Source organism: Colletotrichum siamense (genome assembly GCF_013390195.1).
Source record: "Colletotrichum siamense strain Cg363 chromosome Unknown KSG_Cg363_contig04, whole genome shotgun sequence".
In the NCBI taxonomy this organism is placed as follows: domain Eukaryota; kingdom Fungi; phylum Ascomycota; class Sordariomycetes; order Glomerellales; family Glomerellaceae; genus Colletotrichum; species Colletotrichum siamense.
In genome coordinates, this window is record NW_023501017.1 from 4280565 (window position 1) to 4552461 (window position 271897).

The 271897-nt window shown below is 52.3% G+C and overlaps 80 protein-coding genes across 80 annotated transcripts; 45 read left to right on the forward strand and 35 right to left on the reverse strand.

Annotated features, from left to right (window-relative positions):
- Positions 1–1385: 1385 nt before the first annotated feature.
- CGCS363_v007037 (uncharacterized protein) lies at positions 1386–1760 on the forward strand (the record flags this gene model as incomplete). Its single annotated transcript, XM_036638886.1, has 2 exons — positions 1386–1483; positions 1562–1760. The coding sequence occupies 2 exons, from the start codon at positions 1386–1388 to the stop codon at positions 1758–1760; spliced, it is 297 nt and encodes a 98-aa protein (XP_036496929.1).
- A 7846-nt stretch (positions 1761–9606) lies between these two features.
- On the forward strand, positions 9607–12404 carry CGCS363_v007038 (Grainyhead-like protein 2-like protein; the record flags this gene model as incomplete). The annotated part of the gene is made up of 3 exons (XM_036638887.1): positions 9607–9620; positions 9772–9936; positions 10190–12404. 3 exons carry the CDS (start codon positions 9607–9609, stop codon positions 12402–12404), a joined length of 2394 nt encoding a protein of 797 aa, XP_036496932.1.
- A 2536-nt stretch (positions 12405–14940) lies between these two features.
- On the forward strand, positions 14941–15255 carry CGCS363_v007039 (uncharacterized protein; the record flags this gene model as incomplete). The annotated part of the gene is made up of 2 exons (XM_036638888.1): positions 14941–14975; positions 15048–15255. 2 exons carry the CDS (start codon positions 14941–14943, stop codon positions 15253–15255), a joined length of 243 nt encoding a protein of 80 aa, XP_036496933.1.
- A 7358-nt stretch (positions 15256–22613) lies between these two features.
- Positions 22614–23312, reverse strand: CGCS363_v007040 (uncharacterized protein; the record flags this gene model as incomplete). The annotated part of the gene is made up of 1 exon (XM_036638889.1): positions 22614–23312. The coding sequence occupies one exon, from the start codon at positions 23310–23312 to the stop codon at positions 22614–22616; it is 699 nt and encodes a 232-aa protein (XP_036495811.1).
- A 1166-nt stretch (positions 23313–24478) lies between these two features.
- CGCS363_v007041 (uncharacterized protein) lies at positions 24479–25336 on the reverse strand (the record flags this gene model as incomplete). Its single annotated transcript, XM_036638890.1, has 1 exon — positions 24479–25336. One exon carries the CDS (start codon positions 25334–25336, stop codon positions 24479–24481), a length of 858 nt encoding a protein of 285 aa, XP_036495810.1.
- Positions 25337–25750: 414 nt separating this feature from the next.
- Positions 25751–26873, forward strand: CGCS363_v007042 (uncharacterized protein; the record flags this gene model as incomplete). The annotated part of the gene is made up of 3 exons (XM_036638891.1): positions 25751–25818; positions 25946–26774; positions 26862–26873. 3 exons carry the CDS (start codon positions 25751–25753, stop codon positions 26871–26873), a joined length of 909 nt encoding a protein of 302 aa, XP_036495809.1.
- Positions 26874–30605: 3732 nt separating this feature from the next.
- CGCS363_v007043 (uncharacterized protein) lies at positions 30606–31430 on the forward strand (the record flags this gene model as incomplete). Its single annotated transcript, XM_036638892.1, has 1 exon — positions 30606–31430. One exon carries the CDS (start codon positions 30606–30608, stop codon positions 31428–31430), a length of 825 nt encoding a protein of 274 aa, XP_036495808.1.
- Positions 31431–31800: 370 nt separating this feature from the next.
- CGCS363_v007044 (uncharacterized protein) lies at positions 31801–32646 on the reverse strand (the record flags this gene model as incomplete). Its single annotated transcript, XM_036638893.1, has 1 exon — positions 31801–32646. The coding sequence occupies one exon, from the start codon at positions 32644–32646 to the stop codon at positions 31801–31803; it is 846 nt and encodes a 281-aa protein (XP_036495807.1).
- A 587-nt stretch (positions 32647–33233) lies between these two features.
- Positions 33234–34079, forward strand: CGCS363_v007045 (uncharacterized protein; the record flags this gene model as incomplete). The annotated part of the gene is made up of 1 exon (XM_036638894.1): positions 33234–34079. The coding sequence occupies one exon, from the start codon at positions 33234–33236 to the stop codon at positions 34077–34079; it is 846 nt and encodes a 281-aa protein (XP_036495806.1).
- Positions 34080–37105: 3026 nt separating this feature from the next.
- Positions 37106–37424, forward strand: CGCS363_v007046 (uncharacterized protein; the record flags this gene model as incomplete). Its single annotated transcript, XM_036638895.1, has 2 exons — positions 37106–37285; positions 37359–37424. The coding sequence occupies 2 exons, from the start codon at positions 37106–37108 to the stop codon at positions 37422–37424; spliced, it is 246 nt and encodes an 81-aa protein (XP_036495805.1).
- Positions 37425–37901: 477 nt separating this feature from the next.
- CGCS363_v007047 (uncharacterized protein) lies at positions 37902–38804 on the reverse strand (the record flags this gene model as incomplete). The annotated part of the gene is made up of 1 exon (XM_036638896.1): positions 37902–38804. One exon carries the CDS (start codon positions 38802–38804, stop codon positions 37902–37904), a length of 903 nt encoding a protein of 300 aa, XP_036495804.1.
- Positions 38805–40359: 1555 nt separating this feature from the next.
- CGCS363_v007048 (uncharacterized protein) lies at positions 40360–40581 on the reverse strand (the record flags this gene model as incomplete). Its single annotated transcript, XM_036638897.1, has 2 exons — positions 40360–40463; positions 40512–40581. 2 exons carry the CDS (start codon positions 40579–40581, stop codon positions 40360–40362), a joined length of 174 nt encoding a protein of 57 aa, XP_036495813.1.
- Positions 40582–40873: 292 nt separating this feature from the next.
- CGCS363_v007049 (uncharacterized protein) lies at positions 40874–41851 on the reverse strand (the record flags this gene model as incomplete). Its single annotated transcript, XM_036638898.1, has 1 exon — positions 40874–41851. One exon carries the CDS (start codon positions 41849–41851, stop codon positions 40874–40876), a length of 978 nt encoding a protein of 325 aa, XP_036495812.1.
- A 4833-nt stretch (positions 41852–46684) lies between these two features.
- On the reverse strand, positions 46685–48343 carry TNA1 (High-affinity nicotinic acid transporter; the record flags this gene model as incomplete). Its single annotated transcript, XM_036638899.1, has 5 exons — positions 46685–47013; positions 47065–47547; positions 47631–47719; positions 47787–48167; positions 48219–48343. The coding sequence occupies 5 exons, from the start codon at positions 48341–48343 to the stop codon at positions 46685–46687; spliced, it is 1407 nt and encodes a 468-aa protein (XP_036496720.1).
- A 2813-nt stretch (positions 48344–51156) lies between these two features.
- On the forward strand, positions 51157–53119 carry mrr1-3 (Citrinin biosynthesis cluster MFS transporter mrr1; the record flags this gene model as incomplete). The annotated part of the gene is made up of 3 exons (XM_036638900.1): positions 51157–51806; positions 51866–52279; positions 52336–53119. 3 exons carry the CDS (start codon positions 51157–51159, stop codon positions 53117–53119), a joined length of 1848 nt encoding a protein of 615 aa, XP_036495762.1.
- Positions 53120–53320: 201 nt separating this feature from the next.
- On the reverse strand, positions 53321–54002 carry CGCS363_v007052 (uncharacterized protein; the record flags this gene model as incomplete). Its single annotated transcript, XM_036638901.1, has 2 exons — positions 53321–53328; positions 53564–54002. 2 exons carry the CDS (start codon positions 54000–54002, stop codon positions 53321–53323), a joined length of 447 nt encoding a protein of 148 aa, XP_036496721.1.
- A 504-nt stretch (positions 54003–54506) lies between these two features.
- CGCS363_v007053 (Altered inheritance of mitochondria protein 6-like protein) lies at positions 54507–55899 on the reverse strand (the record flags this gene model as incomplete). The annotated part of the gene is made up of 2 exons (XM_036638902.1): positions 54507–55599; positions 55667–55899. 2 exons carry the CDS (start codon positions 55897–55899, stop codon positions 54507–54509), a joined length of 1326 nt encoding a protein of 441 aa, XP_036495763.1.
- Positions 55900–60075: 4176 nt separating this feature from the next.
- On the forward strand, positions 60076–61197 carry vpl1-1 (Versatile peroxidase VPL1; the record flags this gene model as incomplete). Its single annotated transcript, XM_036638903.1, has 2 exons — positions 60076–61041; positions 61102–61197. 2 exons carry the CDS (start codon positions 60076–60078, stop codon positions 61195–61197), a joined length of 1062 nt encoding a protein of 353 aa, XP_036496717.1.
- Positions 61198–61857: 660 nt separating this feature from the next.
- On the reverse strand, positions 61858–63398 carry CTS2-1 (Sporulation-specific chitinase 2; the record flags this gene model as incomplete). The annotated part of the gene is made up of 5 exons (XM_036638904.1): positions 61858–62173; positions 62227–62603; positions 62653–62882; positions 62943–63235; positions 63295–63398. 5 exons carry the CDS (start codon positions 63396–63398, stop codon positions 61858–61860), a joined length of 1320 nt encoding a protein of 439 aa, XP_036495413.1.
- Positions 63399–72209: 8811 nt separating this feature from the next.
- On the forward strand, positions 72210–73590 carry efe (2-oxoglutarate-dependent ethylene/succinate-forming enzyme; the record flags this gene model as incomplete). The annotated part of the gene is made up of 3 exons (XM_036638905.1): positions 72210–72877; positions 72940–73046; positions 73103–73590. 3 exons carry the CDS (start codon positions 72210–72212, stop codon positions 73588–73590), a joined length of 1263 nt encoding a protein of 420 aa, XP_036496718.1.
- A 507-nt stretch (positions 73591–74097) lies between these two features.
- Positions 74098–74531, forward strand: CGCS363_v007057 (UPF0235 protein; the record flags this gene model as incomplete). Its single annotated transcript, XM_036638906.1, has 2 exons — positions 74098–74301; positions 74385–74531. 2 exons carry the CDS (start codon positions 74098–74100, stop codon positions 74529–74531), a joined length of 351 nt encoding a protein of 116 aa, XP_036496719.1.
- A 2193-nt stretch (positions 74532–76724) lies between these two features.
- Positions 76725–77660, reverse strand: CGCS363_v007058 (uncharacterized protein; the record flags this gene model as incomplete). Its single annotated transcript, XM_036638907.1, has 1 exon — positions 76725–77660. One exon carries the CDS (start codon positions 77658–77660, stop codon positions 76725–76727), a length of 936 nt encoding a protein of 311 aa, XP_036496722.1.
- Positions 77661–83902: 6242 nt separating this feature from the next.
- On the forward strand, positions 83903–85182 carry CGCS363_v007059 (uncharacterized protein; the record flags this gene model as incomplete). The annotated part of the gene is made up of 3 exons (XM_036638908.1): positions 83903–83989; positions 84973–84997; positions 85064–85182. The coding sequence occupies 3 exons, from the start codon at positions 83903–83905 to the stop codon at positions 85180–85182; spliced, it is 231 nt and encodes a 76-aa protein (XP_036496723.1).
- Positions 85183–85292: 110 nt separating this feature from the next.
- SKN7 (Transcription factor SKN7) lies at positions 85293–87442 on the reverse strand (the record flags this gene model as incomplete). The annotated part of the gene is made up of 7 exons (XM_036638909.1): positions 85293–85738; positions 85789–85987; positions 86055–86921; positions 86972–87112; positions 87169–87241; positions 87299–87315; positions 87386–87442. 7 exons carry the CDS (start codon positions 87440–87442, stop codon positions 85293–85295), a joined length of 1800 nt encoding a protein of 599 aa, XP_036495883.1.
- Positions 87443–94956: 7514 nt separating this feature from the next.
- CGCS363_v007061 (uncharacterized protein) lies at positions 94957–96092 on the reverse strand (the record flags this gene model as incomplete). The annotated part of the gene is made up of 2 exons (XM_036638910.1): positions 94957–95791; positions 95848–96092. 2 exons carry the CDS (start codon positions 96090–96092, stop codon positions 94957–94959), a joined length of 1080 nt encoding a protein of 359 aa, XP_036495882.1.
- Positions 96093–96371: 279 nt separating this feature from the next.
- Positions 96372–96759, forward strand: CGCS363_v007062 (uncharacterized protein; the record flags this gene model as incomplete). The annotated part of the gene is made up of 2 exons (XM_036638911.1): positions 96372–96502; positions 96561–96759. 2 exons carry the CDS (start codon positions 96372–96374, stop codon positions 96757–96759), a joined length of 330 nt encoding a protein of 109 aa, XP_036495885.1.
- A 341-nt stretch (positions 96760–97100) lies between these two features.
- On the reverse strand, positions 97101–97967 carry MPPED1 (Metallophosphoesterase domain-containing protein 1; the record flags this gene model as incomplete). Its single annotated transcript, XM_036638912.1, has 1 exon — positions 97101–97967. One exon carries the CDS (start codon positions 97965–97967, stop codon positions 97101–97103), a length of 867 nt encoding a protein of 288 aa, XP_036495884.1.
- A 584-nt stretch (positions 97968–98551) lies between these two features.
- Positions 98552–100868, forward strand: tif225 (putative translation initiation factor eIF-2B subunit epsilon; the record flags this gene model as incomplete). The annotated part of the gene is made up of 3 exons (XM_036638913.1): positions 98552–98647; positions 98736–98792; positions 98856–100868. The coding sequence occupies 3 exons, from the start codon at positions 98552–98554 to the stop codon at positions 100866–100868; spliced, it is 2166 nt and encodes a 721-aa protein (XP_036495887.1).
- A 507-nt stretch (positions 100869–101375) lies between these two features.
- On the reverse strand, positions 101376–103227 carry CGCS363_v007065 (Uncharacterized protein; the record flags this gene model as incomplete). The annotated part of the gene is made up of 2 exons (XM_036638914.1): positions 101376–103006; positions 103074–103227. The coding sequence occupies 2 exons, from the start codon at positions 103225–103227 to the stop codon at positions 101376–101378; spliced, it is 1785 nt and encodes a 594-aa protein (XP_036495886.1).
- A 1677-nt stretch (positions 103228–104904) lies between these two features.
- Positions 104905–106322, forward strand: pgxC-1 (putative exopolygalacturonase C; the record flags this gene model as incomplete). Its single annotated transcript, XM_036638915.1, has 3 exons — positions 104905–105267; positions 105337–106047; positions 106101–106322. The coding sequence occupies 3 exons, from the start codon at positions 104905–104907 to the stop codon at positions 106320–106322; spliced, it is 1296 nt and encodes a 431-aa protein (XP_036495888.1).
- Positions 106323–106459: 137 nt separating this feature from the next.
- On the reverse strand, positions 106460–108303 carry vrtE (Cytochrome P450 monooxygenase vrtE; the record flags this gene model as incomplete). Its single annotated transcript, XM_036638916.1, has 5 exons — positions 106460–107091; positions 107150–107509; positions 107573–107816; positions 107878–108050; positions 108123–108303. 5 exons carry the CDS (start codon positions 108301–108303, stop codon positions 106460–106462), a joined length of 1590 nt encoding a protein of 529 aa, XP_036495568.1.
- A 2723-nt stretch (positions 108304–111026) lies between these two features.
- CGCS363_v007068 (uncharacterized protein) lies at positions 111027–111686 on the forward strand (the record flags this gene model as incomplete). Its single annotated transcript, XM_036638917.1, has 1 exon — positions 111027–111686. One exon carries the CDS (start codon positions 111027–111029, stop codon positions 111684–111686), a length of 660 nt encoding a protein of 219 aa, XP_036495890.1.
- Positions 111687–112102: 416 nt separating this feature from the next.
- Positions 112103–113094, reverse strand: HSD3 (11-beta-hydroxysteroid dehydrogenase-like 3; the record flags this gene model as incomplete). Its single annotated transcript, XM_036638918.1, has 2 exons — positions 112103–112525; positions 112585–113094. 2 exons carry the CDS (start codon positions 113092–113094, stop codon positions 112103–112105), a joined length of 933 nt encoding a protein of 310 aa, XP_036495889.1.
- Positions 113095–113510: 416 nt separating this feature from the next.
- On the forward strand, positions 113511–115196 carry pri1 (DNA primase small subunit; the record flags this gene model as incomplete). Its single annotated transcript, XM_036638919.1, has 4 exons — positions 113511–113779; positions 113830–114024; positions 114078–114524; positions 114578–115196. The coding sequence occupies 4 exons, from the start codon at positions 113511–113513 to the stop codon at positions 115194–115196; spliced, it is 1530 nt and encodes a 509-aa protein (XP_036496777.1).
- Positions 115197–115311: 115 nt separating this feature from the next.
- Positions 115312–116625, reverse strand: TRM10 (tRNA (guanine(9)-N1)-methyltransferase; the record flags this gene model as incomplete). The annotated part of the gene is made up of 1 exon (XM_036638920.1): positions 115312–116625. One exon carries the CDS (start codon positions 116623–116625, stop codon positions 115312–115314), a length of 1314 nt encoding a protein of 437 aa, XP_036496778.1.
- Positions 116626–117313: 688 nt separating this feature from the next.
- Positions 117314–120188, forward strand: msh-2 (DNA mismatch repair protein msh-2; the record flags this gene model as incomplete). Its single annotated transcript, XM_036638921.1, has 3 exons — positions 117314–117337; positions 117390–117521; positions 117573–120188. The coding sequence occupies 3 exons, from the start codon at positions 117314–117316 to the stop codon at positions 120186–120188; spliced, it is 2772 nt and encodes a 923-aa protein (XP_036496775.1).
- Positions 120189–122801: 2613 nt separating this feature from the next.
- Positions 122802–123596, reverse strand: CGCS363_v007073 (NADH-ubiquinone oxidoreductase 21.3 kDa subunit; the record flags this gene model as incomplete). The annotated part of the gene is made up of 4 exons (XM_036638922.1): positions 122802–122896; positions 122947–123144; positions 123216–123335; positions 123416–123596. 4 exons carry the CDS (start codon positions 123594–123596, stop codon positions 122802–122804), a joined length of 594 nt encoding a protein of 197 aa, XP_036496776.1.
- Positions 123597–125147: 1551 nt separating this feature from the next.
- On the forward strand, positions 125148–128914 carry UBP2 (Ubiquitin carboxyl-terminal hydrolase 2; the record flags this gene model as incomplete). The annotated part of the gene is made up of 4 exons (XM_036638923.1): positions 125148–125232; positions 125324–126780; positions 126839–127241; positions 127293–128914. The coding sequence occupies 4 exons, from the start codon at positions 125148–125150 to the stop codon at positions 128912–128914; spliced, it is 3567 nt and encodes a 1188-aa protein (XP_036496773.1).
- A 3342-nt stretch (positions 128915–132256) lies between these two features.
- On the reverse strand, positions 132257–132554 carry CGCS363_v007075 (uncharacterized protein; the record flags this gene model as incomplete). The annotated part of the gene is made up of 2 exons (XM_036638924.1): positions 132257–132388; positions 132456–132554. 2 exons carry the CDS (start codon positions 132552–132554, stop codon positions 132257–132259), a joined length of 231 nt encoding a protein of 76 aa, XP_036496774.1.
- A 4216-nt stretch (positions 132555–136770) lies between these two features.
- Positions 136771–139276, forward strand: CGCS363_v007076 (putative phosphoketolase; the record flags this gene model as incomplete). The annotated part of the gene is made up of 2 exons (XM_036638925.1): positions 136771–138286; positions 138336–139276. 2 exons carry the CDS (start codon positions 136771–136773, stop codon positions 139274–139276), a joined length of 2457 nt encoding a protein of 818 aa, XP_036496771.1.
- Positions 139277–140007: 731 nt separating this feature from the next.
- Positions 140008–140805, reverse strand: rap-1 (Ras-related protein Rap-1; the record flags this gene model as incomplete). The annotated part of the gene is made up of 1 exon (XM_036638926.1): positions 140008–140805. The coding sequence occupies one exon, from the start codon at positions 140803–140805 to the stop codon at positions 140008–140010; it is 798 nt and encodes a 265-aa protein (XP_036496772.1).
- A 4979-nt stretch (positions 140806–145784) lies between these two features.
- On the forward strand, positions 145785–147473 carry dtxS4 (L-aspartate decarboxylase dtxS4; the record flags this gene model as incomplete). The annotated part of the gene is made up of 4 exons (XM_036638927.1): positions 145785–145850; positions 145918–146208; positions 146254–146298; positions 146346–147473. The coding sequence occupies 4 exons, from the start codon at positions 145785–145787 to the stop codon at positions 147471–147473; spliced, it is 1530 nt and encodes a 509-aa protein (XP_036496769.1).
- A 507-nt stretch (positions 147474–147980) lies between these two features.
- On the forward strand, positions 147981–150143 carry NOP9 (Nucleolar protein 9; the record flags this gene model as incomplete). The annotated part of the gene is made up of 1 exon (XM_036638928.1): positions 147981–150143. One exon carries the CDS (start codon positions 147981–147983, stop codon positions 150141–150143), a length of 2163 nt encoding a protein of 720 aa, XP_036496770.1.
- Positions 150144–152009: 1866 nt separating this feature from the next.
- CGCS363_v007080 (uncharacterized protein) lies at positions 152010–153476 on the forward strand (the record flags this gene model as incomplete). The annotated part of the gene is made up of 1 exon (XM_036638929.1): positions 152010–153476. One exon carries the CDS (start codon positions 152010–152012, stop codon positions 153474–153476), a length of 1467 nt encoding a protein of 488 aa, XP_036495681.1.
- Positions 153477–157702: 4226 nt separating this feature from the next.
- On the reverse strand, positions 157703–159034 carry CGCS363_v007081 (uncharacterized protein; the record flags this gene model as incomplete). Its single annotated transcript, XM_036638930.1, has 2 exons — positions 157703–158764; positions 158966–159034. The coding sequence occupies 2 exons, from the start codon at positions 159032–159034 to the stop codon at positions 157703–157705; spliced, it is 1131 nt and encodes a 376-aa protein (XP_036496218.1).
- A 4407-nt stretch (positions 159035–163441) lies between these two features.
- On the forward strand, positions 163442–164236 carry CGCS363_v007082 (uncharacterized protein; the record flags this gene model as incomplete). Its single annotated transcript, XM_036638931.1, has 3 exons — positions 163442–163548; positions 163851–164036; positions 164167–164236. The coding sequence occupies 3 exons, from the start codon at positions 163442–163444 to the stop codon at positions 164234–164236; spliced, it is 363 nt and encodes a 120-aa protein (XP_036495680.1).
- A 4106-nt stretch (positions 164237–168342) lies between these two features.
- Positions 168343–169335, forward strand: nlhH-3 (Carboxylesterase NlhH; the record flags this gene model as incomplete). Its single annotated transcript, XM_036638932.1, has 1 exon — positions 168343–169335. The coding sequence occupies one exon, from the start codon at positions 168343–168345 to the stop codon at positions 169333–169335; it is 993 nt and encodes a 330-aa protein (XP_036495679.1).
- Positions 169336–173414: 4079 nt separating this feature from the next.
- Positions 173415–174539, reverse strand: kanJ-1 (Kanamycin B dioxygenase; the record flags this gene model as incomplete). The annotated part of the gene is made up of 4 exons (XM_036638933.1): positions 173415–173591; positions 173658–174099; positions 174167–174257; positions 174338–174539. 4 exons carry the CDS (start codon positions 174537–174539, stop codon positions 173415–173417), a joined length of 912 nt encoding a protein of 303 aa, XP_036496222.1.
- A 937-nt stretch (positions 174540–175476) lies between these two features.
- On the forward strand, positions 175477–176924 carry asaE-13 (MFS transporter asaE; the record flags this gene model as incomplete). The annotated part of the gene is made up of 4 exons (XM_036638934.1): positions 175477–175528; positions 175585–175815; positions 175877–175969; positions 176017–176924. The coding sequence occupies 4 exons, from the start codon at positions 175477–175479 to the stop codon at positions 176922–176924; spliced, it is 1284 nt and encodes a 427-aa protein (XP_036496221.1).
- Positions 176925–177207: 283 nt separating this feature from the next.
- Positions 177208–177549, forward strand: CGCS363_v007086 (uncharacterized protein; the record flags this gene model as incomplete). Its single annotated transcript, XM_036638935.1, has 2 exons — positions 177208–177382; positions 177464–177549. The coding sequence occupies 2 exons, from the start codon at positions 177208–177210 to the stop codon at positions 177547–177549; spliced, it is 261 nt and encodes an 86-aa protein (XP_036495683.1).
- A 253-nt stretch (positions 177550–177802) lies between these two features.
- CGCS363_v007087 (Flavin prenyltransferase PAD1) lies at positions 177803–178420 on the reverse strand (the record flags this gene model as incomplete). Its single annotated transcript, XM_036638936.1, has 1 exon — positions 177803–178420. The coding sequence occupies one exon, from the start codon at positions 178418–178420 to the stop codon at positions 177803–177805; it is 618 nt and encodes a 205-aa protein (XP_036495682.1).
- Positions 178421–179566: 1146 nt separating this feature from the next.
- hudA (UbiD-like decarboxylase) lies at positions 179567–181090 on the forward strand (the record flags this gene model as incomplete). Its single annotated transcript, XM_036638937.1, has 2 exons — positions 179567–179707; positions 179771–181090. 2 exons carry the CDS (start codon positions 179567–179569, stop codon positions 181088–181090), a joined length of 1461 nt encoding a protein of 486 aa, XP_036496855.1.
- Positions 181091–182532: 1442 nt separating this feature from the next.
- CGCS363_v007089 (Secondary metabolism regulator LAE1) lies at positions 182533–184038 on the forward strand (the record flags this gene model as incomplete). The annotated part of the gene is made up of 8 exons (XM_036638938.1): positions 182533–182667; positions 182718–182838; positions 182901–182942; positions 182997–183151; positions 183207–183244; positions 183296–183433; positions 183511–183930; positions 183987–184038. The coding sequence occupies 8 exons, from the start codon at positions 182533–182535 to the stop codon at positions 184036–184038; spliced, it is 1101 nt and encodes a 366-aa protein (XP_036496509.1).
- A 1085-nt stretch (positions 184039–185123) lies between these two features.
- hpcH-4 (4-hydroxy-2-oxo-heptane-1,7-dioate aldolase) lies at positions 185124–186029 on the reverse strand (the record flags this gene model as incomplete). The annotated part of the gene is made up of 3 exons (XM_036638939.1): positions 185124–185611; positions 185669–185921; positions 185970–186029. The coding sequence occupies 3 exons, from the start codon at positions 186027–186029 to the stop codon at positions 185124–185126; spliced, it is 801 nt and encodes a 266-aa protein (XP_036496571.1).
- A 399-nt stretch (positions 186030–186428) lies between these two features.
- Positions 186429–188003, forward strand: CGCS363_v007091 (Aspartate aminotransferase; the record flags this gene model as incomplete). Its single annotated transcript, XM_036638940.1, has 7 exons — positions 186429–186581; positions 186656–186694; positions 186746–186835; positions 186910–187550; positions 187601–187682; positions 187736–187782; positions 187835–188003. 7 exons carry the CDS (start codon positions 186429–186431, stop codon positions 188001–188003), a joined length of 1221 nt encoding a protein of 406 aa, XP_036496572.1.
- A 2319-nt stretch (positions 188004–190322) lies between these two features.
- On the forward strand, positions 190323–191701 carry CGCS363_v007092 (uncharacterized protein; the record flags this gene model as incomplete). Its single annotated transcript, XM_036638941.1, has 6 exons — positions 190323–190368; positions 190463–190701; positions 190774–190976; positions 191035–191144; positions 191204–191371; positions 191436–191701. 6 exons carry the CDS (start codon positions 190323–190325, stop codon positions 191699–191701), a joined length of 1032 nt encoding a protein of 343 aa, XP_036495918.1.
- Positions 191702–193601: 1900 nt separating this feature from the next.
- Positions 193602–194375, forward strand: yoaJ-1 (Expansin-YoaJ; the record flags this gene model as incomplete). The annotated part of the gene is made up of 3 exons (XM_036638942.1): positions 193602–193844; positions 193896–194071; positions 194132–194375. The coding sequence occupies 3 exons, from the start codon at positions 193602–193604 to the stop codon at positions 194373–194375; spliced, it is 663 nt and encodes a 220-aa protein (XP_036496410.1).
- Positions 194376–195310: 935 nt separating this feature from the next.
- Positions 195311–197941, forward strand: PUT3-5 (Proline utilization trans-activator; the record flags this gene model as incomplete). Its single annotated transcript, XM_036638943.1, has 9 exons — positions 195311–195402; positions 195641–195765; positions 195816–196019; positions 196070–196544; positions 196605–196617; positions 196669–196942; positions 196995–197167; positions 197220–197397; positions 197454–197941. The coding sequence occupies 9 exons, from the start codon at positions 195311–195313 to the stop codon at positions 197939–197941; spliced, it is 2022 nt and encodes a 673-aa protein (XP_036496573.1).
- A 681-nt stretch (positions 197942–198622) lies between these two features.
- On the forward strand, positions 198623–200417 carry DIP5-1 (Dicarboxylic amino acid permease; the record flags this gene model as incomplete). Its single annotated transcript, XM_036638944.1, has 3 exons — positions 198623–198807; positions 198871–199928; positions 199978–200417. The coding sequence occupies 3 exons, from the start codon at positions 198623–198625 to the stop codon at positions 200415–200417; spliced, it is 1683 nt and encodes a 560-aa protein (XP_036496574.1).
- A 3514-nt stretch (positions 200418–203931) lies between these two features.
- Positions 203932–204762, reverse strand: CGCS363_v007096 (uncharacterized protein; the record flags this gene model as incomplete). The annotated part of the gene is made up of 1 exon (XM_036638945.1): positions 203932–204762. One exon carries the CDS (start codon positions 204760–204762, stop codon positions 203932–203934), a length of 831 nt encoding a protein of 276 aa, XP_036496412.1.
- A 1414-nt stretch (positions 204763–206176) lies between these two features.
- Positions 206177–207729, forward strand: CGCS363_v007097 (Secondary metabolism regulator LAE1; the record flags this gene model as incomplete). Its single annotated transcript, XM_036638946.1, has 9 exons — positions 206177–206302; positions 206368–206400; positions 206460–206553; positions 206612–206653; positions 206717–206871; positions 206923–206960; positions 207015–207152; positions 207203–207622; positions 207681–207729. 9 exons carry the CDS (start codon positions 206177–206179, stop codon positions 207727–207729), a joined length of 1095 nt encoding a protein of 364 aa, XP_036496575.1.
- A 1778-nt stretch (positions 207730–209507) lies between these two features.
- CGCS363_v007098 (Secondary metabolism regulator LAE1) lies at positions 209508–211089 on the forward strand (the record flags this gene model as incomplete). Its single annotated transcript, XM_036638947.1, has 9 exons — positions 209508–209609; positions 209670–209693; positions 209747–209840; positions 209895–209936; positions 209981–210135; positions 210191–210228; positions 210314–210451; positions 210570–210989; positions 211041–211089. The coding sequence occupies 9 exons, from the start codon at positions 209508–209510 to the stop codon at positions 211087–211089; spliced, it is 1062 nt and encodes a 353-aa protein (XP_036496414.1).
- Positions 211090–211799: 710 nt separating this feature from the next.
- Positions 211800–213244, forward strand: CGCS363_v007099 (Secondary metabolism regulator LAE1; the record flags this gene model as incomplete). Its single annotated transcript, XM_036638948.1, has 7 exons — positions 211800–211901; positions 211957–211983; positions 212047–212140; positions 212292–212484; positions 212531–212668; positions 212721–213140; positions 213199–213244. 7 exons carry the CDS (start codon positions 211800–211802, stop codon positions 213242–213244), a joined length of 1020 nt encoding a protein of 339 aa, XP_036496415.1.
- A 3542-nt stretch (positions 213245–216786) lies between these two features.
- On the reverse strand, positions 216787–218642 carry rpn3 (putative 26S proteasome regulatory subunit rpn3; the record flags this gene model as incomplete). Its single annotated transcript, XM_036638949.1, has 3 exons — positions 216787–216930; positions 216984–218311; positions 218390–218642. 3 exons carry the CDS (start codon positions 218640–218642, stop codon positions 216787–216789), a joined length of 1725 nt encoding a protein of 574 aa, XP_036496368.1.
- Positions 218643–219994: 1352 nt separating this feature from the next.
- CGCS363_v007101 (uncharacterized protein) lies at positions 219995–220423 on the reverse strand (the record flags this gene model as incomplete). Its single annotated transcript, XM_036638950.1, has 1 exon — positions 219995–220423. One exon carries the CDS (start codon positions 220421–220423, stop codon positions 219995–219997), a length of 429 nt encoding a protein of 142 aa, XP_036496369.1.
- A 30-nt stretch (positions 220424–220453) lies between these two features.
- TAF12 (Transcription initiation factor TFIID subunit 12) lies at positions 220454–222814 on the reverse strand (the record flags this gene model as incomplete). The annotated part of the gene is made up of 2 exons (XM_036638951.1): positions 220454–220708; positions 220760–222814. The coding sequence occupies 2 exons, from the start codon at positions 222812–222814 to the stop codon at positions 220454–220456; spliced, it is 2310 nt and encodes a 769-aa protein (XP_036496366.1).
- Positions 222815–228086: 5272 nt separating this feature from the next.
- Positions 228087–229349, forward strand: CGCS363_v007103 (uncharacterized protein; the record flags this gene model as incomplete). The annotated part of the gene is made up of 1 exon (XM_036638952.1): positions 228087–229349. One exon carries the CDS (start codon positions 228087–228089, stop codon positions 229347–229349), a length of 1263 nt encoding a protein of 420 aa, XP_036496367.1.
- Positions 229350–233152: 3803 nt separating this feature from the next.
- CGCS363_v007104 (uncharacterized protein) lies at positions 233153–233845 on the reverse strand (the record flags this gene model as incomplete). Its single annotated transcript, XM_036638953.1, has 3 exons — positions 233153–233396; positions 233449–233631; positions 233685–233845. 3 exons carry the CDS (start codon positions 233843–233845, stop codon positions 233153–233155), a joined length of 588 nt encoding a protein of 195 aa, XP_036496372.1.
- A 450-nt stretch (positions 233846–234295) lies between these two features.
- CGCS363_v007105 (uncharacterized protein) lies at positions 234296–234745 on the forward strand (the record flags this gene model as incomplete). Its single annotated transcript, XM_036638954.1, has 4 exons — positions 234296–234353; positions 234418–234463; positions 234515–234533; positions 234656–234745. 4 exons carry the CDS (start codon positions 234296–234298, stop codon positions 234743–234745), a joined length of 213 nt encoding a protein of 70 aa, XP_036496461.1.
- A 3192-nt stretch (positions 234746–237937) lies between these two features.
- CGCS363_v007106 (uncharacterized protein) lies at positions 237938–238613 on the reverse strand (the record flags this gene model as incomplete). The annotated part of the gene is made up of 3 exons (XM_036638955.1): positions 237938–238148; positions 238217–238399; positions 238468–238613. 3 exons carry the CDS (start codon positions 238611–238613, stop codon positions 237938–237940), a joined length of 540 nt encoding a protein of 179 aa, XP_036496370.1.
- Positions 238614–239404: 791 nt separating this feature from the next.
- CGCS363_v007107 (Vegetative incompatibility protein HET-E-1) lies at positions 239405–241234 on the forward strand (the record flags this gene model as incomplete). Its single annotated transcript, XM_036638956.1, has 1 exon — positions 239405–241234. One exon carries the CDS (start codon positions 239405–239407, stop codon positions 241232–241234), a length of 1830 nt encoding a protein of 609 aa, XP_036496371.1.
- A 253-nt stretch (positions 241235–241487) lies between these two features.
- On the reverse strand, positions 241488–242469 carry CGCS363_v007108 (uncharacterized protein; the record flags this gene model as incomplete). Its single annotated transcript, XM_036638957.1, has 3 exons — positions 241488–241613; positions 241666–242382; positions 242452–242469. 3 exons carry the CDS (start codon positions 242467–242469, stop codon positions 241488–241490), a joined length of 861 nt encoding a protein of 286 aa, XP_036496374.1.
- Positions 242470–246674: 4205 nt separating this feature from the next.
- CGCS363_v007109 (uncharacterized protein) lies at positions 246675–246964 on the forward strand (the record flags this gene model as incomplete). Its single annotated transcript, XM_036638958.1, has 2 exons — positions 246675–246853; positions 246919–246964. The coding sequence occupies 2 exons, from the start codon at positions 246675–246677 to the stop codon at positions 246962–246964; spliced, it is 225 nt and encodes a 74-aa protein (XP_036496375.1).
- A 1880-nt stretch (positions 246965–248844) lies between these two features.
- Positions 248845–250139, forward strand: CGCS363_v007110 (uncharacterized protein; the record flags this gene model as incomplete). Its single annotated transcript, XM_036638959.1, has 2 exons — positions 248845–249270; positions 249324–250139. The coding sequence occupies 2 exons, from the start codon at positions 248845–248847 to the stop codon at positions 250137–250139; spliced, it is 1242 nt and encodes a 413-aa protein (XP_036495471.1).
- A 1167-nt stretch (positions 250140–251306) lies between these two features.
- gloK (ABC transporter gloK) lies at positions 251307–255699 on the forward strand (the record flags this gene model as incomplete). Its single annotated transcript, XM_036638960.1, has 9 exons — positions 251307–251704; positions 251786–252333; positions 252389–253168; positions 253711–253837; positions 253896–253967; positions 254030–254208; positions 254271–254907; positions 255103–255495; positions 255552–255699. 9 exons carry the CDS (start codon positions 251307–251309, stop codon positions 255697–255699), a joined length of 3282 nt encoding a protein of 1093 aa, XP_036495470.1.
- A 1130-nt stretch (positions 255700–256829) lies between these two features.
- On the forward strand, positions 256830–257153 carry CGCS363_v007112 (uncharacterized protein; the record flags this gene model as incomplete). Its single annotated transcript, XM_036638961.1, has 1 exon — positions 256830–257153. The coding sequence occupies one exon, from the start codon at positions 256830–256832 to the stop codon at positions 257151–257153; it is 324 nt and encodes a 107-aa protein (XP_036495473.1).
- Positions 257154–257854: 701 nt separating this feature from the next.
- ALD2-5 (Aldehyde reductase 2) lies at positions 257855–259049 on the reverse strand (the record flags this gene model as incomplete). Its single annotated transcript, XM_036638962.1, has 4 exons — positions 257855–258153; positions 258205–258330; positions 258382–258744; positions 258797–259049. The coding sequence occupies 4 exons, from the start codon at positions 259047–259049 to the stop codon at positions 257855–257857; spliced, it is 1041 nt and encodes a 346-aa protein (XP_036495472.1).
- A 1673-nt stretch (positions 259050–260722) lies between these two features.
- On the reverse strand, positions 260723–261652 carry NMRAL1-8 (NmrA-like family domain-containing protein 1; the record flags this gene model as incomplete). The annotated part of the gene is made up of 1 exon (XM_036638963.1): positions 260723–261652. The coding sequence occupies one exon, from the start codon at positions 261650–261652 to the stop codon at positions 260723–260725; it is 930 nt and encodes a 309-aa protein (XP_036495467.1).
- Positions 261653–262308: 656 nt separating this feature from the next.
- CGCS363_v007115 (uncharacterized protein) lies at positions 262309–263328 on the forward strand (the record flags this gene model as incomplete). Its single annotated transcript, XM_036638964.1, has 3 exons — positions 262309–262921; positions 262972–263134; positions 263181–263328. 3 exons carry the CDS (start codon positions 262309–262311, stop codon positions 263326–263328), a joined length of 924 nt encoding a protein of 307 aa, XP_036495466.1.
- A 3904-nt stretch (positions 263329–267232) lies between these two features.
- Positions 267233–270014, reverse strand: gpi1 (N-acetylglucosaminyl-phosphatidylinositol biosynthetic protein gpi1; the record flags this gene model as incomplete). Its single annotated transcript, XM_036638965.1, has 6 exons — positions 267233–267541; positions 267597–267685; positions 267737–268198; positions 268244–269542; positions 269593–269833; positions 269895–270014. The coding sequence occupies 6 exons, from the start codon at positions 270012–270014 to the stop codon at positions 267233–267235; spliced, it is 2520 nt and encodes an 839-aa protein (XP_036496441.1).
- Between the last annotated feature and the right edge of the window lie 1883 nt (positions 270015–271897).

The following is a 271897-nucleotide window of genomic DNA, read 5'->3' on the forward strand; positions in this document are numbered from 1 at the left end:
TCTCCAGTCGGCTACATCCTCACAAGGCGACCGCCAGTATGTTGCATGATCCGCCCACAACAGAATTTTTCTTTCCGGTCGCCAGTCTCCATCTCGGTGGCACCAAACCAAACCCTCAGAGTAACAGTCCAAATCTTACAGTTCCATTCCCACTGGTCACTCATGTCGTCAGTGAGGCATTTGCCATTTGACGATGGTAATGAGCACGACGCTGAAGGGGCGAATTCTCGTTCGACCTGAAGTCGTTCCCCCATGTCCATGCCAGCGCACATGGCTGCAGGTGATCACGAGGTCGATCCCACAAGAGACTCCATCCCAAGCGCCGGCCGCAGCTTGCTCCTCGCCCACCACCAAGCTTGATAATGTACCGCATAACTGGAAATCTCTGGGACTTCCAACTACCGATGTCTGATGATTTCTAGGGTCTGCGCCAGATGCCTGTCAAGCCAAATCCATGCGATCCCAGACTTGTTGTGCGGAGGCACCTTGAGGCTGATGAAGGTTAGCATGACAGCGTCGGCATTGTCAGGTCTTCCCTGCGGTGTCTGACTCTGGCAACTGTGATTTAGCTCGAATCCAAGAGTTTGGGATATTTCTTGCGAGCCGTCATCCCTGGCGCCCGTGGAATCAATTTCTTCGTAGCGGGTTACGACAACCAATGACTTTGTCATGGTTGACAAAAGATCCCAGGCATGTCTGCGAGATTGGGGGCCGTGTCGCCGCATTCTCTCCATATTGTCTGCATTTCATGTTTTGTTGGGGGCGATACCATTTCAGTGGTCCATCTGAGCGGTCGGAGGATTCTTTTGTGAGCTGTTGTGCCGTGCCGACTTGGACTGCTGCCAACACGGGACGAACGGCTGGCACAACTTGCCAATTAAGGCTATTGTTGTAGTTGATGACCAAAGGCGGCGCTCATTGGCCTCATGTTTCCCCCTCAGTACAACCAGTGGGATGAACTATTATTCATAGGGCAGAATCTCCAGCATTCTCAACCAAATGATCGGCGTCGCAGTCTGTTTAGCCGAATCCTTCCCCGACGTTCTTTGATTCTGCACCGATACTCATTTGGTCCCTAGCTCAGCCCTCCCTCCGAACGATGCGGACAAAACAGCACCGAGGGATAGCTCTGGCTCTCGCTGACCCGCCAGCTGTTTCTTGGTATCGTGGCCTGTGGTTGGGCTTCTTGACGAGACTCGACATTGGAATGTGGGTAAGGAGGTGCTCCTGGGTCGAAATGACGTCAGATCTTCTCCTCTTCATCGCCCCGCCACGTCCTGAAAATTTGGCAACAATCACAGCGGTGCGAAACGGCCCCCGCCAGTGGCCTGTACCAGCTCCCAGGGCGATGTCTGACATGAGCCGGTCTCGAGGACTATTCCCGAATGGAGACCTGTCGCGAGGCTGTTGACACTAGCATTAGTCGTGCGGCGCGCGGCGCCCGTGGGTGTTGGGGGTCCGTCTGTTTAGGCGTTACCATAGCGTAAGCAGTTTTGGCAGTGATAGTGGCTTGTCGTTGTCTTTTGAGTATCAAAATCATTGCTGATCAGTGATCACTCAGTCCATTCTGCAAGGGCAAGTGTCAAGGCTCGCGTCGGGCCCAGTCAGTGCCTCCACCGAACTATTGGGACGTGCTGGTTGCTGAAGGGGCTCGCCCAAGCGCAGCCAGATGGGCCAGGTCATCGCTTAAGCTATCATCGACAGTCGATCATCAGGTCCGCACTCGAAGCGACGAGCTTGATGTTCACCTCACCGGCTAATTCGCCAGAGATGAACATATATCTGGACGCCCTTCTCTCATGTGTCAAGTTAGAAGTAGTCTCTGAAAAAAGACCCGATGCGTTTCGACTTCGATGCCCAGCGAAAAGAGACTCCCGTGGTAAATAAGCTTAGATGAAACAAGGATCACAACGCCATTTCCCTCAGTGACAGTCGCGCCAATCTGTCGACACGCTGCATTTGGGCCAGGCTACCGGGATCCCTTGAGGCACCCTCGCAGAATTCCACCTCCGCAAAATGAAAGGAGGTTCAGAGCCATCTCAGGATCCGTAGGTTTTCAGAGTTTCTTGCGCTGCGGTTGGTGAAGATGCGACGAGACTTTGATTTAGTCGCGCCAGCGTTGCATTTCCGTCTACGGTGTCTCGAGATGCCGCGCCGGCACGGGTAATCGACGGCAACAAAGTCTACCGCGATGAGATGCCTGACATGGTGTTTCGGGATATTTAGGTGTAAGAGAGCCTAAACTCGAAACACTTGAGCAGCGTTGTGCAGCAAGATCCAGTCACCTAGAGCCACCCCCGACCACCTGTTCAACGATGTATGTCTGGCACCAATAGATGGGAACAAAGGCGGAGGCTGGATGAACTTGCATAGAACGGGCGGCCGGGGCTCCGGACTGCGTGGATCGTTGCGAATGCCAAACGGCTCCTGGAGGGTATGACGTCAACGCCTCCGTTTTCTCCTCGCATCCTGACCGCCACGACAAAGGCGGCGGCATGAATCCGATGGCGCATGCTTCGGTTTGAATGGAGCAGCGGAACCCATGACATTGAGTCGCGGGAAAATGTGTCTGGTCAATTGCTGCGTCCTCCCCACCAGGCGGAGGTGCACAGCGACGTCCTCTTAGAACGCCATGTACGTGTAAGCGCCCCGATAATCAGGGGTACGGAGATTGCTGTCGCTCTGAGCTAGCACCACGCAAAAGATGCTTTGATGACAATATCGCCTCCTGAGAGGTCGCTCAATCATTCGGTGACTCAACACGAAGGGGCAGTGGCATTGCTGCAAGCAATCTATCATTCGAAGATAAAAATATCAACTGCGATGATCATGGAAGGCTCCGTGAATATTCGAAGAATGCCTGTCTTTGGCGCCATTAAAGAGGTGTGGACGAATGTCGCTATGCGAAAGGACGATCCCTTCGGTGTGGCGTCGCAATCGCGCTTGGCCGCCACGGAAGGCTGCCCAGTGATGCCACAAGCACCGGCGACCAACAAGACATCTAGCAGATTGACGGCTCAAGATTATTCGCGTCGTGATGTTGTGACAGCAAATCCAATGGACACGGATGGCATAGCGGAAGCCACGCCACGTGCCTCATCCCGCGCGCGGGTACCAATGTCGGCTACCATGGTGCTAACGGCGCGGCGACCAGAAAGACGTTGGCGACGTTGCGATAGCGCCGGTTTAGAGTTCACTAGACGGATTGTAACGGTCGGCGACGCCACAGGCCTCAGTCTGCAATAGGTAGGGTGGCCGGCGGCCGTTGTTGTATTCGGTGGGCACTGATGTCGAATCAACCGCCCTGCCAGAAATTGAATTGAAACGTTGATTTTGTTGGACAACGGCGGCTTTGCGGCGAGAGTGTGCACAGGTCTGCCGAGTCTGGATACCCGGAACAGACTCCGTCGCCAGCCGAGGCCGAGACATCAGCCTTCCTCAACTTCGGCCGCCGGTCTAAGTCAGGGAAGCGGTCGAGAAACGGGAACGCGCAGTGCTCGTAGTGGATGGATTGCTGATCTCGTGCTTGAATCGTGGCTCGCATCGAGGAAGCGACGATACTCTGGAGGTTACGGCGCATTGAGCAACGATCGGCTTTCGCTAGTCATAGCCAGGGTCAAGCGAAAGCGTCTCCCATGGAGTTGGTGTTGCGATGGTCGATCCGAGACTAGAGGCAGCACCGACTAAGTTGTCGGCTGCATCGAGCCGCGGGCGTGGAGTGACTCTAGCTTCTCATCTGCTTGCGCCGGCTCAACTGGCCGGCTATGCGATGATCGACTCGATGATGGGCATGGCGAGTGCCGTTGTTGGTTGAAGCCCCGGGCATGACCGCTCTTCGAGATGACGATATTGACAAGCTCAGATGAGCTCCGTGGATGTCGGTAGGTCATGGGAAAGGACAAACATAGAAGCCCCTAACTTCGGGCACATGCCGTTTGCGGCGTGCCTCGATTAGGATGCGACGGCTCTTCACCTCGTCTAAGGCGCTTCGGCGAGGGGGGCGAAACGGAGATTGCACAGCCACAAGGACAAAGGGTCCAGGGGTCTTTCGGGGCCTATTCTGGCGCGCAATGTGCATTGTAGTGGTACATCGGCGATGACGATGCGCTTTCTTCTGCAAGCCGTTGCAAGTTCATGCCAGGTCGTTGTTGATCTGGCGGCAGAAGCAATTTCTAAGTCTACCAAATTTTGAGGGGGGGGACACAGATGCGCCTCGTGTGCGTTGGATGTGATGGGACTCTGCTGCTGCAGTGTTCATCCATGGGAATTGACAATATGTGAAGTTTGATATCATCACAAGCGTTTGTCTTGTCCTTTGTTCCGCATGCCGTCGGTTAGTGAGCCGCGGGACGCAATTGCAGGTGCGAGGGGCGTCGAGCTGGCATGCCCATTCGAGCCAAGTCGACGGGGGTTGCTCGACGGATTGGTATTGCGCAATGAGGCTAGATCTTCCCGTGGAATGCGTCCCAAGCATCGGACGAGCGAGGGGGTGGGCTAGCGGATTATCTCGGGCGGCTTGACGGATTGATAGAAAGAAGCAAAGAAAGCAGATATTGAATTATAGCACCGGCGGCTGTGGGCTGTGACTAGCGATGAGTTGAGGTCGTGTGGCCTGGCCAGTAGACGGATGCCAGACCGGCGGGCGCGTCGAAGTAAGGCTCTTGTCCCGGGCGCATCCCAGGCGTTAAGCGTCCGGGGCGCATAAGAAGGCGTTTTGTGCAGGACAACTGAACAACGCAAGCGCATCAGCATCCAATTTGTTCAATGCTTGGGCCGCCATAGAGACCGCAAAGCGCTGGAGTATCCGTCAGGTCGAGGTGTTTCTTGGGCAGCGCTGGCATGGGACAATGGGGCATCCAGCTGTCAGAAATGCGATGATCTCAGAAGTACCGATCCAGGACACAGCATCTTAATCAGACGATATCCACCCGCCCACTCCGCACCATGACTGTTGTGGTATTGGCAGTCTAAGGGGAGAGGGATAAAGCCTGTGAGTGGAAGCAATTAGAAGAGAAAAAAAAAAAAAAAAAAGAGCGCGAGAGGCTAGGCGTGCAAGAGAGGGAAACCAAGAAGGGGTTGCCGATGGGAATGACGACGAGGCCCAGGGAGCACGGTACACGGGCGGGAATGCCAAAGAGAGGATGGGGAAAACAAATCCAGTTTTATTTCCCCTCTGTGCCGTTTCTCATGTGGCAGTGGTGATGTCGGTGCACGCGAGCATAAAGTGTGTTTTGCGAGAAAAGGTTGCATGGCGGTAAATTGATGGAAGGGAGGGACCTTGTGCGGAAAATGATGTGATTGAAATTGACCCCAAGCGGGACGATGTGGACGGGAGAAGCTCAGGTCGGGTCAGGTCATGTCAATCAAGTAAGGACTGTCCCGGATCGTGGACGACGGGATGTTGCGCAGGACACCGGTAAGGAAGGTTGGTGGCTGCTGCTGGCCGTTGCGCAAAACGGGCAAGGCGTCTTGATGGGAAACTGGAGGAAAGCGCCAGCCAAAGTCATGGTAATGTGGACTACCACCTTCCATGCCTGGTGTAAGGCGGGCAGGCAGGCAGGAACGGGCACGTTAAGGTTTGAGTGAGGTGCCTCCATCGCACCTGCCATGTGTGAAGTCTTTCTACCTTTCGTTAGATCGTTTGGGGGGGAAAGCGCCTGCCTCGACTTACCGTACTTTTAGCCTCCAGAAGGCAGGCAGAGGGCAACAGAGGCAGGCACGACAGCCAGCGGCGGGACGGGACAGGCTGACTGGTGCGCTAAGACGGCGGCGGGAATGGCGCCCTTCATCGAGGAAAGAAGGGACCCTCCGTTTGCACTTGCACTGATTTGCACTGATTTGCACTCGCACTGATTGACACTCGCACTTGCACTCGCACTTGCACTTGTACTTGCATTGGGTGGAAGCAGCCAACCAACCGTTGGTGTCTGTCCGTCCGTACCTGCCTCCGTCCCCATCCCCCCGTCTCCGTTTACCCTGCGTCTTACCTTACGCTGTCCCGTCCTGGGGAATGGTAGCTCCTGTGACTGGTCGCTGGTCCAGAAGGGGTCAGAAGGGGTCACGGCAACCACGTTTTGTTTCCCAAAGATCGTGCGGAGAGAAGGGATGGAAGCCAATGCAGCTGGAAGGGGAAGGCAAGGGAAGGGAAGGGGAAGGGAAGGGGTCTGGCCTACCTACCTACGCGACCTTACCTAGGTGCCGCGGGAGAGAATAGCTCCCGGCGTTTCCCTCTCTCGCTTCAGCTTCAGCTTGCTTAGCCTCAGCTGCCGACCGTCTTTTCTGCCTACGTTTCTCTTCTGCTCGCTCGTTTTTCTGCCCAAGACTCCAGCGTATCCAGCTGTCAGTCTGTCACGTCGGTCTGTAATATCGAGGTAAGCACAAGTGAAAGGGCCCGAGGCGAAAAGCACTACGTCAGTTGGGTAAGGCGGCCGTAGTGCGACGTCGCCCCCTGCTGCATCCCCCACTCTCCGACTCTCACTCTCGCTCTTTCTCCGAGTCTACTGAAGTTTGAGAGAAAAGTGTCGGCTGACTATGCAGGGAAGAAAGAAACGAATGGCAACATGGCTATCTGTATCCGTACATACTATGCAGCAAAGAAAGGCAGGCAGCTCGACAGGGCCCCGGAAGCCAAACTGTGTGTGTGCTCTTCAATCCATCTCCAACTGCTAAGGCGAGGAAGGCAATGTATCTGCATCGCCTGGGCATGTACCGAGGCGGTAACCTACCTCACCTACATGGCATGCACTTGAGACTCGAATCGAGTCGTCGAGCTACGAGGTTGTGGAGGATGAATCGGTCAGGCGTCACTTCTCGCATGTCCAACTCCAGTCGTCTACGTCCTCATCCCGTCGTTTGGACGCAAGAGAAAAACAGAGAGAGGATACGTACCGGGCATGTTACTCACATCGCGTGTGTGTGTGGAAAGTACTCGGTATTGTTCCTGCTCTCGAAGAGCACACGGGAGGGGTGGCATCAGACAAGCCCTGTCAACACATCCCATCCGGGGGCAGAAAGAGAGCGGGGGGTGCAGTACAAGGCCCGTTGTCGCGCACTAACAATTTTTTCCCCTCTGGATGGGAGGCGGCTTGACAAGGGAGACGATGAGCAAGTGGAGATGCCGCCGAAGAAGATGCCCAATCCCTGCACTGGCGCACGCTGCAGCGACAACCAGAGAATGGAAGAGACAGAGAGAGAGAGAGAGAGAGAGCGGGAGCCACACAGCCTGCGCTGCATGGGATGGGAGAGGGTACGTACTGCAGCTTCAAATTGCAGCCATACCAGTCGTAATCACAAGTAGCACGACTTGAGATGCAAATGTCCACCTGGCTCTCAGCAGAGCAGAAAGGACCCTGGCCATCTCCAGCACCAGCACCAGCTAGCAGCAACAGAAGAAGAAGAAGACGACCACCACCACCATCTCGGTCAGTCTCTGCTTGCACACATCAATCATTGACCACCAGCCAGCCTGCTGCGTCTCTTTCGCTCGCTCTCACGCATACATACCTCTCATCCCAACATCTTCTACCATACCTTACCTACCTTACCTTACCTTACTCTGTCCTGCCTTCGGGTACTACTTACTTGCCTACTTCATACCTTACTCGACCCTCATCCTCGACTCGAGTCAACTCGCCGCTCGCTCACCTACTTTACCTCGCTCTGGCCGCCCTCACCTGTCTCGATTTTCCCTCCCACTGTCTGATATCTCTTCCCCCTCTTTGGATTTGGAGTATTTCTCAGACATATCCCCCCTCCCTCACCGGCCGTCCTCTCCAACTCCAACCAACCTAACAAGAATCCAAATTCGCCCGCCATTCCGTCCACCACACCGGCCAAGTCTCCTCCAACGTGTCTCTCGGCCCAGCTACGCCGCACAGTTGCTACCTTAGGTAGCTCCTTCTATCACTTTGAAGACAGGCTGCCTGCCACCCGCACCTCGCAGACACCTCCTCATCAGTCCAGAACACAAAAAAAATAATAACACACGCACACACACAGAAAAGGGTACGTACCACATCTACTTGTCTTCCCACCACACCCCAGGCACGCGGCCAGGTACCTCTACCCGACGGCCACGGCATCCGTCGTCTGTCTCCTTCACATCCATCTCTTCACGCTGTTCCATTGCGCAGACTCACCCTGGCCCCATATCTCTCTCTCCATCCGTCCCGTCGTACCTCTCTTTTTGTCTGTATCCATACCCATACCCATACCCATCGCTCCCCCATTTTCATATTCCACGCCCTGCCCTCAACCTCCCACACCCTTCTGCTGCTGCTCGCCCATGACCGCTGTCCTGTCCGCTGTCCGCTGTATCCATACCCATACCCATACCCGTACCCATACCCATAGCCCAAGGCCCCATACCCATACCTTTCTCCTCTCTCCAAGGAGGACCCAGACCGCGGACCCAGATACCCAGCCCAAGGGCACCGCTCCTCCAACCCGCGCGCGCACACACCATCCATACCTACCTCGACCTACCTTGCCTTGCCTTACCTTACCTTACGGTCCTTACCTGACCTTCCTCGACATGCGTGCCTACACCACCACATACATACATTAGATACCGCTCATCCCATTCACTTCTCCATCCCAATCCCTTCGGCTCTCTCTGCAAGTCTTGCCTGGAATTACCCGTCTGTCTGCACCGACCTCACCTCACCACATCCTGTTCGGCCCTGCGCTTGCTCACAAGCTCATCCTTCCGTTCCGCGCACAGCTCCTCGTCGCATCACTCGAGAAGCTTCTCAAGCCCGTCTACACGCGCTGTCCTCGAATGCTCACAACTCACATCGCGCAGCAGTCCACCAGGCAACTACACCCAAGAACCAAGATCCCACGACCAACGGCGAACCACTTGATTCCCAACCTGTCGTCACATCTCGTGCGCATATGAGTCCCGTTCATCGCCGACTTCGCCCTCACACCTACGTCTCCTGACCAAAAAGCTCTCGACCCCAGGGACTCGACGCACCAAAACAGCAAAAGTCTCGCCGACGTTCCGACCCAACAGGCCAATATCGAGAGCAGAAGTCGACGGCGCATCTAGGCCATCGTTTTCTCCGCTTCAACCCTTGTCGGTCTGTCCACATTGCCTCACATACGTACATGTCAGGTACCCACAACTCCCTCTAATATACCGCTTTCTCCCCACGGACGTCATACCGGAGCGGCCCTTTTTCTTTCGACCAGCAACTTTTCGATTTGCTAGCGGCCTCTGTCGCTTGCCCATCATCATTTGAAACCCCGACTTCCGTTGGAGTTCTCCTCTCACCGCGTGCGACACTTTCGCCGACCCATTCGCTCGTTTTCTCATCCACCGCTCTATGAAGCGCCACAGCCCGGCTTTCCCCCACCTGACCAACGCTCGTTAAGACCAGGAAAAAAAAGCAGCCATACTCGCCCAACCAACCCCGGCTCAGCTGAATCCAAAAACTAAAAGAGGCGTCGCAAGCAAGCAAGCTAAGGGAAAAGCTACACGAGGGCGAGGATTCGTATCAATCGATCGCTCGCCAGGAAGAGATTGGAAAGATTCGGGACGATACCCGCGCTGAATACCACCACGGAATTGCTGTCGCTTGACAGCACATATCTGCTCTCCAGATGTTTCGCCAAAGGTAAGCTCTGCCATGCCTCGTCCCCCTCATGCACCGACCAAAATAGCTGTACAACCCGGCTCCCCGCACACACGCTGCGTGTTGTTGCGCCATCTCGAAACCTTTTTGCGCCTGTCCCGGCCTTTAGCTGACTCGTATGCCCTCTGTACAGAACAAGCGCCCAGAAGCCTGGCGATGAACTGCTGGCCACTTTCAGAAAGCAGTTCCCTGAGGTAGCTGCCACAACCGCCGCACCGGCTGGTGTTCCGCAGGCTGCCGTCGACAACGCCGCCGTTGCACCCATCCCAGGCGTTCCACTCCCTGGGTTCCAAGAAAGGTCAGTACCCGCATCCGAACCAGTTTTTCACCGAACCTTGTGTGTTTTGCCGCCTCGAGGCTTGCCGTTGCCGTTGCTGTCCAGCCTGCCGGCCGCATCCCCCGGGATCAGTCCAGTAGGCGGAAACGCGGGGTACTTGGCCGGTTGTCAATCGACGGCCACTTTCCAAATTCAATTCAAGCATCAACGCACCGGGAAGACTGCGTTTCTTTGTGTGTAAATGACGTATTTGCTAATGTTTAACTTGTCGCAGAAGCCATAGTCTCAGTCATGAAGCTTTCAGGGACCAAGATCCGACGCCGAGAGCGACGAATGAGCCGTGGAGGTTCACTCCATCACTGCTTGATCCCAACTCGTTCTCCTTCACCAACTTTGCCAATGCGCCGCCTGGCTACTACACTCCCACCCCGGGCGGCACCAACACCATCTACCACCCTCAAGCCGGTGACTTGCACACGCCCACGCTGGGTCTCGGTATGGGTCTCGGGACCCCGCTGTCGATGCCCACGTCGGAGGGCGCGATGAACTCCGGACCTGCCATGATGGACCTCGCTGGTTTCCAAGGGATGCATCCCCAGCACTTCCAGCAACAGTTCCATCCCTTCATCCAGCCTCCTGCGCCTCAGCAATCCTTCGCACCGTCGACCTTTGTGCACCAGGATACCGGCTACGAGACGATGGAACAGGATGGATCGCCTATGAATTCTGATCCGTCTGAAGAGAGGATGACCTCAATCGACAGCGCGTTTCACAACTCACCCATGGTTGGTTTCCAACAAGGACGCCAGTTCAGCGGCATGCCCATGGCTGCCGCGCTCCCGCCATCTGCCGAGAAGTTTCGATTCCACGCGACTCTAAATGCGCCAACCGCCATGATCAAGCACGCAGATGAGATCCCGGTAACTTATCTCAACAAAGGCCAGGCCTACTCCCTTTCTATCGTGGACACTAATGCGACTATTCCCGTCGCTCCGGGCACCAAATTCCGCACATTTGTCCGCATTTCCTTCGAAGATGAGCAGCAGCGACAGAAGCCTGGGGTATGCTGGGCCCTGTGGAAGGAGGGAAGAGGCACGAACGAGGCCCACCAGAGAGGCGGGAAGCTGCAAGCTGTGGAATATGTTGAGGCTGGACAACCCACCGAGGGCGACGACAAGAGAACTCGCATTGAGCTTGAATCTGCATCATTCGACGGGTTTTCCGTGGTTTGGACTCCCGGTATCAACGGCGGCCCCGAATGCAACATTGCCGTCAGATTCAACTTCTTGTCCACCGACTTCAGTCACTCGAAGGGCGTGAAGGGTATCCCGGTTCGACTTTGCGCCAAAACCCAGACTTTCCCTTCGGATCCTACCCAGCCAGCGGCAGACGCCAACCCCGAGATCTGCTTCTGCAAGGTAAAGTTATTCCGCGACCACGGTGCCGAACGAAAGCTTTCCAACGATGTTGCGCACGTCAAGAAGACGATTGATAAGCTCAAGCAGCAAATCGCTCAGGCGGAGAGCGGCATGAAGGACTTTGGCAAGCGCAAGAGATCGTCGGCATCGCAGGTCAAGGGATCAGACCAGCGACCAGGCAAGGTGCAGAAGCACAAGCGGACGTGGTCGATGTCTTCAACCAGTTCGGCGGGCGGCACCCGCCCTCCGCTAGAAGAAGACTTACACTACAAGCTCCAGACACTGCAGGACATGTTTACGAGCACCAGACCCGTCAGCGTATTGTATCTCCGTGGCGAAGATCTCGACGACCCCGATGCCCATCCTGTGTCTCTGCCCGGAGAGCAGGGCGGCGAAGTCACAAAGGTGGAATCTCGTGAAGGGCCCGCGTGGCAAGCACGCAGCGGACGCAGCTCTGTTGCAGGCTCTTCTCTGGTGTCGCCTTCACCTAGCTCTTTGTCTCTTGCATCACAAGCGTCGGCAGTGCCCAACCGACAATGGTCAGGTTTTGACGGCGAAGGATCTGGTGAGCCTGCATCGCGACAGGGCTCAGACCAGCCTACAAAGGTCAGCAAGACGGATGATGCCGGCAACTTGAGCGGGTGGATCGAGGCCCTCGGAGTCGACCCATCTTACCGACCCCCTCCGGAGCGTGTTGCAAAGCCCGTCGCCTGCTTTTACGTCATCCGACCTAGCCCCTCTGAGCCGGAGAAGCGAGACTACTACAGGGCGATCTACTTGGCCCAGCGTAACTTGAAAGATTTCAACTATCGCGTCGCCGCAAAGTGGAACATTGACCCGTCGAAGATCCTCCGCACCGTCCATGTCCTGGATCGTGGCCTCGAAGTCGAAATGGATGACGATGTCATTGCCGAACTGAGAGAAGGCCAGGATATGAGGCTCGAGATCAAAGAGCTCGCGGATGAAGTCCAACCAAAGCGAGAGTGGGACATGGTTGTCGACCCGAGCGAGGGAGACACTATGGACCAGCCATCTTCGCAAGGAGGCTTTGAATTGCGCCTCAACTTCTAATGTTACATAATCGGATCCATCTTCTCTTCAGCAACAAAATCGATCGGACTAGGACTCTTAGACGGGGATTTGTACTTGTTTCCGGCTGCTTGTCGCCAAGTATGCCACTGGACACGGGCGATACGAGCGCACATAGGGACTCGCACACGCATGGTTGGGATATCGCTCAGTTGGCGTTGTTGATTTTGAGATACCAAGTCCCTAGATGGGGCGCTTCTTCTTTTCAACGCTTCCGACCACCAAATACGCAGGCGGATTTATGATTTGGGTATTTAGATCTGGGTCATTACGGGCATGGTAGCAAAACACACAAGATATCCCGCCCTTCGAAGGGCCGTCGGCACATTCGAGAGGGTTTTTGGAAGGACGAGACTCGGACACGGCGAGCGAGACCACGAAAACGTTTCGGTCTACTCGGTTCCGTGGTATAGTCCGAGTTGTCGACAGCCCAGGCTGCGGCTTCTTTCAGCTGTTTTTCTCTCTGATTCTCGCATCAACTTTTACCATACTATTTGATGCCTAACCCACTGTCTTTCTTTTGTTCAACGCAGACCAACATGTACTTTGGCTTGTCGTTGCGTACACAAGTCCGAAGCTGGTTGACGAAGTAATGCAAGCATTGGAGGGCACACATTCATAGAGCACGAGCTCCCCTGCGCTGCAGCTTGTACCTTAGCAACATACCCACTGATTCTCTAGTCAATCTAGAGAACAGAAAATTTACGGCATTGACTTTGATATCATTATTCTCAACCGCGCGGGCGGCATCGGGCGCCACGACGATGGGATTTACAAAATGGGAAAGAGAGCCGATTTACAGATGCACTAACTCTAGGGTTCATATCGGTTCCACGACGGTTATGCGCGACGGTTATTACTGACTAGGACAGCACAGGCGACGTTTGTCGCATCGGGCACGATGATTGGGAGACGGATGTGCCGTGGCTAATCTCGCGTGGATAAGGCTCATTTCGACGGCGGGAGCCACTTGGGTCAGCGTTGAAACCTCTGTCAACACGCGCAGCCGCTAGCGTCTTCGACGGTCTGCTCCTCCGCCATCGCGGTACCATCGTATTCCATCATAATCGAACCAGAAGGATGATGAAGGGATACAACTGCCTCGTGCGAAAGGAACGGACCCAAACCTTCTGCAAGCATTACCGGGAGCATCCTTGAAAACAGCCTCGACATCGTCGATGTATGGCGGCCGTCACCCACTAGCCACACGACGTGTCCGTCCGATCGGTCGCATTACGGCGCGCCTAGTGAAAAACGTCCTGGCGCCTTGACGCCGCGCCGGCCCGGCAAGACCTCTTGGGCGTATTCGCACCCTCTTACATGCCCGAGGTTCGCAAGGTTTCCGGGGAGGCTGCAGCAGCAATTGACGACATTCCCTCGGTCTATGGGACTGAGCATTATCTGCGAGCTCGTGAACACAACATGGCAATTCACAAAAGCCATGACCGCCGGGCAGACGGATGGAGGGTGTGACCACAGCCAACCGGAGCAGTGAGGACAATTTCAAACGGAGCCGGTAAAACGAAGCTTAATCCTCCGTAGTCCTCACTGTAGGGGACATACGGGAAGTTTAATTCAGCATTCGACGGGCTCAACAACTGCAGCTTACACTGACAAATTGCCATGGAGACGGACCAACGACAATGGCATCCTCCTTCCTGGTGTTTGGGTGGATTGCACACTTCGGGTCACGGCAAAGGTCCTTGCAATGGTGTGCTACAACGAGCATTCATTGGGATTTGGTGTGGCAGCGCTGTGGCATCTGGTTCTTCGTCCCGACAGCTCCGCGGCCACCGACTGACGAATTGCGGAGACCTCGCGGCGTCCATCCGACTCCAGACTTTCTCCGAAATACTCGGGTACCTAGTCACCACAATCGGCCGGCTTCCGCCTCTTCCGTACGATCGGCGCAGTACAATGTACCCAGCGAGGCCGCCCAACCCCTCATCACCGTCTGAAAATGATCTACTGATGCTGATGCAATGCATCAAGCCACACCGATCGACAGTGGTGTTACCCGACAAAGTTGGACGAGCCACAGACGCTGTGGCGAGTGCTTGCGCGTTTCGACGGTCTAGAACTCGTGGACGCTGTCACTTCGTTGGCTCGTAACTCTGTTTCTCAGCCGTTGCGCCAGTACTTGGGTTGATTCTCAGAGACTTTCGGTACAAGCCACGCAGTCATTTTAGCACATGAGATTACCCCGTTGGCCCTGCATACATCCTATCACATCGGTAAGCCACATGTGGCGGCTGTGGCAGTTCATCAACGTGGGCCACGTCCCTCAATTCTAACCGAGCTTGATGCCAGGCCCAGATCCAAAATGGCCTGATCGAACGTTGTTGATGGGATACTTCCTATCTTCAGCGAGGAAAAGTCACTACTTGGACAATATGACGCCTTCGCGTCGGGCGTAGGCCGTCCCGTCTTTTGAGGAGTGTATGTATCAAGGCCCGCGCCGTGTACGGTAAGGAACACTTCATGTCCCGCAAAGTCACCTACTGTTTGTTCACGACGAATGTCAGACGTTTGGCCAACCAACTATTCAGACAAGTACGTTTCCAGCCAAACCATGCGACTCACTGATGTCGAATGTCGTCTAGCTGGCTTATGCGATTTCAAAGGACGGCAAAAGATCCTTTTCATGCGCAATATCGGCAGAAACCTCGCGGGCCCCGACTGCGTTGAGCCGCACGAAACCTGCCCTGTCAGACGATATCAGATTGAGGGAGTTAAGACGAGGTCAATCTCTCGCCCGTTCGAATTCTGTTGGGAGCAGGACGTTTTGTTCCGGCGACCTCACAGGATCTTGTTCACGAGCATTTCAGCCTGATGATTCGGGATGCCGAGGCGCCTGTTTGCAGTTGACACGTCAAACCCTACATCTGAGCGTTTACAACAGCGAAGGCAGGTGTATCAAGCGGTGCAAACAGACTGGTGTTTTGTTTCGCGACGCCTTCGCGGAGAGGGGCCGGTGCGGGGAAATTGGGGTCCATTTGCACCGACTGACCCGTATGCAGAAACCGGGGCCCAGTGCCATGTGGGGATAACCCCCCTCGGCCAGGAGTTCCCCGCCTACCCTAGCCCCGTCAGATGCAACTCTACGTTTCTTCAAGACGAACCGAACGTTTGGAGATGATACCTGGACCTGCTACCTACTTTTCTGTCCGTCGTCTGTCCAATTTGGCTAAAGCGCAGTAACGAATCTCCCGAGAAGTCACGATGGGCGGGAAAGGAAGTCATCAGCGAGCAATGATCGGGTATCCTTATCGTCATCTTGCAGGATGATCAACCAGACCCTGTTCCTGAACGCAGCAATACATGCGCAAATCTCGCGGCCATGCATCATGCAGCGGCAGGAGTGCTCCCAAGGTACGACAGTGGGCTGGAAGCCGTAGGGCCTGCTGGGCAAGTACCAGTACCTTCAGAGAAAGAGGAGCCCAACGAGGGAGAGACGGTGTGGAGGAGAGCACTCGCCACAGTGACATGCCGAACTTGTGTGGCAGAAGGCTCTGAATGGTGCGAGATACGAGGGCTCGAAGACAGGCGGGTCCCTCCAAGGCCGCTTGTCTTCGCCAGTGGGCTGGACGTCTGCCCGATACGGATACTCGAGTGTCGATCGTCCAGAACCTCGGGGTCACGCGATGGTATCAGGGCTGAGAAAGCAGCCCAAAGGACCTCGGAGAAATACCGCGGCCGTTTCTTCATGTCTGGAGCGCAAACAGCAGTGCGTTATGCATAAAATTGGAGGGTCGATGGTATTTCTTCCTCTGTGTTGAGACAAGATATGCCATGATTGCGCGGCTACTAGCCACACTCGGTGCCACAGCGCGCCCATCCGAGCGACATTCGGGTTGATCACTGCACACTAAACCTCAAACACGCATCAACATTCAGGGGAAAGGGCCAGTCAGGTGCGTCTAGATGCCAACATCTCAGCTGGCCAAGGGTCAGCCCCTTTCGCCTACATCGATTGAGTTTGGCGGGCGGTTGAGTCAAAATTTCGGCTTCTGTTCGACGCCACACAAACGTCGATCACCTGCTGGATGTGGCATTGAGGGCGAGCCACATCTGCTTCGTCCAACCGAGCCGACTGGGCATTTGCGTGGCTTCTGTGGCTGAGCAGACATGAAGCAGACTGTTTGCGCTGTCTGCGAGGGGTGCGAGAGAGGTGTGGGAGATGTACGAGGTCTGACTGGCTCTAGCCTCATGCACTCGCCACAGCGAAGGAATGAGGAGGAAACAGTTGGCGGCTGTGCGTGGTGCAGTTCGTGCAGCGACATCTGCCGCCCAGGGGTGAGTGGTGGTTTTGGTGTCCCGTTAGTGAGAAGTCACTTTCTATCAGGCCGAGCAACAGCCGCGCTTATTGGGCGAGCCCCCCTACACGCATCCAGACTCCTGGGATCGCCGAGGATAGGAATACCACGAGGCGGCGGGAAGCAAGGTGGAGGGGTCCCATCAGAGGAGGAGAGACGCCTCGACCGAGCCACCGAGCGGGCCTTCTCATCAAGGTGAAGACGATAAAGAGGCGACGAGGCCCCGGATCGTGTTCACCTCACGGTGATCTGGTCAACGAACTGCGTTCATACCCACGGCACATATATCCTTCACTTACGAAGAGATCTCTCTCTTTTCCATTTTCTCCCAAGTTCTCTTTCGATGTGCTCACCCGGGCGATGAGGGTTCCCGCCCTTCTTCCACTCACACGCCTCCTCCACCACTCCAGCCACAGTTGAATCTAGGTTTCTCTGCTCAGTAGCGGGAGCAGCTCCCGCTGGAACGTTGACGGTGAGCCAATGGCGATCGCGAAGACGGCCTGTCGCTTTCCTGATGCGGTAGTCTGATGGCGCTTGCCACACCCTGACAGAGAAGTCTCTGTGAGGGGACATCGCGAGAAGCAGGAGTGGCGGTGTCTACTGTTTCTTCTGCCCTCCCGGGACGTGGGGGTCGAGTGAGGGAGCGCCGCGAGGCGAGGAGGGGTTAGGGCCGCACAGGTTCGTGGTGTTCCCTACCCCATTGCTGTCGTCCGGCCTATCTCCTGCGAGTTGAGGGGATTCCCCTTGCAAATCGAGCCGCCAAGATGGCGATCTTGCCGACATTTTGAGGTTTCCGCCTGCAGGAGGTCCTGATGTGGCAACCACCCGCAGCCACGAGCCTCTCAGAAGCCCTTCAGGGCGTTGAGACCCCTCTACTGAAAGGGCGAGGACCCTGAGATCGCTGCAGAGCAGCAACGGCAGCGTCTACACTAGCTCGTCGAAGAGGAAGCGAGGGGGCAAGATGCCGCCACGCGAAGAACTCACGATCTGCAGGAGAAGCAGTATGTTCCCGTGGTTTGCGGTGCCAATTTGAGGCATTCTGGCCAACCAGCACTGCTGACAGGCCCGATTTTCATGATCTGCGACCGCCTTCACCGTGGCTACGACGGTGATGTGGCCATTTCAGGGCCAGGATCGGCACTCGTGAGCCATTTCAGGCACAGGTGCGGTGCAGTGTCAGTCTGTTTAGGGCTGAGATGGGCAATTTTGCTTTCCCCTCTGTCTGGCTGCTTTGCCTGCCGTCTGCCGTTGGGAAAACCGCGTGCGCACGTTTTTGGTGGCGAAGATCGACGGCCCGAGGTTCACCATGGGCCCATGATCTACTGGGGAAGTGACAGATGTCGAGCGGTTTGGAGCGGTTGAGCGTTTCAAAAGGTTGGGGCGAAAGGGTAGGGATTTTCCCATCTGTTGTGGCTGCCCGTTCGATGACGGTAAAGATTTGCGACGAAGGTGAAGCGGGGGAGTGTTTTTTTGTGGTTTTTTTACGGGACTTTTCGGTTTTCCATGGGATTTCCTACATCTCCGTCGCTGCAGAAAGTTCTGCAGCTCTCCGATGGCCTTTTCCCTCATCGTGCGAACTTTCATGGTGCACACACTGCGTGCATTCGGCCCTTTTTATTGTTTCCCAAAGTTTCATTTCGTTCCAATCTCATTTACCTCTTTTTGTCGCTTTTTGGTTTTGATGGGTTATACGAAGGCGGAAGGATGGGTTGGGGTTACCTTTCAGGTGAGAGGAGGCGATGGTGATCGGCGGTGATCGGCTGTACGTCATTACTGCTTTCTGTCTGACGCCGTTTGAGAGTAAGGGAAACCGGGGAAACTTGTTTGCCACGGGACTCTTTGACAGGTAGTTTTAATCCAAGGTGTTTCTTCCCGACTGCTGTGCTTTTTCCTCCTACATTTGCACTGCGTGATTCGATTTCGACGGCTTTTGAGGGGACGCCTTTTGCTGCGGTTGGGGTTTCGGATGGATGGGAGGAGAGAGGAGGACGATGGCTTATGGCTTCGAACTTCGATATGGTTCCTACGACGACGAGGCGACGCAGATGATTGGGAGAGGAACGCTTTCGAAGGAGATGGGAGTAATGGAGGGATGATGCAGGAGGTGGAATAGGGGGCCACGACACGGTCGATTCGACGACGAGGAGACGGGTTGCGCATCACGACGATTACGATACACGACGCGAGCGACTGGCGATGGTTCTGCATTGGCGAAGAGTATTTCGATGGATGCCTGGATGAAGGTGCTTGATGGATGGTGGTTGATGGGGATGCTCGGCCGTGATGTTGCGAACGATGGGTGGCTTGGAGCGATTGTCGACCGCGCGGTTCAACTGAAGAACACAACATGAGCATGACGTTATATCATCTGGGACGGTGGAAGAGGATGGTACTGGATGCTGTGCTGTTGCGACGCATCGACAGCATCAAGTAAGTTACCCTGGATGAACGTTTGCTTCGACTAGCCTCGGGCTCGAGATGACGCTTCCAAGTGGACGCAATCCTTGAACAGGCATTCAAGATGGCGTGGGAGAGTCGGCCGACTGCGAGGCATCACAGAGGCTCTAGTCTGTCCGTGGAATGGTAGGTGGCTTGGTTCTTTTCGGTCAAGAGGGCAGCTGCTCAAGTGGCTGGTGTGTGATGCGAGTTTTCTCGTGTCTAGTCCATCGACTCTCGTTCTTCACCAAGCACGTTCCGTCTTTGAAGTTTCGTCCTGTTGGCACTACAGTCAACTTTGCTCCGGCATGCGTAGCAGATCCTATGCCTGGTCTCTTAAGGAGAAGTCTCCCGGGGCTTGTGGCGCGAGCTCTGTGAAGCCCAGGCCGCGGTCGCCGTCGGGTAGCAGTGCTGCTCGCTTTGTGGACTGGTATGGGTGTCTTGATAATGCTTGAGGGCGGCACGTCGGGCTTTGGGATGCACAACTCTTGGAGGTGACGGAGCAACACAGGCGTGGTTTCTCTAGGCGTTTGATGCTTGCTCTGGTTCAGCCTCAAGTGTCCTACCCGTTGATTTCGTGGTCAGGCCAGCTCTGCTCGAGGTTCAACTGGACCTTGATGGCAGAAGCGATGACTGCTTGCAAATGTGTAGACCGCCACGAAGGTCGATGGCCAGGCCATGTGCTTCAAAGGCTCTCAATGTCCACTGGGGGTGACCTTTCCTGGTTGCAAATACGCATCACAACGCATCACACCACACGCTTCTGAGGAATTCTCGCCATGGCCGCGCCTTCTAGCGTCTCCCAAGCCGTCATGACGACGCTTTCAAGTATCGATGAAGTCTCCGAACCCCGACGAGTCCCGCACGAGATTTTCCTCGCCATACTTGACGAATTGATTGCGGTCTTCGAGGCTTCAATGGAACGAGCCCGCTGGATTCTCACAGCCGGGTCTCCATACATTTCAAGTTTGGCATGTCAACCAAACTTCGTGCGACAGCAGAGACACCGACTTGCATGCTTCACGAGGATTGCACTGATCAGCAAAGACGCGCTTGCGCACGCCAACCGAATTTTTGGCCGTCGTTTTCAAATCTGGGCAGTGCATCAGAAGCTCAGGAAAGAGATGTCTTGCCACATACTGACCCTGCCCAGAATCGACGAGTTTTCAATGTACTATAACCATTTCTACTATATAAACGGCGGGGTTCCGTGGACGCCTGATCTGTAGTGTAGGACGTCATTGCTGCCCCATATCGAAACGCTGAGTATCCCGTATATATTGTCGCCTGACAGATTCGCGCGCATCTTGTCCGACTTTTTCAATGTCAAACTCATCCGGACCTTTTACGAGCGTCGAGATAGATTAGTCTCAATGTGGGAAGAGGAGGAAAACCTCTGCTCCCACGGCAATCTTCTGCCCGTCAACGAAAAAGCCCTCCCAATCTTGCAGGCGGGTTCCCCCGACAGGCAGAGTATCGAGAAGGCGCTGGACCGAGACGCTCGCGTCATCCTCGAGGGCTATATTGGCAGGAATGATGTCGAGGTGTTTTCCACGCGGAAGGGTCTTCGGGTGAAGTTATCCTACTCCGAGTTCGAGTGCGCCTGCGACGCCACTCGCCGTGATTAGTTGGAGAGAAGGAGATACCTATTAGGTTCAGGGCGCTGTCTGTCCCCAGGCTGACAGACGTGCGAGAGCTGGTTTGTGGACATGGATATACGCGGCTTTCGCCTGCACAACGAGCTGACCTGGTCTTGACATGGGTGCTCAAGGTTTATAGATGCGCATCTTGTTTTAGATGATGGTGCGACGGGAAATCGAGACGCAACGTGCCAACTTAGGTTACGGGGTACTTCTCCAGGCCTCAGAACATTTGGCGAGCCTCTCAGTTTCTGGTCATGTGGCATCTAGTTTCGTAGATATTGGGATAAACGGAATATGTGACATTTTATTTCCTTGTTTTTGACGTCTAGATTGATCTCGCTCTTCTTCTAGTGTCACATGAGCCCCCAGACTTGGACTGATGTCCACCATGGCACTACTTCTTTTCTAGACCTCTCGACGTAGTAGGGCACACCTTGGCCGTAGTCAGCCTTCGGATCATAGCCGAGAAGAAGAGGCGAGTCTATTTAAGAAATGGTTAAGTGTCTTTCTAAAGCCAGCTCCTGCGGGGTGTTGCAATTCCAAGTTGTTTCCAGCACCTCATCTGGGGCCGACTGGACGACACGTCGAGAATTTGGACATCTTCTCGGCCTTGGAAAACCTCTGTTGACCGGCTGCCGTTGTTCTGATGATATTCTCATGCTAGGTATGCAGTACCAATAGGGTATTGTGTATTAAGGTGGCCTGTCAGGCGACTGGCCTTATTTATCAAGCAGTTCTGAAATAAACCCAAACGCCAAGTGTAGCTCATAAAGCCCCAGTGCTGGTCAGGGATGATGCATCCAAAGCGCTTTGTCTTCCGCCGCAAGACTCTTTCTTCCCTTCTAACTTTTCTTCCGCAGTTTGCCGCCTAGAGGCGCACCTTGTTAACTACTGTATAACTCTTACGGGGAATAATTAAGGGCTAGGATAGTTTATAGAGAAACCTCTATAGCTACTTATAGGGGTATATAAAAAGAGCGTAAATTACTAAGAAATAAATATCTCCTTTTTTATACTATTATAACTTATTATACTAAAATATTAAAATAATACTATATTTATTACTTCTATAACTACTTTAAGAATAATAATAGTTCTATTTAATTTATTAAAGAAAAAGAGGATAATATTTATAAGTTTTAAAATAAATACTTTTTTTTTTAGAACTATAATAAATTTAAAGAAATATTATTCTTCTATTACTTACTAATATATATTATCCTCTATTAATATAGCTATAATAATCTATTTCTTTTTAAAATATTTAATAAGTTTAAAAATATTACTAAAGTATTTAAAAATAATAAAATAACTAATAATTAATATTACGAAGTAAATTAATTAAACTATCTAAAGTAAAAGAACTTATTAGTAGAACTTAAAGTAGTACTATAGCTTAATAAAGTAGTAGTTAATAAAAGTAGTTTACTAGATATATAGGGGGTAGTTAGAGTAAGGGGGACCTCTTATGTATCCCTAGTTATACAAAAATTCACAAACGAATTCTTCATAAAATGCCGCTGCAAGACCTTTGTTGTCTTGTCGCACAGTCCTTGCCGTCTGCGCGTTGCACGCTGCTTTGTGAATTCTGTCCCTTCGTATCTACGCCGAGAATTCCCAAATCATTGTCATTATCGTCATTATCATCGTTGTAGTCATTATCGACCTGGCGCGTGATGTCAGTGGAAGTCCGAATCTGTGTGGAAACGAAAATTTACCTGATTGCATTGTAATCTCAGGCTTGAATACGTGCTAGCGCCTATAGTCATCCATTCTTTGATGTTGTTATCAAGTTCTTAGGCTGTGTCGAAGATGGCGGCGTCGCTCGAATAATAGGTGTTGGTCTTCACACCAGCTGTCCAGATGATGTCGAAGAATGGGGGGATCTTGGTCGGGTCGGTAAAGGAGTCCCTGGTAAGGGGAGACAGATTGTCGTCGGTGTACTCCGTGAAGATGAGATCCCTCCTCTTGGGGATTCCAATGAGAACTCTCCGTAGGGTGGGAAAGAGCTGCAAAAGTCTTTTGACTTCGTCGTCTCCGATTTCCCCTCTCAGAAACTTGATCGACTTCAGGCTATCGAGATGGACCTCCTGAATAGTCCCGAGTATCTGCTTTTCGAATGCGCACATGTCGACCAGTGAGCCGAGTAAAGACCACCAGAACGACAGATCCCTTCCTAACAGAAAGGTGTCTCCTGTGGCAATCCATGCCAATCCGAGATCCTCGAATGAGCATGAGGCGGCCCCCCGGAATGGAGCAAAGTGTTTTAACACTTCCTTCCTCAGGGTAACATCAACCTGCGAGATCGTTCGCAGAAGACGAAACGGCGTTCCCCATCTCCCCAGCAAGTCCGCTTTGAACTCGGGGTAGATGATGTAGTCTGATGAATTTTTGGTCCAACTTTGACGCACTCCCAGCGTCCACCTGACCCCACCGTGTGTGCATTCGTTCCGGGTGATGGCGGCGTAGACATCCCCAATGACATACTGGGCCATGTGCAGGACAAGCTCATATGGCAAATGGGGGAGGGGAGCAGACGCCGCGGTAGTGGTGCTGGCTGCCATCTTTATTGTATTGTGTGCTGTTGTGCTGGGGTGTTGGGCAAATGAATTGTGAAAGAAATGTTGTGGCAAGAGAAAGGACTTTTGTTATCCTCCCCTGAGACAAAGCAGGTTATGTAGAAGGTAAAATAGAGAAAAAGAAAATTAGAGGATGTGAGGCTTCTTTTATATGTTTCGTTCGTCTGAAGTACGTGCTGTCGGCTGCGAATTCACTGTGTAGAAGGTGAAATTGATGGTGTCGTCTGACCTAGCGATGGGTGAATTAAATGTGAGAAAAGGAAGCATCAGAGATTGTATGGAAAGCGAGTAGCAAGGTAGTTTGTCATTTGTCTTGAAAAGGTTGCTCATCCACACGTAACTTGTTCCCCCTTGCGTCGCCACTGGGTTCAGTGGGTACGCGGATAGCAAAGAGCACAATGTTCATCGATGGATGTCCCTACACGACCCTGATAACTACTCAACCGTCGAAAGCTCTACCTCCAACGCTTCTGGCGAGTCTATGATATATAAGTTCGCTCCAGAGGCTCACAGCTGGACGTCATATTGGTGTGCCCTGCTATTAAAGACGACTCATCTGGAGGTTGAATACCATGCAACCTGGCTGGAATTGACAGAGATCCAAGGTCCGCGTTAGAAGCAGATCAGGGCCGAAGGTCTATATATCCTACAATGAATTGAGAACCATCATGGGCTCTCTGGTCCACAGCCAGAAACATCCATCATGGTAAAACCTTATGGCCGAAAGGGTTTTCCAATGTCGTGGTCAGGGTACTTCAACCCGTCGGAGCCAAGCCAAAGATTCAGTATTACGCCCTTTACATTGTCTAGATGAATCTTTCTTCCCTTCTAACTTTTTCTTCGCAGTTTGCCGCCTGGATCCATTGTCTACATGATGTGACAACGACACTGGACGTTAGGCGTCAGTCGGAGTCAAAGGTCTCTCCCGCTGTCTCTCCCGCTGCCATTCATATTTCGAGCCTGTTTTCAATATTGACCTTTCCCCGTTCTCTCGTCAGAGTAAACTGGCATATACAGAGAAGTAATGTGTGGCAGCATGATCCGGCAGTTAAGTCGCCCACATTTATGGGGTCTTGATGTTCCTAAGAAAAAGGATCCAACCTTCTTATCAGCAGACTTCCGTCACTACTGCTTTTCGAGCCAAAGTCAGCACCATCTTGATAACGAAACAGCTGAATGTTGCGTCGAAACAGGTAGTTTTGATAATAGCCGGTGAGATAGAAGGCGACCTTTCGTTCCCATATAGGCGCCCACGAAGGGCCGCTTAGTTCGAAACCTGGTGGCAACTTTATCAATGATTTCTCGTCGACGACGGTAGCGTTTTCGTGCTGACACGGATGGTTCCCGGGAATGTGGGCGTTCGTATCGACCCCAAAGTATGAGATGAGCGTCACGGACTTGAGCGCTGGCAATGCCGTGAGGATTTCGACGATTTCAGGGAACATGGTGAAACACGCCTCGACAGGATTCACAACAACATGCTCAATCAAGTGAAGGGCGGGAGAGTGTCGGAGAGAGCGGAGAAAGGATAGGGGGAAAATGATCTGAAATGCATCGACTCGAGGACACATCCATATGTAGGTCACGCCGCACTCAAATGTTGTGATTGGCAGCTGAACAAGGGCAGACGCAACCATGCGACGTGTCTTGCGGTCAATCTGGTGAAAATTGCGAACGAGGTCAAGCCGATGAGATATGTCGGCTTGACGAATAAACTGATGCTTGCCGAGTAAGATCTTGTGCTTTCCGTGGATCTCATCCCTAGCATCGGGCTCTTGGATGCTCAGGCTCAGGGGATGTTCGGTGGCCTCCGATATGGCAATGGAGATAAGACTCTCAACGACTTGGAGAAATATCTCGTATGGAAGGTGAGGGATCGGAAGGCCATTAAGATGCATGGTAGCCATGTCTGCCCCTAGTTGCGAGACGTCGACAGCCATACTGGATCTGGGTGTTGAAGCTGAGAGTTGAACTTCAACTGGCGTTGTTCGTGTTCAAGAGAGTGGGAGGAGAGTTGGCGTTTTATAGAGAATGCCGCAGTCAAAGGCGCTGCCTTGAGTGAACAAGGGTCAAAGAAGACTGTGCAGGCGGGTGCTGACCCTGGTACGTTTATAACCAGCTTCCTGTCTCTTTCCTTTCATACTGAGGGTTCCATATCGCTGCGTCTTTCAGCAGCTCCGCTCCCCTTGTTCACGCTTGATGTCAGACATCGAGGCCCTCGTCCAACAAGCACCCGGTGTTGAGCCCTGCCCTCCCACAAATCCCACAATCTCTCCGTCTGAGGGGGGAAAAAGATTTTCTCCCAAGCAAATCAACGAAAACTTGTTCTCGTCAACATCACCAGAATCGCCAACATGAGCGAGAACTCGCCTTCGTTGGGCAGCGCCCTCGCGGCCATGAACCTCCGCGATGATAATGACGGGTATGTGATCTCTGGTTTCTCATGTCAATTTCAGTCGTCGATTCAGTGGTGGCTTGCCTGGTCGCCGGGATTGCGTTGGAGAGTCCTCAAAAATCCCAGCCGGGAAGGAGTGCTGACGGAATCATAGCATCACTGCCAGCGAGAAGAAGCAGCAATTCCCCAAGATTCCCTACGAGGTCGTTCTTCTCATATGTGAGAGCCTTGTCGATATCGCTTATGACAAAGCCTGCGAGCAGCCCATGACTTGGCAAATCACGGCTCCCAAGGCGGACGCCTCGTCTGCTCCGCTCTACGTTGTCACCGACAAGCACCGCCAACGTCCCGAGCCAGACATGAAGAGACGCTTCCAGATCTTCAAGGACATCCGCCAGGTCAACCGCAAGACTCGCATAATGGTCGATAAGGCCTTCCCCCGTGCTATCATGTACCACCAGCGCGACTGGGGCGACACCAACGACCATGACGTCAAGGAGGAGATGTGGCCTCCTATCTGGATCTGCCCCGACGCCGACATCTGGCAGTTCAGACTGACGCACCCGCGCCTGGCCGCCGAGCAGTTCAACCGCGCCCTCGGAGCCTTCTGGTCCCCCGACCTCACGCCCGAGTCGAAGGAGATCGTGAAGCACATCCAGACGTTGAAGGTCCGAAACCTCAATTTCCTGATCAACCGATTCGAGGCCCAGTGGGAACTGGCGGCTCTGCCGAACCTCAAGCAGATCCATATGATCACCAGCTGCTTTTGGCCCCCCAACATGGCGAACGCCGACCTGGAGTATCTCTGGCCCGTCGATCAAGGCGTGGCCTCGATCCCCCACTTCCCCCACTTCTCTTCAGCCCAACTCAACCACGTGTTTGGTAAGCTGTGGGAGAAAGGAGTCAAGATTACCATGGTTGACAGATTCCCGATTGTTTCCAGTGTCGTCATGGAGATGATTGGCACTCGTTATGGTGTCCATGTACGTCGCCTTCCTTGAACACAATGATCGACGCGCTCGATGCCCGCGACGTTTCTGTGTCTTTTCGCCAAGCTGACTTTGTTCAAGCGAGCTACATGAGGAGAAATTGTAATGCTCTGGAGGCATGCGCGTGGAGTTGCTGGGTTAGTGGATAGGTTGCGGGTAGGCGGAAGGAGGCTACAAGACGTGTGACAAGGGCGATGCAATGGCAAGAAGGAATGTGATTAGATCAACAGAATGATTCAAAGGAAGACGAAAACGCCTTGATATTTCGCTAAGCTGTTCCTCTCCTCGCTGAAGTCCCGAATCATGCGAGTGACAAGACGTAGGCTGGCAGAAGGGGCAAGTCATGACCTTGGAGGGCAAGTTCAACGCAAGCTGGTCAGTATCCCGAATAAATCTTCAAGAGGAACCTCTGAAAGATCCATTTTGAGAGGTTGTTCACGAATGTGGACACCGATGATTTGAGACTTCAACTTCGCCTTCTAAGGATCGCGTCAACCAAGCCAGAGAACTAAGCTCAAACTCACTAAACTTCCTGGTCTGATTCTCGACTAAATAATGAACATCTTGCACATGTCAATTAGTCATGTTCCCCCCTCCCTCTGAAGGCAGACGATGAAGTCATTGCTTGACATGTCCCTGGGCAACGAAACGTACCACTGAGACCCGAAGCCCATCTCCTCCATCATCTGCTTCCTCTCCGTCTCAACCGGATTGAGGTAACAACGACATTCCTGATCGGTTAATCGCATCATAAGACCCTCCGGCGTTTGAAAAAGCTCATTGCGAGGTGTCATGTCCTCTGCATCCGACTCCGCATACCCGGTCAGCTCAAATCTCACACCACGCTTGAGTAGCTTCCCCCACAAGTCTTCCAGACCGAATGGGTCTAGATTTGCAGCAACCGCCGCGTATGGATACAGCGACTCATCAATGGGAATCAGCTCCCCATGGCGGTGGCGGTCCTCTGGATTCCTTTCTTCCCTTCTAAGTTTTCTTCTTCGCAGTTTGCCGCCTGGAGGCGCACCTTGTTAACTACTGCATAACTCTAACGGGGAAATATATAGAGGGAGCGTAACCTCTATAGCTAATTTATAGAGTATATAAAAGGGATTTTTAAACTACTTAGCTAAGTTAGTAAAAGTAATCCCTTATTATACTATAATTTAAATTTAAAACTTTCTAAAATAAATCTTATATATATCCCCTATTTAATTAATATAGTTCTTATTACTAATAATATTAAATATCTAAAAAATATTAGTTTATTATATATTTAATAATAGTTTAATTATATCTTTTTAGTTAAAAATAATAATATAGTATTTCTATATTTCTTTATAATATATATTAAGTTTTTAGAAAATTTTTAGAACTAAGTTCTCTATTAAATTAAGTAAAGATTTAAAAAGATTACTAAGAACTTAAAAAATAAGAATAATATAAAAGAAATTAATAAAATATTTAATAAGAAGTATAGTAAATAGCTTTAAGAACTAATTACTATTATTACTTTTATCTAAGTTACGATATAGTAGTTAAGAAAACTAGCTTAGGTTAGGGTAGAGGAAAAAAAGGTCCTTATATTCCCTGTAGTTATATAAAAATTCACAAAATAATTCTTCATAAAATGCCTCTAGATTCCTTAGTGGGGGTGGGAAGCGCATGTGCCTGTGAGAGATTTGGATTAGCTCGAGCGCAGGGAGAGATTCAATGCAGCGAATCTCCTCTGGGCAATAATCAATCAGCACACTACAGATACCAGAGATTCTGATGTTTCTAACGTGCTGGAAGAGAGCCGCTGCAGCAGGGTTCGGGTTGCGAAAGACCTCTCGTCTTCCTAAGACGTCATTCAATCTGGCCAGTCTACCGTGCTTATCATTGATATAGTCTTCCGGCTGGACTGGGGGCGATCCAAAAGGCGGCAAGAAGAACACGTCGATCTTGGGGCACACCCAGACTGATCCATTGTCAGCGTGGTGCCTGCTCCACGCTCCGCGAAAGGGAAACCTAGGGAAGCTATTTTCGACGATCCGGCGGGAGTCGCGGTTGATTTGAGTGGCGCTTCTGAACAGAGCGTACCGATCTCTGTGTCTATTAAGATGCCTTCTGAAGTGTTCCATCTTGGGCCTCATGTCAAGATAAATATATAACATGGAGGTCGCCATTGTGTGGGCTTCGAGTAACCAGTGTGCCGAAGTAGTCACAGCCAAGGCATTGTCAATCATGGCTTCGATTACGAGGAGGAAAATTTCGTAAGGGGGGATAGTGCTTGGTTTGAATTCGTTCTCTGGAGCTCTTGATGCCTCCATTTGGCAGTCGTCATCTGGTGGCTGCGACATATCGAGCTTGAGATTTCCGGATGGTCTTGTCTGCGAGACAAATTGGCCTTGAATGAGACACGCGCTTGAAGCTATACAGTGTTTGGATCTGGGTGATGCCTGGCTAGATGCTCGTTTCAGAATGGCGTACTAAGGTAAGTCCTTTTATATTTAAGCCTAACAGTGATCAAATGATGGCGTCGTCGATGGAACCACGAGGCCCATACGGTGAATGTCGGCCAAAAGGACCCAACGGAAAGGGATGACACAAGGGAAGCCTGATTTACTACAACCTAACTTCCATATCCGAGCTATCGGTCTTGCAGCCACAAGAGCTGTGGGAAGTCCTTTGCGATGCCAGAATCCGCGATCTCGGCTAAAATCGCAAAGCACCACAGCATTCTCTCCAGCCTAAACCATCCCAGATCGGGGCCGACACAGGCCGCGACGTGCGCAGAGAAGTACAACTTCATTGAAATGCCTTCTGGGGCATGGAGCATGCATAAATAAGTGGAAGCATCTATTGACTTATGCCCTGCCTCGATGGTCGATTTGAAGAATGTTGCGAAGCAACTCAGAACACCTTTGAGATCTTGGATTGGATTCGGCAAAGAGCAGGCTCGTCGATATTTGTGGCACCAACCTAGAAGTAGCCCTTGATGACACTATCCGAGAGACAATCATAAGTTGACGATGCATATCTTCTCGCCGCATGTGCGACCTAGACGGTGGAATAACCAGAGGTAGCCTGCAGAGTCTTCAGCGCACACAGCGGAACAGCAGCACCAAGGTGCATAGAGAGTTAATCACAGAAGGTGAGTTGTCCCCTTCATTAACTTCTGACAACCCATGAATATACAAGATTCTTTCACGTTCATCGTCGCTTCTGGCTTCGTTGTCGGTCACTTGCGCTGTTGTCGGCCTCTGGTATGGTCGCCGGTCTCAGGCATGGTCGTTGGTCTCTAGCGTGGTCGCCTTTCTCCGAGGCACCTTCTCCATCCTGCCCTTCTTCTCTCCTTCCCCCTGGAGTGCCTCCTGCCTCGACTCTCCAAGAATCTCAAACTCGACTGGGATATAAACAGAGCTGCATCACATCACATTCAGACACAAACTTCTCTCCTCCAACTACACTGCTTCACATTCTACTTCAAACGAGCACTGAGAGAGGGCGCAAAGGTTGGCCCCCACAGAAACTCAAATTCCTATCGTTTCTACGATACAACTTTTGCTACAAGACCCATCTCTGAATCGCGCCTCCTACACTGAAACGAACGAAAGGACCTCTCTTCGTCCCATCCAAAGTCTTCTTTGTGAACTTCAGCCCTCCACACTACAAGCTGACCTCACATTCATCGCGCCTGCCGCTCCAGATAATCACACTATCGAACAATCTCTTTCAGTCACCGCGCCAAATTTTCACTGCTGTTATCTTCGCTCACATTCTTTTCATTACAACACATCTCGGTCATCATACACCAGCCCACCTCTCATCAGATCGACCTTCACAATGGCCACAGCCACAGGAACCCCTCCCTCGTCCATCTCCACGATCTTCAGAAAACTCCCTTATGAGCTAATTCTCATGATCGCTGACGAGCTGATTTCGTCTACCACATCAACCCTGCAGCCTCAACACTTCGAGTTCTACAGCCATGCACAGACGCTTCAAGTTGTACGTCGCGTCTTCTGTTCTAGAGGGCGGGGAGACTCTGTGGCTTTGGCAAAGGAGCGATATCTTCAGATTCGCACTGTCCTCCAAATCAACAAAAGAATACGAAGGGCTGCTCGCAAAGCCTACCTTCCTCTCGCAGAGAACAACCAGAAGGAATGGGTTTGCCTTGAGAAGGACGTCTTTGTCCTCGACAAACACATGCTGCAGCCAGCTGAAACCTTTCAGCACTTGACGCCTCACAATCTTCATGTCCTTCAGAACTTGCGGAACATCGTTCTCGCACCCTACGACGCCCACTTCTTGAGAACTGGAGTCGGATCCCGTGGCCTCCGACTGATGGGGAGTGTGACCTCCATCGGCCTCATCAACGCTGCTTTCGAAGGGCTTGCTGACGCCAGAAAGAGTCGTCTCGAGGATGGCAACCCTCTCGGCCTAGTCCCGCTGTCGGAGGTCATACAAGATGCGCACCCGTCAGTTAGTGGAATACCTTCTTTGAGGGAGTTGGACACTTCTCTTTCATGCATGCTGAGGAGATTGAAGAGCAAGAACGTCAGCATCTTCATACAGATGTGGTGCCACAACATATTCGAGCAACGCAACAAAGAGAACAGCTTTGAGATAATCAGCTGCCCCGATGAGATCAAAGTATGGTTATCATAGGCTGTGGATGGGGGTCTGGAATTTCAAGTGGTGGATAGGGCGTTTTCACAGACTACAGACCGGGAGGTTTCCGGAACAGCGAGCGGTGGTTAGGGGGGAGTTTCATGGCATATTCTAGCTTTTCATTTTCGGTCGCACACTTGAGACTTTAGAGCATAATAAACATCAGGATCACATATCACGGTTATAGTACTGATCTTTGTTTTGTCGAGCCACTGCACAATGTTGTTCGTCGTGTTTGGCATCCTCCTTGCTGTGTAGAGTTCCTCGTTTGGCCAAAAGCCCTTCCCTCTTCCAGATTCATTGACCAGCCAAGCGCGACGATGAGCCACCAGAAGACACCGTCGAAATCTGCCTCTCATCCTTCTCTTCAACCCTCGGTCTGAACCATGAACTTGCAGTAGTTGCGCTCGCTGGGGAGCAGCTTCATGGCGACGCCATCCTTGGTACCGACAATCTCGATGAGCAAATTCTCAACCTCACCGCGGAAGCCGTAGACGCGGACGCCCTTATTCTTCAAGGGCCGAAAGACAGCGTTGAACCCAGCCCCATGGGTGACATTCCAGATCGCCAGGGCGGGGAACATCTCATAGTCGATGGGCATAGGACCCTCCTTCAAGTCGCGTTCTCGGCAGGGAGGCTGGAATCTTCTGACGTCCATGATGACGTCCTTCAGATTCGGCAGGGTCGAGAGAGCCGCGACGCTAGAGGCGTTGTCATCGGACCAGAAGCACGACGAGGGCGTGGCAACGCGCTGGATGGACTGAATCAGGGCGGCGGCCGGCGGGGTCGGAAGCATCATGGCCTGTCTGAAGTACTCCTCCTCCTCAATGGGGAAGGAGTCCGGATCGGCGGCAAAGCAGGGGATGAAGACGTCGTTCTCGGGGCGGATCCAGACGTCGACGGGCATCTGGCGATTGTGGGAAGGGGCCCGGATGAACTTGCGATGGACCATGGCGCGTGTAGCCTGGTTGATCTGCGAGGGCAGGCGGATGCGGTCGAAGCGATCCTGCAAGTTGGGGCGTTGGCGGAGGCGGGGCAGCTCATCCCAGACAGCAAGCTTGGTAGGGGAGGCGAAGTCGTAGTAGAGGGTCCACACCTTTACGAGTGTGCAGGCCTCAGCCTCGGTGATGAGGATGTCGACGATGTTGAGAAAGACATCGTAGGGGAGGGAAGCTGGACCGGCTTTGCCGCGGGCTGTCTTCTGGAGAGACATGGTTGTGGCAATTTCGCTCTTGCTGAGTTGAGATGGAGGAGCAAACGTCTGATTCTGTTTTTGTCAGAAAAAATGAGAGAAAGATGTGGAGAGGTGACTGACGAACGGAGGCCAGATGGAGGGTGGGAGCCTTGAGATGCTGCCCCGACTTCTCGAGTGCTGTGGATGCTCGCCTTGGTCGGCGCAGGTGAATGTGAGAGGTGAAGCAGCAGCGACGGCACCGAAACTTCTTTGAAAGAAACTACCTGATGTGACTGCTGCAACTCAGAAGTGCCTAGGCAGGTGAGTGGAATTTACTAGATTTGAGATTCAAAAAGTAATCGCTTTCTTTTTTTCTTGTTTGTGGGAGTCTAGTTTGTTTGCTTCGTTGGCGATGCACCTTCCCGGTAACGGCTCCATCGATGCCATGGACTTGGATGGAATCATGGTGAAAACTCGGTCTGCAGGCATCCTAGACCCATTACTCATTGCGAATGATATATGGAAAAAACCAAGCAAGCCATTTTTCCGCGACAGTTTTGAAGAGTTCATTCTTTCTTCCTCCCAACCTCATCGAGGGTCAAACACCATCCCCAAACATCGCAACCATGGCACCCGGGATGTCGAGCAAACGAGGCGTTCCATACGAGATCTTCCTCGGCATCATCGATATGCTCATCTCTGAAGCCGCAGCGCGTGCAACTCCTTACAAGTTCTCGCTTACATACATGTACGAGTCCTCAACCAAAATCGCAATCAACCCATTTCCGCCTCCCCTATCTCCTAATGCCTCGATTGCCCCGGAGGAAATCACGAGAGAACGCTTTTACGACATTCGTCTGGCTTCCCAGATCAACCGCAAGACACGAGGCCTAGTTCACAAGACTTTCCGCCGAATTCCGATTGACCCTTACCCCTTCATTAACGCCTGGATTCTTCCTGAAAAAGACGACTTTATCCCGCTTAACTTGAGAGACATCGAATACAATTACCTTGACCAAGGGTACGATCAAGCAATCTTCCTGCCTACTCCATCGGGACACATCGCGCTTGAAGCCATCCAACGCATCAATCTTCCTGCCTGGGAATATTTCAAACCTTCAAACGCCATCCGTGTGGCCACACTTCTTGCCCTTCCCAACCTGAAGCAGATCTCGGTTGAAATTGGCGGCATCGATCCTCAACAAGGCTTCGGCAATGTCCACCATGGAATCAGACCACTTGACGAGAAGAGGTTTTACTCACTCGCCAAGTGGATGCGCGACGTTCCCCAACTTCGAGGTTTGTGGGCCCCTTTCAAAAAGAAGGGTGTGAAGCTGTACGCGGAAACAAGTTTCACCGGCATCATGCTCATGGAGCTATATCCCGCCAAGAAGAAGATGAATGCTCGATACCTGCGGCCGAACTGCGACTGCGATGAGTGCAAGGCCATCATCCAGCAAACGGCGCCTTGAAGATGGGGGGGACCGATGGGGTTGCGGCCAAGTCGTGCCACTAAACTTGAAGATGAGAAGACTAAGGATTCCAGGCTCAACGAGGGCATCCCCAGGGGAAGGATAGGGCAATGAGGTGGTGGTTTTGGTTTTGGTATGGAAATGGATCGGATGGACCCCCATATGTACAGGCGTGGATTTTCTGACTTTCAGAATGTCCATCTGGGTGAAAATGAATCTCAACATTAGCTTCTCGCGTCGAAGGCGCGAGGGATTCAGACGCTCCTTCCTCCAAATTGCACAAAACCCATCGCGTAAAACTCTTCTTTGTCAGACCAACACCCTGTGTTTATCTAATCGATAAGCGTTGAGCATTTCCATTAGAAGTGAATATCTTCGGATCATTCCTTCTAGCAGCCCACCTTACTTGCCTGCGCCTCCTACCTTCTCTCCACCTTCAGACTGCATCTCCGGGTTGTCTACCATATTCTGGTTATCGGTAGGCGTTGTTTATCAGCCTGCTGCCTTCGTCTGTTGTCCTCGTCTCTGTCCCTGCTCCTGGCTCTGGATGCCGTCGCTGTCGCTTGCTGTCGTCGCACTCGTCCTCGTCTCTCTTCCTCGTCTGCCACTCTCGTTCGCCGTCTCCGTCTCCCCTCCTTCTGAAAGCCTGCCTGACCTGTTTAGGGGATTTCAGATGCCTTCATCTGTCATTTGAGTTTTCTCGCTTCTTTGCGCCGACAGATCTAAACAAGGCTTTCTGCTCACATCATCGCCGCCATCGCCATCAGAATTGTCGTCGTCGTCGTTACCCACCGCTTTTACTGCCCTTCGCTGCAGCCCTGCGAAAATCTCACCCATCATGGTTTCCCAGTCAAAGTCGTCGTCCTCCGTCCTTCCGTATGAGGTGTTCCTCAGTATAGTTGAGTTCCTCATCGCCAGTATCGAGGCACAACAGTACGGCGAGATTGTATGGACCTATTATCGACATGATTTGCCCTGCAAGCTTGTTGTGGGCGATCTCCACCGAGGAGGCCCCTTTGCGAAGGCGATGAAACAAAGACACCGAGATCTCCGACTGCCCTCGCAGATCAACCAAAAGAGCCGCAAGATGGTTTAGCAGACCTTTCGACCGGTACCTATGTGTCGCCGTCTTGTCTCGAGCGGTGCCCTCGGCCAGATCCTGCCCGTCAGCGCTCTCATCTTGCCAGAAGTCGACGCCTTCGTCCCACACCATGCTGTAGTCCGGCCCGATTCTTACTTCAGAGGGGGCTGCTTCTATCCGGCGTACCACCCACCCATCCCGAAGTCACACGCCACTCTCGACCTGATCCAGAGCATATACATTTCATCAATCTGCAGCCTCCGCGCTGACAAGTATGAGGGAAACGAGGCTCTGCTCGCCCTTCCCAATCTCAGACACATCATGGCCCTCATCGGCCCCGTCAGAGCAGACTTAGAAGAGATCGGAACTCTCCACGGTGGACGTCGCTCTCTCGCCCTGGATTACCAGTTGTTCCCCGACTTGCAGTACTGGGACACGATGCCCAAGGGTCGGAACTTTTGCTCCATCTGGCGTAGATTTCAGGAGAAGGGCATCAAGCTTTACGGACTGATCGGATTATCCAAACATTCTCCCAAAAGGTGTATCATGGAGATCTTCCCCTCGGAGGATGGTACTATGGTCCAATATGTCAGCCCCAACTGTTCTTGCTGCCCGAGAACGCCCACATCGGAGAGAAGAAGGCTGGCGTCCAAGATGAGGCGGGCGCAGCTGGGCTGCTAGAGTCTCAGACACACACAAGGCCAGAGAGAACCAGGGCTAGAGAAGCCGTACGGACGGAGGGAGCAGACCTAGAGACAGGCCTGAAGAGAAATGAGGTAGATCAATGTTACAGAGAATCAGAGAAGGTCGGAGAATCAGCTCGAGGCCACTTTCTGGTCTCAGAGATAGAAGAAAGCGCAAACAGAGCCGGAGAGGACCAAAACCGGAGAGCAGGTCCAATGACAGAGGAATAAAAAGGACATTAAAGTTTCGATACTGGACAAGGAAGAAGAATAGAAACAGAGAACATATTCACATAAAGGACCCTAGTCACGCTCATGAAATGTCAACGCGAACTATTGCCGCTGTCCCAGACGGCCCACACTCGAGGGAAGCAGCATGGTGGCCGAGTCCAGGGCCAAGCCGAGAAATTAGAGTTGCAAACAAAGTCAGAGCCAGAGAAAATCGGAGAATAGAGCAGGGCAGAACTTGATTGCGGAACTTGGGGCTAGACCGAGACAGCGGATAGATATAAATGACAAAACAACAGGTTTGCAGTAAGGGGTCGAGACACAGACATATTGCAGTGACATAAAACAAAGTTAAGGAACGCAACCGAGTCACATTCAACTCAGTAACTTTCCCGAGGGTTGCATTCTCACCTACCAATAGTTTCAGACATGAACCACGGTCTTGGCATCGCGTGGTAGTGTAGTCAACGCCCACACTCCCGTCCGGACCGGATCAGTAAACACTATGGAGAGCTCCGCCTCCCGCTGCACCGAGCATCACACACGATAAATTCGGCCAAGCCGAGCACGACACCGACCGCTTGGCACTCCGAGGTTCTCTTGCGTTGCCGAGAGTGCCGGAGTCAGGCGACGAGGGCGATCTCAATAGCTCTGGTGCTCTTCATGACTCGGGCAGGGGTTAAAAATAATAGCATCGAGTTTGACCACGCAGTCTCATGCTCAAACTCCAAATTCCTTAACGACGGGCCTCGCGGCATGCTATGCAATAGAATCATCGCAACAGATTGATTGATCCCACCGGTGAGGTCAACATCAATCTATCCATGCGGGAAGTGGAGGTGCTATGTAAGTCATATGGCAAGAAGCGACTCAATACAAAAGTCGGCGACATTTCTTCCCTCGAGGACACCGCACCCTAGCCCACGCCCTTCTGCAGACCCCCCGAACAACTCTCTTTTATTGATTCTGCCGCAAAACTCTCTTCAAACGTCAAAAAAAGAAAACCGCAAACACAAACACGATTCAACAACAATATGCGCTCCTTCGTTTTCGTCACGATCGCCGCCCTTGCCATCGGCCAGGCCGCGGCTCAGATGCCGGCTCGCGTCCAGCCTCTCGCGCCCCGCCAGAGTGTTGAGTCTGACTGCAACACCGTGCCCGAGTGCGGTCAAGGCAACCTTGGCGCGACTTGCCAGGTGACCTGCATCGACAACGTAAGTAAACACCGGTTTGAGTTCTCTGCTCAAAAGAAGCTCTCGTCGCTGACATGTCTGGCCGGGGATGTAGCCTGGTGGCGAGCGCAAGAAGACCGGCGTCTGCAAGAATGGCACTTTTGGCATCAGCTGCTACTAGGAGACGTCAGGTCAGATGTTGGCCTAGGTGTTGGACATCAGAGGTCTCTACTTTCGAATTAAGCATCGACATATTGGGAGGATCAGCATGAATGTTATACATATATCCAGTGAGCGAACATTGTAGCAGTTGAGAATTGATTTCTTTCGGTTGCACAGGCGTGTTCTGCGAGTGACTGGACCTGTCATGCTGGGAGGGCTCTGATAATAAGCTTCGTCCGTTCTATCCTTTTGCCGCAGGAGGTTCATCGCATGTCCATCCAACTCTACTCACGTGAGTCATTGTCAAATGCACGTCTCAAACCCTGAATTGTGATGCCGAAGATGATCTCAATTTCCTATGACAGCGTTCATCCTCTAATCAGGTAGATGCCAAGAAAGGCACAACCATTCCAAGTCTTTGCCCCCAGATGCGAGCATTACGTGATCTGTTCTTGCCGGTAAAAGCCCTTTGTCCTCAGTTACCCCCTACTCTGGTTCAAAGTGCGAGCGACTGAACCATCTCCAACGCCTCCTCCGCAATGGACTCATCCTGGGCCGGGCGAGGCTTGCCCGGGGGGTAGAGAATAGCCGTAACGTCGCCTTCCTTAGGAATCAACTCCATCACCTTCTCGAAATCCGCATTGCCGGCTCCGTAGAGCTTGATGCCTCTCTCCTCGTAGGGGCGCCACGTCTTGTGCAGGGAGTAGGCCGTGCCGGTAGTCCACAGGTCCTGGAGGTCGGGGAACGTGTCCTGGTCGACCATGATCAGGCCGCTGTCGAGGTAAGCGTCCTCGAAGTGCTTCTTGTTGTACCGGCCGATGCTGACGAAGACGTCTCGAAGGTTCGGCAGCTTAGCAAAGTGCTCCATGATGTTGTGGTAGCTCTTGTTCAAGCACGCCAGGCTGGGAAGGTAGAGGTGCTGCACGTGCTGGAGCATGGCGTAGCCCGCAGGCGTGGGCTTGGAGATGGCTTGGACGAAGCCGGCGATATTCTCAGGCTCCACCAGCCGGGTGATCAAGGGCATCACCATGACCTTGTCGAGGTGGGGGATGACCCAGGCCTCCACGGGGGCGAGCGTGTCATTGTAAGGCAAGGCGAGCGGGACGCGAACGAACTTTTTGTGCACGAGGGCGCGCGTCTTGGTGTTGACCTGGGAGGCGAGCATGATGGAGCGGAAGCGGGTCTTCAATGGATAAAGCGGCTGGTTTCTGGCCTCGTCTTCGTCTTGAGAGAGGATGAAGGCGAGCTTGGAGGGGACGCGATGCTGGTAGTACATCCAAAAGGAGAGGGACTCCTGGAAGGCTTCGGCCTTGGCGATGAGGGTGTCCACGACGAGAAGGAAGACTTCGTAGGGGACGGGGCCGCGGCTGTTTTCGACGGGCTTGCTGAGGACAGGCATTTTGGCGGGTGTCGATAGCGTTGGCCCAAGTCGGAGGTAGGTTGGAGAAGGATTGTCTAGAGCGACTGTGTTAGAAGAAACACGCGACAATGGGTTTTGAACGAAAGATCTTAACAAGAGACCGGATTGATGAAATGTGATTATAAACTCACCTGTCAGACCGAACAAGCTTCCTCGAGGAGCTATGGAGCTGGTGTTGCTGAAGTGAGGAAGACGCTTGGCTGGTTTTTGGTTGTGCGCGTTGAGAAATATTTGCGCTTGTTAACTTGAGAGGTGAAGAAATTTTCTCGCTGGCGAAAGAGAGCAGCTTGCGCAAGTTCAAAGGGAAGGAACCAGAGGCCCAGTCTCATGTGCCTTCCCATTGAAATCAGTTTTCACCTTCATCTCTAAACAAACGGATTTGCCGAGGGCCGCCCACATCAAGCAAACATACCTCCGTTTGACACCTCACATCATGGCGTAAAAGAAATAATATGCGCGCACCACATCCTTATTCAAAGGCCTTAATAAAAAAAAAGAGCCCACATGCCCTATGTAATATGGACTTCATGTCTGTCTAAGTTGTTGCGCTGCCTGGGATGCAAAATGCGTCTTGATTATTACACTTGCCCATATGTTCATGCCTCGGCTCCAGGCGCCCTCGATAAACCAACCTCCATGCTGGAGTCCGTACGTCTCCATGTTTCTTCCGGTCTCCCAATCATATGTCGCACGTGCAAATAGGATTAATTAGTCTGCTTCGCAACCCATCCGCAGTAGGCACCAATTCCAGCTTCCTCCTCTCCGCGCTCCCTCCCATACCGACAAACACTTTGATGCCCCTCTCTTCCGCTCGCCAACAGAAGTATTCTAGTGCCTGGCGATGCCAACCCGTCCACCTCCCTATTGTCGGGAAGAAGTACCCGCTCAGCGGTATGAGCTCGTCACTGGGATGGGGGTGGTCGATTTCGGGATATCGATAGCTTGCACTTGTGATGACAACTTCGGAGTTCAACGTTATCTCTCTGATGCTGGGGAGTGCCAATATTGAATCAACGTCGGCTTCGTATTCTTCCATCAGAAAGTCTCGTGGAAAGCCTTGAATGTTGACGAGGGATTGGACTAAAACCCGGTCCTGAGCTAATGGGTGCTGTAGAGCCTGTCTGAATTGAAAGCAATCGCTCGGCATGGTGCAAAATATCGGATTGAAAAGATCCGTTTTTGGATGTACCCATAACGGAGACGCCTTTTTGCTGTACGAATCCCAAAGGGTCATGCGCGGAAACTTGCGTAGGGCCATGCCACGAGTCTTGCTGTTCACCTGTAGTGCAAGACGCAGTTGTTCAAATCTTCTCTTCCTATTCCGTAGCGTCCATCTCGGATTTGAGAACAAATCGGTGACTTGTACGTCAAGTCGTGACTCAGGCTCAGAACGCGACGACAGGTAGAAACACAGATCCACTGGCTCCGCGGTGACTTCGGCTTCGAGAATGAGAATGTCGACTACGTTGAGAAAGACCTCGAGTGGAAGCGAAGGCGCGACTGGACAGGCCGTCATCGCAGGCGAAAGGATGTGCTATCTTTGTCGTGAAGCTGATTGCGCCCACCTCATCTGCGTGGGGATTGAAGGGACCAAATGTTTTGCGCCGAGGGGAAAAGAGAGGCGATGGCGAGAAAGTTCTACGATTGAGTCAGTCAACTGAACAAGAACAGTCTGGACGCTTCAGCGTACGACGGTGTCGGGGTTCGGTGAGGCGCGACAAGATGATGGCCAGGGATTTGCGCGTCGTTGTTGCATCAAGTCAGATTGACCTCGGCGACAAACAGAAATATCCCGACAAGGCACAAGAATGTCGGGAGGCTGGGCTGATCAGACGCCATTATCGGCGGATAAAAGTAGACAAAGACGGTGCCGACGCGACTACCTACCCCAAAGGTCAGGCTTTCTTACATGTGGACAAACACTAAAGAAAAACAGGATAGGGGTGATGGGGGCGTGACAGATCCAAGTAAGGACTTACGCGCTACACGGACGAATGAGATTCGCTGACGTCGGTCACGATGGCATACATGGACATGTCTGACATCGGTCACGATGAATCATACCACCCGGAAGATAAACTTGAGTTACCCGAGTCGTCCAATGCACACGGCGATCCCTTATAGCATCGACATTCGGGATGAACAAACTTCATTCTTGTGCCGGCAGGAGTTTGAATCAACTCGATCGTCTTCCAGAACCAAAAGAATCGCGGGTCGATGCAAAAGATTTTGATGCCCCTTGCACGAGCTTTCTCCGCCCATATTGCGTAATTTTCGTTCGGTTCGTCGTCGTTGAAGTACAGTGCCAGCTCTGGGAAGAGATCTGCGTCAATTGGAAGCAAGTCGGCATGGGAGTGCAGCTTTTTCGGGACCGGTACTGGCTCGAACTCATCACCGGTGTATCCGATATTGAGATTGATCTCGCGCAGATTTGGCAGGGCGTAAACTGTCTCGAGTTCTGGGACCCAGCCCTCGCCGAAAAAGTAGGGCGGAAAATCGTGGACTACCTCAATGCTCTTGACGAGCTGGGCGTCGAGTGGCGTTGGGCTCTCAATCGCACGCTTGAGATTACCCTGTTCTTCGTCGGCGTCGGTATTGAGGTAAAAAAGATCTAACTTTGGACAGACCCAGCCCATATGTCTCGATCGGGGCCTGGCGGTTCGCATGGGAAAGGGGACAAAATGCTCGTGGATAAGTCGTCTGGTATGGTGGTTGATCTGCAAGGGCGCGCGAATGCTGCGGAAGCGTCTCATCTGGGTGGAATCGTGCTGCCAGGCGAAGCGGGTGTGAATGAGAATATCAAGCTTGGAGTCGTGTCTCGCGTCGGAGTACGTGAGAACCATTGCCATCTCGTCGGCTATCTCCACGGCTTGGGTGACGAGGGCTTGTAGGATGGCGAGGACAATTTCCGGCGGCAAAGACTCAGTCATCGATGACCGGCGGATGGTCGGCTGAGGTGCTATCTTAGGCGACGCATCCCAGGCGATGCTTGAATTGCTTGACTGATCGGAGTCGTAGTAGTCCATGATCTGTGGGCGCGGCACTGCAGGAGGATGAGGAACAGCGATCGAGGGCAAGGTGCGGGAAGGCAAGTGGTTTATCCTTTTGCATTGATATCTCGGATGTGAAAAAGCACTTTCCAATCATGCGCGGGCCGAGAGGCAGAGAAATGATACGTGAAGTGAATGACGATCTTTCCAGTGGTGGACTGAGACATAGATTCAAAATCCGCATTCAGCGATGTGAAGCCTGACGACAAATGCAAACAGTCAACGCGGGGAACTTGAGAATCCCTCTGCCGGTGATACTTCCGAGAACGTTTTGGGCCTCCATTCCATCAACGTCGCTCAGTTCGTTTCTGGTGGAGGTGTAATGTTCGTGGATGAAGTAGTCAAGGATGTTGCGATGTCAACCCAGCGGCGTAGGCACATGCTGTTCCGATAGTAATCCAGTCATCGAGGTAAGACCTGTTGGCTCGTAGAATAATGCGTTGCGACCGACATCTTCGAGTCTGTCTGGTGACTGGAGTTACCGGTACCTATCCATCGAAAGTTAGATCGCGAAGCTGGATCTCGCATCGATGTGTTCTTTGCTCTGCATGTCGTCCGTATTTCGCGCTGGGTCGAAGGCGGGCAGCCTCGGAATGGCCTTGATATCTCATGTTCCACAAGATGCCGTATTGGACAGGCCAGGCCAGGTCCAACCCTTGCTTGTGCAACCGCAATGCTGCAGCCTCTTTGTTGCCTCTCAAGTTGCTCGAGATAAATGAGATGGTGCGTTGAATGAGGCGGTGACGGGTAGCTGCATGGAAGGCAACCGCGGCAGGGAGCTCCTTTTGGGGTGCTCGCAGTTTCCTCGCGAGAAGGAGGAGTTGGGAAAGTCCTTCCTTCCTCTTCTGTTTTTCCATCCCATGCTGGGCGCTTCTCATTTTTTCACCACCATCCACTACTGGAAAAGAGTGGTCTTGCTGTCGCAAACTTTGCAGCGGCTTACCGTGCAACAAAATTTCGTAGGTAAACTGCGCGGCCAATTTCCAACTCCAAGGCTGACGGTCGATATTTTACAGATCGCCGCACCTTTGACTTCAAGCGAAATCACCAAGCCATGTGTATTTGGTGGGCTTGCTTCGGAGACGACTGGGAAGAAGACGACTGGTGGCCTTGGAACCTCTTTTGGCATCAGACTTCTATGCAGTACGCGGCGCAACGCCAATTGGAGTGGGACAGTGACCATCACGGCCATCATGGAGACACCAACGACTCTGACGACGATCATGACGACCATGAACACGACGACGACGACGACGATGATCATGATGACGATAGCGACAGTGACGACAGCGATTAACTGTGCGGGGAATGCCCGAATGCCCCCATGCCCCCTCAAGCTACCTCCGAGAAGCCATGAGAATCGCAATGTTGCCGGTGCAAGGCGTGTGCAAGGGAATAAGATAGCAACGGCACCGTGACTGATAGTCTGTCACTCCAAAACGCTCTGCCGGGCCGAATTGGGCCTAAATCAATCCCAACGGAAATCTTTCTCTCGATCTTCAAGTTCCTCTGCGAAGACGCTCTATTTGGCGCCAATCCCATTACGTGGAGTTTTTTATGGCCATACCATCGAACGCCTGGACTACACACCTGCATGTCCAGAGGATAAGGACGAGCACCTACGCAGATTTGAATCATTCCGCCTCATTCTGGCTGTCAACTCCTCTACGAGGCAGATGGCCCGGCGGATACGTTCTTGCTCGCCACTTGACGAGAGCCACTTTCGGAATTGCCGCCGGGTCATCTTCAGGGTTGACTCTTTCCAGCCAGACGTTGGTTCATGCAAAACGTTCCCGAGTTGCCCTCCTAGCCAAAATATTGTTTGAAACATGTTCAACCCCTCTCTACGCCTTTCGGCTGTACACTTTATGCGCACTATCATTGGCTTCGATATCGACGTCTTCCAACGGAGACATGCCATGGTCATTTACCTTCTTTCACGGCTGCCTTTCTTAGAAGAAATTGGCGTCGCAATCGGTGCTGTCCATCGAGACATGACAGGCCACGTAGCCTAGGATTCGCATGGGAGCCTTCAGGCCACCGACGAAAAGGTCTTTGCTGACTTGGGTTCTTGGAAGGTGGTCCACGGAGCGGAATTCAGCAAGCTTGCGACACTACCTGACGAGACTGTTGTTGATGGCGAGAAGGCAGTGAGAAACAAGCCAGTCCGACATCACATTGAAAGGGTCACATGAGGGTCTCAACACGAAGATTGCGAAGTTGATTGCTACGAATCAAGGACCTCGAATGTATTTCCTTCATCCAGACTGCCGCTGTGCGAATACAACTTCCCTGGCGCCCGCTTACGATTCTAGAGAGGGAATCGCAGCAAGCCTTCAACCCTCATCCCATCAGTCCTTAGCCACATCTTTACCTATAAACGTGGACTGGCTAGAATCTGCACTGCGGTTATCGTACCAATTCAGGACCGGGCGCCCATCACCTCGGCGACATTTATGAAGGGTTTTGTCAGAGTAGATCCCGTAACAATAATCTGAGAATCTGAATGTTTCTGATCTTGGACTCTTCGGCATGCCTTTTAGTATTTAAGTAAATGCTGAACTATTCCTCATAGAAATACAAATCAAGGAAAAGGTCAAGCTTTGCAGCGTGATTTCTCTATTTCCTTCCAGACGGCCTCAATTTTGTCCCATTCTGAACGCGTTTCATTGGGGAAAAGTCCCTTCTCGCGGCGGTGAGCGCACCACACCCACTCCAGAAGGCGCCTGTCTCGGGTGGTAGAATACTTCATTGCATGCATGAAGTTGCTTCCGGGATGCCACTCTCCTACGCCTCCGATACCAAATTTATCTATTTCGGGGAAAATCAGAAACCGGACATTCTCATCGAATTCGGGAGCTCCAGCATAGACATGCAGAAACCTTTTGGTTATGAAAGTGGGGTAATGGATGTCAACATGGGTTTGGAGTACTCTCCGGTGAACTAGTCTTCTTGCTTCCTGACAGATACTCAAGGGGATCCGAAGAGCACGATAGCGCCTTTTCTGCGCCAGAGCGTCGTCGTGAAGACGCTCTTGTTCCGTATCCAACTGGAAGGAAAGGAAATCACCACATGGCCCAGGCCAGAAGACGTATGGCTTTTCGCGACACAAGAGCTTCAGATGAAGAGGCTTGTCGGATGAAAGTTAGGAGAAACCTTCTTCGATGAGGATCCCTATAATTAGGATAGAGATATCCCAGGGGATGCAAGGCATTGTGCCTGCGACGTGAATGATCAGCCTACGGTTCATTTTTGAGCTTGATTGGGTCTTTGGAGCTCAATAATGAGTGTAATGGGCCTCTACTGACCTTTCGACTTTGGCTTTCTATTTCGGACAGACCAGTACTTCTTCCGCACGAGGCGTTTCACGCTGTCCCCTTCTATCTTGGGTTTTCCACCCGGGCCAAGAACATAAAACCCCTTTTGATGATGACCGTGTTGGTAACGATGAGGGCTATCGTGGAAGAAGTACCTGAACGCGAGGTAATGGGGTGCCCAGGTTTTGCATATGCATGGGTCGGTTTTGTAAGACAGGCGTGGTCCATCAGGCGTGGCCACCAACTCCGCCCAAGGGCCCCTTGAACGAGCAGTCGCGAGCCAGATGGGAATTGCTCTTTTTCTCAGCGGTTTCGTAATCTCATAGTAGCTCTGTCCTTTGGTCTCCACCCATTTGCTCAGGTGGACAGAGTCATCTGGGTTCCAGCTCTCGATGCGCTCAAGCTTGTCGTGAGAGTGATCTTTGGGAAGCAGCTTGAAGTCATGGGTCGGGGGCGGGACGCTGACTCGAATGACCCGAAGGCTCGGGAAAGCTGCTAGGGCTTCGAAAAGGGGTCTGTGCTCGTCCATGAAGTAGTCTATATCTCCCAAATCGAAATTTTGTACACAGTTGAGAAGCGTTTTATCGGCAGGAAGCGGGCTCTGCACGGCATGGAGCAAATCGATAAATGCATTGCGATCCTTTGCTACTCTCTGTCTCTCTGATAAGATGAACCCCCAGTTAATTCTTAGCTCGTCCCGGGACTTCGTGATTACGGAGAAACTGTCTATCTCGGGACAGAGCAACCAGGGTACTGCATCGTCAAAGCGAGGTCTAAAGTTCGTGTACACGGGCGGTATTGCTTCAGTCTGGATTTTGAAGGGAAAGATTCGTTGATGCACAATCTTTCGACTTGCCTGATTTGTACCCAGCAAGACACTGAGAATTCTGTATCGTTTCTTTTGTGCCCTCGACTCCATTAAGGAACAATGAATGGGTATCGGGTCTTGATTATCGCGTCCTACCCCTTGGGTTTTGACCCATAGGCGGCCGGCACCGGGCGCAGTGGTATCTCTGACCTCATCACAATGGAGTGTCTTGCGATGGTCGTCTTGTGTGGCGAGAAAGGCAATTGTGTCGTCTAGCATGTGTTCAATGATACGGATGAAGATCTCATTGGGAACTGTGTCTGGACCCGGTCCTCCAGGATGGGCGGGTTGCAGTCTAGGTCTTGGCGGCGGCCATGGGATGATGTTCTCGCGACGTTTTCGGACTGGCAGAATGATCTCCATGTTGGAGGGAAAGAAAAGATTGACTGTTCTTCGCGTGAGACACAGAGGAATGAGAAAGATACAGGTTGGCAGCTTGCTCGACGGGGGCAAGGGGTAGATATTGTTGAGGGGCGGGGTGCATTCACGTTCGGGGAGTTTGGCTTGGCAGATGCAGCCCTTGTCCCACCTAAGCAGCAACAAAGCAGCCGTTGCAGTCGAGGAAGAAAGGGGAAAGAAGAAGCGAGGAGGAGTCAATATCCAACAGCATTGGGCACGACTACCTCAGAAAGTATACCTAAACGCCGGATCATTCTGGATGGGAACCCGCTGCACGTCGGCCTTCCTGTTCTGTCGCCTAAAGTACCACCACATCAACGCCACCAACAATATCAACAAGAACTGCGTCGCGACCGCGTACCACACGCCAGTCCGGTACGTCGGGTACTCCTGCTGCATGAAGGTGCACGAGGCGTAGATGCCTCCGATGGCGGCGAAGAGCATCTGCACGCCGCTGGCTACCGAGCGCCGGCTGTTGGAGCGGACGTTGTTGGATTGGAAGGCGATGATGGTCGGGAGGTTGCCGTTGCAGCCGGAAACGCCTAGGAAGACACCTGGAAAGAGTCAATGTTTGCATCGGTTATTGGCATCCTGGACGGTCGTACCAAAGTATCTCACCCCGTTGTCGGAATGGTACGCCGTCAGGAGGAGTCCAGTCAGCGTGATCGCCGCATTGAGAACCATCCACGGCATCCTCAACCGCGTTTTGTCCGCGACGTAGGCGACGAGGAGAGTCCAGATGATGCTGAAGAGATACGGCGGGGCGCAGAGAAGGAAGACCACGGCGGTCGAGTAGCCGAGCGTGGTGAGGATGATCTGGATGAAGTAGGCAAAGGCGTAGATGGGCGCGGAGCAGCAGAGGAACATGAAGCCGTACACCCACAGCTCCCAGCGTATGACCAGCCTCGTGAACTTTTGCCAGGTCAAGGGGTCGGGTTCCGCGTCGCCCCGGTCGCGCTCCACGCGGTCGAGGATGGTTTCGATCTCCTGCTGGGTGAAGGCGGTGCGTTTTCCGGATGCGAGGAGCTGGTCTGGGAAGGGCAGGGTGAATATGTATCCGATGAAGGAGAAGCCTACTGTTAGGGCGCCTTCAATGCTGAGGGAGGTTAGTTGGTTTGGGAAGGGGGTGGCATGTTGACTTGCATGAAGATCCAACGCCATCCTGCGATACCGTGAGCTCCGTCAAGCTTGATGATGGCGTAGGCGAGGATGTTGCCAAAGGCGGAGATGAAGAGGTTGATCATATACCAGAGCGCCATTCTGGTCTCAGCGGTCAGTGATGGATACGTCCTTGACGAGGACGACTTGCCTCTGCTGAACTTCGTACCGCTGATACCAACTGCTCAGAAGGTACATGCAACACGGAAGAAACCCGGCCTCGAAAATCCCGATGAGCATCCGACAAGCCACAATCACTCTCCAGTCGTTGGCGAACCCCATGCCAAGCATCACTATGCCCCAACTAAAGACCAGACCATTGAGCAGGATCTTCGGGCCGATGGGTCTAAGCGCCAGGGTGGTGGGCAGCTCGAAGAGGAAGTACGTGATGAAGAAGACGAGCAGGGCGATGGAGTAGCGATTTCCGACGTCGAACCCAAGATCTTGGTTCATGCCGGCGACGCGGGCGTTGGAGAGGTTCACGCGGTCTAAACCGGCGATGGAGTAGAGGATGCCCAGGATGGGAATCAGCCGCCAGTCGACCTTGCGTCTGCGCCTTCTCAGCCAGGGTTAAGGCAATTATCGTCATTGAGAATCTTACCGAACGCGGGCTTCAGCCGTTCTCTGTTCCAGCGAGATGTCACATTCAACGAAAACATGCTTGCGATCTTTCTCATCCACCACAACATCCGCCTCGTCAACATGTGGCTTCTCCAGCGATGCCATGTCGATCGACTTTAGCCAATATGGACCAAGTCGAGCCCTGATCCCGAATCCAGGGGCCCGGGCCCGAGGGGCCTACTTATCCTCGACCCGATCTGCCGGGTACGCATGGCATCGTTGCAGCAGGATCTAAGGTGCGGGCAACGTCAACCGAACCGTCGTCTAGCAAGATCCGCTCCGCGCCCCAACGTCTCGTCGAGGCGTCTCATTGGATAACATGACAAACCTGGAAGGCCATCGAGCCCCAAACCCCGGATTCTGCAAAGACGGAGGGCAAAACCGTCGCGGGGAAGTGGGCCGCGGGCCAAAAGGGAGCCAAGGGACGTGGATGTTGCTGTGCGGCTCACCGGATAAGGTTTTCAGATGGAGCTGCAAATTCCCCTGTAACGCCGACCGGCTTGGCGTGGCCTATTCTTTTTTTCTCCGGTAGGATGACGACGTTGGTTGACTAATTTGCAGATAGGAATTGGCATTCCGACGATTTCCGCGGTTCCGAGCGTGGTTTGAGATATGGATTCACCCCGCCGCTGGTAATTGCTGATAATTTCGCGGGTCACAGACAATGGCACAAGAAACACCACATTGATTGAACGTACCGAATGAAATTACTAAGCTGATGAGAGATGAACTGCTGCACATGCGAGGCATCTTCACAATCACCTGCATGGCTGTTTCAGCCGTCAGTCGCCTGACTGACATGCTCACTCACCTCACTCCTGCCCCTCCTTCGGCTTCGGGATGACGGGAGGTGTGGTTTCGCCGAAAAGCTGATGTGAGACGGCGCGTGAGCGAGAGCGTGGGAAAACACTGTGGAGGGATCCATCTCCGTTGATCGGAGCCGAGAGCGGAGATGACACTTCCGACGACCCACTCTAGGTACCCGGGAAGCCCTGTGCGATGGATGCACCTTCCATCCAGAACCGGATTAGGAACGGCTGGCCAAAGCTCGGGCCACCGATATCGATATGGCTTATCGCCTCTGATTTTTTTTTTTTCTTCTTTTTTTCCTCTGTCCCTGTGCACCTTGCCAGGTTCATCCTTCCATGCACATCAGACTCGGCGACTCATCATCGGCCGAACACTGTCAATTGAATGGTCAGGGCACACGCACAGTGACCCCAGACGAATGACCTGCTTGCTTCTCAACTCTCAACCACAACTGCCGCTGGCGTGGCTTGCCAAGGACGATGGGAGCAAGAGGGAACCTTCACAAGCGTGTTTGCCCGCTGCAGGCAGCCTTCCCGCGGGCAGCGCCCCGCCGAAAGAGAAGAGAGAAGTCTCGGATGGAGCCCGAATTGCAAAAGACAAGCGCCGTCCTGCTCCGGAAATAATTTTCGACCACACAGTTTGTGGTCGAGACACTGGACAGGGACGCCTGGTGGCCGCCGTGACAGGTTCCACATCCCATGCGGAGGGCCCAATCCGCAAAACTTTCAATGTGGTATCCCTCGATATGCTTTCATGTCATTACACTAGATGATTGACGGCCGGATGCTTCTTTCTCAGAAGAGAGCAACAACATCTTCCAACGTCGTCCGCCAGCGCACAACCATGTCCTCAGCACTTGCGATGCAGCACCCTCGCCGGAGTGTTGCTAGCTGCCCTGCTGTTGGAGCCGGCCCAGGTCATGACTCTTGCGTTCCCGGCTTGGCCTGGCCCTGCCCGCTTGCCGCTTATTCCCACGGGGAGACTTGGCCACGACTGGAGAAGGGAGGTGGGGTCCAAAAGCGGACCTCGGCTGAGTATCCACTCCTCCTATTCATCTCGAGGAAAAGATTGGCTCTTCTGATAACGAACCGGAATTTGTCACTTTGCCGTCTCGTTTCACAGCAGTAATCACCCAAATGGAGAGAGAGGCAGTCATGATGCGGAGAAGGGCGTCGAATACCTACCTGAACAGGCGCTTTGGCTGCATGAACCTGGATGTCTCGGTTCATTCTTCTCGACGACGCGCCATTACATTCCTGATGTCGGACAATGAAGGTATCATCCATATACCGCACGAATACTATGTATAGGTCACAATCGGGCCCTCAACATGGTTCTGCTTCGGCCGGCCTTCCAACACCGGCTATCTTGGCCCCAAACGACCGACACGACCCCTAGTCCCCGCCGTTTATCCCCAAGGGGACGCACACAGAAACAGTCCAAAGTCCCATCGACAGGCCGCAGAAAGGGCGGGATCGCCCACGTCTTTTTTCCAGAATGCCCACCCACGCCTCCGATTGCGTGCCTTGATTACCCACATCGCACCCCATCACACCCTTCGCCCCGGTGGATCGGATGCGGGCTGCCCACCACCACCCACCATCCATCTGCACTCCTGCAAAGTCCTGCACCCCTTGGGCTCCACGGAGAGGGGCCGTCTACCTTGTCTGTCTGACCAGCAACAAACGTTTGACGGGCCGCTTTGCCCAAATTTTTGTTGGTTCTGTTCAATCTTCTTCCTTCCCTCGTCTCTCGTTTTCTCGCGGCCGGGGAATGCATACTTCTTACCAAGAGGTCACTCATTGTTGACTCATCGCTCTTCTTCAGTTCCCCATTGTAATTCACGCGCTTGTTCCGCGGTCAGTCGCAGATAAAAGCGCATCATTGGCCATTCCAGTCAAGTGTTGTAAGCTGGTTGCGACGTTCAAAACTCGTCTCCCGAGGCCCGGCGCCGCCTCCGTCATCCGTTCTCGTCACATCCAACATCGGGCAGCACGAGCGCGTCGCGTTCGGCTCAATTCATGAGAGCAACCCATTGAGCTTGAGAAACCTCGCCTACCAAATCAGCATCTACATCCGGGCCGCGCCGTAAAGTTCCACCACACACAATGTCCGCCCCCGATCCGGAAAAGGGGTCCCACGCGGCCGAGACCGCGACAACGACCAGCTCCGGCCAAGACTCGCCGCAGCTCCGCCCTCTCAAGACCGTCCAGTCTCGGCACAGCCACCGGAGCCGCGCCCTGTCCACATCCTCCACCGACACCGACCCCCTCGAGCCGCTCTCCCACGCCCTCACCCCGGACCTCGAGACCGAGATCGAGCACGCCGCCCGGGAGCCCATCACCTACACCCGCACCGGCACCAGCATTGGCAGCACCGCCTCGCGCCCGCCCGACTTCGAGGTCACCTTCGAACCCGGCGACCCCGAGAACCCCAAGAACTGGCCGCTGTGGTACCGTGCCTGGACCATCTTCGTCGTGTCCTTCTCCACCTGGGTCATTGTCCTCTACAGCACAAGTTACACGGCGTCTATCCCGGGTCTTGTCATCGAGTATGAGTCGTCCCAGGTCATCGCGACACTGGGTGTCACGACCTACCTCCTCGGTCTCGCCGCCGGCAGTCTCATCGTCGCCCCGATGAGTGAGCTGTACGGCCGACAATACGTCTACGTCGTGTGCTTCATCATCTCGGCGCTGCTCATCATCCCATGCGGTCTGGCCAAGTCCCTGACGACACTCATCGTCGTCCGCTTCTTTGGGTATGTCACTCCCCTTTCCAGCACACTTCACTCTGATGACCTCTGACACGATATAACAGCGCCCTCTTTGGTGCTGCCCTGATCGCCAACAGCCCCGGAACCGTCGTCGACATCGCTGACGAGGAGTACCGCGCCCTCGCCATGTCCTTCTACAGCATCGCGCCCCTGAACGGCCCTGTCACCGGGCCCCTCATCGGCGGCTTTGTCTTCCAGTACCTCGGCTGGCGCTGGACCAACTGGGTCGTCCTCATCATCGCCGGCTTCGCCATCTGCCTCATGTTCACCCTCAAGGAGACCTACGCCCCGACCATCCTTCAGCGCAAGGCCGCCCGCATCCGCAAGGAGACCGACGACCCGCGCTGGTGGTGCCGCTACGACGAGAAGGTCTCCAAGCTGCACCTCATCAAGCTCAACCTCAGCCGCCCCTTTGTCCTCAGCTTCACCGAGCCCATCCTGTGGTTCTTCAACATCTGGTAAGACTCTTACTTCCAAGTACTCGCCCCCAGCAATGCTAACTTTTCCACCCAAGGATCTCCCTCATCTACGGCATCCTCTACCTGTGCTTCGTCGCCTACCCAATCGTTTTCTCCCAGCACCGCGGCTGGGGCCCCGGCACCTCGGGCCTCGCCTTCCTCGGCATCGGCGTCGGCACCATCGCCGCGATCCTCAGCGAGCCCCTCTTCCGGCGCATTATCAACGCGCACCCCAAAGACCCCGTCACCGGCCGCGTCCCGCCCGAGGCCACCGCGCGCGTCATGACCATCGGCGCCATCCTCACCCCTATCGGTCAGCTCGTCTTCTCCTGGACCTGCCTGCCCAAGACGATCCACTGGGCCGTCCCCATCGCCTTTGGCATCCCCTTCGGCGCCGGCAACACCATCTCCTTCATCTACGGCAGCAACTATCTCGCCGGCGCGTACGGCATCTACGCCGCCAGTGCGCTCGCCGGCAACGCCGTCATGCGTAGCATGTTCGGCGGCACGCTGCCTCTCGCGGGCCCGAGCATGTACCGCGCGCTGACGCCGCAGTGGGCCGGCACGCTGTGCGGCCTGCTCGAGCTCGCGCTGATCCCGATCCCGATTATTTTCTGGCGCTACGGCGAGCGAATCCGCGCGAAGAGTCCGGTCATCAAGCAGATGCGCGAGGACCAGGAGAAGAACGAGAGTAAGCGGGCCAAGGCGCTGGCGAGGCTGGCGCGGAAGAAGGAGAGGGAGGCGGCGGAGGCGGCTGATGGGGAGAAGACGACGGGTGTGTTGGAGGAGCAGACTCAGGCGAGAGACTTTGAGCAGGAGACTGGTAGTAGGGAGGCTTAAGAGCAGGAGGGCAAAGGGGGGAGGTGTATCATGATGGGACGAGTATGTGTGACTATCATGAGAGGGAAAAGCGCGGCATTTATTGGCGTTTGGACTGCATGGAGACCTACGGGCTCACGATATATATAGACTTGGAGGATCCAGCGGTTGCACATTGAGCCACCATCTAAAAGTAATACCATTTCCGTACACTAATACCAATCATATGGCTTGGACAGCCTGAACCATCACGCACAGAGAAGAGAACCCATTCCTGACTGGTCTTGAGCTTGCCCAAGCGAGTCCATCTTGCGTCTTTACGATTACCGGCCCACGTGCCCCGGCCCCGTCGTGTACAGCACGCACCCAGCAATCCTCATCCCCCCCACACCCGCTTGCCCCCGAGTTCTGCCTGTGACAAGTCAGTCCGCGCCCTTTTGCGAGCCTCCCAAGGGTCCAACTTACACCGGTCCCAATTCCCAGCCAACAGCTCCACACACCAGCTCTGCCCCTTGACCAGTATCCCATCGCCCATCGGATCTTGCGGGTCTTGCGCCTTTACATCGCGGTGCGGGCACGGGTGCAGGAACTCCAGCTGGAAATGCTGCTCGCTGTAAACGCCGAGGCCGTTTCCGCGTAGTACCTGTTTGGGACGCATCACGGGCACGAGCTCGGCGGCGCGGGCGCAGAAGCGCTTTGCGTCCTCGCGGAGGTCGGTCGCGTTGACGGGGGGAGCGGATGGGAAGTTGGAGCGGGGATGGCAGGCTTGTGGGCTGAGCCAGGCTGGGGGGTTTGTGTTGGCAATGTGCTCGATGAGGGGGTCCGGGGTGGCGAGGATGGCGAGGCGGGCGGTTGTGAGGGATGCGAGGAGGAGGGTGAGGAATAGGTAGGATGCCGGGAACATGGTTGGGAGTGAGATGTTGGAGGAGGGCAGGCGATGGTAGTCCTGGACTGAAGACGATGGTCGTGGATTGTGAAGAGGTCTCGGCTTTATGAAAGATGAATCACGCATTTTGGATTATGTTTACTTGGCAGACGTGTAACATATGCTCGTAACAGCGGATCGAAATATTCCTTCGATGGACAAAGGAAGTGGTCAGGATGACTGTCCGACCCTGGTTCACCGTCCATCAGACCCAGCCCGTACAACTAGCAACGCCCCCAAAGAACGTAGGGGTACATTCGTGTGAAACCTTTCTGTGTATTCCACTGATCAAGACAAATAACGACCTCCGAGTCTGCGCAGGTGACTCCATTGATCTAAAGTCTGAACACCAACACCGGTTCCATGTTGCACAGCTTGAAACAGACAGGCCCAGAAGGCAAACACTTTGGTGCAGAAAACAAGAACACCATACCCAGTGCCAAAAACGCCGCCGTATCTATACCATCCACCCCGTTCGCCTGCCTACATATACCGCCAGTACCAAACAGCCCTCCCAAACACAACCGACATGACCAAGAACGTCGCCGGGGAAATCACAGTCATGGCAACCGCATCAGCGAAGTAGGCCCCGTACCACACGCCGCCCGCGGCATGCTTCACGTTATCCACACTCAAAATCTCGACGCCCTCCGCCCTCAGCTCGGTCCAGATGTAATCGCGGTACTTGAGCGGCCAGTCCGGAATGTCCCAGTACCGCGGCTGCAGGCTGAGGCTCTTCGCCGCCTGGACCTGGCGCCGGAGCTTTTCTCGCTGGGCGCGGCTGAAGCCGAGGCGGACGGAACCGATGGCTTGTTTGAAGGACGCGCTGGAGTAGAAGGAGTTGGTGGTGTTGTACTTTGTTTCGCTGGTGGTGTTGACTGCGGGAAGGTCGGTGAGAGGTGCGTCGAAGAAGGTGTCGTGGTATTCGTGGTATGTGGTCGTGTTGTCTGAGTGATTAGCGACGAGGGTTGGCATGTCTAGATTTCCGGTGCCGACCACGATCAAAGGTGCGCGCAGATGTTTTGGGGCGTCGCTTGACGCCGAAGAGTTGTGGCTTGTGAGATACTGCTTCAGACGGAGCGGCTCGAGCTGGCGGAGCACGACGGGCCATGTTTCCTTCGCATCGGTCTTGACGTCGATGAGGAGGATGATTTGAGCATTGTCTTGGAGAGAAAAGACGCCACGTCTTGTGTTGTTCCCCTCTGTGACCTCACGGTTTTGAGCGTCAAGGATTTGTTCCAGCGGGTTGAGATACAGAGACTTCAGAGTCCGGGTTTGGGAAAGCGATGGTTTATCATGACCGACCAAAAGATCGCCGTTTCTGAGCCATACATCAGCCTCAATGCCGATGCACCCTACAGATAACGCTGAAAACAGAGGTACTGGGCGCCAGTAATCGTTGTGAGAGTGACATTGAGCAGGAGTCGCGTGGAACGTCGTGTTACTGAGCCATGTAGAAACATAGTCTTTCGAGGCATAACCCGAGTCCTCGGGGGTTTGGAAGAAGATCTCTTGGAATGGTTGCAAGGATGCTTCTCTGGGTGGTCGAAGGATGAGACAATAGAAAAGAATACCACTATTATGAGGTCAACATGATCCTAGTGAGAGGGTACGACTGTACAACTGAGGAGGAGGGGACTTACATGATTACCGCGCAGATACCGTAACAACCGACTGCCCAAAGTGTGATATATGTGCTCAGTCTAGGCTTTGTTGTCCAGAATGACCGCTTCCGTTGGGAAACCCCATTGCAGATGAGCCTGTATTCTGAACGTTGGGGAGCATAAACATTTGGACGAGGCTGGTAGGGTTCCCCTATGCGAATATGGGCAAGCTCAACGTCGGAGTTGCGGTATCGTCGGGGACGTGAAAACATGTTTGGTATGGCGATTTGATTTGGAAGTCTGCCGTAAGAGATCTTGGAAACATCATAGACTTGCATTACTTAAGTGTCTTGAGGTCGAAATGCTTCCTTTGTGTGTCTGAATCACAGAGAGAGGTGGCCACTTTGCCTAGTGCAACACCAGTGGAGTTGTACCACATTGGCGACCAAGTCATATGTTCTGTGTCTTTTGTTTTTGTTAAGAAGCTGAATACAAGACAATTGTATCAGACGGCGCCTTGGATGTCTACTGTGTTGGTTGTGTGTGGTTTGTTACCGAATCCCGGCTTTGAAGTTGGCCGGGCTGGACAATGCTATTGATCGAGTTCAAAGACAAAAACTTCTCCAATGTTCACTGTGAGATACTCCAAAGAGATGTTCGAAATGAAATTGAGAAGCTGAACTGGGACGCTTTGATGCCGTACTAGCATTGCATCGCCCAGACGGCGTGGTCGAATAACTTGTGTTGACAAGCGATAATCTGCAGGCAGCCGAGGGCACGATCGTTCTTCCCTTCTAACCTTTTTTTTCATACTTTCGAAAAGCAGGTTACCGCGTGCTGGCACACCTTTTCGACTGCCTCATGACTCTGACTGGGAAACATGTGAGGGCCTGGAAGGCTTAGGCTAGAGAAAGCCGGGGACCCGGTAAAGGTTCACATCAACAATTCCATATAAACTATCCAGAACCGGCTCGACCAGGTTGCCCGATTTTTGAGGGCTTCAGGCCACTCTAGGTGTCTGTGCTTCGGGATAAACGGTGCAAACGTTGCTCGACTATGCTATGTTCCATTACCATAGCCCCAAGTAATGTTTTACCACGCTGTTATGTGTATCCGCAAGATAGATAACATCAAACCACCTCAAACCATCTCACACCTAACTCTTGATTTAACATTGATACTATGGGATGTTTGTCAGTCATGACGGACCTTCAAACGGCAATCTCAAACGTACACCCGCCTACGTCCAAAGCCAGTTATTTTGCTCAGATAGGTATTGCCCGTCGCCGCATGTAGGCTGAGCATCGAGCACGTAAAGGTCCAAAGAAACATGGCCAGACTGGATGAAGCCAGAGCGACATGCGGGCCCGCGCGCTTCAATGGTCAAGCTGGATACATCTTTGACAGGTGCCGCAAACGTCGCCGAGGCGTAAACTTTGAGAAAAAGGGTGGCGATGGGACGAAATATCATGTTGACGACGGGTCTGGTTGAATTTGATTGCGAAAGGCTGAGTATGTGGAACGCAAGCATGAGGCGAGCCCATACGCGCCTATTTGTACTCGGAAGTCTTTTCAAATGGTCCCCAAGCAGGAGGTCAATGGTTCAGCGGGCCATTAGATTCTCGAGTAAATTGAAAGGGCTTAGTATAAGCATGAGAACAACATGTTGTTTCGGGTCTCCGCGGGCAATGTTATTATACCACAGTAGATTGATTCTTGCCTGACATGGAGTCGTGTGAGCCAGTTGTAATCAAAAGGTAGTGCGATAGGAGAGATGGTACATTCCGCGTAAACGTGAGAGCGACGTATGCGCATAACTCGGAAGGCCAGTCATTTTCAAGATCTGATCCACTTGGCGTCACAGATTTGATGATACAAGCGAGTGTTAAAACCTTCTTAAAGGCCAGAACATACGGCCAGGAAATGCTGCAGGTCCAAATGAAATGCGCCCAGCCCTCAGGGTGAATCGTGATATAGAGACGGCGAGCTTGCCCCTTATTCATCTTGGCCACGTATTAGTCTGTTTAAACAATCAATGTGGTTTTAGGTTCCTTCATGTAGCTCAACATTGGTTTTGAATATTCGACGGAGAGGGAGAGCGCGAGAGGAGAATAGCTCGGCAGTAGTATGGAAAACGTTAAGCACAGTAAATTGAATCTGCAACTAGATCTTTCCGATTCCCGAATGGCATTTGTGTTATTTTTATCCTCCGTGAGGCCAATAGTGATAGACGACAATTTCACTTGCGGCTGAGAATGATGGCCTAGACAAATATGGCATGTGGTTACCCCGAACAAACGGTGCCCGGTGCCGTGACGCGTCAGATGCGCGTATTGTAATGAGTTTTCCCCAGGAGCTGAATACGCCTCAACTCACCATGTCGATATTGATCCTGTAAGGTGCTTTAAGCTAGCATCTCAATATGGTTAGTAGGCCGCGTCGTATACTAATCCAAGGAGAAACCCCAGGGAAGTAGGAAATTAAATCGAAGGCAAGCAAGTTGCGAAATATGAGAGATATCTGCTTCCAAAAGGTGTGTCCGAAAGAGAAAATAACGATGGACTCTGGTCTGTTCATGTCCCTGGCACAGAATTGGGCTGGCCAATAAGCGCCATTGAGGGAGGTGACGCGTACCATCGGACCAAACTCCGACTGAGCCACACTCGTGGCTGTGGTATTCCCTCCTGTCTCGAAGATCTCCGCTGCCAAACAGTAACCGTACTAATTAACCATGTCTGAGATTCCCCATAAGAAAACAACCTTATTTGGCATCTTTATTTTCTCCTCTTTGTTTCAAAGTTTCACTTCGTTGTGATCGCCCTGAAGTTCTTAAAACCCGTACTTGGTTTACCGATACAATGCCTGTCTCGAAATCCTTAGAAGCCGGTTACCCGCCGACTACTCCAATGCCGTCTCCCGGAGGAAGCCTCTGGTGCTGCCGGAGGAACCAAATACGCTACTTCGGTCCGGGCTTATTGTGGCGCTAGACCCGAGGCAGATCGGCACCTTTCAGAGAGCGTTGACCGGCACTGTGATTTTACTATCTCCGGTTAAGTTGCCGCCGCTATGTTGCCCTCGTCTCGGCATCCCGGCAGGTTGGATTGATGGTGCAACAACCGCAATGGTGGCGAAGGCCGACCCGTGCATTAGCTCCCGCCTGTGGACTTTTCTTTTCCATATTCTGGCCGCGACGGTTTTCTTCCAATTGCGTGTCGCAATTTCCAAAGCTCGAGCTGTGGTTGGGTGACGTTGATGGAACGGGTCAGGTCGGAGGTCCGAGGCTCTGGGCACGTCCGGTGGAACACGTCAGCGTCGAGGGGGAGAGTGAGCGATTGCGAGGTATTGCGAGGTTTCGAGCACGATTACCACTGCTTGCCGTACAACCGTCCATAAATCCGAACGAACCGCTTTCCGGTCTATGAGATGAATGCACTGTTCAGATAATTCCGGACGGATGAGTGGGAGGATCAGGTCGTCTCATTGCGAACCACCAGCACATGGTCACGATGCACCTCAACAATATCGGACCAGTATGACTCGCGGAAACTCTCAGCAGTAAGACTGGTTGAACCATAGATCCTTTGAAGTCGAGCGAACTGATGCCTGGTTTCAACATGGCCAGTCCTAGTGCCGGGGAAGTAAGCATACACCAGCTTGCCAGCTGAAAGATCCCGATCTTTTTTTTTTCAGCAGTGATCGCCGCCGATCACAACAATAACGTGCCTGATAAGCTAGTATAGTAAACGAGTATAGTAAACGAGAAACTGTTCTCCCTGCCAATAGAGCGGTTGTACCGTTGAAGGTAGATGCAATTTGAGATGACAGCCCACGTACCAACGACTGCACCCCTGCATGGCGCTATGAACAGCTCGGCGATCTCTACCATTGGTGCAAGACCCAAATATGGCAAGAACCGCTGGACCTAAGAAAGTTTGAGGCGATTTCTCCTAGGTCCGGCACCTGCAGGAGCAGGGGTACTGGATTGGGGTTTGAAAGCAGGAGAAACTTATCGGATAGAGACGCTGACAACGCCACACAGGATGGCTATTCGGGCAAGTGCATTGCCCGCAGCCCGACTACAACCTGACACATGCGCTAGTATTCGCACGTTCAGAGGATCTCATCTGCCAGAATACTGTTCTGCGGGTTGTGGCTGGCGGGCCCTCGGACTGAAAGATCACGGCCGTGCTACATGATGTCTTACAGACCAACGACTGAGAATGTTCTTGTCGGGACCGAGCTCAACGTGATGTGGTGGCAAGCCGGAACTGTGTCGAACATTCTCCTCGGCCATTGCTGAGTTCTTCGAGGTATATCTACTGGAGGCCCTCACCTTTGCCAAGGCTTTTATTTCCCCATCAAGCAACACCAAGTCACTCGCTGGATACAGTCACTTACTTTCGTTTTTCTCTCGTTTCATTTCAGAGCCGTCAGTTCTAATATTCATCATGCATCACGCAGCTATGATCCTGGCCGCCTTCGCGGCCACCTCTTCCGCTTACCCCGGCTGGTCTGCCCCGGGTTTCATGGATGAGCTCTATGCTAGAGCTGGTTCCATCAGCGACCAGCCCTTGGGCGATCTTGCGAGCCTCCCCGACTCATCTCTTAGCCAGACGGGCAAGGATATCAAGAACATTCTCACTACCTCCGCCTCTGGACAGTCGACCGATCAGTACCAGGGCGCCGTTCCTGCTCTCGGCAGCAAGGAATGTGCCGCCGACAAGTGCTGCGTCTGGAAGCACATTGGAGACGAGCTCGCCACCAAGTTCGCAGACGGAAGTGGATGTACCCAACCCGCCCGCGCCGCCGTTCGCCTCGGCTTCCACGATGCCTCCGGCTGGAGTATCGCTACCGGTCCCGGCGGTGGTGCTGACGGCTCTATTGTTCTCGCCCCTGCTGAGATCAAGCGCGCTCTCAACGACGGTCTGCAGGATGCTGTCACCCAGACCCAGACTTGGTTCAACAAGTACAAGCAGTACGGTATTGGTATGGCGGACTTGATCCAGTTCGCCGCAAACAGTGGCACCGTCATGTGCCCCAAGGGACCCAGAGTCAAGACCCTGATCGGCCGCAAGGATTCTTCCACGGCTTGCCCCGACGGTCTGCTGCCGGACGTCAACGACCCGGTCGACAAGCTCATTGCAATCTTCGCAAACAAGACCATCTCCCCGCCAGGTCTTGCAGCTCTCGTCGGCGCCCACACCGCTTCCACCCAGAAGACCGTTGACCCGGCCCGCGCGGGTGCTCCTCAGGATACCACCCCTGCCGTCTGGGATACCCTCTTCTACTCGCAGACTTTGGCCGGTGCCCCCTCCAACGTCTTCACTTTCAACAGCGACAAGGTCCTCTCCCAGGACTCTCGCAGTGGACCGGCTTTCAAGGCTTTCGCTGACAGCCAGCCTGCCTGGAACGTGGTATGTTCTTATCTTCAGACATCATCTCAATAATGTGACATGAGTTCTAACATTTGGTAGGCGTTTTCAAGAGAGTACCTGCGCCTCAGTCTCCTCGGTGTCGATAACATCAATGACCTCACCGACTGCACCAAGTCTCTTCCTGTCCCCAAATAAGGGAACAGCTGATAAGCTCTGACGATATGGCTGAATGACATGAATAAATAGATGGTTGGAGTTATGTTAAATTTTGGATCTGACAGGACTAGTAATTAATTTTTCAAAACTTTGATAGTTCAAGAAACAAAGCATTTCCATTCGGCATACTCGAGTTCTGGCACGATATGTGTCCGTTGTGAAATTCGTGGGTTGTGGGAAGTCCCCCAGACGTCTGAACACGCTGCAGTGCGCGCCGTGTATCGGATCCTGGGCGTGCATGCGACCAGTGCGCATTGCGTAAGCTCCATGTGCGTTGTGTTGTGCAGTTCAAACATGACTGGAGCTGTATGCGTCTGATGTTACTTCCTCCTGCAATCAATCTGATCGGTCATCACCACATCGTGTACGTCACCTTGCTTCTTGCTTAGAAAGGCAGAAGGTGATTCATGACTAACTAATTGACCTGTAGTTGAGCTAAGCCCTTATGTCAACGTCGTCGAGAACAAAAGTAGACCTGTCACTTTGTTGCAAGTTGCATCGGGGACAAAAGTCATGTGGCTGATCGAAAATGTGGTATAATTAAGATCAGTCCAATGGATGAAACTCTCAAATGAGGTCAAGGTCGCTCGAGCACAGGACGCTATGAACAGTTTACACTAAATGTTGATACCGTACTCTCTAGACCATAGCCCTGACGCCAGCCTGGATGGCCTTGAGAAGGCTGAAGTCGTAGGAGTCCTCACCCAAACTCCAAGCAGCAACACCACCGAGGCCGCGGGCCTTGACGATGTCGTTGAACTTGCGGGTGACAAGAGCAGGGGTGTCCCAGGTCCAGAAGAACGGTCCGGCGGGATCCCAGTACCACTGGCCGCCGTTGACCTCGTCGGTGTAGCCGTTGGCCATGGCGGTCTTGAAAGAGCTGAGGGTGGAGGTGCCGTTGCAGATACCGTAGTCGGACTGGCAGCCGTTACCGCAGTGGGCAGCAGTAGTACCGCTGCAATGATGTTATTCGAGATTCCTCCCATGGATTTAGGTGATTCGACTTACCAGAAGCCGTACTGGCTGCAGCAGCTGCCGGTGGGGCACTTGAAGAAGGTACCGGCGCCGCAAGAAGAGTCGGTAGACGTGGTCAGGTTGGTGGGAGCCTCCTGGAAGTTAGCAGTCTCGAAGGTGACGGCACCAGAGTTGCCGGTGTCAGTTCCGTCGGCGGCCTCGAGCAGGACGGTAGGGCAGCCGATGGGAGAAGTGCAGTTGGCGCCAGTGGCGGTGGTGAACCACTTGGCGTACAGGGCGAAACCAAGGTTGACCTTGGCAGCGTCAATGCCAAGAGAGATGTAGGTGTCGACAGACTCAAGAGAGCCCTTGACATCGGTGTGGTGGCGGGTGGTGTTGTCGCGGCGGTTCATCAAGTCGTAGGTCATGACCTGATGCCGTTAGCATGGATATTCTTCCAAGTCGCGTTGTGTTACTCACGGTGAAGTGGTCGACAGCAGCGTTGATCTTAGGGATGGTCTTGGCGGTGAAAGCAATCATGTCGCGCTTGAGACCAGGGGCAGTGACGGAGAGCTCCATCTTGTGGTGCTTGAGCTGAGTCTTGATGGCAGACAGGAGCAGAGGGAAGGTGTTGATCTCAGCCGTCTTGTTGCCATTGGGCTTCTGCTTGTAATCAGCGCCGTTGCCACCGGGGTACTCCCAGTCGACATCTATGCTCATCGTTAGTTATATTCAACGAGATGTTCTACAAAACAAATCAGCCAACTCACCAACACAGTCGTATCCAAGGTTGACGGCAGCAGCGGCAACATTCTTGGCGTACTTGTTGCGGCTCTCGTTCGTAGAGGCACCCAGGCTGAAGCCATCGGTATCACCCCAGCCACCGATAGCCATGCACACCTTGGTGCCGTTGTCGAAGAGAGGACGGATGTCGGTCAGGTTCTTGAAGGGCTTGTACTCGCCGGCGGGCTCGGAGGCGAAAAGAGAAGAGTTGGCGAAAGCAGTGATGACGTGGGTGATGCCAGACGTGACAGACTTGTCGGGAATGCCGGAGGTGTGGTACCTTTGAGGGCTTGTTAGCACATTATTCTTACAGCTGGACGTATTGATGGTGAGCCTTACTGGTCGTAGTACATGACATAACGAGGAGAGCTCGTGGCGCTGGCGCAAGCAGCGTCAGCGGCCAGAGCGGCCAAAGAGGCCAGGCCAACGGACTTGAACAACATTATTAGAGTGAGATTATGTGTCAAAAGAATGTGGTAGCTCAAACAGAGATTGAGACGGTCTGATTAGTATAGTGAACGAATGACAGAGATGCGTTGAAGACGCTGAGGACTAAGATCGATCCAACGGGACGGGAGCGGGATGGTCGCATCTTAAGGCTGCCCCAACCTCAATAACAGAGTGCCTATTCTTGTCTTGACGATGTGATGGCACCCGGCGGCGGGGCCGCGTGAGTTTCGCCCCCCTTGCCCACAATCCGGCACCTTGGGAACGGATTGAAGTTGGGTTTCCCGTCAGCCCATCGCAATCACTGGGAATCGCCAAGGAGATTGGCCGGAGAGCCAAGCAGTGGATCATTGGGGTTAGACACGCGGCAGTGCGGCACAAGACTTTGCCAAGTCAGCGGCCAAGGCGAAGATCGCATCAATCAATGTCTGCAGCTGGTGAGTTGAGCATGGCCGCTGAGTGTGGGGATTCAATATAGAGAAAAAGTATAAAATGGTGTTTCCCCTAAGTCGGAAATTGCTGTAGGCTCGGTTTGCGTTGCGGTTGGCTGACTCGCCAGGATGAACCTTTCCTAAATAACGCTGACTGAATCATGTCTAGGGAACCATTACGCAGCGAAGCCAAGATGATTTTCCAAACAAAAAGCTTGACCTGTCAAGCACGAGCCCTCCCGGTGCTTCCGTCTCAGGTAGACGGGTTGATTGATTGATTTCGTTTGGCTCAGTCGTAAGGAGATCACCCGCTCATTTGCAATGCAAGCGATAGGATTTGCCATTTCCCATAGATATTTCAGGGGCTTTTATAACTTCAACTTCCCCTCTGAGCTCCATTCGGAACGCTCCATAGAACGACATTAGTCCATCAGAAGCCTTGTTACGAGCCCTTGCGAGGTATTCGGTCTCGGTTGCCCACGATAATAGTCATCCATATGCGAAACTTACACGTCTGCGCCCATGATGGCGGGGCCTAAGATGACGTTCATCGAGAGAAAGATTGAAACACCTTCGCAGCCCGCAACCTTCGTCAATGTCCTGCGCTGTGTTGCCATGCCACATTTACATGTTTCCTGTACACCAGCATGCCAACGAATCAGGAATAATCGTAAGAAGCATCGGGCCACACAATGCAAGCCACTGTTGATTCCAATGTTGGAGACTCTGCAGACATCCTCATGGGACAATTGGCTATCCATGAGTCTCGGCCGATTACCATGACTCTCTATGGACTGCCATGGCTGGCTATCGCGATGACAATGTGCGAAGACCTGCTGAACTTCCATACTCGCTGTAGACCCGGCCAATGGCGTGCTTTGGCCAATGATTCAGCGCCAAAGTTTTAGGTCAGTCGGGTATGCATGAATCTAACCACTCGTACGGAGTACCTGAAGGGCGGTTGCTCGTTGGAGGCAGGCTCAACAGCTGATGCGTTTGAACGCATACAAAGGAACAGTAATAAATGATAGTACTAGCTGGTCCGAGTCGAAACTGAAGAGAGCTTTCGCCCTGAATTGCACATAAGTAAGTATATCTCATGATATCGTGTGTCAATCTTCCATATCTTGATATTTGTGCTGCATTGTGAGTCCATGGGTGGCGGCATTTTTGTGGACGAGGCGCTGCGCGGTGTTTTCGCTTTCACTCTGAAGGATCCATGCAGACCAACGTTGGGTTTGTTTGATAATCTTCTAGAAGCGCCTAACGTCGAAAATCGTAGCCACATTCGAAGCAAAGCGTCCGAGAATGCTGGTAATACCAAAATCTTTTGGATTATCACATTTGACATGTCGATGTGATCAGCGTATTCTATTATTGCCGAATCCTACTATGGCTTGTCTATATTTCATTTGTCTTTATCTTTGAAACGAGAAGCAAGAAGAAGACTATTTGTTGTTCATTATGTGCCGTATTCACGCTAACATGAGCAAGTCACTTAATCCGTCGGGCTCGACCATTTCACTTTTCATCTGCCCAGAAGCTTATCGCTTTGCATGCCCATAGCCTGAGCTTTGAGTAGAATGGATTCTGGTGATAGTACATGTATGTGCTACCTGTGTGACTCCAGGGAGCTTTGCGTCCCGCCCAGTTTGGACCTCTTGTTACAAAACTTTGCAAGCGAACTTTGCCACAAATTTGAAAAGCTTTTCGGAGGGATTCGATTCGGTCTGAAAAAAGCAGCAACATTGATCTGGAACAATCACATCGCCTGCGGTCACACTGACTGAAGGGCAACAGGTGATCCTTACCTCACTCTGCGGCAATCGACGCGGACAAGCCAAAGATCTCGAGCAGCCTACGCAATCAAAGGACTCAGGCATCTCATTCCGTAACGAAGAAATAATGAAGACATCGTCGAAGCAGGTCTTTATTTACGGGCCCACCTGTGCTCAACCTATGCTGGCCTGGGTTTTGACTGGCGATGCAACTCGTGTCGACGAAATTGCGCAGCTCATCCAACCAGCCAGAGTCGAATGCCTCGCCCTCCGCAGATTGAATGACTGCGACTGTCCTGCGCCCGCCAAGAAACACGGCGCATCGATTCATGGCTATGTTATACAGTTAATGACGGAGTCAAGAGAGGAGAGTTTCGACGATGAGACTTACCGAGTCGAAGATGTTCAAGCCATTTTGACTACGTCCGATGGAAAAGAAGAAGTTGTGTTTTGGGCGCGCAAATTCACCTGCACTATAGCCACAAAGGTTCACATTCTGAGGAGCTGTGGAACTTGGAATGGTTCAATGAAGAGAGGCTGGAAAATTGGATTGCGGTCCTCGAAGGAGAAGATGCCGATGGTCGGAGGTTGTGAGGATTGAATGAAACTTTTGTTACGAAGCAAGAGAACCCTGTGCAAAATTCAGACACACGAACACCACATAACACACGCAGCACAAATCCAACGTCGGCGACTCGGCACACATCACACAAGGTTACGCATTTATGACTTCATTAACAGCATAGACTCCACCAGTCGTTGGGTATCAAACAAACACCATCAATTGAAGTAGCTACGAAACATAATAAGCATAATGTACCGTATTTCATGCATGCAGGCAATATCGGCAGAGATGTTGTGAGTATACTGCCCGCAAGTTACTCGTCGCATCGAGAGTACCTAACAATATTGTTGTCTTGATAAGAGATGCAATAGGGCAAATTTCGTTAGCAACTCCTGTCACATTATCTAGTGCCCTCAGTTTTGTTGTCGATGGAATCTATGCTCGGCAGGCAACTACTAGGAGGTGAACCATCGACCGTGACTTATGAGGATGGCGTGTATGAAAGGCAGTACGCTATTAGCTTCAGCGCAAAAGTTCCCTTGTGCTCTTTGTAGTGATTTACTCAATGCAGTCTTTGCTTGAATATGTTTCTGAGGTGAAACTCGGAGCTGCCTTTGGTTATCATACCTCAGAGTGCGTGCGAATCATTGGGAAAGCGCTTCTTCTCATGCCCATTATTAGGCAATGTGAGCGGGCGTAATCACCCAAAAGTTGAATAATGGAATCCATTCTCGCAACACCCACAAGATTTGGTCTGATTCGGGCAGGGCGCCGACCGTTTACTTGCAGTAAGTTCAGCCAGTCCAAACTTCTTGGAATGTAATGTTTTGGCTAAAACCTACGATTTCCTGTCGTCCGAATACCTCGCGTTCCAGAACGTACCCGATATAGCATGCGGCCGAGTGTGGGGCAGCCCGGGGCCGGATTCACCGTCAATACCGGCGCCGGCCATGCAATGAGGAGCGAGAGCAGCACACCACACCAACGGGTAGACAATACTATCCGCCAATCGAAACTCTTCATCTGTAAGTTGAGTTTGTCTGGAAACTTCTGGCGCCTAGAGTGTGTGTGCTTCAAGACCTGCAAGCAGAAAAACTATGTGCCAGCTTGCCCGGAGGCACGTGGCCGGGGATCTGGACGGCAGAAAGTCTCTCAAGAAGCTTGTCCTGGCAACGTGAGTTGCACGTGGAAATCTGGGCAGCGCGCGAGTCTGGATAAAGCACAGGCCTAGTTTGCAGAGTTTCTCGAGTCTTGGCACCCCTCCATCTTCAAAATACCATGAATCACGAATTCGTCTTATTCGACGGCAAGATCGAGAGCTCGGGCATTTCTCGATACGCGGACGGTTCGTGGCTATGACATCTCATGGAGCAGAATATTTGCAACCCATGCGTCATTCGTTAATAGTCGCTCACTGCAAACATGGAAGCTCGTCGCTACTACAGAACCGAATAAGACCGCACATTTGCTGGAACTCAATAGTCGCCTGGTCACCATGATGCCGTATGAATACCCATTCACTTTGTTTTTGCCATAGAAACCTAAGTTAGAGAATTCCACGGCAGTCATGATGAGAATGGCCGAAATTGATCTATGTGGTCTTGGAGACGTTCGAATAATCTAACAGCAGGGTACCGTGGCTATGAATGAATCCGGCGCACTGGTTTAGCTTAGGCGCATCGTATCTCGGCACGGAAAGTTGTAGCATCTAAACTCTGAAGGCTAGTGTATCATGCAGTCTTTCAAGATGCTCAGCTGAAGCCAGTCATTCAGATACGCAGTTACTGGCACAAGAACACATGGCTGGGACTTACTTTGATGTACGCGTCGTTCTCAAGCGCCTCATGCACCTTATCACTGACAAGAGTAGAAGCTCCTGTGGTGGCTGCACACGACAGATATAAGCACGGGCTTCGATTATACAATCTGATTTTGCTTTTTGTATAGCAAGATAGTGAAACGATCAAGATAGAGCTGAAGCTTGACTTTTTTTTCTAGGAGATACTCGCGACAAGCGTTCAGCTCGGGGACCACGGCAGTCCTGTAGGCAAAGTGATTTCAACTTGCAAGAGCTCCTGTTTATCGCTTTGACTGGGAGCCTAGATACTGTAGAATTCGCAAGACCCATCAAGGTTTCATTCGTAGAACCGTCGGTCCGGGAAATCGGAAATTCAATATTGCAACTGGCTTATGGATTCGTAAGAAAGGGTCGCCTGGATTCGCAGCGGTCAGCAAGTAGTCACAGTCTACCTCCATGCGCATAAGTATGGACTGCGTGTCTCGCATTCTACCCGCTCCGGTCAAGAAATGCCTCTTCTTAAGCGATCCGTGGAATCCGAGTCCGTCCTAGAGCGTTGAAATATACTTTCTGTCTACTCCACTACTTGTGGCTATGCTTGGGTTCCTATCCCCCCGACCTCCTGAGTCAGGAGACAGATGGACCCTCGATTTCGGTCCCACGAGCTCTGATATGATGACAAAGATGAGCAACAACGCGATGGGTGGAAGTCCAAACGTGCATCTGCGAATTAGCCGCCGTTTACCAGCTCAGGGGCTCATTCGATGTCAAACCTACCTCCTCACCGCTCACCGCTCACCGCTGACCAGACTGTAACGTGGTTTTCGGCCTGTGACAATCTCATGCAGTGAGCGTTTGCTTTCTGAATCTCTCGACTCAGGGTGACGCGCCTGCCGTGCATTGGTACCCTACGGCGAACCTTGATATCGCATCCAGTGTACGTAAGACTGTGATGTTTGAACGCTTGGCCAAATCTGTTACCACTGTAAGGTATTATGTCTCGGGTATCGAAACCCTTTTGGGAAGACTATGCCCGATCCTGATTCGTCCAAGACCATGTCGAGTCCCTCCTATAATCTTATTACCAACCTCACGATTCAATGAGGCGTGGTTCGTTCTACAGAATTTGAGTAGTGCATCAACTTCCAGTATCTCGAAAATCTCGAGTAATGTCTCTTGGGAGGCTCACGGTCGATTGCTTGCCAATCCAGATAACCTGGGGTAATCCTCCACTCGATGGAGTCGAATCTCGTACCCGTAACCCCCCATCAAAACATCCGCATTGTCAGTCAGGAGGCGGTAAGCTTGGGCACCCGCGGTGGTCCTTTGTGGAACCAGATGCTCCCGCAATCATGCGATATCTTCGACCCGCGCCGAGCACTACCAAACGAACTGAGGGTCAGACATGATGTGCTTGCCAGGTGGTCAGCCAGAATCCACAATGGCAACATTCGATGTTGCAAGTCTAAAGGTTGCATTCTTGCAACGGAGTTGCGCTGCATACTACGCTCATTGGTCGACGATACGAAAGCGTTTTTTGACTCTTGTCTCGGCGGTTGACCGACGGACGCTTTTCGGTCGAGTGCCTACACTTTTGCGTGGCAGAGGTTCTAGTTGCCTTCTATGAACAATTATGTAAATCCTGACTTGCTGTCATCAGCGGCAACGAATCAGTGCTCGCACGGAAACCTACTCCGAAACCTGCTGGACCCGGGAGTCCCTAGGTGTTGCTCCCATGGTGCGAGATCCGTCTCATCTTGACGGCGATTTGGTTCGGTTCTAGCCGTCTCTGATCTTACCACACACGTTTTGTGTCCTGGCCGCAAAATGAGGGAAATCTACGAAGCAAAAAAGTCGACGGCTTTATCGAATATCTTGTTTTTTACGAAGTGTCCTCATGAGAAACCGAGACCGTGAGACGGGGCGAAAATTACAGAATCCGTCGTATTGGAAATTGCGGTAAATGACGTGCCGGTTTTCGTGGTAGGGGTGCCTAGTTTCGCGGCTCGCGGGTCTCCATATGTTCTGGAGGCCCGGATCGGCCGGTGACCGGGCACATTCTGGCCGCAGTCCCTATTTTCTACCTTTTCCAACGAGTAGGGGTCCGTTGGTACTCCACGTGCGGCAGTCCTTTTCCATTTGATGCCGTTGGCCTCAGAAACCCTTGATTTCGACCATCGATCTGTGGTGTTTTGAATCCTCGAGCAGGACCGCTTCAAGCATGCTGTTTATCTTTCTCAATTATACTTCTCATCTCGGGGGTGAAGTGCCCAAGTCGCTACTGTTAATTGACCGTTTTTCTACTCAACGGAAAAATATCCGTATGCGAATAAGAAAATTCTCGGTCAGATCTGAAACGAAAATGCCGTCCGAAGCTGATGCCTGCCATCTCGATGCTGGATCCAATGATGTTCTCTGGAAAAGTGTCCGGCTCTTTTAAAGTTTGCCAGCATCGCCCCTGCTCACGTTGGAACCCCAACAGCAGTACAACAGTTCGACAGATTTCCGTGACCAATCATTCTCTCAAACTGTGAAACATTCAAAGGAAACAATTGGACTTCTTCTGCCTAAGCAGAAGTAATACTCGCACTTCATCTATATCAAAGCTGGGGTAAAAGGGCTCTTTACACATGACGTGTCTCTAGTGGTTGGTGTGGCCCATGGGAAAATGTTCAGCTCAACAATCCCATACGCACGACGGATATTTCAAAGGCCACATTTCAAATTGGCGATGCGAATGTGCGTGCGCAGCCACCGCATTTGCTTCCTAAAGGGGCAAGTCTAACATCGGGGCCGGCGCAGTGGATCGTGAAAAGATGGATCTCACGAATCATTACTTTGTAACCGGCTCGCATTCTGGGCCCCCACGGGTAATGACTCAGGTGTTGTCCGGGGAAGACTGCCGGACGTCAGTGGCAGCGGCATCTTGGATTCGAGAACTAGAGAACCCAGGTCTGAGCTTGGGCAGACATCCCATCCTCGCTGAAGTTGCGAATAATGACTCGCAGCTAAGGAATGTCAGCATTTCCGCCGTTGGCGACGGCAAACAGTATTAATAACCCGGTTTTCTGGTACCGACCGCGAAACCTCAGAGCTGGGGCTTTTGTCTGCCCAACCCCAGTCGTGAGTTGTTTATTACACTTTCGTATCGACTGGGGCGCGCCCCTTAGGAGCGATTAGGTATCAAAGTCTAAATACTAGTGGACCCCCTATTTGGTAACCTCAACAGTATCACTGCGGACTAAGACGCCGCGAAATGTGCTCCAGGGGTCCAGAATCTCGGCACGCCGCAAGTTGTCAATATGGACGCACTTGCCACATTCTGCCCAGCTTGCCAAGACAAGTCATTCCCAAGACTTGCGGCTTAATGCATCTGGAGCTTTGAGCACTTGCTGTTCTTGCTTGTTGACTCTTGATTCGTCCCCTGAGTCGTTGATATGACTGTGGCTCAACATCACTAGCTCGACTTCAAAATGAGAAGGACTGTATTTGATATTGCCAAGACCTCTTTTACCATAGCTGACGACAAACTGGCAACTTCAATGTCCGTCTACATCAAGCGTCGTCTTTGCATTCGCTTATGTACCGGTGGGATGATTTGTGTTGAAATGACCGACAAGTGTCCGTCCGCGGCAGGGACACTCTCCTGCAAGACTGCAGCAAGGGCTATTGTGCAATTGAAGTCCTCTTGACTCGAATCATGAGGAAGGTCGGTTGCAACAATGCAGTGGGCCTTTGCTCAACTCCATCGACTAGGTTCCACTCCCGCACGTCGACAACACGTTGAGCCCCTGACCCTGACCTAGCCAAGCATCGTCGTCTAAAAGGATTCTCTACGTCGGCTGCTTTACCTGGTACAGCACACAATGCCCGTCTTTACGCGCTTGAAATCTCGGCGAGACCCAAAACACCGCCTCTTCAAGCCATACATCGTGAGAGATTTAACTTTGAGTATAAGAAATGAAGATACCTCGTCAATTCCGAGAAAAGTTAAAGCTGCATCCGAAGGCCCTGAGACAGTAACACTGCGTCTACAGCATGTGAATTGTAACCCCAAGGCCGCTTGGCGGTCATCACGGCCAGCCCTGGGACTTCTCCCCCCGGGTATAAAGACCTTGGTGACCAGAGTGGGAAGGAGTAGTCCGACTCGAGCATCACACACCAAGCACTTCATTCACAGAATTACCTTATCCCACAGAGCATACGAAGATACCTGAGGACCACAACCATCCAAGATGTCAGCCATCTCAAAGACCCTCAGCAAGCTAGCCCGCGGGGCGCGGAAGCCGGCTGCCCTTACTCAGTCCCGCCCCTTGGCAACAGTTCAAGACAACAACCTCGCAAAGATGGCCGCCACGATGCCGCCAGGCCACAAGGCGACAGTTGCCCAGCTCGAGACATTCACCCTCCCAGAACGCGTCACCGGCAGCAAAGGTGATATTGCCATGGGAAAGGCCCTCGTCGATGCCTGGCGCCGTGACGGTATCCTTCAAGTTTCCATGAACGACAAGCAGCAAGCCATCTTCAACGAGGCCACTGCTTCTAGCAAAGCCTTTTTCGCCAAGCCTCCCGCCGAGAAGGCTGCTTGTGTCGACTCTCAGAGCTATGCCGGCTACATCGCCTCCGGTGAGGAGATCACGGATGGCATTGCCGACTACTCTGAGATCTTCACCGTGACGAAGGACCTGGACCTTGCTGAGCCCCGTGTCCGCGCGAAGTGGCCCTGCCACGGCCCGGCCCCTTGGCCTGACTACGAGATGAAGCAGCCCATGACCACTTACATGGAGTACCTTGGTGAAAGTGGAGAGAAGCTTCTCCAGCTTACGGAGCTCGGCCTCAACGTACCCGCCGGATCTCTGACCAACCTGACTGCCGACGGATGGCACCACATGCGTATCCTTAGGTGAGCCACACCCCACGATGGGTACCACTTTACTCCAAGAACATTTGCTGACTCGGTCACAGATTCCCTCCCACGCACAACACCAACGGCAAGGGCAAGGAGGGCCGTGGTATTGGCTCCCACACTGACTACGGTCTGCTCGTTATTGCCGCTCAGGACGACGTTGGTGGTAAGTTTATATAACCTGATGTGTATCTCGCCACGACATTCTAACATGACCTGTAGGCCTCTTCATCCGCCCTCCCTATGACGGTGAGCACTACGCCAACTGGGAGAAGAGTGCGGCTGGTATGAAGGAGGACGATGAGAAGTGGCACTACGTCCCTCCCGTCCCCAACGTCTTCACCGTCTTCCCTGGCGACATCATGCAGTACATCACCAACTCTTACCTGCCCTCCACCCCTCACAAGGTCGGCCTGAACACTCGTGATCGCTTCGCTTTCGCCTACTTCCACGAGCCCAGCTTCCAGGCCGTCGCCAAGCCCCTTCCCGGCTACGACGTCGGCCAGTCCCCCAAGGAGGGCATCCACTACGGCACCCACTTCACAAACATGTTCCTCAGGAACTACCCTGAGAGAATCACCACCAAGAGAATGATGGCCGAGAACCGCCTCGCCAAGCTCCAGGATAAGGAGCTGCGCACCCTTCCTCCCAAGAAGGAGACTTACATTCCCAGCGTCGGGCGCCAGTCCCAACAGCAAGCTTCTTTGTAAACACTGAATTTCTTTTACTACTAGCGACTAGCGAAAACAGGTTGGAAAAGTCGAATCAAATGTCTAGCGGCGATGGAAATACCAGATTGAATCATGAACACAGACATTTCACTACTATATAGAGAATAAGACACATTAAGTCTCTGATTCCCTTCGATGCAATATGACGCAGTGAGTCAGGTAGTGAGAGATCGTAGAGCAACACTTGAAGTTGGGGTTAAGCTTATTGATCGGCAAAGTTATGTCAACTATCACTTTTTCCATACCGCCCCCTCTGTTGGCGGTTTAATTTATCTGCACCTGAAACTGGGTCACACTCGTCAGTGGGCAGCAAGATGCATTCAGAGTTCTGACGGTGCTCGCTTGCAATTACAGGCGCCAATAGCGTTCTTCGGAGGCCTGAGTTTAGGCTTCGTCATCCAAACCCACCAACTTCCCCACAACCTTACCCACAACACCTCACTCAAACTTTACCTCGTCCCTCGGGTCGTCTAACCACTTCACACCATGGCGAGCACAGCGATTCGATTCGTCGCAGGAACCAAGAAGTCTCCCCTTGGAACCCTGTATCTGCAATGCCACGTCAAGCCGGGTGCATCTCGAGTTCGCGAGGGCGTCACGGCCGTGACCGACGCGACCGTCGAGCTGTGCGTCTCAGCACAGGCCCGAGAAGGCGAGGCGAACAAGGCAGTTGTGAAGCTGCTTAGTGAGGTAGGCGGGCTATCGGAGCTTATTTTGCAACAACTATTGTTAATATTACTCTGATTTGAGATTGTACTAACATAATACACCAGGTCCTAGGACTTCCAAAGTCTGACCTGACCATCACTCAGGGGCTCAAGTCAAGAGACAAGACGGTCGCCGTTGGCAACGTCAAGGATGGCGATGGATTCATTGCGATGATCCGAGAGAGACTTGCCAAGGCTGCTGAGGATGACTAAGAGATATGAGCAGAGAGAACGAAACGATGAGATAAAGAAAGATACCCAGAGGACAAAGAGAGATTCAATATAGACAAAGCGCCTTGCAACCACATGGCACGTACATCCCCCAGATCATTGGTTCTCACTACCAAAAATTCGTTTTCTTCAGGTTGGAAAACTTTTTTGATTCTTTTTGTCCTCGTCACAAAATCTTCATTCCACTCGAGAATTTCATTCAGCTGTCAGCCTTCCCAATACCCGCCTGACCACATGCTAAGACTCTCTCGGGGCTTCAGGTAGTCCACAAGAGATAACGGGGTGATGTGACATCCATCGACACTCGATTGTTGGAAGTTTGTCATTAACCATAGCTCAGTTCTATAAAATCCCCACTTCAAACCGTCTGGTTAGGCTTCAACCTCCCCTTCTACGGACGATCTCAACCGGGCATGGTGAAGCAGAAAATCATGACGCTTGCCCTGGATCCAATACAAGAGTTCTAGCATGTAGAACGTAGCTATACTGAAATGCGGGGGCTTGTGTCTTCTGTAAGATGCTGCCTCTCAGTCTTGCTTGCACTGCCGTGACGTCTCTCCTTTTTCCTTCTGACTGTTGTCCATCCATCCACATCGCAGGTTACCGCCTGCGAACACGCCTTGATGACTGCCGCATGACTCTGAAGGAGACATCGTTGGCTTTTGACACTTATTGTTACCCGTACATCTCTTTCTTTCAGATCGTTGAAGAAGTCCATTGTTCGAGGTCCGCCAAAGATTCCCCAATTAGCTCCATTCTTATAGTCAAGTTGGACATAGTTCGACTGGTTTTTGATGTTTTCGTCCCCCAATTCGATTTCAAATTTGATAGACTCATAATCCAGTTCTAGCGTCTTTAAATTCGGTAACTGGGCTAGCGCGTGGAACTGAGGGGCACGTATTTCCATCGATACAGAGCGATCTTCCACACAAAACGCGACGTTCTCGACTTTGGCCCAGAGTTTTGAACACTCTGCGTTCGGTGCGTAAAGCATGGTCCAAACCGCATCCGTATAGTGTCCCGGGGGTAAGAAGAAGGTGTCGACACGCGGCAACACCCAGGTGAACGGGTTTGGTGTGCCTTGGCACGGGAACTTGAAAGGACGAAGAGCCTTTTCCGCAAGCTGGCGACAGTAAGAGTTGATATGAAGGATGTTAAGAAAATGTTTGAAACGATCTTTGGCCACTCTCCTTGCCTCCCGGTTCGACCAAGTGTCGATCAAGAGTTGTGTACGCGGGTCGCCCATATACTCGCGGCATGTTGATTCCAATGTCCAGGAAGCTGGCTTAGCTGAAGCCTTGGCCTGTTCAATGGCAAAGCCAATAATTTCCCACTTCAACTCATTTGGGAGATGTGGTGCGACCACCGCATCATCAGAGTGGAGCTCACTCTTGCTTGCCTCCTGTCCAAGATGTTGGGACACCGGCTCGAGGTCATGGTTGTCCGCTTTTTGTTCAAGGCGCTTGGGTCCTGACCTCTTATTGCGATTCTTGCGAGGCATCTTGGCTTCGAATAGTTGTCAAGGCGTTTATGGTAATCTTGTCGTTGTAGGTAGGGTGTGAAGATGGTCGTCAAATCCTGTGCTTGGAATGTTCAAGCCAAGTAGCTGGGTATATATGGTTGCATCGCAACTATCTCCTTTGTCCGATACCGCGATGTCCACACCTAAATTTTCGTACCTTTTTCTCCTCCACGATATTACCAAGGTACCTTGGAGATTGCTCAGACAGCACCTGGCTGGATACCCCAAGATTCACGAGTTCGTAGAGGTCTTGGTATATGGTTCGAAGGTAGCAGGACTTGCATTTTCAACTTCGTTTCATGACAAAGTATTCAGTTGAAAGCTTTGCTGGAAGTGCCTTCAAAGCAGACGGAGAGACTTTGTCTTAGCTCACCAACTTCTTTGCCTCCTTCTTTTACCTGGCAGTCAGCGGCAACGGGTGTATATATTCCAAAAAGCTGCATCACTTTGTATGATCTCCTAAGCATCATTGCACGGAATGCATCTAAGCGATAGGTTCAGAGCTTATTGACCATTTGTCAATGAGCTTTCTTGAAACCTCGTAATACTGCGAATCTCTTGCATATTTGTAGGCAGTAGGTCGAGTCGTATTGGAAAGTATATTAATAATAGTATCTGGCGCTCGACAGCCTTTTCGTCTGCTTCAGAGCCATCTACCAAGCCGACCCAAGAGGTGGAAGAGGCATAGCCATGGGCTGACCATCAGCCTGGATGACAATCGAGGTTCCAACTACGAGACAATCCAACTCGCCGATTACATCTTTGCTCATTACGCAGGCATCCCTATCATCATAATTCCATGTGTCGTACGCAGCCGTCCACTCCTGGAGGATACCTCCCGCACCAACGCCACGTCGAACAACGAGGGATGCGCGCTTCTTGGCTGCCGCCTCTGCTTCTCCGAAAATCGTCTTTTCCATCCATTGCATGACCCACGGGTCACTGGCCAGTTTGTCCTCAATGATCTGGGTCATTTCGGACGTTCCCATCTCGGCGATGGTTCCCTCCACAGCGGCGGGGGCCAGACCTCCAAGGGCAGACCCGAGGACGGCACCAGCGAGAGCGAGAATTTCAACTCCCAACACTGCGTAGAGGACCGTCAGAAGCGGGTTTGCTCGGCCGCCTGATCCGATGACGATGCGGTTCGGGTCACCGGGCGAGTCCTGGGTGATGGTCCATTGCGATGTTGGCGGGTCTTCCAGCGTGATCTGGTAACTGGTGCCGTCGACGTCCAGGCTGAACGTCTTGGAGGAGTGCGACCCGATGCAGCCGTCAAATAGGCCACCGTCAATCTCAGTTTGGAACGTCAGAAAGCTTGGGATCAGACTCTCATCAGGGTTGTAGGCGTCAAGGGTATGTTGTCCATCCATGTTCGCCAAAGCCGACCCGATGTCGCCAACTTGCGTAACCTTTTTGTAGTAGTCTAAATAGTCTTGGTAGGTACTAAAATCAGAGCCAAAGGAGTCGGTGAGGCTTGTCGTTCTGTAGGCAGCGTAGTAGGAGGTGAGGTCGTCTGTTGAGTAATCGCCGGGATCTTGGAGGCAATTAGACCCCAAATCCATGTCGACGGTGACTGGGACGTTGGCCATATTGATGATTGGCAGCATAACTTGCATTCCAGCTTCGCAGTATCGAGCCAAGGTCATCACGGTCAATAAAGTGACTAGTGAAGTGCGAGAAAGCGTCATTCTGGCAAAGATCTTGAGGATGTGCTGGTTTTGCCCGTGATTCAGACTTTTGGTGTCAGAGTTATGGTTGGAGTGCCAAGAAAACGAACGTTGAAGCGAAGACAACGTGAGATTTTGATACTCGTGTGGTAGCCATGGAAAGCTCGACTTTCTACCTAGTTCCGTCCATAAAAATTGAAAGCTTGATGCTCAGAGTTGAACACCTACCAGCAATTACCGTCTGCTGTTCTAGAAGTCTGCCTGTCTTACATGCCAAGAACGGGTCTGGATCGTGCTCTTTCTTCAGGTCGGCACTTGCAAACAATGCCAGCTTATTGACTGTGCGTGGCCAAGTATGCCGCAAGCGGTTCACCAAATAAAGCCAACTCAGAAGGCGTTAGATTTTCTTTCTGGCGATTCCTACCTTGACCCACGCTTACCAAAGTCAAGTACCGACTTCTTGGGACCAAATCCACGTGTGGCATGGTCTGCGCCTTTGACTTAGCCAGCTTTATGACGCCACCTTCCCATCGGTCGGTGACAGCAGCGTGGTGGCTTAAGGGAGGCTGGAAATCTACTGCCCACAATCTTCGCAAACATCAAGATAGCATTACCAAAGGACCAATTCTCGAATATCTTGAACAGCACCTCGCGGACAATGCCGGGAACGCAGCAGGCGACAAGCAATCGCGTCCGAACCCTTCTTATTATTCGAAGGGCGCAACGGGACCTAGTGAAAGGTTCTATCGAAGGAGGGCCTGTTGGGAGTCCCCGAGATGGTGGGCTAGGCTTCGCATCATTTCTTTTGCCTGTCGCACGTGCCAGCTATCTACCTGCCACAATGTCTCAGAAGCGGCGGTGACTCCCTTCCTGGTGGTCTCATACATTTGGTTCCTTCAGCCAGCCCCCAAGGAGACGGCAATGATGTTTCGGACCCTTACTCAGCCGCTTAAATTGTAAGAGGAATGTTCACGGCTTGTGGTAAAATGCCAGCAGATTCCTGAATTCAAACTCCCTGCAAGCAGCAGACGAAGTAGATCTGGGCTCAGGGATTGGCCAGCGTTGCCTGGACCAGTCAATTGGGCAAGAATTATCATACGAGAAGAACACTCCTAACCAAACACGAGGTTGGGCAAACCTTGTGTGCTGCTATTTGAGATTTGGTATTGGCCAGAACAAAAGCCATACTCGTGGCTTGAAGTTGGGAATGTGGCGCTGCAGAGGTGACGGAATGAATTTCGTGCCACATTGTCTCATGAAATTTCATCGTGACCTACTACTGAAGATCAGTGACATATTGACGATGTCCTCAAGGCCTGATCCCCAATACCCGGTCTTATAGTGTATCTGATAAGTCTTCCACAGCCAACGACTCTTTGTCACTCGAGACCTGCCAATCGGCCTCAGGAGCTTTCAAATTGGCCTCATTCTTCAGTAAGCGGTTACTATGGGAGCATTGGATATTAAGATGGCTGTCACTGTTTGTCTCTGATCGTATGGCTACTCAAGTGAGCCAGGACGAACTTCACCAAACGCAAGCATGTCTCATGGACTAGGCCTAAGGCAAAATCTCAGTCAACAAGCGAGATGCTGAAAATAATCAAACTCGATGCAATAATTTCTTACGCGACAGGAATGATAGGCATCTTGGGAGACAAAGTGAGGACTTCAGGCATCTCGCGATCTTCTTCCCGTGCGATGGGCGGCGAGAATCGACGCAAGGGGTTGGGCGGCCAAGGGGCAAATAAAGGATACCTAACAGGCCCAGAGCATGAGATACATGGCGAATACAGGAGAAATAAAAATGCAGCTGCATATTCAGATAAATGCATATTGGCCGGGCAGCCACATAGGTAAGTACGAGCCGATTCTCAATGTTGATGTGTTCACGTCTCGTTAGATGTCAGTGACTATGGGAATATGTCAATGATACATACTGCAGGTCTCGAGATAAGGTAACATCTTGAGAGAGGCCCGGGGGGGCTTTAGAGGAAGTTGCCGCAAGGTACTACCGATGCTTTGAGGCAATCATATCCATTGATAATATGTGTTTTTGAATAGTCTGAGAAGCCCGTGTAGAGTATGTTTGATATCATTGACTATTTTCTGTCACCACGATGTTTCGGTAGCATTTACATACTGGTAAGCCTTTGGCTTCCCAAGTACATCGGAAATATTGTAACCATCATTCTACAGGACTTCAGGGGGAGACGTACGTCGAAGCCTTGACCACCACTCTGAGAATTTAGAAGGACGCTGTAAATGTTGGATGGTGGTGAAGTATCGAATGAATCCATAACAGCAGTCATTATTTCTGACAGTAATGACCATAGACCAGATTTTGACCCTCTAGCCAACTGGTATCATTGATGCAGCTTGTAAGTACCATACCTTGTCTTTTTATGCGCTCCGTCGTGCTTTCAGAGTGCAATGAGATATACCTAGATACATCGTCCTTGTGTAATGGATTTGGTCTTTCTCGTGGTCGAAATATCGTTCTAGTGTGCAAATTCATCGGGTGAGAAATAGGCACTGAGGTGTTGAGAGTACATCCAAGGTACACGCACAGTGACAGGCAGACCAACCTCTGCGTGAACACCTGACGCGGCGTTTCGAAATCCATCCCCAGAACACGGAAATGAAACTAAGTATTTGATACCTGATAAACAGCAAGCACCGCGGCGTATGACTGGTAAACGGGACATCACCTTTTGGTCTTCACTGAACCACTTCCCCATGCCCTATCCGAAGCACGCGTACAGTTGGCACCCCGTAAGTAGGAACATCACAAGGTGCTTCGACCTAAAGTGCCAGGGATTACAAATCTTCGTCGTCGATGGCCAATGGGCAGTGGGTATTTGGATGGGTGTAAAATGGCGTGATTCGTCAAAAGTGTGTAAGTCGCTCCGGATTGTGAGTATGGGTAGAACGATTGATCGTGATTTGATATCCCGCTTCGCTCGTGACCGAGGAGAAGCCTCGATGATAAGGTATGACATGAACTGTTACCAACTCACCTTAGAAAAGGTTCATCGCTACCACGTAAACCATTATCAGACATAGATATTAGATCGTATCAGTGCAATTATGCTTAATTTCATGGCCCCTGCCTACTTTAATGCCAAGATCGCGGAGTAAAACGTCCTATCCTCCTACCACCGACCGCACTAGCTCTTCACTCACAGGCAGATGCGAGGACCGTTGACTCACAATAGCCTGCCCCCCTTAACAAGTCTTCAGCCGCACGCACAGTGACGGGGGAAATTTGGGACTTGTCCCGTTATACGAAGTCCGACCCAATCACTGCTGGAAGGGATAGTGTCGGGCTTTCCTGCTTGGGCTTCTGTGTGCCGAAAACACGCCCCTCGAAATGTCTTTCCAACGCTGAAAGAATCAACGCCATCGCATGATTACCAAACCACCAGACGCAACGGTCGAAGGCGCTTTTTAAAATGGCATGCTCGGGCTGAGAGGTGTGAAGGGGGGAGGGGCAAAGAAATCCATGACCAATTACCGAGTTTTGAAAAGGGCGTCGCCTGATGATGTCTGAGACTCACTTGGAGAACTCGGTGAGCTTGTTCAAGACGGTGATACCTGTGACTTGTCTGAGGGCTCTCTTGAAGCCCACCACCTGGAAGAACACCACAAGCTCACCGACTCAGGGAAAAGAGGATGCGAGGCCGATTCAGTGAGACGTATGTACGCGTAATCTGACCGCAAACATCACGCAATTCTTCAATGCCTCAAATGCCCCCTTACCAGAAATCACCAAGAACACCAAGGAGCAAACGTGTAGCCAAGATAGCACAAACCCTATCACTGCATCTCTCGCGATGTTACACGAACGTTCCAGGCCTATGTGACCAGAAAAGGGCGAAAAAGCAAACACGGTAGCCCGTGTCTCGCAAAGCGCCAAAACCTACCATTCCCGCCAATGTCATCCATGATCCATCCCAACCCAAAAGCACGTCTTCTCCTGTCTACCGCATCCTCCTTTCTTTTTCCTCACCCACAGATGTCCTTTTTACATTGGAGATACCCATATCGCACGCCAACGGGCAAAGGGAGACGGGAGGAAGTTGGGCAGATTCCCCTCTCGGCTGGCCTTGCGCTTCGGGGCCCTCGTTCAGCTAGCCATGTGTCGAGACATGAGTGATCGTCGGTTCGGTCACATCTTGCCAGGATGCTGGGATTCCGCGCGGGATGAGGGGACTGGGGCAAGTAGGGGCCGGTGAAGACATTTCAGCTCGTTGGCATGGTATGGAAGACGGGATGAGGCAAGGGACAGGACGATCGGCTGATAACCATCCACCCTCCATCACGGGAAGAAAGATGACGGATGGCAAAGAAAACAGCAAGCACCGAGCAAATATGGGAATTGAATAAATGGGGGGTCTCGGGCCGAGACCCTTCATTGCGCCCTTGCTCGCTTCCGAATATCTCTGGCACACCCTCAAAGTGCAAAAAGAAAGCCTTTCGTCCCGCGTGGTGTGTTCGGCCGTCCCAAGCTTTCCCATCCTAATCAATCATCACATCATCCGAAGAATTGAGACCGGACTTCCAGATCGAGATCTTCGCTCCCGAGAATCCCATCCTTCTTCACGTTATTTCGGTCAATTGCCCATGCCGACACACATACGTGTTAGGTCGCTTTCGGAGAAGCCTATCCAACGTCGGATCGCTTGTTTGGGATGCATGAAGAAAGAAAGAGGCACTCAACGAGGGAAATGGGTATTTCAATCCCCATTACCCCTTCCTTCTTTGCCAGGTGCAGTGTGACTTGCCGACGCGGGTAGTTGCGACCATCTCGCATGAAGCCCCCCCAATGATCCGAATCTAGACCCGGCCCACGGCCAGCACCAGCCAGTCATCTTTCACCCTTTAGGCAGGACCTCTTAGCCAACAGCCTAGAGTGGAAAAAAGCAGACCACTTCTCTTTCCACAGACTCATCTCGACTTTCCTCGTTTGCCTCCGACGCAATCACACCCACCAGCTCCGTCGCTTCCGAACTGTTCAGTGGCCTCATTTACGACGACGACCCAGCCCCTCGCCTCGCACGATGAGCAACAACTTGACCACTTTCGTCTCCCTCGAAAAGCTGAGCTGCCCTTCTGGATCGCCGGACGAACGCCCAGAGCTTCCCATCAACAGTCGCAGATGACCCCCATGGCCTCCGGAATTTGGACGACAAGGGTCTAATTGGACCAGACCCTTTCCACAGCAGGCACGCAAGCTACGTCGGTGGTGTTATCGAAGAGCCTCGCCCGTCACTAGCCAACATGGCTTCTTCCGAGCGCTTAATTGTCCACCAGGCACGCACAAAACGTCGATAGGGTCATCTCTGTTGAACTTTTCTGAGCAACAGCGACAAGTCTCCCACATCGAGTCTCAGACCCCGACAGAAGCAGGGCCTGGACACAGGAACAGTACCTACGTGCTACATCTCCGTCGACTTTCATTGCGGTGTCTAAAACACCAGCGGCATCATCCGTGATGAAATCTTGTTGAACGACTTCCCTGGACTCCGAACTACTCCGTACCAGTATCTTGCCCAAGAAGTCGATACTGTCCGCTGCCATCGGAAACCTCACTTCAGAGGAACCAGTCACGAGCAGTCACACACTCCTGACCGCTGCCCTCCCTCATCTCCGCTGGCCACAGTCACTGGGACTAGACCCGAATGGCGATGACTGTCTTGACATGTAAGTCCCATCTCGTCCCATCAGCCCCCATATGCATCCAGCATCCATCCACTAACACAACATGCCAAGACCAACAATCGCCAACCACTTACGCAGCAACCGCCTGACGTTACCTGCCGCCGTCGTCTTGTTCCCGCCCAGACCACCAAACTTCAAGGGTCCAGCCCATCGTAGCCCTCAAAACGGGCTTCGCTTGTGCTGCAAGGACGTTTGGCTAGAGGAGCCTGGCCCATGCGCCCTGGCTTTCCTCGTCCCAATTCCGGCCGACGTTGCCTTAAACTCTGCAGACCTCCCACATCAGACGGACGCAGACGAACACCCTTCAGGCCTTCCTCTCTCCCATCTTTTCCCCCAGACGAGTCTGCCTGCTTTGCACAGACGTGAGATCTGTTCCATGACATCAACCGATTTCTCACATCTCAACTCAAAAACTCCACACCCTCCATGCGCGAATCCCATCGATGGAACCTTACTCGCGGTACAAAACGGTAGCCCTACGAAAATCCCGCCCTCAGAAACACGTTGCCGCTCGCCCCGACTTCCGAATGGTAGCAGACGAGCATCCTCTGTGGGACCAAATCTCTCCTTCCCGCGGGGCGCAGCACAGCAGCAAGGTCCCTTCGGACGAAAATCCCCGAGGGAAATCAGAAAACGACAAACTCACACGCGCGTGGTACCGTTGAGGTGAATCCCAGAGTTCTAGGCCCTTCCGGACCGCCTTGGCAGGGACCCCGGCCACATCAGACCACCGGGCGCCACACTGCCGTGGTCCAGACCGCAATCGACCGCTCGTGAGTGCGGGGGGTCCCAGGCCTCAACGCTACACACACCAAACATTACGGACCCATCCAGGCCCCTTTCCCTTCCAAGCCGCTGCCCATTGGCACTCAGTCACCACCCGTACGGTTTTGCTATGCTGCGGCGCTGCGTGTTGTCCAGCAACTGCGCGTCTACCCGCAAGGGTTCAGGGTCCTGGGTCACCCGAGATCTGTATGACAACCCCGGGCCTTGCAGAGCACATGCTGGGTGGAGGACTGGAAAGAACACTGGAGAGGCTTACGACAGCTCAGAAGGGTACCTACGGATACTCAGCTGGCAGGTGGTGCATCCCTCTGACTCCCTCACTCTGCTGCGCCTTTATCTATGCCCCGGGAAGCTGGCCGGGAGGGCAGGGAATCACTGGCGAACCACTGGCGAACCACTGGCGAACCTACGTCCGGGCGTCCCGCTGACCAACCCGTATGTCCACATCAAAAGCATCGCATCCTGCTGTGGTCCACATCGGGTCATCTAACGAGCAAGTTTTCGTACGCAGCGAAGGTAGGTATGTATATATTCGTGACCAGGAGTTGATCCTCTTCCTAGATGGCAGCATATGGTTTTCCAAATTCGCCGTACGCATCCCTTACAGGTTCTAAACCGCGAACCAAAAACTTCCCTCCCAACGCCGATCACGGAGTCTGTTGGCCGCAAAGGCTTCTGTGCCTCATTGGCCATGATATCTGGTCATCATCCATGCCAGAGTCGACAGGCGACATGCCCTGTCGGTGGACATCGTCAGTCGCCATCACTCTCGACGAACTTTTGGTATCATGCGCCAACTTTACTTCCTCCTCTTACAGTTCATCGCTTTGTCGCTCTGCACTACTGCCGACCCTTTGGGTATAGTAATCTGGAAAGAACCTCCGAAAACCTTGACCTGTCGACCGTCTACTCGACACAGTCAGAGTCCCATGTGTAGTGGACATGGGTCAAGCCGCCCGATCCCAATCGGCGACAACACAAATGGTACGATTGTGCTGGCGCGAACTTGGAGGGACCGCAGTTTGATGTTTAAACAGTTGTGGTATGTTAGGCGTATCCACCCTGTGGACCGTACAGCCTTTGCCTCTTTTCCGGGCGATCATCCATATGGTCTGGTACTCGCATTTGCTGCATGCCTGGAGGCATGTTTTGGAAGTTTGGGCGTTGCGCAGATGTTGGAGTTATCACCATTTGCGCAGTGTTGCCTAGTGGGTAACCAGTCTCAATGTTGGTGACGTTGGGTGATGGCTGATGAATCTGACCAGGCGAGTGCCAGGAAGTAGTTGTCGCTGGCGATTGACTAGGAGTCGAGTCGAACTTAACACCGGGGTTCATTGCAGGCACGCTCATGTTGGCGGCGTGCAGCTGAGCAGCCCCATGCCCAACAGCAAGATCGTCCTGAGGCGCATCCTTGAGAAGGTGTGCCACATGCTTGCGGAGGATTCGCAACATGCCATCTTTGGTGAAGGGTTTCGCCAGTACATCATTCAGGCCTGGGAAAACGTCAATGCTTGCTCCACTACATTCTGTCAAGAAAACTTACTCCAGTTGAAGTAGTGGCTAATGTCTTCAGGGCGAATATTGGAGGTCATGGCGACGACAGGGACATCAGGGTGCACCTCACGGATCAGCTGCGTCGCAGACACGCCGTCCATCTGAGGCATGACGATATCCATGAAGATGAGGTCGTAATGCCCGGATGGCACCTCCTTACACTTGTTGACGGCGTCGATGCCGTTTTCCTAGACGGTTGTCAGCTGGTGGCACTTCATACCTCTACAGAGCAGATCATCGGCAATCTCAACGTACAGCAATCTCGACGATACACTCCATCTGCGTCAAAAACTTGGAACCGATTCTCGAACACGTCCGGTCGTCTTCGACGAGGTACACCCTCGGCTTCTTGCGTCCCCAAAGTCCCTTGTCGTTCGAAGGCGGGCGCGGGGGTGCGACGGCGGCTGGAGCTGGTGTGGCCGGGCCGGGCTCAGGCTTGACAACCGGGTTCTGGAACTCATTCATTGGCAAGGAGTTCAGAGTGTAAGGGATATTGTTGAAGTGGTCTTGGGACAGCGGATCGATGCCTACATTCTCGCCCACAGGATAGACAAGATGACGCATGTTCAGGTGCTCAGCGGCCATCATGGGCGGCATGCCGGCAGAGCCAGCCTGGAACATGAGGCCAGAGGCGGAGTCTGGCGGAGAGCTCTGCGCGTACATGCCGTTGAGTCTTTCAAGCTCTTGGTTTATTGCAGGGTTCGTCTGCACACTGGAGAGAAGTTCCCTTGCTCGTCGCAACTCAGGGGCATGCTCGTCGACACCGCCGCCATTCATATGCGGGTTTTGGTAACGGGCGCCTCTCATCCTGTCGTCAGCATGCCCCATGTAGTTGAGCAGCTCGTGTTGCGCCTGCCTCTGAGCATCAATTATTTTGTGCATGGCGGTGACATCAGCGAGAAGGGTCTTATTGGTGCGTTGTATATCAATGACCTGTTCTTGCAGCGCCTGCACTTGCTGCTGTTGCGCGAACAGGGTCTCCTGGAGCAGGTTGATGGATTGATTAGTTGTGAACTGGTCTTCCGTCTGCTGCGTCTTTCTTTGCGCGGGAGCCTTTCGTCTGATATTGTCCAGGTTATCTTTCCTGTCAGCCCGGAAGGCCGAGTGTTTGAATTCCCAGGCCTGGACATGAGTTTAGCTTCAAGGACCGCGTGATGTGTCGTGCTCCCTACCTGCTTGCCGTATGGCGACTCGTTGTTCTCATCGTTGCGCCGCAGCTTATGGAAGTCGTACTTGTTCAGCTGTCGGACAAAGCTAGAGAAGTTGCTGTGCTTGAAATGTTTCGGCAAGATGTCGTTGGTGAATTTGTCGGTCTACAAGCAGGTTAGCCTATTGTTGCCCTCCGTCCCTGCGTACGACTGCCGCGCACCTCCAGAATGACAAATGTGTCGCCTTCGTTTCCCCATCTCACAATATTCGAATAGGCCGGATCTTCCAACATTCTGTTACACATGTCAGCCACGGGTCAATATTGGTGCGCGTCGAAGGGGTAGCCGGACTTGTAGAGTTTGCGAACCTGCGCGCAGGAAGTTAGCATGATGGATCGCACTAGAATTAGAGACGAAGTCGTCAGGCCATGGACTCACAAAATCGCTGGAGTTGCTGCCGCCGCCTTGGGCGGCAACGCTGTCAGGTTCGGGCATGATGGGCGCCGAGGGAGGGGGAAAGCAGTCGTCGAGAGGATGTGTGTCTGTCTCCGGTGCTTGGGGACGGGTGACGATGGAAGATTTGGAGTTTTAGGAGGACCGGTCGATCTCGAAGGCCCAGACTTGGTTCTCGAAGTTGCAAGACGGAGCAACGGCCCGCTTGATAGGAATTTTTCGTCGTTCAGTGGAAAAGAAAGGTACAATCGTCGGAAGGTGTCGAGTCCAGAAGGGTCCAGGGATTTGGAATCGAAGCTGGCGAGAGGGCAGGGCAATCTCCACCGAAGCTTTGGCAGCAATGCAGTCGTATCCGGTTGCGGTCTCTTGCGGGAATGGAAGCTAGAGGGTAGTAAGGGATCTAAGACAGTAGAGGCCGTGAGAAAAACATGCAGCCGGTAAATCGTGGAATTGGGCCGATCGATGCAGAGCGCTAGAACCGAGTGAAGGGACGGGCGGGCTCGAGTGTAGAAGGAGTTGAAGGCTCAATTGGGCGAAAGGTGAAGTTTCGTGGAGGTCAAGAGACAAGATCTTAGAAACTGGGAACTGGCGCAGGGCACACAGAACAGAGATGGATGGCGGACCCGACGTGGAGCAGGCTTGCTAGACCTGGTGCTGGGATTGCTGGATTGGTGCAGGTGCAAGTTCGCTCTCTGGGCTGGCTGCTGGAGGTGCTGCTGGAGCGGTGCTGAGCTGGTCCTGGTTCGTACAGACTGGACCCGGCCGCCGAGGGAGAGGGAGGTACGGGGACGGACGGGGGTCAAGGGGGGAGGGGTGTGGGTGACTTGGGAGACTTGAGTGACTTGGGTAGCCCGACAGGGAATGGGGTTGAATTGGATTTGGCGGCCTGCTGTTGGACGAGAGCAAGAGGAGGAGAGGAGGAGAGGAGACGGGGGATGAGGTGTGCGTGTGAGTTGTGGTGTGTGGTGGTGCGGTGTCTCTGGAGACTGGTGTGCTGTGCTGTGCCGTGTGCTTGCTGCGTTCTGTGTGGATGATGGTGGATGGATGTTGCTTTGCTGGTTCTGCTTGGTGATGGGGTACTTTGTACTTTGATCTAGCGCTGGGCGGCGGCGCATGAGCTGGTACCGGTTCCCATTGGGTGGTGGTGGTGTTGGTGCTGATGCTGGCGCTGGTGTGGCCGTTCGCGCTCGTACTTCCGCAGCCGCAGCCGCTGGCGGCGTCGTCGTCGATGCTATCGCCTTTGCCTGCCCGGTTCTTGGGTGCTGCTACTGCTCAGGCTCAGAAAGCAGAACGAATGCGAGGCAGCAGGGAAGAATTCAACCCTGGCGATTCGAGTGATGCAGGGCACAGGTGAGTGTTGTCGGCGATGGATGCTGGGGACTGTGGGCGGATGCGAGGCGCAAATGCAATACGACAACGATGGGAATCGCGAATTGGAAAACAGTGGGCGGAAAGCGAGAGCCGAAGGCTAGGTATCGGGAGACGTGCCGCTGGATAGGTGTCTTGTCTATCGCAGCCTGGCAGGTCACACACAGATACTGAGTAAGTGAGGAGGATTAGGAGGGAGTGAGGAGCCGTCGGGTCGGCTGGACGAGAAGGGAAACACGGTGGAGAGAGGGATGGGAATTCGTATGTTGGAATTTGCAGTGCTGCAGCCTTTGAGTGCCCGTGGAACAGTCTGCGAGATGCGAATTTGCCCAGATGCCTGTTCCTGGTTCGCGCCTGGAGCGTATTGGGGGCTCCAAAACGGGAGATGGAATGGGATTTCTTAGATTGATGAAAATGGGGGCGACCGGGACTGGGGGAGACGTGACGGCCGAATCGCCAGGCAAGGTAAGGTACCTAAGGTAGGTTCGCTTCCTCCCACTCTCTCGGGCACTGGAAGGGGGGAGGTTTCTGCCTCGCCGATTGAGTGAGGTTCAGACTTCCGCGGGCAAGGCAAGCAGGGCAGGCTGTCTTGCTGGGTGCTGTGCTGCAGTGGGTGAGGTGCAGTGCAAGTGCAGATGGCAGGGCGGACGAGGCAAGGTAAGGTAAGGAATCCTCGGTTCCTCAGATTGCTGCTGCGTGGTGCGGAAGCGGGTGCGGTGCGGGCGGCGGGCGGCGGGTGCCACTGCCACTGGAGCTGCCAGGCGTGGTGCTGCGTGGGTGGGTGGGTGCAGCTGCGTCCGCGTCCACTTACCTAAGGTACTGAAGGTGAGCGAGTGTGTCGTGGGGCAGGCGGGGTGCACCTGCACTTGCTCTAATAAACGGGCGAACGTGGTTGACTTGATTTGTGATTTGTGTACGGGATATGCATATTATGACGATCAAGACCCGTCAGATGTGCAGCACAACTTTGCCCACTGCCCATGGTACAATTATTGCTCAGGTGTGCTTTTACTTAGTGGCCCTCTGTGCAACACGTACTAAGGTAGACACCACGACTCTGACGACTATCAGAAACCCACTGGAGCCCGAACTGCTGGCTAGACTCGGCGTTCGCTGTCACCTTCGCCTCAGGCTTCTCCAGTTTGCCGTCCAGCGTCCCGGTCGCCATCAGAGAGCCCGGAGAGAGGGCCTTGCCTTGCCTCAGCCAGCCCTGTGCCTGTCGCTATCCCTATCCCAATCCCATTTGACACCGCGGTGGACAAGCCCAGGTGCCCAGGTTGCACTGGAAGTGGTCAAGCTGCGATGGGGACAGACGGCACCCGCAGCGTGGATCAGCCCTCGTGCTTTCATCCTCCCATTCGTCGGAACCGAGCTGCAGCCTTCTCCACAGCTGGGACGTCTCCAGTTGCTGCCGGCTGCAGGAGCCCACTGCTGATCCGTGTCGGAAACAATGACCTCATACTGTACTTTGCGCTACTTGTCGGAAGTACCTCGGCCACCTTGTCCGCCACTCAGGAACGCCTTCCCGTCCTGTTTGTTCCCTCTCGCCGCCCGCACCCAGTTGGCCACAGACGTCAGTCAGGGCCGGGGGCATCTTGCAAAGCTCCTTCCCGGGCTTGACTTGCCAGACACCACAGACGCCAGAAACTGCTCATGATTGACAAAGTCGGCCTGCGACCGACGACTTCTGCCTTCCATTTGCGTTGGCACCTTCGGTACCGACAGCGAGCTCGACGGAAACTTCTGATGTTACCTATCCAGAACCTCAGACAAACCTCAAGGAACCCACATCCATCTCACTATGGAGTGTTTTTACCGTATCGTGTTGCACTTCTGTCAGGACATCCCCGGTTCGTGGTTCCGACTAGTCTCCGACCTGACTGCACCGCGCTACGTGCATGCTCCGGCATCAGGCCAGACGCGAGTTGAGCAGTGATGAATGAGGCGGTCGCCCGCTTGGCCGAGTTGAGCATACCTTGCCGACCATTAGACGGCGACGGCTTCCCAGCCCGTGTCCGCAGCCCGCAGACCGCAACACGGCTCCGGCTATTGCTTTTCGTCCCATCCTGATGTAAGGTACTGCATTCTATGCGTTCTTACGTAGGGCAATGCAATTCAAGAGTTTCCCAACGTCGACTGGTAGCTCAAGGTTTGGCTCAACACCCTGCAAGCCATAGAATAACCTTACCATCAAGCTGACCTGCTCGTCAGGGGAAAACATACTCTCTCTCAACATCATCTGTATCCCGGACGGCTCCGTACTGGACCCTGAACTTGGCTCTCGGCCACAGTGATGACTACAGTACAACGTCTCGTCCACCTCGACCGCTACAACCTGAGTCCGGTACTGAATCCACCAGGCGATCCAGATGAGTAGCGCACGCGAGACAACCAGGGAGCCCGAGACATAGGGGACTCGGAGCCAGCGCCGACGGCGGCGGAACCCAGACGACGCCCACGACGCCCCAGAAGAAATTCCAACAGGCAAACCTCCCGCATGCCATGCTGCTCGATGGCTGTTCAAGCACTGAGTGTCTTGGTCGCGCCGCCATCGAAAAAAGCAGAACCCCTTGCCTCCTGACCTATGAACGCCTCGGTCTGTTGCCCGAGCTCTACGAGCTCAAATTTTTTTGAACACCGGTTGTTACCGTCGCCGCATTCCAATAGGTTTTCCCTCAGCCCAGCAGGCCTCCTCGAACAAGACAGTCGCGGCTTTGCGCCTCTTGGATCTGATATTGTCGCATCCCCACGTTCCGCAGAGAGCCGTGTATTGGCGGTCAAAGACGAAAATGTCCAGCCGAGAGACCCTCGGCCTAGCAAAAAGACATGGACCCTTCGTACTGTGCGGTCAACATGGCCACCGAGTGGACAGCAATGTGGATGGATGTGGATTTGGCAACCTGACGGCGAGTGGCCTATCCTCCGCCCAACCATCCAGGGCCATCAATATGGCAACGATCCGCGATGGCTGCCTCCAGATTGGCCAGCCTTGATTAAATGGATCTTCCAAGACGTCCCAAAGTGGTCTCTGAGTGTGCCGTGCGGCCAAAATCTGACGGGCAACACGGGCTGACAGGGCAAGCGGTGCCACGCTGCGGCGCTGCCTCCTTCCGGGCTGGGGGGCATCCTTCCACCTGAAGCCGGCGTGCATTCATCGGTCCCGATGATAAGAAAGTCGCAAATTATCCGTATCGCCTTTCTATTGCGCTTCCCTCGCACCGGGGCTTCTGTCGTAATCTTGTCGTATTTTCTGCGAATTATGACCGGCAGCGGCTGAATCGCAAGACTCAACAGCAGTTACAGTTCGGAGCTTGGGCCTTATGTCCCCTAATCTCGCTGACAATGCGACGCAGTTTGCTCATCTTCGGTCGCAGATTTGCTGATCCCAATCTACCATCCGGGGTAAGCTTTCACGCGCATGTTCGCAGAAGCCATTTAAATTTTGGTGGAGGACCGCCGCGTGTTCGCCAACGCGTGCGACGTAATTCGTTCTCGAGTCCTGACTCGAAACTTGCGGCACAGATGTCATCCAAAACCCAGTTCCTTGGTACATTTGTGTCGGTTTGAACCGAGCACAGAGTCAAGCTTAGCTGCCTCCAATAGTTCAGACGGCTATGGCTACGCTACGCTACACAGCGTTGCGCTGACCCAGTTGGAAGGAAACACGCGATGAATCCCCCTCACTTGGAGCTCGACCAATGCAAGGGACCCAAAGAGGGAAAAAAGCGTCGGCCGATTGCTTTTGAGGGGTTCAGCGGAGGGGACCAGCAGAATAAGGACCCATCCGCGGCACGTCCTAGCACAGTCGCCCGCGAGAGCAGTCTTCAGGCGGATTCCGAAACGGACAGCATACCATCCGGCGCCAAGATCGGCAAACCAAGAAGTTGGACGGAGCGACGGCGACGCCAAGGGCTCAACGCTCCTAAACAGACCGCTGGGATGTCGTCAAAGCATGCTGGAGAGTGACGCAGTTGCTGCCAGTTTAAGCTGTTGGCCTGCTAGCTTTCTCGCTATTTTTGCCCATGTACAGACCAGACAAGACAAGACCAGAGCCTGCCTGCCAGCTGAAGCTTCTTGTTTCCTCCCCGTCTGGGCTTGAAGCCATCATGGATGTCCGAGCGAAACATGGGACACATGCTGATGGAGGCTGAAGTTAGCATCTGAGGAATACAACCCTCCAAGCCGGCCTGTCCCATCAAAGTTGGCTCCAGTATGACGCAATTGAGGGGACGCTGGACAGTTCTGCACGGTCACACCATCCACACCGTGAGCCTTGGCGCCCAGGACCAGGATAGATCTCCCGCACCGATGGGAGACGCAGAGAAATGATGAGGCGGGACGGTCAAGATTTTTCGCAGCGTCAGGTGAGTAACTGACGGGGGGTCCCCGTTCCCATCCGTCACAGCTGCCAGGGGGTGATCCCAATTGGCGCGAAACTGAACGGAGCGTTCAGGAGGGTGACAGAGCAATCATGGACAATTTCATTTGGCCGCTGGACATTGGTTATCTCGTCTCTGGAGGGCCGACAGTTCGTGACATCGCGCATTCAGGGACCAGAACCATCAGATCTTGTCCGAGGGATGAGTGCGCACGTTTTCCTCGTCCGCGCGCCATTTGGATGGCGAACGTGTTGAACCGATTTGTGTGCAGCGCCGTCGGGTATTTTCCGGCGGCCTCACGTGTAGCACCTTTTTTTCCCTTTCCCCTTTGCGCGCGTCCCATTTGTTGGAGACGGAACATGGGAAGGATCCCGTAAAATGAGCAGGGGATCGACATTGGCGTTTCCGAAAACAATCCTCGCCAAAAAAGCCCGCCGGATCCGAACTGGACCCCCGTCCGAGAACGCTGCAGACCGCTGCAGTTCAACCGCGCTTCGCGGCAGCGTCTAGACCCAAGGGTCTCGACCTCGATATCGAACTTCACGACACCGTTCGGGACGCGGCGCCAAACGCTCACTGCTGGCGGGAACGGTCGCCGGACAGATCAGTGCTAGGAAAACCCAATTCAAGTGGGGTCAGATTGAGACCCTTCACATGGCATCAGGTCCGCAGTTCTTCGAGATCCAGTGGGTCTCATCGAGATTGCCTTGCGCTCAATACTCAGACCTCAGCCGCCGGGATTTTCTCATTGTGGACGAGCGCGATATCTCGCATGGAATGAAGCTTCACGATGCAGACCAAGAGCAGTATGGCACACGAGACAACAGTCGATAATGGCACATGCTCGACGGCACTTGCCGCCTATGGAGAACAACCTCGTGATATCCTAAACCTGTGAAGCGACTCAGATATACCTGCCACCCCAATATCCCCCGCCAACCCGAGCCTTTCGCGCATTGTAGGAATCCTCGTGGCTTGCCAAACGTTTCAGTCAAGACTGCAATCCAGCCGGACCCAAGGACTCGGAACTTGCTCACGGATCAGGCCACATTGCCGGGCCCTGGTGTATCAATGCCAGGGAGACTGGGGAAAGCGTTGCGCGGTGGGCAGAAGACTCGCCTGCCGCCTTGGTCCAACATTCTGCGCGAGAGGGGGAGCGTTCAGACCCCGAGACATGCTTTTCCGGAACAGTATAATCGGCCTTCTTGACGTTGTCTTGGATAACGAACTCTATCAGTTGGTGCTGTCTTGGACAACCATAGTCGGCCGCTTGACTGGTCCGCCAGAAATTGGCCGAACGCCCGGCTCCGCGTTGCTTATTGTCTCTCCTCCCTCCCCTCCCCCTCGACCTGCCCCGTGTTTTCCGCCTTCCTCAAGTGAGTGGACGACGAGGGCGTGTGTTTTGCGTGTTTTGAACCCCAAGAATCGCTCGAATCTTATCTCCCTTTCGATCAAAAGTCTTGGCCATGGAACGCAGTCTGGGGTTGGATTCCCCTGGTGTTGGTCTCGTTGAACCTTGAAATCGGGCTGGAGGGGGTTCACGTTTGGTAGAATGTTTGTCCTGATCAGTAATCTTTGGTTCTGTCTGCTTCCGATGCTATCGATACACTTTTCGAGTTGACTTTTGCACATTCCTCGCGTCGGTAGCTCATAGTATAGTCCTTCAGCTTCACTCAACTCTCCTCCCATGTGTGGTACGGTCGTTCAGAACGTCCGTTCAACGTCGCCCAGTCTGGTTCAGAACCTTTGCTTAGCATTGCATGCTTCCATGTACCCATCTAGAAGTTGTTTGCTCCATGCTCCTTGCACTCAGACCTGGCCACTTCCTTCCTTGCTGTCATCGTTGTTTTTGCCCACATCCTCAGCTGGGGGCGCGTATCGGCGAAGCGGATTCTCGCTGGAAACCTTGCTGTATTTCTCCACGGTGCGAAGCTCGGCCATGAAGTTCGCCACAGACGGGTTTGTGTTGCTGGCGAAGGTGAAGAGCGTGCCGTGCTTGTCAAAAAGATATCTGGCGTAGTCCATCATGAGCCCGCTCACCTCTCTCGGGGCGTTGAAGGTACAAACTGCATCGATGTGACAGACAGCGGGGCAAGTCCGGTTGAACTGCAACTCGCCCTTGCAGTAAATCCTCACTGCACTCCGGAAGAGCTCGGGCCAGTCCTTCTTGCTTGCCATGATGGCCAACTTGAGTATTTTGAGTTGATAAAACTCAGGCCGGAACGGTTTGCGTGGACTGGAACCCGTCTCGCCAAGATAGGCGTTCCATGTGAAGACATCAGGAACGAATAACTTGGGAGTTGCGAGTTTGTCTCCGACCGTGGTAACGCTTACGTTTCTCTCAGTGGTCATGGGTCCTCGTGATGGCTGAGTTGGGGTATTTTTATTTGTGGCATCTGCACCCCCCAAAGTAGGTTCCTGTTGTTGAGAGAACTTCACAGAAGGCAATTTGCCTTCATAGCACCAAAATATCATCAAGCTGATGATGTCGGGGTCCTCGTCCGGGAGATCGATCTCTGTGACACCGTTGGCCACCGTGCCCAGCTGTCTGCGGAACTCGCTGCAGCCCATGAGCAAGTGTGGGTGGACAAAGAAGGTCTCTCTGCCGGGTCCCGCGCGGATAGCGACGATGCTCTTGCTCAATCTGTACGTAGAAAATGTCAGGCAGCTCTCAAGACAGGCAGCGAAGTCAAGTCTCACCTGCCGATTCCCACGCAGGGTTCATGCAGTCCTCTGGGCGTCGTGGATGGAACGAATGGACTGGCACCGGGACCACGGGAGTCTTCATGCTTTGTGACGACCGGCTTGGCTTTCTTGGGAGCGGGGGATTCGGTGACGTTGAACGGACCGAATTTGCTGCTGCCGAAGATACCGACGTTGCCAATGTTTTTGCCATCACCGGTATTGTCATCGCCGTCCGGCGCAGGTCGCTTTTCAGGCCTCATCTTGGCGACGATTTTGGTGATGAGTTGAAGAAAAGGTGAGGAGAGGAGGAGAAGAAGTAGGTTGGGTATGGCAGGGTTTAATGAAAGGTGGTGAGCGTTCATCGGGAAGGAGCCTCAAAGCAAACGGCCACCTTCCTCGGCAATGGAAAACAGAAGCCGCCTGCCTAAGACCGCTATACTCAGACGGCTGGACCCAAACGATGATTTCCTCCTTCTGACCCCGCCTGATTCTTCAACCACCTGCAAAGACAATGCAGCGCCGCAACGTCAAGAGTCATCATGGCTTCTCCTGAAGTCTCGCTCAAGAGCGAAGCATCAGATCTTGACCAGTCTGTTGAACAAATCAAGGTAGATCGAAACAAGGTAGACTCGTCGACGAAGACCATAGGTCCTTTTCTCAAAAAGACCCGGTGTGCTTGTACCCCATCACCAAATCTTTTCTTTCAGCTGAACTGACATAACACCAAGGATGTTTTCCAAAGTCGTGACTACCTACGCCGGCCCCAACAAGACCAAATCCACCGTCCACAAGCAGCTATTGCTCCCTGAAAATCTGACCAGATACGAGAAGATCCATCTACCTGAGGATGTCGAAGTCGTTGAGCACGTACGGGAACGACTGAGTACCTCTGCGTTTCTGGCATATCCAAGGAGGGAATGGTCTTGAGCCGTCAGCTTCCCCTTGCGCGGCACCTCGAGATTGAACGGGAGATGACTTCGCCATTGTCCTTCTGACATCTTTTCATTGCCGTCTCTTTTATTGCCCCTCGTCTATCCGGTTATTTCCACTTTGATGGCCACTTGGACCTATTCGGAAAGCAGAATGCCTGTATAGCACTACTTGAACGGCTTGTTTGTTATAGTAGGCTCTTCCTGGAAGAAGTTTTGCAGTAGTATTTTCAAAATGTCGCGAGGCTATTAGACTACATACTTGAGCATCACCACCCTGCTGGTCTCGCAATGACTATTTAGACTTTCGACCCCTGGCTCCGCTTCTACGTTTGCTCTTCAAAGTGAAGCTCGCGACGATTTCAGGTCAACTATCAGGGGTTGATTTCTGGCATCATACTGGTTATCCATGATAGCAGCGTTGACAAGCAGCGTCACGCCCTCGCTGCCAGCAACCAGAGCACCGCTTTCTCCTTTGGTAGCGTTCGAAAGATCAAATGGTGGTTTGGCCTCGGTGGCCCAACTCACAGCTGTCTCTTTGCTCCTCCATCTCACAGCCTTCGCCCCGTAACCCTCGTGTACGTGTCCGAAGCAATGAAGGCGCGGCCGAGTGCGTCGAATGGCAGTCCATAGCTTGGAGCAACCGATGAACTTGCCTTCCTGGATCTGATCGAGAAAACAGTCGTCGTATGGCACCCGAGGCGGACCATGTGTGACAACGACATCGACGCCCTTTGGGATTGGGTTGACAGCATCGGGGCCGAAGCGATCCTCCTGCGAGCCATACGCGAAAGCCCAGTCGCAGAAATATGGTGTGTATGGCGACGCGTACATTGTGAAAGATCGTCCATCTCGCAACGTAAAGGTGTAATTTCCTTCATCGAGCAGCCGAATGCCGGTCGTCTTGAAATCGAACATGGCTCGGGCTTTGTTATGGTCGTCGGGGTCTGCGTCCTCTTCCTGGCAGTGGCGCGTCCACCAGCGTTGATCGAGAGTCAAGTCGTGGTTTCCGGGGATGACGAGCTTGAGCTCGGCGTTACATGCTGAAAGTCGCTCGATGGTGGGTTTGTACTCTGAAAGCCCGCCTCTCATGGTTAGGTCCCCGCAATGGAGAATGACATCTGCTTTTGGAAGCGTCGCTGGATCTGGGAAACCTGTATGGTGAGTGTCGGAAAGAACGAGGAAGCGAATGGTGGAGGGAGACATATTGAAGGATTTGCAGCTGGAGTCGGATGCTGCTTGTGTGCGACGAATCGAATGCTGGATGATGAGCCTTGAAGATGAGTGTCTCGAGTTGCAGATCAAAGAACTTGAAATACAAAAGAAGTTGTATTTGAGAAAAAAAGCCGTTGGGAAAGAACGCGGAACTTAAGACCCTTCTCCTCTTGCCTCTTGTAAGTTGTGGCTTGCATCAAGTTAAGAAAACCGCAAGGGTTGGAGGGTCGCCTACATTGCGTCACATTTCTTGCCAATTTGGTCCGAACTAAGCGTGCTGTAGGTTGAGATGAGTAATGTTCAAATAAACCCAGATCATTCGTCTCGAATCTGGCTTGATGCAATCGCATTCATCTGATGAAGTTGCCAGTGACATTTCGGTGAGTTAAACTGACCGGGGCACACCGAGGGAGGGTTAGCGCACGGCCCACCCCGCATCGGAGCAGTTGACTCACCTTAAATTTCCAACACCCAAGCTGTGGGATTGCTTTGACTCACTCGCGACAGAGCAGATTACCCCCCCTCCCTCTCTCCCTGAAAAGCGCCGAACCCCCCGCGATCCACTTCAACAGATCATGTCGCAGCAAAAGGGAAAAGCATCCGGCGCCGGCAAGGGCAAGAAGTCCGGCAAGGCCGCCGAGGGCAAGCGGGAGGACGTCCTGCAGGCCGTGGTGAGTTCGCAGCCCGCAAGCGTCATATGGTGGGGCAGAAGCCCGGGTGAGTCTTCAGGGTCGCTAACCACGCCGTGCGCCATTGCAGGTCATCGCCGACTCGTTCCAGGACCGGTTTGCTCCTTTTTCGGTCGAGAAGCCAAGAGTAAGTCGTCTGTACGATTGTCGAGCCCATGCGACGCCGGCTAACCCCTCGCCCGCGGGGTAGTGTCTCCTCCCTCTCGCGAACACGCCCCTCATCGAGTACACCCTGGAGTTCCTCGCCATGAACGGCGTCCAGGAGGTCTACATCTACTGCGGCTCCCACTCTGAGCAGATCGAGAACTATATCAACACCTCCCGCTGGTCGCCGCTGTCGATCCGCACACCTTTCACCAGCCTGCAGTTTATCCGCGTCTCCGATGCCCGATCCGTGGGTGACTTCCTCCGCGACCTCGATGGCCGAGGCATTATGGATGGCGACTTCATCTTGGTACACGGCGATGTCGTCTCGAACATCTCTCTCGACGCTGCTCTCAAGTCACACAAGGCGCGCAAGGAGGTCTCTGCGACGAACATCATGACGGTGGTGCTCAGGTCAGGCGGCGCTGAGGAGCACAGGACAAAGCCGAACGCGGTAAACCCCGTCTTCGTGATGGACTCCAAGACGAAACGATGCCTACACTACGACGAGACGAACCCCCTCCAGAGCGACCACTACATGTCTCTCGACCCTGCAGTCGTCGACGAGCTTTCCACCGATTTCGAGATCCGCGGGGATCTGATCGACGCCGGAATCGACATCTGCACCCCGGAAGTGCTGGCTTTATGGTCTGAGAGTTTCGACTACGAGCTTCCCAGGCGAAACTTCCTGCACGGTGTGCTCAAGGACTGGGAGCTGAACGGAAAGGCCATTTACGCCGAGGTGCTGGAGGACGGGTACGCCGCACGCGCAAACAACCTACAGATGTACGAGTCGATCAGCAGAGACGTCCTCGGCCGTTGGACGTTTCCCTTTGTTCCCGATTGCAACGTGATCCCCGGACAGACGTATAAGATGACGGCTGGCGCGGTCTCAATCGAGGACGGTACCGTCTTGGCGCCGGATAGCTCACTCGCCAGATCCATCCTTGGCCAGGGCACGAGTGTAGGCGCAGGAAGCAGAGTGACCGACAGCATTGTTGGCAGGCGGTGCAGGATCGGAAAGAACGTCCGCATCGAGAACAGCTTCATCTGGGACGACGCCATTATCGAGGATGGTGCGGTAGTGACGAGATCCATTCTCGCCGACTCCAGCGTTGTAGGGAAGGGTGCTTCAGTCGACGCCGGCTGCCTCATCTCATACGGCGTTACAATTAGCGAAAACACCAAAATCCCCGAGAACGCCGTCCTCGCGGTCACCACATACAACGGCTCCCCGGTCGACCCAGACACATCCCTCGTCGGCGCCTCCGGCAAGGGTGCGCACTACGTCGACCCCGAAGCTGAAGATGCAGACGACGAGGACCCCTCAATCCTCCAGCGCTCCCTCATCTACAACCTCGCCCACCTCAACCTCTCCACCTCCTCAGTCTCCACTCTCTCTTCCGAAATCGAAGAGTCCGACGACGAGGGCTTCACCCCCTTCGCCGACCGCGCCCGCACCGACTCCTTCGTCTCAGACGACTCCGCAGGCAAGTCCGGCTTTCACCACGACGCAGTCCACGGCCTCCTCGACGCCCTCCGCGCCGACTCGGGCGACTTCGACTCCGCCAAGCTTGAGTTCATGGGTCTCCGCCTCGCCAACGACGCCTCGGACGTCTCCATGCGCAAAGCCGTCGCCGTCGCCTTCGGCCGCCGCGCCGCGGAGCTCCTCGAGCCCGAACACGGCGGCCTCGAGCCCGCCAAGGCCGCAGACAAGGCGTTCGCCTCCAAGAGCGGCGCCGCCAAGTTTGTCATGGAGGTCGGCGTCGCCGGCGAAGAGGGCGACAACGAGAAGGAGCAGGTCGAGTTCGTCCTCGCGCTGCAGCGCGCGTTGCTCGGCGCGCGCAACCTCGAGCAGACGCGCGCGGGCGTCCTGCTCGCCGCCACGCTGCAGAAGCTGTACAGCCTGGACGTGCTCGAGGAGGAGGGCATCATGGCATGGTGGGAGGACGCGAGAGCGGAGGAGGGCGAGGGCATGGGCACGCTCAAGGAGAAGTGCAAGGCGCTGATTGAGTGGTTCGAGGATGCCGAGGAGGACTCTGACGAGGACGACGAGTAGGTCTTGTGTCCCCCAAAGAGGAAGAGGAGAGGCAGTCGCGCGTCGGCTTCAAGCGCGAACGGGGCCTGAACAGCAGCCTGAAAAGCAGCCGTCATAGACATGTCGAGCGCGTTGTCCAGCTGCCGATAGAGCAGATCCAAAATAGCAAAATAGAGTAAAAGTTCAAGGTATCGTGATGAAGTCAAATGTCACGGTGAACAGCAAAGGTCGGTTGATGGTCTCAGAATGACTTGCTACATTGCAAGTAAAGGTATCATCTCAAAGCATAGCCGCCAGACGCCAAGCTAATCCTGCATAAACATGCAAATTCCCACATAACAATGTCCTTTTTGTCTCCCCGTTTTTGTGTTTGTCCGACCAAAAAAAGTGTTGGCCTCGGCGGCCGCAACCCATCATATATGACAGTTGTTTGAATCGATCCATATGTCCGAAAGCCGTCCCGACCGACGAAACTCCAGTGATGCCTGCTTCATGCGAAAGCGACAGAGCGATCTACCTCTTCTTCTTCTAGTAGTAGTTCTGTAAGTCGCTCCCGCCGCCACCGCCGTAGTTAGGGCCACCGCCGCCTCCCATGGGACGTCCCTGCGGTCCCGTTGGGGCTGGCCCAGTCGGCGCATTTGGTGGAGGTCCCGTGGACCATGCAGCGTTGTAGGGAGCCTGGTACTGCGGCTGTTGGCCGTAGAAACCACCCTGTTGCTGTGCCGGTGCCGCAGGAAGAGAGGGGTAGTTGGAGTCGTCGTAGTCGACCGGCTGGCTGTAGCCGCCTTGCTGGTTACGATCGACGTCGTCCAGAGAGCGGTAGCCATGCATTCCGCGTCCACGTCCGCCCTTAGCGCGACCTCTGCCACCACCCCTACCACCACGGAAGCCGCCGCCACCGCCCCGGCCACGTCCAGAGTGGAAGTCTCGGCGTTCGTTGCGGCCGTTGTACGGAGCACGTCGGTGGTCACGGGAATAGTCCCCTCCATCGTGCTTTCTCTTAGAAGACTTATTGGCGAAGAGGGACTCGTACTCATCCTCGTGGGGGTCCTCGGGCTCAATGCGAAGGATCATCTTCTCGCCAATAGTGGTCTCGAATACCAACGCTTTATCCTGAGGGACGGCTTGCCAGTTATCTATCTTACCGGCGTCAACGGGACGGGCGCCCTTGCGAAGAGCGAGTACGACCAAGGGAATCGGGTTGTCAGTATGGAACTTTGTCTGAAAAGGGACGGGCCGGAGACTGGCTGCCCAAATGCTGTTCTCGTAGCATCCCAGACCGCTGACCTGCCAGGTCACTTTGGCACCCATGCCACCGACCTTCTCCAAGATGCTCGCTGGGCACGGGCGTGGGCAAATGAGGATATTGTTAGCATGATGCTTCAGTTCCTGATCAGGCATGCCGGACGGGATCTGAGCGAGCTTCACCAGCCGTGCAGTATCCTCCTTTTTGATCATGTAGCCCGTGAAGAAGACTGTCTTCTTGATCTGAAGCCTCTGGGGACGTACATCGATGGGCTGCTTGGCGATCTCCGCGTTGTGGAGGTCGATCATGTGCTGTACTTCTGCGACTTCAATGACAGGGTCCAGCGTCGTAGACAGGTCGGCCACTTGCACCACCTCGGCTGTGATCGGTCCGCGGGTGCGCGTAGCGTTGATGGTCTGTCTGCGGTTGTAGTCCGCCATGAAGTCTCTGAAACCCTTGACGTGCTTCGGGCGGTCCTCGTAGATCCGGATCTCGTCGGCGTTCTTGTAAGTCTCCATGACCGCCGTCAGAAACAGCTGCTTGAAGTGCATCGTGCTGCTGAAAGCCTGGTTCGTCGGGCTGACGGCGGGCTTGAGGCCCACCATGTCGAAGTCGAGGCCCTTGCTCTGGATCATCTTCTTGATGAGGTCGCCGAAACCACGCTCAGAGCGACCCGTCAGCAGTACGCACAGAGCGTCCTTCTGCTTGATGCTCAGCCTGACCAGGTCGACAATCGTCTCGTTCCACCATCCTTCCCAGGCTTTTTTCTCTTCGGCCTCGACGCCTTCGCCGGTCGCTGCGAGGATTCGGGAATCGTGCCACCAGCCGCCGTTGCAGATCATATCTTGCGAGGAAAGCACGCCGATGGTAGGGCCACTCCATACTGCATTGTTCGGAAGGGGGGTTTTGAAGACTACAAAAGGGGGGTTGGGTTAGCATCAGCGGCGCAAATGGGTAACACACAGGTAGGGAGCACTGACGAGTGTTGTCGAAATCGTAAATGTGCAGGGCCTTGATCTTATCAACGGCCGGCAGCTGCTTGCCCGCAATGCTCCATCTGCTCAGAGCAGTCGTCGTCGCGGAGGAGGAAGAGTAGGCCGCCTTGGCGGAGCCATTGGCGTATGCGGACGTCATGACTCGGCGGGAAAGTCGGGAAGCTGTCAACATGAAGTTGAACAACTTCGTGGGCCAGCAAGGTGGAATTATCGAGGCGAGGCGAGTCGAGGCGTCGCGCGCGTCGCCCACAAAGTGACCGGGGGGGTGGACGAGACTCGAGCTTTGCGGTGGGTGCGACCGCGGGCTTGTGCCAGTAGGAAGTTCTCTTTGGCTCTGTGTGGGGCTCTTGCCGTCATGAAGGCGTCCCAGCGGCGTTGGCAGGCGCCAAACGGGGATCCAGATTATGTAAGCAATTATTACGTAAGATCGTGAGTTCCTGGAGCTTCACACTTTTGGTGCTGCGAGAAAACTTTTGCATGTTTTTTGCGACCCTCGAAGGACTGATCCACTCGGACTGGTGGGGCCTGGCGGACTGAGTCTGGTTCGGGGGTCGCAAAAAGTTACTGGATTTTGGATCTGGGTCTTTTCTTTTTGTTCGGTCTCTGTCAGTCCAGCTCAAGCCCGCCACCGACGGACGGCATCACCACCAGCTTCCTGCACATGCGCCAACACCATGCAGGCTGCATTTAGATGTTGACTTGGCTTGTTCAAGGTTGCATATTTATATTCGTTTCATCGATTGGGCCCCCGATTCATCTGGTATGCGGCCTCGGATGAGAACCTGAAGGAGTCGCCCTCGCGCATCTGGCCCCTCCCTCGCTGGCACAGATTCAACGACAACAAGGCGCATTGTCTGGGTATTCAACGGCTTGAGCACGAGAGGCAGCTTCGTCATCTTACCTGGTGTGGCGCTGACGCCGAGAGAGACAACCCCAGATACCGGACTGGCTTGACTCAGCTTAGCGTTGGAGTGACCGGAGTTTACAACGGTCTGAAAGGGGGAGGCTCTGGTTGCATGAGTGAGTGAAGGATACACAGCTGCAAACCAATTCTAATACGCCCGCTCGACTCCTCGAGATAACAGCAAAGTTCACCGGAATTCATGACAGACCAAACCAGTGCCAAGACGGACATATTCTCCAGATGTTCCACGATGGATAGCCGGACTAATCAAGCGGTATCCCGCCCCCTTCCAAAGATGTTATTCCCGAACCATTGGTCCTCCAACGTGGTCTTCTCTCCGTCCATGCAAGTATTTCCTGGTTATCAATGTAAAATAATTGACCACCAAAGTTCCTATTTCCCCTGACAAGAGGCAAGGTGCCGGTCATCCGACCCCAGATCCTGGTCCAGCACAATTCCGCGCGCGGGGGAACCAACGAACGCACGCCTGGTCGATCAGTTGCAGGCCAGCTCCAAACGGAGAAACAATTTCCATCAACCATTCCCCTCCATTGAACCAGGTCGTCCGATCTCGCGTTCGTTTTCTCTCCTTGGTTTCAACGGCCCCACCCCTCACTGCTGAGAGCCTCCTCCTTGCCATATCTCGACCTTGCTGCTTATGTGCTACCGGGCTCATTTCCGCGCAACCCATGTCATCCTGGCCCAACTCAAATTGCTAAAACCAGATAGGCTTCGGTCCAAGATGCAACGTTCGCGACCCCCCCTCAAATCCGAAAGATGGAGCATGAATCGACCGAAGCTTTGTGGCGTTTATAACACCCGCCTTGGCTCCCGGTTCCCCGTGTGATTGATGGTGTCTGCCAATGTCAACGTTCATCGCTTCTTGATCCTCGGAAGTCTTGGTTCGCCACCATGCTGTACGGTCATCTGTTGACGCTGGCTATTTGCCTCGCGGCCCCCGCAGCTGCAGCTCCCTCCTGGGCCAACAGGTGTACGATCGTCCCCTCAAAGGGCGACGCGTCAGACTCGCCTGCTATCGCTGAGGCCTTCACCAGGTGCGCCAACAACTCCGAGATCGTCTTCCCCGCCGGCGCCGAGTACAAGATCTACGAGCCCCTTGTTGCGAAGCTGAACAATGTCATCATCAAGGTGCAGGGAAACTTGACATTGTCTCAAGACATTCCGGCTATGCAGGCGCTTGTCGAGGCGAAGGGCGGCACCCTCACGTGGTTCCAAATTGGCGGTACCAACGTGCAATGGATCGGCTCATCTGATGTGCGTCTCTTCTCTTTTGCCTTCGAACTTACTGCCCACGACAACATGCGCTGACCGAACTATGAATAGCCTCACGCGGGATGGATCAAGTCGCACGGACAGGCATGGTGGGATCTTAACCAGCCCGGTCAGGCGGGCACCCCCAACCGCCCTCATCTCATGCAGTTCAACGTCCAGAACGGCGTCATGAAGCACATGAAGTCCCTCAAGCCCATCGGCTGGAACTTCTCCATCAAGGGCAAGAACATCACCATTTCCGACACCGTCATCGACGCCCGCTCCTCGAGCAGCGCGTTCCCCTTCAACACCGACGGCTTCGACGTCGGCGCCAAGGACGTAACCATCACCAACAGCAACATCTTCAACGGCGACGACGCCATTGCGATCAACGACGGCGCGAACAACGTCGTCTTCAAGCACGCCACCATCGGCTTCGAGACGCACGGCATGAGCGTTGGCTCCCTCGGGTCCAAGGTCGCGTCCGTTGCCGACGTGCAGAACATCCGATTCGAGGACGTCACCGTCAAGGGCGGATTGTACGCTGCTCGCTTCAAGAGCTGGATCGGTGGACAGGGTCTGGCCAAGAACATCACCTGGAGCAACATCCGCGTCGACAACGTGACGTTCCCCATCTTTGTCACCCAGACATACTTCAACCAGGCCAGCGCTGGCGGCGACAGACCCAACAACTCGTCTGTCATGATGGAGGACTTCACGTGGGAGCACTTCTCGGGTAACATTAACACATATAGCCCTGGTGATGGATCTTGCACTTCCGACGTAAGTCCCGACCACTCTGCTCATCCCCTGAGGTCCTTGCTGACAATTCGCAGCCTTGCTGGTACAATGTTGGCCTCGCCAATCTCACCCACACTGAAGCCGTCATCATTGAGTGCAACACCGAGAAGTCGTGCAAGAACTTCCAGACCAGAGACATCAAGGTTCACCCGCAGAGCAAGAGCGAGTCCAAGCTCATCTGCATGAATGCGATGCCTGATCTGAACCCCCAGCTGGGCTTTGACTGCAAGAACGGCACGTTTGCTCCTACACTCTGAATAGTGCTACGTAGAGCAGCGGATAATTGAATCACACTTTGAGCATATCCGTGGTTCCACTGTAATGCAAACTCCTGCTCGCAAGTTCGACCACCTGTCTTTCCTGTCCAACCCGATTCAAAGTCCATACTGTCCGCTCAAGCGGTGCTCGGCACCCTCTTCTTCAACTTGCAAACCACCCCCTGAGTCCTGTAAAACCACCGCGAGCTCGTCCACCACTTCTCATTCGGGTCCACCAGCTCAATCTCGAACCTCGCAATCAGCGACGGGACAACCTTGTAAATCTCCATCAGACTTAGATTCCTGCCCAGGCAGATGCGCGACCCGCCGCCGAATACAATGTCCGTCGCGTTCCACTGTCTCATGCGGAGCTTATACGCCTCATCGTCCTCCTCGTCCTGCTGCAGCCACCGTTCCGGGCGGTACTCGTCCGCATCAGCCCCGTAGACGTCCTTATTGCGACCCACGATATAGGGGTTCATGCCAATTAAAGAACCGCCGGGCACGACGGAGCCGTCTGGGAGGGCGAGGCCGGTTTGCGGGACGATGCGCTCCATGGTCATGGAGACGGCGGGGTGGAAGCGGAGCGTCTCGCGGCAGACGGCTTCGAGGTAGGGCAGGGCGCGGGCGGCGGCATGAGGGGCGGGTTTGTCGGCGGGGATGTTGGTGACGACTTCTTCCTCGAGGCGTTTCCAGATGCGAGGGTTCTTGAGGCAGTAGTAGAAGAGGGCACGCATTGTGATTGCCGTAGTGTCGGCTCCAGCGATGACTGTTTGTAGGATACATCAACAAAGTAGCTCGGATATATGTTCAAAGTGTCTGCTTACGGTTCAGTAGGAGGTATCCGATGATTGTTCCCTCATCCACGATATCGGGATGGGTGCCCTTCGAGTCGACGAAGTACTGCAGGAAGTCGGGCTTTTCGGGAACAAAATTCTTGTCCTCACCCTTAAGCCGGGCGGTCAAATGCTCCACGGCGATTCTTGTGACGTTCGATAGATTAGGAGGCCCGAGAGGGTAAACGGGGTTCTTGTCTAGGCAGTAGTCCATCCAAGGCATCTGCCCGCAGAGGCCGAGATAGTCAATGGACTGGTCTCCCACCGCAAGCGTGCCGTCAAAGTCGCGACCTGCGTCCATGTATCCAAACTTCTTGCTGAACGTGACGGCACCGAGGAAGTCCCATGCGACTAGAAGAGTAAGCCATGGGCCACGACTCACACAAGAAGGTTTACAATATTGAGATGTCTTACAGAAAGCCAACCAGTCGCCAAAAACGCAAGCTTCGCCGGTGTTGACGAAGCGCTTTTGCAGGTGGTCGCAGAATTCATCAATACACCTGTCCATATGCGGCTCCATGGCGAGGACACTGGGTACGGAGTAATGCCTCACCACAGGTCTCTTCATTCGCGCATGTTCGACATTGTTTGTCTCCGAGAACATGTGATATGTGATCTTTCCGTTGATGATGGAGCTGCTGTTCTTGTACAAGTCGGACTGATTCATACTTAGCGTGAGCTTCTCAAACAGAGAGCTTGGGAGAAATAAGGCATGTTACCTTAGACCACTTTCCGTCCGTGCCATACACGATCTTGATCAACTCGGGAATGTCGATGTCCAGCAGGTTGGGACCCAGGCGTACAATCGGACCGTACTTGTCATGGAGCTTCTTCATCGTTGGCGCGTAATTGGCGTTGTATGTGTGCCATAAACGCCATAGGTTTGTCCATCCTGAGGTGAAATATAAGTCTTAACTTCCTTTCCACTGGTCGACGGAACATGATGTCGAGGTCTGTATCTCACCTGCAAGAAATGGCCCGGGGTACTTCTTCAAGGGAGATGTTGACCACGAGACAAGGAACCACACAAAGCAGCTCAGAGCTGGAGTTAGAAGAACAATGCTCGTCTTGTGGCTCTGCGCTTCGCCCAGGAGATTTTGCCAGGGAGGGATAGTCCCATTGGCGGGGAAAAAGACTGTGTCCATGGCGATCAGACCTCGTTATACAACAAAACTTGAGTGACACAATGAATTTTAGAGAAAAGAAGGTGAGCAGATACGCCAAACGGCAACTTGAGAACGGGTATCAATCATCTCTTATCATTCCTTGCAAAATCAGGCTCTGGAGGCGGGGCATAGCCGCAGATATGGAGAAGAGCCATCGTCCTATGAATCTCTGGTCGCACAGCAGGAGTTGGTTGCAGCCGCAACGCTGCGATATGGCCCACGTCGTCTGCAGCCTACAGGTGAAGATAGAGGAGATGCGGGGATCCTTGTTGGTGGGCGAGCGGGGATCTGCATGATGCTGTGATGGCACGATGCCTCTGCATCAGCGATACCTGCAATCGGTGATGTTGTTCTTGGGATGACAGTTGACAACGCTGCTTCGCATCGAAATTGCAACGATATGGATCATCTGCCTATTACGATCAACACATTGAATCTGCGGTGTAAGATCTGACTTCATGTTTCTGAGATATCCCAGTTGTTGATTTCACATGCGTTTCCGTGGAGTCAGGCTGTCGCATGCTCCCCATCGCCCGTCACGAAGACAACGTCGCACTGCTTACACGTTGCATTCCCTGCAGGCTGAGCGCCAAGCCCCTGCAAATGTCAAGAATGACATGTCGTTTGAGCCACCCGAGCGGCAAGCCGGGTCCTCCCAAGATGATCTCTACTTTATCTAGACGACATATGCAATAACGAACCCAAATTTGTATGCAAAGAGCCAAACGGGTAAAAGCTCCTTTTTCGTGCTCCACCTCCGTGACTACATACTGGGCGCATGCTCGGACTGGACCTAGCCAAAGGTTTGGCTGACCGGTGGACATGATTATCTGACGGGTGTTGGTAATTGGATGCGATCCGGTTGGCCAGCTCGGCTGCCTTTCCAACGTCGCTGCATAAGATGCGGAAGGGGATGCACATATTCTGTACGTGTTGTGGGTGCCTGTAGATTTTCTGTTCGTGATGGCTCGCAACTTAGGGACGGAGACCCATCTGGCGTCAACATCACGGTAATGACCGTAGAGTCTCTCAAATTGATATTTAGAGGTTTCCAAGGGGTACGTGTGTATTGAGTGACAAAAGGCGAAATAGTGAATGAATTTGCAGTCCAGATATAGTGGATTACCTAGTCTGAGGTTTTCACCTTCAACAGAAGGAGAAGTAATAATCCGACCAACATGTCGACTCACTGGTTAAAATGAGATGCGAAGGAAACAGTTCGAGACGCTTCCTCAACAGCAAGTATAGGTTTTGCCTTCAAAGTGAACTTTCAGGGAGGGGGTACTCAGATTTCTAAATCTCCAGTAACAACTACAGGATGACGCTGCGTAATCTCAATTCTCAGTTCAAAGTTTGCAGGAGATAATTTAGGTACTTAAACTCATGGCATACACCGACAGATGGTGATCGAAATAGCAAAAAGTTATTCTTGCAAGCGATTGGAAGCAATGGATGAGTCTGATGTATACGAAAGAGAATACTTACGTACTGAACTGGAAAACAATTCGAGGAAGGTGCGATGCAGGTCACATACAAAGGGGGCAGGAGCAAAGTGAGAATTCACCTTACTTCACCTCACCTCGCTAGATTCTGCTCGTATCCTTTTTCTTCCCGCGCACAACACCCACTTCGATTGTTCACATCGGAAACAATCGATTCACAGTCAACAGTCTGCCGCAGACTGCCACAGCGAACAACGACGAACAAACCTAAGAGGAGTAAGTTACTTCTTATTCCTATTGTTGCACTGATAAAAGCTGACAGCTGCAAGGTCCCCCAATAGCATTCCGAACTGTCATTCAAGGCTCTGGTCCCGAGAAACACAAGATGGCAGGAAATGCTGAAGACGAGACGATGAAGGATATCAGTAGCCAGCTGCCGCAGGAACTGAGAATGAACGATACATCTGTGGGAGATGTCACAATGAACGATGTCACCCGAGACAGTACCAAGCAAGGCCCATCTGCCCAGAGCAACTCCTCTTACGCAATGCAGTCAACCAATGACACATCAATGGCGGATAATACCATTATGGGCGACTTGACAATGGGTGAGGTTGTTGCAAGTACACCCAAGTGTCGTCAAAAAAGCACCGCCCGGCCCTCGGGAAACTTGGTGCAAGGCAAAGATGTCACTATGGCGGACGGCACGTCGCTCCGAGATGCAACCATGGGTGATATTACGGGCGGCAGTCCCAAGGCTAGAATTGCCGAGAAGAATGAGCCTGTCACTGGCGGCCACAACCTCCGCAATGATGTTTCCAGAATGGAAGCAATCGCAGCTACCTTACGCCCAAGGCCTTTACCTGTCATACCTCCTGCGTCCACAGTCGAGACGACGCCTATTGAAGGGCCAAGACTTGCCGTCTTTGAGTATGTCCCACCAGCATCATCACGGTTACTGTTCAGTTACTAAGATTTCAAAGCTACTTCGGCAGTACTATGGTCGATTTCATCGTCGGCCCTCAGGGAAGAAAAATCTCGATTCATGCGAACATCCTACTTGCCAACCCGGATTGCGCCTGCTTTCGAGAAACGCTCCAGCGCCAAAAGAATGGTCACGGAGCTAAGAAGCTCCGACTTATGGACCATCCTGATGTCGTCGGTCTCATGACACAATTCCTTTACACAGGCAAAGTCCCTTTCATCCCTCGAAGACTGCTCCAAAAGCACTGCGCCCCAGCTGCACGTCACCCTATCACAATGCTGTCGCACACAATTGTCAAAAATGACAGTGTTCGCCTGGAAAATGTGACCCTAGCGGCCGTTCCACCCGAGCAGTTCCAAATGGGGTCTTGGAGCAAAAACACATCTGCAGAGGAGGAAAGACTTCGGGATTACGGCAACTATGAGCTGCAGATGAGTCAGAAAAGCGCAGCAGCGACCGCTCCGACAGCCGACAACGCCGAGGGAAGAAGTCAAACAGTCAGATATTGGCGCGAATGTGTTCAGCCTCATCTCCAGAATGTGGAGAAAATCCCGGTGTTCGGCATGTCGACACTTCGTGTCGAGGCCGAGTTCTACCAATTGAAGCTTGTCCAACTGATGCTCTTCGCGGATAGATACAACATGGCTTGGCTGTTTCACGACACGCTCGCATCGTACTGCAAGGGAGAAGCGCTGTTCCAACGTGACCGCCCTGTGGAGCGACATGTCGAGCTAGCATACCGATGCGCGACGTTCCGTCTGCTCCCAGAGCTCATGGTGGAGTATGGACGTTTCTGTGCTTGGAGGCGAGATAGCGACATTGACATCATGTTTCGTGGGTATCTTTCAGACTTCGTTGCAGATGTCAAGCTCAAGAAGACAGAAGGGAAGCCTATTCCGCCCATCATCGGCCGGTTTTTGAGAGTGCAGATCTGAGCGACAGGAGATGCCTGTGTTACATGATGGTTGGACGCCGAAGGGGTCGTAAGGCTGAAAGGATGTGAATGCGTCATAGGACGCCATAGGGCGTGTGCTACTGTTGGATTGTATTTGTTGGATTGACCAGGGTAGTGATGTAGGAACAATGAAGCAGCAACTTGTATCTGATTTCAATTACTTGAGTGAACGAATGCCGAGCAGCGAACAACTGGGCTGTTCTTCGCAGCCAGCTTGACGACAGTGCACTAGTTGGGATGATGGTCTGCTGCTGACATCCGTGCTGCCAAGTACGGAAACGTATGGAATATTTGACATTACGATCATCGAGTCATGGGCCTGCCCATGGCATGACATCCAAATGTACAGGAAGAATTCGCCTGTAGCACTGGTTGATTCAGAACCCAGTCCGCTTCCTACGCCTCAAAGTTGTACTTCTTACGAGCCCGACCCTCGATGAAAGAAGGCCAGAGAAGGTACAGATACTGCGCGATAGCATACGGCATCTTCGGGAGCACTACGTTGCCCGTCATACCACGGTCGACCGAGTCGATACATCTTTCAGCGACGTAGTCGATCTTCAAACCGTGCTTGTTGGGGTCTTCTTCCCTCACGGGGCCCGAATCCACTGCGGACGCTCGGAAGTTTCCTTCAATGGTGGCGGGCAGGATGAAAGTGAAGGCGATCTTCGGATGCTCGATGGCCAATGACTGGAACAGCAGGAGAGAAGAAGCCTTGGTTGCGGCATAGAGAGCTCTTGTCGGCGCGGGGATGACGGCGGCAACTGATGAGACAAGGAGTATTGAGGGAGATTTTGACGTTCTCGTCAACATGGGAATCTGCGAGTTTGTTAGTCATATAGCCAAGCAAAGCCGGGCGTGGCTCCTTGGACTCTTACAAATGTCAGCGCGGAAGCCAAAGGCCCATCAAAGTTGCCTTTGATAGCACGCCCCGCGATATTGACTGCCGCTTGAATCCCAACGGCCTCGGCATCCTCCTCCGCGGACTTGACACCGGTGAGGGCCATGACGGGTTGCAAAGCTGATACTCCCGCGCAAATGTGTAGCGTATCCAGCCCCTGCCATTCCTTCTCAAGCCGGGTCCTTAGACTGACAAGGTCCTCCACATTGCTGAAGTCTGCGACTTGCCATATGCACTTGTCCCCGCACTCCTTGGCCAGGGTGGTGATCTCGTCTGCGCGGCGAGCGACAACGCAGATCCGTGCTCCGCGGGCGGCATACTGCTTTGCTACGGCGCGACCGACGCCGCTCGAAGCTCCGATGATGAGCACACGCTCATCCGAGTGTGAGAGGCGCTTGTCTCTTTTGCGTGCTTGTGCTGCCAATTGGCGCTGGGCGAGAAGAACCGCGAGGGCGGTGAGCGCCATGCGAAGGACGGGGTATCCCATTGCTGATATTAGTCAAGATCAATCAAAACCTTGGTTTCTGAAGCGACTCAAAGGATGGAATACGGATTCAACATCAAGGTAGGAAGGGAAAGCAAATGTTGGACATAGCTTCAGCTGGGATGCCTCGGCCCATGCCCTTGCCCATGACGCCAGCTCCCTGCAAGGACGTGCAGGAGATGACTAAGCATGGGACAGGGGTCCATGAACAATTAACGCGAACAACGCGTCTGAGACGCGACTTTGAATTACCCAACCCGCCCGCACTCAAGACATCCCGGCAACCCACCACCGGCGACGATTGACGGTTGCAGTTTCGAGCGAGTCGCCAGACACACAAACACACAACCCCAAACTCAGATATGCCTCATTCTGTATCGCCAGAAGCCAATTCCCCCACCGCGGTTCCCGAAGAGACAATGGCCGACTCTCCTGTCCCGCCCAACGCCGGCAGCCAGGCGACCGACGGCGACGTTGCCATGGCTGAGGCTGATGCCCACGCGGTCGCTGCTCCCGAGGCTGCTGGCCCCGACGTTTCTGCCCCCGAGGCCTCTGCTCCGGAGCAAAAGAAGGATATCAAGTTGGAGGATCTGTTCGATGATGCGGACTCAGACGACGAGTTTCCCAGCTCAAAACCGCAAGAAACTCCTGAGAGTTCTCCTGAGATCCTCACGCCCCCCTCTCCAACGTGGGTTCTATAGTCAAAGCTTGGTGACCTCATGCTGACACGCGAGGCAGAGATATTGCACACATGAAGGCTTCCGATCCCGAAATCATGCGCAGTTTCTACCAGCGCTTGTTCCCCTGGCGATACCTCTTCCAGTGGCTCAACCACAGCCCATCCCCGACGAACGACTTTGGCCACAGAGAGTTCGCCTTCACACTGCAGAACGACGCATACCTACGATACCAATCTTTTGCGACACATGACCTGTAAGCGTGGAATTTACTGGCAATGCCGAAGAATTTACCCTAACGTGCTGCAGCCTCCGCAAAGACGTCCTCCGCCTCATGCCCTCCCGTTTCGAAATCGGCCCCGTCTACAGCACCAACCCCCGCGACCGCAAGACCCTCCGAAACGCCAGCGCCTTCAAGCCCCTCGCCAAGGAACTCTGCTTCGATATTGATTTGACGGATTACGACGACATCAGAACGTGCTGCGACAAGGCCAACATTTGCATCAAGTGCTGGCAGTTCATCACTATGGCGATTAAGGTGGTTGACGTTGCCCTGCGGGACGACTTTGGTTTCAAGCACATCATGTGGGTTTACTCTGGACGAAGAGGTGCCCACGCGTGGGTTTGCGACCAGAAGGCCAGAACGATGGGTGACCAGATGAGGCGGTCGATCGCAGGGTACCTCGAGGTCATCAAAGGTGGAGCGCAAAGTGGAAAGAAGGTCAACCTGTGGCGGCCATTACATCCTCATGTCCAGTAAGCATCCCTCACTCTTTATTCCAAGGCGAGGCACTAACCTGGTGCTGCAGACGAAGCTTGGACACTCTCATGCCACACTTCCAAGAAGACGTCCTCGAAAACCAGGACCCCTGGGCCTCCAACGAACGCGCAGAGCGCCTGCTACAGCTCCTTCCGGACAAGACGCTCATCGACAACCTCCGCAAGAAGTGGGACGCCTCCCCCGGCCGGTCTTCCATCAACAAGTGGGCCGACATCGACGCCGTCGCTAAGACGAGCGCTGGCAAGAAGTTTGACGCGAGGGGGCTTCTGGACGCAAAGCAGGACATTCTCCTCGAGTACACGTACCCACGCCTCGATATCGAGGTCAGCAAGAAGCTGAACCATTTGCTCAAGTCGCCGTTCGTCGTGCACCCCGGCACCGGCAGGGTGTGTGTACCCATCGACACGAAGAACCTCGAGGATTTCGACCCCCTTAGCGTGCCAACGGTGCAAGGCTTGTTGGCGGAGATTGATGCGTGGAAGGGAGAGGAGGAGGGCGACGGGGCGCAAAAGAGTGTGCAGGACTGGGAGAAGACGAGCTTGAAGCCGTACGTGGAGCAATTCCGGTCCTTTGTGATTGGCTTGATGAAGGACGAAAGGGACAGCAAGGTCAAGAGGGAGAGGGAAGACGACTCGATGGATTTCTGAGCGCAAATTCGACATGACTTGTATGATGGGCAAACTCGGTACCGGGGTCGGTGTTCTTGTCTTGGCACAGCAACTGGGGTATTATTGGATCTAATTATCACCTGTCAAATGCAGGCTATGATGCACTTTCTGCCGTCTGGGCTTCCTCGCCCTTTGCCTCTGCTGGCTCGGGCACAGCAACGTTCTCCGTGATGGTCTGCTGCTCATCCACGTCTTCGTCGTCTTCCTCTTCGAACCTGCTGTCCTCGACCTCTGCCGTCGGTGTCCCGCTCGCGCTGCCACCCTCGCCCTTGAGATGTGCCTCCTTGCGCTTGGGGATAACGCTCAAGAACGCCTCGGCCCAGTCGCCGGTCTCCAGCCACTTGAGCATGATCTCCACCACATGATTCGTAGCAAGCACCCTTCTACTGGAGATGTTCATGTACTCCCCTATAGGCAGTTTTGCTGTCTTGATCCCCAGCTCTCTCGCGCGGCGGTGGCAGAGACCCTTCTCGCGGTTGCGGTCGACGAGTCCGCCGATAACGTAGCTCACACCAGGCTCAAGGCGGTCGATCGTGTTCGGGGAATCGGCAGAGAGATAGACGATGTTCTTCAACTCGTCCACCGGTTCCGGCTCGTGGTCGGGGGTCGGCGCATTGTCGTACACATCCCTCATAACAGCAGGCTTCTCCTTGCCCTCGCCCTTGAGCACCTCAATTACCTCCCCACCCTTCTGACCTGCCATTAACTCATCCGCATCCTTCGCCGCCTCCACAAAGTTGCTCTCGACGAGCTTCACGCCCTTCCAGCCGTTATGCTGCCCGCCCAGGGTCGTGTCGAACCGCTCTTTGAGCTTGCCACCGTACGAGCTGACGTACAGGTGCACACGGTAGCGCGCCTGGCGGTTGTCGGAGTAGCAGCGCGTGATCTGGCTCGCGAGGCTGACGAGCTCCTTGTCGAGCATGTAGCTCTCAAAGTCGCAGTCGAGGATGAGGGTGACGGGGGTCTGGACGGCGGGGACTTTGGGGGTCTTGCGCTTCGGGGGAATGACGATCTGCGAGCGGTCGAGACCCTTGGCCTCGGCGTCCGCGACGATGGCGGCGATCTGGTCGCGGCGGGCGGCCTGGCGGTCGTGGCGCTTTTCTTTGCGCTTGCGCTTGCGGTCCTCGCGGCCTTCCTCGAAGGCTTGTTTGCGTTTCAGTTTGCGGAGTTGGTTCTTGGAGAGTTTGGGTTCTTCTTCAGCGACGGCGGGGGAGGCGTCGTCGTCGTTCTCCGCGGCGGTTTTGGAGGCGGGTTGAGCTTCGGATTCGGGTGCCCCGCTACTTGATGCTGCGGCACCGTTGTCGCCATTGGCGGTCGCAGGGACGGCGGATGTGGTTTCTTGGTTGCTGTCGGTCATCTCGAGGTCTACGGCCGGCTGGGCGACAGGGTCTGCAGCCGTGGAAGCCATCCTCGTGGTTGTGAGGCTGGTGACGGGTGCAAAGTTTGGGGTGCGAAGTGGGGGACTTTTTGGAAATTTCGGCGATGGTTTGCGATGGCTGACCTGGAGCCGATGCGCAGCTGCACCTTTGGAGAGAGACGCTAAGCCGTTTGTGGAGAAGGGCGGGGCGGGCGACGGTGCTGCACGGAGACACTGAGTTCGTGCTCTGAGGTGCAGCGTTCTGGAGAGCATGCACGCTGATGGGCTTGCGTGACGTTTTTTATGCGAAGTAGATAAAATTGAGCCTGGATTAAAGACGATGAAAAGTGCTGGAGCTGGAATTAAACGCGGCTGTTGAGGTCGATCTGCCTGCACCGTTAGAACGTTGAATAGTCATGAACAATTCTCGAATCTCAAAATCAGCACCAGTAGAGAGCTTTCAACGCTTAACCAGAATGGGACTAGACTACCGCTCAGGATTCCCAGCTGCGGCAGAAATACTGAGGCGGTCAGACATGCCTAGCCAAAGGAGGACTAGCGCGGTCGCGACGCGAAATGGCAATCGAAGACGCGCTCCCGGGAAACCACTTTAACACCCGCGTAAGGTACCTAAAGCAAGCTGCACTCGTGAGGGTGATACTCGCCGGTTACACTCATTTCACCACAACGTTCTTCTCATTCTCACTTGTCTTTTTTGAGCGTTCTACTATATACCAACATGTCTTCCAGGCCAGAATTGAAGGTTTGTACTACAATTGCACATTTCCCCGTTCAATTGGCTAATACGTCACCAGGTCGACGACGAGCACGGCTTCATCCGCTTCTTCAAGTCCCTCCCAACCGTCCATGAAGACACCGTCCGCATTTTCGATCGAGGTGATTGGTACACCGCACACGGCGAAGATGCCAACTTCATTGCCCGCACAGTATGTTGGACCGTACCGTAGCAAGCCGCCTGCAGTACTGACTTTGTGCAGGTATACAAGACCACGTCCGTCGTGAGGACACTCGGCCGAGATGACAAGACCGGACTTGCCTCCGTGACAATGACGGTCACGGTATTCCGACAATTTCTTCGAGAAGCTCTTTTCAAGCTTGGAAAGAGGATAGAGATATGGGAGAGCACCGGCGGCCGCATGAACTGGAAGGTTGTCAAGCAGGCGTCGCCCGGCAACCTGCAGGATGTCGAGGAGGATTTAGGCGGACAGATCGAGAACGCACCCATGATTCTAGCCGTCAAGATCTCTACGAAAGCATCTGAGGCAAGGAGCGTGGGAGTCTGTTTCGCAGACGCAAGCGTGCGAGAGCTGGGCGTCAGCGAGTTCCTCGACAACGATTTATTCTCTAACTTCGAGGCTCTCCTCATCCAGCTAGGTGTCAGGGAGTGCCTGATCCAGACAGACAAGGCCGACAAGGCCAAGGACCCGGATCTGACGAAGCTGAAGCAAATCATTGTTAACTGCGGTGTCGCGATCTCGGAGCGATCCGGCGGCGAGTTTGGCACCAAGGACATTGAGCAGGACTTGGCGCGTCTTCTCAAGGACGAGCGGGCTACTACCCTTCTCCCTCAGACAGACCTCAAGCTGGCGATGGGCTCCGCCGCGGCACTTATCAAGTACCTTGGCGTGCTCCATGACCCTTCCAACTTTGGGCAGTACCAGCTTTACCAGCACGACCTCTCACAGTATATGAAGCTAGATGCGGCGGCTTTGAAGGCTCTCAACCTGATGCCCGGCGCCCGTGATGGTGCCAAGACAATGAGCTTGTACGGCTTGTTGAACCACTGCAAGACTCCTGTCGGTAGCAGACTGCTGTCTCAGTGGCTGAAGCAGCCGCTCATGAGCAAAGAGGAGATTACCAAGCGCCAGCAACTGGTCGAGGCCTTTGTGAACGACACGGAGCTGAGACAGACCATGCAAGAGGAGCACCTTCGTTCCGTTCCCGATCTGTACCGCCTGGCCAAGCGTTTCCAGAGAGGCAAGGCGAACCTCGAGGACGTGGTCCGCGCATACCAGGTGGTCATTCGCCTCCCTGGTTTCCTAGGCACTTTCGAGGGCGTCATGGACGAGCAGTACAAGGACCCTCTCGACGAAGCCTACACAATCCCTCTTCGCGAGCTCTCCGATAGTCTCGTGAAGCTTGCAGAGATGGTTGAGACAACGGTCGACTTGGACGCGTTGGACAACCATGAGTACATCATCAAGCCCGAGTTCGATGACAGCCTTCGCATCATCAGAAAGAAGCTCGACAAGCTTAAGCGCGATATCGACCAGGAATTCTCCGACTCGGCCCGCGACCTGAAGCAAGAGGTCGGCAAGAAGATCTTCCTCGAGAACCACAAAGTCCACGGCTACTGTATGCGTCTTACTAGACAAGAAGCCGGAGCGATCCGCAACAAGTCCGGTTACCAGGAGTGCTCAACCCAGAAGAACGGAGTCTACTTCACCACCAAGACCCTCCAGAGCCTCCGCCGCGAGTTCGATCAGCTTTCGCAAAACTACAACCGCACTCAGAGCAGTCTCGTGAACGAGGTTGTGGGCGTTGCGGCGTCTTACTGTCCTGTTCTGGAGAAACTTGCCGGCGTGCTTGCCAATCTTGATGTGATTGTCTCCTTTGCACACTGCTCCGTTCACGCCCCATCCGAGTACGTCCGTCCCACGATCCATGCCCGTGGACAGGGTCAAACCATCCTCAAGGAAGCCCGTCACCCCTGCCTAGAGATGCAGGATGATGTCCAGTTCATCACCAACGACGTCTCATTAACCAGAGACAAGTCCTCTTTCCTCATCATCACTGGTCCCAACATGGGCGGAAAGTCGACCTACATCCGCCAGATCGGTGTCATTGCACTTATGGCGCAGATCGGGTGCTTTGTGCCGTGCTCCGAAGCTGAACTGACTATCTTCGACTCTATCCTCGCGCGCGTGGGAGCCAGCGATTCACAGCTGAAGGGTGTCTCAACCTTCATGGCTGAGATGTTGGAGACGGCGAACATTCTCAAGTCAGCCACAGCCGAATCTCTCATCATCATTGATGAGTTGGGACGCGGTACATCAACATACGACGGCTTCGGCCTCGCCTGGGCCATTTCAGAGCACATTGTTAAGGAGATTGGATGCTTCGCCATGTTCGCGACGCATTTTCACGAGCTGACGGCGCTGGCTGACGAGCACCCACAAGTACACAACCTTCACGTTGCAGCACACATCAGCGGCGGTAACGAGGGAGGCGAGAACACCAAGCGTGAGGTTACGCTCCTGTACAAGGTGGAAGACGGCGTGTGCGATCAGAGCTTCGGTATCCACGTCGCTGAGCTGGTCCGCTTCCCCGACAAGGTTGTGCGCATGGCCAAGCGCAAGGCCGACGAGCTCGAGGACTTCACTTCGAAGCACGAAGACCTCGGACTGAAGTACAGCAAGACGGACATGGAGGAGGGCAGCGCGATGCTCAAGGAGGTCCTGCTCAAGTGGAAGGAGGAGGTTGCCGCGGGGTCCATGAGCAAGGAGGAGATGGTGTCCAAGCTGAAGGGGTTGGTCATGGCGGACGAGAAGCTGCTTGCGAACCCCTTCTTCCAGTCCGTCAAAACCTTGTAAGGGTTGGATTCGGATAAGTGAGGCGGACATGATTTTGCTTTGGGTTGCTCGGCGTTCAGGGGAATTATGGGAAGTGTAATGATACTGGCTGGTTTGCGGCCCACGGAATAGCTACGTAGAGCCATGTGTAGACAAAATGCACCAAGAAGATACAAGATTCAATCAATTGGCGTTCCAAGTAGCTTTCGATTGTGGAAAGCTGGAAAGCTATTTCGTGTTTGCCTAGGTGCCTTACGAAGCCGTTGGCCCAGCTCAGGTCCCTTGATTGCAGCTGAACCCGGGAAACTTTTACAGCTCACCGAACCCTCCCAAAAAGGCAGTGCCAACCCTTGAGTTCCTTCCGGTTTTGTCTCGTTCCACCTTAAACATACTCTAGACAGCAGACAAAGATACTTAGCCTCCGTCGAGGGCAGCAGCCGTCAACCAGTTCACATACGGCACGGCCATCCCCCCGGATGGTCGAGTGGTAAAAGCACCAGCACAACATAATACCTGGTTCGACAGGGGAGCTCTGGTATCCCTCCAGGCGCGCTTGGTTCGACGCTGATCCGCGGCAGTGCAAGGGCGTATTTTTTTTTTTTTGGATTTCGCTTCGGCGAGTATCTCTTTTACTTTTCTTTTCTCTTATCGATTTTATTCAGTCGGGAGGGGTGCATCTGGGGTTAGAAATAGGGTGTCAGTAAACTAAGGCGTGACAGATGTATTAAGTGTGAGAATGGGAAGGTGAGGTATAGGGTCAGATGTAAGGATAGAACGGTGATTGGTCGAATCATATGTAGTCATAAACAGCCTCTGAAGCTGAGTATCATCATGAAGATGGGGGCGAGACGAGGACGGAAAGAACGTACCGTCATGAGGAGGCGCAACGATGCTTGCCTGCCACGTAGATCCGAGCAAAGACCGATACGAGACATTCACCGGCTGTCAGGGATGAAGAAGTCTTGGTCCAGAAGTTAGATATGACAAACAAGTCCGTGCAAGTAATTTGGGGGGATTGGTAGGGTATCAGAAAGTGATAGAACGGTGATGATTCGAATCATGTTGATGTAATCATAAACAGCCTCTGAAGCTGAGTCTCATCATGAAGGAGCGGTAGGGAGGAGATCGTGGACTTGACTTACGAGTACAACTAGAATACGCTATGCTGGCGACGCGGCGAGAATGGCTAGGGCACGAGAGAGACCTGAGCAACATGGTTAGCTGCTGACGGCACTCGGAAGGATATGTGACAATAGTGCGCAGGGGGTAAGTGTCAGACATAAAAGATAGAACGGTGATGTTTGAATCATGGGGTTCATAAACAGCCTCTGAAGCTGAGTCTCATCATGAAATGGAGGAGGATAAAGACGCCTAATAGGCATAAGGAAACTTACATCTACTGGAGTAAGGATCACACGGGGACGCGGTCGGTGAAGAAATCAAGGGTCTGTTGGGTGGTCAGTTACTGCTTCCCACGGGGTAATATGTTGAGTGTTTTGAAGAGAGGATAGGGTCAGAAAAATGATAGAACGGTGATGGGTCGAATCATGAAAGAGATTTCATAAACAGCCTCTGAAAGCTAGAATTCATCATGTTGAGGGTGGGCAAGGCGGCACGGTATTGAAGAGAAATTACGTACCATTAATGTCGATGCTATCGGGTGACGTGGGTGTCAAGACATATATCAACTTGAGAGTCTTGGAACCAACAGTTAGCAACTGTACTAAGCCGAGTTGGCAGAGAAGAGTGTGGTTCGTGATTGGGATCAGACAAAAGATAGAACGGTGAAAGGTCGAATCATGAAAGATTTTCATAAACAGCCTCTGAAGCTAATGTATCATCATGGAAGGGAGCAACATAAGAGACGAAAGTTGGCTTACATTATGTTGATATCGACAGAAGTTGCCGGGGGCTACGATTGTCCGTTTGAGGAAGGTCTGGGCCGATGCTGTTAGCTACATATGGAGGCAAGGAGTTGCAGTCATGGCCGGGGTGAGAAATCCAAATCAGACAAATGATAGAACGGTGATGGGTCGAATCATATTTGATCATAAACAGCCTCTGAAGCTATTGTATCATCATGGAGAGGAGAAACAGTAGTGCGGTGAGGGAGACTTACATCGTGATGAGAAACAAGCATATGCGTGGACACCATGGCGTTTGGCTTCGCGGAGGACCTGGCTTGGCGTAGTTAGCAACCGCTAAGAGACGTAAAGAGCGAATGAATCAGGTAAGCATGATGTAAATCAGACAAATGATAGAACGGTGATGTTTCGAATCATGAAAAATTCATAAACAGCCTCTGAAGCTAGAGTATCATCATACGAGGGAGCGGCAAAAGCAGTGCTGTTAGTAACATACCATTTATTGTGACGCAATCGGGCGGGTGCGTCGTTAGAGACAAGCACACATCACGCGGAGAGGCTACGCGCAGCGAAAAGCTCAGAGAGAGCGTTGGAACAAATAATACAGTTTCCATTCCTCTAGCCGATGAGACTCCTCTTCTCGTGCCCACAGTTTTTCTCTCGCGGGCCTGTGTATGTACAAACGGGGAAGAAAAAAGAGCATGCCTCGCTTTGGCGGGTTTGGTGGTTTCGTTGTGGTGGTAATGGTGGGGTAGGTTTTTTTTCTTCTTTACTCGACTGTCGCCTTGACGGGGTTGATCTCGACTCCGTACTTCTCCTTGAGCCTTTCGCGTCTGCGCTCCTCGTAGCCGGGTGGGCGGATTCCTGTATCGTGTCAGCCTCCGAGCGGATGGACGGGGTGTTGGGTTGCGCACCTCTGCCCTCGCCAATCTCTGCAATCGTCTCCTCGATCGGGCGTCGCCTAGCCGCGCGCATGGCCATCTTGCTGTCAAACTCCTCCTCGTCTGGTCTATCGGCCCGGTTGATCCAGAGGCGTCCTCCGGTGAGGGCGAAGACTCCCTGCCAGGCGGCGAAGCCGGCGCCGAGGCCGAGCACGATGGGCATTCTCTTGGCTGTGGTGCAGCGTAAGTATGACTACCATAATCCAAATGCAGCGTTTATCGCCGGGGGCAAGTGTCCGTACTCGTCAATCCAAGGATAGAACCGGCGAAGAAACCGGCGGTTGCGCTGTTCCACGCATCATCCTTTTCCCTCAGGTTGGCCATGGCAGTCTGGGTGAAGCCGTACGCGCCGCCGCCGAGAGCTGTTCGAGTGTCTCCGTCAGCCCACCCACGTTCCCAATTAGATCCCCCCTTACAACCCTCATATGTTCGTGAAACGTACTCATGACGGCAATGATGCCTCCGCTGCGGGTGAAGACGGACATGGCGCCGACATTCTGCTTCTGAAGGGCGTTGGTGATGGCGGCCAAGAAGAAACCGGCACCGCCAAGAGCGACGCTGGACTTGATGGCGGTCTTGATGGCATCCTTGGGATGGTACGTGTCGTCGTGGTCGCCGGCCATGGTGGATTCGGGGGCACTCCGCGGGCCAGAGGTTCAATTGGAAGAAACGAAGGATTGGTGAGGGATGTTGCGGAAGTTTGAGGTCGGGTTGAAGCTCCACGGACGATGTGGAGCTTCCGGCGGAACAGTCACGTGGTCTGGTTCGGTGAGGAGCCAATCATATAGCAGGGGATGGTCAACTACAAGAGCAAGTAGAGAACAGCCAAGCTCGGTGAAAGTCGGCAGGAGGCGCAAGGCATCAATTGCTTCCGTATACATCTCAAGTACTTGTACGTTCTAGGTTTTTTTTATTTCGCAATGTGTTGAAGCATTTGGCAGGCAATGCAGCTGTCTTCTTCTAAAGATTGTCAATAGCTCTGTTCATTGGCTCAGCTCGGGCTTGGGTGACTAAGCCAGGCCCGCATTCACCTCGGTCAGAACATGAGCTGCTGTCACGTGCTGTATCACGTGGTGATTTCTCGTCTGTCGGTCCCCTCTAATGCCACATCCTTGCATTCCATGTGATTCTAACCACGCGGAACATCGCGGCGCACCTTAAAGATCCTCCCCACCAAGTTGGAAAAGAAGATCGGCTAGTTTTCCTGTGTCTGGGCGACTACATTTCCTGTGTACTAGGCGACTTTGATAAGGACGACGACGATAGACAGCGATAATAGCAACGACAGTAGCAACAAAAATAGGTGGCTTGAGGGGCGAGGGGAACAAGGTTGGCCCTGCCTCAATCAGATAGCGATAACAGATGCCGAGCTCCAGGCGGTACCTCTGCTACCTACCTAAACACCCAGCTGCACCAGCGCTAATGTACCCACGGGCCGCTCTAAAACTGCCCCGGCGCCCAGTGTGCTGTGCGAGGCTGCCAGCTGCCCTGCGTCAGCCTGTCCACGTCTCGGTCCCCCGCCACTGCCCACCTTTGCCTCACCAGGTCATTGGAGGAAGGTACCACCTTCTAGAAGCCGGCGCATTGGTAGCTTAAGGCCTGCCATTCCCTGTCCTTGACGCAGTGCATGAAAGCTGTCGTAATGGTGCCGATGGGACAGCTTTCGACATCAACTTCTATCAGGGCATTTGGTGTTTGTCCTTGCATTTAGATACCCGCCTTTACGACCTCCATTTGTCTGTCCCTTGCGGTGCCCTAAAAAGCAGCGTCCACCTCGTGTCGCCGCTGCTGTCGCCCGCTTCTCGACAGCAAACGGACAACCGCTTCGTTTGTACGTAGCCGGCGACGACCTGTCACCACACACGACAACACGACACATATCAATAGAACAGGGCACTGTTGAGTCATGTATGTTTTCTCACTCTCGCATCGCGCGCCTGCCAATGGTCGCTCGCTGTTTCTGGGTACTGACCTCACCTGGTGCGTAGTGACCCGCTGTGATCAACCCCTCCTCCACGAACGAACGAGCCGATCAAGGCGAGCACATATCAAGAAAATCCGACACGACCGAGACCATCGTTACGGACAACGGGATTAGGCCACTACAACAGAGTTACACAGACGCTGGGAGCTGTCCTGACGGCAATATGGTCGCGACAGACAGCTACGCCATCATGTCTCCCCCAGATTCGCCGCCCATGACGCAGCACTGGGAGGGCCGCGCGCCACAGGTCAAGGAGGGGATGGTTGGCAAGTCGGGTATGTCTGTTGGTGCGCCTCTCGGGTTGTCGATGTTCTCTATGACATCCGAGAAATTGGATAGGCTTCATTTGGACTAACCGCCCGGCAGGCCGTCTCGCCCCCAGATGGGTTCATGACCTTCTCAACTCTGAGCTCGACGTCGGCTCATTCACTAATATCCAATGGGATCCGAATGCCCGTTGCAGCCGCAAGGGTGCATCCCACACACTCGTGCTTGTTGGCAACCAGAGTACCGCCGACACCGCGAATCCTGGTGTTCTCTCCTGCGTCTGCACTACATGCGACTTCCATTTCCTCATCAGGAGAGCTTGGGACCCTGACCAACTGGTTCAACTCTGCCAGCCCGCACCCCTCCACTTTCCCCTAGAAGACACAGACTTTTATCTGCATCATTTGGTCAATGTCCGACAGTCATCTCAGCACCAGGACTACACCTCCGAGTACCACCCTCTGATCAAAGAGTCTCTCATCGCCGTAGAGCACTTTGCGTGCTCGGCCCCTCGTTGTACATTCCAGGTTACAGCCGAGATATCGCGTCCTCGTCTGAAGCGGGAATGGGTTCAGCTCCTGACCGATCAGCAACGAATTCTCGACAACTTGGCAAATGCTCGGAAGGAGTCCCCGGACCGCTTCGCAGACGCCAGAGACGACTGGTGTACTAGCGCGCCCTCCACTCTCAACACATACCTGCGAGATTTACTAGACAAACCGAATCCCCGCAACATTTCGCAACGTAACAAGCGGTTCCATGTCGTGTTCGGAGAAGAATGTTATGTTATTTTCAGGGCGATTCAGTTTTCGGAGGAGACGCTCGAAAAGGACGAGGTCCCGGAGCCTTACTTTATCCCACCCAAGTTGGAGCCTGGTACGCCTGGCACACCAACAAAGATTAGCACTCTTCGGGCGTTCATCGAGGACATGCAGGCTGAAACAGAGAGCCTGATCGTTCGCAGTGGAAGGACAGGTGAATCACGAGCTGCTGCTGGAAACCGTCTTTCAAAGGAGTTGCAATGCTTTGACTATCCACGGAACAAAACCACTTCGACAGCTCTCGAGGCTCATCGAATACTAGGCGTGTTGCCAGACTTCGACAGGGCCCTCATCGTCTACGCCTACAAACGGCAGTCTGTCTTATGCGAGCAACGTCGAGCAGACTATGTGGCGGCACTTCGCGACATTGCCCAGGAACATGCTGACGATGAGTTTCAAACACAGGCAGTGCAGGAGCTCACGCTGGTGGAGAGGACGCCTAGTGGGAATAATGGAGCAGTGGATGAGCTCCAGCAACAGGCATACTCGTTCTTCAGCCTGCAGTACACTGCGTCTGATGACGAGGTTATTTCTGCATACAATAGGAAGATTGAGCACTCTCCCTCCCAAGCCGATTTCGCGCGAGAGATGATGCAAGTCATCGGGCGCCATAGATCCAGCGACAGGATTCTCCTCCAGACCACTGGGCCGATGGACATTTCCACAGCTTATCGAATTCTTGAGACAGAAAAGGAGTGGCCAGATGATAGTATTCGCGCCATGAGTGAGGTTAAGGTGTGTTGAACGAGACGAGAGCCCCGCCGTGCTACTGCGACTAACATCTCTTTCCTAGGTCACTAACAATGCCGGGAACAAGCCAGTCATTGACCAGGCACTGAACGCTTTGGAGGCCATTGCCAATGATAGAAAGAGCGACATGCTGCACCAGACAGTTCTTAGCTGGAGAAGTGATGCGGGAAGCTCAGCGAGAATCAACTCGACCTCTGGGTTGGCCAGAATGTCTGAAGAGAACACCAAGCCTCGTCTTGACCTGCCTGCTGGGCTTGAAAACATTGGTAACACATGCTATCTCAACAGTATTTTACAATACCTGAGAACGGTTGTGCCTCTCAGGACGCTGCTTGCTCAATACGCAGATTACCAGCTTGGTCAAGATGAGTCCGAGGTCACAATGAGACGAATTGGAGGAAACAAACTTCCGGTCGAGCAGGCTGAAGCGGTAATTGCAAGAATATGTGAGTTACCAGCTAACGATTATCCCCGAGTCCCATGCTAATTTTCCTCAGTCGTCGAAGAACTTAGCAAGCTGTTGGAGGATCTCGACAAAACGAAAGAAACAGCTATCCGTCCGTCGCAACGTCTTGCCAACGCAGTGCTCCTACCCACGATTGAGATCAAGAAGCAGTCGAACGCGGAGGAGGGTCCGAAGACGCAAGAGGTTATGGGCGCACAGTTCCCTTTGCCCCCGCCACTCCCGGCACGTCCTGCTCCAGTACCTCCCGCAAAGAGCGTGGAATACGTAGGGCCCTTACCAGACGCAAACATGGTCAACATCACTGTAGACCCTGTCTCAGGCTCTGCAAGCAGTGTGAGCTCACAGACTCTGGTCAGTCTGGACGCCGACCAAGATAAGAATGCCGTACATGAGGATAACATGGACGTAAAATTCATCTCTGAGCACCCTGTACCTCCTAGCGACTCGGATGAAAAGGATGTGCAGATGGTTGATGCACCCGCACCTTCGGTCGAGGAAAGAGTTCTCAAAGCTCTCGAAACTCAGAAGCGTTCTTCTGGCACCGACCAGCAAGACGTCGAAGAAGTCATGGGTAGCATCATCAACCGTCTCCAAGCAGCAATCAAACCCACCGAGACCGACTCCAACGAAATCCAGTGGGAGCCAATCATGAACACGTTCTACGTCGAACTGGCCAACCACACAAAGATGCCCAATCAAGAAAAGTTTACAGCAGAGTCCATCCTGGAACGTGCGATAACAGCGTACCCTGCGGAGGGAGGACCCAGCACGATTGAGCAAGGCCTTGATCGGAACTTCAATGTCCAGCGGGTCGCGACTACCGACGGACATGACATCATGCGATTCACCTCCATCAAGAGGCTTCCGCCGATCTTGCATGTACTCATTCAGAGAACCAAGAACGACGGCCGGAAGAATATGAACCCTGTCCAAGTATCCGAAACGCTCTGCTTGGACAAACACATGGATGCGGCTGGAGACCCGGATGCCCTCAAACTCAAGCAAAAAGGATGGGTCATCCAGGAGCGTCTCGACCAACTGAGCAACAATGCAAAGACTTCTGCCGATAACCCAGAGCTTATGGATAAGTTCATCGACGGCTTCGTTCGCGTCGACAAGCCAGAAGAGGAAAAGTCGGTCTTGACCGACGAACCTACAACATCGCTCAGTTTTGCTGGGGAGGAACTCGTATTCCCAGCCTACGCCTCACCTCCAGACTCAATGCTTGAGAAAGTTGACGCCCCTGTTGGAGCTTTGGCGGAAGCTCGCCAGAAAATCAAGAGCATGCGTGAAGAAGAAATGAAGGCGCGCTCGACTGAACATGATGCACTTTTCCAAACGCGAAAGCAGGTATATCGTTTGCAAGCGGTCATATGTCACAGCGGACAGCTGAATGCGGGGCACTACTGGGTATGGATTCACGACTTCGAAGATAACATCTGGCGCAAGTACAACGATCGTACGGTTACAGAGAACGCTAGCACCGAGAAGGTTCTGGAGCTTCTCAACAGTAACGGCGATCCATACTACCTGTGCTACGTCGATGACAAGAAGCTCGACTTGGTCAAAGTTCCGAAGCGCAACTTGGACGCAGATGGCGACATCGATCTGATTGATGTACATGCCCTGCCCTCGGAGACTGGTCGAACCTAGTGGGGCGTCTGTGTTGCAGAGGACAGCTCTGTTGCAGCTGAGGATAATGGTGTTGTGACCGACGCCGCCTTTGACAGGGACGCCTTTGACAGGGGACGCCAACGACAGGGAACGTCAACGACGGAGACGCCAGCCCACGACAGGGGATGCCAACGACAGGGAACGCCAATGACAGACGCCAAGGAGAGGGACGGCGATGAGACAGGTAAGGGGATGAGCAGTTACTCGCGTCGCCGTACACGCAATGCTGAATCTCACAAGCCATCCCTCAAACGCGAAAGGCGTTACAGCGATTCCACCTTGACTAAGAGACGAGTTACTCGGTCCGTCACTCGGTCTAGAAAAAGGCAAGCGGACTGCACAGATGAGAACGCGGCAAGTTCTTCAAAATCACGTGTCAGCGTCAAAAGAAGAACCCGGCTCTAGATCACGATTTGAGGTTTATGACGTTGAGGAATAAAAGAGAAGCACCCGAACCCGGTGCTTCGAAACAGAAGAAAGCGAAGACGTACATGAGCAGCGAGAGTACTGGGTATGGATTGAGACGTTAGTGTCTGGTCTCAAACGTCAACTCCATAGCTAGATGCATTATGACAAAGGTTTACGGGCGTCTGTTCATTATTTGGGTTTACTTAGTGGTCTTGCTTACTTCACCAAGCATGGATGGCGAAAGAATTGGTAGCAGCATGATTACTGCTTGCAGCATAGCATTTGCAGCTCAATACCCAGAGATTAGACAGCATTACCGCGTTGTGCGCTTACGCTCGTCGTGTTGTGTCCAATGTCTGATGATGAGGTCCTTGCAGGTTCGTCCGATTGATGAGGAGAGTTTTGCAACCCGGGCAGTGTTAGATGGCTATCCGGGCAGTACCCCCCCCCCCCCCCCCCCCCCCCCTATGACCCTTAGTGATAGAGAGAACGATAGGAGTGATAGACAGGATAGTGACGATAGAAGAAGACGATGATAGACGACGATAGACGAAGAATCTCCGACGTCTCCGTCGCCTGGCTTCGTTCGCAGCGTTATAAGCTTCCAGCCCCAGACCCCCGCTCCGTACCCGCTTGTTCCGCGCCCCGAGCCCTCTATCCACACACGGCGCCAACTTTGATATCCATACCATCGTCGTCGCCAGCAACTGTGGAGATGTCTCACGCATTTGCCATCCAACCAGCGTCTTCAACACGCCCCTTTGGCTCAGTGGTAGAGCGTCTCACTCGTATCGTTGCGAACTATGAGAAGGTCCACGGTTCAATCCCGTGAGGGGGCATTTTCTTTTGCTTCGGGCTACTTTAACAAAGTTTTTGGCCTCAGACGTGGCGCTTTGTTTTGAGGTTTGACTGGCTGGTTGGGAGGCCGGCCATAGGGTTGTCTTGAGAGGTGCGGACGCTGGAAATAGTTGGTGTATTAGCTGATAAGTAAGCAACTAGCAAATGTGATAGAATTGTTGCCGTACGGCCTGATAGCTGATTATCTTAGGAAGTTTCATCAGGAAAATAATCCTTTCAGGGCCACCTGCCTCATTTACTAAGATGTCCGTGGTATAAAACATGCAGCATTAGGGCCGAGACATCGACTCTGTGACAACTCAGGTAATCTATCCAAATCAATTCGTGGACATGAAGAGGACTATGGTCGGTGTAAGAAGAACGTTGAATACCAGCGCTTCGACATCTGAAGCCTGGATCATGCAGAATAGGCACTTATTCGTGTGGTTTACTGCTTATTGCTTGTTCAATACACAAGATGACGACAGGGTTAGCCAACACCATCAAATGCTGAAAGCAACCCAAAACAATTCATTCGATGATACGCAAGTACTTTTGAAGCGCGCATATTACAACGCCTCGATTTGAAATAAGCCCGGGAAATCTCGCTGCATTCCTGAACTACATAAAACTTTTCTCGAGATCGACTCAAGTATTCAGGTAGATCTCCCCGACACCAGCAGGCTTGCGGTAGAAATAAAGCAGCGTCCCTGCACTTCAGAGTTGGCAGCCGCAAACAAATGAGAAGACCCTCTGCCATATGCGACCGGGTTTAGTACAACTATTAACAGTGGGAGCATGAAAAATAAACCTACACTTCAAGACTTCGCTGTGTAGGAGCGGGCACCCATGCGGGAATACGGACGACGAATACGTCTGTGATATAATCACTGGATGATGAGTGAAAACGACAACCATTGGCAACGACAAACATGCCCATACAGAATGTGACAAGTACAAAATAGCGTCAGGGCCTAAGCTTCAATATCAAGAGCACAAATCCTCCAACATGGAGAGGACATTGTCAAGAGCAATTATGGATATGTTGAAACAGGACCTTTATACCCCGTTCCTTCTACCCCCTCTTCCTGCTCCCGAACTTCGTCTTTGGTTAGGCCAAATCAGGATGGAGTAGAATGTAACGAGCGGCATAGAGCTGTGGACATGGAACATACCGTGAATGGACGCCGTCCCGGGCTCGATTACCCCCAGGGGTATGGATGACTTAGTAACAACCAAACCGCCCCCAACATCAAATATCACACCACGAGACTAACTCCAAAAATAACCTCGATCCCTCCCTCCATCTTTCTATCGGAATTGCTTGCCGGCCTCAATGCCGAAGTAAGTCCACAGATCTAGCCCCCAAACCCGAGGACCAGGTATCAGATCACCAAGGGCTACTTAGACCTGGGTGGCTGAGTAACATCATCTTCGGCACTGCTTTCCGGTGCAAGATTCAGGTAAAGACACCTGCGAGATCAAGACCGAGTGCTCGTCTAGACTGCAAGATCCGGGAATGTGCTTTCAACTGCGAGATTCAGCTGGCACTGCCACTGCTGCAAGATCAAAACAACTCTACACCCATTGTTTAATACCGAGCACTACTCAACCTGCGAGATCTAACTGTGGGGATGTTAGTCGCAGGACGGAAGGAACCACGCTATAAGTGATCGTCACATCAAAGCACGCAGGATTTCAGCCGGTCGAGGTCGTGGTCTGATCTCAAGGGGCGGCGTATGTCAGTCCAGCTTTCTGGGACGGTAGGACGTGCGGGGTTTGGGGGCGCCCACGACGAGACGAGACGAGTCAGAATGGCGCCGGAGGGGAACGGATCAGCTTTAGTGCGCTGGCTGTCTGTTGAGAAACAACAGTCACATCCAAAGACAACAGTTTGGGCTAGATGATATGTATTTGGGCGAAATAAATCATAACTCCTTGGTGCTGATGTCAAGTTTGCTTGGGACGCGCCCTCGAGACACCGCTTGTACGTGTGCGTTTCCACAATATGCGACATGAAGTCTCCCTTAATCCTTTCAAATATTGTACAGATGTGTCCGTTGATTGTGGAATTTCTCATTGTTCGTTCTTCAGTAGTCTCTCGTCGCACCACCCTGGTCGTCGTCCCCGTCGTTGATGGGGATGGGCGGGGGAGGTTGCGGGGTCTGAGGTTTGTGGCTTGGGTAGGATGCCATGTCGTATTTGGGTCTGTGGCAACATCATATCATATCAGCGCTGAGCTGTCATTTCTCACTGTCCGTCGTGAGGGCCATACCTGATTTTTATATGATGATCGCTGACGTGATAGCCGCGAGAGGCAAGAGCGGGAGAAAGTTCTGTCGTCTGTCGTCTGGAAGAAAGGGGGCAGTGGCATGGGAAAGCTTATATGTCCATCAGATAGCATCGAATACTTGGAGATCGGTAGAGGAGAACATTGATCGGCGGGGGCGTGACGTCAGGCCACCATGATGCGGGAGTGCGACGACTTTTGGGACCAATCTAACTGGAGCACGGCCATGGCTCGGACGGCTCATGAGAGTGCTCGCTGCTTGTCACGCGGCATTGTGCCTCCGGATAAATGGATGGGGTTTGATAGTTCCTTAGTGTGATAGTTCACGAAGGTTGAGAAGGTGTGGCTCAGGTGTTTGCCGGATGAAGTTTGCGGATGAGGCACGCGGATGGTGGGACACGGTTCCAGGGGTAGCAATCTCGCATGGAGGGAAGCTATTGATCTGTCAGTTCGGGATCAAACCATAGAAGTTTGTTTGTCTGTAGGTATGTAGCCGTGGAAGTGACCATGCTTAGGTTGACACCGAGAGGCTTTAGCCGCCTAGGATCACCGTTGTTGGTATTGGCGGGGTAAGTAGCGAAAGCTCCGGATTGCTCAGCGCTGCAGAGTTCAGGTTCGCGATTTGCTGCGGTTTCCCGCGCCTACCATTCGTTTGAAGCTATTGCTCGGTTGTTTCGCAGTTTCGGCAGGCAAGTGCATGTTACAGCTTGCTTGCTTCTCGATGCCCTCCAGTTCGGCCGAACAACTGAGCGAAGGCGTTCAACCTCCGAAGCACCAGTCCCCTGAACGCTGGCTTGGAATCGTTAGCTCCCGCTTGCTGACGGCTGATCCCCCGCCAACCCCGCCACGAGCTCTGGGAACCCCTGGCCGCTTCGGGCCCGTACTTGGCGACCCTCATGCGAAATGCTTGCGGCACAGCTGCCCAGAATGTATTCCTCAGAACATCGAATTCTGAAACCCCACCGCCGAAAGCAAGGCTTCTGGAGAAGGTCCTTTGCCCGACAGACCCGAGCGAACCGGAAGCTCTTATGCTCCGATAATGCGGAATGCGTTGAAATGACCGTTTTTCGCAACATCTGCGGGGGACCGCATGGTGTCAGCCGCTGGCTTGGACGAAAATGCCAACGGGATCAGGCAGCTTAGTGCGCTATGGGCGATGAATGATTCGGATGACAGTTCAGAACCCACATCCGTGCTATGGGATGTCGTATAGCAATGCCATGAGGAGGCCTCGAGGATGGCAGCCAAAAAATTGCCGTCGTCGAAGGGCTTCTCTGATTGTTGTTGCTCTCATTGTCCCTCGTGGACCCTTATCCAGCAGCCCTGCGGCGTGATGCAACCGCACCACATCCTGCCCGTTGCTTGTGTTGGCAAGATGCATTCCTTCCAAGTGGCCTCCATCTTTGTATTTTCTCATTTGTGACCTGTACGCTTTCCTGCCCTCATGCAGCTGTTTCGAGCGGCAAGAAGGCCTAGTTGGGAGGCCCCAATCTCGTCCAATCTTTCAACGGGCAACCGTGGTCAGACAGCAAGCCGAACGCAGCGTCCTTCTCGCCTGGAGAGCTTCCTGTCGTTTTGGACTGTTTCGCCAAGGCCGTTACCCCTCTATTGGCGATGTCTTACACAATGACTGGCTTGCCGAGCGTTGCGGTTTTCTGCATTTATTCTCCACGGTTGTTCCAGGGATTATGATAGTCTTGTCGCCGACACCAGGATAGGAATGGACGAAAGAGCCGTGGGCATAGGAACGACGGTGAGGGAGGGAAAAGGGAGACGCGCAGAACTTCCGTAAAGTACGATTTTTGAATCTCGATTCAGGCCACCAGCTTTGACTGGCTCCAAGCTCCAAGCTCTCCGTCGTGTCGGGGCTGGGGTCCTAGCTTCCGCTCGTAAAATGCATGGTGGGGTGATGTCTGCAGGATTGACACTCGGCGGGGTCTGTGGAAAGCTGTCAGGGTGAGCAGGGGCGCCACTGCAGGCTGCCAGGTCTAGGGCAGACGAGTGGAGGCAGCTGTGCCATGATCTGCGTGCAGGCACACGATCCAGACTGCCTTTGGAATCAGCTGCTTTTGAATTTGGGCGAGGAGCCGGCCGGCTTCCGCTGGTGCTGTTGTGTGTCGTCCGCAACAGGCCGGTCGCTAGCAGGTCCACGACTGAGGCAGACCGGCATGGTTTTGGCGCATTTGGCATAGCTTTCGCTTTCGGGGCATGGCCAAGACACCTCTTTGGAGCGGGCGGGACATTGCCGCGTGCCTTGTCTTTGCTTGGTTGCCATCGAGAACGAGATGGGTTGGTCGACCGTTGGCTGATCGATGCCCTGGTCTGCCATCCTTGCTCGAGGACGGACAAGGACCTTGTTTTGACATTGATCTTGTCATTTCCAACTCCGCTCTGCTATCATTGATGGCAGTATTGCGGATGGCGATGCTTTTTGGTGGTGGATGATGCCCGACACTGAATCAGTGGCCTGCTGTAGTCTGGTATCTGCTGGGGGAACGCAGCAGCAGACCACGGATTGGATAAACGGACCGAGATGGTAAAACGGCAGGTCTTGGCTCTGGAAGCTGCGAGGCAACGGAGGCTCTGTGTGCGGCGAGGGAAGAGGATCCTGCTGTTTTCTCGGCAGGACGAGGCCACAGTGCCGTGATGGTAGGGAGACATTTTGCCGAGGCCATCTGCTTCAATGCCACGCCAAGGGCGGAATCGCATCTGGCGATTTCCCGTAGTCTTGGAAGCTGACCATCTCATTCCCGACGATTAGGTAGTGAGACCATTCGGCGAAGACGATGGAGGTTAGGGTGTCGAAAGGGAAAGGCCATTTCCTAGTGTCTGGGTGCGGCAGGGTTGGGATCGGCCTTGGCTGGCTGTTGGTGTAACGAAGCAGCGACGAGACGGTGAGCCCGGCCGCCCGAACAGAGCCTCCCGAGAATGGAGGTGATGTGCGTCCACGAGGATAGCAGTGGCCTCACAGAAGACATAGAAGGAACTCGCTGTCACAGGAAGGTCCGGCCCCGTCACGGATCTTGAGGAAGGCCCGATGCCTCACCCGTCACTGCCTGAGGTAGGCGCACCTTCCTTGAGTTCTTGCCTCCTCCAGCCATGTCTCACTGCCCAGCTCTTTCCCTCTCGCAGTTGAGACTTTTACGTATCCATGGGCAGCCCAGCCGGTCCGGACGAGCAGTTGCCCGGACCGTCTCACCTGGCCGCCTCCTCACTCTCACCTTGCCCGGCGCGTTCACCGTCCATCGCTCACCGTCCAGTGCCGTAAAGGCCCTAGCGTCGCCGTAACGGCCATGTACCATCTCAACCTCACCCCAACACAACATCCGCTTCTTCCGACCACGACAGACTGCCCCCGATGCACGCAACACGGCAGAGAGTCTATCAAAACAGCACTTCTCCATCTACTGAAAACGGACAGGCAAGAAGGACAAGTGCAATGACGCGGTCAAGAAGCAAAAGTCAGCAGCGTGGGGCGTAAGGTGACGTCGGCTACATGTCGGTGGGCGCCATGGCCGCAGTCGAGTCGCTTTCAGAAAATCAGACCACCTTTTTGCCCTCTGCCTCCCCACGCAGAACCACCCAGAGATCAACCTTCAACAGCCAAAGATATGCACCGAAAACCCAAAAATTCCTCAGCTCACCTGCAGTTGCGCCTAGTCACCTCTCCAGAAACCCCGGCCCCGGCCTGTCATAGGCACTTTCCGGAGTGCCCAGAAAATGCTACCACCTCCAGCACCACCGGCACCACTTCCATCCTCGACTCCAGGATTGCAATGGGCCATGTCACCACGTCCATGGACCACCCCCCACGTTGCCAACCCGTTGGACTCTCTCTCCAGGCCCAACGACACGTTCCAGAAACGCTCGAATGCCCGTCTCGATGGCTACGTACCTGTCCCGTACTTTCGTAAACCCCTTGCTTGCCTCTCCTGTCTGCAACGTCTGCAACCTTCGCCTGCCACCCTGGTCAGGTCCGTCAACATCGGCTGATAGCTCCCGGACCTGCGTTGCGCTGCTTGCCGCCTGCTTCCCATCCGAGATCAGCACCATGAGTGTAAGCATCAGTTCCAAACCTGGGCTGAGCTGCCAACCCGCCAACGGCTTCTGGGCAAAGCGGCCGCAACTCGTCCACGTCCTTGTCTCTCCTCCGGCATCTTGACCTTTGATCAAGAGGTATAAAGACCAAGCCCTCTCAAGCCACGTCCTTCTTCTTGCCTCTTTTCCAATCCACCACCTCTAAGGCATCTTGGCCTGAACACACACTCTTCTACACCATCACTTACACACCACCTCCACAATGACAGACACGGAGGTCGAGTCCATCAGCCCGTATGGCCCAGCCCGGTCAACCGTCAAGGGCGAGCCTCTTTCTCAAGAGGAGATTGAGAAATACAATGACTTCTGGAAGGCTAGCTTGTACCTATCTCTGGGTATGATCTACCTAAAGGAGAACCCTCTCCTTAAGGAGCCCCTCAAGATTGAGCACTTGAAGCTGAGGTTACTCGGCCACTTCGGTTCCGCTCCGGGCCAGATCTTCACCTGGATGCACTTTAACCGCCTCATCAAGAAGTACGATCTCGATTCCATCTTCATCTCTGGCCCCGGCCACGGCGCTCCGGCCGTTCTCTCCCAGTCCTACCTCGAGGGTGTCTACTCCGAGGTCTACCCCGAAAAGTCGGAGGACGAGGAGGGCATGCAGAAGTTCTTCAAGTCCTTCTCATTCCCCGGCGGCATTGGTTCTCATGCTACCCCGGAGACCCCAGGCTCCATCCACGAGGGTGGAGAGCTCGGCTACTCCGTCTCCCACGCCTTTGGCGCCGTCTACGACCACCCCGACCTCATCGCTCTGACCATGGTCGGCGACGGTGAGGCTGAGACCGGTCCCCTGGCCACTGCCTGGCACAGCACAAAGTTCCTCAATCCCATTGTCGACGGTGCTGTTCTTCCCGTTCTGCATCTCAATGGCTACAAGATCAACAACCCCACCATCTTGGCCAGAATTTCACACAAGGAGCTCGAAAACCTGTTCCTCGGCTACGGCTGGCAACCATACTTCGTCGAGGGTGACGATGTCAACACCATGCACCAGGCCATGGCCGCCACTCTGGAGCACTGCGTTCTTGAGATTCGCAAGTACCAGAAGCAGGCCCGCGATTCCGGCAAGGCCTTCCGCCCCAAGTGGCCCTTGATCGTGCTCCGCAGCCCCAAGGGCTGGACCGGTCCCCGCAAGATTGACAACAACTACATGGAGGGTTACTGGAGAGCCCATCAGGTTCCCATCCCCAACGTCGCTTCCAACCCTGAGCACCTCCAGATCTTGGAGAAGTGGATGCGCAGCTACGAGCCTGAGCGCATCTTCAAGGACGGCAAGATCTCCGACGAGCTCAAGGCCCTCTGCCCCACAGGCCAGCGCCGTATGAGTGCCAACCCTGTTGCCAACGGAGGAGTTCTCAGGAAGCCGCTGAAGCTTCCCGACTTCAAGAACTATTCCATCAAGGTCGACAAGGCCGGTGCTACCAACGCTGCTAGCATGAACAACATGGCCACTTACCTTAAGGACGTCATCGCTCTCAACCAGACCAGCTTCCGTCTCTTCGGCCCTGACGAGACCGAGTCTAACAAGCTTGGAAAGGTCTACGAGGCTGGCCAGAAGGTCTGGATGGGTGAGTACTTTGAGGAAGATGCCAACGGCGGCAACCTTGCTCCTGAGGGTCGTGTCATGGAGATGCTTTCCGAGCACACCTGCGAGGGTTGGCTGGAGGGATACATCTTGACTGGCCGTCACGGTCTGCTCAACAGCTACGAGCCATTCAGTAAGTCTCTGCCTCATAGAATTCAACAACAATATACTGACTCTTCCAGTTCACGTCATCGACTCTATGGTCAACCAGCACTGCAAGTGGATCGAGAAGGCTCTCGAGGTCGAATGGCGCAACAAGATCGCCTCCCTCAACATCCTCCTGACCGCCGTCGTTTGGCGCCAGGACCACAACGGCTTCACCCACCAGGATCCAGGTTTCCTCGACGTCGTTGCCAACAAGAGCCCCGAGGTCGTCCGCATCTACCTTCCTCCCGACGGTAACTGTCTCCTGTCCACTATGGACCACTGTCTTGCCTCATCCAACTATGTCAACGTCATCGTTGCCGACAAGCAGGAGCATTTGCAATATCTGTCCATGGAGAAGGCTGTCGAGCACTGCACCAAGGGCATCGGAATCTGGCCCCATTTCTCCACCGATCAAGGCGAAGAACCCGATCTCGTCATGGCCTCTTGTGGTGACATCTCGACCCATGAGTCCCTCGCCGCCATCGACCTGCTCCTCCAGCACTTCCCCGAGCTCAAGATCCGCTGCGTCAACTGCGTCGACCTCTTCAAGCTCATCTCCCACGAGGACCATCCCCACGGCCTCACCAACGCCGAGTGGGTCTCGCTCTTCACCGACGACAAGCCCGTCATCTTCAACTTCCACTCCTACCCCTGGCTCGTCCACCGCCTCACTTACAAGCGCCCCGGATCCATCAACATGCACGTCCGCGGCTACAAGGAGAAGGGCAACATCGACACGCCCCTCGAGCTCGCCATCCGCAACCAGACGGACCGCTTCTCCCTCGCCATGGACGCCATCGACCGCATGCCCCATCTGCACAACCGAGGCTCCGCTGCCCGCGAGACGCTGCGCAACCAGCAGATCGCGGCCCGCAACGAGGCCTTCGAGACGGGCATGGACCCCCCGTTCCTCAAGAACTGGCAGTGGTCTCACAACGGTCTGTGGGAGAAGACTGTTTCTAGAATCGCCAACTAGACTGGTCGTCACATAGACTCGGAAGGACAAGCACGCACGTACAGAGTAGATGAGAGAGATGATTCACGGGGGTTTCCATGATTTTGGCGTTGGGATAGGTTCAATTGAGGCTCTGGATTGAAGGCCGACGCGGTTGGTGGTGTACGTGCTCCAAACAAATTCATACAGTTCTGTTAGATAACAACTTTGCGCACATTTTCAATACATATACCATGAACAGCAGCATGTAGCAAGCACAGTGGCAGCAACTCTTGTAAAAAGTGATATCTTGTCTTCGTACAGCCCAAAACTAACGGGACCAAAAACACACCTGGTATCTAAGCAAAGCCACGATTACAAGAAATGCTATGAGTGAACAAGAGAAAGGAAAAGGTTTCTGAATGCAGCGTTAGAGCGCGCTCGCGCGCTCGAGAGGGGGGCGAAATGAAAAACGACTCCAGACGCCTTGATGTCTGTACAAACTCTCGCAACTCAAGCACAGACGGGGAACATGGCTGCAAAGCTGCATGCCAGACGCACGTTCGCATGCGTTGCGTTCATCTGAAGAGACGAACCTCCGTTACCCCGCAAAAAAGAACAGCTCGAACGCAAGGAATCTCAAAAGAAGTTGCCACCCGTCCCCCCTTTTTCGTACAACGTGGGCGTATCGTGATAATCGTTCCTCTACCTGAAAATGCAGCGCTCCAACCACCATCCTCGTCAGCCCGAGGCCACCGGCGACCGCGCGGCGCTCACCAACATCTCAACTTCCTCCATATCGACGGTCCCTTGATCTTGCCACCCTCCAAGTTCGGGCCCCGTACGCCCGGGCCGCGCTTCTCGTTCTCGCTGCCCACGGGCAGGGGGCTCAGCGGCTTCGTCATGCCCCGGCGGTCCATCTCCATGTTCTCGTGGACGCCCGTCTCGGCCATCCGCCTCGCCTCGACGACCCTCCGGACGATCAGCGCAAACGTCTCCTCAATGTTGACCTCGAGCCGGGCGCTTGTCTCCATGAACCCGCAGCCCCTCCTTCTGGCCCAGTCCAATCCGACAGCGGCAGGCACGGCGCGGGACTCCTGCAAATCGCACTTGTTTCCGGCAACGATCTTGACGGGCGGGACGGTCTTAGCGCCGGGCGCCGCGGTCACGGTGTCGCGGTATGATGAGGGGGAGATGCCCGCGCGCTTGGCGCGGTCGGCGTTGTCGAGGCGGGTCTCGGCCTCCATGTCGATGAGGTCGTTGAAGTACTGCAGAGCATCGAGAGAGTCGCGGGCCGTGATATCGTAGACGAGCAGGAAGGCGTCGGCGCCGAGGTTGGAGGACGCCCACATGCCGCGGTACTCCTCCTGGCCGGCGGTATCTGTGAGGGAGAGGTGGTAATTTTGGCCATCAATCTTGCGGGTGATTGAGTACGAGTCCTCGATCGTGGGGTCGTATTCGGAGGTCCACTGGGAGCGCACGAGGCGGAGGGTTATGGATGACTTTCCGCAACCGCCATCGCCGCAGATTGTGATCGAGATTGGTATCGGGGGTTGTTGAGAGATTGACATTTTGCAGAATGTGGATTTCCGGGGAAAGAGGGTTCCCGGCAAAAATTAAAGGTTTTGTCGTTACTTGTTCGGGCGCGTGTAGCAGGTTTGCGACAGTTCGATGCGTCGATCGCGGCGGGTCTTTCTTTGTGTGTTTGGAGGTGTCGCTGGTGTCGCAGGGCTGAACGTTGCGAGACAAAGGAGCCCCAAGAAATCAAGCTTTCGCGAGGAAGACTGAAAAAGGTTTGGGGAAGCAAGACGCGGCAGACGCCAGGTATTAGACAAGAAAAAGAGCTTGGTGTCTTTTTTCGAGGGCGGGCTAGGTGAATCGGACGGCCGGGCTATGGTAGTCTTAGCTTCGTTTCGGCTCTCAGACCGCGCGCGCGAGCGGTTCGACCGTTTTCCTTGCTTCTTTCAGCTAAGGAAGCGTGAGAAGGGAGTGGAAGAAAACCAGCGAGGCGTTTGGATGCTGTACGAATTGGGCTTCGTTTGTTTGGAGGGGTGATTTTCCCTTTTGTTGGCGTTGCGGTGGGGGAAGGGAAACAAATATCTGGTTGTGCGTCTGTGTGGCGTCTAGCTGTGATGCTATCGGGGGGTGTCGTTCGCGATGCTTGGTGGGTGGTTGTGGTTTGGCGCCGGGAGTTGGGGATTGTCCGTATTACACTGGATACGACGATTGTGATGATGCGGGCAGCGTTCGTGCGGGCGTCGATATGCTTGCTTTTCGTCACGAAATGGGACGTTCAGGTTTGTCGGTTTGTGAGGTTGATGCAGCGCAATGCGGTCGACAGGTGAGAGTTGTTGTTGCGGTGGTGGTGGTGGTGGGTGTGATAAAGGTAGGAGTGCCTCCAGGTAAGGTATGTCGCCAGCCTGTGAGATGCAGGTGCGGGCAGATTGCGGGAATCTGAGGTATGACGAAGGGTGCTGTTGGTTGCGCAAGACGGCGGGCGATTGCTAGTGGGCAGGTGGACGTGGGCTAAGGCAGGCCGGCGCAGGGAAGGAGGGGGGATGCGCTTGCTTTTTGATCCCGTATGTCGGTCGGTGGTGCTGACTGCGGACCGGCTCCTTCTATTTTGGTAGTTGGGTAGGTTGCGTATTGCGTTGCGTTGCGTTGCACTTCGGTTCGATGCGGCGAACTCGAGTGATGGATTGTCCGAAGTTTGGGGGCGGGAAGGCAAAAAAGCAATAAAAAGAAAAGGGTCAATACTGCGGTTCCCGGTCGAGAAAGGCAGGCGCAGACGTCAACGCAGGAAGACGAGGAGCAAGGTAAAATAAGAACAACACGACAGAGGCAAGGAGGGTGCAGGTGCAAAAGCAATGCTGGACCAAACAAATGCGCAGAAGCTGCCCTTTTTGCAAGTCCTTCGTCCGTGTGTTGGATGCTCGAGCGCAAGAAGGCACCCCGTTCTATTGTCGGGATGAAGCCGGTCAATCCAAGTATCCCCAGCTGCTGCTTGTGTTTGGCTGCGACTCGGACTGCTGCGCGGCTCTGTCTCGGCGCTGGGAGGGGACCGTTTGTGGAGGGGAGCTCCTTGCTTGCTTCGGCGGTCCTTTCTGCTGCAGTTCCGACGAGATGGACTGGCCTGGCTGGGGTTTGTGTCCAAGTACTGATAAAGCTTGGTAGCGTTGCAGGTAGTGAGTGTTGTGTTACGGACAGATGCAGATGTCGACACGGCCCCGCGCTGTTTGTGTGTGGTTGTGACTGATAGCTGTGCAAGATGTCGGGATTGCTGTTTGAATGAATGTTCATCAACAGATATGACGAAGGGGCGACTTCATGTATGAAAATCCTTGGTGGATGCACAAGCAGACATGCAAATTTGCAGTGCCCTGTGCTGTTCTTTGCCCCTTTCTTCCCGTGTACAAACTTTCGTATACTCGTCTGGCAATAATTCGACTCATCAATTTTTTTTTTCTTCCTCGCTCCTGTGCTTCCAATGTTTCCACCAGGCAGAATGGGGGAGAGATGGCTTCTTTGCTGTTTCTGGAGATGTCGTCCCGAGGCTTCAGGGAGTTGCTGCGTGCGCTCGGCCGGGATCGTGTCGGTGCGCAAAGTGGTGCAGACTGGGGGGTTTAATGAGATTGGGACCGATTCAGTTGATTACATGTGTTTGGGTATGGATCTGAGAGCGCAACAGAGTCAGAGCCCAGAGCCTCCTACCTGTTTTGACCGCCCGATATCGAGAAATGAGGCGTGGGTAGTGGATCTATGTGCAATTCAATATCTGCAGCAAAAAGAAAGCCTTCAGGGACTGGGGGTGAACTCTGTCGGTGAAGGAAGAGAAAGCAAGAAGCAACAGAGACATCTTCATCCCCTTTTTTTGCACTTCTAGTTGCAGACTTTCGATCCTCTCAATCCCAGCCCCCCTTCTTCAAACTCAACAACTCGGATGAATGGTTGCAAAGTCGAGAGAAACCTTGTCGCTTACGTGCAGTCCTATGTGGATGGATCATTGTTAGCTCAACTGTATTATCACTCGCAGCCACCTTTATTTTTTTCGGCCCAAAAACCGCCACGCCGCTCCTAGTTCATCCGCTCGCTGGCCCAAGGCCCTATGCAAACCGCTCTCCCCAGCCTGCCCGTTTGCTGCTTGGAGTCGTTGGTGGCCCGTCCCTGAACGTGGCAGGTGATCGTCCCTCAAGGCCCAGGAACCAGGCACCGCACGAGGGGGAACAAACAAAACCGTTGATGATTTTCTCCCGAGGCGTTTAGCTCGCTGAAACCTTGCGATCCTTCTTAGGCATGGCGCTGGTTGGCCATTGATGCCTTACAGCAACGTCGCTATCGTGCGATTTTTCGCAAATAAAGTTGCTTGGAGTTTTGAGCCTGGTCATGGATGCCCAGTGTTCGACCCTCCCCAGAATCTGTCATTCACGCAGAACAAGCATATCTCGTCCCCTCGGCCGATGTCTCGCTATCCCACCACAAAAATGCAACAAGCTCCGACGAATCGATGCTGCAGGGCTGCATGCAGGGAGACGAACACCACCACCGACCTTCCCCCCAAAGTGGCGTAGGCCCAGGAGGCAAAGGAAACCTGCGAGTTCCGGTATGACGGAAGCTTGATGACGCCTTTGCTGTCGCATCGTCTTGGCCTCGATTCCCCGGCTCCATGGCAGATGGACATGCGTGTTTGCCCATTTCGAGACGCTTCCCTCTCCTCTTCTGGTATCTTCTGTGCCTGGTTCCTGAACTCCCGTGCCGTGTACCACGTGTGCCACCAGGATGCAAAGTGCTGCACACCCAATCATGCGAAATCGTGTGTCGGTTTGTCGACGGCGGTCCCTGTACGCCACCGCGTCAATGGTACAGCTCGAAGTCGGCCCGCTAGCTTCCTCCTTGGTCTGCTTGCGCGACGGATTGCACCGAGTCGCGGCAGTCAGGCACGCGCATCCGCGGGAAGGCGGCTGCATGCAAGTCCTCAGGGCCCCGTCGCGCAGCTAAGATGCAGCCCTGCTGCGTGCATGCATCAAGTCCGTCGACGATGTTTGCTCACAATCCAGTTGCCCTCGGTTACACAACAACAGCGTGGTCAGCACACTCCATGACGATGTGCCTGTTTCAAGCCTTTGTCAGATGCCACGCCACCTGCATTGATCACACTTATGCCCGGCACTTCGTCCCTACTCCGAGGGTCTCCAGCTCGTGGCAATCCGTGAAACATTCCCCGTGATATCTAAAACTCATGTCGTCTGTCAATTGCAGGTTCATGCTCCATCGCCGCACCGGGCGCCACCCCTTCGAGAAGCAGGCAAATGCCGGCGGTGATTTGCCATGCGGAGCCATCTCCGGTTTAATCACAGCCGGGAGATGGCGAGTCCACCGCTCGGCCTTCGAATAGACGCGCACGGACGGGCTGTGAGTCTAGCAGATTCGCTTCGTCGGGATCTGCCATGCGCTGCCATGATAGATGCAGGAAGTGAGTGCCATGTTGACGACTGACGGGCAGAGTTTTCGCGGTCATCTGCGGGCGAGCAGATCAACGAGATTCAATGAGATTGTCGAGACAAGGAGAAAACTTCGATGCAGGGGTGAGAGAACGTTGCGGTGAGAGCTAGGCTCCGGGGCCAGGTACATCGCCCTTTTGTCAGAAACCAGCCCCTTCGCTTCCCCAGGCCTGCAAACGTGTCATTGGGGGCTGCAAATAAAGCCCATCGACAAGTACGTGTCGTTCCATTCTGAACTGGACTCAGGTGATGGTTAATTGTCGCTTATTGGTGGCAAAAACCTGGTATTGACTGATGTACTCGGTGGTTGACAGAACATGATGAACTGATCTTGGGCCAAAGCACATGGTCTTAATGAGGCAGAAAACAACCTGCTTCCAGCGAAATCGGTCCAATCTCTCCCGCAACATGACTGCTAGCGAAGTAACCGGCGTCACTGTGAAACAGGCCTAGATGAGAAGCCAAGGGACGGCGCGGGCGGGACAGCCGGACACGGCCAGGCCCGGCCGCGTGTCTAAGAAGTGCCGCTGCCTGAGTTAGCGGCTGTCGGGTCCGGGTCACACTGGTCTGGGGCCGTGTTGGCGGTTGGAGGGGTTGTCCCCTGTGTTTGCGCAACGCCGAAAATCTTTCTCGGAGTGTCCAAACTATGAGAACATGCCGACCTGATAAGGATGTCGAACTATGATCTTCATGCAGCTGATGAGAAGCGGATTGGCCGAACCACTGCGCCGTCAAATGACGAAAAATCGCCGATGATTATGAAATCCGTCCCCGCGGCGGCGGCGGCGGCTAACCCCGGCCGCATTCGCGACAAATCGCGCCGATGTGCCGTCATCGGGCAGAGCACCGGCCGTTGAAGAATTTCTTTCCCGTTGCTCATCCTGGCAGGATACTCCAGTATTGAAAGTTTCGAAAGGTTGGATTCGTTCTGTTGATGTTGACTCGCGTCTGGAAGTTTTCATCTATTTGAAAAAACTTTGACTCGAATATTTTCGTCGGGATTAACTCCGCGACAGATTTTTTGCCAGTTTCATCCGGTCCTGACAACCATCATGAATGGGATCAAAGGTAACCACGCTGCCCCGCAGCAACTGCGTCGAGCTGATGAAGTCAACGATGTAAGTGCTCGACTCAAGCAGTACGTTCCTCATGGAAGATGGCCCGGCTGACGATTGCCCCGTGTAGCTGCTTGATGCAGTCAAGGGATTGATTGTCCCGTACATCAGAGCTGCAGATGAAGCCGCGCCACAGAAGGCCGGGGGCAACACATCAGTAAACATCGACGGAGTTCCAAGCAATGTTCTCGTCGACACTCTGAAGCCCGAGGCGTTGGTCGAGAAGCTGAAGCTATCCCTTCCCGAAGGCGATGGACTCGGGAAAGAGGGCTTGCTCGATGTGGTGCAGAAGATCCTGAGGTACAGCGTCAACACCTGGGACCAAGGCTTCATGGATAAGCTGTATGCCAGCAACACTCCTGTCAGTCCGCTCGCATGAGTGCAGGAGCTTCGCTAACATGCTTAGGTTGGGCTTGTTTCCGATCTTCTCTTGTCGGTACTGAACACCAACGTGAGTCATCCGTCTTTTGCAACCAAACATCCTCTGACCAATGTTAGCTCCACGTTTACCAAGTTTCGCCCGCCTTGAGCATCATCGAAAAGATTACCGCTCGGAAGTTCGCGAACTTATTTGGGTTCACCGGCCCTAGGGCTGGAGGAGTCACATGCCAAGGAGGCAGCGCGTCCAACCTCACTTCCCTGGTAGTAGCTCGAAGTGCTCTGTACCCCGATACAAAGAAGACTGGCAACGGTTCGTATGATTTTATCATCTTCACGAGTGCTCACGGCCACTACTCCGTTGAGAAGAGTGCGTTGGCATGCGGTCTTGGGGCGTCAAGCGTCTGGGCGGTGCCTATTGACTCCGAGGGCCGCATGATCCCGAGTGCTCTGCGGAAGCAGATCGTTCGTGCCAAGTCTGAGGGCAAGACCCCTCTGTACGTCAACTCCACGGCTGGAACGACGGTGATGGGCTCTTATGACCCATTCGAGGAGATATCCGCCATCTGCAAAGAGTTCGGACTGTGGTTCCACATCGATGCCAGCTGGGGAGGATCTGTCATCTTCTCCCAAAAGCAAAAGTCCAAGTTACAAGGCGCTCATCTGGCCGACTCTCTGACGGTGAACCCGCACAAGATGATGAACGTTCCGGTAACGTGCTCGTTCCTCCTGACGCCAGACGAGAAGGTGTTCCACAAGGCCAACACTTTGCCTGCCGGATACCTTTTCCACAATGTGGACGAAGATGGTGACGTCTGGGACCTTGCCGACTTGACCCTGCAGTGCGGCCGCAGGGGCGACAGTCTGAAGCTGGCTCTGGCCTGGATATACTACGGCGCCGGTGGATTTGAGAAGCAGATCGACCATGCGTTCTCGCTGGCCGAGCGTCTGGCTACTCTGGTTCAAAAGAGCGAGAACTTCGTCCTGGTGTCCAGCAACCCGCCGCCGTGTCTGCAGGTCTGCTTTTACTATGCACCGAACGGTCAGCTTGCGGAAGACCCGAAGACGAACACCAAACGCACCAGCCAAATGGTTCACAAGCTCATCGAGCGTGGCTTCATGATTGATTATGCCCCTGGAGAGAAGGGCAGTTTCTTCCGTGTGGTCGTCAACTGCCAGACGCTGCAGGGGACTGTGGATGGTCTAGTCAAGGCCTTGGAGGAGGTTGGCAAGGAGGTCGTAGTGTAACGCGTGATGAGTGCGTAGATCTGAAACGATTTTGACGAAAATAAAAAGATGGACTGGGTATCAAAAGTTAGGTAGAAACATAGAGATAGACATTAAAAGAGTCGTTGGCCGACAGTTGTTGAGGCTTGGTCCTCCGGCATGGGCCGTACAGAGCATCTTGGCTGGCCCGGCCCAGTGACATGCGTCCGTAATTCAACAAGTGAAATGAATAGTCAGCTGAGGAGCTTCAATGTAGAGTCGAAGTGATGTGAAAAAGTGAAGACGGTAAGCAAAGGGAGAGAATCATCACGTTGTTGATGTCAGGTACTTACACTGGAGGCAGGGGCCATGCAGCCGAGAATGATGGTGCAGGGGCTAGTGGGGTGCGATAAGATAATGGAAGCGATAAGATAGTAAACTGGGACCAAATTTTTTCTCGGCTTGCTCTCCAACACTGAATGCGACAGTCCACTCTCGCTCTGTTCCTCAGCAACCGATTGGCAATTGCACCGCTCAGCCTCCGTCAAAATGCCTAAGCCGAGAACGAAACGTCAAGCCATTCGCGACGAGCGAAAGAAGAAGAGGAGAGAGACACACGAAGCCAACTACGATGCTAAGGACGAGGAGCGGCAATCGAAGCGCAGACGTACCGAGGACGAGTCGCAGGAACAAGGCGAAGAAGGGGAGCAGCAAGCCTACGACGATGCGGGCGAGCAGCAACAGTCGTTCCCCAGCAATGGTCCGGAGAGGGAATTCTTTGGTATGCTCGCCGACGAAGAGCAGGAGTACTTCCGCCGCGCCGACGAGATGCTCGAATTGAACCAGTTCCCCTCCCCCGAAGATCGCGACATCTTCCTCCAGAGCGTCTACAAGGAGGCACAGGGCAAGGAGCTCAAGCTGGCTAACAGTCAATCGCTGTCGCGTCTGATGGAGCGGTTGATTCTTCTGTCGAACACCAAGCAGAAGAAGCAAATCTTCAATGCATTTGCGACGCACTTTTTGTCTCTTGTCCAGCACAGATTTGCGAGCCATTGCTGCGAGACGCTGTTCCTGCAGTCTGCACCCGTCGTTACACAAGAGCTTGGAGGCGTTGTCCCTGAGGAGAAGAGCGAGGAAGATACGGAGATGCAGGATGGCGAGGAGCCTGTGGAAGAGAACACAATGGAGAACCTCTTCCTCATGACCCTGGACGAGTTTGAGCAGCACATGGGCTTCCTGCTCACCGACCGATTTGGATCCCACACCCTCAGAGTGCTCCTGGTCGTGCTCTCTGGTCGTCCGCTGGAAGATGCGGCAACCAAGTCTTTGTTGAAGAGCAAGAAGAAGGAGCACATCACCGTTCACGGCGCCAATGCCAACACACAGGATCTCAACACCCAGCTGAGGGCTGTCCCGGAGTCCTTCACCATGGCCACCAAGAAGATCATCCAGGACGCCGTATCTGGGATGGACTTCACATCTCTGCGCGTTCTCGCGAAGCACCCGACGGGCAATCCCCTACTCCAGCTTCTCCTCGAACTCGACATCTCTCTCAACCACAAGAACGATAAGTCGTCCGCATCAAACCAAGACTCGCTTCTCTACAGACTGCTCCCGGATGCCCCCAAGTCTCTGAGCGACACCACCTCCGAGGCTGCAGACTTCGTCAATAGCATGGTGTACGACCAGATTGGCTCCCGCCTTCTCGAGACCCTCATCACCCACTGCCCGGGCAAGATCTTCAAGGCCCTCTCCCACAACTTCTTCGGTGAGCGCATCGCGACTTACGTACGCAACGACATCGCATCCTACCCCGCCCTCCGCGCTCTCAACCGATTCAGCAAGGACGACCTCGTCGAAGCCGCTAAGAAGATTCTGCCCATCGTGCCAACCTTGGTCACAAAGCACCGCTACAATGTCCTCAAGACTCTCTTCGAGCGCTGCGAGGCCCGTCAAGCTTACGAGGAGAAGGCCGCCCTCACCAAGGCCCTCACAGACGCCTTGGGTGGCAACCCCAAGGACCTCATTCCGAAGCTGTGCCATCTTGTTGAGGAAGCACCTGAAGAGGAGGAGCAGAAGTTTCAGCAATCCCAAGCGCCGCAGAACAAGACCGCCATCGCCGCGCACGGCGCCCACCTCGCCTCCACGATGTTCAAGACCCCCGGTCAGCCCTCCAAGGTCGCTCAAAAGTCTCTGATGGCCCTCCCGTCCGATCTACTCTACCAACTCGCCACACAATCCATGCCGAAGATGGGCGTCCTCACAACCGCCCTCGCCAGTCCCGCAGCCCCCCAGAACGAATTCTTCCACAAGGCTCTCGTCGGCGCCCTCGCGCCCCATGTCGGCGACCTCGCTCAGTCTCAGACCGGCCACAACGTCGTCAACGCCATCGTGGATATTCCTTCTCAAGGCAAGGACCGTTCGGTTCCGCTCCATGTGAAGCAGACCATCATGGCTTCGTTGGCAGAACACGAGCGGACGCTGCGTGAGTCTTGGTTCGGCCGCAGTGTCTGGAGGACGTGGAAGGGTGATATGTGGAAGACGAGGCGGTCTGATTGGGTCAAGTGGGCGAAGGGAGCCGAGGGTGAAGGGGAGGAGGTGAAGCTGAAGCCGTGGCAGAGGAGGAACTTGGAGCAGAAGAGGGCACAAGCGGGTAAACCCCAGCCCAAGGAGAAGAAGGAACTGGTGGAGGAGAACGGGGAAGAAAATTAGCCAATGCATGATACCCGGCGTCCAAAACGAATAATATCGGTTCAAATTTACCTTTAAGTCTGTTGGCGTTAGACTTGGTTTACAATGAATCTGGCAACCTTCACAATGATGTGACTCTCCCACTCAGTCCAGCCAAACTCTTCTAGGCCTTGTAATATAAGGCGTCATTGTCGAAACGTAGGTCAGCAATAGGCCTTGAAGACGTCATAGCTGTTCGAGTTCAAAGCTGACACCTATGTGAAATACGAGCCCCGGTCGTCAGAATGAAACGAGATAGCCGTGACACCAACAAGAATGGTGCGCTTCTGTGGATGAATAAGTGCAAGATCACCTGAGAGGACGAGGACGATGTAGGTCCTGGGGCGAGGCAGTCAACCCACGCACGCAGAACCTAACGTTGGGTCAGCTTGACTTTTGAGTTGCCAAATGATCATTCGAAATGGATCGCAAAGACAGAATTTGAGAAATTGCCTTCATTTGTTAGTCGTCCATTTTATAGGCAATCTTGCACGCAACCAGAGGTGTCTCAAGGAGCTCTTGGCTTGTGGAGAGAAATTGGCATCGAGACAGATCGACTGTGCTCGTAATTGCGCATGTCAAACAAAACTGGCCAAATACTTGCTTGTAAGCCATGTGTATCGGATAGCTTATGGTTTCTCCAGAAGTGGTATATCGTGAAACCGCCTTCGTTCTGTTTTAGGCAATGTGTAATTGTTCATAAGTCACCCACGCACAATATCGAACGCTGTCGCCACACTGTTTCCCAAGAGCGTCTCTCCAAGCTACAGTGGTACTTCCACCGCTCTCCATCCACGTCAAAGATCATTGGTGTATTGGATATCCTGATTTGGCCTATATACTTGGATAGCCTCGGTGTTAAATTGAAGTTAAGTCGTCACGCTGTGTGTAGGCTTGGACGTTTCTGTGTGGCTGTGAGCCTACTTATCCATCCCTGGCTAGATTGCTCGGGGAAATACATACCTGGTTTTGAATCTCCGTGCACATAGTGCTCCTCAACTGCCTGTTCAGGAGGTCAATCTGCAGACCATCTTCGATATAAATGTCGGCTTGTCCGCGCCCTCACATATCTCACCAAAATCGGGATGCCCCCCTAACCTTGGTTTCAGGACTTCATACTGTCGTCGTGAACGTTCTTGTCATCTCATGTCTTCGACAGTGGAAGATTCAAATCTTCAGTAGCGGCGTGTGAAAGACTGGTAGCTTCAACAAAGCCTCCTACTTGGGAGACAACAACACTTGGAGACAAACGCACAAGCGTTGAGATCTTGGGTGAATGTCGCTGGCTCTACCGATGTCGTAGCGAGGTTTACGTCTGTAAAGCTAGGAAAGACACAGGATTAATCTCCGAGAACAATTCCTTGAGAGGTTTGAACAACGCAACTCTTGCTGGATTTTTAGCCCCCTGGAGCTTCGAACATGCCCTCCCAGACCCCACCAACAGCCAACCAACCATGCAACAACCCCCTTCACCATTGGCGAGAGGTCATAGAAGTCCACGTGACTGGCGCCACATCATCGGCAGGAGTGGGATGGGTAAGCACTTCGCTTCCTCCCTTCTTCTCTTTTTTCTGGTTGAATTTGTTGCACGCCCGAGCCACTTGAGTGGCAAGTCTTCATTGTGCCCGTTTCTTTGTTCGTCTCGTCATCAGTTGCACTAGGATCTCTCCAGAAAGTCTTGATCAACCTGCACAAAAAAGCCTCATCGCTCCTACCCCGCAGTACACGAAGCAACTTAATTTCACGGCGGTGGTAGGCCTGTAGATCATGAGGCTTCAGACGATACCAATATCAATACTTGATTGAACTGTGTTGGGTTTCTTTACCTGGCAAGCTCGATGCTTCAAGATGGGCAAGAGAAAACACAGCGGTGCTCGGCCAAAGGCGATCGATATCTCTAAGAAGCAGTCAGGGTTACATACAGACGTGGGGACAAGACTCATGAGCAGCCCGCGGCTGTCGGAAGACGCTGAGTATGTGCTTAAAGGAGCATATACTTTGGGAAAGCCAACGCGATTGCTAAACTTAGCCACTGGAGAAGTGAAAGAGCCTAAAAGTCGACAGAGGTACGCCATTGTATCCTATGTATGGGCACAATGGAGTGACCCAGGACAAGTCGTCGATAAGTGTCGTGGGATTCTTGAGGGAACTGGCATCACTGCGATATGGATAGACCAGCTCTGTGTCAAGCAAGACTCTATCGAAGATAAGCAAGCCGAAATCCCAAAGATGGCGGAGTATTATGAGGGGGCTGCGGTCTGCATCGCACTCTTGAAGGAGGCCGAAATCTCAGAAACTTGCTTTGGGAGAGGGAAGAGAGATATACCGCATGTCATGGACATGTGGCAAGCTACTTTACAAGCGGTGGATCAGAGTGTGTGGAAGTCACGAGTATGGACGTACCAAGAGGCAGCCCTCTCGAAGAATCTGCTGCTCGTGGGGAAAGACGGAGTTATAAGCCAGCAAGAGTACAGTCTCTTGTTGATGTTGATGGTGAGACGTCCAGAGGCAATCGCAGGCAGAGTGGCAGTGTCCCGAAACAAGAATGGGCGCATTCTTTCCGTTGGTGATGGAGAGGCTCGGGCAAGGGTGGGTAACCACCCGTTCAGCAGCGCCGCTAGAGCGATGGAAAAGTACGGAGAAGGGAAGGCGTCGCTGGTAGAATTTTGGAAGGACATGGGTGCTAGGAAATGTGCTGTGGAGGAAGACCTGGTGTACGGGGTCTTGGGAATGCTACAGCCAGGAGAGGCAGTAGCAGTAGAGTATGGTATAGGCTTTGAGGAGGCTGCCATCAGGGTGTTCAAGACGACTTCCGTCTTGGCATCCATCATGGCCATGCCCCCCAGTCAAAAGCCGAGCGCCTGCTGGCTCCCAAAGGCTCAGCGAGGAGACGACGGTCAGTGGACGCTGGGAGACACAGCCAGCACGACCAGACCACTCAGTGAGCACGTCAAGGTAGACGAGAGTGGCTTACTGAGTGTAAGGGCAGTGGAGTGCTGGATTCGGAGAGAAGAAGATGGACGGTGGAAGATGAAACTGGAGAAGAGCGTGACCATATTTGGGGTGGAGATTGCTTCTGCCGGGATAGAGAACAAGCACACGTGGAACCAGGCGCTTGTGATTAATGGCCATCTGCATGGCGCAGGAGACACATTGGTGATCACTGGTGAGGTCCAGGAGGGACACGTTTTTCACCGCACTGGCTTCATCACCTTCAGAGAAACACTCCCTGATCGTCTCAAGCCCACAGAAGGAACTCTGACAAACTGGCGGGTGGGATTGAGGGCCCAGAATTGCGGCGTCAGCCTTTCCTGATAGTAATTCAGTGTTTTTCAAGGTTATGCTATCAGTAGCTGTAACGGTGAAGTCGCTTATCAATCGTGTATATTACACTTTTCGGAATCAGTGTGTTGTCAAGTCGATCCGACAAGCAGGCAAAGCCATCTGGTGGACTTTGTGATTTGGCAGACATACATGCGCTTTCCCATTTACTTAGGCAGAGTCTATTCAATTCGAACGCTTTGGATCTCTCTCAGAGCAGTCGTCTAATTCCCTCGTTTTTGGTACCTTGCACTTGTTCGAGGGAAGTGCCATTGCCATGGATTCGCCATCGCAAGGCCCACAATGAACTTCGTTTCCATGTGGTTGCCATAGCAAGCAGCCTCAAAGCAACCAGCATCATGTCTCCCACACGTTGGGGACGCCCAGGATAACACTGTCCCAGAACATAGTGCAAAAGCTATGCTTTGGGACCAAGGCTTGATTTAAATACTCTAACTTAAACAACGATCAGCTTGCGGAGGCCTTCAACAGCGAGATGTCTAGGCATGCGAGCCACCACACATGCTCATTTAATCCATCTCATGGGGGCAAACGACGAACTTTCCTTCTACAATGACGGAAGGCAGAGTCCACGACCGAACACTGGTCCAGGTACCAAGCTTCCCCACGCCAGGAGTACTCATTTCCAAGGCATGGTTACCTTGCATCTTGATCGTCGTGTAACTATGAGCATCCTTGGCATGTGCAGTACACAGCAATAGACAGATATGAAAGGCAGAAATTATATTCAAATGGCCCTTAGTGTGTATGCAGTTTTCAGTTGACGGCCGCGCAAGACAGTCACACATCCTTGGAATCATTTCAGCTTTGCTGAGCTGATTGTAACCCACGCCGCAACGACATTGGCCGAATCAAAACGGTGAAACGGTTGAAGTGTTCAAACACACATTTTCACCATAGGTAGCTCAACGAACAAGACCTCACCGAGGTAGTCGCAAACTTCAGTCCGCCCGGCGCCGAGAAAGTGGGCCCGAAGTCCGTGTTTCCGGGCGCGGGGTCACCGAGCGGGGTCGCGTCCCTCGGAAAGCAACGGCTCTGCGTGTGTTTGGCTTAGACAACAGCCAGATACCGCTGCGATTACGATGAGCTTTAAACTTGGATTGTGGTGGCGTTACACGTGCCGCTAAATTCTCTGTCGCCGCTTGACGAGGGCCTATGGGCGGGAAAGGGGCTTTAAAAGCGTGGGTAGGTAGATATCTCTGACACTGAACGCCGAACGACTCGAGGTAAACCCACACCAGAATGCTGAATGGCGAGATATCCTGTAGGGCTTCAGAGAGGCCAAAGTTGGCCAGCCATGTGTCGACGCTGCTGATCTACCACTGTTCTCCTTCGTTTCCGTCCATTGCTTATTCGTTCCGAACTTGTAATGGACTTCTCTTCATCAACAAGGCTGTCATGATAAAATGATTCGTAAAAGCCGCCTACGCTGATGTCAACATCTGTCCAATCTTTTGGCATAGAACAGACAATGCAACCGAACAATACTTAGCTTGCGCATCACAGACGCGCTGGGAATACCCCCTTATGACAAAACATGCTGGTCTACGATGGCGATTTCACCCTATCAAATTATCTGCTGGCGGATGTGATTCATCTACTTAAACGTGGATGACAATAATCATTGACCAAGTGACCCGAATTCGTTCCTCTCTGTTTGCTCTCCCGGTGAAAGCATAGCTCGCGGCGTTAAGATGTGACGCAACTGTTTGAAGGACAAGAAAGCCGGCCTCGATCCCTGTCGTGATCCAAACCCCCTATGCAGATGCTGCGGTCCTTCTTCGCCGCTGTCTTGAGGAAATACACCCAACAGGCTACGATGCCTATGTTCTTGACGACCGGTTAACTTTCGTAACATTCCCGGATTACCACCCGACGAGAGTGCTCTAATCCTCATAGTGACTAAAAGTCGGGATCAGAAGAATGTGTCATTTGTTGCTCGCTTTCCATGGTCCCAATACTCATTTGCTGTGACTTTTATGATGCCACACAGCACAAGCAACAGGCATAGGACATTAAAAGGGCTACGGAACGGGTTGCAGGAGCGGCAACGCCAAAGTTCGCCAAATTTCGCCGTTCCCCAAAACCAGCGAGGCATTCGGTGATATCCCATCATGAGATTGCATCTTACACGAGACTGTCGCGCAAGAAACGTTCGCAAGCTATCAGCTCAAAGACATCGCCGCTGCCCTTCATCAGCGTCGTCGCCTTATTCGACTTATCTGGAAGCTCTGCTAGCAAGTCATGAACCCTGAGTAGTGACAACGCAGACACTCAACTGTTATGGAATCTCTCAAAGTCAAGGCAAGATACGAAGAAAGGACATGACCAGTCACTGAAAACAGAAACGCCACGCTAGCAGCGGGACATTTTCCTGTGGCTCTTTCGCTTCCCAGTCACCACCTCAACACATTTTATATCCCCATCAACACTCACGCACCCACCGTCGTCAAGCGTGAACACGCATGTGAAAGATAAGTATAAAACCTCCCAAAGCACCAAAACTGCCCAAAGCACCAAAACTGTACAGAACCAGGAGACAATCATGATGATGGCAGCCTTCTGAGCTGTTGATGTTGGATTACTCGACCCACTCGTCTTGGTAATTCTGAGGCACAGAAGCGACACAAGCTTTTCACGAGAATGTCGTGAAGACTGCGCCAGTCTCCCTTTGTGTCGTCCTGAGATGATCCGTCCATATATGCCATCACGGCAAGAGTTCTGACAGCGGAAAATGTTCTTCACTAGTGACCGACTACTCATAATGCACCCCATGCATTCCAACCACCACGAACGCTTCGAGTTGGATTTCGGCGTGTTGGCGTGTCTTCGATCCATCACCTCCAAATTAAAAAGGCAACATTATATACATCATTCAAGGAGCGACCACGCTTTAACCACGCACAAAACCCAGAGGCACCTCGCCGCCTCCACGACACCGAGGCAGCCACACTGCAAACCTCAACGCCACAGACAACCATCACCTACCTTCACACCACCAAAGGAAACATAAAAGAAGCTCGAACCCTAGGGTGAACGGAACTACAAATCGAGTTCTGTCGAGCCACGTTCTGGTACATAAGCAGCTGCATGAGAAGACCGCCCAGAACACGCCTCCAACAACGGTGGCGCATCAGTATCACGAGGCTCGCCAAACAGCACCCCGGAGGTCCCTCACCCGCCTTCTTCATCTCTACCCGTTTATTCCCAAAGGTAACTGCCCCCCTACGGCGACTCTAAATCGACGCCCATGCATTGGTTCTTGTGTCCGTACATGAAGGCTTGGTCGCGGGCACCGCAGCGCGAGGTATCAGGAACTTGCGTGCTGCACCACTGAAATGCGGCGTCGACCCAACAGTATCAACTCAAATGCCCGTCGTCTAAGAGTATGCTTTTCCACGGGTGAGTCAGAAAACCGATACTCTCGGGTCGGTGGCTTGGACGGCGGGCGCCGAGTTTGCCACATGAACAACGGGGCAAGGCCGCAGATACCCGCCGGGTGTTCTTCAGAGCCAGCAAACATATCAACACACATAGCTAAGGAAACACATTGGTGATGAATCAGTGTTTTCTCTTATTTTCGTGCCTTTTTTTCTGCAGTCTCGACTTCAAAGCGACCTCGCCACTAAGTGCATGTTCCAGCTGCGTGCATCCGCGCTTCCGCGCTACAATCGCCATGTGGTGAGGCCTTGCCAACGACGCTTTTCTTCAAACTTGATTCTTTCTCGTTTTTTTTCCCCACTCCGTTCCTCCATGTCCATTCATATCGCGACTCGAGATTTCGAAAACTTTCCACCTCAGCATGTACCGACGGCAATACTCTTCCGTCCTTTTGCAACTAAACATTGGCCTTGTTCCGGCGTGTTTGATGCTTCCTCCGTAGGCTTCCCATTGTTGAATGAAAAAGGGGCATAATCCCCTGGAGTCCATGTAAAGGACATGTAACTGTAAAAAAAAATTGCAAAAGCCATCAAGATGTGGGCAAGAGGTATCCCGGTAAAACCCAAACTCCCGCGTGATTCGTGAAATAAGCCAACATCCACCCCGGGTATCCCATTTGTGACCAACCATGCAATGCTAACTCTAAAAAGTCTTTGCTCATGAACCAGTAGGTCACTTCGTCATTTCGTGTCCAGATTCATTTCCTCCACATTACAATCCTACAGCCACGGGAAAGGTGCTGTACCCGTGCATATCCATTATAAGGACGGATCGACGGTACCACTGTCGTTGTGATCGCCAAAGTCAAGGAAAGACTCCCAGTTTTCGGTAGCGCTCGGCCCCGGTGTGGTACACTCGCTGTGCCCGTCGTCAACTCGTTGGGTGTACGGGTTCAAATGGCCGTTGAAATACTCGTGTGATGACAGGGTCGGGTCGTCCATCGCCGGATCGTGTTTCAGATCGGCCATGTCTGGATACCACGCCTGCTGTTGATAGGGGTTTCCCATAAACATCTGTGACATGGGATCGTTCATGTCAAAGTTCGGTACCATCATCTTCGCATCCATGGGCAACTCAGACGTGAACGAGGACTCTGGCGGGAACAAGCTGGCATCCAGACTCGTCATTGGGGACGGGAAGGTGGACGCGGATCGTGTCGACGGGGTGGCAATAGCAGCCTCGGAGGATGGAGACAGTGCTGGTGGCGAAGTGGCAGGGTCACGGGCAACTGGTGTAGACATGTCCATCGGGGAGGCTGCAGACTGTGTTCTCTCTCGTTGCTGCGTTCCTTGCTGGAAGTTCACCGTGCTGAAGGTCGGCGACATTGGGCTCGTCGCAGCAGCCTCGGATTGGGCTTGCTGGTGACGGGCATTGCTGGGAGCAACGGGCTGATAGTACATGGAATTGGTCAAGTTGTGGGACAGTGCTTGAGCCTGCTTGGTGGCGTTTGGGAACTGCTCAGCGAACATCTTGTTGATCGGGTTGTCGGCCCACTCCTGGTTGCGGAGACCAGCGACCATGCTAGCCATCGCCACACGGTTCGCGAGGAAGGCATTCACTCGATAGTCAAACTCGGGTGAACCAGTCTGAAGGTGGGCTGCCAGCATGCGGTACGATCTCGGCATGTCGTCTTCTTCTTCCTCGTACATCTCCTCGGCCTGGACGATAGCCTCAGAAATCTTGAAGCCCTTGCCGGTACGCTTCTTGTGAATCTCGCTGGCCATCTTGGCAGACTGTACGCGAGCCTCGATGCTCCGGTCAGCTCGCCGGGAGGCAGCAATGTAGGCCCTCTCCTGGTTCTCCTCATGAGAACGTTCAGTCTGTGACGCTCATAGTCAGCCAAAGTCAGGGAAAGGGGAAACCTTGTGATGTGAAGCCGTCATGTAAGGGTGGCTGACGCATTCAAGGCGGGCTGCATGGGATCTTGGGACAAGATTGACGAGTGGGCAGAATACGAGATGAAAAAATATAAAAAGGGAATGGCAGCCAAGCACCAGAACTGGCTCCTGCAAGAGTCGTACCTTCTTCTGACCCCTGTCCATAGCCATGCTGGGCGAAATATTGCTGGCGTCTAACGATCGCTTGGGCATGTTTGCTGACGTTGTCGACGTTGGGGATCGACGTGTGATATGTAAATTTGGGTTGGGTATATCCAGACTTCAGTGCGAAGTCACTCGGGCGAGTGCAAAGTTCGATAAGTAAACGTGAGGCGTTCGTAGGGGTGGAAGGCGGCCAATGTGCTTCAATGGCTAGAACCTGTGAAGCCAAAACCGCCTGATTCTCAGGCAATGTTGCGTCGATGGCTTATTCGTCGTCGATATATTGGTGCTCGCGTGAGTGGTGATAGCTTCACGGTGGTGAAAGGCCTCCGGGAATGGTGTACCAAAAAGGTTGGGAGAGGACAGGAAGGTAAAAAGTGCCACTGGGTCGCCTCCAAGTCTTATACAAACCCAGGGTTCGTGCTCCTCGGGGATCGGTCTAGAACGATGGGACAGCACAAAAAGTATGGCAAGTGCCCCCCCCCCCTCCCCTCCCCAAGCACTAAAACAGAGAGAGCAAATTGGACCAATGTTCCATGCGGAAGCAGGTGGGAAAGCGCGAATGTGGTGCGGTGCGGTACGGTGTTTGGCTGGAGCGAGAAGCAGCGAGAGACAGGGCCCCAGGAAGTCCAGGATAGGCTCCAAAGGGCGCTGAGGGGGGCGGTACATTGCCCAGGTACATTGAGGTGGTCCACGGGCGGGCAGTGTATGGGAAAGCGATGGAGGGCTGGCTGCTGGACACCGGACTCTGGAGCGGCATCAGTGCTGCGCTGCTGCAGTGGCGGACAGGCATGTGGTAGCGGAAAGGGCAAGTGTCACTCGCCTGGTTTCGATCGCTAGACGATCTGGGAGCGTTTGATCGGGTTACGCTCTGTTGATCGATCTCGATGACAGAGGGTCGCTGTGTTAAAGCCACGCCCTGCCGAGAGGTATCGGCCGGGTCACTTGTGAATCGACACTGGGAGAGGGTTTGGTTTAGGTGGTTTGGGTGCGCAGGAGGGGGGAACACCGTGAACCTGCCAGCCCTCTCCCCCTCTTCTTTCTCGTACCCTACCGCTTTTGGACTAGTGCCGGGTCGTTTTGGCGGCACGACGGGCAGGGGTTGCTGGAGGGCAGCTGCGTGGCTTCGCCTCAAGGGTGACTTCCATACTTACTCAATGTTGGGCAACAGAAAGGGCAGGAAGGAGGGGCACCGGAGGACGGCTGGTGGTGGGCAGAAAAGAAGGTGCTGGCTGGGACGGTGCACACGCACACAGAAGGCACCACTGTCCACAGTCCACGGCTGGACGTGGACGTGGAAGGACGTGGGGTGGGGCACAGACCGAGTGGGGCGATCCAAGCTCGGGCTCGCGCTTGACCTCCAGGCCCCACCCGCGCAACCGACAGGGCGGGAGGGAGCCCCGGGTGTGCTCCTGCAGGCCCAATCCTAGCAGGAGCTCCCTCCAGTCCCCCATTCTTTCTTTCCAAAAATGCAATTCATACGTAAATATTGTGCAGCTAGAGGAAGGAGGGAGAGGAGAGGACGGGAGAGGAACACTGAGAATTCGTACCTGCCCGCGCAACGGAGAGGCAAGCAGCGCAGGAAGTAAGGTAGGTAGTACTCTGAAGGTAGAGGTCATGTTCGTACAGACCGGATGTCATGATAGGTAATGGAAGCAACACTTCATCCAGTGTGCAAATATCAGCAGCGGTAGCAGCAGCAAGGCACACCATCACGCTATCTCCATCCTTTCTTTTCCTTCCCGCTCAACACCATCTCGTCGCCCACAAGGGGGCAGAGAAAGCAAGCAAAAAGCCAGACAGCAGAAAGCAGGCCTGATGATAACCCATTGGCGGTGGCTTTCTGCCACCTGTGTGCCCTTCAACTCTCTCTCACCCCCCTTTCCCCAATTTCGTCCGCATCTGCTATTGCTCCTGCATCTGCATGAAAGCTGTTTCCCTGAGCTGCCTGCATGTCGCCGTGGCTGGTCCAGAGTTGTCCATTGCCTCAGCCCGAACCTCATGCTTGCTGGCAGCTGCAACTTTGCTGTCCCTCCACAAAGTAAGCAGCCAAGACAGCTTCGAGCTCCAAAAGCTTGGGCTGCGAACAAATCTCCCAAGATGCCTCTGTGCCTTGATTCTTAATTAGTATGTAAGTGCCTATGGCAAGACAGTCCCCCACCAGCCAAGCTTGCGGCTATTCTTCTTTAGACCTCCTCGACCCTCCTCTCAAATCCCTTCGGACAAGGTTGCCCGGCTGCCACGATCGAACGACACTGCCTGGTAAGGTGGACAATGTCGACATGTCAGGTACATACAGCCGTGCCTACCTACCTACCTACCTACCTCCCTCCCTGCTAACGTGCACCAGGCAATTGATGCATCGTCTCGTTCAACTTTTCCCACTTCTCCGCAAACAAACATACACGACCATGAGACAAAACAAGAAGGCGCCGTACTTCGCACAGATTTGCCGTCCCTGCCTCCGCTCCGTTCCCATGCGCAAGAGAGACATTCATGGGTCGACACCGCCCTTCTTGCTTTCCCCTTGGGGACTGAGGTGAGCTGTTGCGCCTCCCGCAAATGGCCAAGCACCTAAGCAATATCAACCCCCCCGGTACTTACTTCTCATCCCACCTCGCTTCCCTGGAGTTTACTCCGGCTGACCATACAGAAGCACGGAAACTGACACAGGCACCACAGCGCCGCTTGGCCCTTACAAACTCCCTACGGCGTACGGATACAAAGCACAACCTTGGCTGCATGGTCAGTACATACTGCGTACGTGTGCCATCATTTCTCCATCATTTCTCCATCACGCCGACATGCTTTTGCAGCTCCAGAACTCTGTCGCGCCAGATGCCCTCGACCACAAGCCACGGGCGCTCTGAAATCGGGAATCCCCGTTCCTACCAATCCCGTACGTTGTATCTGATGGACCACCAATGTCTTGCGCTTGCGTTGCGGACGTCGCCCAATACTCGACCAATACTCGACCACACCCTCACAGCCAACCTTTCTGTTTAATACTGTTGATACCGTTGCCCCTCTCTCGCCGAACGGATTGTCTGCTTGCTTTCCCGGCATCTAGCGTCCAACTGAAGACTTGGTGATTTCCAAACCCCGATGACCGAATCAGAGCACTCGGCGCAGCCCCTGGTGGTAGGACACCTCGAATCGTTTGTCCGACTGCTCTACTGCTCGGTGTTCTAATCCCTCCGCGTCCGCTCCTCGGCTACCAGGAGTGGACTCGGCCAACCGGGGCCCAGATATCGATCCTCAGGGTCCGAAATCGACTGCCAGGGTCCCTAGCTTGCTGGCGATTGGGTTGCCGCATGCCATCTTCGGTGGAATATTCCAGCATCTGGCGAAGCATAAAAAACCCACCGTTCTGATAAGATTGGGTACATCGATACCCACGAATGGTCCTTCACCGTGGAATCAATCCCACTGCCCTGCCACGCCTAGTTGCACCCAACCGCGCTTGACTGCACAGCGAGGAACCGTCCGTCTCTGCAAGTAGGAAGTGGGCTACGAGGTATCACCCGGCCGCCCGCTCGAACCATTCAAAGGCCCAATTTCCCGGTCTCGCTCAAGGATCATGACCTCGCTGCTGATCGGGAAAAAGCCCACAAGCTATTGAAGCTAAGGCTCGGCCAACTGCGCCGCGACCTCCATAGAGGCTTCGCGTTTCGCGACTGCCACCTTTCAGGGAAAAAGCGTCGCCAGGGTCACGCCAACCTGGGCTGGACGGGATGGCTGTTCCCAGAAAGGCCGGGGAACGTGGCACCTGATATCGCGTTAAATCCGACACGACCGTGGCATGCTCGACCAGCTAGCTATCAGCGCAACCCAAAAGACAGACAACGAATGCGCAAACAAGACGGATGTTTTCGAAAGCTTGGGCTCAGACTAACAAATCACTTCAAGTGTCGCCAGCAACACCTCTGACTGGCATAGCGCTCAACACATGGCAAAGGCTAAGGCACAAAAAGCCATTTCGAAGATGCATACTTTGGCAAGGCTGCTTGTGAATATGCATAGACCAGCTCACAAGCACATGCTACAGGAGAAACGCCAAACAGCTAATGGAATGGGAAGCAAGCAAGGTGTGTACTGAATGCAGTACATGCGTCCAACAAGACGTGACAGCTTCCAGGGCTCCCCAGTCTCACGATTACTTGAAATGGGCACGGACTGCGAATTACCAGAGGCAGTTGACACAAGCCATGCAACGAACAGCTGTTACCCCGCTGAAAGAGAGGGGGAACTAATGAGGGGAACGAAGCTTGCTTTCTCATCAGCATTATCCTACGCTGCATTGCCGTCGAAAGGTTGAGACGTCTCTGGGCGCAACGCCTGCAACAGAGACGCTGGCCTTTTCAACCAACGTTTCGCCTCCTCCATCTCAATCATCCGGCTTTACGAATGGCAATATCATCGACCAGGCAATGCATTCAGTTGAGCCGTCTGTCTGAAATGGTCCTTGCAATGCTCCCGAGTCTCTGGGATTTGACGACGTCACATCAAGATCGATCAGCAGCTCTAAAGAAGAGCGGTAATGGCCACAAGAACTGTCGTTTCGGGTACGCTCTGCTCGCACTACTGGCCCCTTGATTGTCGCCAAACGAACATTAATAATTGGCATCTCTCGACGTTAGGACGGAGCAAAGAGTCCGCCCTAATCTAGCCTGCCAACTTGCTGGAGCGTGAAACAAATACCTCGAGGTACAACAGTTCTTGAGCGTACCCCGTCGTAGGGACGAACTTCATCATGTCCAATCAAAGGGCTTTCTTGCGCAGCCCAAGCACCCCGTCTCCACACCGGCGCTCTTTAAACTCACCCCAGTGGGGATGTAGAGCCCCCAAGTCGCATCAATATCTTGAACTCCAATGTTCAGCCACACCTGAAGATCGGATTAGATAAACAAGTACCAGAGATCCCCAACGTTGGCGCACAAGTTGATGAGAATCAAGGGGTGCACCACGGCAACTTGCAAGAGCTAGCGGCCAGCCACAAGCCACAAGCGGGACCGCGGGAAGCTCGTCTACCCGGTACGCAGCCGGCCACGAGGTATGACATCTTTTCGTCGTCAGAGGGAGTTTTCTAAATTGCGTACCATCACTTTGACGTGAATACGGCGCCGAATGCTCCCAAGCCGCAGATTATCTACCGTTGAGCTGAGCTAATCAGAATTCCTTAGCTGGCTGGAACATTCTCCGAACGCGAGGGCCAACCCGGAAACAGGTCAGAATAGTCGTTCTTTTGGGTAACATTACTCTCAACTTCATGTGGCAAATCAAGAGACACTTCAAGTCCGTCCCGTCTCTGCAGGGTCAGAGACACTGGCCCAATGTAGAGCGATCTCTCCCCTCCATCAACCACAGGCAGGAAACACACAAGACGCAAGATAACCGAGCACACACGCGCCGGGTCCCGCAAATTCCCATTATTCGAACCATGGCATTTTGCGTTTCCCCAACTGCACGTCTGCGACATTCCCGCGTTGCTTGAAGTTCGTTCCGGCCTCTGTGTGCAACACCCGTGCTGGCTCGCAGTTGCTTCAGCTGTAAAGCACACCTACAGAATTATGACGTTGCGCCGACTCATGTCGCCGATTTCATCAAACACTCAGTTCTTCTCCGCCATCTATTGGGTTTCTTGCGCCTCTTTTACACATAAGTCGACAGCACAGAACGAGATCAGGGGATCTCGATTTTACTTCATACAGGTGCTCACGCCTTTTCCTTCTGCCCAGCTAATCGCACGGGACAGGTACGCTGCCGTCCCGGCCTTTGACGCCCCAGGCCCCAGACCAATTGCGTGCGCGCCCCTTACCCCGGATACCGATCTCATGTTGATTCCAAATGCGACACGCCCCCACCTTGCTATCCTTCCCGTGAGTCAGCAAACTTCAGGAAACGGCGAGCGGCGAGACCGGTGGCTGCCATTCGATAAGCCCCGCTTGTGGCATCTTCTGGACAAAGTCAAATCTCGCGACGGTTACGACAAAAGGGTCTTGTTCCAGTCACCGGCATATGGACATAGATCTGGACCACGCCTTGGGGTCTCTAGACGATGCTCGGCGGGCAGTTGACGCCACGTTCCTGAGCCTTGACGTAAAGTCTTGCGGGTCTAGTCAAGCTAGACGGTTGGGAATGGCAGCCTCCCGGCATGTTCTGCGCGGGAATTCTTGTCCTCTATGAGCATACTATGTACATGCGTCCAGTCCCCACTTGCAATCGAGTTTTGCAGACGACCAGAGGTTGCTCTCACACTGCAGGAGAACGAGGACCCCGAAAGCTGTAGCAGTTGTTAGGCTCTTATGCGACAATATGCACATGGGACCCTCATTTCACCCCGGGGTCCCTCATTACAGCAGACTCGCGAGGCATGGTCCAGACCAGTGACACCGCAAGACACCGTTTCTGAGACCGTGGAATGTGCTCCGAGAATGAGCGGCGCGGCCCCCCGTTGAACACCCTGTTCTAAGACCTGTGCACTCTCTGCTCAGGTCTCGCGGTCTCTAGTTGAACTGTGTGCAAGCGCGTTCGCGCATCTTCGCATCGATTTCTTAAAATCCGTCTGAACTCGGCGACCACGGACAACAGGCAATGCTGATCGCGATTACTGGCTGCGAACTATTTGGAGAGCCACAGAGCTTCCTTTCTTGGCTACAGAATAGAGACGACGCTAGTATGCTCAACTACTGCAAATGAGCCTTAACCGACAGACTGGCACAGTCGCTAGTACGCGAAGGGACTAACCATGCTGACCCATCAGTCGATGCGCGCTGCGGAATCTCGATGATGGTTGAAATGGACGATGCCAGCTTTCACCTCAATTCCTCTCCAGCCAAGTCCTTTGGGCCACTGAAACAGTCGCATTCCTGGGCCAATCCAGGACAGCAGGAGGGGACCTAACATCCCGCAAGCCCGCTCAATTCCTAGCCGCCGCCCGCTGAAATCAGGCTCCTTCCGTGAGTAGGGGATCTGGCGCCAGACATCATGCCATTTAACCCTTTCCGCTTGCTGGTCCTGAATCAGATTGAATGTTGTTACCGGCGGTGGTACTTGCCATGTGTGAAGCATTCTCGGAGCAAAGCAGACCGGGCATCGTTGGAGGTACTTCTCCGGCTGCTTCTCCGGCACCGCCAGGCCGTCACTGTTCACCATTTGATCGGACCGTTGCACAAATTGGCGCCGTTCCTGGGTTCGGTTCTCTCGCATCTGGATCGGCTGAGACCCCGGACACAGCATAGTTCTTCACGATGCCAGGTGCGGTTTCCAGTCACGCTCACTGCAATGTCAAATTGGGTGGAACGCATGCCATCTGTGCTCCCAATTTTAGGCTTACCGGCAACCACTGACTCACCTGCAGAATCCTCGGGAACCAAGAATTTCCATCGACTTCGCGAATAAAACAGCCCCATATTGAAACATCTTCAGAAGGGGTTTCCCCGCCAGCTTTACCGACGATTCCGAAAGCATCGGAGCGGAGCCTTCCACACCGCCAGCCAGCGTGGTTATCCAACGCACGGTTAGATCGCGGCGGGTGTTAGGCATTCTGCCCCTGGCCGTGTAGACTTCCCGCGATTAAGGGCTTTGTCGAGAGCTTTGGGGTCCCGGTTTCCGATTCACAGGACATGTTTGTCGATCGGACGGGGCCGAAGTTCACGATCCCCTCACGTTTTCAGGGCAGCCCGCATCGCTGACATGGCCCCCCGGCCCTGCGAGCTGGTTCCTTTGTTGGCCGGATCGGACCAGCTAACGTGCCATCGGAACATTTGCAGCGCCGATTCCAACGTGCTGGATCGCACCCGTCCACCGTCCTCTGGATCGGGTGCGACGCAGTTCCTTTTAATCATTCCCCCATCAGCCCTGCCCTACACCATCCGGATGAACCTCTAAGCGTCGATCGACGTTTGAGCTCCGGACGATGGAGCCTACCTTACCCTTCCGCCCGCGTGACAGAAACTCACCTTATCGTCACTATTACAGCTAGCCCTCATTTCAGGAGAAGCAAAACTAGACGGTGCATCTCGCAGCAGATGTTATTTTCTCTTTTCCACTTGAGGATAGACACGGATTGCTCCAAGATGCGGAAGCCGATCGTAGACAACACCTCGATGCGCAGTTGTGGATCGTGGGTTGTGGGACTTGCATCCACGCCCACCGCCAGATGAGATGAGATGAGATTTCTCCGGCCAGCCTTCTGGGCGGGTGGTGGCTTTTTCGAGCGTTGGCGCCATTACCGGCGTCGTCGTTGGGAACGCTACAAGTGTAGCAACCGCTCACATGGACGATTCCCAGCGAAGCGATCCGTTCGATGCCTCCTCGACATCGTGAAAGTCGCCGATTGTCGTTTCGTTTGGAGTTTTCGATCGAGACGCAGAAGCAATGGCTGCTGATGGAACCGGGCGCTACCGGGATGACGATTTTCGACGGTCGATGCGCCGGACAAGCTGCGCGACATTCTGCCAAGCTCGGCGGTCGCTTTGACGCGCTGCATATGTCATTCTGCGATCAGTCTGGACCTTGGGCGCTACGTCTCTCTCGCACGTCGGCGGGCAGCTATCCTGCTTTTCGCCAGTCGCTGCAGGACCCCGTCGCGTCGGGAGTGTAAGCTGGTCGAGAGGGCAGAGCAGCACGACAAGCCCAGAGACCAGTGAGCTATTGCGGGCTCGGGAGCGAAGGCGGGGCGAGTGCCGGGCATGTCTCCTTCCCGGCGCAGCCACGATGATACCAGACAGCTGGGTTTGCCAGAAAGGGCAAGCAAGCGCTGTCCACAGCAATCGTTGTTGCGTCTCCTTGCCTTTGCTTGTCGTCGTCAATTCCGAAGGACTTCCGCCTCGCGACTATCGTAACGACCCGAACCCGATGATGGGTGTAAGACGAAGGATGTTTAAAAATCTCGGGTATGCTTCAATGAAGGATTTAGTCCCTGAACCTGGGCCACGTCACCGTGAGGAAAAGAGCGAAGAAGCGCTCGTCCGTCTTCGCCATCCGCGATTACAAACCACGTTTAAGCCTGAGTAGGGCATCACGATTGCCCGCTCACATCGGTTCTCTGTCGCCCTTGTTGGCGGAATGTGATGCTTGCTTGACTTCTCAATCCTATCGCGCTGTTGTTTTGGGCGAACAATATTGGCTTACAAACCGCTCCTTCCCGTTGTAGAAGTTGACGGTAGCAAGTGCTGAGCCCGTCGCCGTTGCAAGTGGAGGAAGATGATTCGTTGGCGTCAAATTTCGGGAATACGGGCAGGTCATCCAGAACCCATGGCATCGGCGGATGTCGCTGATAAAAGGCCACGATTCGCATCGCACTCACGACAGCAGAAACCCACACGCTACCACAACCTCGAGCGAATCCAACTGCCATGACCACCACAGCTGTAAAAAACGCCCTCCGCTTCGATCCGGAGTATCTGGCTGTCGTCTCCGCCAGGGATGCCGGCGGCGAAGGCCCTGCACCCTTCAAAGACGTCCACGAGCTCCGCGCCTGGTCCGAGCCTACATTGCGCAGCGTACTCAAGGCCCAGCCATGGCCGGAAAACGTCCTCGAGACCAGGATTCCGTTCAAGTCCCACGATGGGCAGGACATCGACTTGGTCCGCTTCGCGACGCAGGAAATGGCAGACGCGCCGGAGCCGCAGGGTGCCGTGGTGTACGTACACGGGGGCGGCTTCGTAACGTGCGATGTCGACATCTTTGCGCCGCAGGTCAAGCGGTTCGTCGAGATGATCGGGCTGCCGTTCTTTGCGGTCGACTACCGCCTCGCGCCTGAATTCCCGGACGGGCTGGGCGCCGAGGACGTGTACTTTGGGCTGAGGCACCTCTCGGATCACGCGGGAGAGTGGAACGTCGACCCTGCCAACATTGTTATCATGGGTGACTCTGCAGGAGCTGGCATCGCAGCAGGGGTGGCGTTGATTGCGCGCGATCGTGGGCTGAGCCCGGGGTTGAGGAAGCAGATTCTGGTGTACCCGATGCTCGACGACCGGACCAACGTTCCCGAGACCGCGGGGCACTACAAGTTTCTCGCGTGGAACACGAACGATAACCGGCTTGCTTGGGGTGCCGTACTCGGTGCCAAGGCTGGAGATCCGGCGGCGAAGGTGTCGCTGTACGCAGCGCCTGGACGGGCGGGGGTTGAGGATTTGAGGGGGCTGCCGCCGACGTACATTGATGTTGGCGGGCTTGATCTGTTCAGGGACGAGTGTATTGAGTACGCGGCCAAGCTGAGCAAGGCGGATGTGGAGGTTGAGTTCCACATGTGGCCGGGACTGCCGCATGGGTTTGAGAGTGCTCCGGGCATCCGGTGGGTTGAGCGAGCTTTGGAGGCGAGGAATGAAGCCATCAAGAGGCTGTAGCGTGTTAGACGTGAGATCGTAGTTGCTCATAGCAACGTATTGCAGGGGAGATTTGACCAAGATGAGCATCAGCCGGAGTCCACGCCCATGGGCTAGCATGCTTGTGAGACATGGTCCATCTACTGATAGCTGCGTGGTGATAAAAGGGGTGCTTGCGAGGGCCGTATGATTCTGGTAGCAGCGCAAATTCCAACTCTTGTTGACACGGCTAGACGCAGCAGCCTTCCTGGAGTTCATGCATAGTTCTTGGCCTCGGTAGTTTGTCCGTCCTCTCAGATGTTCGAGCTCACTGGTCTCCGGCCCGCGTCGTCATGCGATCTGTGTATACACCAAGGAAGACGGGGATGAGGGCTATCGATGAGGTCTGGGACTTACGCTGAAGTTGCCTGGCGGGTATCCGTTGGTAGACATGATACCTCATTCGAGAGCGAGCGGAGTGATTGCCATGGCATTGCTGGGAAAAGGTTCTTCAATAATGAGAACATTTGGTGGGCTTCGGAATCATTTGCTGGAGGCTTCGGTGGATGACGCAAGCAAGCCCATTAAATAAGTTGTTTACGGCCGTGGGATTTGCGTCCTGATACCAAGGGGTTGGCGTCCTTGAGATGCGGTGGTCAATGGTAAGCTCTTGTCTATATAAGAGAGAGGTGCTGCTTTTCTGACTTAGAGGAGAGCACCAAGAAATACATTAGCTGTTGTAGGTTGTTCGTTGTTTTACGAACTATCATGATCGTGGGTGTCTGTACAGCAAGATCGCACGTGGGGCTATCGTTCCATGCTCTTCGCCGGAGTCTCATGGGTCTCTTTGGTGCTCGTTTCTAGATTATTGTTAAGGTATACCGAGAACAGATAGCAAGGCCGGACAGGGGCTCTGAGTCGATCTAGCTAGTGCTGCTCTTGAAGGCGGGTGATGTTGTGTGCCGGACGTGAGGCAGATATGATCACCCCCCGTTGGGTCAGGTGTGCGACGCATGTGTCATTTTGGTTGGAACAGAGTTGTATCACGCATTGATTGCGTATTTATGTGCTTCGCCCCCTTTCGTGGTGAGCAGACTCGGCGTCTCTTTGGCCACGTGCTCGACTGAAGTAGGGGAAACTGCGAGGTATATGGTGTGCTACTGGATGAGCTTTTGAAGGCCACAATGCACGAGCTTGGTGTCCATGAAGTCTTGAACGGTAACGGTAGTGGTACTCTGCTGTGTCTTCATCGGAGGTGTCGGGGTTTCCTCTGGTGATCATGCTCAAGGACGCAGCACTGCGACACCATTCTCTGGCTCATGAGTCTCGGAGTATTCTGGGTACTTCACGAAGACGACGGACGACTTGAGAATGAAAATCAGTTTTAGTCTCATTTGCTGCAGGTTAAAGAGTATCATGGCAAACTCTGCCGAGTAGGAATTAGCTCTGGGATTTCAATGCGCTCAACTCTTCCATCATTGCAAGAAGCGGAGACCCAGAGACCGAAAATATTGGGTGCTCCTTGTCTCTGATGGCTCGTTTTCACGTCCAGCGTTCCTCTTTTATATTTTCAGATCTCGGATATCGGGACCACCATGAACATGCAAACTCGAGCGACTTGATGTGATTTAAAATGTGCGAAAAGCAGATTGACTTGTTGTCACACAATTGTTTGCATCGTGAAGGCGGTTAAACATGCCACTTTGGGACTTTGATTCGTGTGTTCAATGCAATCCTGCATTTGGATTCCATGGGAAAGCTAACTGGCATCGGGAGTTGTTAATGTGTATCCTTTCTCTGGGCGTCGCTTGGATCCTGCGCTTATTCGGGGAAATCAATCGGAAGACAAAGTCACCGCAAATTTCCGTCAAAGATCATACATAGGCACCGAGACAAGGCAAGGCTTCGGGCTACCACTGGAGGGGGAGAGATCTGGTAATATGGGCTACCCTGATACCCGTGGAATCGTTCGAGGCAGTGGTCACACCAACGGTATCACTTGCTTGCTCACGAAACGCTCCCAAGACTCGGTTTAACTAGTTATGTTTGTGCAGTTCTATCTATAAATATACGTGTTGTTGTCTCTGCGCTTCTTTTCCCTTTCACACACCCAATGTCGTCACCATATGAAAGGTCGCAGTCGCTCTTTTAGACCAGCATAGCCGCACAGAATGCCCGGGTTGTATGTGATAGTCGCTTGCAGACTTGCTGAATGGAAGATGCGTCTGCCTGACACATCGTACCTATATAGCTTTGGTTTGCTTCCAAGAATATGATGTTCGTGGAGAGGACGTTGATCAAGATGTGGCAGTCGTGGCTTCTGTCTTTGGGGTATGCAGAGTCTCCCTTCCGGAATAATGATAGGAGACGATAGTGGGATTATCCGTGTGCTGATTTCTTCCGCTGTTAAGATTGTCGGATCGTGATTCACTCCTTTCCTCAAGGATCTGAAGGCGTGCAAGAACTATCTGGAAGTCTGTCTACCGTTGTGAGCTGTCCGTATGGATGCTATTGCGCACAAGAGATTAGCGCTTTACAGGGCATATTGCATGAAGAATATCGAGGGAAAACATAGTTTAAGAATGTAGGCAAACCCTTTCGTCTTGTTGATAAGCACCTTAGTTTGGACTAGATGAAGGAATCAGAGCAGCCAGGCCGCGGTGGATAGCTTGGATTCTCGGGGGTGACATGACCATTTCCGAAGACGGCGAAATTTATGTCTCGCATTTTTTTTACCGTGGATGCCACAGAAGAGGAGTAATTGATAGCGAAGTGATTTAGGGCCTGCCATAGTCTTCTGTGATCTGCGCCAATGGAAATGTACTTATGCCCTTATAAAACCAAGAATCTTCTTCGTGGAAGATGATGCGGTGCCATTAATTGGTGCTGTCTTGGTGGTTTCAGCAAGATATGAGGTTGAATAGAACCCGAACAAGCCAAAGTCTGCATCATGAACCCTCCGAGTAGACCTCGACCGGGCTTGCTTGTTCCCTTGCTCCCAGGCAAGCCGCGTTTCTCAACTCCGAAAACGTCCATGGACATGCGCTGTGAAGGATGTCGAATGAATGCTGGCACCTCAGCCGCATTGTGATGCGCAAAGACAGGCAAGGCAATCCCCCAATTTGCTCCACAGGACCATCATTGAACGGCGGGCCGGCCCGGCCGCCCGAATACAGCTCCTCCAACACTTGATCCGGTCCCGCCATCAACAGACATGATGGCCCTTTGCTGCCTTTCCTCCGGGGTTTCTGATTGACGACAGGGCCAGGAATGTGACCAGAAAAGCCCCCGCTACAACGACGGCAACAAGCGACAAGTACAAGAATGTGACGTCGCTCCAATGCATTCCAACCACACGAAACATCCAGAAAAACGAGATCTCCACTGCAAAGTAGCCGACGATCAGGCTCGCGGCAACAGTGAGCCAGAAGCGGACATTCAACGGTCTTGGTCCCAGCTGTGTACGGTCAGGATCACTCCTAGGTTGCAGGAATTTGTTGAGATGAACGCCGAATGATCGCTTCTTCGGGGGCTCGCTGTGGAATTGGTGCTGGATGTATGGTGCCGTCGACGGGCCACTTTTGGGTGGAAAGACATTCATCGTGGGCTTGTGAGAGTCGTTTACTTCGAAGATTACAGAACGACGATGTGAAAGAGATGCTCAAGGCGCGACTGATTTGCAGCGAGGTTGAACTGTAGACCGCTTAACGGGATGATCTTGAATGGGTAAATCGGTACGAGGGCCGGGCTTCTATGGATTGAATACGAAGTTTTACTTTTGCGCGCTCGAAAGCCGACAGCTTGGTCCACCAAACTGCAGGAACCATTGACAATACATTCACCAGTAGTTCTCATTGGAGTGATAATTGATAGAGGGGTTGAGTACCATGATGAGGTACTACTAAGTACGTACAAGCCATACTTTTGCGGCGCAAAGTCAATATCTGCACTATAATTGTTTCGATATATTGCAAATCACTATTGAATTCTATTTCCGGTGGTGGAAGCTTCCGTAAACAAGCTTTCACCTTGACTGAAGGCAGTGTTCATGTTCAAATACTCAAATGGTTGAGTATCAGAATGCTCGCTTGGACCCGGTTAAGGTGCTGCTTTCCACCAAACTACTTGAGGTATTCTGCTCGGAGTTCAAAATCCTCGTCAGCTTTGGTTTTGTCCAACTCATCCGGCTTCCAGAACTGCGCTCGAATATCTATCAAGTCACTAGGATGGTTCAAGAAGAAAGATCTTTGCGTCTCAGGTAGATGCATGGTCTGGTCATAGTTGGGGAAGTAAGGGCTCTGAGGAATGTCAGATCGTCTACCTTAACCGATACCTAGGTAGTATGAAACGACTGAAAGGCTTACTTGGTATCCGAGACCTAGCATGATTCGATGATGATCGCTTTCATTTGGCATCCCGGCGTGCCAAAGTCTCAAATCCCGAATCATGATGTCCCCACGAGAACACCTCGGCTGAATAGGTGGACGGATCTTCATGCGTGCTGCTTTGGCCTCTTCTGAGATGGGTGGTAGAGGTTCGCCGGGCCGGCCACGATTGTACCCCTCGGCAACAGGATCCTTGGAGGTGATCTGATCAGATGGGGTCGTGGTTTGATGGGAGCCGAGCCAGAACTCTGTTGACCCATTTTCGGGACTGAAATCCACGAGAGGCACATTCGCGATGACATAGTATGGATAAAGAGGGTGAGCATACGAGTCTTTGTGCGCTCGCTGGCGAAGACCTTTGGTACCGGACAACGCGGTGTTGGCAGTCAGCCAGTTCCAGATAGGCCTGCCGCCCAGATACCTGCAAGTACCGTGTAAGTTAGATCGACTGTCTCGAAAAACTCATAGAGATACCTCGGGAGACGAACGCTTTCACAGTCTGAAGCAAGAAGCTGTTGAAGTAAAGCTGCTTGCTGAGGAACTCCGAGTCATCGACCGGGGGTCGCTGAAGGAAATTTGCTAAGCGTCATGGCGTCAGTTTATGTCAACTTTCAAGACCAGAGTCTGGTCAAAGTCAAATGAGGGATCCATCACCGTACACTTGATCCCATGGTTGTACAGTTGAGTGGGATCGGCGATCTTCCTTTCCGCGTCTTCGCACATCTTCTCATTCAGCTTGTCGATGAAGTCAACATCAATCACTCCACGAAGCACCACAAAACCATCTTGGTACATCGCTTCGAGTGCCTTTTCAAGAGTCTGAGGTTTATAGTACCCAGTGGCACGTTCAGCCTCGGACATCGTGATGACTTTCACTCCATCGTTTTTCACGTTACTAACAGCAGTCATTTTTCAATGGTAAACGCGAAGACCTTCCTGTGGCGGTTTAATAAGCCTCCTTCGATATATGAGAAAGCTGAATTGAGTGATGGGATAATCGCTTGATGTATTATCGGGCCAGAAGAAGTCCGGAACTGCCCTGAGGTTGCAATGTCGTGAGGGGTTCAGATAACACTACCGTTTCCCAACCCCCACTTGTGTTTCCTCCGCAGATTACTCCGCGAATGACGTGACGTGCGACCTGAGATAAGCCCCATAGTGACTCTCGGGCACTTCCGATGGTAGTGAGGCCAGTCCTTTAAAACAAGAAAAAAGCTCCTAATGATAATGGTCAACTCTCCGTGCCCTGACTAGCATCAGCGCCTTGGTGCTTCACCGAGCTTCACCGACAATGAGCCTTACCCCCCTTCGTTGTTTTCGGATCACAACCTGGCCCTTGACTGGGATAAAATTCAACCAGCTACTCGAGACCTACAATATTGGATCTTGGCTTGGCTTGTCACATAACTGGCACTGAATGCGAATGCTGCTGCTGTCAACGACGCCCAACACCGACCCTCTCATTTGTAAGCACTGCAAACAACGGCGGCGCGGTGGAGACCACGCCATCCGGCTTTCGTTCTCCCGACGCCTATCAACCCCACATCCGCACCGTCAAACACGCCCGAGGGCTCGCCAACCTCTTCCAGGACACAACCGACATGAAAGTGGGCTACCTGGTCGAAAATTCAGAAGTACGATTGGTCGAACTTAAGACAATGCAAGTCTCTAGTCGCTGAAGTGACATGAGCCTCAGGTTCATAATAGAAGTCTTGTTGTCATTGATAAACTCGTTCTCAGCAGCACTGTCCACAATCCAGGAGGAAGAAGCTGGTCATTGAGGCTGAACTTGCTCGGCATGTTCGAAGAAAACTACCCACGCTCTCCATCTCCGGAGGCGGCCGTCCAAGGTGAGTCGTGCGAAAGACCAACTAGGTTCCAAAAACACTAAAGCCTCGACCGGCAGAGATGATTGCCACGGAAGAACCTGAGAAATACCCCGAGGGCGGCAAAGATGCCTGGCTGGTCGTTGCTGGTGCATGGTGCGCTATGATCCCATCGATGGGGCTTCTCAACACTTTGGCTGTTCTCCAGGCCTGGGTCACGGAGTATGAATTACAAGGGCTACCGGAGTCAACGATTGGTTGGGTGTTCAGCACCTATGCATTTTTCCTGTACTTCTGCGGTGCTCAGGTTGGTATGTTCACACCCCCCAATCGGCAGTCTTGCTCGTTTGACTCATTTGGTGTTGTGACCAGGCCCCATTTTCGACGCCCATGATGTGCGATATCTCGTTGTACCGGGATGCATCGGTATTGTGGCTGCCATCATGCTGATGAGTTTATGCAAAGGTGAACTTTATCCAACACCCTGCCTGTCCATGTCTGACCTTTCCCAGAGTTCTACCAATTCTTTCTTACCTTTGGCGTACTCGGTGGCATGTCTGCCTCACTCCTCTTTAACCCGAGCATTTCTGCCATTGGCCACTGGTTCTCCGAGCGACGAGCCCTCGCGACCGGTATTGCTTGCACCGCCGGAGGTGTTGGGGGCGTTATATTTCCGCTCATTATCCTTTACCTTGCCCCACGCGTGGGATTTGCCTGGGCATTGAGGACGGTCGGATTCATCTGTCTCGCAGTATCCGTGTTGGCTTGTCTGCTTCTCAAGAAGAGGCTACCGCCGAACAAGAAAGCCGGAGCTGCCATAGACATCACGGCGCTGCGAGACGCAAAGTTCGCCTTGACAACACTGGCCGTTTTCCTGATTGAATTTGCCGTTTTCATACCTTACACCTACATATGTTCTTACGCCATCCACGAGGGTATGGGTCTGCAAAAGTCGTTACTTCTGAACGCGCTTCTCAACGCTGGTGCCATACCGGGGCGTGCCCTGCCGGGTTACGTCGCTGATCGCTTTGGACCTTTCAACGTTATGTGCGTGACGGCTTTCGTATGCTCAACTTTCATCTTCGCTCTTTGGATGACCGCACAGGGAGGAGAGGCCGCGACCACGGCATTTGCTATTCTTTTTGGGTTCTGGTCGGGTGCTGCTATTAGCTTGACTCCTGTGTGCATCGGTAGAGTGTGCGAAACGAAGGACTACGGCAAAAGGAGTGGAACTGCATTCTCCATCTCGAGCATCGCCGCGTTGGTCGGCGTGCCATTTGCGGGAGCTATCCTGCAATGGTGTGACGGTGCATACTATGGGGTGATCATCTTCGCAGGTGGCCTGTACGTACTCGCGCTGGTGGCCTTCATTATTGCGAGAGGCGTCGCCGGTGGCTGGGCCTTCACAGTACTTTATTGATATATAACTTCTTCACTTGAAATTAAATCAACAAATAGGAAAACATCTGCAACTGTCGCCGGCTTCTCTGGCCACCTCGTTGGCGCAAAGATCCATGGTTATATTTCAGGTGGTTCAATAATGACTCTTGCCTTTTGCGTCGGACTACCTTAAATATAAATAAGGCTAGCCTGCTCAAAGATTTCGAAGTCTACTTGCGGCCAAAAACTTCAAAAACCATTCTTTTTTTCTCGCTTCCAGCTCCGCGACTAGCAATAAATCGTCTTCGGTCAGCACTACAACCATGCGTCCAGCAGCCCTTTTTTCCGTTGCCGTTGCCGCTCTGGCATCCCTGGCTCAAGCAAACCGACATACCAAGAGGCCCAAGGAGATCAAGGAGGGATGCTGGTACGAATGTGATGACAGGTGCTTCGAAAAGACCTGGACTCTTCTCGACCTTTCAATATATAAGAATTGCAGTATGTCTGCTCCATCCCAATTCCACATCTACAAAATCTTCTACGAACTCAACGTGATAAATGTGCTAATTATTTTGATAGTGGGATGGTGTCTTCAGCATAACGCCATGAGTAGATTGGACGACTGCGTTCATTTAAACGCCATTGGCGGCGGTCTGCTTGGGTAGATATGAATGCGTCTCCGAAAGCCAGTGAGCCATGGGACTATGAACGAGGTGATTACATTCATCGATACCAAGGGGTGTTTTGGGGACACCGAAATATGTTTTCATCGCATGCGACTCACGTAACCCGGTTCTCGGCAGGTTCTCCTCGACATTCCTATGTGGCCGTTCGACATTATTCTCAAAACGGTGGACTCGATGCTGGAGTGTATTTAATGCAACATTATTTGGAAAGATATCACACGTTATCGGTTGATTAGTCCTTTTGAAATCCATCCCATCGATCAAAGTCCTGGGTGTCAAAGTCGAACAAGTCCAACATCCGTCCCACACTGTGATCCACAATTTCGTCTATTGTTGCCGGTCTATGGTAGAAGGCCGGGACTGGAGGAAATATGATGACGCCGTTTTGGGTGAGAGAGAGCATGTTCTGAAGATGTATGCCGCTCAGGGGACATTCGCGAGCCGCAAGTACTAGCTTCCGGCGTTCTTTGATGATAACATCCGCAGCTCGCGCAATGAGCGTATCGCATAGACCCGAGTTAATCGCGGCGAGCGTCTTCATGCTACATGGCACGACGATCATGCCGTCAACGCGATAGGACCCGCTTGCAATTGGGGCGGCCATGTCGTGGTTGTTGTAAACGTGGTCCGCTAGAGCACGAACATTGGTGGCGGTGTAGCTCGTTTCGTACTTGAGGGTGCTGTCTGCCCACTTGCTGATAATGAGGTGCGTTTCGATGTTGAGGCGGCGCAATGCGATCAAGGTTTTGATGCCGAGGATGGAGCCAGTAGCACCGGTGAGGGCAACAATCATTCTTTTGCGCCTGGGTTGAGGCGGAGTTGCGTTGTTTCGACTGCTTTCTTCAGTCATTTTTGCCGTCTAAGGAGGTCTATTTCGAAGCAAAAAGGCCGTTGGGTAGAGAGTGGTGGCTTTTCTTGAGCAGTTTTCGTTTTTTGAATTTGTCTGGAATTTCAAGAGGAAGCGTCAATGTCTGACGGTCAAACAAGAGTCGGATGGCTCAGGACAAGATACTTCAACAAGATGAGGATATCCTGAAAGCACAGTAACCGGAATGTGACGTATATGACCCATCGTGGCATACCTCGCTCGATCTAATAGACGCAAGTCTCAAAGTCACGAGGGCTCATCAACGGTGAGGCTCAAAACATGGGTCTGCCCCAAGCAAAGAGGGACCTTGGACGTAATAGCAAGGCACTAAAGCCAAAGCTCGCCCCGCCAGGATCCGGAAATATTTCTGGCAATAAGGAGATTGTGTGTGAAGTCAACTTTTAGTTTCTTTAGTGGGGGATTTTGGGAAATATTCGCGGATATAAATCAAGGAACGTTTGAGGCTTTCCTCCTTTGGTATGCCCATAACGTAACTTGACCAGCGAATTCCCCATAGAGGCTCTGGGTCTGGACCACGACACTTCGGCTGCGCATCCGACTTGAACTACGGGAGCTGTCCCGAGTCTTTAAAACAGCCTCGCCGCGTCACGAAAGCGCGATTTGTAAGGAACATACCGATAATTCCGGAAACCCCCATGGGAGGCCATTTCGAAGACCCAGATGCGGCCCGTTTCCTGACACATCACTGCATCAAGATCTTAAGATCAAGAAATTCGCTCACGACGCCCGAGGCTCTTTACGGCCCAAAACAAAATTTCACGGTCATGACACCTGTGAGCCCGACCCATAAGACCCTCTTTGGTCGAAATGATGAGGGGCGCCTGTGAAGTAGCGATGTTTAGGCCTGGTCCGACTCTAAACCAAGCAAGATGACCCCTCACCACCACGGAACCCCCGACGGACCTCGGCGCTGGGTCATGTCACAACATTAGCTACAAAAGACAACGCCTTGAGCTAAAAGCAAGCTGAGTCTAGGTATCTGGCCGGCATAATCTCCTGAGCCAGAGAGCTCAAAACTTGAACAGCGACTCAAGCCATCAATTGGTCCAAATTCTTTGCCCTTATCACCTTGTCTCAATTGCCCTGAGTTGAAGACACCATATCATCATGGCACTATCATCCCATCCTTCACAATCCGGCGGCCTTTCTGCTGCCAGCTTCCGCCAGTACGTCAAGGAGCTGGCTGAGGAGGGCGATCTGTTGTCTATCTTCAAAGAAGTCGACCCTCGTCTTGAGCTAGCAGCTATCGTACGGAAGGTCTAAGAAACTGAAGACAAAGCGCCTCTTTTCGAAAATATCAAAGGACGCCAGCAGAACGGTCTCTTTCGGGTCTTGGGAGCACCCGTGGGTGCCAGCAGTTTGCCGGGAAAGAGGTTCATTCGCATAGCAAAGTCGTTGGGACTTCCGTCCGAATCCAGCGGCCGGGACATCATCTACGCCATCAACCGCGCAAAGAAGCGTCAACCGATCGCTCCAAGGAAGTTCGAGACTGGTCCGGTCAAAGAGCACAAGATCTTCGGAGATGAAATCGACCTGGAAAAACTTCCTGTTCCCCTCTTCCACGAAGACGATGGCGGTAAATACTTGCAAACATTCGGCATGTATATCGTTCAGAGTCCCGATGGCTCGTGGGTCAACTGGTCAATCACCCGCGGCATGGTCAATGGCAAACGGTCTTTGGCCGGCCCCACCATGTCAGCGCAAGATATCGGTGTCATTCGAAAAATGTGGCAAGACAGAGGCGAAGACATGCCCTTTTCTCTCTGCTTTGGTGTACCACCTGCTGCCATCATGGTCGGCGGAATGCCCATACCCAAGGGTGTGAATGAGAGTGGTTTCGTAGGGGCTCTCCTTGGTCAGCCTGTGGATGTCGTCAAGTCCGAGACCAATAACATCTGGGTTCCTCGCGATGCGGAGATCGTTCTCGAAGGCGTCGTTTCAAGGACTGAGACCGCTGACGAAGGACCTTTTGTCGAGTACCATGGGCACGTGTTCCCTGGATCAGGGAAGCCTTGTCCAGTATTCAACATTGATGCCATCACTTACCGAGATGATCCTATTCTCCCCATTTGTGTCGCGGGGAGGGCGACTGAGGAGAGCGAGACAGTCTGGGCTCTTACCCAGGCGGCTGAGGTTCTCAATATTTGCGAAGCCGCCGAGCTGCCAATTGAAATGGTGTGGAGTCCTTTTGAGTCTCACTGCCTTTGGTTTGTCCTCCAGGTCAACTGGTCCAAGTTGCGCGCGCTTCAGACCAACATGAAAGATTTCTGTGAGAAGGTTGGCCACACTGTCTTTTCAACCAAACCTGGTTTCTACATTCCTAAGATCTACCTGGTTGGAGAAGACATTGACCCCACCAATCTCAATGAGCTTATTTGGGCTGAGGCAACTAGATGCCAACCCGAGATCAACGAGTTCTTTTTCGACGCGTATGGTAACATCCCTCTCATCCCATATGTAAGCCATGGTATCAAAGAGAGAAGGAACCATGTCAAGGTTGTGCGATGCTGCATGTTTCCCGCTGAATTTACAGACTCGAATCTGAGCTGGAAGCATGGCTCTTTCCGAGGTTCATATTCGAGGGCGATTCAGGATACGGTCGATGGCCAATGGGCTGAGTATGGATTTTAGCTTGCCATTGCAGTGATAGAAACGAAATAAGCAGTTCTCATGGCATGGCTACCGTAACAGATAGGTATGATACCCATGTCAGGTCAAATTAGTTGCACATGGCCGTTTTCGTGAAACGGTGAAACGGGGCTATAAATGCTTGCCCTTGTTTAGGCTGGGAAAGTGTGCAGCATAATCACACTGCCTTTTTTGTGCTGCTATTCCACTCCTTCTGAAAAGGGAAAATGCAGCATGCTGCAGGTGCAAGGACTCACGTAGACGAGGGGCCCCAAAAGATTACGTTCCCCCCACATGTCCCTTCCCTAGCCTGATTCACGGGGTAAAGCCATGGCATATCCGGCGCGAATTTTCCGGTGTCTTCTTAATTACGAATAAGTACTCGGCCAGGTCCCTTGGGTTTGTTGTTTACCATCAAGGATTCGGTCAGCATGTTGCGCTGTGAATTACTGTTACATTGGTCCCTTTCTTGGTCACATCTCGGTGATTGGAGAAAGGGAGACTGAGGAGGTGGTTGGAAGGATCAGATCGTGTCAATTTGATCACGTTTATGACCAAGTTATACCGCGATCTCGATCATCCAAAGCTTACCAGGGCTAGGCGTTCCAAGAAGCCAATCCGAATAGCCGGCGTCCTGAAACATTACTTGACAGAAGCCCCGGAAGGTGACTTTTGTATTGCCCAGGCTGAACTTGATTGGGATGACCAATCAGGGATTCTGATTGATTTTCTTTTTTTGCAGTCTCTGGTCAACAGTCTCGGTTGTAGGAGTTATCTTTCATCACTAATATCGACCTTCAAGGTTCAGCATCATGTTTCCTTGGAGTGCGACATGAAGGAGTTGAGCATGTATCTTTCAGCATTTCTTGATTAGACCTCGTGTCTTACGAATACTCTGTTGATGTCATCAGACTAGCTGTCAGGGGTTAGCGAGTTATCGGTGGATCTTGTCCTTGGGGTAATGCTGTTGGCTCTGCTGCTGCGGAGTCTTCGAGTGAGCGACATAATCAGCGCATATTATTGAGAAAACTAATGCGCCCGTATGGATTCTCAAGAGAATTTGCGAACGTTTCTTCAAGGGTATACATAGGACCACTTCTCCTTTTCGAACGGATTGACTCGTTATAGGTTAGCCAACCGTTTATGCAGAGTGATCGTTGATGATAACTGGCCAGACAGCCTTGCATGTCGTATGATGAGCAGTCATATCTCACCTGCATTCTACGGATGCCAGGGGTTGGCTTCCGCTTCTGTCAGAGCGGAGCGCGATACTGGGGACTGCAGCATACACATTTCTTCAATCAAGAAGAGGGGTATTACGGTCAATCTCTTTTCGCAGATAACTCTGTGTTCCCTCCGACCTGTAATCAATCTAGCTGAATCTTTTCTTCTTGTCCTTCAAACTTCTATGAGACCCATCTGCAAACCATCATCCCAATACCAATATGTCAGCAGTTGTTGAAGCTCCTCGCAGCGATGCTGCCGAGAATCGAGCTCCTGCCGATGCTACCGAAAACGATGCTCCCGACGAAAATGCTCAAAACGTGGCAGATCGACAAGTTGTGCTTTTAGCAGATGAGGTATTGCTGGCGAGGTTTCGGTGTGATGGTTCACTACTAAATATCTACAGGGCATCGAAAATGATGACGGGGACTTGAGGAGTCTTGCATCTTCTAGTCAGAGCTTAAACAGTTCGATTTTTGACCATCGCTTCGAGAACGGGAGGACTTATCACAAGTACAAAGACGGAAGTAATCAAGTTCCTGTCTCCACCAAACTGGGACGGAGCACAGTGCTGACAAAGTTGTGTCAGAGTACAAGCTTCCAAACGACGAGACTGAGAATGATCGCCTGGGTACGGTCTCCAGCTGGTTTCTAGAACCTCCTAAGTAACTAACCGACAGTTCAGATTTGCAGCATCATTTGTTCAGACTGACCTTCAATGGAAGGCTGGCGAATTGTCCACTGCTAGAACAAGACGTCGATATCGGTAGAGTACTAGATCTCGGCTGCGGTACTGGTATCTGGTGCCTGGAAATTGGGGACGAACACCCGGAGGCAGACGTGCGTATGAGTCATTTACAATTGCGAGCCTTAATGCTGATGATCGAAACGTCAGATTCTTGGTGTCGATCTATCCCCAACCATGCCCGAGTTGTGCGTATGCCACCGCCCTATACCTGTAACGTTTCATTAACACCTGAAAAGTGTCGCCCCGAACGTGAAGTTCGAGATTGATGATGTCGAAGAATCTTGGACGTATACCAAGCCTTTTGACTACATTCACAGTCGAATGATGAACTCTAACATCGGCGACTGGGACGCCTACGTCAAGCAGGCCTATGAGTAAGACCAATTCTAGCCCTTTCGATCGGAATGCGGCAGTGCATTGCAAGAATTTTGAAAGCTGACTTGTCTAACAGCCATCTCAATCCTGGTGGCTGGCTGGAATTGAACGAATGTGACATTGCCCCTGTTTCTGATGACGGGACCTTAAGGGAGGATTCCAGCATTTGCGAATCAGTTAGACTTCTCAAGTCGGCTGCTGAGCAATTCGGTCGGCCTTTCAAGTACATGAGTGGCTTGAAGACTACTTTGAGAAATGCAGGCTTTGTGGACGTGCAGCTGCTCCAGTTCAAGTGGCCAACTAATCCATGGCCAGCAGACCCTAGGTACAAGGAGCTTGCCGAATGGATGAGTGAAAACTTGGCCACTGGATGGGAAGGTGTTTGTCTCGCAATGCTCACAAGGGCACATGGCTGGACTAGGGAGGAAGTCATTGTCTTTATGGCACAATGTCGCGCGGAATTTCGAAACAAGCATATTCATGCTTATTTCTCAATGTGAGTTTTTACAATCTACGACGAATTGCTGGATACGGGCACTAATTTCGGTACAGCTGGTCTGTCTATGGAAGGAAGCCCACTGAAGCAGAGCTTGCTAGTGCTTGAGTATTGATGCCCATCTGGCTCTGGACTTAGTGGCATCATGTCGAGAAACTGAATGTTTTGGGGTTTACTATGCTTCTGAATTAGACGATGTAGCTCCTCCTACCTGGGTAACTTGGTATGAAATGCGATATATTGCCAGTTATAACTTATGGACACAATCTCCTACTGTTGCTTGGGTCGCCCATGATTGTAAGAGTAATTGGTATAGCCAGCAGTCAGAGTATCGTCATCGACAAGCTGCGTTGATGCTGGTGAAGTTGACGAAAATTGTTCTTGAATATGAAGTAATGCGCCAAATCGTTGAACAGAACCTGCTGGTTGATAGCGTGTTGCAGCTGGAGGTAGAGCCCCTCAATGCCGGGTCGCATATTCATTTTCCAAGCCCCAAACGACCCAGGCTAATAAAAAGTTGGTAACAGGAAGCCAATATGGCATGCCTGACTTCATCTGGCTCCAGTAACCGGAGCTTGTCAGAAAACAGCCGAGGAAGAGAGTGACGACAGACGCTCGTGTCCAAGGGAAAGCCAACAAGGAACCTTCCATGACCATCAATACCCCGATGTATTGCATGTGTAGCTTAGTGGTCCGAGGATCTGTAAAGGGATACACCGGATGAAGATGCGGCGCTGTGATCTGAGATTTTCGGTAGATTCTTTCATGGAGGGATTTGAATGGCCAGGAACTGATCCTGGGCCAGCCGCCGATGAAATACTCGATTGTAAGAATAATGCGCGGGACCCTAAGAATTGTAGACGACATGATGAACGAGTTGATGGACCTTTGATACTGTACAACACATGTAGTATTGATGATTGACGAAACAACCATTCGCGAATTGTTGACTGTGGGGGAAGTAAAAGTATCTCATGATCGAGTTGGAGTCGATGATGTAATCCCTGTCTTACTGCGACCGGCGATCCCATGGGCTAGCCGTCATAGGCGAAACCAAACGCACGCCTTAGCTTTTGAATACGTAGAAGGGATGCGGCATGCATGATGCATTTATTCGAGAATAACGAGAAAACCCATGCCCACTGGAAATCCAACGGCTTGCTTCCGTCATATTGTGTTCCCAATACGAGATCTTATTGTGGCACCTTTGAAATCGCTGCCATGGTCTCTTTTGCTCCTCTCGCCAGGATAGCCGAGTCCTGTCCCCCAAGCAGGAAACGTACGCCAAGTTGGTTGATTGCCCAGTCATGAAGTTCGTGATCATCGTATATGCCGGCCAAACCCATGATCTTCCCGTGCTTCTTGCAAGCTTGGCTGATGATCTCCATAGCCGCCCGAAATTCCTTACTCCTAAATTGTCCTGGCGCTCCTAGCTCTATTGCCAGGTCATTAGACCCAACCAGAAGCACATCCGCGCCGTCAACTGATGCGATCTCTTCAATGTTATCAATGCTCTCCTTGGTTTCAATCATCAAGAAGACGCTAGACCCGTTTCTATTTGTTTCGGAAATAATGGTGTCTTGGGGCGTTGCTTTGAGAGAGAAGAGCGGGAGCTGTCCAGTGATCGACCTCTTGCCTTGAGGCGGATACTTACATATCGAGACCGCCGCCTTAGCATCGTCTAGTATGGATTGTGAGAATCTTCGCTGGAGCTGGGCATCATTCGACGCAGTCTTACCTCGACCATGAACATGAGGAAAGATAACACCCATCGCTCCGCCATCCAGAACTTTCTGAATGAAACCATTTCCACATTGGTAAGGGACTCTGACAAAGGGTGTGATGCCCATTTGTAAGCCAACGATGCAGTGCTGGCTTGCATCCTGGATGGAAAGTGTTGAGTGCTCCAAGTCAATGAAGAGAGCATCAAAGCCTCCGTTTGCCGCTAAATGGACGACTTGAGTATTGGTCACCAGCCTGATTCCCATCGCCTATGAAACGTTAGCCGCCGAAATGCTCCCACGTAAATATCGACTGACCGTGCATAGCTTGCCGGCTCCGCTGAGACGGGTCAAGCTGTTGGTGAAGAGGGACGCCATGGCGAAATGAGAAGAATTTGATTACGACTCAACCACAACCGATCGATACCCTGTGTTTCAATAACTTGATCGCCGTCATTGCATAAATAATCAATCCTCGTACTGCCATTTTGAGGGGTAGATGGAAACGTCAGCTTACGTTCACTACTCTCGGCAGCCGTTCCCGCCGTCCTGCACGTTTCGGCAGCCCTTGCCGAGCCCGTGTAAGTTGGGTGTGGGGCGCCGGGATGTTGGCACAATTGTTATCTCGGCCACGGTTACCGCCCGCCGGTCTCATTGAAAGAGGATCTTATCACACACCTTTGAATGATAATTTGAAGACAGTTTTGGAGAGTTGATGGGTCTTCGTCATCGTTCACACAATAGTCTTACTCCTCGAGACGAATCGCTTCTGCTACAATGTTCGAGCACATCAAACCCGGCCCTCCGGACCCCATGTTCGATCTCAAAAGGGACTCGGACAACGATCACAGCTCAGAGAAAGTTGATCTAGGAGTCGGAATATACAGAAACGAGTCTGGCTTGTATCAAGAGCTGGAGGTTGTGAAGTTGGTAGGTTGTCAAATTACTTCCTAGATTGCTTGTAGTGGCAAAAAGGGACAAAAGGCTGACGAATTTTGGGCTAGGCCAAGAAAGAGCTTGACCGACAGAATCTGGGACATGATGTATGTGTCCTGTAACATTCTGAGCGAGTATCATGTCTAAGAACCTTTTAGTATGGGCCAACGATGGGCGACCCTGAATTTCTCAAATTTGCTGCTTCGGTGATGTTCGGAGACAGATGTGAAGCACTAGCTTCTGGCAAGGTATTTCCATTTCGGCGAGGCCCCTTCGCAGTAAGACATACTTCTGGGAAGTGGAGTCGCTGATGGCCTGGTAGATTTCATCGGTCCAAACCATCTCAGGTACCGGTGCGAATGCCCTTGGCGCACTGCTGATTTCGAAAGCCATGTCTCCAAACAGAAGGGTATACATCAGCAAGCCGACTTGGGAAAATCATTTCGACATATTTCACAATGTCGACATGGAGACTGTGAGCTATCCGTATCTTGACTCATCCAAGCACGCGGTGAACTTCGACGCTCTTTTGGAAGCAGTGCGGACGGCGCCTCAAGGTAGCGTGTTTATTCTGCAGGGCTGTTGCCACAACCCCTCTGGCGTCGATCTTAGTGTCCAACAATGGCAGGAGTTGGCCACTGAGATGAAGTCTCATGGTCAGCTGCCTTTCTTCGACACCGCATACCAGGGACTTGGCGATGGGTTTGACGAGGATGCGGCTGGTGTACGAATCTTTGTCGAAGCTGGCTTGGAGATGCTCGTTTGTCAGTCATTCTCAAAGAACTTTGCGCTTTATGGAGAGCGATGCGGAGCTCTTCACGTAGTGGCAGATTCCACCGAGGTGGCTGCGAACGTCAAGGATCGTCTTCGAAGTTTGATTCGGTACACATATTCTTCTTCTCCAGCATACGGCAGTCGCCTGGTAAAGATTGTGTTGAGCAACTGCGAATTACGAAATACTTGGTGAGCAACGCTCGGCTAATCACCCAAGGCGATACTTACTGACGTGTCAGGACCCTGGAACTTGAGGGTATGAGAGAGAGATTGAAGCGAAATCGGCAAGCACTATATAGTGAACTGACAAACGTTCTGAAAGTGAGTGAATCAAAGCAGTCCAATTTTATAGAATCCAATCTCATCGCAGCCAGACACCAGGCGATTGGTCGCATCTTACCCAGGAAAAGGGATTATTCTCGTAAGTGGCACCGACTCGGCCAAACACACGATCAACTAACGAGGACTGCTAGATGCCTAGCGCTGTCGCCAGCTCAATGCAAGACGTTGGTTACCAAATACCACGTACACCTTCCGGGTTCTGGGCGCATCAATGTGGCCGGTTTGAGTGAGGATAATGTGCGTCGTGCTGCCAAAGCTATTGACGAAGTCATCAGGCAGACCGTACAGGAGAAGCTTTGAACAATTTGGCCTCTACCTTGAGTCAGAGATATTGGTAGAACTCCACAGAAGGCACCTTGGTGGTATTAACTTCACATTCTGTCGGGAAAGTTCAGGCGACTGGGAGGCAACCACACTGGGGCCAAATATTGCTGCTGCCTAACTTGCCAATTTGCAACTCGAAACGGGTATAAATACCTGTCCTCCCCTCTGCATTCCAGTCCTCTCTCTTCTTCTTTTCCCCATCCCAGTGCAGGAGTGCACACAGATCACTGAAGCTTCGGCTGAGATTGTGTTTTTGCTGATGGTGGCCCTTTCACCACTGACCACTCCTAGTTGGTCTTGACCAGCTAGGGAATTTTTGGACCATTTCTGTCACCAGAGCAGGCTCTTTCATTGGTTAGTACTGATCTCATGATTTGTAGCGAAGATGGTGCATACGATCTTCGGCTTGATGCCAGTCGTTGGGCAGGCCGTTTCTTTCGGTGAGTCTCAAAGGCATGCCTTCGCCGGTCCGACGGCGAGTCTCGCCGAAGATTCAAGTCTTGGCCCCTGAAGGCGGATGCGCTATGAGCAGTTGCATGTTTACTTCTGGTGATTGGCTGACCGTCAAGATCGCAAAGAGGTAGACTCGGGTAAGGGCAAACGTTTTCATCGGGGGACAAAGCCACTGGCCTCCGCGGCATGCGCGGGTTACCTTGGGCGTCAGGGTGTGAGCACAAGTGAGATGAGAGTGATTTGGGTTGCCTAGCCCCGCCACGCTTCCAAGCCACTCGCGTCGACCGAGTCCGTTCCGCCCGCTTTCATAACCTTTAGTGTGAGTGGGGCCGACTCGGGCCCGGTCCGGAAGAGGGCGCCGGCCGAGCATAAAACGGCGAGATGAAGTGTTTTCCAGGCGTGTTTGTAGCTGTGACAATTCTTAAAAGATAATACGATGGAGAGGAATCTTATTTCCGTTCCGCAACGTGAAGTACTAGTTAAACGTCTCCGAAGTCTTTTTGGTATTTGGCCTGTCAGCTTGTTCAAAAGGCCAATTGACTAACTAGCGAATTGCCACCTTGCGGCTTTTGCATAACGCACTTGGCATCAATGTGCATGATTTTATGTTCGAAATTTATTCCATGGTAGATGCTTGGCTCGAATCGTTTGGTATGTCAGCGAGTCTTGGCTGTCCATGGCGCGAAAGGTCTCACTACGTCCGTACTTTTCGTAAAACTCGCGACCCTGTAATTCTAGATCGCTTTTGTGGACCTTTGGAGTCCCTTGAATCTTGCCGAAAACTTAGTTCCCGTTGCAAAAAGGGCGACAGACCAACTTCAGCGACGTATCCCACGTGCTCCCCGGGTCTAGCGCTCGCCCCTGGCTTCAACCGAGCCAGGCCGATGCAGGGCCCCGGAGGGCCTAGTGTGCTCATGTTCATCACAAATACATTACCGGGAATGGCGGCTCCTACCACAGACCGATGTGGCTGACGATCACATAAGACGGTGCCAGTACCGCGCAACTGGCTGGCCAGATCGGCGCGGAAAAGGCAACGCGATTACGCACGAGACGGGGAGAGCGACCGCATAGGCCACGGACTTTGGCTCACCACCAGTAAGCGTAACTGCCTCGTTGTGCTTTAGAACGGCTCGTGACTTTAGACATTCGAGGATAAGGTCCAATTTGTTTAATCCTTTGGCCGTTGAATTGGCCTCGCGGGTCTCATAGCCGGCTGACGATGCAGCATTCGACGGGTAGAACATGACGAAGGGCAGATTGTATGCTTTCGGCGGCAGAGGATAACCAAAGGATGTCAGCTCGTACTGCCAAATTGAATTGTGTCGTGATCAGAACCATCTGAGACATGGCCCTGAGTTGAAGGGGAAACAGCGTGCCGATGGACTCCGAGACATCCAACTCCAAATTTCTCGTCGCCTTTCATGCAGAACCCCTGGCAGATGACAAACGTGCTCGGGAATATTTCAATTAACCAGTTTGTAGCCGATATGAAAGTTATACGTTTCAGCGATTCATCTCCAGATTGTCTTGCGATTTTTCAGGCACGTTCATCTGTCACGAAAGCGCTCGTCGCGGAAATCCGATGCGCACGATAAGGATGAAGTTGGGCGTGCCACATCCGAATCCGGATGATGGATCCGGCATCGTACGTAGTTTCAGCAGCAACTCACGTTACGAAAGCGTGCCTAGCAGAATGTTAATGCGGCGCTAGGAGTCAGTATGTCTTGCACTAGTCACCTGCAGGACTCAGCTTCCCGCTCAGTGCCTCCTTTTATAATTACAGGCACCCGATCTCTGATCAAGGGACGCTCTGGTAAAACGTGATGTGAAGATGTGAAGATGGATGATGGCTCACTTCCCGACCCCGAAGGCGGTAACGATTATAGTATGTCAAATCCCTACCCCGAATCCTCGAAGAGACCGAAAACCCACCAAGCGAAATCCCTGGCTGACAATTATGGCACACGAATAGACCACAGGATGGGTGACCATTCTCACCGCGGGGGCAGTCATTGCTGCGTCCCTTCATCTCCGGATCAACATACAAGGGAGGAAGCTTATGCCGAGCGATTACTTTCTATGCCTTGCCTGGTGCTCCGCGGTAGCTACGGCCTCATTCGATATCCAGTTTACGGTCATGGGGGCTTTGAAGCAAAACATCAAAATCACCCTAGATGGTTATGACGGCAGTGATGAGGATGTGATCAAAGTTATGAGGGTAAGAAGTCTTTACCCCAAGTGACTCAATCATGACTTGGGTTTGTGATCAACACTAATGGCTGTTTGTTAGTTATTTTGGGCGAGCAGCATACCGTTCTTCACGACATTTTACCTATGCAAGGGGGCGCTCCTTGCCGTCTACGTCCAACTTTTCCCTGTCTTCATGTATTGGCGCAGGATGTTGCTGTGGGTTGTCATTGTCTACACAGGGCTGGCATACTTGACTAGCATGTTGTTGCTTTTCACAATCTGCTTACCTCTCAGCAAGAACTGGTGAGTCACTTGTCCTTCCACATCTGCTCAGTTCGGCAATGCTGACTTTTGTCCTAAGGGCTGTTGAAGATAGGGTAGTAGGAACAGAAAATGTGATGTGCTCGGCTTCTTCTCCGGCAATCGTGTTCCAAGTCGGATGGGCATTACACTTCTTCGGGGATATTCTAGGTAAGCTCTATTAATTAAACGTTTTCTCGGCCTGTGCGCTAACGTGAACCTTGGGGCAGTCTTCTCAATCCCGTGGCTGATCATTCCCGACCTGAAGATCAGAAAAGCGCTCAAGATAGGCGTTTATTGCACGTTCGGGCTCGGCATCATCAACATGACCTTCTCCTTAGTGAGGTTCATCACTATCCAAACAGCTTCTGTGGACTACTTGCCTTTCGGCCTAGTTGGTATGTCACCAGCCCTTCATAGATGGTTTCATGTTAGCCACCTGCTCACATCATTTCCTCGCAGAACTGTGGAGCGAATTGGATGTCAATATCGGTTTACTCGTTGCAAGCCTACCGTCTCTCAGACCGTACTTCCGATCCAGCCGCAGAGCTGGCTACTCCGATAAGTCCAACGGTTATAATTACAAGTCAACAGTCAAAACACCAATGAGAGCGTCCGAAATGACTGGATTCGATATAATGACGTTGCCAACAATTGAAGAGCAAGATCTCGAGGACGTTGCTCCGAGCTCATCGACCCGATCGCAAAAGTCTGGAGTCGAAGTATAGCTCAAACAACTCATCGGCGGCAGTTGTCAGACATTAAAAGTACATGAAGTCTGGATCGATGGTCCGTCCGACTGTACCATGTCTTTGGCCGCTTCATCATCGTCGATATGAAAATCCACATAGAACCAAGGCGCAGTCAAAGAAGCTGCGCACATGTACATAGGATATGTGTGAACGAATTACTCATGACGAACTTTCATAGATGCATCATAGCGGGACGGTTTAGACATCACACCTGTTGAGACCTGGTCTAACATGGGTTGGAAGGATTTTCTTTTTCATTTCTCAGATACGAGACAAGTATTCTCGAATGACATCAATTAACAGCAGAAATCCTACTGTCACCTGATTCTCACTATCGAACCGAGACAGAGTCTCTCAATCTGTCTCGGCTAGGGCTTATTATTCATCATGCCAAGGTTTCCCTCCAGATTCCCAATTGATAATAGCCAATCGAGGCACACTTTGTGAGTTTGATTGAGCCACACATGGGTCGTTTCTTGGTGAAGTATTGTGAAAGTGTAATCAGTGCGAAATTTACGACCTTCGTTTGATATATCATCCAAAACCCCAAGATTGATCACGATGTCTCCAGGGTATCTGATGTAGTAAATCATGAAAAGGCGGTAAGTTCAACAAAGAAGTACTATAAGTATTTCATACGATAGATTCCGTGCACAATTGCAACCAGATGTCTTTCTAACAGTGGAATCTCAAGGAGCCATATTCACCGGGACAATACTTGGTGAAATCAGCCTTCCGAAAGCCAGGGTCATGGGTTCCCAGCTTTAATCTATCTCGGACAGTCCGGCGACGGGTTCAAGACATGCTCGGGCACCGAGACATCTAGGAGGATGCGTGTAAGCATACTACCGACCATCACTACGGAGCGTTTTACCCAGCCTAACAATATGCAGTAATGCCGATGTCAGGGCCTGTCAACCTGTCATCCATGTTTCTCAGCCCAGCATGGCCAAGCAAGAGGGGTGGCATTTCACGCTAGCTCCCAAATCCGTGTTACCGACCTCAAGGCCCGTCCAGGTGGTAACAAAAGTGGACATTCAGCGAACAACCAGGCTGGATTCTCATGGTCTGAATACGGATGTTTCCACTAAACCACGACTCGTGCCCTCAATCCACTATGGTCTGGATTCACGGTGAATTCTCGTGTTTTTGGTTTAGTTTCAACCGCGTTAGTGTAACTGTGAAACTTTAAATGAATTCCATTCAAAACCGGCCCTCTTCCCACCAAGGAGAAATCGTAGCCCTGCCACGAACCGTACGACAGGCGCGCGGGCATTACTGAATGTAGCCTTAGAGCCATGTCACCATAAATTAGGTAAGGGGCCGAAGCCGACGATAACGGGCCGTGGCTAGCGTCAGTTCTCGAGCGAAAAGACCGCCTGCAACACGATATCACATTGCCACCTGGGGCATTCCAATATCGACTGTTCCGCTGACTCCGCGTTCTTGGCTTAACTCCGGCAAATTAGACTGCAGACTTGCGACATGGAGTCTCACCAAGGTTGTCAGGAGGGATACCGAGTGGGAGTAGCGGGTTTCTGATTGACACTAGACTCTCGACCTCTCAGACGACGACACCCAAACATGCCGAGGGGTAAGGCGGATAGATTGAAGGATTTGAACATGTCTCCTCGAGTCCTCCTATGGGATCATCGCCCGTGGCCAGCCTTCACCCTCGCATCCCTTGTGACCCTTATTGACCTTCTCGATTTGGGTTTCTTATTATCATCACAAGCAAGACCCTAATACCCAAATTTCCGTATAAAAAGCACCTGGCTGCTGGACTACATGTATGGGAAGCTGTTTCCTTCGCTCTCCATCTCATTCTCTAGAATCATCCAACAGGATCATCCTTTCACACACAACTTGTACCAAAATGCACAGTCTTCTTTCTGTCGGTGCGGCCCTTGCCGTCATGATCCAGGGAACGAACGCTGCTGCAACCAGTGCCGTTGCTACTTGGTACGGTGGAAACTTGAATGGAGGAAACTGCCTATTCTCTGGCTACACTCTGCCCTCCAGCGTGCTTGGTACCGCTCTATCATACACCAACTACAACGGCAACTGCGGCAGTTGCCTTAACGTCAAGGGTCCCAAGGGAAATACCATCAAGGTGATGGTGGGTTCACCAAATGCGGTCATTCGATGAATTCAACTGACAGGGATGTAGGTCGTCGACAAGTGCCCTCAAGGCTGTGGAGCCGGGCAGCTTGATCTCTTCCCCGATGCGTTTGCCAAGCTTGACGACCCCAACAAGGGTGAGATTAAAGTGCAGTGGGAACAAGTCCCGTGCGGGATCACCACGCCCATAGTTGTCCGCAATAAGGAGGGCACTTCTAAGTGGTGGTACGTTCCTCTTTATTATCTTTCTGCCCATCTCTCAATTAAATCTCATATCCGATGCAGGTTCTCCATGCAAGTCATGAACCACAACTATCCCGTCACCAAGTTCGAAGTCAGTGCCGACGGCGGCAAGACCTGGCAGAGTACCATTCGCCAAGACTACAACTACTGGCAGAAAAGCAGCGGTGATGGCTTCAACGTCGACACTGTCAGCGTCCGTGTCACCTGTAGTAACGGGAAGCAAGTTGTGATAAACAACGTAGGCACCACTGAGAAGGCGCAGTTCAAGGCTTCTGGCAATTGCTGAGCGGCAAGACTCGCACTTGTCACCACAGGTCTGCGCATCGGTTCTGGTGACAATCCAATAAGCCCAAAGTGGACATGCATGTAGTCTGTACATAATTTTATCTTCCTCGTACATAATTAGTTGACACAAATACTAAACACGCTTCCATGTGCTATCCCCTCTAAGATCACATTGCGTTGCAATACGTCACGCCCTCACATGCTGCAGGACCAGGACTTCGTACAAAGTCTCAACTCAAGCCTATCGATACGAGAGCAGACCAGTCGTCTCGCAAGTGGGCATGAGTGTACGTATCAACTGAAGCCGAGAGCCGGAATTTGAGGACTGTTGTCAGTCCGAAGTGTTCCCAACTAGCTCTAATTCGGAAAGCAAACCCGTACCACGGAGCGAACCCAGGCGTGCGGGATGAGGGGCCGAGGTTGCGAAAAGCCTGGCTCCTTTTTCGGCGCAGCAGACCGAGCCTCCCGACAGGCCTAAGCCCTGTAATCATTGGGCGCCCCATCATCAACTGACAGTTGATACCGTTTGGTACTGCCTTTGAGAGTCATAAAGTAGCTTACACACACGAATACCCCCGAGATGACTGACTATGTCTGGAAGATCCTTGAGATGACCTGTTCAGGGTTTAATGCAAGAGGACGACGTGCGGGTTGAAATCCTAGGCTATGTGCACTGAACAGCGGTATCGGTGCTAGGTAGAAATTGACTCTAGACTTGTCCTCTTAGTACAAGGGTGCGCTAGTTCAGATGCAAAATCGAACTGGGGTGAGCCACGACAGGTGTGGCTCGTTGACATTTAGCGGATGATCAGTTTCTGATAGCGCCCACGGTCGCAATCTCACCGACGCCATTCACTACTTGTGATGCATCATGCTGCCAGTTGAGAGACAACTTCATGAGTAGAGATGCATGGTTTCATCGCTGAATCTGTCATCATGACTGGCGAAGGAGGAAGTCCCATCAATTCGGCGGAGACCGAAGCCGATCATGGAAGCGCAAGTGCGCGGGGCAAACGGTCAAGCAATGCGTAAGTCCCCTTGCTGGACTCTGCCACGCGCACGCTCCTTGGAATCTTACGCTGAAGTTACCAAGCTGCCTTCGCTGTCGTGAAAGAAAGGTCAAGTGCTCGGGCTCGGAGCCTTGCACAAACTGCATCCGTCGCGCAACCGAGTGCGTTTTCGATAGGGAAGACAGAAAAGTGGTGGTATCTGAGAGGTAGGCGGCTACCGTCCCCTGCCCGTGATCCTCCCTAACCGGAATCGAAGGTTTCTAAATGAACTCAAACGCAAGTCCGGGTATGGTGCCGATGATAATCTTCAGCCTTCGCCAACATCCAAGCGATCTCGGGTAAATCGATCAACTTCTCCCGTGGACGAAGACGGACGTCGTGGTGAGTATGGCCACTAGGTCCATGTGACTTGAAGCTAAGAGGCATGTTAGATGCACAACAAAGCCCTACTCCAGCGGGAGATCTTGGGGCACATGATCGAGCATCGACGCATGATGTGTTCGTGGTGGATGATGGCACGACTGTTGTAGGCGGTGGCGACCTCGATGAGCGGCGTCATGGAAGCTTTCCTGTTATGCGAAATCCCCTTGCAAGTGGTCCATCCAGGTTCTTAACAGATTCAAACGGGAGAAGGCGTGAGTTTATGAAACACACTTTATGGAAACCAATAACTAACTTGCTTCAGGATGGCTGGGCCCTTCATCAACTTGGGCGTACAGCCGACAGGTTCTGAGCATGATCCAGGGGTATCTTGGCCAACATGAGTCACCAGAGCTTCCATTGAATGTTGACGCGCAGGCGTTCAAGATAGACTGGCCATCCTCCCGAGAAGTTCTTCCGCGTCCTACAGTCGACATTCCGTCTCTCGATTACGCCCTCTATCTCACCAATACTGTCAAGTTTCACCTTGGCCAGACGTACCATCTATTTGACGAAGACTCTTTCATGCATGGGTTATATGACTTTTATCGGAAAGGTCCCAATACAGAGCCCAAGGCAGATGATCGACTATGGTACATCCAGTTTCTTCTCATCATGGCTTTCGGCAAAGCTTTACTCGTGCCAGGGACGCCAGACCAAAATCCACCTGGCAGCAGTCTTGTCACTAGGGCTCTTGAACTTCTGCCCGACGCCCACGGTCTCTATCAAGACCCGATATTGTCCGTGGAAATACTATGCTGTCTCGCTCTTTATTTGCAGTCTGTTGATCATCGCAATAGTGCTTACACTTATGTAAGTCAAGCACCTATGTTTGACGGATGTCTTTGCTCATGACAAAGGCAGATTGGCCAGGCTTTTCGTATCGCCATGACACAGGGACTGCATCGTGAGCCTCTTCAAGGGCTTTTAACTGACACAGAAGCCAACAGGTTGCGGTGCATCTGGTGGACCATTTATATTTTGGATCGAAAGCTGTCATCATTGATGGGCGCCCCGAACTCGATCCAAGACGGTGATATAACTGTCCATTTACCTCGGTCAGACCCGACTGTACAGAAGTACAAGGCTCTGAGTCTCCATGTCGTTCTTTCGAAACTTCACGCCAAGGTTCTAAACAGTGAGGCGTCTTCCAATGATCCTCAGCTAGAACGCAACTGAAAATCTCATAGCCGTCTACGGGGTCGACGGCAAGCTCGACCCTTCATTTCTGAAAAATGTCCAAGAAGTTCTCAGAGACATGGCGAGACTCGCTCCACAACTCACAGCAGGATTTGAGTTTAAGTTAAACAACTCGGAGCCTGCCTCGCGAGTCTCCGCGACTCTCAACCTGTGTTATCATCAGGTATTTTGTCGTCATTTTCCAGTCTCCATTTTAATGCGTCTGACATCTATAGTGTGTGGTCCTCGCAACACGGCCTCTTTTAATGTGTTTACTACAAGACGTCTTAGCAAGACGAGATCACTCCCAACGAAATCTGGCAAGTCCGATCAAAGCGCTCCTCAAGACATCTTCCGATTCAGCAACCAAGACTCTTCGTATACTGTCAAAGTTGAAAACTCAGCATCTTCTCGGTAAGTGGCCTTCGATTTATCACTAGTTTTGCTGTTAGTAATTTGACTATCTGTAGAAACATTTCTGCCATTCGACCTGGAACAGACTTTCTCATCTGCGTTTGTACTCACGCTCATGACTTCCATTCCAGGCCTTCACGACCGAGAGGGCAACAATATGAAGGATGCCTTCGAAATCCTGGACACGATGATTGCTCGTGGCAACGTCGTTGCTCGATTCCGGAAAGAGGAGCTAGAAAAGCTGCAAGAAATACTTCGTTTGGCACAGTCGCAGGTTGAAGGGCCGGTAGCAGCATCCGAAAGAAATGAGAGACATTTACTTATGAACTCAGGCGGAGGTTCGGAGAATGGGCTTCCCCAGGACCGTGGTCCAGCCACCGGCAGCACAGCAAATGGTCTAGCATCCGAGCAAATGTTGTCAATTGCGGGACTGCTAGACTGGGAACCGAACATGTCTTTGTTTGGCGACGATCAGCTTGCGGGAAGCTGGCTATGGACAGATACGATTACGCAAGACTTCGACTTCGGTGGGTGCCTCCTATGACAGGCTCTCGAACGTGCCCTCGGATGATTCATCCCGAAATCTGTTAGCTCTACGGAACCACAGCTGATGTCAAATGACGAATGCGCCATTATTAAATCGCAAACAGGCTTCTGTGACAAGGATAGGACAACTGAACTTTGGGGAGATATCATGGAAGTTTCAAGAGGACGCGACTTCTGGTGGAGTCCATGGGCAGTAACTTCCTCCTGAGTTGGGGCATCTTTGCCGCAATCTGACTGTTCCAAGTCATGAGACATCTTGTTATAAACTATGGCAAAGCATCCACGGCTAGTATCAGACCAGCTTCAGATAGGGGCCTGGCCGAGCGAGTGAGTTATCTGACACACAGCGCGGGATGACGAACCGAGGGCTCTCCCCGCGTTCCCCAAGCTTCGGGACCCACTACCGAACCACTACCCCGGACCCACGGGTTGAGATAATGACCAAGTTTGGAATGTCAAAGACTAGCTAAGAGAAACTATGAAGCTCTATGTCTTTGATATAACTCTTGCTGTCCCAATCGAACAGTTCAGCCTATAGGGCCACAAAAACTAGAGCAGCGTTCCAGCCTTCGTCCTGAAGTACAACTCCGTTGCACGAGAAGTCCCCGTCTCAGTTTTCCAACCTTCCATCAAATCGACTCCGTTTTTTTGGCCCCGAAATTGGCCATAAAATCGAATCATGGGCCAAGAGAAGCTGGAGCCTACAGCTATGGAGAGCTTGTCTCGCCAACAAAGCGCAAAAGTTGGCGAGGTGCAGGATCCGGCAAACCAACCAGGCCATGACCTACACAAACGTTTAGAGACTCGCCATGTTACTATGATTGCCTTGGGAGGCGCGCTTGGAACGGGATTACTTATAGGAACGTGAGTCTCATCCTGAACCTCTTGTCAGCTAGAGATTCCCGACTCTTGATAACACCTACCCAGTGGCTCTGCCCTCGTCAAGACAGGCCCTGCTGGAATACTTATAGACTATTCCATCGTCGGCTGCATAGTCTTCCTCGTCATGGCAGCACTTGGCGAGATCATCTCCTACATGCCGTTATCCCACGGTTTCGGTGGTTACGCAACCCGCTTCGTGGACCCTGCGCTGGGCTTCGCCACCGGTTACTCCTACTTCTTCAAGTACCTCCTTGCAACTCCGAACCAACTCTCCGCATTCGCTCTCATTATGAAGTTTTGGGTCGGTGATCGTGTTAGCCCGGCCATCTTCATTACCATCGCCCTCGTCCTCATTCTCGTCATCAACAGCGTCAGCGTCAAAGCTTTCGGCGAGTTCGAATTCTGGTTGTCGTCATTGAAGGTGTTGATAATGGTAGGTGTCGTTCTCCTGCTCTTTATTCTTGCAGTTGGTGGCGGCCCGACCGGCGATCGCCCTGGGTTCAGGTACTGGTCCAATCCTGGAGCATTTGCGGAATACAAGGTCGATGGTGATAAGGGCCGGTTGCTTGGTGTATGGAGCGCGATGGTTGCAGCTGTGTACGCCTTCTCTGGTACCGAGCTTGTGGGTGTCACCGTTGGCGAGGCCAAGAATCCGCGACTGAGTATGCCGAAGGCTATCCGCCTTACCTTCCTCCGCATCGTCTTCTTCTATGTAATCTCGGTCTTTCTGCTTGGACTCGTTGTTCCCTACGACAGCCAGAATCTTGCTTTTGCTGCCGGTGCCAAGACCAGCGCAGCAGCCTCTCCTTTCGTCGTAGCCATTAAGATCGCCAAGATCAAGGGCCTTGATCATGTCATCAATGGCTGCTTGGTGGTCTTCGTCTTCTCGGCCGCCAACTCGGATATCTACATCTCATCCCGTACGCTGTATGGCATCGCAATTGATGGAAAGGCACCTCGAATCTTCACGCGTACAACGAAGGCTGGCGTGCCCTTTGTATCTTTGGCTCTCTGCGGCGCGTTCTGTGGCTTGGCGTACATGTCTGTCAGCTCGAGTGCTGCGACGGTGTTCAACAACCTTACAAGCATCGTCACGGTATTTGGTGAGTATCGGAACACATTTGATGACTTCACGCATGCTGACTGGTTCAGGACTTCTGACCTGGATTTCCATTCTCATATCCCATATCTTCTTCTGTAGAGCTCGTGATGCCCAAAACATCGACGCTGCCTACATCCCTTACCGTGCTCCATTTGGCTCATGGGGATCATACATCGCTCTCTGCTTTCTGATCATTCTCACCTTCACAAAGGGCATTGAAGTATTCGTCGGCACCTTCGACTACAAGAGCTTCATTGTGCAGTACATCGGCATCCCAGTCTATCTCTTCTGCATATTCGGCTATAAGATCGTCAAGAAATCGCACCGTGTACGGGCCAAGACGGCGGATCTCGTAACCGGGGTGCCAGAAGAGACCGTGGCAGAAGAGAAGACTGCAGTGGAGATGGCGAGGAGAGAGAAGGAGGCAGCGGCAGGGAAGAAGGGCGTCATTGTCAAGACCTATCGCAAGGGGTTTGCGTGGCTTTTTTAGGACCCCTTCCAAATAAGAAATGACTTATCAACGTGACAGATGACATCTGGAAACAAGCCTCAAATAGATGCAGGTTGGGGGAAGTCCACTTCACCACAGAATGCAACGCATTACCGGTGTGTTGGAACATAGCATGTGGAGCCGAGGAATGTTGAGGTCTCCGAAACATCGGGACCGACGAGTGAATTCGGATGCCTTGAAAAATCATTCGGGTTTGTGCTTTGGCCGTGAGAAAGCCCAAATGGATTTAGCGATGGCTACGTCTTGAGATAAGCAAGAGACCCAATGTTCACCGGGAATGACTCGGGCTGTATGTCTTGTCCGTACGGCGAGTGGAAATACACTCCGTTGCGTTGACAGCGTCCGCCCCCCCTTTTTGCCGAAATTACGCACGCATAATCCCTGTATATACATGAAAATTTGCCCAACGCCACGTAGATATTCGTAGTACGGCAATTGACCTATTCTGATGGCTTCAATTGATCTATTTCTATTGAATCTCATTATCTGAGGGCATCGTGATGCCTCCTAAACGCCGCCGCGCGGCTCGGCAGGCGGATGATGACCCTTCTGGGCATCGTCCGTCACCCATCGCCAACGGTACGCGGAAACAACGACGTATACAACAACTGGCACAGGACGCCGCCAGAGATCCTCCTCAACGCTCTGCCTCGCCGTCGATCAGGATCGTTACGCCCGCCGAGAGGGCTCGCCGGGCTGCCGCCGCCGAAGAGGCCGCCGAGGAGGCCGCCGAGGAGGTTATCGTCGCCGAGGCTGGACCCGAGACTAATGATTTGGTGGCGGCTGAGTCTACATCGCGAAGAAAGCGTGTACTTATAGCCCCTCCGTCATCACGAAGAGCTCCAAAAGCGTCCTCTCGCCAAAAAGCAACGACAACGCAGAGGAAGCGAAAGAAGGATCCGCCGCATACGATCCGGCTCCGAAGTACTCTGCCTTCGTCGATGCCACCGTTTCGACCAGACTCGACCCCAGTTAACCCAACCCCTCGTCAAACCACTCGATTTGCGGACGATACGCCTACGGCCCCTCGCCATAGCGCTGATGATACGTTTATGTCGTTCCACGATGTATTTGAAGAGGAGGACGATATGGGTAACGAGGAACCAACTCTGCTACAAATCCAGGTTACCCGTGGCCCAGCGCTCAAGGGTAACGGTTTACCTGTTCTCGATCTAACCATCGAGAGCATCGCGTATAACAGATTCAGTATTGCTCCTGTATTAGATGCGAATAGTAGAGACTGGGAGGCAGACAGCGGCGCCCAACTTGAGGCAGAAGTGGCTCACTCGTATATTGTGAAGAAGGCCAATATCGCTGTTGTCGTTGCTTGGAGGAAGCCCACCAACGCATCTAAACCAACACCAATCTTCACTCGGGTCTATCCGTCTACTGGAGGGGTCACTTGGCCAAGTATTCCATGGGTTGATATTGTCCCCTCTCTTGAACAAGCTGAAGAGAGGGGTGAAGTCCACCTCACCGTCAAGTGGCAATACAGCGCCGTACCAATCTCTGGTGGTATAGTGACTGGCGTACGAACGCCTCGAAAAGGTGGCCGAGCAGGCGTTTCAGCCGGCATGCAAGAGGCGATCGATCGTGAGGCTAACGATCCTGCAAACGTCGAGCGTCGGAAGGAGGGTATGCACAGACAACTTCTCCGTACGCACATCTGCCCAGAGTACCAGAGATGTAAGAATAGTTCGGGCGACGAGAAGTTCAACTGGTGCTATATACTAGGCCAGAAGCACTACAAGATCAAATCTCACCATATAGAGAAGTGGGCGAAGGCTATTATGACTGGACAGGCTGGCGTTGACAATATGGAACCACCTAAAGAACTGCTTGGTGAGATTCTTCACGACCAGTTTATAGAGGATCAGAAACGCCAGGGCAAGAGAAGTAAGAATATCGTGGAGGTTGATGATAACCAGGAGACGACAGTGATGACGGAAGAGAAGGCTGAAAATGCCGCACTTCCATCATCAGGGTCAAGATCTGGCCTAACCAACGCCAACAGCAACGCCATCGTCAATATATACGGCAACGCGGGGGCGCCAGATCGTCATCTTCAATATCCTAACCCATACGTACAGCTGCCGCCGCCGGCGCCGCCGCCGCCGGCATATTGGCCATATGCGAACATCTCACAGTATTCGTTGCCAACTCTTCCGCCATTGAACCTTCCAAGCACTCGTCAACCAAGTATCGCACTCCCGATTCGTTCGTCCTCGCCAGTGGTACCGGATTCGCCTCGAAAAGCTCTAGATCAAGTGGCCAGCTTCATCAAGTGGTTTATATCCGTCCGCGGCAAGCGATATAACGTCGACGAAGGGTTCAGAAAGAAGCTACAGAAACTGCGATCAGTAGACAGTAGCTTGCGGGCAATTCGCAAGTTACCAGATATTTGGTTTACTGAACAGGGTTTTACTCAAGATCTTACCGAAGATGTCAGGAACTCGATCAAATCCTTCATAGACAACAGCGCCTACTACGGAGGGCAGTCTGACGCCCTCTCCGACGTGGTATCTCACTCTGAACTTCATTCAAACCATCGAGAGTCAGAAGGAGATGTTTATACAAGAATATACGCTGGATTGCCAGGAGGGACGGCGGCGGCGCCAGTTGAAAACTCTGCGGCGCTAGTTTCAGGCGAGTTGGGGTCATCCCGACATATCGACGCCCTAGTGCCACGTCAATCCATCGAGCAAGAGATCCGTGGTACGCCAGTTGAAGTTGGTCGACGTGGTGAGTGTATATAGAGCTGTTTACTGTCGAATATGGCTAACTTTGTAGGCGTTTCGGAACTCTTTGGTTTCGTTTCGTCACCACTGCTGTCAGCGTCGCAGATGCTGCCCACGCAGTTACAGATCGAACAAGACGAAATCGAGCAAGGCGATGAGGACAATCAGATTGAAATCTCGAGTGATACGTCGTCAACAGAGACGTATTACTCGGAGGAGGATAACGAAGAAGAGTGATACAGCAAGAGTGGTGTGAAGTTTGACTGTATGCGCGATTTTTTTGCATGACGTGTTCAACCACGGAAAAGTCTACCCATAGCCGTAGATTCAACACTGCCGCTCTATACGTATAAAAGCAATAGAATTACTGTTATTTTGGATCTGCAAACAATACACTTCGGTCCATCCCGATACTGGTTAGGGGCAGTTGAAGTCTCTGACTATGGTTGAAGTCTCTGATCGTGATGACGTGTCATCATCACAAATCATCGTCACAAGCATCAACAACGCGTTTCAGCCGTTATACAGGCAAAATTGATATGTATACGTAGCTACCGACGAAAACAATGGACGACGGTATATTTTTTGTGTTCTGGTGCGCTTGTGGCTAACCTTTTGGCAATCTTGTTGGCTACAATCATGGATTTGATGATTGACCATCATATGACGACACGATTAAGATCTATTGCGCGCGAACGCACGATGAAAATTTGGATTGCTTGCTGATGTTCAATATTGGCAGCAAATCCTCCCTTTTATAGTTCGATATCGTCAAATATATGCTCTGTCCCATCAAAGTTGACGAACGAATGGCGGAAATGGCCCTCGATCTGGGGTAGACGATACCCAATCTCCATAGCGCAGTCACGTAGATATTCCATGAAATCCCGAGTGTCATTCTCATCGTTGTTCCACTTCGAATACGTCTTCCTGATGTATCGCTTTAGATCGCCGAAGTACTCTTCGATGGGGTTGAAGTCTGGTGAATACGGAGGCAGAAACTCGAGATGGACACCTGATACCCGGCATAAACCCTCGATTTCAGGTATACGATGGCAGGAGAGGTTATCCATAACGATGACAGAGTTTGGCTCTGGAAAACGCCCACATTTCGGGATAAGGCACTCCTGTAGCCAACGAAAGAACCCATCGCCGTCAGTCGTACCATAATACGTAGTCAAGTGTAGGATACCGCTCAACGTGAGGGCTGGCAGGATCTGTACGCGAGAGTTCTGAAACCGATCAATCTCTGCAGTTCGAAACGCAGCAAGCCCTTTCGGCGCCCATCCAGTCCTCCGTATCCCAGTATCCTTATTGACGCCGGATTCGTCGACGAATACCAGCTGGTCGGGGCGATATCGTCGTATACGGTACAAGTACTCGTATCGTAGTTCGTCACTTCGCTGAGCAGCAATAATCTTGGACTTCTTGTTCGTCCAGCCAGCTGAGTTTAACTGTCGACTGATTGCAGAACGACTGATCTGGATCTCGAAGGCTTCAAATAGGAAATCTTGCATCTCTTCAAGAGATAGATCGCTGCGGTACTGCAGTAGTTCAAGAAGCTCTGTACGATGCCATATTTCCATCTTTTGTCGACTCTGGCGGCACCTCTTATATCTCTGCACTTCGCCAGTGATATTACGTCGTGATCTATGTCGTCGAATCGTTCGTTCGGTACAGCCAACGATACTTGCCAGCTCGTGGGTCTTTTGGTCTTCGAATGGCAGTATCATCGCGATCGTCGATAGCTGTAGATTCGATATTCTGGGCGCCATTGTATCGTCGTCGTCGCCCGGCGTCTTTCTCGATGTATCTGATATAATAAACCACGGACATGTACTGACCAGCGGCAAACTGTAAGTAACAGGGCACAATCTATACAGCAGTAGACTCTTGCTCAATATCGTGAACAAGCTGAGCTATCAGGAGAGTCATTAATCCTGTTGACTGCCAAAGCATTTGCTCTGAAGAACCGTATCAAGCCCCTTGGTATGCTTATATATTACTCAGAGCCATACAAACCGTATGCTGAGTAGATATATAAAGTCATACAGCAGGTCTCTTCTTCTGTTCCTCAGCAAATGTCATCTTGATCTCTCATGACGAAAATAGACCTTTTGTTGGTCGAATGGTATGGGGATGAGGTGACTAGCTGGGTTGGCAATGCCTCGATGGGTAGATTGACTGCTACGGAAGCATGAAATACACACCTTATGTCTCTATCGTGTAGTTATACGTTTGAATACTACTGGGACTATAGTGATTGACGGCAATTGAGGTGTTGGTGATGACTTTGACGCGTTTTGCGTGCGATGCAGAGAAATGCGCGTCACAGCGTAAAATTGGCTTTTTTTCATGTTTTTGCATAAGCGGGGAAAAAAAAGGGGGGCGGACGCTGTCAACGCAACGGAGTGTACATCAGGTTATCTGTGTGGTTTTCTTGGCACCGCGGAGGCGGGCTCTGCTCCGATGTGAACTGGGTCTTCGTCCCCACAGCATCTGTCTGTTTCCTCCCATGCGGCGGGTTTGCATTCCGCTGCCCCCGTTGGCTAAGCGATTGGACCATAAACCTGCGGCTGGAACCTCGTGCCCCAGAAGCATTTTCTAATCGCGGTTTAGCAGGCTGTACCAACGAAACTGCTTCCACTTACAGCCGAACACAATGCCACATGTGCATGCAGTCTTACGAGGCCCTTGTCTCCCTTTGGCTCTCAAGGCCTCATTCGCCCCAGTGCGAGGAAGATGTTCCTCTTTGAGAGAGACTTCCGTTGCAGAAGGTCCCGATAAACTGCAGGGTTTTGCAAACATGCATACGATGACAAAATGTACACAAAGCCAAGAAGAGGGGTTTGGTGGGCAGCCAAATAATTGTTTGTCCCACTTGATTTAAGCAAGCCTGGTCGATCTTCTCCAGTTTCTTCACCCTCGCGACTCCCTCTCCATCAAACCGAGAAAAGGTGACACTTCGTTGAAGAACTTGCTCACCCGGTCATCTTTAAGATGTCAGCATCGAACGCCAACACCGGAGCGTCAGATGCTCAGCCCAACATCGTCTACGACAATCAGGTCGAACTCGCTCCCGACGACGATGCTAATCAAGCAGTCGCTGCTCCTGCGGGAGAACCGGTACACCCGCCTCACAAATCCTGACCAAGAATCGTGGGCACCGCGCAGCTAATCATCTATCGCAGAACCAGGACGATGATGCTGCATCAATCACACCTGTAAGTGGTCAAGAGAGCGCTACCTAGATGCCAGATGGTAGCTAAGTCTTGCCTTTCAGAGCAGTGTCAATTTGTCAACTTCTAGCGTGACTAGCTCAGTCTTGGAATACAGACAAGAGAACGGGCGGACTTACCATGGGTACAAAGAAGGCAGTACGTGTTGACCACCAAATCAACCACATGACCACAGTTCTGACCGAAAACTCCCCAGAATACATGCTTCCAAACGATGATAGAGAAGTCGATAGGCTCGGTGCGCATTCCCGTTTCATGTATAGAGGATGAGTGCTTCTGCGGCCAATCTAACCCAGCCCAGACCTTCAGCACAACCTCTTCATCAGAACATTTGACGGGAGGCTTGCAACTGCTCCCCCAAATGATCCTGACGCCAAGGTCAAGAACGTTTTGGATGTCGGAACTGGAAGCGGAATCTGGGCAATGGACTTTGGGGATCAGCACCCTGAAGCGGAGGTTGGTCCAGAAACTGACTTGCAAATCAGTCTCGTTTCTGACTTTCACCAGGTTCGCGGGTTTGATCTTTCGGCCGTCTTTCCTGAATTGTAAGCTATGAGCTCAAGCCTGGGCTAAGAAGGATGGCTGACTAACCTTTCTAGCACCGCCCCTAACGTACGATTTGAGATCGATGATCTCGAAGAGCCTTGGACTTGGACAGAGCCTTTTGACTATATTCATAGTCGCATGATGAATTCGTCAATCAGTGACTGGAAGGCATACATTCAGAAGTGTTATGAGTGAGTTTACATCCGCTTCAAAAGACCGCCCGGCTGACAACCCTGGCTAGCCACTTGAGCGATGGCGGATACCTTGAGCTCATTGAGATCGACTGCATCCCCCTTTCTGACGATGGAACTCTGACCCCGGAACATTCTATCATGAAAACAGGCAATCTATTACTGGAGGCTACGACGAATGCTGGCCGCAAGTATATATATCCCCCTGATCTCAAGGCTATGATGGTGGAAGCAGGCTTCGACGGCGTGACAATGCAACTTTTCAAATGGCCTGTTAACTCTTGGCCAAAAGAACGAAAATATAAGGAAATTGGACAATGGCAGAATGAGAATCTCTACCAGGGCTGGGAAGCTATCTGCATGGCGCCTCTAACGAGGGCGCTTGGCTGGACCAAGGAGGAAGTCATGGTTTTGATGGCCCAGAACCGCCAGGACTTCAACAATCGCAACATTCATGCCTACTTCCCCATGTCAGTTTCCAATTTCCACTTGAGAAAACTTCATCATATACTGACAAACTATTCCCAGTTGGACTATCTACGGCCGAAAGCTTTCCAGAACTGAGAGCCAGCCGTAGCTCGGGGACCTGTTGTGTGCGCGACCCGCGAATCGCACATGCAAATGTCCATAGTCTTTGCGCTTTGACTGCTATAGATCCCCTATGCACTTCAAAGGCAGACTGACGTGTGACTTCTTACTCCGTGTGCTATGTTGCACTGGGCAGTTCATGCCATTCAGTAGCCTAGCAAGCCAGATCTTGTGGAGGCTGGATCAAATCACGCACTGTAGGATGATTGCATGTATTGACTTGTATTCTTTTGAAATTGAAACAAGAGGTTTTTCTCGCAGGTCCCTGAAAGTGGAAATTCCTTCAGGGGTGAAGCTGCGGTGCATGCAGTTGGATGATGGGGGAGCAACTTGAACTATCAAGTTGCGGATGACGGCCAGAAAGGGTCTCATATTTTCGCAACTCAACACCATACACGCTTCCTTACCTTGAATAGTTGCCTTTGCCGGCTTCTATCATCGTTAACTAGTAGTCCTGTTTTCTGGTCAAATGTGTGATTCCGCAATGGGAGTCGCCGTCTTCGCTGCGAGATTCAGTGATAACCCCACCCCACCTCCGTTGAAATCGCCTAGTTAAACCACACTTTTGACTACCTACACATCAGAAAGTCGACAGCGCCAGTATTGAAATCTGTGCGGACAGTCAAAAGGTTTTAAATAGGGCTTCAATTAATATCAGACTTGCTTTTGAACTTGTATTTTGGTTCTCCGATTCCCAGCTGGGGTACGTTATTACGTTCAACTTTCTCACATCACAGAGACGCCATTGAAACTGGCTCTGCAAATTGCCAAGAGGAAATTACGACAGATCATGTGAAAAACAATAGTTGACAATGTTTCATTCTCTCCCGATGTTTTGGTCATGTGCTATGTCTTCCTACGCCTTTTCTGCCAAAAGAGAGCTCTGCTCACCTATCAAGCATCCAAAGAGCCCAAAGACTTCGGCCTGCACCAGTGGACTTGTATCTTGGATAAATTTCTCCTTCTTAACTTCTGGTGAACGTTCAGACTTTCTTTTCGAAGTGTCGCCTAATGTTTGCTCAGTTGCTAGACACCACAAGAAGCGGAGTTCCTCTTCTCCTTCTTCCGGCCCTTCAGGGTTCACGACAGAATATGTTGCAATAATAACGGGGATGTGAAAGGGGGAAATACGTACTTTCGTTCCGAATAGTGTGGGGTTGAATGAAGACACAAGGGGATCGCAGCCTTCTCCCATTTGGAATCGCGGAGGCGGACGCAGCTCCGATGGGTACTGGGTCTGTCGTCTCCGCAAAACTTCTTTGATGCCGGTTCATCCCATGCAGCGGCTATATTTTCCGTAGACCCCGTCATCATAACGATTGGATGAAGCCCATGGCTGGAGCCTCGCGACCGTAAATCGTTTGCTTCTCGTGGCCTAGCCGGTGTTTGCCCATGACAAGACTTCCACTTACAGACAGACAAGCCGTGACACATGCCTGCAGGCATTACGAGGGCCTTGTCAATACCTGGCTGTCATAATATCATTCGCTCCAGCCTGATGAGAGCGTTTTCCTTTTTAATAAAAGTGCCCACAGCAAGGAGATCCGATATTTGATGCAAGCCCATCGCAAACACGCATACGGCGGCAGAGGGCACATAGCCAAGAAGAGGGGCTCGGTGTTCGGGGCATAAATCTTCGTGTCCCCCAAGATATCGCAACGTTTCATTGATTCGTAACTAATTTTTTTTCTTTCCCAGAAATCCTTCCATTGTTCTCAAAGTAAATTCCCGCGAACCAAGTTTGCCTGCCAACACATTCTGCTCAAAATGATCGCAGCCAACTTCGCGACTGGGGAGCCAAACACAGAGGCCAATCCCCAGCCTAACACTACGACTGATCATGAGGTCACTATCGCGGCCGATGAGGATGTAATTAGCCACTAATTTCATGTTTGAGGGAAGTCGAGATGAGCTAATGACTTGGAACAGGACGACACTGCGTCCCAGTACGCCGTGAGTGTGACATTACCACAGCCTGATGGCCCTTGCATCTGATAGATGAACAGCCGAGCGTCTCCTCAAGCACCAACAGCATCACCTCGTCAATCTATGAGTATAGGATTGAGAATGGAAGGACGTACCACAAGTACAAGGATGGCAGTGAGTTTGAGGCTGCTGTCTCCCCTGTCCCTTGCTGACGAGATCGTGACATAGAATACATGGTACCAAATGACGCTAGAGAGCTCGAAAGACTGGGTGAGTATCAACTCAATGTCACATGATCATGGCTAACTCATTAGACCATCAACACTACATGTTCATGAGGACCTTTGATGACCGTCTCGGTACTGCGCCTCCCGCGCAGCCAGGATCTGAGGTTGGTCGGGTTCTCGATCTTGGCACAGGCACTGGTATTTGGGCTATGGACTTCGGCGATGAACACCCTGAGGCGGAGGTGAGTCTTTCGTCGAATGATTTATGCGCATGCGCTCACCCCTTGTCATCAATAGGTCCTTGGTGTGGATCTCTCGGCCACGCTGCCAGAATTGTAAGTCACAGGTTAGAACAATGGGATTTACGACACGACACTTCTCACTACATTTCTGGTAAACCTTGCTGACTCAAATGATTAGCACACCTCCGAACGTCAAGTTCGAAATCGACGATGTAGAGGAATCATGGACCTATTCAGAGCCTTTCGATTACATTCACAGCCGAATGATGAATTCATCGATCAGCGACTGGAGAGATTACATCAAGAAGTGCTATGAGTAAGTTTCAGTTTGCCTCTGTCAGACCACATGCCGCCTGATACAGCGTGGCCAGCCTCATAGGAAGTATTGAGTCTGCCTCTGAAGGGAAAACTCAAGCTGATTGACCTGCGGGTAGCAACCTATACCCGGGCGGTTATCTGGAGTTGAGCGAGATTGATATCGTTCTTCTTTCCGATGATGGGACCCTCAAGCCAGAGCACTACAGTTGGAAGATTGGGAGACTCCTGGAAGAAGCCACCGAAAAGGCCGGGCGCCGATACCAGGAGATCCAGAAGTTGAAGCCGGTTCTTATGGAACTTGGTTTTGAAGACGTCACAATGCAGCAGTTCAAGTGGCCGGTGAACTCGTGGCCTAAAGAGAAGAAGTACAAGGATTTGGGAGAATGGAACAACGAAAATCTGATGCTTGGGTGGGAGGGGATTTGCATGGCCCCGTTGACGAGGGCACTTGGATGGACAAAAGAAGAGGTTCACATCTTCATGATGCACAACCGCAAGGAGTTCAACGATAAGAGCATCCACCAGTACTTCTCCATGTAAGTGACGAGCTCGTCGACGACAAGAAAGTTCTGCTGATCATCCTTTAGTTGGAACATCTACGGAAGAAGGCCTGTCAAGACGGACAAGGGTCAGTAGGATGGCCTACAAATATTGTTTGAATTCATGATAGATTTGCGAGTTTGGGGCATCTATTACCCTAGGGTCGTACCGCATTTCTTGGCTCTTCTCTTGCCAAACAATACCATTTACGATAGATGCATGAAAACTCCACTCTCTTCACCGCAAAATCTCCGCTTCATGGAAGCGAATACAAGTCTTGCCGTTCTTCTCACACCAGGTATGCGGTCTGGTCCCAACGTGGGATAGCCTTGTTGTCCCCCGGGCTCCCACAAGGCCCTAAATGAGAAAACAAAGCGAGCAAACAACAGCGTCAATTTTCAAAGTGCGTTTTTGCTCCAATAATGAGTGCCAGCTACAATTTCAGTACTTTGGACCTGCCGCCAGAATATTGCGTTGTGGCGAGTTCCAACAGAACTAAGGGCTAGGATTGGCCGTTGGCATCCCGACCGTATGAGCCTGCCGCATGGCTGCTCAACGGCCCTCATTTGTTATCACACAGGAGGGATCCAACAATTTTTGTCACATACATTGACAAGGCCTCGCTTAGGCAGGCTTGCATGCGTCAACTGCCCTGGCTTTTGAAATGAGGGGTAGGATGCTTTGAATGAAATGCTGCACATTCTGATGCCACCTTCTCCTATAATTGCACGACCAACGACTAGCAGCAAGAACACTGCAACCGCTGCTAAAATCGCATTTGTTGACTCTCTGTGCATCTCCCCACCATGTCAGCTCCTGAAGCTGCTGGTGGAGCCCCTTTAGGGACTTCCACATCCCACCCCGACAACATTGTGGACCACATAGTCACGATTGAGGCCGACGATGAGGTGCGAATAATGTTCTGGGCATGGGGACAACTTAGTGGCTAAACGATCCACCTAGGGATACGGGGCGTCTTCGGTTGCAAATGTGAGTCCCTGCGACTGTCTATTGCTCTCATTCATGCAACAGGCTCATATGCATGACACGCAGCAAAGCTTGCATTCCCCGACAGGGAGTGTGACTGAATCTATCCTCGATTATAGGATAGAAAATGGCAGAACGTACCACAAGTACAAGGACGGCAGTAGGTTAATCCTCTTGAAGGAGCCACAGACTCTGACGTGGATCTCCGCATAGAATATAATCTGCCCAACGATGATAGGGAAAACGAGAGACTCGGTATCAACTCCAAAATAATTAGGCCTATTGTTATTGAATGCTGATATTTATTCCAGATATGCAACATACCATGTTTTTGCTCACTTTCAACGACAGGCTGGGAAATGCACCTCCAAATAACCCCGAGGCCAAAGTTGGCCGCGTCCTTGACGTTGGCGCTGGTACAGGAATTTGGGCGATCGATTTCGCCGACGAGCACCCCGAAGCAGAAGTTCGCGGCATCGACTTATCTGTAGCATTCCCGGAATTGTAAGTTGACTGTATACTTGGAATTTGTAGGTACTAACTCCGAGAGTGTCCCGTCCAATGTCAAATTCGAGATTGCGGATTTAGAAGAACCTTGGACCTTTTCCAGGCCCTTCGACTACATCCACAGCAGGATGCTGAACTCGTCTATTGGAAATTGGACGGAATATGTTCAAGAATGCTATGAGTCAGTCTATAGCTGTGAGGTATCTTAGCCATCCACGCTGATGAGAACGTAGCAATCTTAGTCCCGGTGGCTATTTGGAACTTAATGAGATCGACCTGATGCCCCTCTCCGATGATGGTACCTTGAAGTCAGACCATACCGTCCTAAACACATGCCGCTTGATTCAAGAGGCCATGCAGATCGTTGGTCGTCCATACCAAGATATCAAGGAGCTCAAGTCTATGATGGCTGATATTGGGTTCGTCGATATTATCTTACAGCAGTATAAGTGGCCCACTAATAGCTGGCCGAGGGAGAAGCGCCACAAGGAGCTGGGCGTTTGGATGAACGAGAACATTCATGAAGGCTGGGAGTCCATATGCATGGCTCCACTGACGAGAGTCATGGGCTGGACAAAGAAGGAGGTGATGGAGCTCATCGCACAGAATAGTAAGGAACATGATGACCGGAGCATTCACGCATATTATTCAATGTAGGTTCAGCATCTCTCAAGCTGAGGGGAGAAGAATTTTCTGACAATACCTCTCAAGCTGGTCCATCTACGGCAAGAAGCCAGAGAAGACGGGTTTTGTATAACGCAGAAGGCATTCCTCGTCAAAAGTGCTCATGGAGGTTTGGCGCGGCGATGGTATTGATTGTTACATTTAACCAGTTTCTCCTATGTTTTGATGCAAGGTATATGAGAGTCGTTTAGGTGGATAATGTACCCCTATTTGCGCAAAAGGCACAGCACCAGTGAGTGCGAGGTTGGGTCAGCGGTCTTAGTCGTGATTTTAAATGAAACTATGTAAGAGTTTCATCCCACATCCTCTCTCTTGGCAGCTTATACATGTTGAATTCCCGTCAGAAGTTGACGATGTCTGTCAGACTTTCCAAGTCATGATGCCTGAATATCCTCCTCGTCCCAGCCCACCATGGGGGAAGTCCCTCACAACCAAGCGCCCAAACTCGGACCTATGGTAATGAGAAGGGTTAAAGAGCCTCAGAACGATGTTGCGTTCGAGCTGCGAGCGGTATCTGTGTACCGAAAGGCCAACCTCCGATTATTGAGCAGAGTAAAAATACGGGTTCGACATTGTGTTTCAAGATCCTCCAGCAATTTCCCTGTCTGGTGCAGGCTGACTCCATCAATCAGTCGAGACTTTCAAGAAATTGACTAAAGACTTTTGTGCCTGCAGAGGGGTTCGAACGCCGGCATGACCTGCCACACATCTCAAGCCTGCGTCTGCATCCTGTTCTTCCGCCCTCGAACTATTCCATACGAAATAATTTGCTTCAAAAAATCAAGCTTCTGGGATTCCTCAAAACGAGCTTAGGTTTAATTTCCTGAAGCTTCCCTAGATGATTTCAACCCTCTTACCTTTCGTGGGCTTCACAGGCATCGCAGTTCTCCTAACATCTTACTTACTTCGCAGCTATTCTTCCTTATCATCGCTACCAAAGGAGTATTGCCCAGGGCGTTCCCGGGGTATTTGTACACCTCACTAAGTCGAATCACTTGGTAGAATACCCGAAGTATGTGAAGATACAGGTAGCACAATCAGAGTCAGAACGCAAGTTCCAGGAGCCCAATGCTTTTCATTGTCCTCTTACAGAAAGAAATATCAAACTGGTTCAACTATTTATTTGAAGTTATTTTAGTCTCTTTTACCGCCAAACAGCCTATTTCCTGATACGGCTCGGTATATAAACTCGTTTCCGCTGCATCTCATGAGATTTTCAAGCAATGGACTCGTTGGCAGGTCTAGAGTTATGCAGCGCGAGATTGTGGCGTCTACTGCAACAAATGTTCCGGTGTCCACTGCCCAGCCTACCTGGCTGGTAGCCATCACACGAAACACTCACGTTGCTCGCTATTGTACCTCGTTCCCGTTGTGTGAGTTTACGAGAGCCATGCAATGTATTAAACATGTTCGTCGGCACATATTGAAACAGGACCAACCAAATTCGTCCGACACCGCCCAAGCCGTGGGTCAACCCCCAAAGCCCAATTCGGAGCAGCAGTCACACACATACATGGATGATTTTCGTGTATGGACAGGAGAAAGACCAGCACCACAAGACGGATATTTATAATACGTACAGTAATATCTTGGCTGGTCAAGACTGTAGTATGGGCACCGACATGGAGCCAACGGTCTCAGCTGCTCAGTTTCTCGCCGTCCTGGACCATAAGCATTGGCAACAAGCTACTTGAGGACATGAGTATATATAGATTGCCCTTGAAAATGTCCAGACTGACATTTGATTAAGCAATACAAATCGATTTGTAGTGGGTCAAGTTGGGGCATCTTCGTGCAATGGCTGATGTTAACAAGTTTTGTCTGTCCTTTTTCTTCCTTTAATAACTGGTATCTATGCAAAAGCTCCTCGTTTGTTCATACCGACATCCCTCACTTCCACTGTCATGTTGCGAGTATTCTTAATAGGATATGGAGTCTTGTCAGACTTCGGAGTCAAACCCTGGGAGGCGTATTTCGTTGCGGTCTTGTGGTATCCATTGCTACACGACACACACAATTCACATAGTAGAATCATGTCCAGCCCTTGATTGATTATACATACCTTTCAATGCTACGTCATAGTTGAAAGACTGTCTCATGTGTTCTCACCCCAATACATGTTCTGCCAGCGCACAGACTGGGGGTCCTTCCGAAAGAAGTCATGGTGAGATGGTGACCTTTCAGGGACTGCAACAATCTGGAAAGTGCCAACTATTTAAAACCACCAAGAATGCATCATTTGATTTCTCAAGACCAATTAAAAGATTTGTGCTTATCTGTTGCGGCACAATTCAAAACAAGGGAATATGCTCCCAACGCAAAGCGATGAAACCCAGGCTCTTCAACTTCACTGCTACCCATACCGCCATCTCTCCGATCCAGGGACTGCCAAAGCTATGTCGACTTTGGTCCTCATCTCTACTCAATACTCCCTCGCATATATTCGTTACGTATACTCCCGGACCTTCTCACTCGACGCCGCCCTATGCAAGGACAGCACCAAAGACGAAGACCGAAAAAGGGTTGTGGTGAGTTTTCAAGACCGTTCCTGCGAATGGAATAACACCCGGCCATATTGCATGCTGCTGGACACAACTGGAGAGTCACACAGTCGGGCTTTATATGCTTCATCACCCACTACGTCCCAGCTCCGAAAACATCTCACCAGCGCCAGATATGAATAAATTCAACGCAGGACGGACTCATCTCCAAGCCCAGACGAAATGGGTGATCATCATCGCACTAGGTTTCAAGGAATCTAACACCCTACCGATCACATCCCCAACCAGCGAGGCAACGAACCCACCCGCTCCCACGGCATCCAAGCCTCACCGACCTTGGGCCTCTCTTCCTCATCCCTGAGTGCTACTTCTGGATTATTTCTAGGACTATTTCTATCAATCACTGAAAACAAACCTGAAGAACTGCAAAATGACATACACCCTTCGCCAGAAGAGGATGCGTGAGAGGTTCCTCCTAGGCTGTCACGAGTGTGTCCAATCGCTTTTGCCGCGACATGCCACAAAGGTTGAGCATGCAATCATTTGGTCGCTTCAACCCCAAGTTGCATGCCCGAAATCAATTTAGACGCCCGACAATTAGAGTCTTCCAACTTGGGGCGTGATATGCATAAGGGGAACTAAATGTCAGATTCTTCACGGACAGGCCATCAGCTCACGCTTTCTTAGGGATCACAGACATCACAGCCACCACGAGAACATCAAAATGAACGGCAACCACATGTCTTGCGTTATCTAGTACACAGCGAAGCCGCACGCGACCCCGCTCAAACACGTACACGTCCATCGCCGGACCCCTCATTGGGGACCCCACCAACCACCACCACCAGCATTGCCTGCACGCATGCCCGCAATCACAGGGAAAAATCAAGGGAAAAAAAGTCTATCATCACCGCCCTTGAGTCGTTTGCGGTAAGGCACACACCGTCCCCAGCGCCGCCATCCTTTGATTACTGAACCAAGAACCTGTTCTGCGGGATCTCCATTCGCCATGCCACTTTGTTGAAGGTTGTAGCGACAAGGTAGGGAAATGGGCCGGGCAGGTAAGCATCGGCAAAAGAGTTGTAAGACAACAACACAGTAGAAGATAGAGTTGTTACATGCCCTCGAAGTCGCCACCGAGGTCGTCCTCATCCAGGTCGCCCTCCTGTATCTCCTTCGCCATCTCACGTTCGCGTTCGCGTGCTTCTTGGGCGTTCTTGAGCTCGAGGCGGTGCTGGTTCATGGGGAATCGCATAGCCTGAAAAGATTGCGTTAGTAAACTGCCAGAAAAAGAGAAGGTAATCAGCATACCTTGACGCTCTCGTCGTGCAGAGCCAAGCACGCGCGAATTCTGTCATGGAAGGCTTCACCGGGCTCCCGCGTAGCGTAGACGTCGCCGACCTCCTTGCTCTTCATGTATCCGTGCTCGCGGTCCAGAGTGGCCTCAATGACACCGTCGCGGATGGCCTTGGCGACAATATACTCGGCTGACTCCTCGCTGCCGAGATCGAGGCGAATGCAGATGTCGCGCAGGGAGATGCGAGAGTATGACAGAGACATCATGCGGATGCCGGTCTTGATGACGTTCTGGCGGAGACGGAGGATCAGGCTGTATGTGCCGTCGCGGCGGAAGGTATCGGCGTGGTCGGCGATGATCGTCTCGAAGTTCTGCACCTTGCCGACGCGAACGGCCTGGACGAGGAGGAAGTAGGGGTGCAGAGCCAGCTCGAGGGTAGGCTGGCGGAAGGTTGAGCGCTCGGGGATGTCGCCCATCAGCAGCTCGACGACAAGCAGCAGCTTGGTCGCAGTCTGGGAGAAGCCGACAGCGGCGGCGCTTGAGGGGGCCTTACGGGTCGCGGCCGTAAGGTGCTCGTGTGCCTCAGTGTATCTGAGCTGGATAGCGCGGATGCGTCCGAGGTAGTACAGGAAACGGGCAACCTGGTTGTTGGCAGCGTTCTCGGGGAACTGGGTGTGGGAGACGAGAAGATCGGCTTGCGCGATGTGGGACGTCAGCAAGTAGCTGCGAAGCAGCAACACGATAACCGAAGCTTGCGTATCAATGTCCTTGCGGAGGACAGCAGTACGCAGAGCAGCGAGCAGGGTTGGCCTGATGGCAACGATCGGGGACTGGGGAGACGAAGGCTGAGGTGCAAGGTTCTCGCAGAACATTGAGTAGTAGAAGTAGACCTTGGCGGAGAGGGAGTCTAATGTGCGGCGGTTGAGGTTGTGGATGCGGTCGGTGAGCTGCTTGGAGAAGTCGGCTCCCAGCTGGAACTGCTTCGAGTCGTAGAGGTGGACCTGGATCAGAATGCCGAGGAAGATGTCAATCTCCGGGATGATCTCCTTTGCCTCCTTCTTCTGGCCGTTCTTGGCCGTCTTCGCGGGCTCGCTGTCGACTTCCATCTCGGGACCGCTAGAGCGACCCAGGGGAACGTTCTCGCGGCCGATGGCAATCAGAAGCTGCTTGGCAACATTTCCGGAGGCGACGGTCGCGGGGAAGGTCTCGACGATGGCCTGGGCAATGATGTCGGGAGTCAGGCGCTTGCGGATGGTCGAGATTGACCGCAGAGCTCGGAGGGTGAATCTGGCATCGAAGAGAACGACGGCGCGATCTAGCAGAGCAAAGTTGCTCTTGATGTCTGTTCATGATCATTTCGTCAGTAAGGAGCTTCAGACGGCAGTGCACCGTAGGTATTCGAATGTGAAGCATTGCGTACCTGCTACAGCCTGCACCACAGGGTCGACCGTGACCTCTGCCTCATCCTTGCCCTCATCACCCATCTCAACGTCACCATCAACGTCACCAGCAGGAGCGGCGGCCTTCTTCGAAGGGGGAACGACCACAGTCATCTCCTCGTCGCCGTCCTTGGCGGCCTTCTTGCTCTTGTTCTTTGCCTCGTCCTTCTTGTTGTTCTGGACGCCGTTCTCGAGGGGCTCCTTCCCGTTGCGCGAGGGTGTTTTGCCCGGCATATCTGCTCAGTGGGCCAGCTGTAGGTGTATATGTGGAAGTGTTCCGGGTGCCGTCTGGGGTGGCAGCGGTCGGTTATCGGTCGTGATGTCGCGCCCGGGGAAGAGGGAGCGAGGTGGGTGTTGTTTTGCGTAGATACGGAGCCCCGTCAGGTGTCTCGTACCGGAAGGATTGGGTGGGAAAGTCAGGTGACAGAGGTCGGAGGTGAAGAGTGTACGCAGTTGGAGGCCGGAGCTCTGTCGTAGTCGGCGTTCGCTGATGGGAATGGGTGGTTGTTGTTTGGCCGTTTGCCTCGTGATGCAAGAAGGTTCGATGGAGGAGAGCTCAAAGATTGAATACCTGAGGCTTGGGCTACTACTGCTGCTGCACTCAGGCCCTTGGGGCGACGACACCTAGCAGAGGTCACGGTACTCTGTTGGGGTGGGATGTGTACACGTGAGTCACGCTAGCTTAGGTGTGAATCCGGCGCATTTGGTTGTACCCCTCGTGTACCTTAGCTAAGCGAGTGAGATTGCCGGGCCTGCTGGGAGCGTGGAGCACCATCCCCAAAACCGAAAGGGAAGTAAAGGCCACACGGGTCCCAGGCGCGAGTGACGTTGTCGATGCTGCCTGCCTGTGCCTGCCCTTTTGCTTTCGTGCCACTCATGCAGCTCTCAGCTGGAATTATGTAATTATTCACAAGCCCGTCTTTGCACAACTCAACCACCGCCCTCGACAGCGACCGACTGCAATTATTATTACTCAGCATACAACTGAGCTCCCCATCTTCTGGCTGCGCTAACAATTCAATCGCCTTCGTGTTGAGCATTGGCCCAACGTCCCCAGCATGAACACCCAAGGGCCATCGCATATTGAACCCAGATTCGTCCTTCTAGACGAATAATGCGACATTCTCTGCCTTCGTCCAAAGATGAGAGACCACATATACGAAATGCGGCGCCACCTGCATGTCTGTTTGTGATCTCCGACCGAATCCGGACTATTGATATCCTCTCCCTTGCAGACGTCTGGGCGGCCCGGCGACGTCCACGCAGCCGCTTGTTACCAGCTGGACGATGTCGTGATCCAGCTTACTCATGGTATCTACATTGCTGGACGTTGATCCAGAACAGGGCTTGCATATACTTATTACAGTCAAGCTTGATTCACTTTGATGGGATGCGTCCTAATCTGTGATCAATTTTGGGTATAGCCTACACTGAAAAAGGTGCCTCGTAGCAACCACGACGTTGAAATGTCGCCAAAGGACCACCTGTATTTCCCGAAACGCCTCATCATGTCCTCCAATCCGTGCCATAAAAACCATGATAATTCCAACTGCGCAAACGATGTACGAAATGGGATCCTTGGCCTACTACTTCCAGCTGATTTCCATCGAGATGTTGTCGTGAGGCCGGGCAAAAGAGCCATTCTGGCCGTTGTTCGTGACAGGATACTGAATCAGCTCCGGGCCACTGATCTGCTGCCGAGTCTGGCTTTGAGGCTGGCTCTTGAGTGGAGCCTTTTTGGTAGGAGAAGGAGACTTTTGCGACCTGGCCTTGACCGGAGTACCGCTCTTCGAAGAGGCCTTGGTAGGAGTGCCATTCTTCGAGGGCGACTTGGTTGCCATGCTCTTGGAGCCCTTGGAGCCGGAGGCGGTCTTGGATGAACCCTTGGCTGGGGAGCTTCCGCGAGATGAAGCTCCATCACTGCAATCTCCCTCTTCGTCTTCGAAGAATCGGACACTTTTGGCCACACCACACATGTTAGGGTTGCGCTTCTTTTTCTTCTTGTTGTCCTTCATGGCCGACTTTGGTTCCTGGGAAGGCTGGTCCTACTCGCCCTTACCGGAGGTGACCTTTGCCGCTTGAATGGCGCTCATCTTGGTGATCCAGGCCGTGGAAGGCTGGAACTTGCGAACAGCGCGCAATTCATCGGATGAGTAGCCGGGCACACGGATGTTGTAGGTGCGCTCAAGCACGAGCTGGATATCGCGAATCTCGAGAACCTTGGATCCGCGCTCCTTAGCGTTGCGGCAGGCGGTCTCGAGGACGTTGTCGACGAAGCTGTCAGCCATGGTTAAGACGCTCTGGAATGATGTCAGAATTGTAGGCTCATAATTTGTTGATCGAAAACGTACCTCCTCAACTTCGGGCATCAACATGTTGTTGTCCTGACTCTCGCCGGTTCCGCCACAGACCTGGCGGACGAGCTCATCGAGCTTCTTCTTGCTGAGAACGTGGTCGCCTTCAGCCTCATGCTGGTAGGCTGGAATCTTGGCCATCGCGGGCTGGCCCATGACACCACCGGCGATACCACTACCTCCGGTATAGGTAGGGCGGCCTGCTCCAGCACCACCACTCATTGCGACAGGCTGCGGGACGGCAGTCGCCTTTTCGGGAAGCTGCTTCGGGATTGGGAGCTTGGACTGCAGCGTCTGCGTGGGCTGAGTCGGATGGGCATGCTGGTTGTTGGCACCCATGATGACTCCCTGTGCGCCGGCAGATCCGGGGGTGTTGTTAGGCTGTTGCTGGATAGGAATCGCAACCTGCGAGTTCACACGCTGGTTTGCGCGCGAGACGGCAGCAGAGTGCGAGAGGGCTTGGCCATTCGCCAGAGGAGCGGCAGACTGGGGAGTCGCGACGCGGTTCTGGGTGGGAGTGCCTGCCGAGGGAAGTCCGCCTCCAGCAGATACGGAAGCGATGGCCGTATTCACGGGAGGAGGGTGAGGCTGTTGCTGACCTTGGGGAGCCATGGCTTGCTGCTGCTGGTGTTGTTGCGGTGCGACAGTGGCAGGTTGTTGAGGTTGCGCGGGTTGAGTAGTCGGAGTGGGAGCCGACGGGGTGGGTGCTTGAGCTTGGGCAGGTGCCTGGTGTTGCTGCTGCTGCTGCTGCTGTTGCGCTTGCTGCTGAGCCGCCTGGTGTTGCGCCTGCTGTTGTTGCTGGGCCTGGTGTGCCTGTTGCGCCTGCTGGTTTTGGGGAGTTGCACGTCCGGCGGCGGCAGCTGCCATTTGCTGATTTTTTGCAGCCTCGATAGCTGCATTCACCGCCGTGTTTTGGGTTTGCATCGAAGGGGTACCCGCCTGGGCAGGCACCGGGCTGGCCTGCGCACCTGCCTGGGTCGCCGGAGTCTGCGCGGCAGCCACGGCCGGACTGGGTTGCGGCTGTTGCGGCTGGGCCTGTTGCTGAGCTTGCTGCTGCTGCTGTTGAGCTTGCTGTTGCTGTTGCGGTGGCCGAGCAGCTCCTTGGGCACCAGAAGCAGCCTGACCAGCGAGGGCAGCGCGCTGCTTGTTGATGTTTTCTTGACTCTTACGAAAACCGTCGACAAACTTGTGCGCCTCCTGGTACATCTTGTGAGCGTGCTCTCGGCGGATCTGAATCTGCTTCAGCTCTTCCGCGCTGTACGGCGATCCCCTGTCCTGCCTCTCCTTGATGATGGTGTCGATGCGCTTCATCTGGTTTCCATTGTTGTCCATCTGCATCAACGCTCTCAAGTACTTCGCCTTGAAGTCGTTCGACCATCGCTGCGCCGCCTCGGCGCCCTTCTCGGAGATCGTCATGGGCGGGTTGAATGTCATCTGGCGGATGTGCGCCAGAATGTGCTCCGGGAATTGGGAAGGGGTCGACTGCGGCTGTTGGGCAGCGGCGGGAGTTGGTGCGGCGGCGGGAGCGGGCGCTGGTGTAGGGGCATGTGCCGGCTCTGCGGTTGCCGACGGTGTGCCTTCGGTCTTTGGCTCTGTCTTGACAGTCACGCCGCCTGCGTTCTGGCTCGCGGTCTGCTGCTGAGCTTGCGGCTGTGCCTGTTGGGGTTGTTGCTGGGGCGTGGGCGCCTGAGCAGCCTGGGTCTGCTGCGATTGCTGGCCGGCTTGCTGTGGTTGCTGTTGCTGCGCAGCCTGCTGGGCTTGCTGCTGTTGTTGGACTTGCAACCTACGCTGCTGAAGCTTATTCAGAAGCATCTTGGTGAAGTCCTGGATTTTCTTCTTGGCATCTTGATGCTGGGCCGAGTCTTCGGGGTGGTTCTCGAAATGGTTCCAAAGCTGACGGAGGCCGCGCTCGTACTTTGCCTTTTCTTCATCGTTGAGGATCGGGAGGTTTCGCATCATCTCGGGACGATACATTGGAGCCTGTCGCTGGGCTCCGGGTCCGGCTTGACCGGCCGCAGCGCCTTGCTGGCCCGCCTGGCCTTGATTGTTCATCGCGGTATCGTGGGATCGGTTTGGAGGAGGTTGGGTAGATTTCTATCGGGATTGGAGGCTACAAGTTCGAGATTTTCTTAAATATGGCTCTACAATAATCTAACCAGAAATGGGTTATCGTGGTTCAAGCGGGGAATAAAATTTGATAACATGCAGAGCGCGAAGCTGAAGGGGTAAGTAAGAATTGTAGTGAACTCTGCGGTTGAAGTTGCGACAAGGCGACAGACGCGAAGCTGGAAAGTTCCGCGTGGAGCGGTCCGGACCCCTGTGATTGGTCAGAGCGCGCTTCTTTCCAGGCTCCGCTGTCTTGCCGGCTGGTGCCAGCTTGCTAACACCGAAAGCTTGAACCCAGTCATCACTTCAGCATGGTTCTTTCGAGTTCAACTTTGTCGCTACCTAGCATGAGATGCAGCTGGAAGGTCTTGGATCGATACATGCTTTGTCGTCCCTAATCTCCACTTGGGAAAAGATAGCTTTGAGGGGCTTGGATATGCCGTCCAGTGTTATGGACACGGGGCCCTTAATCCATAGGTTAGGTCCTGTCACAATGTCCAGCGGATCAATGTTTCGGCCGAGTCATCGGATGCGACGATATAATGGCCAACCTTTCTATCTGTTCAGACTGTTTTCAACATGCTAGTTTCTGCAATGACACATCGCCGAGAACCACTGCAGCTTGCATGCACTTGTTTTTCAGTACACTGGGTCGCTTACATCAACTTCATCGTTGCAAAAACCATATGGTGCTCAGAATACGTGGCTAGGTACCTTAGTTGATATTGGTAGATATGATCATGCCCAAGTTCGACCATGAAAATATCACCAGGGCTCGAGAAACTTCAATCAGGGTTGTGAAAAGCTGCTTTTCTCTGCATTCCTTACCGGACAGGGTATCCATGATGGACTGATGGGCAATCTGTCAAGTGAGATCTGTTTGGCTTCAAGCATGGTTTCGGGAGCTACCTTTTCCAGCTCCGCCAGTGCCTTGGCTAGGAACCATGGAGGATTTCATTGAGTAAGAGCCGCAAACCATCGTTCGCATTCCTTGTCTTTCCATAAGAAGCAGGCTTCTCGAAGGTGTCGGCCCCAGTCCCAAACCCACGACTGCTAAATAGGGCGTGGAGAGACCGGAAACACGTCTGCGCTGGTCGTCCTGCGGGAGGCCCGCCGGACCTGCAGATGGATGGATCCCCAAGACCATCCACTCTGGCGCGAACTCGCCATGCGCAATTGCGCAACCCAACGATGGCCGCATGAGGCCAGTGCAGGGGGGTGCCAGCGCGGTGAGACTAGAGAATGGGGGTACTATGCCCTAACGCAGGCGGCGGAACGAAGGAAGACGATATGCATCGTGGAAAAATTCGTCGCGGCAACGAGAGGGATGGGCAGCAGCAGCCGCCGCCAGCAGAGTAAGATAGATGGATGGTCGGACGGACAGTCTTCATGGCGGCCCAACCCACCAGTCTATTCGCCGAGGGACGGACCGAGAGCTGTCGTCCCCGTTCCCGGTTCCTACCCCGTCGTCCGAGTGTCATCCGTCAGTCAACTGAAATACGTAGTACGGATACGTATTCATGGTTTGACGATGTTGTTCAGGCCAGGACGATGGGCTGGATTGGGTTGGGTAAGGGATCTTCTTCCTCAGCAAGGAATGGAAAAAGGCTAAGAAGAGGGGCCGTCAGCATTGGGTGACAGGGGTCAGTCGCCATTAATCATAGCGACGGGAGTGCCTACGTACCTTTACACATCCTCCGACGTGATGATTATCCAAACATGGAAAGATGACCTGGCTCCAATGGCTGGAGACTTGGGAAACGAGACACTGGAAAGGAAGGCAATTGCAAGCTTAAACGTGGCGTAGTGAATTGCCGTCAGCTCAAGTTACACCACGTCGAGGCCCGACGCGAAGGGACCGTTGCCGTTGCCGTTGCCGTTGCTCTTGCCGTTGCGGCTGCCCTCAGTCTCCCGTCTACACCAGAAAAGGAAGTCGAGACAGACCGAGACACCTTCTAGAAACCGCTCCCCAGATGTTGCGGCGCTCCTTCTTTCCTTCCACTCGGACGCCAGAAATCTGCGTGTATTCCTCCTGACCGCCTTCATGTTCTTTTTCCTCTTTCTCTCTCTGCAAAGCTCCCTCTGCCTCTCCACACGAATCCCACTCAGCCACCTCACCCCTCACCTCTGATTTTTTTTTTCGTCCCTCTCGCTGATGGTGGTGGTGGTGCATTGTATTAGCTGCTGCAAGTGCTGCAAGTCCCAGCTGCAACACGACCGAAAAACCTGCACGACGATTGGGAACAGCGCCATCGCAGTCGACCCTCCGTCCCCGACTCGAACCCTCGTTCATTGGGCACAAGTGCTGCTACCCAGCCTACCCTTTTTCCAACCTGTCTGTATCTAATCTATTTTTCCCAGTCGTTTGTTTCGCTCGTCTCCATACCGTCGGTCCAATGCCCATCACGTCCCGCTTGTGGCTAAATCCTGTGACGCCGCTTTCCCTGTCACTGGAGACTGCGGGAAGCAGATAGCCTCACCGATGAATTCGCTCAGCGCGTCTCTTCCAGACGTTGACCGAGCAAGCTGCCAAGGACACGAGTCGTCAACATGAGCATTGGACACATGTCTTTTTGGGCTTCGAGGGTTGAGGCCCGCTGCCCGCTACAATGCCACTGCTGCTACGGATACATCCCACGACATGGGAATACACTGCAGCAGGCGACGCACTAACAGTAGCTGCGTCCCGATAAGGCCAATGGCCATGATGCCGGCCGTTAATGTGTGGCGTCGATAGGGCCAGAGGCGGACAACGGAAAGCCTCAGACACACTCGACAATTCGAAGGAGCCTCGAACCAAAGATATTGTCAAGTTGTCAAGCCGAAAAAAAAGTAACAAGAAATCGTCAATGGTTCGGCGATCCGGCCACCAGTACAACGATCTACTCTTCCCCTCCACACCTCTCGCCCCTCCAGTTACCCCTCCCTCCACTCCGTCCCGGTCCTCTCCCTCTCACTCTCGAGACTCGATTGGATGTCTTCCCGCAGTCCGTCTCCCCCAATCCAGCCCAGTCCAGCCGACCAACCAGTCATCCAGTCTGGGCCCCCAGCATGCAAGCCTAGCAAACTCGCAAGAACCCGCCGCTGCGGCATACGCAAATGCGTGAGGGCACACCATACGCCGTGACGCCCACACACATGCCAATTTTCTCTCAATTGCGGGATACACACGGCTTGACGGGTAGACCAGGGAGTCCTGGAGCATTGCTGCCCAAAGGCTCGAACTTGCGTTGCGGCGCCCCGCGAGACTGCGCAAGAGAGGGACCACCACCGGCCACGCCCACGCCCACGTCCAACCCCAACCGCCGGTCACGCACAACACTTTGCAACGAGAACTTTTTTCCCATTTCTTTGTACTTCTGATAGGAAGACCGGCGAGAGACGAAAGGCCCGTTACAGGCATTTTGCGATACGTACCATCTGCAGCAAAATATGGGGGACCACCAGAGGCGCCAACAGACCCAGCAGCAGAAGGACCATGACCAGCACCCACCAAACCAAGAGAGAGGCTCATCTGCCCACCGCCGGCTGGCTGGCTGGCCACTGGATCCTCCGACTTCTTGCTGCATGGCATGGCATGGCATGGACATGGTACGGCTGCAGTGAGCGCACATGTGCGATGATTCTTTTTAAATTCTTAATCCTCCTCTGTCCCACGCCCTCGAGGAATTCTCTTCTCTTTTTCCCTTTCTCCTTCGTCGTTGACACATGTCTACCTCCCCCGGACCGTCGCCATCTGCTATTACACTTGCGATTCCGCGTCTCGTCCCCTTTGCTTGGTCAGTCGAAGACTGAACGACAGATAGCATAAAGGGGCAATCCGTGAGAAAACACGGATTATATCAGCCATACCTATAAGACCGGACGTCCTGGTTGCGCCATCGAAGCCGCCCGGCCTATCACGGAACAACCAGCACCCCTCTGCGAGTCGATTCAGCCATCGAGGAGACACCGAACGCCGTGAGACTCCTTCTCACACCCCGGTAGCTCGGACGTCCATATCCATCGCCATTCACGGCTGGAATCCAGGAATTATAGAACAGATCCCCTTTGGCGGTCCGTCTGCTGGCTCTCATTCCGCTTGAGGCGCCTACTCAGCAGCTACAAGCAGACCCTCAGGTTTCGGCAATCTTGCATCCCGCGCAGCGCCCATTACTCGGCACTGAGTTGCTATCTTGGTTTCCTTCTTGTCATCTAGTACTGCCTCTTGCGGTATTCATCCCACCCTCCGACATAACAACTCACATCCGACAAATTCCAGAGCTGTTGCTTTACCCGGGTCCCCCACGCTTGTCTTCGACACTTTCCCCAATTAGTTTCATCCAATTACCTTGTTCAAGGCCATCATCGGAGCTCGCCTTGACCATACCATTGCTTTTGCTCGCGTGCACATAGCACTGCTGCTTCTCTCCTCTCTCGTCAGCCATTTCGCGCTGCTTTACTGCAACCTTCTGAACAAGGACCAGCCCTTGTCGCCCAGGACGAAGGCCGTCCTATCGTCACCGCCCGCCCGATTTTCGTTGTCCCCACAGCCGGGATCCCGCACCTTGTTCCCCGAAACATTCCTCTCCGTTTCTCTGCCTCTGTCTCTCTCGGGGGCCAGCGACCAGGACTGAGACGTGGGACTGGGATTCGAGGGACCATCTTCGGCGCCGCCAATCGTTCGTCCGCCATTGGCACTTTGCACCCATTCCACAAAGGCGCATCCCGTGCTCTCCAGGCGCAATCCGGACATCCAGCAGCGCCCTGCTCCCTCTTCTCGAATTTCCCCCGAGATCTATCATGACAACCTATAGCGACCAACGAATATCCTCTTCTCCTTGTCGGAGGTTTCTACTTTGGGTGTTGACGCCTTGACTTGTTACAACTTGCTCACTGTCACTCTCACCACACCTACTCACCGCACATCCACACCACATCAACCGCACCTCCATCTACCGGCCATCGCTAGCGGGAAGCTGATCTGATCCATCCCATTTCCCCCGCCAATTCCCTTCTTCCCCACACCAACGACCAAAAAAAGGCCCAGTCCCCAACTAGAGGCCCCGATCCGTGAGATCAACACCCAGAAGAAAAAAAGACTGCCGGGACGGCGATCTCTCACAACGGTCCTCGAACCCTCAGCATCGCGACCTCCTCATCAAATAACCTCAATTGCATTTGGTCAGGCTGCGTCAACGATATGCCATCACGCAGGACACGGCCATCAACGCCCAGCATGATGCTGGGTCCTCTCGGGGGCCCGAACTCACCGCCCCATTCTCCTACCTCCGCCGCGCCGGCGATGCTTCAACATAAGTACGCCGCTCGCCATTTGCCACCGTCCGGTATTCAGCCCACAGGCAACGGCCATCAATTCAGCTTTACTCCTTCCAATCGCTTTGCACAGCTATCACCTCGCACGTCATCTGAAGATTCCGACGAAGAATCCGAATCCGAATCCGACTCTGATGAGAGCGAACTTCCACAAGCACCTCAGGCAAAATCTGAGGATGAAGAGGATGATAGCGACGACGAAGAAAGTGAAGACGATAGCGATGATGATGCAGACGATGAAGACGAGGACGTGCCCATGATGGCTCCTCCTCCTCCTCCAGCTCTCATGTCAGCTCCAATGCGGGCACCAATACGAGCACCTTCGCGCCCGCCATTGCACCAGAGCATGGCTGTCGACAGCAGTTCCGAAGAGGAGTCGGACGATGAGGAAGACGAAGAAGACGAAGAAGGAGACGATGAAGAGTCCGAAGAGGATTCGGAATCTTCAGACTCTGACTCGGAAATGCTGCCTCACGCCCCAGAAGCGCCCCCGATTCCCCGCCCGGCCCCCGCCGCCGTCGCTGCTGCTGCATCAGTCGCAGCACCAGCGCTGCACGTGAAGGCGAACTTCACCGTCGAAGAAATGTCTGACTTCGATCCCATGGACCAAGATCGCGACGGAATCATGGCGCCTTCGGGCTACTCCTCTCCAGCGTCCGCCCGCTCCCGCTCCCGCGCTCCGGTTGCCGCTCCGAAGCCCGACCCGACTTCCCGGTTGGCACGAGAATTTGACCACCTCAACTTTCCCAGCTCGGACTCAGAATCCGAGGATCTGGATGCAGACGAGGCACATGAAGAATTCATTCGTGTGCAGCGCACATTGCGGATGCTCAGGCGCCGAACTCACGGGTCAAGCATTGGCAAGCGGACCATATCGGAGCGCAGCGAATCTGATCACGAGGATATGCCTCTCGACCCCGACGCCGTAGGCTCCAGCGCAAGGAGACTACGACGCCGTGTGGGTGATCAATCAGTCCGCCGGAGCTTCATCTTGCAATTCCAAGACCCCCCGCCCCCGCGCATCGACGAACTCGACGAGCCGGATAGCGAGGTGGAGGGAATCTTTTTTTGCGATCACGAGACACTCGCGAGGGAATTGCCGTATTATTCCATTGAGATCATTGAGTATGAGTCTCCCAGCCCAACCAGCCCTCGCAGCCCGTGAACAACATCCGTTTTGGCACGCGATATATATACGTTTAGCACCCAAAACGGTGCATCACATTCAGTCGGACGCTATCAGACCGACGCAAACAATGATATACCTACAATGAACATGCCGGGATAGAATGACGAACAACAACGACGATGATGACGGAATGACGCAAGGTCTCAATGACATTGTTTTTATCTTTCTCCGATGTTTCTCTTGCTCTGGCACCAAAGATTATCGATACCTTTCACGATACTTAGACGTTTTTTGCATCGGAAGGACACACAACAGCGCGGAGTAGCATGTTCTGCATGAAGGATGTTTTTTTTCATGATAGAAACGGTATACGTAGAAGAGCCTCATGGTTCTGATGAAATGAATGCCCATGGAAATTTTACCACATGTCTTGACCCTCCCCATCCGCCGTAGCCTTGTGAGGACGACTGCCGAGTCTAACGTCCAGCTCAGCCACCTGAAGCTATCGAAACGTTTCCCGAAGTCCGGTGGTGTCCAGACCGGGCGCGCGGGGGAGGTGGGTGGAGGCGAAAAAATGGCGGCGTTATCTAGGCGGTGTGTTTTATGGTGGGAGGGACGGTCGGGGTGAGTGGTCGATGACGTGCAGCGGATCAGCGTAGCGTAGCGGGATGGATGGCGAAGGGAAGGGAACATGTGTTTGTGCGTGTGTGTGTGAGCGTGTGTTGTGCAGTGGCTATCTGGGCTCTGCTAAGGCGATTTCCACTCACACCTAGACCTGCGCGGAACGGCGAGAACCATCCGGCTTGGGAGGGCACGGGAGGGGAGAACGGACATTGGACAGGCTGGTATCTGATTGGCTTTGAGAATTCTCGGTGACGGGAGGTGATTCTACTGGATGTCTGTCTGGCTGTGTAATGATTCGAGACCGCGGGATGCAGGCGAGAGGGGCTTTCTTTCGGGGGCCGGGCGAGTTGGAGATGGGGGGGAGCCACAGTCAGCACGTGTTTGTTGACGAATGCTGGAGCAGGCTCTCGAATCGTACGCTACGAAACTAAGACACCGTAAGATTCTGTAGGTGTGCAGCGTGTACATGAGATTGTTTACATTGCTGACGATTGTGGATGATGGGAGTGGGTGGGTGAGGGCCATTCGGAGCTGGCGGAAGAGGAGGGAGGTTCGGGTTCTGGGGCCGTGGTGCGGAAACGGCGGTCTGGTGCTGGCGGACTGGGGACGTGTGGGGCTGCGGGCTCGGGGGGCCACGGGAGGAGGCGGTCGGGGAGGCGGGATATGGGGAAGGGACAACGTGGGATTGGGGGTTTGGGGGCTTGTTTGGTGACGTGTATAGGGGGAGAAAGTCTAGAACTTTGACCCTTGGGTGATGCGGTGTGTTGTGTTGTGTGGTTGTTTGTGTTTTGGCTTGGCGTGAGGTGGTCTCGACAACATTAAGCTGGTGTCATGCAGGAGTGCATCTAGCGGGAGTGGCTCGGGTTCCGGGAACCGCTGGATGAACTGGCAGTATAAAGTCCTTCACGATAGCCACTAAAATCGATCTTGTAAACCAGAACGAATTTTGTCTTGTGCAGCTTCTTAGTGGTTTTCTCTCTAAAAGATTCGTTGCGAACACAGGCCAGATCTACGAAGGTGTGCCGCGCATGCAAGCCAGTTGAAGTTGACGACGGGATTCTTGCATCTATCTTGGCTTTTTGATGTATCCGTGTGGTATTCGAGTCTTCCATGCCTCAAACCTGATCGACGAAAGAGGACAGAGACTGAATCTGACATGTACCTTGGCTATCCTCAGTCGTGTCTACAGAACGACGCTGCCACGTTTGAGAGCATGAACCCTTGTTTCATTTCATCCTGGAATTCATCTGTGATATGGACGATAGATTTTGGTCATGATTTGGAAACAACGCGAGGACGGGCCTCTTAAACTATGCATCCGGTCCTGAGGCTGGCTGTTACGCTGACTTCAAGCAAAACCCAAGTCGTTTTTGACAATATTTAAGCCTCCTTTCCATCACAGAAGCATAGGAAAGACAGGCCACAATGTCGCTTGCTTGTTTACACTGGTTTTCAATTGACACTCCACAAAGCTTGCGGTCCAATTGAACTAAAGCATCGGTTTCGTGGACCTGTATATGGTGTAGCAACAGTAGCATTCATCATTGCCTTTGGTAAGGTATTGCTTACCTATGCAGTTCCAATAGCCGAGGAGAGACGACCATAAAGGCTGCTGAGAGACTTGGTTTTCAAATTTGAACGTCCAGAAAGGGGCGTCATGACTAACGTATGATGGGATTCTAGACGGAAAATCGGGTGAGAGTGTTGATAATCTGATACCCAAAGATGGCACCCTACACCATCACTCTTGGCGTCCGAAACTTCCGCTCATCGGCAAATAAATCAATTTATACTTCCTACGTAGTAGCACAGTGTTTCTTGCTAATGTTGGGAACAGCTGAAGATGCTTGTGCATGGGCCAGGAGGCGTCCAAGCTCTCTGGGACATGCCAAAAACGGGTATAATACGTGACCCCTGTGGCAGGAGATGTTGAAGAACGCAAATTAGGTTCTACCAGCAGACCTTCTTCTGATGTCGGCAGCGAACTCAGCTCTAGGCGGTTAGAGATTCGATTCTAGGGATTCAGGTACTCTGAGATCATTCATCAAGCGCTTGCCAGCATACAACACTGTTCCTGTCTTTAATCTTGATCCGAGGTTGATTCCAGGGAGTATTCTTTTCAAAAAGGACGTCTACACCAGTGACCAGACCGTCGATTGGATGACTACTGCAGACTAAAAGGAATTATGAGAGGTACACTCCATGGCAGCAGCGCATCCCTGGTGAGCTGAACAAGGGCCCAAATCGCCGCGGAAGAATCTCACACTAACATAGGAGTTTCTATTCCTAGGCGACACGCCGGTGCCTGAGTAGTAGATGAAGTATGAGCGGCGTTGTGTGAAGGAGTTGCGCGAGACGCTGGGGTTGGTAAAAATCGCAGCAGGGCACGTGAAGGTAGCTGTCGCCGTAATTGTATGCCGTAACTGTATGTTGGATTGTGATGGGCGGAACCGCGGTACAGGAGCCGCTGACCGTGACCGGGGAAGTGAGGGTGGTTGTGACTAGGGAGTTGAGGGTCGTCGTGACTGCGGGAAGGGTAATAGTCGCTGTCGCGGCAGAACAGTCGGCTGCAAATCCGAGAGCGGAGGCTACCACCGCGAAAAGAGCAGACATGATATCGGACGCAGTGGCTGTGCATAGCGACAAGTGGAAGCCTGTAGCCGAATGACTTCCTTGAGTTGGTAAAGTGCAGCGTTTTGTGTGGGTATGCTTCTATCGGAATGACTGTTCAAGACATGAAACGGGACTGTACGGCACGAAATTCGACATGTCCAGTTTGTATGCCAAGAGGCGCTGCGCAATTAGCAAGTCTTCGATGTGGTCTATCTTCACAAAATGCAGGAATGCTGGAGGGCTCAAATTGTGATGTGGCTGAAAGCTGAGTCGGAACCTTGAGTTGAGAAGGAAGGAAAGGGAATGGAGGCAACTCAGCCAGTTGCAGTGCTAAAATTTCGGCGCCCATGTCTGTCCTTTCGAGGGATTTACGCTGGAATGTTTGGCGGTTTTTTCTGCCGCTCTGGATGTCGTTTTGCCCACCTAGGTGAAAGCGAACATGATTGTTTTCATCGATCATCATGAGTTTCGAGAGATAGCAGCAACGGGAAAGTAAATTGTGGTATCATGAATTAATTGTACTTCCCACCTAAAGAGTACTGAAGTTTTCTTATCAACCTTGCTTCTCGTCCCATACTCGCGCTAGACGCCCAGTAAATCAATTACTTGTACACCGGAGGACTTTGCTGCTCAGCAACAGGCGGCGCCATAGGCTCATATTGAGAAGGAACCATAGGAAACATCTGGCCGTGTGGCCCAAACACCTGAATCGGGCCATCGTAAGGTCTTGTGGCAACCCTTTTGTGGCAGTTGCCGCAAGAGTAGTGGGTATCTTCACACCAACCTGCAATACAAGGTACGCAAGTAAGACAGACGCAGAGAAGGCAGCACAAGGCGCCGGCGAGCCTGGAATAGCGTTAGTAAGTTTATCCTTGAATCATCAGATCAAACGGCTCACATCTGCATGCCGGTGCTTTCCGTATCCACGACGGTCATCGTCCTTCTCATACAAAACGGGCAGTCGATCGGTTGCGGCTTGTCGCCGAGCATGTGCAGTGGTGTGACGCCTTGAATCATTGGTGGTGCTGATTTCTGGTCGGTTCCCTTCTCTTGCTCTACCGGAGGCGTTGTCGTGGCTGGTCTAACGCCTTGTAAGTAAATGCCGTGAGACTTCATCTTGAACGTGAATCTTACCCTATGTTGTGCACTTCTGCGGGTAGCTCTGTAGCTGGCGCTGGGCTGGCATCTGCTGTTGTGACGACGATTGGACTCCTATCATGGGCCTGCGCTGGCCGTTGAATGGTCGTGGCAGGCGCAGCAGGCGCCTGGACTGTGGCCGGTTGTATTTGTGACATTGTGTTGTTGAACTATGGTTTCGCTTCGAAGAATCGAGTCTTTTCTCAATTGACCAAAGATCGCAATTATAAGTACGCACTTGAAGATGAGTCAAAACACTTGAATTCGAAGGGGTATTTGGGAACACGAAATCGACTCATCATGCGCCTTATGTATCGTGTTCCTCACCGCAAACAGCTTTGCTGTGCCCCCTTGGCGAGAAGCTGAGCCCACAATCCAGGCAGAACTGTGGCATCCAGGGCAAATTGGGTTTGCCAGATTGGCGTTAGGCCGCCTTGGCCAACATAATCCACACGAGCTTATGAGTACCCCTGCGCACAGCTTACATTCGGGGCGTTCTGTTCCTTGCAGCAAAAGTCCTTTGAGCTTAGCTACGACAAGGATTAGAATTGAGTCCCGGGTATCATATTGTGTTGGTGATTGCCCCTTGAGGGGTCTGTGATTAGACGATGGGACGGCAATGGCCCAGCTGCATCCTTCCGATCCTTCATTGGCCTAAATGGCCTGGGTAATGATTCCTGGTGGCATCTCGTCATGTTTATTGCGGTTCATTATGGAGACTTGGTTGCAGCTTCGGCTCTAGGGCAGACAGTATTCCTTCTTTCATTTATATTTCAGTTAGGTATGATAGGTTATCGCCTGCGGGCACATCTTGGTGACTGCCGCATGACCGTGACGGAGAAATATGTGAGTGGTCACAGGGAGACCTCTATGGAAAGACAGCATTCTCAGGTTAGCAAAACAGAGCACACAGCCTAGGAGGACTGAAAAAATAGTACGGTACAAGAGCTGACAGCATTTATTCTTAGCAGTATCCCTATACCAAATACAAATCAATAGCAGAAGTCCAGATTGCTTTCTCGGTGGTGTCGTTTGCGTTCGCCGTATTACCCCAATAAAGTTCACCCATATCAGAGGAGACATTCCAAGCCCCTTCGTGACTATCCCCGTCTACTGTGCTTGTTTCTCAGCCACAGGTGGTGCTGTTGAAGCGTAATGAGATGGTATTGGAGCGCAGCGCTCCCTATAAGGTAAGTAAACTTATTAAGTTTAATTAATTAATTAATTAAGTATAAAGCTATTACTAGTTAATTAAGTTAAGTTTAAGCTTTAAACTTAATTAATTACTTTAACTTTTTTAATAGGGATTATAATATAGATTAAATAAATATTTTATTACTAAATATCCCTACTTTTCCCTACTTTTCTTTATTTATTTTCTACTTCTAATAAGATCCCCCTTAGTAAAGTATAAATTATTTCTTTTTACTTATTTAGTTTCTTCTTTTTTTCCTCTAAACTAATATTATTATAATAAACTTAGTATAATATTTTTTAACTTCTTATTTTAGCTTAAATATTAAGTAATTTTTTTAAAAAGCTTAAAATCTACTTTTTAAGATCTTTTAGAGATTTATATTAAATCTATTATTTTATTACTATTATTTTCTATCTTTATTATCTATTAATATCTTTTAAATATACTATAAAAGTAAGAGTATTATTAATACTACTTTTTTTTTATTTTATTTATTTTATACTAGATATTTATTATATTAATAGTTTTTTATTTAACTTCTACCTCTTTTTTAAATATTTTTAATTAATTTTTAAAGCTTAGATCTATTATATTATAGTTTAAATAAAATAAAAACTATCTCCTACTTAACTATTTTTTATTTAAAAACCTCTTTAAAGTTATAATAAATAATAAAATATATATATAAAAATTAGAACTTTAGAGAAAAAGTATAAAAGAGAAGATAAGCTAAATAAGAAACTATAGTTAGTATTTTATTCTCTATTAGCTAGATAGTTAACTAAAAACTAGTTACTAAGCTTATTATTATTATAATTTTAAAAATAAGTAGATTATTTTTAATATTAAAGTAATTTTATTTATTTTAAAATACTTTAAAAAGAACTATATTAGAGAGATTAAAGTATTATTTATTAACTTAGAAAGCTCTAAAAAACTTAATAATATTCTATATAAGAAATAATATTTAGATTTTATTAGTTTAATAAAAGATTATATAAAGAGTATTTAGAAAGTTATTATTTACTTTATTATAGATATTAACTTTCTCTTTATTATTTATAAGAACTTTATTTTTTAGAATATAATCTTTAGTATTAATATAAAGCTAGAAATATTACTATAGTTTATTATATTAATAATTTCTAAACTTAATAATATTTAGAAATATTAAAAAAAAATTATATAGTAAGAACTTCTATATACTAATTTTAAAATCTATTTAGTTTTTAAGTTATAGATTTCTCTAAATTAGTAAACTATTATAAATATTATTATATACTTTATTATTAGAGAGAAAGGTTTTTAAGTATATTTAATTATTATAAAGAAATAACTTAAGGTTTATAATAGTATTAATTTTATAAATACTCTTAAAGAGGTTATTTAAGATTAAAGTATTATAAACTAAATAAGAACTTTAATTTCTAATAATATAAACTTAAATAATACTTATATAGTAAGTTTAATTTCTTAATTTAACCTCTTTATAAAAAAGAAGTAAAATACTTAAGCTAAAAGGATTTATTACTTTAGGTATATCTTTAACTTTATATTAAAAGTTTTCTTATTTAGTAAGAACTTTAAAAGTTTTAAGAGATAATTAAATATATATATTCTTTTATAGTAAAATAAAGCTAACTTTAAGTATTAATAAAAGATTAACTTTATTAATAAGCTTTATAATATTATAAAGTTTATAAAAGCTTTATTATAATATATATAGAGGTTTAAGAATCTATTTTATAAAATATTAAAAAGATCTAAATAATTTAGTAATATTCTTCTCTCTTAGTAAATATTTAGAAAAATTAAACTAATCTAAAATAATATTATAAAATAGAACTCTATATACTTTATAATTAAATATATAATTTACTTTAAAGATAAAGTAAATAGTTTCTATTTTTTTTAAAATATTAAAGATCTTATACTAACTTAAGATATTTTAACTTTTAATAACTAGCTATAATTAATAGAGATTATAATAATCTTAAAACTTATCTAGAAGATTATACTTTAAATATAAGATTTTAGATAAAATAGTTTATATAATAAACTTTAAGAAATAATTATTACTATAAAGTATCTTCTAAATTACTTTAAGAAGTAGAAAACCTTTTATAATAATACTAATAATAGGAATTCTTAAGATTTTAAATTAGAAAAGTTATAAGCTTTTTTATAAGAAATATCTTAAAGATTTATTTAATTAGTATATTAATAAGTCTTATTATATACTTAAGTATTATAACTATTTTAGAGATAGCTTAATAAGAGCTTTTTATTTACTTATACTTACTAAAAATATATTAATAATATCTCTAACTTAAAAAAGATAAATAATAATAATTAATAATATTTAAAAACTTCTATTAATAATAAATAGAAGAAGCTAAATAAGTATTATATTTTAATAGAGGAGTTACTTCTATATATTACTATATTACTCCTTTACCTTAGTTTTAATATAAAATATATAGAAAAAAACTAATAATCTTCTTATTAATAGGAATAAATATTTAATACTAAGTTAATTCTAAAAAGATATTTTAATTAATAATATCCTTCTAAAGAAAGAGAAAGTATAAGAAATATAAATTAATACTTAGAACTTTATAATCTAAATAATTTTAAATAATAAGTTTAAATAAAAGCTATTATACTTAAAGAAAATAAGGATAATAAGAAGCTAAATAAGTTAGAGAAGTATTTAGGTCTATAGAAATAAGCTAACTATAATCTTATTAATTAGTAGTTTATTTATAAAGAAGAATATCCTTATTTAAATAAATTAGTATTAAGTATATTAGTAATACTTTTATAGTTATCTAACTATAAGAAAGTATTTAGTACTATATCTCTTACTTAAACTTTATAGAAGTTAGTAATAAAAATAAAAAAGCTAGAAATACTATAATATATAAAGTAATAATATAAGAGAGGTATAATCTTACTACTTAGTAAATCTAAATAGCTTCACTTAGTAATTACTTATAATTAATTAGTAATTAATTAAGTATAGTATTACGATATAGTAATTAAGTTAAGTTTAAGCCTTAAACTTGATTAATTGCCTTGGGGTGGGCGCTGTTGGAGCGTAGGATTGTGGACTGAACGTCTGAATCGTGCTATTATACGGCCGTGTTGCAACCTTTTTGTGGCAGCTGGAGCAGGCATAGTGAACGTCCTCACACCACCCAGCGATACAGGGTACGCAGGTAAGGCAGACACAGAGGAGGCAGCAGAGGACACCGGCAACCCTGATATGTCTTGTCAGTCCCGAATTCCCGTGAGATCTCACGATCAGTGAATATAGATTAGCACTTACATTTGCATCGAAGTGCCCTCTTTAGTGATAGTAGTCTGTGTTCTCTTCTTGCAAAACGGACAATCGATGGGTTGCGGAGTGTCACCGAGGGCATGTAGTGGCGTTACGGTTGGGGGAGGGGGGAGGGCCTCGATGGTCGGTCCATCGTGCTTTTGACCTGTCCATGGGGTGGATGTCGGCTCGCTAGCGAAGGTCAGTACACATCCTGGGTTTCCGTCGTCGTCTGAGATACAGAAAAAGAAGATGCTTACTCGGTGTTGATCAGGCTAGTCGGCATTTCCTTGGCTGGGGCCGGACCTGTACCCTGCATCGTGGTCGCTATTGACTCCCTGTCGTGAGCTACCGCAGGATGCTGTACCCCGGTGTAGGATGGATCGAACGTGTGAGGTTGTGACATGGCGACTTCTTGTTGGCGATTTACGGCTTGCTAGCGGTTATTGGGTACTGTGTTCAACAACGAAAGAAGAATGGCCCAGGTATAGATGAACGGAAAAGCAGTCGGAACGAGAACAGAATAAATACAAAAGCGAGAGATGGTAGTCTCATTGTTACACCCACAAAAGCTGAATGGGGCACTGTAAGATTTACGTGCATCACTCTAGGCAGAACCGTACCATCAAGAAGTCATTCGGGCGGGCTATCATTGGCCCCTAGAAAGGAATGATTTGCATTGCACTGCGAAATGCCTTGCGGCACAGCCTTACAGGCAGGTCTCAGACACGAGAAGGGTTACTACTGAAGGTGAGTGTGGCCAAGATTAGAACTGCTACAACCAAAAAATGCCCCATCGTTTGGCATGCATGGGCAGGTGGTTGGTCGCTATTTGTCCGAAGCTCGGGTAGTAATAGCTTAGGTGTGCTTCGCCTCTTCCTCCCTCTGTATTGATGCAGCAGGGGTTGGAATGCGTCTCTGTGATTGCCCAGCCTTATTGTGACCTCTGGATCCTCTGGCAATCCACGTCAGCACAGCCCCTCGACGTAGGACTGCTAAAGACGTACATCATCAGATGGTAGATGAATCATCCCTGGGCCTTGAATATGGATATGACGAGTATTCCCGTCGCCAGAAAAAGGGAAAGAAAAACCATCTTAAGAACGACATGTCTTCCCGATTCAAGCCTAGATTCGTTCCGCCCCGTCAATCGGAATTTCGAAATTACCCAAACGACCAGGTCAATGTAGCAGGAAGATGCGATTAATCAAAGCTTCATCAATCAACTCCGAAGGGCCACTCATTGAGTTGGTCGATTTCACTCCCGACAGGATTCCACGCTATTCCATCCTTTCGCATACTTGGGGGTCTGATGAAGTTGTCTATGCCGACATCAGAAACCATACAGCTGCGAGGAAACACTCGTTCGAGAAAATCCGCTACAGCTGTCATCAAACGATTGCCGATGGGTTTGAGTACGTCTGGATTGACTCTTGCTGCATCGATAAAAGCTCCAGCGCAGAGCTTTCAGAGGCCATCAATTCCATGTTCGACTGGTATGACAAGGCCGAAGTGTGCTACGCATATCTTTCGGGTATCTCGTCTACGGTTGACACTTCGAAAACGGACGGCGATTTCGCTGGATGTCGATGGTTTACGCGAGGGTGGACGCTGCAAGAACTCCTAGCCCCCGATGATCTAATTTTCTTCTCGGACGACTGGGTCAAGATCGGCGAAAAGCTGACGCTGAGTCGGCCGCTTTCGGTAATCACCGGCATTGAAGAGGATATCCTCAAAGGTACCAAGCCGATTGAATCCGCGAGTATAGCCAAAAGAATGTCCTGGGCATCCCATCGCATAACCACAAGGCCAGAGGACGTCGCATATTGTTTGATGGGTCTTTTTGGGGTCAACATGCCAATGCTCTATGGCGAGGGCGACAGGGCTTTTTTGCGCCTGCAAGAAGAGATCATGAAACAGTCCGACGATCAATCGCTGTTCGCGTGGGTCGATCTCTCGGCATCGACCGAGACTTACCATGGTCTCTTGGCCAAAACGCCCCTGAACTTCGAGTACTCCAACTCCATCGTACCATACCAGGACTGGGAGCCTCGGCCGCCATATAGCATGACCAATCGCGGCTTGCGTATTGACCTGCCTTTGACGCTCAGGGGCGAGGAGCTGTTCGCTGCTGCGTTGGACTGTCCGGCTCCTCCAGACTTTGAAGATTCAAGCTTCCTGGCGATCTACCTGAAGCGTATCTCACATAGCGATCAGCAGTTCGCCAGGGTAAGGGCGAATCAGTTCGCCAAAGTCCAAGAACGAGGTGACCGTCTAGTCCAGGAAAGGGGAAAACGACAGACGATTTTCGTCCGGCAGACTTTCAATGGCGTTATCAGTTCAGAGGGCGTCTTTCCTCAACACGTCTTACAACTACGATGTGGTCCATCGACCACAGACTACACCTTAAACGAAGTCATCACCTCGGAAGAGCACAAAAAGGACAAGCCCAAGGCCCTCATGTCTAGCAGGACGCGCGGGTCTGATTGGCTTCGGACTGCCAACGGACAGACCATTGCATTTCGAAGTCCGAAGGCTGGGAGTCAGCTTGCGGGTGCGGTGATTTTCTCAATCTCCCAATTCGAAGGTTCTAGGCTTATGATCATGTTCGGGTCGGCCAACAGTGGGAAGGCTGGCTTCCATGCAAAGGAACTACCTCCTCGGGAAGAACTTGTGGGATCAACGGAGAAAGGATTGACTGAGGAAGAAGTGATGGACTTTGAATCGCTTCAAAAAGTCTTCAAGCCATCTCAAGCGGGCAACGATGTTGAGCTGCAATTCCACCGGGTGCGAGTTTCCATCGAGCCCATAGTAGCGGACGCCTGCAAGTACTTGATGGCAGACATACTTGTTGAGCCCATCAACCGACCATGGGACCCTTATCAGACAGTGGACACTGTCATTGGCCAATATCAGGCTGCAGTCGGCCGTCAGAACCGAGTTGAAGCCGTTGAAGCGTCAGAAATGACCGGATCGAGGAACAAGAAAGTTTCCGCTTGGAAGAGACTTACGGCACGGGTATCTTGAAAGTGGGTGCTTTGGAAGCAGCTGCGTTTGATTCAGGTACTACAAATGTCCAAAACAGACAGCAAATAACGGGGGGTCTGTGATTGGTTACACCAGGACATCTCAGTTTTCATGATGAATCCAATAACAATAATTATTTTCGTTGGTACAGAGTTCCGGAGACATATGAAACAAACAGGGTATATTTGGCCTTTTAGTTGTGCTTTGGTCTACTCTCTGGCAAAGCTCTGTTTTTGATTGTCCTTTGCAACTTTCAAGTGTCCGCAGTAGGTTCCGGGGAGTTCTCAAAGTTGTTGAGTTGGAACAGAAAGTTAGACGAGTCATTGTCGCCTTTGGCAAGGATCGGTACCGTGCTTCTCTCCAGGGGCAGCTCGGTAGCCTGCGAACGGATTAGAACCAAATCTGTGAGCATAAATTGAACGGTGTCTAACCTTCTCCACTGCCGCTGAATCTAGACCTCTTTGCCTCATGTCTACGGCCAACTGAATGGCCATGGACCTCGTCACTGGATTGCCCCACGTCTTTGCGGCTAGAATCATGAGTCGAAGTGTGAAATCAAGATTGTCTTGTCGCTGGTAGTCTGGCTCTGTCGATGCCGGTTGATCTAGAAATACCAATGACGCCATGTACATGGAAAAGGTCAGCATCGGGTTTTTCAGCATGTCGTTGACATCTGGCATCATCCTCAAAATGTTCAGAATCTCCTCAGCCGCGGCGACAAGCCTGGTCCGGCATTGGCGAATCATGTGGTGGGGTGTCCCAACCCTTTCGATTGTTGACAAAGCTGCTCTGTGAAGAAAAATAATCGAAGTGTGAATGATGATATTGACGAAGGTCGCATTCTGACAACGTATACTGTTGGGTAGTTTGAGATCATCTGGAAGACAATTGAGGAGAGAAGCGAGGTCGTTGTCAATTTCGCGATGGCGCTTCCAGTGCAGACTAGTTTTGATGTCCTGTGCCTCCTCATCTGGAATGTTCTGGGACGACTGTTGGAATGCTTGATAGAACAACGAGGAAGCAAGAACTCTTCCAGCAAATGAAGAAAAGTTTTGCCCTTCTTGGTTCAGAATGCTTGTAAGAGGGCCCGTGAGTTCTTCTAGGCCTGCTTCAAAGGCTTTGTCGGAAGCAGGAAGGCGAGTGTGGATCTTTCGGAGTATCAGTACGGAGTAAAGTGACACATGGTAAGCTATTCTGGAGTCTTGAGGCAAGCTTACGTCATGCTCATTGATCATTGCTGGCCAGCCTGTGCTGCCGCATACCAGTCTATCAGAGCAATATATTACCCACCACGTCCTCCGTCTCTCTTCTGCTTCTACCCAGTCTCGTGGCGGTGAGAGTAAGGGTATCGCATCGACGCTTTGCCCATCCACACGATGCAAGCCAAGCATTTGGGCAATTCTAATTGCTCTGCAAAGGCTCATTGAAGACTGTGCAAAGAAGAGTTGCTGAGCTTCAAAGTTCGCAATCAAGCTCCACGCTTGTGCATGGGCCACCGATGTGAAGTGCTGTCCGTCTCCCTATGGCTTTCAGCGGTTTATCTTTGGACTCAAGGCGGGCATCAGGACCTACCCTCATTTCATCGGCTTGCATGTAAGCCCTGGCTCGTTGGTAAAATGGAATTGCTAGCTTGCGATGCGTCTTGGTGATGTCGGCCCCGAGAGCCATGACGATATATTGAAGACACATGGGTGGGCGCATGTGAGGCGGCAAGTGTAAAGACATTGAGTAACGAGCGCGCTGGAACATTGGTGCTGCAAAATACCACTTGTCGAAGTAGACATTTGTTCTATCACTGGTCAGTCGATTCGGTGAAATTTGCAACAGTTACTCACAGAAAAACGATCAGTTCCGGCGGCGGTTGTTGCTCAAATAGCCCGACTGACACCAAATCTGTGAAGGAGTCGTCTGGCTGAGACGGGTGTTGGCCCGGGGTTTCACTTGATGACTGTGATGTGTATGGCTCAGTAGTGCCAAACATGAACTCATCATGTACCGATTGAAATGGTTGTTCCTGTTGGAAGGTTTGCTGCTCGTGACTTTCTTCGGTTAAGGGAGCCTTTTTGACAGCTCTCGCGAGCTGTTCAAGTTGATCTGCAAGGTGTTAGGCACTGCACACAAGCTGTCGAAGGCTTCTCATTGGCTGGAAAAGGATCACGTAGGAGTTCGTTCCTCCGTCTCATGTCGACGAACCATCGCAACTGGGGTGACTGACCTAGTTTTGTTTCCAACTCATGAACTCTTTTGCGTCTGTCCACATTTGCACGTCTTGACTGAGGATATTCGCAAGTGTCTCCAAGCCTGACGCATCGGCCGCAACGGGGCCGTACCCGATCGCATTTCAGCTTTCGTGATCGGCATTGGTGGCACGAAAATAAATTCGCAGACGCGCTGTCGTCGGTAGCTCGAGATGTCGACTTTCCGGCCTGGCTACTGCTTTGCGGCTCCATGCTCGAGATGACGCCCCGTCAGTGATGCATGTCAAAAAGATTGCCGCAAACATCGCTTCTTCATGGCTGGAATCCCCTAATCATCAAAAGAATGATTACATAAGTCAAATTCTTTACACACACGAGTAATGCGCTAGATTACGTTCTACGTAAAGGTCTCTGCCTACTTAGCTGTATTTGAATCTCATTCGCCGCATGCGTAAGCCGGCCTCCGATGAAGTGCGAGCCGGACTTTTCGCGTAAAAGCCCCACGCCGACCGAAGCTCGGCCAATCGCGCCGGAATGCGAGACCGAAAGCCCCGTAGTTACCGGCCGACTCCCCCACGACCCGGCATCGTGAAGAAAACTGCTGTCGGTGGTGCCTGCTCAAGTAACCAAGCTGAGTTCCTTTGTGAGTTAGGAGTGGATCGGCTCAATGGATTTCTTAATATGTCTCCATCTATCATCCCAGCAACCAGAAATGTCTCATTTTCGGATTGGCAGTTAGGTGGTTTTCGTAACGAGTCTGCAACAATAGATGGAGTCTCGGTCCTCTCTTCGCCTCAAGAAACGTCTTCTAGATGCGCTGTCTCGAGCGAAAGGCGTCCGATGCGTTTTAAAGGATGGTTTATACGGCAGAGACGGAGCTCCGAGTTCATCAGCGACCTCGGAACTCCGGAACGGCAGAATGATCATTGGACGAAATAATCACGTGTAATACATAAATATTAGACTTGGGTCCGAAAGAAGACGCTTCGACGGCAGGAAGGCCACGGCTTAGACCTGTGAGGAATCACGTCAACTCAATGCAACCGCAGCCTGTTTCGCGAGCCCAGAGGCTCCGCTTGGAAATGCCAGCAGCTGGCCATTGCTCGATTTCTGTTGAAATCACTTGCCACTGTTGGTTAGCGATGAATTGAAATCAAGGTCAGAGCATCACGACGAGGCTATGTTGTTGCGAACAAGCCGCGCTTATCGTCATCTTGATTGATGCAACAAGCATTGCAGTCAAGTCCCGACAATGGCTCCACAATGCTCGTCCGACGACTTAAGGTTATCCTTCTTTTGGGGCTTCTTGCGCAGGGTCTGCTATGCTTAATTAATTTAGCGATTTCTATCTGCCGCTGCCCAATTCCAATTGCAGTCTAAACAGCGAATCTGTGCCTTGCATGCCACGATGCAACATCTGATGATTTAGTGCACATTCGCGCATGGCCTAGCATCGCCGGAAAGGACGAGAACGAACATGGTGTTGAGAGCACCCGACTTTGTCCGTGAGACTGTTGACTGTTGACTTTGGAGGCACATCCTTCGGGACCAATAATGGTGTGATGAGGGGGTCAGACGAGAACTGTTCTGACATCACACGCCGGTTTCCATCCCAACCGACATGCCATCATGTTCGCAGGAACCCAAGGTTCTCATGAGTAATGCGGGGTTTTCGATCTAGACCCTATCGGCCGAGGAAATTTTCTTTAGCTTATGAACGTAGGCGAATGCTCAGCCTTCCATTGGTTACCTCCAATTCCTCCCGTCGGGAATCGCGTGTAGAGAAATGGGATCGGCCGGGAATGCTAGCCTTCAAGACCTTGAACATGCATCTCAGCTCAGTAAGCCAAAACCTAGGTTTATGTTTAGTCACAAGTCCCAATCAGTTGGCATAGCCCCGTCCAACCACTCGGCGCCGTGAGAAGGCTCTGATCATTCATCGGAGGTTGGTGAAATCAGACTTCACGTTCCCACCGAGGCTTCCGAGGCTCAACAGCATCGTCGCGGGGCCCCGTGGTTGAGACGTCGGGGCGTCATGCCGACGGGGCCGGAGTGGGTTCGGGCGGAGGAACTTCCCATCGACCGCGGCAATGACGCAGATCGGGCACCCATACGATCGTCGTGAAGTCTTGTGAGTTGCCGAAGCAATTGATGATGTTGATGACATAACACATCCTCCCAGATCCCTCGGTGTGACTTCACCATCCGAACACTCATAATCGGGCAGTTGTGTGTATCGACGCTACCAGATTCCCGGATAGCCACGCAGCAGAGTCACAAAAGTAAGGCGGACAAGTGGAGACGAGATGCGGCCGTATGCAACCCCGTTGCGCCACTACCCATCGCATCTAAGCAAGGATCTCGGGCAGTCCCATCTAGGCAGAGTTCCTGCCAGCCACCACGATCGCATTACCAGATCGAGTAATGGTCGAACCTTCTAGGAAGCCGGAGAATACCAGTTGGGCAGACGCACTGATGTAATGGTCCGGGCGGGGTTGGCCTACTTCACATGTCCTTCACGATATCGCCGAAGCGGTCCGAGGCATTGTGGTGGTGCGGTCCCTCAAAAAGCCCCGACTTCTTGGAGGCCCATCCCCGTCGCCGATCGCCCATTTGACGTCTCGTCTAAAGTAACAACTGCCGGCACGTCACTGGCCTTCGATCGAAGCGAGGCTTGGTTAGCGCCGAAGACCCTGTATCTTACCAAGAAACCGTCTCTTCATCCCAACTTCTTGTTGGTGGAAGCAGCGGCACCTGTCCACCAAGATTATGCCATCCACGTTGACAAGGCTCCCTTCCATCGCGGACCCTACGGACTTTCTACAATAGCGTTCTCAGTCTCCTCTTTTGCAAACCCAAAGTGGAAGGCTATTGCGAGAAATACAGGGTATCAACAGACGTCATCCACTGACATTTACGGGATTGACAGCGGATGCCCCGTCATTCGGGGGGCATCATGGCCTCTGCGCAGGCGTGCCGGGCTGCACGGCAACCATGCAGCAAAACGTAATCGTATTCGCAGAACAGAATGGAATCATACGTTGAGGAGGGTGCAGATACAGTCGTGAGAAAGTGTATATAATGATCCTCTTAAACCCGGTGGTTTCCTCTTTTGAGATCATTATCAACAACAACAACAAACACATCCTCAACCACAAACATTTTACAACCTACCAATAAGCAACCAACAATTTGTACACTTCACCTCGGCAAGGCCAATACCACAACACCAAAACATCAAAATGCGTTTCTCCGCCGTTCTCGCCATCTTCGCTGCTTCCTACGCCGCTGCCATGCCCGTAGATGCCAAGCCAGACGCTGGCAAGGGCGGAGACATTGCCGCCTGCGAAACGAAAGCAGCTGCTGATCAGGTTGCTTGCATCAACGGTTGCGCCAAGGACGCCGCATGTATCACTGCTTGGTAAGTCTCACATATCCCCTCTGCCACCTTAACAAAGCGGACTGGAAGTCTAACAAAATCTCCAGCACTTCGGTGGCCGTGCAGCAGTACACCTCATGCGCCGGTGTGTAAATGAGAGAGAGAAAGACATAATGAAGACTTGGGATAGACTGATTCACAAGCGGCGTTGAAGTCCCTAAGTTTGCATGGGACATGATAAGACCAGAGCGTTGATGAATGAATGACTCAACCTGTACAATACACTTCACAATTGAAGATACTTTTCTGCATCTCAATGACAGTGGCATACGTGCGACTCAGCAAACGCAAAAACCCCCGCTTATGCCTTGCATATGACATGACGATCTTCACCGCTACTTGCCATGTCCAAGCCGTGGTAATTCTTCCTGGCTATCTGCGGAAGAAACCGTTGCGGACTCTCGCTATTCAGGTCCACCTGCGGCAGTAACCGGGCACGTCATCCAAGTAGCGTATGTAATTGCTGAGCAGACTACACATACGTGAAACACTTCCACAATTCATTTCTTCGCTTGTATTACCTGATTCTTTAATCTCCCGGGGCATATAGGCAACATCTCACAACGCCGTCAAAATACTGCAGAATCTAGGTGACTGAGTATGTTGGAAAGATCCAATTGAAGAATTGCTACGGGCGAGGTCCTGAGAAACTGCTCATCTAGTGCAATAACAGACGGCTACCAAGCCCTCGGCCAGCCGAAGTGGCTTGGATCTTGAGCTGTATTTTGTGCAAAGGTAAAATGCAGCTTTGTCTGTGTCTTGAAAAGAGAATAGTGCGTGTCGTCTAGCACGCGACCAAATAATATTTACTTGTGGTGATCCGTATATTTGGAGGACTGGTCAAGTACCGAAAGACCTACGTTGGTAGCATCGCAATTTCTTTTTTGGTTATAGGCGAAGTGAAGTCATTGGGACGTGCTCCGATCGGGTTGTAGGATGGCTCTTCTCTAGACAGTGGGAGCCCACGGACACATGACCGCACATGTGTCTCTGAATGTCCTCGACGCCAATACAACATCCTCAGCATGCTTTTACGGGACCCAAAGAAAGTAGTCGAAAGAGGCTAGGAATACTTCATCAGTCTGAGCAAGACAATGCGCTCTCTGCTCTGCGTTTTCCCGGTTGGTAAAGATCTGCTCGTGGGACAACAGACGTAACTCTTGTAAAAAATGAGAAGAGTTTGAGAACTCGAACAACCTTTGAGTATTTCATGTACTCATTATGGCCTGAATCCAATTCGACTTGCCACCCCGGCTACTTCAAGCAACGAATCTTGCTATTTGGGGACATACCCGCATAGGCTAAAGTGACAATAACGTGACAACCACAATGTCTTGACGACCAAAGGGTCGTAAATCCAAACGTACCGCCATGAGAAATTCCTTGGCTTAAATTCCAGACGCGCGGGATGAGAAGCCGTGAAACTCACAACAGCCTCACTATTGCCATGAAGACAGCAATGAGAAGGACACAACGAGAATTAGTTAATCTCGCGACGGCGCGTTACAGGGGACTAAAACTTAGCGCGACAGCTAAGAGCGCTGGTGTTGGTGGTGGCCTTGAGTCTTGAGTGCAAGAAATTGCCACCTTCAAGTCAGCGATGAGAATGAGCTGCAGGTAGAGATCAAATATAGTGCTCTCAGTTCAAGTTCAAACACTTTAACCTGCTCATCAACAAATTGTAAAGCAATTCATAGACTCCGCTGAGCTGATGAGTCAGCTACTTGCAAGGATCATATTGAGAGACAGTTATCGGGCAGGGTCTCAATCACCAGATAACGGACCATATGACGGCAAAAAAGTCCAGTCAGCACTGTATTAGTGGCACCGTGCTTAGCGTGAAGTAGCCCCTGGAATTAGGTACCCACTGTACACCGATTATTGGACAACGTGCACAGTTCTCATTTAACCTAGTTTGGCATCGTCGCCTACAATTTTCCTCTCTTCACTTCAACATACCCTGCGACTCGACCATGGCCTCAATCGCAGCCAGATCGATATCCGAAGCCCGCCTTGTCGACTCGGTAGTCGTCGGCGGCGGGCCAGGTGGACTCGCTGCCATTGGCAACCTGCTTGAGCATCGGCCGCAGCACCGCCAGCTTTGGGTCGATCGACTTTTTCAGGCTGGTCGGGTTGGGACTTCCTATCGCCAGGTTCCCAGCAACACAAAAGCAGGCCTATTTGTCGACTATGCGAAGGCTGTGGCGCCCTTTCGCCAGATTTTGGAGGCCACAGAGGAACCCAACGCGTTCACTACACTTCAGCAGCTGCAGCAGGACCAAGGTTGTGAGCTCAAGCATGCGGCAGACCTCTGTTTGATGCTCTCCAAAGGCATTCCTCGTCATTTCCAGAACGTAGAGCAGCGCCGAGCCAAAGTCACATCCGCCATTCTGAACAAGGTGCGACCCACTCACTCAAAATCTAAATGAATCTCACTCACCTATTTTTGTAGCAAACAAGAAAATGGACAGTTGCTCTGGATGGCAAGGGATACGCACAGACGTCGAAACTTGTGCTGTGCACTGGTTCCAATCCGATTTCACAGCCCCAGCTGATGACGGGGGGATTGCCGGAGAACCTCGTGACGGTGCACCTGGATGCGGCTTTGAGACCGTCATCTTTGGGTTGGAGGATACCCTCTGATGCCACAGTGGCTGTCGTGGGTTCCTCTCATTCAGCTGTTCTGGTTCTCATGAATCTGTACAACCTTGCGACGACGTCACACCCGAACCTCCGTATCAAGTGGTTCACCCGCCACAACGAGTTGCGCTACGCCGAGTACAAGGATGGATGGATCTTGTACGACAACACGGGTCTCAAGGGCCAAGCTGCGCTGTGGGCTCGTAACAATCTTGAGGAGCGACTGTTCGGAAAAAGCTCTGTCAAGAAGTTCATTACCAAGGTTTTGACGCCACCGGAGGAAGAGCAGGCCGTGTATGCGTCTGAGCTTCCTGGTTGCACCCACCTTATCCAAGCTATCGGCTTTCAACGAAACCCTCTACCAGACCTGGGCGTCGTTGAAAAGGCTGGTGCTGAGACGCAACCGTTGTCCGTTTATCATGATGCTTCTAACGGAAGATTCTCTGCTCAGCCTGTCGAGGCCAGTGCTAAGGGTCGCACTTATATTCCTGGGCTCTTTGGGGCTGGCATAGCTTTCCCGGAGCGAGTGGTGGATCCCGCTGGCAACGTCGAAGATGCTGTTGGTTTCTGGAAGTTCATGACGTTCCTCAAGAAGTCGGTTCCCGACTGGATTGAGTCTTCGAAATAAATACAGCATCACCATTGTACAGTAGCTCTCTCGGTTCATCCTAAAGAACACCAACATAAAATCCTAGATTTGAAATCAGTCAGACGAAGAGGCCGAAGACAATACAACATGTCTGTTACTTGTAATGAAGCAAGTAACAGCGTGGAACATTCATTATGTCCCATCTCCACTGATTCCAGGTTTGTGAACATCTCAAACTTCCGTGTGCTCGCAAAACATTTCGTTGTGTCTACTGTGTCTCTTTTCGCTATCCCGCAATGCTGTTGCCGCGACGTTACAACGCTCCATATTGCCCTTCATAATAAGCACAGCCTTAGCCGACAACATCTATGGCGCGCTGATTGGCGCCGCTGTGCAAAAGTCCCAATATGGCAGTAATCGGCTAACCAATTGCCCTCGCCGAGCAGTCCCTGCCAACCACCTCAGATAAGCCCCGGAATAAAGTGACAACCCTCCGGATTGTTGGAGATGCGATCCCCGAATTCCACGATGGAGGCCGAACAGGTCATTCTGGAGCGACTCATCATCCTCCCAAGAATATGGCTTGGCCCATATCTTCGACACCCACGGGTGCCGTGTTCTTATCTTTGGACTTCTGCAATGCCATACTATGCATCCTTCCCCGCGTCTTGGCTATCCTAGCCCTGTTGGCCAAATTCGCCGTAAAAGTTGCTGAAGGCTCCCCGCCATCTAAGGGGTTTACTTGGACGCCATATCGGTCGATCGCACTGGAGCGCCTGGTTTGTTTCGTCGAATACATGATCGGGATATTAATTCTTTCTGATTGATTCACAGGTCCCATTGATTCTGATATTCACTGCTCACGTAGCTTCACTCATCCTTTATTCCATCTCTGGAACGAACCTGGGAACCATCCGCACCGGAACTACCCTACCAAGCCATGTCACAGAGATTACCTGCACGCTGATCATTCTCATACTTTACACCAATAGTCGAAAACGATCACACTTACTAGAACTGCTTCTCCTCGGGTTCGCGATTCTAGACAGTTTCAGACTCGCAACACTATGGACTGTCCTAACTGACCATGGGTTCGCGCCAATATCTACGGCCATAGTGGCTATTCAAACGACAGCGACAGTCTTCTATGCCGTCTCTGGGTTCGTGATATCGTGTTTGGGTGGCGCTTCCCCTCAGTCAGACACGATGGCGAATGGGCATGCTCTTTTCCCATCAAGAGAGAAGGAAGTAAGCTTTGCCAGCCTAATGTTTCTGGGATGGCTCGGCCCGCTTCTCTCGGCCGGGAAAAGAGGAGATATTTTGCAAAGCGACCTAGAACGCATCGAAACCCACCCAACCTCGGCCTTCTTCCCATCGCCCGATGCACATTCGAAGAAGGATGAGGACCGTTCTTTTATGAGGCAATTGGCTCGAGATACTTCCCTTCGAACCTACCTCTTGTTCGTGTTGGCCATGATATTAGCTGCGTTGACAGCAGCGACTACACTTTGTCAACCGATTATAATTGGCGCTTTAGTAGCCTTTCTTCAGACTGAAACCCACACCTCCGTCGGGTCGTGGCTCGTTGTCGCTCTGTTCATTGAGTAAGTTGCCTAGATTTCAATGCGATTCCCAGTTCTGGGGTCACCAAAAGTGTTGAATCAACAACTAACTTGAACCACAAGCTTCACTCTTCTCAACATCCTCGTTGCACAGAGTACTCATATTGTCGATCAAGTATCATTCCGCATTCGGGCTTACCTCACCTACCGCATTCACCTCAGATCTCTAGAGCCAGCAACATCGCGGACGACCACCTCCAGCGACTCCGAGAGCGCAAAAGTTACCGTGCTGGCAAATGTGGACGTGACTCAAGCCGTCTTTGTTCTCAAAGTAATCCCCGACGTTATCACAAGTACCATCATTGTAGGTGTTGGCGCATATCTCTTGTACAACGCCGTCGCCCTGGTCTTCCTCGGACCTCTGCTCTTGGCTCTCGTGAGTGTCAGTGTTCCGATAGCCCTCGGGAAGAAATTGACGAAAAGTCAACGCTACGCTCTCGAGGCTACCGAGCGTCGTATCCGTTCCGTGGGCCAGCTCATAGAGCAGACGCGGAGCATTCGCATGGCTGGTATGCAGGCTATGGCTGAGAAGGAAGTGCTTGAAAATCGCCAGATCGAAATAGAGGCCATGTCTCTGTACCGGAAATTTCTGATCGGGGTAGTCTTTGCCTGTGAGTTCATGGATTTCCTAAAGGCTTCAGGCATCCCTGACTGACCCCCTACTAGCGGACTCTGTGAACGGTCTCTCACTTCTGGTGACCTTTGGCATCTACGCAGCCATCAACGGAACAAATTTGGACTACTCAACTCTATTTACAGCTCTGTCGGTTATTTCGATCATGCTCGGATCGTTTCCTACCTTCATCCAGATGCTTCCGGCATTGTACGAAGGCGTCGTCAGCTGGGGTCGCATAATAGCCTACGTGAAGCCCAAAGTCAGGTTGGCTGAAAGGCATAACGACGCTACAGCTGCCAACGGGCTCATTCACTTCGAAAAGGAAGCATCTATCTTAGCAAGATTTTCCGAAGCGTCTTTAGCGTGGGGCACTGGAGCAATCATCAATGACGCCTCCCTCACTATTAAAAAGGGAACAATGACTGTAGTCACGGGCAGCTCAGGCTGCGGCAAGTCAACCATCTTGAAGTCTCTTGTGGGAGAGGTTCGCATCTCCGCAGGCACGATACAGTTGGGCACAAACAAGATTGCATTCTGCGACCAGTCTCCATACTTCTTGGCCGGCCGTACTGTCCGCCAAAACATCATCTTACAGCGCCCCTTCGACGGTACACTTTACTCAGCTGTTCTCAGCTGCTGCTGCCTCCGGCCCGATATCTCTCGGTGGTCAAGCGGTGACGAGACCATCGTTATCGACAGCGCAGGGACCTCTCTCAGTGGAGGTCAGAGGAAACGATTGGCCCTCGCACGAGCGCTATATCATGGAGCAGATCTTTTGGTCCTCGATGACGTCTTCACAGGGCTTGATGCCAAGACTGCCAGAGAGATCAGTACAGCTCTGTTTGGCCCGCGGGGTTTTGTCACCGAAAGAAGACAGGAAATGGCTGTCCTGGCTGCTATGTCTCTGGAAACGACAATGATACCATCAAGTTTCGCCCATGAAACACTCTCGATCGTGGAAGGAATGCTTCAACGGACTGAGGCAATTGAAACTGACCAACATCCATCAGTCATAGACTTGGAGGGACCCTCTACAGTCGAAGATAACATTGACTCAATAACCCACTCTCAAGTACACGTGGAGGCTGAAGAAAAGTGTTCATCGCCGGAAAACGGCAAGGTAAAAGCTCTCCCAACAGAAACCCCACCAACGGTCCCCGATGCCGCTCGGTCGACTCGAGTCAAAAAACAACATTTTGTGATGCGCGACTTCGGGAAATACATGACGTCGTTTGGGATATGGAATCTTGCAGTCTCAGTAACAGCAACATGTGTTGTGTCCGGCATAAACAAAGCCAGTCGTACGTTTTCTTCATGCTTCTGGGTCCATCGGGCTTTCACGACACTAACGTATTGAGCGATCGTGCAACAGCATTCTTTCTGTCGTATTGGACAGGGAAATATCAAGCTGGCGACTATTCGAGGCCCCCTGGCTTCTACATTGGGATGTATTCTCTCATCGTTGGTTCGGGGCTCATCGGCATCCTTGTAGCCTGCGGGTGAGTCCGTCCAGGGAGTCTTTCCAAGACCGGCAGTTAACCGAGCTTGGTTTTTCAGTGTGTTTTTCCTCCGCATGATACCGCAGTCTGCAGTCTCAATCCATAGGGATATGCTCGATGTCTTGGTCAGGTCAGCAGTCTTAACATGGCTCTCTGTTGTCCATATGTGGTCCTAATATCAAAGTTCTGCAGCTCCTCCGCCGGCTTTCTCGAGACGAATAGCGTAGAAACTCTCAATAGGTCAGTTACAATCGACGTTTTGCGCAGTCCTCTCCACGTCATCTCCATCTGCTCACGGACGTTCAGGTTCACGAACGACGTCAATGTCCTTGACCTCGCCCTTCCTCTGGCTGTTCTCAACTCAACATGGGGTGAGCTCTACAGCATTAACTGTTCAAAGACTCTGACTAATCATGGTGCTCCTTTTTGAAAGCCATCGCCGCCGTTCTAGCATCCATGGGGGTACTTGCTGCAGGTTCTGTCTACACTCTGATCAGCCTCGCAGTCTCTCTTTTTGTCCTCTACTTCATCCAGCGCAGCTACCTAGCCACCTCTTCACAACTTCGGACTCTACAAATTGCTTCACAGGCGCCTGTAATCGGAACTTTGCGAGCAAGCTGTGACGGACGTGCGACGATTCGAGCCTTCAATCTGCAGGACAGCGCATCCAGCACTCTGGTCAATCAGGTCTATCAGGCCAGCAAATCAGCATATCTCTTTCGATCCCTCCAATCTTGGCTTTTTCTTGTCATAGGACTTCTTGGGGGTGGGGTCGCTGGAACGCTGGCAGCCCTGCTGGTCGGGCTGAAGTCCAAGGTCAACGTTGGCTGGGCTGGCGTTGCTTTGGTGAACACAATTACACTAGGATCCGACTTGAAGATGCTCATGAATTGGTTGACTCTTCTCGAAGCACAACTGGGCGTCGTTCGACGCATCAGGGAATTTATTGCGACTACCCCTAGCGAGAACCTTCGATCGGTGAACGCTGCTACACCGCTTGTTGAAGAGCTACCAGGCGACTGGCCCTCTGGAGGTGAGGTGGTACTTCGTGATGTTTCGGCAGCGTACGGGTAAGTCTCCCGACTCAATCACTCACGGAAGACCCATCATAATCATATCTTCCCAGTGATCATACGGTTTTCACCAACGCATCAATCCATATCCAAGCCGGCGAAAAAATTGCCGTAGTTGGAAGAACCGGGAGGTAAGCTTCGAGTGTTTTCAACTTTTTATTCAACCTGGAAGAATTTACTGACTCTTTGAAGCGGGAAAAGCTCTTTGGCTCAACTTCTGTTTGGGCTAATAACAAAAACCGGCGGCTCTGTCCACATAGACGGTGTCGACTTAGATACGGTCTCGCCTCAATTGCTTCGCCAGAGACTTGTCGGAGCACCTCAATTCTCATTCTACAACGGACAGGCTAGCGTCAAGAAAAATCTGGACCCGGGCGACAATCACTCTCCCTCTGATGTTGTGGATATGATTAGACTTATTTCAGTCGGTGTTTCTGACGGTGGCCAACCCGAAGCCATGGTTGACGTCGATCAAGCATGGGAATCTTCTCGGTTCTCTTCATTTGGTTGGCAACAGCGCCTTGGTATTGCGAGGGCGTTGCTGAGAAGAAGTGCTCTCTACGTCATGGATGAGCCTACAAGCGGGTGAGTGTTCCATCGTTTCCCTCTCCAAGGGCCGTGACTAAAATGAACCTGAATAGGATGGATGCTATGACGCATAAGGCCATGATCCATAACATCCTCAGCACCCATCCTAGTAGTACAATGATTATTGTGACACATCATACTGAGGGGTTGGAAATGTTCGACAGAGTTCTAAAGGTCGACGCAGGGAAGATGGCGTGGTGAGGAACTCTAGGCGCGGTTGGCAAACCCACACTTTCACTCGGTGAAAAGGTGATCTCATACAGTAACCACGTCATTTTTCAGAGATATTCACATGGTTGTCCTAGTCAAGCAGGAGTCCTAAGCAATGAAAGATTGTCATTATATACCTCAAAAAGGCCAGTGCCTACAGTAGCATTACAATGATTCGTATCCATTTCCAGCCTTCATATGTCTTTAGACAACTGCCTTTTAGGGTGATTGATAAACCAGACCTGTCTGGAGTCTGGTCGGCTAAGGTCTTACCCCTGACGTTGCTTGCAACCAACTCGGAACTATTTCGCTCCCGAGTTACCGTTTCGGTTGCCCCTGGAAACAATTTCCTCAAAGCAGCATTTCAAAAGTCTTGGCTTTCCTTGCTGAGGGATGATCAGCAGCCCGTTGGCACTTGGCTGTCTTGCGGCTGCAACTCGGCTTCCCCGCCAAAGGTGCCCGGTCCAGTCAACGTCAGTCGGGAATAAGCTTGTTGAGAGCTCTGTCGAGGGGCATCTTGGCAAAGAAGCAACAACAGATGAACCGTTCCACCTTACAACGTCAATTGAGCCATTCCGGCCCTACCGAGGAATACAAACCTGTTTAATCACTCTTTAGAAAGCTACATCTGCCGATCGCGACCTTGTTTAAAAGACTTTACAAATCCCCGGGCTGGGGTTCCATCGGCATAGACTTCTAAATCGAGTCAGTGGCCTGACTAAATATGGCGACCGTATGCGGGGATAGTGTCGCATCTATACTACCGTACGGTAGCGCGCGGGAAGCTCAACTGCCTCTCCGGAACCTACGAGCCGAGATGAACTCAGATAGAGAGCGATGATCGTGCATCCCGATGGCAACCGGTGATGTACTCTCATGCACAGCAGTGGCGCAAGGTATGCAGTATTACGAGAACGAGAGCGGCGATAGATGGCATCGTAAGATTGAGTGTCCGTAGAACGCGATGCTACCTGGTGGGAGGCCGGTGTGTGAACATATAAACTCTCAGAAGAATCTCCGTTCGATAGGCCTTTCTACAGCCGCCGCCACCACCTGTGATCAGTACTTGCAGTCCTTGTCAATAACCACAACTCAGCTTTCGTTAAGTCTTCACTCTCAAAATGAAATTCGCCGCCTTCCTCGCCCCTCTCATCCCTGCCGCCTTCGCCGCTGAGTGCGTCCGCGATGGCGGATGTCCCGGCTGTGGTACCGTCGACAGCGTCAGCTTCTCCCAGAGCGGCAGCACGTACACTGCGACTTCTCCTTCCTACGGCTCCATGACCATGACCGACACGACTCTTTCCGTCAAGAACGTCTCCAACAAGTGGCTTTTGTTCTGCGTGTACGGATCCGTCTGCGTCCCTCTTGGCGCTGGCGACAGTTGCTCCACGTCCCGCCTCTCCACCGACAACCCTACCCTCGGCCTGCAGGTGTGGTCTCAGTAAATAGTACGGCTTTACCAGCTTTCTTTTTATTGCCTTACAAACGTCTGACAAAATGACCAGTGGAGCTAGAAACGGGCTAGTTTCGATGGGAAGAGTTTGGGTAGGCGGACACACGGGTTCCTTTCGAGCAGGTGTGGTGCTTGTCTAGACTGTAGTAAGCCATCACGCGTGGGACTTCATAGATGGCCTTGAAATAGGCTTGTTCGAACTCCTGCAATGGTGCCTGTAATGGCAAACGTGTGGACCTGGGGAGTTTTCGACCTTGAACTGGGGAGTCATTACATCCATAGCAAGCTAGCAAGCATCCATGACCACCAGACGCAATCAATGACAAGAAATGCATAGTCACTTTCAGCAGATCAGATGGCATTCAGTAGCACCCTTCATGCATTGTTCAAATGACGTATATTGCGGCCTTAAGCCTTGGCCTTTGGCTAAGGAGTGGAGAGTTGGCCCTGGTCCTCCACCTCAATGGCGGGTTGCATCCGCACCCTGCATGCCAGCTTGGCGCTATGGCCAACTCATGCTTGAAGCTGGGAGATGTCGTATCCCAAGTAAAGTAGTTGGTAAATATGTATGGATGAATGAAAGTGTCGTTCCTTCTGGTGCAAGTTCCCTGGCTTGCTTCTGTGGTCGTGTTGCGTCTTCCCCGAAGCACCAAAAACCCGTCCCTCCCATGATTCCAAAGTTTGATCTGCCAGTTAAGGCAGGTCATCAACATTTAGTAAAACACTCTTCTCCAATGAAGTGAAACCGTTTCTCCCCATTCGTCGCAACAGTTGGGCTGCTCGCGACTTTGCTTTCTCTGCGGTCGAGAGATCGCGGTAGTTGTGGAAGTTCTCCACGAAATGTTTGCTGGGAAACTCGCTGCGCAGAATGTCAAGCACGGCATCGAAGTTGAAAGGCTCGGCCCATGCAAAGACTCGTTCGCCTTGAACTTCTGGCAGTACGGCGCAGGCAACGTGAAGCCTTGCGGTGTCTTCAACATCAACAAAGTGCTCTAGATTCACCATTAGCTTAATCGCAATATAATGATGCGAAGTGAACGTACGCGGTGGACTACACGCCAGTTGGTCCATGTTAATTCCGTACCACAGACTCTCGACGAATGATGATGTTGAAGGGTGGCCTTGGTTGATAACATCGAGGCTCCTGCCGAAGTTGCAACTAGGCAGCACTTCCAAATCATCAGCAAGCTATTCATCAACAAAGCTGACGGAGAAACTACCTGTGTTGACGACCAAGTCAGGACGGCAGCTTTTGTCTTGGTTGTAGAATTTCCAGACAGCCCTCTCCGCTTCAATCTTGCTTGCCGCATAGACGTGCCATGCTTGGTGCGGATGAGGCTTCCCCCACGCAACCGCAACTGACTCAATGTTCCAGCTTGTTGTTGTCACCTCTTCGCCTTTCTGACCAGGCTTGGGTAGAGCTGCTGCAACCGACGAGCTTGTCAGGACGAATCTCTTGACAGTTGGCGATCTGTTGGCTGCTTTGAGGGCATTCATGGCGCCGTTGATGCTGCTCGGAATGACGCTCTCTGGGTCGGGACTCAAAGATACTGGCGAGGCCACGTGGATGACAGCCGAAACGCCTATGCACAAGTCATTAAAAAGCAACCAGACTGTTCTACTCCAAAAACCAACCATCAACAAGAGAATCAAAGGCCCCCTCGTCCTCCAGGTCCGGCAGAGAGGCCAGCGTGAAGCAACCTTTCGGGTTGTCCCTCTCCATCAAGTCCTCGACCCAAGCGTACTTTGTCGGGTCTCTGACGGTCCCGCGGACATCGAAACCAAGCTGCAGCAGTTGACTGCAGACATGGGAACCGATGAAGCCATTCACACCCGTCACAAGAACGGTAGAGCCCTCTGGAATGCCAAAGCTCCCTTCCGACTGCATGTTGACGTTATTGGCGGTTGGTGATCGTGTGGGCCGGATAGGACGCGGTGGAAGACGTCAAAGGTCTCGAGGTGCAGGAAAGCTGCTCGGTTGCTGTAGATCTTAAGTCGATCATGGCTGTCAAGACCGTCTAGGGTGTCATGAGCCATCCCGGGGAAGACGGCAAGAATGGAAACTGCAATGAAACAGTGGCATGTCAGTTAAAAAACGCCTCAATTCGAAAAACCATTGCAAAGCGATTACTTTTCGTTTCTTTTCGTTTTACCCCGCCACGAGAAATTTTTTATTTATTTTGGATGGAGGGGGGGTTTCGTCTTTGACACTTTTGTGACATTTGTCAAGTGGCTTGAAACGCAACTCGCCCAGAAACCGCTGTCGTTGAGTGCCAAGTGGGACTCCTGAAAATCCCCAAGATGGGGGGCTGTGGGCGACCTTTCAATTCTGACATCGTGTCAAACCCCGCCAACAGGCACAATAAGCCGCGGTGTTTTCTTGACAATTGTCCATGCACGCGATCCAGATCGTCGGTAGCAACGAAAAATCGGGGAAGAATTAATAATTAGAAATCGCAGGTCCAAGGCCTTGCACGAATTGGGCAGTTGGCCGGGAAAGTCGAGACACCAACACGGGAAGCTAGCCAGGATGAGAAACGCGAAACGCAGCAAGACGATCGATAGGAATGACGACGCTGTGATGAACCCCGGGGCAGATCATTTCACTTGGCCAGTTACGAGAATCTCTCTTCGCTCGCGTCTGAGCGCTCGCAAGAAAGAGGCCGCCATTGGAGCGCCTGGCTGCTGTGCCATGGGCTTTCAAACCTTCAGAGAGGGGAACGGGGTCGAAATCACGACATTTTCCACCTGTGGCGCAGATCCAAAATTGGCTTCAGGTTGATCATCCAATCCTGGTTGACAGAAAAAGTGGTTGTTTGAGTCTAATTGGACAGTAGCGGTTGTCGGGGATCCAAGACGCACACACAAGAAATCGTGACCCTCTTCTTGCAGGGCTAAGGCATGACCTCGGGCGGGATCTGGCTCAAGACAAGGCATCCTGCATTTCAGCTCGACTCTTGGGAGTCCGAAGTGTCTCGATGCGGAACCATGTGCCTTATCTCGGCCTAGGCGCGGGTTCCTGAGACTTGATTGACATGTGAGCTGGTCCCGGACGTGTGATAGCACCAGGAATCCTTGACTAACACCGAGTCTTGGGACGAACTGAAAGGACGGCAGCTCTGCATAAGACTCGTCGATAATTGGCACATTGACGGTTGTGAAAATGCCAAATATGTGTCCATTTTACTCCAGAAGACGACAGTCCAAGATTGACAGATTACAATGGACCTACCACCAGGGAGCTCGTTGAGCCTTTTGGAACTAAAGTAGTCAGTCACCGAACTCAACAAATATTTGAGAATAAAGTCTGAAAAACGGGTTTGGAGAAACGTGTCTTGGCTTGAGAACAGCCAAGCTTCTCGGCAAAACGAAACTGGCAAACTACCTCCAACTTGAGCAGACATCAGCATCAGTCAAATTCGCGCGGGGGCGGGTTGCCGTGCCTTCAAAACCAAATAAGAAAAGAGATGACGATCAAAACCAACTTGTCTATTATTGATACACAGTATTATTCGCAACCGATGCTCCCATCTCACAAACCACCGTCTCAATCGCATACATCTACGGCTTCTTGACAAAAGCACTGTCCCTCAGCCAATCTTCCATGCTAGTCACACCAGGATGAACCTTCCTAGCTTCCGCCAAGTTAGCTTTGTAGCCATCGTTCTTGAACCAATCCACCATCACACCAATCTCCGAAACTCCATGCTTCAGCGCCTTGCCAAGCAGTCCGAAAGTCGTGCCAGTGGGAGCGCCCGTGACCTTCTCGAAAGTCTGGCTCAGCTGCGCGTAGGTCAACTCGTCTCCCGCAATTCCGAAAGCCTTCTTGTTCCACGTAGCTGGCTGATGGAAAGCTTCCGCCGCGAAGAAGCCAATGTCCTTCGTCGCGATCCATTGCAGAGGCTTGTCCTTCATGGTGTCGCGTAGCATGGTGAAGAAGACTTTGCCAAAGAAACCCGGCAGAAGATTATCCATGAAGATGACTGGACGGATGATTGTCCATCCCATAGGACTTTTTCCGTTCGCCGTGGAGTCGCGCAGATGATGTTCAATCTGATGTTTTGTGATGAAATGCGGTACCGGAGTGGGATTGCTCCATGACCTCTCGTCGCCGCCACGCTCCACACTGCTGTAAACAAAGTGCTGCACGCCGGCCTTGATCGACTCATCTACGAGAGCCTTCCCCTGCCTGGTCTCGTGGTCTGCATTCTTGCTGTTCGTTTGAAGAGCTTGCACGGAAAAAACACCCCACAGAGGAACAGCCCCGGCAGCGGCTTTGGCGGAGGCGAAGAGTGCGGGTGTCGCGTCGAGGTCGCCTTCAACGAGTTTGATGTTCTTGGATTTTGCGGCCAGACTCTTGGCTGAGGCGGATTGGGCGTTTCGTGTTACTGCGAGGAGAAGAAAGTCCGAGGGCTGGCGAGCAAGGAGGGCGTTGATGACGGCGCCGCCTTGTTTGCCGGTAGCGCCGGTGATGAGAAGTGCGCGTGACATGTCTTCGGTTCAATGGTACCGAACAGATTTAGAAGACGTGGATGGAAGATGAGAAAATGGTTGGATGTTGATGGAGATGGAAGAAGTTACACAGTTTGGACGGCCGTCCCTTCAAATAATGATCACTTGCTAGACATTTTACAACTTATTGTCCACCGACAAGCCCTTCAAAGCATTTGCACGATCAGTACACTTTCCATTGGAATCTCTGAGATGACAAAGTCGGATGGTCTACCACACCGGGTCGGGCTAGTTGTGATTACGGCAGCACTCACGTCGGACATGGTCGGAGGCCGGTGCTCCTGACGGCGGGAGATCCACCCGGCGTCGGCCCGGTCAATCTGCCCACAACCTCTCGCTATTTTCGGTAGTCTTGTTGTCCCGTTTCAGTGCAGGCTCCTTGACGCTGCGTCATCAGATAGATGGGTAATTGGTAATGACCTGGTGCGAACGGGTGCTTTTCGGAGCCCTGACGGACCAACTGATGACATATGCGGCGTCTCGTGGAGGGCTAGTTCAACTTGAGAGATCAAGTGATTATCATCTGTAACATGGAGATATTTAGAGACCAGATAGCATCTTCCTAAGGAAGACATTAATTTCATTAAACAGCTTCTTCGATCATCACTTCTCCAAAAACTTATCACCCTATCGAGATGACTTTCACCGTCGCTTTGGCTGGCATCACCGGCAAATTTGGACGCCTGCTTGCTTCCAAACTCATCCAAAACCCCGATGTCACCCTCCGAGGCTACTGCCGTGACCCCAAGAAGGTCATCGCGGCCTTGGCATCTTCCCCACAAGTTGAACTCTTTCAAGGTGAAGCCTACGACGAGGAAAAGATCCGAAACTTCGTCAAGGGGTCCAACGTCGTCATCTGCGCATACCTTGGCGACGATAAGCTCATGGTCGAGGGGCAGAAAATGCTCATCGATGCGTGCGAGTCTGAGGGGGTTCCTCGGTACATCGCCAGCGACTGGGCTCTGGACTACACCAAGCTCGAGCTCGGCGAGCTCTTCCCCAAAGACCCCATGAAGCATGTGAAGGCGTACCTTGAGACCAAGAAGTCCGTCAAGGGCGTTCACATTCTCATCGGAGGTTTCATGGACGCCATCATGAGTCCCTTCTTCTCGGTCATCGACCCTGTCACGCACACGTTCAAGTACTGGGGTGAGGGCACCGAGCCTTGGGAGGGTACCTCTTACGAGAATGCTGCTGAGTATACGGCGGCGGTCGCAACCGATCCCTCCGCTGTTGGTGTGCAAAGATGTAAGTCAAGCTGTCCACTTTTAATATGGGCTTTTTCTAATAACTTTCAGTCTTGGGAGACAGAAAGACCATCAAAGAAATCGCGGCCTCTTTTGAAAGGGTCTACGGTATTAAGCCGCGTATGGAACGCTTGGGTTCGATTGACGATCTCAAGTCCACCATGCACCGCGCCCAGGCTGAGAATCCGTCCGACATTTTCAAGTACATGTCTTTGTAGGTCATCCAGCCGCATGTAATGGCAGTCACTAACCATCATCAGGTTCTACATGTACTACTGGATCAACGGTCGGACGTTTGTTGGGCCCGATGTTCAGAATGAAAAGTATCCAAATGTCAAGCCTGTCACGTGGGAGGATTTTATGAGGGCACACAAGCTGGAGGAGCTTTCTGGAGTGTTTTCCGCGTAGGAACTGACAGAGAAAGACACTTGGTTGATGACCTACATGGTAGAAGCAGACGAACTGGGATCTTAGGTTTAGGCATTCAAAGCTAGGAATAGTCTCCGTTTTCTAAACTGCTTGGATTTTGGTCTGAAAAGCTCAGCTCATTGAACACGGCATGGGTTCTCCTCCTTCTGCTCCTTCTTCAGCACACCGTCCCTGTAGTACAACTCGATCAATGGTGTCCCTAAACCTCTTGTCTTTGGCGCAACTAATTCAATCCCATATCTCGCTGCAATGCCCTTGGCAATTTGTTTCATCGTCTTGCCCTTAGCGGGGTCAGCAACGAACTTGTCAATATTCTCGTTGAGATCAACGGAAAGCTTCCTCATCAATCTTTCGGTGCCGACCCGTGGCACGTCCTCAATGAGCTCCTGCAGTATTCCTTGATATCCGGTTCGACCTTTCCAGTATTCTTGAGGCTGAAGGTATGTACGGCGAGTGTGGTAGTGATGCAGCATTAGCGCAAGGTCGTACTCATAGCGTGAACGAGCTCCTATATAGCTACTCGCAGGCGAGAGAAATGACAACCTCCAAAACCAATTGCTGGCGCTCCGGATAATATCATAATAAACTTGTCAGGTTCTAATTGGGCACAGCTTTGGGCAATTTCACTGACCACGGCACAAATTGTATGCCAAATGGGCCAGTCACGCTTCCATGCATCTCCTGTAGGGCGCCCCTGGTCATCGAAGAACCTTTCTACCCGCACAGGATGGGCTACCATACCGTAGTCCACGAGGAGCATATGCTGAAATATAGAGCGGGCGGTACGATCGAAGTCTATGTTTGACTTTCCGACTAAGCGCATCAAGTCCATCCAAGTGCTCGTTTTTGAGTGATACTGGCCTTGTAGCTCCACACTCGGGTGAGTGTCTCCTTGGCTCCCTCTCTGCAACTGAATGTCGTAGAGTATAATGGATACGGCCCCAAAGAATGGTTTGCTTATGGAAGGCTGACTGAAGGGCATTGTTTCCTCGAGTTGTCTGCCATGGCAGAAACCAGAATTAAGCTGTTGCATAGCTCGCTTCCATGCCGGGCTTGGTAGTCTTTGTAGCATTGCTGTGTACTCGGATCGTTCAGGGCGAATGGCGCTAGACTCCGTTCGCCAAACCTCGCGGCTGTCCCATCTCGGTAGACACAGTTGGCTCAGCTTCTCGAGCTCCAGATCTTCCCACTCATGAAGAGGAGGCAACGGCTTCATGACCCCTTCTTTGATCGGCTTGGAACTTTTGAGTGCGTTGATTCCAAGACCTGTTGTAGGTTCCAATTGCTTTTCGTCGATTTCCAACTTCAGATCTTCCAGTTCGTGAAGCATCGGTGGAGGTTCCATCACCCCTTCTCCGAACGAAGTCGGGGCATGTTTTTCGGATCCAGTCGGACATCTACTTACGTCCGCTTCCAGGGGGCTTTTCCGACCCGAACAAAAAGAGATCAAATCGTCGGATTCTGGCTCCATGATCTCGTCAGATTGCGCCACAAAATGACAGACACGTCAAGATAAAAGTTGAAGTTGATCTGAAGATCGATTGGATTTGACATGGGGCAGTACGAAAACCTTGAAGACGCCTACCTATCCTTGTGTTTGCTCTCAAGGTCCTCACCTACATTGGCCAATGATGCTCATTTGGGGACACTTTCTTTAATTTCCAGGCAACGCCATCATTATCCTCCTTCTCCCGCAGGTGCGGTTCACCCGTACGAAAACGATTCCGACATTTCACGTGAAAATATTGAAGAGTGTTTTCTGTTGATGACTTCGCGGGCTGGTTCACCTCATCCAGCGAAGGGTCTTCTGAGGGCGGAGACGTTCCCATTTCCAACACCATCAACAACGATACGAAGCGGAAGGTCCTTTCCGTCACTGACGAGAATGCTCATAGCGACACAAGACGGGGGACTGATGTCTAACCGAAACATTGCATCGCGATGGCCAGAAAGTGGTGTTGACGCAATGTCTGCCCAGTGCTCAGCTCTCTTACAAGGTTGGCTCGTTCTTCCCTAGTGTTTGTAATACAATCAAGAACGAATTTCATTATCATAAGCATCCGTCTTACCCCCATCCATGAGCGTCTTCGCTATCGTCCTTGCCTTTGTCGCTACTGCCGTCCGTCATCTTCGTCCGTCATCTTCGTCCGTCATCGCCGTCCATCGTCGCCCATAGTTTATAGGTGGACTAACTTCCCAAGCAGAAGGCAGATAAACAGACGTCTTTGCTTCACACATGGCTGCCAGGCTTCGGTCATCACAGCAACGTTGTATCTCAAGCCACAAACCTTTGAACTATTGCCGAAGAAGTCGAACGTCTACTTTCTCTTAGACAGCCTCTTCAAAACACTGATTTATCATATAGTACCAAGGCTTTCAGCAAACTATGTGTACACTCCTCAGACATCAACGGAAGAACTGCAACTTTTCAAACAGAAGCCAAAACCTGCAGCATGTTGTCGACCTCACGGGTTCCATCAACCGCAAAGTCTGCCTATGCCGTTTGCCAAAAAGCAGTACCTTACATCCCCCCGTCGAGGTTCAGGCCAAATACCGTTCTGGCTCAAGAGTGCCAAAATGCATCACTCTTCCGCCTCTCATGCTCCGCAAATAAAGCATTTGACACAGCCCACGAAGCTCTTGCCAGGCTTCCTCGCCATCAGCATGCTACTGCACCAGCTGGTACCACAATTCTCAGCCGAATGACACAAAATAGGCCCTACAACTCGACTAGAACATCACGTAGTCAGCTAAATCGCACACAACAGATATCGCCGCCATGCATGACCGCATCGAGTCAAACTTTACCAAATACAAATTCAATCAAGCCAACACAATGGGCCACACTCAATGAGCTACACCCAATGTCACTGACTACCACTTGTACCAGGCCACCAAGCCCTCCCACCCAAGTCACATACCTACTTAGATTCTCCTTAGATCATAGACGTAGATTCCCTCCAAGCCATGCTTCCAAGTCGCTCGTCCCTTGTGTGCTCTATTCCTAATCTCATACGTATGCAGCCAGATCATCACCATCGAGGACACGCAAGACTGAAACCGCTTGACACTCGACCGTTGTCCGCACAACGTGCCACCCGTCCGTATCCACCGAGATCTGACCTTTGTACGCCCGGCCCCTGAATCAAATCTGTCGAAGAACCCACCGTCTCAGTAGATAAACCTGCTCCAAGCCAGCACCCTGCTTCTTCCCCATTCCAACCTAACTTCCAATCAACCAGAACCCACCAAATCAACTTCCCAAATCACCACCTTGCAAAGCCATGGTACGCCCCCTTCCTCGCACCTCACCTCACCTCACCCATCTAACACCCCCAGAAACTCCCCTTCATAAACCTCCTCCTCCCACCCTCCCTCACCACCCACTCCGCCCCGACCGCCCGGTCCGTCCCATCCTACTGGACCTGCACCGCCTCCACCACAACCACCCTCCCGGGCCCAGGCCTGCCCGCCCTCGCCGCCATCACCGACGTCTTCACCGCGCTCTACGGCCCCGAGCCCATCACCCTGCGCGCCGAGCAGGCCCGCGTGGCGACCTGCAACGGCCTGCTCTTCGGCCTCTGGAACGGACACCCGTACACCGTCACGGAGCCGGACGGTCTGCGGGCGGAGGTTGCGGGGCGGGATCCGGGGGACGGCGGAGAGTGTCTCGGGCACGCGGATCAGGAGACGGGAGTGGATGATGATTTGGGGCTGAGTTACATGTTTGGGTTCGCGGAGGACTCGTGGGTTAGTGGTGGGTTGACGGAGATTCGGCGGTGTGAGGATTATTAGTAGACTACGCACTACGCACGTTCACGCGAACAGAAGCTCACAGAAGGGGAAAGGCAGAGTTTGGAGAAAGTTCACATGTAATTCATATCTAATGATGATACCTCGTCCTGCCGCCGCCTCCGAGGCCCGAGGGGTACCGCCGCCCGTTCATCGCGAATGGGACGGGCTTCCTCGAGGGCTGCACGGTCGTGATGGCGTCCCACATCTGGCGAATGCCGGCCCTGCGCGCGGGCAGCATGCTGTACTGCAGGCTGTACAGGTTCTTGCGGTTGAGCGGGGGCACAAAGCGGCCTGTCAGGAGGCAGAGTAGCACCTGCGGGGACAGGTAGTGCTTGCGGATGCGGTTGCCCATTTGGAAGTACTGGTGGAACATTGCGCGGAAGGTGAGGGGAATGGACTGTGTAATTTGTTAGCGAGCGCATTTGTGAGAGTGGGAGGCAGGGGTTGCTTACCTTGAGGTAGATGACGGACGTGGGTGGTTCGTTGGAAGTATTATTAAGTCTATAATCATGGGTATCTCGAAGTTCAAAACGAATGCCGCCTGTTCATGTTAGTCGGATGGCTTCCCAGTTAAATACAGTTAAGGTCTCACCTGGAAGTCGTCGAGGGTCTTTGACCCGTAACATCAGCGCGAAAAGGGGAAAGTGGTTTAAACAAGAAAGAAGCGTATCAAAGACGGCTTTGAGGGAGATGATGACCATGCGGGCGATGGCGAAGTTCAGGTAGAACACAACCACCGTTGGCAGGAGGAAGAATAGCAGGGTGAAGAGGATGGTGCCGACAAGCAATTGGTCCAGGTCGTAGTCGCACGAGTCGATACGGTTACGGAGGACATTGTGCTTCTTGCCGCGGAAGAGGTGGAAGAGCGAGATGAGTATCGTCAGTTGCCAGTGGTAGATGCGGGCGGATGCGAGGTAGAACGAGTAGATGTGGACGGTAAGGGCGGAGAGGAGGTCGGAAAACATGGCGATGGGCATACTGGCGCCGGCGAAGCTTGAGAAGCCGATGAACCAGATGATGTGGGGAAGCACCGGTTGGAGGGTGACGATGCAGTCTGAGACGTTAGTACAGAGCTTTCATCTGATACGGGGAAACATACTGGACCAATAGTCAATGACCCAAAGGAAGAGGTCACCGAGGAACATAGCCAACTCGCTGTTCAGCTTCAATCCGGCAGGCCATCCCATCAACCACGAGATGCTGCGTTGAAGCGCTTGAACCGTGTACTTGCTGAGGAGCTCACTGATGGCATTGGCGACCCATTCCGCATTATCGATAATGTACGACCCCAGAGCGATGCCAATGATGACATCGTTGGCGACGAGCCACAGGCTGTTGTAGAACCTTATGTAGTCCGGGTGGCTTGTCGTAACGCTCTCCCAGTCGTTTTTGCGCTGTCGCAGCGTCGTGTACTGCATTGGCCAATAGCAGAATTGCTGCAATCGAATTTCCACCTGTTGCGCCGTCGCCGAGATGTCCTTCAACGCCAAGTAGTTGTCCTTCAACCTGAACTCCAAAATCTGAAGCAGAAACTCGGCAACCGCTCTGTGGCCCATGAGCATGTAGACGAAGCCCCACTGTATCAGCGGGAGGAGGTAGAAGATGAAGAGATCCCACACAAAGTTCCGCATCGTTGTCGCTTGTTCCACCACTCGTTCCGAGACACTCAAAGTCCGCTTAGGCCTGGTGCCGATCCGAGAAATGTTCTTTTGCAACAGCTGTTCGAGCTCCCAGGACCAGTTGATCTGGTTCACGATTTTCGGCAGAGCTCTCTCCTTCGGTGACGGGGACCGCTTGACGATGGTGTGTTGCTTCAGCTTTTCGACCAGCTTCCTCTTTTGCTCCTTCTTCTTCAACTCGTGTTTCTCCTCCTCCGCCATATGTTCTGTCGGGGGTAGGCTCGGTGCCTCCTTGTTGCCCAGCGCAAGGGAGATGGGGTTCAGCGAGATGTACTGCATCCGGCTGGGGCGCGGTCGGTCGTAGAGGATGATCTGTATGCTTAGAGCTCTGGCGCAAGTGATTCGAGGTGCCTTCGCGTTGGCTGGGGTCGTCGCAACAAACAAGGATGGGTCCAGGACCACCGCATCACTCGGGTTGGTGAGGCCCAAGACATGCATAGCTCCGTGGCCGCATCGCTCGTAGATGCTGTTGACAGGGTGCGGGGAGTTGCGAAAGAGGGTTCCCGCCTTCAGGGCAAATTCGACATGGCCGGCCTGTTGCTTCGTCAATTGGTGTCCATTTCGTCGGTCAAGGTGTTGGAGTGTGCTGACATCGACATCGTCAAGGATGGCTACGACGAAGACGTCTAGGCTCGAGTTCCTCCATCCCACGACAACGCCAGGCAGGTCGGAGCGCTGGATGTCCGTCGGCCAGAATATCCTCATTAATCCATCATTCTCTGGCATGTCAACCACGCGCGCAGCAGCGGGAGGCGACACTTAGAAGGACCCTCGCCGTCGCAACTGTTCCCTGGCTGAGACGCCAGCTCCGGGGGATCTGGGATGCTAAAGGGTGAGGTTGTTGTCAGCTGGAAGCTTCTTTGCGCCGGCGCAACCACACATGTCTCAGGGGCGAGTATCGGGGGAATTCGTCGTACCAGGTCCGACTCCCTCGTGGCCAAGCGTTCCACGGGAATGAAGACGAGGAGGAATACAAAGGTCAGGAGCGCAAAGCCTTTGGCAGCGCGGGTCTATCGAGAGAGAGCTGGTCAGAGGCGTGTGAAGTTGGGGGCGGCGCAGGGAGGTCCCTACCACAACTCCGTAGTTCCAAGCAAAGATGGCAAGCTCATAGAGGCGAGTAACCAGATCCCATCGGGCGGTGATGTAGCCTGCTACGAAGATCCCAAGGCTGAGAACGGAGAGGGGGTGCATAGAATCGCTATTCCCTTGGGTTGTGCATGCCGAGGCTTGTCGCCAAGCTGATTGCGGTGCGCTTGGGGTTCGGAGGAGGGACTCGAGGCGTCTTGCGGCTGCGGGCTTGCGATTGCGGGGGAGCCAAGAGGGGGGAAGCTTTCGAAGGTCGAGGGGGCGAGATCGCGAGCTGGATTCGAGCTTGGAGGGGTTTCCAGGTCTTTCGGGGGCGAGATATGACGATGTGACCAGAGGAAGACTCGACTCGAGATAGGCTGGTGGTACAGGACAGCCGTGTTTATCGCGCGTTGTCTGGGGAAGGAGAAGGGACTGGACAATTGGAGCGGACGGGGGGGTTGGTCCTTGGATGTCGGAGACGGGGTCGGGAGGTGGGCAAGGGACAAGCTTCGCGCGTGGAGAGGAGGCTCGCAAATCGGGGATTGGGCCTGGGTGGTGTGGCCCGGGACGGGAATTGGCAATGTAATTATTGGCGACAGCGGACCGCCTGTTTCCTGCTGTTCCCCTGGTCTTTGCAGCGATGTCCTGCCGCTAGCAAATGCTGTCGTTAGCGGGTCGAACATGCTAAAGCGCTGCGCTGCCGCTCGGTATTGGGCGAGCAGAGGGCGACCCACCGAACTGGACACGGTTTGCTGCGCGGTGTGTGTGGCCTTTTTTTTTTTTTTTTTTTTTTTTTTTCTTTTTTTCTACCTTCCCCCTCCTTGACACTCCCGCAGAAGCCTGTGACGGCGACAGACACAAGGGGCCACTAAGGGGACACGGCACAAACCTCAGTGGATTGGGGGCCAGTTGCTAGCTTCACATTGTCTTGACTGGGATGTGGGCGGTCTGGAACCTGGAACAACCCGCCCTGAGCTGCTTCTGGATTGGCCCAAATCTGGCCCCTGCTTTGACATTTGACGCGATCCGGGACTGGGAACAATGTTTCTTTCCTCCCAGAGACGGACTCGCAGTTGAGCGACGAGAATGGAAGAAAAATGTGCAATCACGTGGGCCCTCGGAGTCCGCAAGACGCCTTCCGACTGCGGTGCTCTCGTTGGTTGATGTGACGGATTATCAGTTTCAATATTTTCAGATCTTCTCACAGCATGCATCAAGTTGATGGAGACCCTGGCTGATCTCAATCTTTGCCGTTGGCAGTGCTGCCAAGTACATTGCAGTGTACCTTTGGGACAGCATAACGATGATGCCACTTGCGAAATGCACTGCCATCATACTTTCTTCTCTGTTCAAAGCTCTCCCGTCCACACAGGGGATTCTCTCGGGGAATTCAAGCTTACGCTAAGGTTATCTGTCCAGGGATAACTTAGTCTTGGGCGGCTCACGAATGATGAAATGCAGAGAGACACAACGGGTGGACGCGTCATGGGGAAGAACGGGGCATATTTTGAGATTGCGGTTCCTACACTACCACCTTGTGCCCAACAAATGCAACCCTGGAAAACGCCAAACCGACCGCGAGATATGTTGCTAGTTGGATCACGTCCTGCATGAGTGGTCAGATTGGCCTCCCATCACGTAGGAATTGGGATAACTCACATTTGCGGCCCAAGTACGTCGCGTCGCTCTCTTTGCTGTCCTCCCGTGCCTCATCCAGAAGCTTGTCTATTCCGCGTTCCTTCAACGCCACCTGCGAAGTTGCCCACTCAGCTCATGCTGGCCTAGACCACACACAACAGATGGCACTCACCGTCAGGCACTTTTGGTAGTTCTTGAACAAGTCGGCGCACTCATTGTTATCCGTGCCGGTGCCCCTCAGGTACTCTACACCTACGTCAGATATAACTCACAAACAGCCATAGGGGAGCGGGTTATGGGAATAAGACTGACTTTCGCTGTACCATTTCAGGAAGCACGTGTCGTAGCGTCTGTCACCGTTGTCAGTT